The sequence below is a fragment of the Emydura macquarii genome, unplaced genomic scaffold (genome assembly GCF_026122565.2).
Source record: "Emydura macquarii macquarii isolate MOO-44397 ecotype Brisbane River unplaced genomic scaffold, CSIRO-AGI_Emac_v2 contig_1146, whole genome shotgun sequence".
Classification (NCBI taxonomy): domain Eukaryota; kingdom Metazoa; phylum Chordata; order Testudines; family Chelidae; genus Emydura; species Emydura macquarii.
The window spans coordinates 6,668,935-6,908,075 of NW_027131283.1; the positions used below are offsets into that span (position 1 = coordinate 6,668,935).

The following is a 239,141-nucleotide window of genomic DNA, read 5'->3' on the forward strand; positions in this document are numbered from 1 at the left end:
TATGTAACTTTTGGAGTTTGTTCTTTTCACAAGATGCTCTTTTAAATGAAGCACAAGAGCGGGTTTTTTTTGTGTGTGTGGGTTTTTTTTAAATGGTGGGAGATGAAACTCGTCTCCCTTTCTCACAAAAAGGGGAAATCCTTTCTGTACACTCCTGGGGAAGCTCTAGCCTCCTACGCTAAGCAGCTGGGAGACAGTTTCTACCATCCCCATTCTTGACTGGAGATTATTATTCTTGTCTATCTGAGGGAGGGATGATGCACTTTAACCTTATCACAGGGAAGTTGGTGATCAACTATCCTAGCTTGCTCCAGCACTGGTTTGGGCACAAATCTAATGGATCAGGAGCTGCCTTCTTTCTCCCCCTTTCTGTTATGCATGACTAGTCCTGGTTCTATCCTTGAAATAATGAAGGAAGAATTTATCATTATAGCACTAGTCATGCACCACAGAAAGGGAGAGAGAAGGCTGCACCTGATCCATTGGATCAGTGCCCAAACTAGAGCTGAAGATTGCTGGGATAGCTGACTGCGTGTGTCTTTGTGTTCTATATTCCACTGTTGGCACAATGCATCCTGTGAGTTTGTTTGGATACTTTTGGCCAGCAGTGTCCATTGGGAGTTGTGCATCTACATGTATGTCTTAGTGCCTCCAACTGGGAGCATAGTGGGTGGCTCTTGGTTTTTTTCTCATTGCCCTTTATTCATGCATTTTATCCAGTGTTGTGTAAATAGGTGAAGTAAGGTTATTGGTTACAGCAGAAAGGAAATGCTGTTTGTTGTTTTATGAGTAGAATCCCTGTGAGTGCTCCGCTTCAGGTGCTCACATGCCTCTTGAGCGCTCAGAGATTTCTAGTTAGTAGTGTCCATTCAGCCTGCGCACGTGCCTTATACCTCTTTGTGACTTACACTGAGGTTATACAAGGGTGTGCAGACAAACTACCCTCAGTTCCTTCTCTACTGCCTTGGCCCAAGACAGAACACTCACATGTCCAGTTCGAGCAAACTTGGCCTTTTATCTTTCTTCAGAGTTTTTTAGTTTATAGGTGTAGGTTACCGCATAGTGTTTAGTAATAGTTTAGATGAGAGGACTTCTTTCCCCTCGGAGACTTGTCTTTTCCTGGCAGGGTACGCCTGGTTTGCTAGGTTTCAAAAAGTTGCCTCACTTGCCGGAAGGCTATACCAGTAAGTGGCGGGCACTACAAGTGTGTCTGTTGCTGGGGAAGTCCCTCATCTCCCAGAAGTCTTCCTTCCATTTGGCCCTTATGTCATGTTATGTTCTTAAGTAAGAAGAACAGGGAGAGAAAGCTCAGACTGTTGGCCATTGAATGTTCCCTGCAGCTGCCCTCTGAGCCAAGTCAGGAGACCATCCCTGTACATCTGTCCCCAGACAACCCAATCTACCTTGGGGCATGCTTCCTCTAAAACAGGTAAGTCTTTGGAGCATTCTGGCAAGACTTCCAAAAAGAGGAGTGTGGATTATCTGTAAGGAGCCAGCTCCAAAAAAACCCCCAGGTCTTCATCAAGGTCGTTGGTCTCCGAGGGACTCCTCTTCCAGTACCAGTGGGCCCATGAATCCCGGTGCTCCAAGGAAAGGCAGCACGGCTCTGATAGAACGTCTCTATCCTCCACTGATAAGGAGACTAAGGACAGGGTACCATTGAGTTTGGTCCTGCCATCGATGCCAAAGCACTCCACTCAGCCATTGGTGCCATCACGACCTTAACTCAGCCATCACTACCGATGCAGGCAGCTCAGCTGGGGGTGCCTGTACAAGTGGTACCCTTGGTACTGAGGGAGCATCAGTGCCTGACATCTACAACGCCTGCAGTACGCCCATCATCGTTGTTACCATTGCTCCAACTACAGTGACCTCAGCTATGGCATCCTTTTTGGTACCACAGGAGTTCTGATACTCAAAGGACCTTGGTATCAGATGAACAGGAGTCCCTGTTACCAGGTACAGAACTTCTTTCAGCATTGAAACCTCTCCTCACTGATTCTCCTACGGGGCTTGCTAAGGGGAAAAAAGTTCTGGGAACTAGTGCACGGGGCGTGCACTCACCTATATTGGAATGGATATGACAATCACTCGAAGATAGAACAGTTAGTTGAGAGATCTGCAACACAAGCTGCTAGATATTTTGCAGTGGACAACACCTCCAGAGCGGCACTATCTATTAATGAAGCTCTCTTACATCTGGCTAAGGTGGTATGGAAGATGCTATTCCACCAACCTGCAAAAGGGAAGCTAAGAAGCACTACCTCTCCCTTAAGGATTCTGACTCTTTTTTCCTATCCCCCACCTAACTCCCTAGTGGAGGGAAATTCATCAGACTAGAAGGCCAGCATCTGCATCCTAATTCAGGGCTTGTTTCCCTTCCCCAGCACCTCACAAAGTGACAGTATATCTAGCCCAATCTGCCCCACTCTCAACCAAACAGACTGGTCATAGGTGGAGGATGGATATCCCCTCATGAGGCTGTGATGTCCATCTCATCTATTTCAACTTTAAATGACCACAAAGTGTTTCAGGACTTGCTGGGTAGGATCATAGGCGGCGAGTTATATGGGCTTGTGGTGCCCGGGCTCCACTCATATTGAAGTTAGTGGATCCGGCTCCACCAATATTTCTGGACTGCTGGGGGGCCGGCCGTGGAACATCCAGTGGTGCTGGGCCTTGCAGGTGCAGGGCGCAGCAACGCCCAGGGCAGCTCGGCCGTTCTGCCTTCCTCCCCTAGACACACTCATTGGCTGGCCAGGACTCAGAGCTGCTGCTGCTTCAGCGCCGGCTCCACCCCCAGCAGCACAGCACCAACTGCTCTTCCCTCTTGGCCCCGGCCCTTCCCCCACCTCTCTCCCAGCTGGGCCCAATTTTCCTGACCAGGAGCTGTTCCTGGCCCCATACAGCATTGCACAGTGGCCACTTCCCCCTCCCAGCTCCACCCCCTCTCCCTAGTGATGTGGGCCCAGCGCCCTGGCCAGGAGCTGCTGCCAGCTGGCACCACCAAAAATTATACAACCCTGGTGCCCATGGGCAGGATTGCTCATGGAGAGTCCAGTAGACGTGGTTTAGGAAAAATCATACAAGCTCCTGGACATCTTGTGATGCCCACTGATAAGGGGCTTTTAGAGCCAGTTAACTTGCTTTGGCAGACATGTTGGTTGTTTGGCACCAACATCAAAAAGAATGACTGCTACTATCAAATGCTTTCTGAGGGCTTTGAGCAATTTTATACACACCATCCCTGAACCTTTAGTTGTTGGAGCAGCTAATGAAAGGTCTAGCAAGTCAGCAGAAAGCAACATGACGAGACAAGGACCTACAACCAGATGTGTCAAGAAAAATTATTCAACATGAAATCTCCAAATGAGAATTATTGAGTACAATTATTTAAATTGGGATTCCATCTCTCAATTCACAGTAACAGAGAGGCGTTTAAGGCCTTAGTTTTCAAAGGTCTGTTTGTGGCACATACATCCCTCCACGTAGCCCTTGATGCTGCTAACACAGCTTCTTGATCCAGAGATAGTCCTCAGTTGCCATGTGGAGATCTTGGCTGTAGTCACCAGGAATCCCTAAGGAAAGAATCCCAAAAGAAAGACTCCAAGTTTTATCTGTACTTAAACAGCTGTCTTATTCATGGGAAGTCTCAGCAACAAGTAACAGACCCTGCAACTCCATACTTCTCTAGGACTAAAAGTAAACAAAGAAGTCAGTACTAGCTCCTACTCATAAGATGGAGCTTGTAGGGACAGTTTTGGACTCTATAACAGCAATAACTTGTCTCCTCATACAAAAATTCCAAGCCATAGTAGATCTGACCAACTACCTGCAAGTTCATCCCAAAATACCTTTAAGAATTTGTCTCAAACTTCTGGGGCACAGGGCCTCCTGCACATATATAACTCAGCATGCCAGATTTCACCTTTGCTAAATGTAGTGGTGGTTGAAGTCTGTTAGCTAACTAGACATCAACTGTGGATGACATTGAGTATCCCCACCAGAAGTCCTTTCATCATTAAACTAGTGGAAAGACCCTCTGAAACTTTACAAGGGAGTATCCTTCTCTCCATCACTACCATCAAAGACTCTGGTGACAGATACCTACACAATAGGATGGGGAGCCCCCATAGATAATCTTCAAACATATGGGATGTGGACATCTCAAGAAGCCTGCCTTCACATAATTATCTTGGGGCTAAGGGCCATCATTAGGTATGCAGTTTTCCTCCCAGTTCTAAAGGGAATGACCATTCAAATCACAGCCATCTTTTGTACAAAAAACAAGGAGGCGCAAGATCTACCTCTATCAGGAAACTATGAGCCTATCTCTCCATCACAAAATCACTCCAATAGCTATACACTTAACCAGTGTTGTAGAATGTGCTGCCAGATCAGCTCAGGCGAGAGTTTACAAATGACGTGTGTGGTCAGTAAATGTCTTATCCAAGGCATTCATTCATCAGGTGGGGTCATTCAACCATAGAAGTGTTTGCCACCAAAGAAAACAAGTGTCAAAAAGTTTGCTCCAGGGGAGGGCAGAGTCACAGAGCTATGTGATGCATTTTTGATCCCTTAGCTCCAAGCCTCCTCGATGTTCACTCTCCAAGTCCATTGAGTAACCTTAGATCTCATCTGAAGTTCTTACCAAAAGTAGTCTCCATCTTAACCACACACCTGTCTGTTTTTCCTAAAGCCACATTCCAAAAAACTTCACCACCTTGATGTTCTCAGGATGCTTTTTGTACCTAACTCAAACTAAGCCATATATGGTATCTCCCAGATTACTTGTAGTTTACGAGGATAGGGTAAAAGGTCAGGCCATATTAACACTGATTCTCTAACTGGATTTCCACATGTATTAAACTGTGGTAAGTTTAAGTTGGCTATTTCACATCAATGAGAGTTACAGCTCACTCTGAGTTCAGACAACTTCTGTAGCTTCTTAGAGAAGTGATTCAATACTAAAGACGCATAGGGCAGCCACCTGGTGGGGGTGGGGGGGAGGTCAATGCATATGTTTAACCCAGTGTTACTCAGTACCCAAGATCTGATGCTACTTTGGTAGGGTTGCCTCACATTCATTGTTTAGGCAGACTCCTGTCACTCGCCTCATGATCTAGGTCACTGCTTGTGAATCACCAACAGTGGAATATATAGGGACAAGCACTTAAAGAAAGTTACTTACCTTATAGTAACTGCAATTCTTTGTGTTGTCCCCATATATATTTTCCATGACCCACCCTCCTTCCCCACTAGTGTTGAACATATATTGGCAAAGGAACTGAGGAGCAACTGGGGTTGCCCTGTCCTATATGCCCGCAATCACAGGCACAAGGACATTCAGGGCATAGGACTGACTCCCCAACCAACATTGCTAGCCAAAAGAATCCAAACTCAGGTGCATGGGGTCTGCGTGCACCATCCATGGAACACTGATTGACAGCACATCAAAGAACCACGGTTTAAGGTAATTACTTCTTGCATCAGGCTAGAATGAAAAGTTCTTTGTTTTATCTCCCTTTACTGTCTGCTTGAATATTAAGGACAAGAAGCTTGATGGTATCATAACCAGCATATAAAACAATGCAGTGTGGGGTAATGCTTGAAAATGTGTATGAAAGGTTGGGAGAGAGAGAGAGACTGTTTGATCCTTCAATAATATTCCGGAGTGTCTTTGGGCAGTGGGGAACAGTACCTGTTAGATTTATCTGCCTTTGTTTGCAATAGGAAGAGTGCAGCTTTCTGTGCACCACTGTACCTTAATTTTTCAGAGCAGGAGTATCCCCTTTGTCTTTACTGCTGTCTGGAGTTAGACACAGTTAAAGCTGAATTTTAGGAATTGCTCTTTAAAGCCAAGTTCTTATTATATGGGTTTTGGAACATCAAAATCTTGTTGAGAGGAAATAGCAGATGCTTCCTGTTAGTTACAATTTTGTGACAGTTTATTAATCTCTCCCTCACACCATATTTTAGCTTTTTGAGCTGTAGCATCTAAGCTATTTCCAGAATATTCCTACTCCACTAAAATAGGCTTGAGTTTTCAACTGAAATCCAAGTATCATTTAATTAATGGGATAAATCAGAGAATAAAATAAGCATGTGTGTGGAACACGTCTACAGTAATTAATATCAAACCATTTCTTTGGTGAATAGCTGAAATCCATTTTCTGTTAGTGTCTGTCTATCTTTCGATAGGTACACAGCACAGTAATTATATACAGACTCAGAGTCCTAGACTTAGAGGCCAGAAGGGACCATCATGATCATGTAGTCTGACCTCCTGCACATTGCAGGCCACAGAACCTCACCTACCCACTCTTGAAGTAGACACATAACTTATGACTGAGTTACTGAAGTCCTATTAGGTAGGTAATATTTGTAGAACACTACCTATGTGTGGTAAGTACTATTATAAGTTGCAGGAACATGTCCAAGAAGAGTTTGACATTACTGTTTTACATACAGTACTATAGATAGTGGGGACTTTCTAAACCTGACAGCATTTGGTAAATTATGATTTAGTAAACTCTTGACTCACCATGTATGTCTCTGAAGAATAGTTTCTCTACCTGTGGCACGCGTACCCCTGGGGGTATTAGAGACACAGGCAGGGGGTACCTGGGGAAAAAACAGAATGAAGGGGAGGCAGGTGGCAGCTGCTGACTTCTGGGGAAGCCTGGCAGCAGCAGCCTGCTTCCCACCAGGTGGCAGCCCCCAGCTTCTGGAGAAGGTGGGCGGCAGCCCCTGCTTCCTGCCCAGTCACAGCTCCCAGCTGGGACGCGAGCAGCAGCCACCTGCTTCCCGCTGGGACCCAGCTCCCAGGTGGGAGCCCCGTGGCAGCCTCCTGTGTCCAATGAGCTGGGCTCGCAGCTGAGTGGCAGCCACATGTGCCCTGGCTCCAAGCCAAGGGACAGCCTCCAGCGCCCTGGCTTGAAGCCGGGCAGCAGCCGCCTGCCCACATCCCTGGGTCCCAGCTGGCGTGGAAGCCTTCTCTGCCCTAGCTCGGATTGGGTGGCAATCGCCCACCTCCCGGGATGGCAGCCAGGCAGCAGCCATCTGTAACTTACCCAGGTGGCAGCCCCCCTCCCTGGCTCCACCCCCAATACCCAGAAAACTTGTCAATTTTACTGTTCTAGCTGAGCAGTGAAATTGACAACTATGACAGCCCCAGATTTTACCAGTTACCCTCTTTTTCCTCTCTCTCCTGCCCTCCTTCCCTGTCTCTCTCTCACCCCTTCCTCCTCTCAAATCTATGGCAAAAAATTTGGCACGGCGCTTTATGTTCCCCAGCATTGGCATGCCGTTCAAAGCCTCCTAGCTTTGGCCAACATCATCTCTAGCCCAGGTACATATTTGAGTTGTGCATCCTTGGTGTAAAAGTGGCAATCCTACTCACACTAGATCTGACATCTGTCATATCACAGCCTTATATACTCAGCCCTTCTTCCAACATATGGCTCACGTTAGTCTGTAAATATAAAATTCTGTGGAAAAGTGGGTGTTGGGGTACTTGCTACTTAAAAGGTTGAGAAACACTGTACTAAATGAAGAATGGTTTAATTGATTAACAAATGTCTTTTCTATCCTCACCCAAACTAACTCTTGTTTTTAACTTGTTCTAGCCCATGGAAGGTTTCTTTGACTAATTGGTAGTTACAACACAATTTCTGGGACTAGACTCACTGAAGGGCACTAGTATTTTGTACCTTTGGGCTTAATTCTTTTGGAAACACGTAGGGAGCTGGCAGTTTAAGATAGTCAGGTTGGAAAATCTCTTCTCATATGTCAAGAGGGGAGCAGAGTCAAGGAGGGAACGAAGGAATTTGCTGGAATGGGCCTGAGCAAGCAAGCTGACAAAAAAGATAAAATGTTTACTCAAGTGAATCTTGTATTCAGTACTACCGCCACATTTTTTTCTAAAATTAATCATCTCCCTCAATCTTATCAATTATAAATAATTACATAATTAATATAATTATGACTAATTAGTAGGAAAGAGATTCTGTGAGCTTCACAAGTTATATAGTAGATCTGCTCAGCTGTCTCTCAAAGATTTTGATCCTTAAGTGTATTGGATATTGGAGTAGATGGGTAAATAATTTAAAGCAACAAGATAGTGTAAAATGAAGAACAGATAAAAAAAAAGTTGCTATCCTTTATTTAAAAAGACCAGTAATACTGACTGATTTCCAAAGCAATTCACACTCATAAAATGTTTCACGTATTCTCTGAAACCAACTGTATATTGAACATAAGCATTTTCATGTTTTGATTTACTAAAAAATAGTTGTTGTTTAGCTTAGTTATTTAAGCAGCTGCAAAATCATTAAGACCAGCATTGGGCTTGTGTCACTCTAGACTGCCAAACAGTCAGTGTAACATTCCCATATCTTAGCTAGCTCCTAGAAACAAAAAATGCAGGACAACAAAGAAGTGGGCATCAGTGACAGAAAATGGTCATCCTTGGAAACCAGGTTAAGGGGCTATTCAGCATATCATGTAGTTAGACACTCATCAATAACTTTGAGGACTGAATTTCCCTTTCCCTCCCTGCAGGAAGACCATTGCACTTTGGATTCCACTGAAGGATTCTGAACACATTGTCCTACAGCATGTTTTCTTTAAGGCGATACTACAGTAAGAAATCTGTTACTTTCAATATTGTCAGTATGTCCTGAAGAAAATTAGTTCTGATTTTTAAAAAAGATGCTAAACAAGGAGGCATGTTTTTTTTAAAACCACACACAATGTAGGCTCAGATTATCGCAGTGCTCACTTTCATTTATAGCTTAAAAGGAACAGTCAGTCTCAGTTCATTCCACCAGCACCAGGATTTTCTAAAGTTCTATCAAAAGCAGGAGTCAGTCATCAAGTTTTGCAAGTTCTTCTTATGCTCCAGCTCCTGTTGTATTTACTTTAATACAAAACTTACGTATTTATCATCTACTGTATTGCCACAAGTCATCATTTCCTGTGCTGTCTAAAGCCCAATACAGTGAACAGGCAGCACTTTTGCACAACTCCATCCTTTCAACTGCCAAGCAGTCACTGCTCAGGGGCAGCAGTGATAGTCCAACAACGAAATGGCTGAAACTAAAGGAGTTATGGGAGAAGTCTCTTTATTTTAGCTACCATTGGGCCTGGTGCTTAGTCGTTTTCCTCTATAGACTGTATCCGCTGAACATTCCATCATCGTTAGTCAGCCAAAGGTATCAGGTCATATAATGAGTAATAGCTCTCAGAGCATAAAGTAGTTCAGCTTGCATCCGAGCTTCTATAAGAAGCAAATTAACATGAACCTTAAAAAAAACAAAAACGCAAAGTTAAGTCACAGATACAGATAGCTCTCTCCCTGCCAAAGAGCTTGTTGGAGGGAAAGGATGTCCAACAAATGCTGTGGTGCTGTAGGTGCAGGGCAGCTTTTAAACATTTTCAAAGGGTTTTTGGGAAGGAAGCAAGCTAAAAAGCAGGAATGGGGTGGCATGAAAGAAGCAGTATGTGTGGTAGGTCTGATGCTACCATACATTACTCTCTATTTTGGTAAGAGCAGGGCTGAATTAAAGGTATGGCTATACTACAAGTAGTGCAGCAGCACAGCTGCAGCTCTGCAACAATGCCACTGTAGTATAGACATTACAGCACCAAAAGGGGTTTTTCCATCGCTGTAGCAAATCCACCTCTCTGAGAGGTGATAACTAGGTTGACAGAAAAGTTGTTCCATCAATTTAGGTGCATTTACAGTTGGGATTAGGTCGACCTAACTAAGTCACACAAGGCATGAAATTCTTCACAGCCCCGTGTGATGTAGGTAGGTAGACCTAAATGGTAGGTGTAGATCAGGCCTAAGGAACAGGCACTATAGGCCTAGGGCCCCAGATCAGAGTTACATTATAATAACAAAATGTAAGCTTTCAATTTTAAAAAAGGTTTCTTGGCCCCATGGTTGTAAACAAAAGCTTGAAGACAACAACTGTGTATAATTAATATCTGTGTGAACCAGCAGACAGACTCAAATAGTGCTGACAGGTGTAAATGACACCATAAGCGTCAATGGCTGCTAACCTGAAGATCTGCTGCTTAAGGGAAAATACTTCCCAACACCACCATAAGAGAGAACTTTGTGGATGCAGAAGGCCACAGGGAACCTGACTCTCACAGCAGCTGGGATTTATCTGCATAAGGGACATGTACTTTTCTGGTGGGGCGTGAGGGGCTGCTGCTGCTGCTCCTAGGGCAAAAGACGGTCCCATACCACTGCCTTCTGGGGCACGGACCATAATGCTAGGGATAGGCCACAGGTAGTCCCTTGTCATGATGTGCCATGGAATCGATTTCCTCTAGGGCCAATTGAGAAGCGTCATGTTAACTAAATTGTGTGTACTGATAAGTAGTTTAGCAACTTATCTATTTCCCTCTACACAAGTTATGCTTATTGGAAAGCGTATTCAACAAATTCATTATGATATTTATTCAATAGAAGTAAGATCTAAATAATATCACTGAAGCACAACGATTCTCTGATTATCATAGCATTTAACATTATAATTGTAGCACATTGTGGCCACTAGCATGGCTACCAAATCTACTGAGCATAATACATTCAAGACTGTACCTTCTCAGAGTGTTTGAACTGCCTCCAGAAGCTATCATACATTCTTTTTGTGGTTTTTTCAGGCGTGCAAACCACATTTTTGATGTAAACTTTAAAGCTGCGGTCCAACAACTGATTAATTTCACCATAGTCATAATCATCATATCTGTTCAGAAGTGAAAGGAAGATAGTTTCTAAGTGAAATACTAGGATTGTGGGACAGGAAAATGAAAGTATGTTTCAAACTACTGTACAAAATTAGTTACCCCAGCTGTGAACAGAGCCTTACTTTCTAGAAATCTTTATCTCTAACCCACTTAAGTAGAGCCTTGCTCCTGCATTAAATGGCTTTCCTTCCATCAGGAAAAAAAAGTGAGATAGTAGCAAATAAGAAAGATGACATGACCAACCTTATTCCAAACATACAATGGATATAGTTCCAAATTGCACGTCTAAGCATGGAGGTATCCACATCTTTGTGCATGGCCATTGTATTGTAAGTCAGATTGTAAGCAATATGAAACTTCTCATCAATTAGCTGCCCCACATCTGGGTAAAGACGATTAACCAAGGAATAGCCATGGTCCTCCCAGGAATAGTCCTTAAAATAAAGAAAGCAAGACTGACTGACACTACACATTTCACAAAAGCACATTTAAGGTCTAGCACTTCAATTTCTTTTATCAATTATAATCACTATAAATGTATTGCTCTTGAGATGAGAGTGCTTATTTGTAAAATAAAATAAAATTAAAAAAATGCTCTCTTGTTCCCTTGGCAATAGTTTTCACCAAAACCTGTCACTAGTTCTAATTGGTAAAACACTGATTGTACAGTGCATTTTCTGATGCTAGTTACTGATCATTTTTCTGTTACCTGAACACGGAATGTAGGCACATGCATTCCATGTCTGGAGAAGTCTTTATACCCATAGCTCGTATCCTCAAAGTGGCGAGATACATCTCTTGTCAGTGCTGATTCCTCATCCTCTGTTAAAGTAAACCGTAGGAGTTTCACAAGTTAATCTAGGCATATTCCAGCAAGAAAACCAAAACGGAAGAGCATTTATTTGTGAAGCTATTATGGATTTTCTCTCTCCCTCTCAACAGAACAATAAGTCAAAGTAACACCTCCCACTCTACTCTCCCCCTCGCTTCGCTCCCTTCCCCTTAAGAAACAACCCTAATACAGAGAACTCTGGCAAAACTGGGTTAACTAGTAGTAACTGAAAGTTAGTAATTTATGGTAGCACCTGTGACAGCTAAGGCAATTTCCTCCAATATCCTTGGGAAAGCTTACTGAATTAATTTAACGTATCTTTGGGGTCCATTGTATTATTGTGGGCCAGGACTGTTTGTAACCTCTCACGGGGGTGCAATGTGAGATTTAGAAGTTCAAACAATGTGCCAAACAAGAACTGACTTAACAAAAACCATTAAGTGGTTTTCTTGGGGAATATCTAGGGAGAGTTGAATGCAAATTCCCCTATTCCTGTTATGAAAAAACCTAGACTTTTGAAGCAACACCCTGAGGAGAGTGTCTTTGTTTGCTGATTACCTGTTACCACAGGCCCAAGGTGTATAAAGAAACACTTGTTCTGCCCAGCCTGAGTTCTGGTTCTAAATCTGACTCAGTTACAAACTTGTAACCACAGGGAAACCCAGTTATCAGTTTGAAGGACTGACACCTACCACAGCCTGAGGTTGCAGCTGTGGTGATCTCTGGTAAGCTTATAAGATGTGTGTAAGTTCTTTTAACATTTTCTTTGTAATGCTTTCACCTTAAGAATAAATGTGCTTGCTCAGAAAGAATGGTGGGGTAACTTGTAGTACAGCTGTTCATAGCCTTCAGAGAGAAGGCAAAGCACAGACATTGGCCTGTTTAGGCAATCTGGCTTGCTGGGAATATCATGCTGCAGGCAGGGAACGGTGCAACCTGGAAAATCCCTGATTAGGAGGGAGAGAGACATGGGTCTCCGCTCAAGAGAAGTGATGGCTGAGGAGCCAGGTGCCTAAAGTGGGTGTACTCAAGCAACCATGGAGGGAGAACTCTGGTGCAGTTACCTGAATGGTGACAGCACCCGGTGTACCAGTGCTTTACAGACATTCAAACCACTAATCCAAAGATATTGGCTCTACAAATTTATCCTCTGTTTATCAGAATTCTTCTCTGGGTAAGCAACAAAGGCAGCAGTGGGATAAGTCTGGTTTCACTTACAGACAATCTCTGCACTCTTTACAGTACACGCAACCTCTTTAAACTAATTTTAAAGGTTATGGATATGTACAGCCTAGTACAACTGCAGAGTATGGATCTCTAGGTGCAATTCCTTGATGGAAAAATCCAGTTTCTTTCATATATAGAAAAACCACAAGTATCGAACATCTTGCTTCACCTTTTTTGAGAATCTGAAGGGTAGTAAGTGAAATATTTGTGGATCGAAAGCTCAGAGAAACAGAGCTCTAGATCTTACAACCCCCATTTTAATTTGGAGAGAATTTCTATGGAAGAACCCAGAATGACATGAAGCTTGTAGTAGACTGTAAATACAATCTCATATTTCCCTGAAAAACTAATACACCCCACATTCAGTTGTGCATATCAGTGCTAAATATTTGCTACTGTTGCTGAGGTAATTACATTTTATATCACACTGTGTAGGAGAGTAACTGAGTTGCATTTTCTTACCTGTTGGAGGCAAAATTAAGTTCCTTGTGAAGATACGGAGTTTGTTAGTGGACATTATGGGTATGTTTAAGAGATGCCATACAACTTGGCACCTCCTTGCTTTTAAGGATTTTTTTAATCACACTCCTCTAACCTTAATCCTTTTTAAATAATTTTGATTAGTGCGATATAATGTAACAAAAATACTTCAACATCTACTGACTACCAAAAAAAAAAAAAAAAAAAAGTATTTTGATTTCTCCAACACATTTAGTTAAGTCTAAAATAGTCACCACGTATGTATTTTTTACCTGAACAACACACAAACATGCTTTCTCTCTTCTCTCTCTCAAAACGTGTGGCCATCTCCTCTTGGCTGGCTTCCTCTTCATCTCTGCACTCCTGTAGCTGCTTCATTTTCTCCATCAGTGCTTCAACTTCACAGAAAGATTCTGTAGTCTTAAAATTAAAACACATACATGCACACACTTTATTGCTCTAGATTCCAGAATATGACAATTGTGATACAAACTGTCAAGCCAAAAAGTTTAAAGTTAAAGCTAAAGCTCATACTCTGGCCTTGATTTGCATCTTATCTTTTTAATTTTTTTAAAATAAATTATTTTCTAGAAAGACCAGAATTCCTCTTATGTAAAGATATATGGATCTAACAGCTCGGGTGTGATTTTATTAAAGATATAATCCCCCACTTTTTAAATAAAATTATAAGTCAAAATAAATAATTTAATTATGACTCTGGGTACTGTTCAAATAATAAAAACACATTTTATTGGCTCAATATACAGTAAAAAGGAATTCCAAACAAAACTCCCCCAGGCCACAGTAAATAAAATCCTCATCTTCAATTTTCCCACCTTTGCCCTATTAGTCCTCTATTTCCTCTCTACCTCACAGAGTACGCCTGTTCTTTCAGGAAAAGCTTGGATTAACAGGTGTCTTGTATTGTGCCCTTATGGTCCCCAAACCCAGACTCTTATCAAGACAGTGAGAAGGCAGTTCCAGAGTCAGGAACTCACACTGAAAATGCCTGCCACCAGATGTCTTCTGTTGATATCAAGGTCTTCAAGAGTTAACCAGCACCCAAACTTGAGATCATGATCTTTGACTTTTAACTGCAAATGGTAACCAGCTGGAAACCACTGCAGATCATGGAGCACTAGTGGGCAAGACATACCGCCTAACAAAGGTAGTCGGAAGATTCTGAATGGCCTGGGGGTATAGAATTTGGATCTCATATAAAAGGAAGAGGTGTCCATCCTCCAGCAAAGCCCAGATGGAAAAAGAACATTGGCGACTGCTGCTATCTGGACGTTCAGAAGCTACTGAGGGACCAACTGAACCCCCAGTTTGCCAACTGGAATGATAAATGGAAGGCAGATACCCTCAACTGAGGGCACAGAGAGCACTTTTGGTTGTTTCCCCCAGCCTATCTTTTCAGTTTGATCTAAATTTAGCTTTAGCCAGCTAATCCTCATCCAACTTCATCCAGATTCTGGGTAAATCACTCTACCGTGCCACTAACGTTGGATGAAATGGAGTGCAGAACTAGATCTCATCCACCTATTAGATTAATGCAGAAAAACCACAGTATGAACTTGTTAGAACAGGAGATTATTTGCTCAAACTCCTAGATGGTAACAGATCCTTACTGAAATGCTTCCGGCTGGGCTGACATGAGTTTCATCCACTCCATGGTTGCCATTTGTAATATCACAGATGCAATAGTTGCTGACAGAGGGGAGCTTGAAGGTATGGCCACCCTCACAATGAATTTCTGGGCTGATTCCACAGCCAAATGTGAAAGAAGCAAGTGAATGGTAGTGTGTAAGAAGAACAACTGCGTGGATCAGCTCTGCCAGGGACCAGCTATGCTCTTCTGTCTTCAGAAGTTGCTTTAAAAGAAACACCAACACAAGATTTAAAAAAAAAAACTGTACTGGAGGCTCAGAAACTTCATCAACCTAATCAGCCTAGCCCCACACACTTTTTTATGCAATAGTCAATAACCTGTTCTCTAGGAAGAAGCCATTCTTCTAGAATTCAAGCTCTCTTGTTATGTCCTTCCCTCAGTAAGCTAGAAGCTGCACAGACAAATGCAGAGCTTATTCTCAAAAAGGACTAAACAGAGAGTGAGATTAGGGGTCAAATATACAGGTAAACAGGTTAGGCGGCAACTGGCATTATAATATTAATTTCAAGTGACTAACTCCCCTTGCTATCCCATAACATTGCCATAATCAATCCTTGTATTGCTGGTTTTATTACTGATAGGCCATTGACAGAAGAAAGGAGGGAGTTGTGGTAATGGAGTCAAATGAGTAAGCCAACTAGCAGATTACTTTTTTTTGCCAAAAAAATAGCACTTGGATCAGCTGAAGTGTCTTCCTTTTTCTTTCAGGTTTCCATGAAAGTAAGGCTGCTGATTTTCAATTTCACACCATGAGTAAAACAATGCTGCTACTCAAACCTTCAAATTCAGCACACGCATGCAGAAATTGCATAGTTTTAAGCCCATCTCTGCAATCTTGGAAAGCCCCAGGCAGTTCCTGGCAAATAAGTTGCCTAAAGAAAGTCTGGGGGTGAAACGGTTCATGACTCCATCATCCCCAGTGGCTCCATGTGGGTGGACTTCTCTGTGGCTGACAGGATGCTTTAAACTCCAGCTTCCCCTTCAGACAGGAATGAGTGGGAGGTTCTAGGCCTTTGCAAAGAGTATGCTCCTTCCCCTCCCTGCAGTGCCAGTCTCTGCCTTCTCACCTGGCAGATGGTTCTTAGAGAAAGTAGCACACTTTTTTCTCCTTCCTCTGGTTACAGAAAAGCAGCAGCAGCAGCAGGAAGAGCTGCTCTGAACAGCAACTGCCAGGCAGGGAGGCAGAGAATGGCTTTAGAAGGACAGAATTATCCTTCAGGTGCTTCTATTATTTTTATATATAAAATTTGCTTTTAAAAATTGCGTAGGTTTGAGTGTCATGGAATAAGAAGAGGAATGTGTACATTTTAATGCACAGATAAGTAAACAGGAATCTCTAGGTTCAAAATACACAATAGGTTCAATAAGTTCAATAATTCAGTTGAAAATGTGCTGATCTTCTATTCTAATGCCTTAGCACCATCCTGAACATACTCTGTGCATGAGAAATGTATAATAATTTTGTTTTAAGAAGGTACTTATCTGAACATGCACACTCTACTTTTAAGTCTCAAGTGGAATCACTCAGAGCCTCAGACATTTTAAAAGTAGGTTCCACACAGCCCCAAGTAGAAACTGCACAATCACAGGTGCTACGTTCCAGTGACATACCATCACATTTTAAGTAGCACACATCCATCCTAGTGAGGGTTGTATCTCAGGGCTGCCAGAGTCACACTATGATACACTAACATTAAGTTCCTCCAAAGTACCAGTAGAATGGCTTTCCGAAGAAGAACTCTACTTAGTAAGATGAGACCAGTAATTACTTAGAGTTTGTGATACGCCATTTCCATAACGATTACAAGGTTTCAGCTGCGAAGTGTCCTGTAGTATCATAGTTATCTAAATTATAAATAAAACAACTAGAAAAAAAGAAAAGATTCCTCCTCATCCCCAAGAAATGTAGATTGCATTTAGTGTAGTAAGGATGCTTAGGGTGTTGCACAAGCGAACACTAACCTCAATATGGTCTTTGGTGATAAGCCATGGCCGATGAGCCAATACTTTATTCAATTCTCCTAAATTTTGCAGTTTGTGAGGTGCATTCTCTAGGCCATTCAGCCATTTGGGGTCTCCTCCAACATGAAGGAAGTCGTTAACATGGAGGTTAACTAGGTAGGAGCACTGATGTCTTGCTGCAGCCTAGAAGGAAGAAATAAATTATAATGCAGAAGAATCTTTGCAAATTAACTCTTTGCAATGACACAAATCATCATTACAATGTAAAAGTTTGCAACATTTGAAATTAAAACAATGTATGATTAACACAGTAGATGGTTTCAATTATTCCTCTTAAGAATATAAACTGAACACTTTTTCATTCATATTCACCATAATAATGTTTTGATTTTGCATCTTTAAAATCTAATATAAAACTGGCTTGTGGGACACTGATTCTAAAGTTCTGTCTGTACAAGCCAGAAAACCTGGCACTTTTCCAGTAAGGAATGTAATTACACCTGGTTTATTCAAAGAATAACAATTTCCACTGCTCGTTTAGATAAGGCTCAGAGTTTCAAGATAACTTAAATGGACATAGAGTGCTGCATTGGCACAATGGAGACTACAATCGACACCTGTTACAGTTAATTATGGCACAATTCTGGGATTTAGCAGAAAATTTAGTTGGAATCTGAAGATTCAGAAATATTGACTGAATGGTGAAGTTATTTATATTGAAGTGTACTGGGCAAGACACAGACTGTTAAAAACCTGGCTTAAAAAAAACAGGTTTGAGGTACACAGGAATCTGATGGCAAAATAATGTTCCTACTTGTATGACACTAAGATTATCTTTTTCTCCTCCCATTCTTTCTGAAAGCATCAGTATTTAGACCATAAGCACTGATCTCATAAAACTGTATTTGGAAAAGAAAAGAAAGATAGCGTTCTATACGCCATAAAATACTCCAGGTAATTACTCTGGCATTTCCCCTAACATACGTGGAAAGGCCTCCCCTGAGCTGAAACAACAAAATGTAGCCAAGATCTGTTGTAAAAAAGAAAGTTGCCAAAATGGCTATTTTTGATTGCTGCTCTGCACTCCAACATACCATTATCCCTATGTAGTGTCGGTAATGAAGAGGCAATGGACCATCCATCTGCAGTAGATAATGCTGAGTTTTCAGAAAGCTTTCTAGATACTGCGGGTGGAAAACCATCACTAAGGTGATATTGTCCAAACGGCCCAAAACAGCAAAAGAATCTGCAAACAATGTATGCATCTGGGCATCTTCATTTCCCACTTGAAGAATCTGTTTGAATTAAAGAGAGGGCTTTAGGAATGTTTTCCAAAACACAAACAAAATTATCATTAAATATTTATATCACATAGTTCTCAGAGGCCCCAATTAGGTTTTGGAGACCCATTCTACTAAATGAGAATCTAACATTAACTAGGATTTCTAAAGAAACTTAATAAAATATGAGGGGCATGTGACGTTTCAGATGCAGCACTGAAATTCAGATTGCATTTAGGCAATAAGAATACTTGTATCTTCAGCTGGGTCAATCACACTACTCTTAGAGCATAGCCACTGTGGAAGACAGCAGCAAACAAAGCTGAATGTAGTGAGGGGTAATCATAGTATCTATGAAAGGGATAAATGCTAGCTAAGAAAAAAAAAAGTTAAGAGCTACCTGGGTACCTGGCAATGGTGGGAAACCCAGGATTAAGATTTTAAACTTCCCAGAAAATGGACCACAGTCACATCAATAAATTATTTTGTTACACCAGTCTCTCCTGCCAATGGAACAGCACTGAAAGAGGTCAGTCACAGGCTCTTTGAGCTGAAGGAATGCTGAATGTCTGTTCATTTGAAGAACTGGTAAGCGTTCATAAGAAAAAACAACAACAATCACCAGAATTAAGGGATAGAGGCTCCTCTGGACCTTTGTGGACCAGTAAGAGGACCCAGCCCACATTTGAATATTGCAGAAGGGACAGGACAAGCAAGTATCATTACAAAAAACAATTCTGCATTTCTTTTGTAAAATATAGTTGTGTAAAAGAACTATAAAAATTCCAGAATTCCACATGGCTATTACTGCTTTCTAATTTAGCAGAACCATTGCCAGTATCATAATGATTTACTACGATCAACAGAGTGCAAAGTATTTTGCAAAACAACAGCTGTTCTAAAACCATGTGAGTCCTAAATGACTTTTCCTTAAAAGCAATCAATTCACTGTGTATTTGCAAACAACATACCTCCTTCTCTGGGATGAATCTGCTTGGTCCATGTCCCAGTGGTCTAGGAATTCTAATTCCAAGTTCCTAGAAAAGAAAATTACACCATCTCAGGTTTCAGCTATAAACATTTCAGCTGTGGTTTCAGGGAAGGAAAAAAATTCACTATTCAAACAAACAGAGCTGTGCTTGTTTTAGTGGTACACTCTGTACACATGCAGTTATTTTTCTGCACATGCTTCATAACTAACCATACTTGTTTACAGTATATCATAATGCTCTTGGTTAAAAACAATAAAACCTGCTTCACTGAAAACCTTCATTTTGCATAAAGTACTTGGCAGAGTGTCCAGAACAAGGAGTTCAGTACATAGCAGCCAGTCATGTGATTGTGTCACTGATGCAAAATGAGATTGATGCATGTCTGCACATCTGCAGTAAACCAGCATACGAATCTCTGTGCATCTGTCAGGAAATGAAACAGCTGTAACCTTAACCTAATTGTTTTTTTCAACCTTAGAGATATGTGTGAATCGCTAAAGGTATCTGCAAAGAAGTTTTTGTTTGCTTGCTTTTTAAGAGAAGTTAATTAGCTGTTTAAAGTTGACAGAGAGAAAGACAGGTAATTCTGTCCAACCTCAAAAAGAACAGTTTACCACAAGACTACCACCAGACACCTTATCTCAATAACTGAGAGATTAAAGTTATCCATATCACAATCATTGGTTATTTTCATTCTACCTTCTCAACTGAAGGAGGCTTCATATTAAGTCTGTTGCACCTGTGAATCTGGGGCCTAGTTATCCTCTCAGGGTCCAGGTAACAACCACATGCTTCAATAGGAATTACTTGGACCGTCTCAGGGGAGAATGGGGCTCCTAGAAGTCAACTGGTCTTATCTAAAACAGTGATTCTCAACCAGGGGTATACGTACCTCTGGGGGTACGCAGAGGTCTTCCAGGGGGTACATCAACTAATTTAGATATTTGCCTAGTTTTACAACAGGCTACACGAAAAGCTCTAGTGAAGTCAATAAAAACTAAAATTTAACACAGACAATGACTTTGAAATGCAAGTACAATATTTATATTCCAATTAATTTATTTTATAATTATATGGTAAAAATGAGAAATAAAGCAATTCTTCATTAATAGTGTGCTGTGACACTTTTGTATTTTTATGTCTGATTTATGTAAGCAATTAGTTTTTAAGTGAAGTGAAACTTGCACAAGATAAATTAGACTCCTGAAAGGGGTACAGTAGTCTGGAAAGGTTGAGAACCACTGATCTAAAATAAGTTGCTGCCTAAACTTTCTTTTATATGCAGTGAACTTACACAAACAGAAATATCATCCAAATACAAGAAAAAAAGAGCAATAATAAGCAAGGCTGGCATTTGTGGCTTGTTTATAATAGTCCTGATTTGTCTGGGAAAATGAAGTAACTTTATCCACCAATTACAGTTCCCAAACTTCTCCCTAACAGAAAAGAGCTACAAACAATCTTCAGACTGCAGCGTGAATTAATACTGACCCTTGTCCATGGTACCCATTTGTGATCTCAAGATTCTATTTGTCTAATGTGCCTCTTATTTCTTAAATCCGATGCCTTCATTTCTTGAGTTATACTTGGGGAAAGGGTGATCTAAAAGCTGCCCTTACCATTAATATTTTCTAATCTTACATGGAAGGGTAAGGCTTGTGATGGAGCCTTTTCCTATTGCAGGTCACAAGGTTCAAAAACATGTTTCGCTTGTCAACTAAATCTGTAATACAATATGTGTCAGAGTTGGGCTGAATTTATATCCTCAAAAGAATTTTACTCCACAGAGGCCAACTACTTCTTGTCCTGGTCACTATACATTGGTAAATTAAAGAAAGATCTTACATCCGAGTGACAATGGGGGGAGGGTGGGAAGGTCTTTATGTAACATTTAATTTAGCAGATGTCTCCAAACCTAGCTGCCAACTCATACACAGTAGGAGAAAAGTCTTAATTTAATTCTTGGACAACTAAGTTTTAATCTTTTCCCTTCCCAGAACAATTACAGGAAGAAAGCCTCAAAGTTCTATAACCTGAGACTCAGAAACTTACTAATTTATTTTGCTTGATGGAGTCTAAAATATATCAAAAAGTCCTGACCTTCAACTTTCTTGTCCCCTCAGACTTTTTAAATAATGTAATGATTATGCTACAGGAAGAAGGTTAAATTAAAAAACAGCTATGTAAGTAAACACCTTTATGTAATGTACCCCTTTAAAAAGCACTACAAGGGAAAGGAGGAATGTCCCTGTGGTTAAGGAGCCAGCCTAGGACTTGGGAAACCTGGGTTCAAATCTGCTCTGGCACAGACTTTGTATGTGACCATTGAACACTTAGTGTCTCAGTTGCCACGTGTAAAATAAAGATAACAGCACTCCCCCCTCACAGGGGTGTTTTGAGAATATACACACTAGAGATTGTGAGGCTCTCAGATACCACATGGGGCAAAGTGTGTAAGTATCTAACATAGGCAGGTGTTATTTAGACCTTAAATTGTGTACTTAAAATCAGTTTCCACATTAATATTCATCACCACCTGTATTCAATGTTTCAAATATTACACTGACAAGGTAACAATTTCAATCTCTTACTAATTCTTAGAATGCTCCCTTTTTCATAAAGGCCTTTCCTGTAGCTCCATCATGTCACTCCATTCTTAGAAGCTCTTCATCATGTCATCTTTTCCACCACATTCAGTTCAAGCATCCTCTCCTTATTTCCACAGCTGTCTCCCAGCCATATTGTTCTTTCATCCATAGAAACCCCTCCTGATCTAATAGTAAGGTTACTACCTTCTCCTCCTTCAAATCCCTCCTCAAGATGCAAGTCTCCTCTGATGACTTATGATCATGTTGCTCTTTGGGATAAGGACTGTGTTTGTTCAGCACCTAGCATAATATGATAACAACCAAGACTGGGGCCTTTGGGTGCTACTCCAATAAAAATAAGCAATAGTAGCAAATCTCTTCATCTGTCATGTCTATTCCATCTTAAAGGCCATATTAAAATAATGTTAACGTTGCAAAGTTAAGCATTGAAAGTCATAAAATGCCCAACCTTACCTCTACCTACGTGTGCATTGTAATGAACTTTTTAATCATACAATCATACCAGCCTCACGTCACTCTATCTACCTATGGAATTTACATAGCTCCTGTGATGGTTCTTGGGGTACCCTGGACTATGAGCCACCTTGTTACTCTCTGCCTCCAGCGTGAAGGAGTCTTGCTTCTGCTTAACTGGGTGTCAGCTCCCTGACACCACCAGTCCATTAGCCATTCACAATCTCCTTTTGGCTATGCCTGCCCTTACTTTGCTTTGCAGTTTAACAATAAATGACTCCATTGCTAGTGTTCCTTTGAAGCATTCCCCTGTGGTTTCCAGCACCTTATCCCCTGAAACAGAAATACCAGGTCTGCTATACCCAAACAAAGAGTATAAACATCAGCTTGTAGGATTCAACTCAGGATCAGCACCTAGCTTAATATCACAGCATTTAGATATATTTATAGTGAAAACAAGAAGCTTATTATCAAAGATTTAAGACTCAAGTGACAGTAAGAATTCTGGAAACAAATGGTTACATATAAAAATACAACCATAACATGCTTTCTAGAGAATAAACAGGTTAACCTACTATCTAAAGAAGTTTCTCACGCCGGAAGTCCTCTGCAGCTTTTCAGCCAAGGCTGGCTGAGAGCCCATTTCCATGAAGGTAAATGCACTGCCTATTTACTTCCTTGGTACAGGATAAGGGGTTATCTTTGCCTTCTACTTATACCCCCAAAGTTCGCCTTCTACTTATACCCCCAAAGTTCATTGCTTGTACTCAGATTCTATAACCATCCATGGCTTCTCTTGACTTTACATCGCTTTGATAACTTTATATGTAAGTGTGCATCCACTATTTTAATTACAATGCTTAATTTACATCTGACAGAGAAACAGGTGAACAAAACATCTTGTCTGACAGAAACCTGCTTTTCATTTCTGCAGTTGACTCATACCTAGACTATAAAACATATTTTCAGTATATAAACACATACAATTCGCAATATTAATGTGATTAATAACCCTGTCTTTCATTTAACACCTCACACGACTTCTTTGGTGAACCAGAATGTACATACCTGAATCAGGACAATCCTGTAACCCTCTTGACAGTTAGCATTAGAGAGTATTTGAGGCACAGCTCCCAATACTGTAGTATCTGTGTACATCACAGCTAATGAATGTATCTATTACTTCACAGAGGTATTGGGTGAAGTGCTACTCAGTCAGTTTTTCATCTATAAAATTGTTAATGTCTATACTGGTATCCAAGGTATGGTTGCAGCATGGGTAGACATCCCACACTTAATGGCTAAAACTAGCAATATAGACCGGGGGCCTTAGCTTAAGTGCAGGCTAGCAATGTGAGTATGTGCCCAGGGTCCCCAGTGTTTTCATATAGCTCAAACTGAAGTCCGTGCCCCTGCATCTACACTAATATTTGTAGCTGTGCTAGCATGGATAAAGCTAGCATAGGTATGTTTACTCATGCTGCAATCACACCTTGGACTGCAACATAAATGTATCCCAAGTGACTTGCCCAATGTCTCAGAGAAAGTATGGTGGAGCAAGGACTCGAACCTGGATGTCTGAAGTCCTACGCTAGTGCCCTTCCATGGACTATCCTCTATCTCAAGATAAGTTTTTCAGTTGCTGGAAGTTTGTTTATGCAAATGTACATTAGCTGAGCATCTGGCCATCAAAGCACAGGCTGAACGGTGCACAAGTAATGCAGCAGGTGTACAACCTTAATTAGGTTTCCTAATTACCACTCTTCTCTCATTACACCCTGCCTCATACAATACATTTTATTCAGTACATTTATATTAGTCCCATATCAAAATTCTACATCCAGACATGCTTCAGGCAGCTTACTTTCATTTAAAATGCTGGAAGATAATTATTCAAATGTTACGAAACTACCATGCATGTGAAAACTACATATGGCTTTTCAATGCCTCAAAACTCTGCCAAATCAAGCCATTTTTTAAGCTCAGAAATGAAAGGCACCTCTCCTTCCCAAGCGCTATCTTCCTGCCAAGTTTCAGTGTTCTACTCCAAGGTCTTGCTGCTTTATTATTAGAGATGTTAAAAAAAAGTCACAATTGTGTAATACTTAGAAAAGTATGTATTTCTACTCTCCGGGTACTCAAAATTATCTATATTGTTTTCCACTCACATTAAAACAAAACATCTCCTTCTTATACAGACTGAACATGGAAAATTTCATCCCAAAAGGCTGAAGTTATGAGCAATTGAAAAAGGGCCTTTAGAATGGGGATGTCTAGACCAGCGGTTCTCAACTGGTGGTATGCGTACCACCGGTGGTACTTCGAAGAAGGCTGGGTGGTATGCGAGCCGTACTGCACCGCTGAATCCACCGCCGAAAGTCGTTCCTCCCCCACCCCCCCTGCGCGCACGAAACCCTGCCACTGAAAAGGGGCAAATGGCGGCAGGGTTTCGGCGGAGGGCATTGTTCCCCCCATGTAACCCCGCCGCCGCCCAAAGTCCGTCCCCCCCCTCTCTTTTTCCCGAGTGGTACTCGGGTCAGGTACAGTCAGGTCAAGTGGTACTTGACTTGACTGTACCTGACCCAAGTGGTACTTGGGAAAAAAAGGTTGAGAACCGCTGGTCTAGACCACTTTAACTTTAGCTATTGCTACATCACTTGCACACACACACTCTTGTCTCCCTCTCTCTGATATTTTCTCTGACCACTGGTTCTCATCACTGGCTACCAATTATAAAATCTCTCTCAAAACTCAGTTATAGTTCTGTCCCCAGACGATGGTGCACTGTTATTAACTGTTAATTTGCAATAATTAACTTACATTTCATGAGCTGAAAACTGACCACAAACCAGTCTGCAGTTTGTTTCCCTGATGTCATCATGCACTTTGAGTACAGTAACAGTGTTAAATGTTGCAAGTCTGGGAAAGATACATTTGTGTATTTACTTAAATCACTGTAAACAGAAGAACACTTCAACACAGACAAACTGCAGGCAGAGTGGGAATATATTTTACTTCATTCAACCACATTAGTATTAATATCATCTGAATCTGTGTGTCCTCCAGAAGTACCAAATGCCACTGGATTCAGACATAACCACCTCAAAATCATAAGTTCTAAAGAAATAAAGCAGTCTTTAAGAAGAATTAAATACATTATTTGCATAAGGAATGATTTTGACTAGAATTAAGTTTTGTCGGGATTCACTTTTCATGGAGAATCACCTTTAAGTACTGGCATACTTTCATGCTTACATTAAAAATATTCTTTTAGAATTCTTTCTATTCTTTTAGGGTAAATTTTCCAAAAACATTCAAGTGATTTATGCTCCTAAATCCCATTTTCAAGAGAGATTTAGACTTTTACATGTTTTTGGAAACATTACCTCCAGTCTCCTACTTCCCCTTCCAAGATCAGTCCAAAACAAGAACTCACTGGTAATGATGCAAAATGCTATGAATTTGGAACACTTAATTGTTTAGATCTTAACGATAACTACTGCACCAACCGCAGTAGTAATGCACAGATTGGCACTGCAGTAAAGGTTATTTTGATTTCCATGTAACTCCATCAGTGAGATGATACATTCTCCAATTAGAAGTCATGCTTTCAATTCTGCTTATCACTGTAACTGTAGTATCTCCAAGAGTTATCAAGCCACATCAACAGACCTAAGAGCTTTGAATAATTTGGATTAGATAAGGGACAAGTCTACTTCTGTAAACACAAGTGAAAAATAAAATCAAAGCTCTTTCTAGACACAGTGGTTGCAGAGCTGGTGGTCCAGTTTTCTTTAGTTCTAAACCCTCACCACAACCCAAAAGCCTCCAGAGTGTATTGTAGCTTTTCAGACACAAAGTATAATTAGTATTAAGGTAACACTTGCAGGATCTTTATTTCCTTTCCTCTTCCCATTTTAAATTTTGGCACCAGTTCCTTTGTGCAGGAAAAATTATCACCATTACAGAATAAAAGTACTGGGTTTCTTCACACACACAGATTTAAATGATTACAAATTACCTCTCCTACAAACCCTACTAAATTCAATAGGCCTACTACAGAAAGTAAAGTGTTTCAATTGTATTTTAAAAACAGACCTTAAAAAGTTATTCCATCAAAAGATCTCAGAATTCTTTAAAAATATTAAATCTCTCAACACCCACTCAGAATCATTAATGTGATCTGCAGTGAAACTGAGGCACAAGGAGCACAAGTGACCTGCTCAAAGACAGACATCAAGTTCACGATGGAGGCGGAAGTAAAACCCGAGAGTTCTGACTCCCAAATCTCTTTTTCCAACACTGCTGATTCTTAGTTATTAATAATAAAATAATAATAATAATATTTTGGCTCCTCTAAGATTAAATATTAACATATACCTATGGAGATATATCTAAATGAAGTTTTTATCCATGACACTTCAGTTATGCCAGTATAGTCTCCCTTTCTAGCAACAGGCTGGCACAGGTTTATAAGAAGGTGGGTTTGTGATGGAATTATACCAAAACCTGTTTCACTTGGTTTCATATTAACTCAGGTCACAAGTGCCTGGGATTAAAAAGACCAGTGTCTAAACCTTCTGTACCATCTCTGTAATACACATGTTGAAAATATTTTATAAATGTGTATTAAGATCATTGAAGCAGCTCCAAAGGAAAACTTGCAATATCAGTAGCTTTAAAGAAGGAGAAAGGGGGCTGGGAGGAAGGAACACCGTTTTTCAAGGCAATAAACAAAGTTTAAATACTATTGAGATTGCAACACAGAAAATAAACAAGGAAGCTTAATTCTGAATATGAAATACCAAACTTTACCTTCATATTTCCTGGACAGTGCTGCTTTATGTCATGATCTTCAAATTAAGTTCTGTATTTTAACATCTAATACACAAAGCAACACATGCCCCAATTAAATGTTTTCTTCCCAGTTCTCCAGAGCAGGCCAGAACAATATTATTTGCTGTCATTTGCTTAGAATTGCCAAAGTGGTTTTCTCTTTGCAAGCCACAAGACAACACTCACTGCCCCCAAGAGCTAATAATCTGAGACACATCCAGAGATTGACTGGAAAACCCAGAGGAAGGAATTACTTGGTAGTTTTTGTTTGTTTTTAGAGCTCTGAGAAGCATGAATGGACTCTATTCAGTCCACCTGTGTATTAACCCTGAAGACTAATGACAAATGTGCATCAATAGCCAGCCTGCTTGTAGATCACAGAAAAAGGAGGCAGATGAGACCAAACCTATTAGGTAACCTAGTCACCCTCCCAGTCAGTGCAGGCGCGGTGCATTCCCAGGGGTTCGCTGTGGCGATGACCCAAACGCTGGCGTTTCCACTGCTTCCCTTCGGAAGCTACTCCACAGTGTACCGGGACGTTGCTCCTGGTTTTCCGATTCCGAATGTCTTCTTGTCACAGCAGCGATCGCCCCGCAGCAGTAAACAGCCGGCCAGGAGCATGCAACACCCAGCCGGGGGAGGGAAGGGGAATGTAAAGCACGTCCACACCTAGGCTTGGCGGAGGAGGGGCCGAGCCCACAGAAGGCCAAGCTGAGCCCACAGGTGACTCCCACCCCTGAGGGACTTTCCCGGACGCGGGCAGCTCAGCACAAAGCCAACCCGAGAGCCCAGCCCCCCCGCCCCGTCCCGTCCCAGTCCCCGAGCGCGCGCCCCCCTGACCTTGCGACTCCGGCTCGAGCCCTGGTTGCACAGCAGCCCCTGCGCGGCGTACGCCCGGTTGTGGCTGGCCGTGGCCGCCAGCCTCATGCCTGCGGGAGGGACGGCGCGGGTCAGGCGGGGAGCGGGCCCGTCCCTGCAGAGCGCGCAGCCGGCTCCCCTCGGCGGGCCGCGGCCACCCTCCGCCAAAGGCAGCGGCGACGCGAGGCTACGACGAAAGGGAACCGCCGCGGCGGGGAGGACAGGACAAGACGGGACAGGACAGGACAAGACGGGAGAGTCAGGGGAAGCGCAGAGCGGGCACAAACAAGCCCAGCGCAGCCCCGCCCCTCTCCCGCCAGCCACCAATGCGCGGGGCCGGGGCCGGGGCCGGAGCCGCAGCGCCACTGACAGGGAGTTTGTGCGGCTCCCACCTGCCCTCAGCACCGCCTCCTTGGGCGACAGCGAGGGGAGAAGAGCAAAAATGGGGGTGGGGGGGGGCAGCGCGAGGCCCTCCTTGGTCAGACAGTGCGTCCATGGGAGCAGGGCAGCGGACAGGGAGCTGAAGGGGAAAGCAAAATACACGCGGAGCAGAAGTTCCAGCTGGGAGCCAAAGGTGCCAGGCAAACATTTCCTGGCACTACGCCGCACACATCCACTGAGGCACCCTGCCCGTCTGCCCCGTCCGTCCTGGCCCCCCCGAGACACACGTGAGCTCTCCCGCTACCCCCGACTGAGGAAATCAGTGGGGACGTCAACTGAGCCGAGAGAGCGGTTTTTTAATTACGAAGTAACTATTAATAACTTCCTAATGGAAGAGGCAGATCAATTCAGAGCCAGGCTGTAGATGCCATCACAATGACTAGGGGACACAGGCGGTGAGGGAACACGGCTCCCTCTTCAGTTTCTGCATCCTCTGCTCCCCTCCGTGGCAGGGAAAAGAAGCAGTTTTTTTTGTTTGACAAAAATTACTTTTTCTCGGAAGTCCTGTATTCCCTCAACCGTCTATCATCTCCTTCCATCCTCAGGAGCCTCGACCTTTTTAAAATGAAAAAGTAATTAAGCCTTTTTAACAGCTAGATCGTAAGAGCTTAACATTCAACAGACACGTGTGACTTTAAATAAAGTACTCCATCAATCTATTTGGCCTCAGGGCTCCTCCCCAAACACCATAACAGCCCTGTGCAAACATGTTTTGCAATCTCGTGAGCAAAACACACAACCTTTGTTTGCAGCAGTCTGTACTTCCCTCACCACTCTCCAGCGCTGTTAGATCCCCAGCTGTCCCAGTTCTCCCCACCCAATTATAGCTTTCAGTTCTGGTTTGGGGTTTTATGCCATCCATTTTTCCAAAAGTAAATACAGTTGTAAATACACGTTCAAGCTCCTGGGTAAAATTTGGTTGACTCTTCAAATCCATATTAAAAGTGTAAAGCTATGTTCTGTTAATTATTTTATATCTTAAATATTTATTTTAAGTAAACTCCATAAACAAAAAGAGAATGCTTAATTCTTATACTAGCTTTGAGGAGAGGTGGGTAGGTTGCAGCAGCTCAGAACCCCAGAACCTTAATTAACTGGGTGAAAAAAGCTTCCAGTCTGGGATTTAGACTGCTACAAATCAGATTACTGGTCCTAACTAGTTGTCTAATAACTGTAAAGGGAATTACATGATGGTGAACTTTAATTAAATATAAAACTGAATACTGAAAAACTGTTTAAGCTATTTTGGAGTGGGCTTGTGAATCCTGCAGCCAAATGCAGAAATCATTGAGGCCAGTACTGTGTCTGTAGAATATGGAAACATTACTCTGGGCAGTGGCTTTGCACATTTCTAAAGATGAGGTTTCCCTTCTTTCTTTTTCTAATGCCATCACCTCTGTGGAGTGCAATTAACTCTGAGAAGACAAGGGGTTTTTGTACTTCTGAAGATTGAGTAGCAGCATACCATGATATTGACTAGAGATGTGAAGGTGCTTCAGGTCCTTCCCGGTTTCTTTGTACAGAACAGGGATTTAGCTTTCCTTAATGGGTGAGGTCTTTTGAGATCATTAGTGCTCCATACCTACTTGAATATCAGAAAAGGCTTAGATGAGAAATGGAAAAAGGAAGAAAGTAAGGTGGTGAAAGTGGTTACATTTTCAGAGCTAGTTTAAATAAACTATAAAAGATACCCACAACTTCCCGGGGATCCCTCGTCCCTGCTTCTTGGGATGCAGCAGGGGCCCAAGTTAGATTAGATGGTAGTGCCGTATGTAATGGTAGTTCTTTCATGTATTGCAGGAGGTAGGTTTTTTTAAAATATCCTTCCTCTGAAGCATCAGGGATAGCCATTGCTGGAGATGGGACATTGGGCAGGGTAGGCCAGAGCTCGCCAGAGCTCTGAGGTGGCACCAAGCCCTCTCTCTCTTTCTTTCAGGTAAGTGGCTGGTTCTTGCACACATGCTCAGGCTCTAAATGATCACCTTACATGAGGTGGGAAGGAATGTTCCCCAAAGTCAGATTGGTAATGACCACAGGGGTTTTTTTTGCCTCTCTCTTCAGCATGGGAGCATGTGTCACTTATCTCAGCATATCTCACTTTATCATTTTCCTGCCAGGGCAGGGGCCTTGAGCACTAGTGCATCTCAGTCCCTCCTATTCTATCCTTGTGGCACAAAATAGTCTAATAGCCCACTGTGGGCTGTAATACTTTGGTCTCATTTTGGTGGCTGGGTTCACTTGTGCAGGTGCTGGGTAGTGGTGATGGCCTGTGATATACAGATCAGACTAGATGATCTAGTGGTCCCTTCTGGCCTTAGACTCTATGACGCTCTTATTCCAGAATAAAAATATCCACACGGGGAGTTACACAGGGACATACTACCATGATATAATTATGCTGGTAAGTTTTCCTATGTAGACAAACCCTGAGAAACTCATAATCCCATTACTTCAGGAGATGGGGTTTTAGGAAAACCACCAAATAATTGTGAGATTTGTGATAAAATTGTGAGCTGGCAACACTGATCTATATTAATTTAAAGATTTCCTGTAATTTATTTAAAATAATTTTAGCAACACTTATGTCACAGATCCTAATGAGTGGTCCTCCCCCACCCTGGCCTCCCACTAGGACTGCTGTGAGGGAATCCAAGTCTCTGCTACTCAGGATCCACATGGTGTTTCAAGCTCCTGGAGCCTAGATGGAGCCCAGCCATTCCCCAATCCCAGGGTCCCTAGCATACTTTCATGGCACAGACCTTCTATCTCACACCCCCCTCCAAGAGTTGGAACCTGTTGTCCAGCCACTAACCCTTCAGGGCACAGCACTGACCCTGCAGACTCCAAAGTACTTAAACAGGACCCTCTCCACCCAAGAGATTTTACTAGCTAATTTTAAGGTTTAAAAAGGGACTAATAAATGTGCTAACTGCCATATAAATAAACCCAAATATTGCTACTAAGAAACACAAGAATAATACAACAAACTGTGCATACAGAGGAACACAATGAAAAATTAAAAGGAGTACTTTAAAAATCTCAAGTATGCTCTTTGAGCACAATAGATGTTATTGGAGCATGCCATAAAGCTCTACTTTTAGAACACTGATGGCTAAAACAATGGATAAAAAAATCAATTTTGGTTATAAACAAACACTTTCTAGACAGCATCAAGTCACTCTGTTCTACTCAGTGGCAAAACTTTTCACTGTTTCTCATCTACGGAATTGAAACTATACTGTGGTGTATGACTAAGAGCAAAATCTAGCCACATTGCTTTCATACTTGTTTAGAAAAACTGATGTTTTTAATCTCTCCTGTAGGACCAACTGTAAACTGGATCCTTGCTATTTCAGTTTTCCTTGTGGTTTCACAAAGTGCAGAAAAACTTTAGCAAAATATAGGAAGTTTTAGTGGCATGAATATGAAACAGTCATTACAGGAAGGATTTTCAAAAGTGATGGCCTAACTCTGCTCCTGCTGAAATCAATAGACGTTTTTACCAAACATTTATCAAATGTGAACAGAGTAGACCAATGTTGAAGGCTTTTGAAAATTCCACACTACATTCTTACCAGTCTGGCTTTTTTCTTTTATACTTTTTTAGCCAGTAGTTTTTAGTCTATTTTACCCCACTAAAGAGAAAAAAATCATGGTCATAATGACAACTTAGAGGCATGAGTGGTTTAGATTTTAATATCCATATAAGGTAAAATAGCAGAAAATTATAAAGACCTGGGGAAAACAATAAAACAATGCACTGTCAAATAGATATTGAATTAGATCAAATAAAAGCTGTGCATTTTTTAGTTTTAAAGATGGCACAGATGTCAATATCAGGCAACAGATATTGACAGCAACATATGAAAACACACACCATGCTCTTATGATACTAAGAGAAAGGGAAAGAAGATAACACACAAACAAGCAAGTCATAATAAGGGCTTGACCCTGCAAGGCGCTGTGCACTCTGTCACAGATACAGCAACACATGTGAGTAATCCCATTGATTTAGCACATATAATAAATTGCCAGATTAGGGCCAGAACACTCAGCCCATCAGAATCAAGGCTAATGTCACCTATTTTTAAGTTTGTTAAATAGAAAATGGATTGATATGTCACAATTCAGTGCAGTACAAAATATATAATTTATTCCTTAAATTGTCAGGAGTGTGGTTTATTGGTGGATTGCTGGCACATGTACTTTTCACCCTAGCTAACAAGTCTAGTCCAAGGGTAACAGAGGCTGATACATTTTTCAAGCGCCGATTGTAGATTTTATACATTTTATTTTAGTAACAGTTAAACCCACAATATCTTAATTTGGACCCAAGATACCTTAAAGGTATCCTTTTAAGCATATCCAGTTCTCAACTTTGCGTGTCCAAACAGAGTAAACATTTTACTTTGTGTTTATTAAGGCATACAATAATTTTGTTTGGCTTGCAAATGAGATCAATGCTGAATCTAGCTGGTATAGTAATAATTTTTTTTAACAGTATCAGAATATGCTTTCAGGCTTTAACAACAAACCATTAATAAGTAGTAGTGTAGGAAAGTAGAGTTAGAATTTCTTTCTCCTAAGTGGAAGCAATATAAGTATATAGTCAGGCTTATAATGGGTGAATTTTGTTTTAAGTCTGTACAGGAATAAAGAACATTAAACTAAAAATGTATAGCTTGGCTGAAAATTGAGAAACAGACATTGATAATCACACGTGTTTGAAGAGTGCTAACAAGAAAATATAGCAGAGTTATTTATGATGGTCTAAGGGGATGTATTAAGAGTTATATTTATGAAAACAAACAGAGGAAAAGTTAGGATCAACATCAGGGACAATATTCTAATAGTGAAGTGCACAGAACGTGCAGTAAATTTGCAAGGAATAATGGTTAGATTATCATAACACAGCAACATCCAGAGATCAAGTTTAGAGGCATCTCATGCGTAATCTGGCATGAGCAATAACCAATGTGCCTGCGGACATGTGCCCCAGAAGCTGGAGGCAATATCTGGTCAAAATTGTGGGCTGGATTGTACTTTGTCTATCAATGAGGAGAGACTGAGAAATCTGTGATGTGGGGAGGAGTGCCTTTGCCTGAGTAGAGTCGAGGTCAGCTCCTATGAATTCTAGCCTCTGTACTGGTGGTAAGGTTGATTTTTGTTCATTGATCTGTAGACCCAGATTCAGAAACCGGTCCAGTGTGGCTTGAATAACTTGTTGGGTCTCTGTGAAGGACTGTGCCCCAACTAAGGAATCGTCCAGGTAAGGATAAATCATGATGCCTTGAGAGCATAAGTGGGCCACCACTATCAAAAGGGCCTTGGAGAATACCGAGGGGCCGATGAGATGCTGAAAGGGAGTACTTGGTACTGGTAATGGTCCTGGTCCAGCATGAATCTGAGGTAATGCCTGTGACTCGATATGATGGAAATGTGGAACTATGCACCTTGAAGATTGAGGGCCGAGAACCAATCTCTTTCCTCTAATGCTGGAATGATCATTGATAGAATGATCATCTTGAATTTCTGCACTTTGATCTATCTGTTGAGCACTCAGATCCATTATGAGTCTCCAACCTCTCTTTTTCTTTGGTATCAGGATGTAGCGAGAGCAGAAGTCTTTGCCACTGAGATATACAGGCACAGGTTTTATAGCTCCTACCCTGAGGAAATGGTTTACCTGTTGACATAGTATACATCAGGAGAAGGTTCCCTGAACGAGGCCAGTGAAGGGTGTTTGGGAGGGTGAAGGGAGGAAAAATTGATGGCATATCCATTCTGGATAATCTCCAGTGCCCACTTGTCAGGTGTTATCCATTCCCAGGTGCTGCAGAACAGGGTATGGCAGTTTCTGAAAGGACGGGCGAGGTCTTCCAGTGTAAGGTTGCAAGGAGAGAGTGTTCTACGGGCACTTTGAACATCCCATCAAAACTGATGCTTTGAGGTGGAGGGCTGAGATGCAGTGGGTCAGGGTTCTGATTGCTTTCACCTAGGGGAACCTCGGTTTCTTCTTCTGCAGCTCATAAGCTTTTTGTGATGACTACTGAGATGTGTATTGTGATGACTGTGGCTTAAACAATGGCTGAGGGCTGTATTTTCTCTCATAGGCTGGAGTGTATATCCCTAGGGATCAAAGAGTCGCCCGTGAATCCTTCAACCTGGCTGGTTTTCTCGGCAAATAATTTAATTCCCTCAAAAGTAAGGTCCTCCACCATGGTTTGGGCTTCTTTAGGGAAACCAGGTGAGTGCAGCCACAAAGCCCCTCTCATAACAATGGCTGTGGAAATCAAGCGAACCATCATGTTGGCTGCATCTAATGCGGATTGAAGAGACATTTTAGCTGCCAACTGGCCCCTGTTAATTATGGCCTTGAATTGGTCTTTATGGGAGTCCAGAAGCTGTTCAATTAAGGAACAGAGTTTTGTATAATTCTGGTAGTGGTATTTTGCCAGCAAAGCCTGGTAATTTGCTATGCAGAACTGGAGGGTGACTGATGAATATGCCTTTCTGCCAAATAGGTCCAGACGTTTCTCATCTTGGTCACCTGGAGGGCCACTCTGGATGGTAGAGTTGCAAAATGTGCAGAGGTGGTAGAGTACAAAATGTCCACCAATTTGTGGTGAGGCTCAGTCATTTCCTGCAATTGTATTTGCAGGGGGTCTCCCAACCTCTGAGCTAGGTCCTGGAATGATTTTAAAATCATCAACCATGGATGGTAGAGAAGGCATCATTTCCTTGTCTGGTGAAGATGAGGAGAAATGAGCTTCAGGAGTGTCTTCCTCCTCTGCATTCGCCCCAACTTCCTCCCCTGGCTGTTCAGGGGGTTCCAAAGCCTTATTAGCCACAGCTGAAGGAGGATGCCTCCTTGTCCTGTGGGTATGCAGTGCTAGAGGCCTGGGAAGCTTGCTGCCTCTGAGCCTGCCAAGGGTTCCAGTGCAGGCATTGAGGGTGGGGGGCTGGTGGCCAAACCATGCAAGCTGAGGGTTGGGGTGGACAATACATCTGGTGCCCATAATGAAATTGGGTCCCATATGGTGGTTAAGAAGAGTGTAAGTGTGACCCTTCCGTGCCTAGGGCAGCCACCTGAAAATGCCAAGGTCAGGGCAGGCTGCAAAAGGAGAGCAGATTCTCCCAGCACTGATGGGTGACGGTGAAGTCAGACTTCCCAACCAGCCACAAACTGTGCTTCTAATTCCCCACACTGGTTATCAAAAAGCCAGTATACAGATACACACAGCCCCCTTTACTGCATTTCAGTCTCTGGCTTCCAATCAGCCACCAGGTCCAGTAAAGAGACCAGTTATTTAAACTCTATGCTCTTTACTAGAAAGGTTCCTTCTGACCCCAAAGGGTCAGCCACAGTACCAGATCAATATAAGTTTGGATCTTACCCAAAATACCACGCTGCCAGCCAATCCTTTAGTAACTAAAATTAAGGTTTATTATAAAAGAAAGAAAGAAACCATAAGAGAAATGTTAAAGGATGAAAATAATCAGATACATACAAATGATTGGAAAGTCCATGTATATCAGGTTTCTAGAAGAATTGTGGAGTTTGCAGGCTTGTATAGTCCCTCTGGTATACATCCAGTAACCAGATGGACCTCAGTCCTTTGTTTTACAGCTTCAGTTCAGTTCTAGATGAGCTGATCCAGAGGTAGGTTGGTAGCTGAAGCTGAATCCCGACTGAAAGACAAAATGGATTCCCAGGCCTCTGACTTATATGTCCTCGGTCCCCTGCCGTGCTGTTTGTGGAATTTCACAAGAACCAAAATGGAGTCCAGAGTCACATAAGCAAGTCCTGGTGACTCATCAGGTATATCCCTGGCTTCTCCCCCTGATCCCCTTGCACCTGGGAACTTCTCAATGGGCCATTAAGCAGGCTATTGTTCTGCAGCCATCCTGTCGGAGATGCCACTCAGACAGCACAATTTGAAATACTGATATACCAAACATATCTAACTGCCATTACACATAAGTATTGTCATCTTACTTAGCATATTATAGCTCCCCCCCCCCCGAATCCAGCCAGGGTGACACCCCCAACGTGAGACTGGTGTAGAAGGGAGTAACCAGAGCTCCTGAATACACCTCAAGGCCCCCCCGACCCAGCCAGCATGACAGTAAGAACCCAAGCCCTCTCACTGACTCACAACAATGAGAAAGGCGGTGCATGACAGGGAGATGTAAGCGAGTCCAATGATCTAGGAGAACTCAGTGCTGGGGCCCCAGGACTGAGAGTGTCCATCAGTCACTGGGATAGATTCCTTGAAACGGAGGCACTTTGTGAAGCCTGGAGAGCCAGGCATACTCTTGTCCAGTGGGTCCCCCCCACCAGGGTTGGGGGAGGCAAACCTTTTCTTCTTTCCTTTTTCCTTTTTGGCCTGACAAACAAAAAACAAATGAAGTAACAAAGGCAAAGGCTTCAAGGGAAACTAAAATTTATAAAACTAAAGGGAGTTAACGATCCACGAATAGACAGCTTTTAGCTCCATCTCTAGCCAGGGGCAGTTGAGACGGAACTGAGGAGGGAATGCCCAGAAACACTGGCTACCCTCCTTGCAGGCGAGGAGCAGTGGGATGGACTACTACCAACGTTCTCTGATCAGCCGGGCAGGGACGCAGACACACCTACAGTGGAGCACCCATAGAGATACTACTCAAGTTGCAGGTGCCACAACTCAGTTGGATCTGCTGGGTAAGCACTGTTGGTACACAGGGCACTGCAGCCCAAGTTCTGGTCCAAGAGCAGGACAACTGCAGAATTCCACCCAAGGACAAGTAAAGACACAAAGCCTGACACCTGAGGGTGGTGCACTCAGAGACCAGAAAGGAGACAAAGGTGGAGCTGGTATTGTAACCTTGATGACCACCATGGAGATCTTATGTGCATCCATGGCCATGAAATGGTTATCTTTTAGTGCCACTTGAGTTGTGTCCTGATCTGAACCCTGACTGAGAGGAATCCAGGATGTTGGCTGATGTTGCATGTTGGTAGTTACTATTTTCTCAATTATTTTGCCCACAATCATAACAATTAGATATAATTACGCTGATATTGATTAGAACAATTAAATTTAACTGTAAGGAAACAAGAGTCCATTTGAAGACTCTGTTATTCCATTATTAAGATAATTTGGGACAAAACAGACTGATAGATGCTAAACCCTCAAAAAAACCAATTTTAAAATTAATTTTAACCCTAATAGATTTACAATTTTCAGAAAATTCTTTCTGTACTCAAAGAATAATTGCTGTAAGTTTGGGGAGGATACTCTATATTTTTCACACATGACCAAGAGATTGAATTTCTTTTTTAAATACAAAAAGAGACTCAATCTTAACTACAAAGTTGCAACTGGTGCCTCTAGAATAGTTTCTGAGAATGGTTTCCACTTATGTATTTCTTTAGAATCCTCCTAGTCTGAAATAACCCAGGGTGTCAGGGGAAAACATTTACAACACAGCTGTCCCTGAACACTTTTTTAAATGTTTCTATCACATAGGGTAGATATGTTCAAACCATGATGTAACCAGCACTTGGTTTACACGATAGACAGGGCCTTACACCTACTGTCTATTCTCAGAGTCTTATCCACATTTGAGAAGTTAGTTTTATATTTATCGTGAAGCATTATTTTCTTTTTAGCCATATCTTCATCCTTAAAGGGCAAATGAACTACCCACCTTGTCCCGCAACATCCTCTTTCTATTATTCCACCAAAGATAAAATCATTCTTCAGTGATTCCTGCCTTTACTCAAGATTTCACTTTTTCACCAAGCCATCATTTTACTCAGTTTGTCCAAATTTAAAATCCTTCTCCATTACCAAGGCAAAGAATTACTAGACATTAAAATTACTTTGAAGTTTAATTTATATGGAGATAAGGAGTTGAGATCTGGAGATTATTCATGCTTTGGCAAGGACACAAAAAAGAATTTATAGTTTCTAAGTCTACTGTAAGTAGGTGGATTAAAGATGTATTTCTGAGGCTTATTGGAAAGAAAGAACTTGCCACATTTTTTTATTAAGACACATGGCTTCCTCATAGGTTGATGGAGAGAAACAGTGAGTAACATGCCAAAAAGTTTGCTTTTTGGATGGTTGCTGGTGCCTGTTACTAAAAAAAGGAGATTGCAAAACTACAGCTCTAGATTACTTGACTACAGTTACTGAAAGCTACATTTCACAGCTATGTAGTCATGACAACTGCATTTCACTAGAAACGATATTTATTTTTATAGTGCACCCATAGCTATATAAATTGAAAGAACTGTCCTATGAAAAGTTTACAATTAACACTTAGTCACATAAAGCTGGTTTCCAATTTTAAAATAAAAACAAGGCATGACAAATGACAAAATGCAGTCTTCTTAAAATCCAACATCTCATGAGTAGGACACTTAAAGTGGTAGCTGTCTTGGATTCAGAAGGAGAAAGGATGAAATTCAAGTTTGTTCTTGTTTTTTAAGTCTTATAAGCTTTGCATAGATCAGAATGGGCTTTTGTGAACATGAAAAAATTATCTTTCCACACATGAAAGATTAAGACAGACCTGAAATCAAAGAGAGAGAAAAAAAAAAAAAGAAAATTTGGTGGATCCTCCACCCTACATTCTATTTTGTCCTCTGGAGGCTCTTAATCTTAGCTGGGCTATTGAGTTGCCTTGTAACATTTTCTTAACCAGAGTTTGTCCAAAATGGCATCTCATTACAATTCCCAGCAACCTCTGGCACGTCAATAATGTTTAATAAACCAATCATCATATGCAACAAAACAATTTTCTCTGCTAGTGGCCACTGCCAGAGAAAGGGAAAAAATATATGTAGACTTTTTCAGATAACTAAGTAACACTTGCAAAGGGGTTATTTTTACTATTTATACCACAGTAGCACCTAGAGACCTCACTCAGGGATCAGGGCCCATTGTACGAGGCAATGTACACACACACAATAAAAAGGTGGCTTCTGCACCAAAGAGCTTGCAAAATTGTGGCTGTTCACATAAAATACACAGGTATCCAAAATCTCATCTCTCAGTGCCAGGGGTCAACCTTATTTAGTATATTTCTAGCATATCCTTGAAAAATCTCTCTAGTCCCAAAAACTGAAAGGCAGGACAATTTTTGTCATGTTGTAATTTTTATTTGGAGCTCTGCTAGATGTTTTCTTCTCACTCTGATGCTAAGTTTAGAAAGCTTCTCCCATGTGCATCTTGTTTTTATTTAGTCTATTAATAAATTTTCATTCTAAGTTTCATTGCCATTATCTTCTGATTAAAAGTTTTTTTTAACCCTTCTTTGTCTATTCTCTGTACCACTCTAGCTTTCTCTTTCAAATTTGTTCTTTGAATTTTTGAGCCCTTTGCTTACTCCCACCTCACTTTGGAAAGACATAGTCCAGAAGCCCTTCCTTCTGCCAAAAACAATGTCCTCATCTTCAAAGCACTGAATGGTCTGGGCCCAGGATACCTAAAAGATTGTCTGAAGTTCTGAGCTGAGTGTTGGAGGCCCAGTACAATTTGAGTTGCTTGACCACTGTCCTACAGGCCTAGCATAGCTTCAGTTGCTTGTTGGCTATTCTGACCCCTGTAGCATGACATCTTCCAGATGGCAGAGACCGAATAACCTTACAGATGTCTCAGTTTCTGCATAGCACAGCACATAATAAGACAGAATACAGATACTCTATTGCTTGCAGCTGCACATAGATAACAGTGATGGGAACAACAAGTTATCCTTGAACGTCTGGGGGTACACTGTTTTATTGCCAAGGGGCATACTTTTACTCTGCCCTGCCTATCACCAGATGTTGTTTTGACGACCACAATTATCATGGTGTGAATGGAATGTAGTTAAGGGTGGAAACCCAATGTAGGTAATTAGCACATATGATAATGAGAAAGAGATAATTAGGTGAAGGTTGTTTATGGAAGGGTATAAGTAGTCACCATTTAGACAAAGGGGGGCGCTCCATCAACACCTGACTCTGTGAGAGGTGCTGCCGGTTGGACCAGAGGATCCACTGGTGGAGCCCCTGAAGAAAGCTGTTCCTGTATACAGCCTTCTGAGTAACTGCTTAGCTCTCCAGGCTTAGTGAGTATGATATATTGTAGTTAATTTTAGGCTTTGTATCTAACTAGTATATTTATAGAAAACCTTGCACATTAAATCTTATTGATCTGCAAATCGGGAGTACCGTGTCTCACTGGTATCCACACTGATCACAAAGTGTCCAGAATCAACACTGAGGACCATGGTCAGTTACTCTGCTCCTTAAGCACAACGGAGCTACCCACAAGGGAAAAGCTATTTTGTGCAAGAGAACGCATCCTAGACTGTTGAACAAACTCCCAGAGGATTTAAGAACCATATCAAACATCACCACTTCCCATTCCAAGTGCAAGGCTCGTTTCTTTGGCCTTGTCCTCAATAATGCACACCCCCCAGGCCATTAAAAAAAAAAAAAAAAAAAAAACCTTCAAAAATCTCCCTCCCACTGAGGAGAAATGGGAAAAAGAATCACCAGTGACAAAAGCTAGTCTGGAAGGCCCTCATATTAAAGGGCATAAAAATGAACTAAATTAAGTGGAATGGAATCGAACTGAATGTAGACAGTGCCTTTACAGCCTCAGGTGCACTCGTGTCAGCAATTCCAGACTTTGTGAGCTGTTCTGTAGACTTTTTACTCTCTTACTCTTGACACATCCAGGAGTACAGCCTGAGAGCTGTAGAGTGTGAAAACCAAAGATTTTCAGTTCCTTTAAGTTCAGTTTCTATATTTTAACTGTAACTCAAGTTAAATGCCTTCTCCACCCTAACATCACACTAGAGTGGGGGAGGCTGGGAGTGTAGGAAAACGATACAAAAAAATTTAAGAAGTTCCAGTTACCTTCAAACTTGCACTCTTCGCTGGGTCTCCCAGAGTGTCTTAACTGTGTGTGTGTCAGATTGTAAACACCTCAGGGCAGAATATGTCTTCATACATTTCCTGTACAGTGCAAAGCACACTGCCAGGATAGAACTCAAGTAATAAATAAATTACTTTGTAGCCTTGTGATGCAGAGGGTGCAAAACCAAGTTTCATTGTTCTGTAACCTATGACATTAACTTACATTTACTAATCTATTCATTCAGACTATTAAAAGCACTCATCCCATGCTCTGGGTACTGTCCCAAACCTGAACTCAATAGATAAAAGACACCACACCTGACCTCCCCACCTCTTCCCCCCCCCCCCCCCATCACCACAACAAAGCCCTATTTCATTCTCTTTTAAACTCCATGCAGTTCCAGCCCAAAGCCCTTTCCATCAAGAGAAGTCTGGCAGAACAGATACATCTTGCACTATCTACTTAATTTGCTAATTATATTTGGTTTTCTGTTCAACTCAATTTAGTGCTGAATTCATTAGCATTCACCCTTTGAAGGGAGGACCTAATGTTGTTTAGAAGTATTGGCCTTTGGCTGAAATCTGAACTTACTGGTCTCAAAGAGGACTCCTTCAGTTTTCTAGAATTTAAGATTTGATGAAACTGTAACTAACTATACAAGTCTACAGAGAATTGGTCTGTCTCATATCTAAATATAAAAACTAATTCTTTCTGCAAGTTTTAGGGCTTTAATATTTGTATTCATTCCAGTACTCACACTGAGATTACTGTCAATCATCGAGGCTCTGAAAAAATATTTACCAAGGAATATACATTGAAGATCTAATTCTTCCAGATGGCCTACTTGGTACATACTGTACATTATAGGAATACTATATGTCTGATGGTTACTGGGAGCGTTTGAGCAAATGCAGACTTTCTGAATTTTATTTATATTTACTATTCTTTTAGTGCAATATGTTTCAGTCTTTTATCATTCATTTAATAGTTTATTCACTATTTCTCCAATTGTTTTTAAAATAACTTTTCAGATTCCAGATAAAGTATTAAACCAGCGGTAGTCAATTATTTTTTACCAAGACTCAAATTTCTTCGTCAAGGAATAGTCAAGGTCCAGACTCCAGAGAAAATAATTTAAAAAAAAAAAAAACAACCAATAATGATAATACTAAGTCAATAAAAAGATTTTGGGGTCTGTCCAAAAATGTCTGGCAGCTTGGATTTGTCTTGTGGTCCACCTATTGACTGCCCCTGTATTAAACCATTTTAATTCTCTTGATTAACACTGAGCAAGTCAATAAATTTAATTGCTTGCAAAGATAAAAATGTTTTTAAAAACTTTTAAGCAAAAGGCTTACTAGATTATTTTATGTGGTAGAAAAAGCTTGTCAAGTAAAAATATTAAAAGTATAAAGTTACTAATGCTAGTGCAACCAATGAGAATTTTTTTTCAATTGTCATAGTTAAAAATGCATCTGTTAGACCTACTTAGGATACAACAGGAAAGCTCAAAAGAGAAAGTGTAAATCAGGAGACCCAACTGAGAAAAGCAGCAGACAGTGCAGTTCAAACAAGTCACACTCAACTTTCTAACTTTGCCTAAGAACAAAGTAATGAGCCTAGCAACAGTTTCAGCCAATCAGAGATCAGACAAACAAGTAAGACTCAACTTCTCAAAATGTCAGTGAAGTCCAACCTCCTCAAGCATGTTTCCTAATTGTGTGCTGTCAAAACTGAATCTAACGAGTTTTAAAACAGGTCAGGCTTTATTGAAAATAAGTTATAAGGATATAGTAATTTCCTTAGTGTACATAGTTATATTTAACAAAATACATCAGGGTTGACAGATTTATTGAACTGCTTTTAAAAAATAACTTTGAGTGCCTTCATGAAAAAAGTTAACTTTGAAAAACTCCACTTACTGCCTCAAAGTAAGGAAGATTACAGGCAAAATTCTGTAGAGGCACAGCACAGAATTCACAGCCTAGGGTGATGGGGGGCTATGGTGGCTTTAAGTCACTTTTGCAACCTCCCAATTCTGGGCTGCTATAGGGGCTGGAGAGCCCCCATCATAATTTAGGCAGACCAAGGGATCTGTCTAAGTTAAAACAGACTGCCTGGGCTGTAGTGTTGCTAGGACTCTCCAAATGACTGCATCCAGGGGCCCTGCTACTGACACACTCCTCCTTGCATCACCCCTGGCTCCTGTATGTCAGGTCTTGCAAGGTCCTCTTGTCTACCGGAAACAGCCTACAGACAATATTCTACAATGCCTGCACAAAGAGACTCCTCCATAGGTCAGAAATGAGTGCTGCTCTGCCATTTCACTCAGGAGCCAGGTTGGGGGTGGTAAGGATTTCACTCTATGTACCATGTAAAGAAGGATTTGTGTAGTGCTGTAGTTATGGGTCACTTTCTCCTTTTAAATCTTATTTGTCTGTCCCTGCTAACTATATAGCTCCTCTTTTCATCTGACTCTGCTATTACTATTTTTGTTCTCTCTTCATCACTCAATTCTGTCCATCTCAGTATCTTCCTATTCAACTTCAGGAACAGTTGTCTTTCTACATTCCCTTATGCCTACTTTCCAAGATCTTTAGTACTTTACACTTAAAAAATATATTGTTCCAAACTTTGTATTGGGGCAAAATACTAGGTATTCTGCAAAGTTCCTGCGTGTTTTAATTTTTTAATTTCAAGAAAAGTACATACAGTACTGTAAATGAAAAAGAGTTTGGACTCTTGTAATGCAGTTAGTTCGCAGTTAGTAAAATCACATGAGGATTTCTGAGATTTATTTGTTGGAATGTTGGTAGAACTATAGAAACTTGAGGTCTTTGCAGTGCAAGTGTCCACAATTTGGGCACACTTTAACAGTACAGGTAATTATATGCTCACCCACTTAGTTTTTTGAGTACTTGTTTGTTATTGGAACAAAGTCAAAACATGATTAGAACAATCTCTAGCAGTTTCAGTTCAAAACCTTTAAAGTGGCTTCACACTGTTGGTTTTTGGTTGGTTTTTTTAAAGTTAAGCACACTATTGAAAGCTATCCGTAAAGCCACTGTTCCTTAAAGAACATTATTTTAAACAGATCAGCTTGACTTACTGCTATAGAGAGAGGGGACCACTTACTATTTATTGTTAGGTCACCCATGCTATTGCATATTGTACAGCAGCTTAAAAATACATATTGGGAAAGGACAGCATTGCATATATCCATTCAAATTCAAATGCGCTAAAGGCACAGACAAAATACACATGTTGCAGACAAAATGTTCTCCGGTTTCCACAACCCCCCCCCCCCAAAACCACACATTTTCAGTTAAGTTATCCAGTATTATAGGCCGATTCATGGCACTTCTCAAACTGCAGACAGAATAAAAAAAATCAGTGAGAAAACATTTTCACTAAAGATCAGATTTTATTTAAAAAAGGAACCAATACATCCTTTTATAAGAGAAAGGGTCTTTGGTGTTTTGCTTCTTAAATTTTAGTTTGTAACTCTGCCTCTACTAATATAGATGCCAAGTTATCCCATTCTAATTACCTAATTTGTCCAAAACAAATCTAGATACCACCATTGTCTGTCCCCAGCATGTCAACCACCCTCCAACTGCTCAGAAGGGATTCCAAATGGCCAAAGTCATATAGCAGATGAAAATCCTTGCAGAGACAAGCCAAGACTCCACTGTTGATGAAGACAGAAGAAGACAATGACCGCTGAAGTGCCCAGAAGGATGGTCAAAAAGACAGTAGCACAAAATTCTGATATTTTAGTTGGTGGCCTCTGTAGTACTCAAAAGAACAAAGGGGATGATTTCACAGTGTCAGCAAAAAAAAATTATTTAGAATGAGATAGCCATACCAATTTTTCATCCAATTTCTAGAAAAATCTCGTCACAAAATTATTTTGAAAATTTGTAGTGTTTTTCCCACTTCTTCTTTTAAAGATTCATGCTCTGCTCAATAAGTTGAATGTTCGGAGGAAGGTCTACGGAGGACAACAATTCAACACTAAACTTCTCTCTTCAAATTTAACTCCACAGGAGTAATTAATGACTTATGATATAATTTGAAATTTGGCTCAAGATTATATATGGCAATTTCTCTCAGATCATTAGAAAATGGCTGTCTCCTGTTCTCAAACTAACATCACCACAATAGAGAAAAACAGTATCAGAGGACTTGACTACTTGGTTAGAGGACTCATCTCTTTTATTAATTGTTAAATATTGATGATGTTCTGGCAGTGTTCAAACATCTCTCCATCTCTGCAGGTGACCAAGCCTTGGATATTTGACCCTGGTCTGTCCATATCTTTCTCAGACCACCAGAAATTCATTAAGCAGAAGATTTATGCTGATTACCATCCATGTTTCAACAGTGCACAGACCATGGAAGTTGGTGAGACGATAATAGCTGATAGCAGCAGTTCTGAGAAGTAAAACTAAGATGACACAGGGCATGTGGTCACTTTACTGCTGAATGAGAGTGTCCATATAGCGGTTTAATGCACTTTAACTTATGTGCATCAGCTTCACACCATTAGCTGATTCATCTTAACTTCCAAATGTCCCCATGTACACAAGCCCAGAGAGACTAAGGCTATGTCTACATTACTGCTTATGTCACTTAGCGGTGTGAATAAGCCATCCCACAGAGCGACATACATTACACTGACTTAAGCACCAGTGTGGACAGTTCTATGTCTATGGGAGAGCTTCTACATTAGAAGTGCAGAGTTCTTTAGAATGAGATAGCCATGCCTATTTTTCATCCCATTACTAGAAAAATCTGGTCACAAAGTTATTTTGAAAATGTCTAGTGTTTTCCCCACATCTCCTTTTAAAGGTTCATACTCTGCTCAAAAAGTTAGATGTTTTGAGGAAGGTCTACATCTGCACTGCTGGAAGCTCTCTAGTGTAGCCAGAGCCTTAGATGCTTGCCAATGAGATGAATGAAAGTAGTCAACACTTTTCAAGAGCAAATCCTGTCCCTTCATCTGCAGCCATGTACGTCCCTCTGGTAATGCAGCCAATGCAGTTCTACATCTTGGGGGCAGTTTAGTGTATTGCCTATATGTATGACTGAGACAAAGAAATATTACATTCTAATGGCTCCCCTAAAAACATCTGTTCCTACTACTTGCTAGGTGACATCTTTAAGTTATGTGAAAGAGGTTTATGTTTTTTGGAGTTGAAGAGCCTGCCCATGGGCGTGTGATTTATCTAACAATTTGTCTGTTGTCTAATTTGAAGACCTATTGCAGGCCTTGGTGCATGCTGCTGAATACAAAGGACTTGAGGGCAGTGAACCCATCAGTAAGTGCGTTCACTGGTCATTCCTCCCAATGCAGTGTGGGAAACAAGTTTCCCTGATCACTTCAGCAACCCAACTTAATTTTCAATGAGCACAACTAATTTCTGGTATGGCCAAGACAAAGACCACCAGACTTATTTAGGCTGAATCTAAATTTAGGACTAATACTTCAAATAATGTAATACACATAGGAGGTGGCAAACTGACAGCTCTAGAGACTGAAATCCTATCTACAGAACAGGAAGAGCACAGGCAGACGCAGTACATACAAACCCCTGCATACTGCTCTGTCAAAATATCTCAGCCCATTTCTGGAAGGACTACCTCTGTTTGTTCAGTCATTGATCTCTTTGCTTCATCTGCCAAAGTATTTGCCAATTAACACCGTTTTTGTATTAGTCAGTGCCCACAAATACAAAAACTAATGTTACAGTTAACACTAAGAACAGCAGCTCATTTCACATGACACTATATGCACTTAGGGTAAGTCTACACTACAAAATTAAGTCGACCTAAGTTACATCGACCTACAGCCACCACAGTAGTTGAATTGGTTTTATTTGTCCACACTATGCTCCTTGTATGGGTGGTGCACGTCCTCACCAGAAGCACTAGCCAATTTAATTGCCAGTGTGGGGCTTTGTGGGATGGTTTCTGAAAGGCAGCAACAATCAATGTAAGCAACTGACACTGTGTCTACCTAACTACATCGACTTAAGTGCTATATTTCTCATTGAGGTGAAGTTAAGTTGGTATAGTGGGTGAATTACATCAGTGGGAACTACATTTTAAAGTAGATGCTTACAGAGTTAGGTCGACATAAGGAAGCTTCTGTTGATCTAACTCTAATGACCGGCCCTCAAAGAGAGCAGGAAGTGGACTGAGGTACCGCTATCCCTCTATAAGCATGATGTATGGTTGTACCCCCTAGCTTTTTTACATGCATGTCTTTTTAGTAAAAAGAACAACAAAAAAAGCGAATGCAAAGCCTTTACAAAGCTAACAAAATCAGAGGCACTACTGTACCAAGAAGAGTCCTCTAAATGGTTTTAAAATTATGTGGAAAAAAAGCAGAGTGGCAGAGCACCAAATGTGACTTCAATTTGGTGCATAGATTTAATGTGAAAATCGTCACTGTAATAACATCTTTGTCATGCAGCACTTTTTCCTCTTTTAACTTAAACTAGAGCAGCCAGCTTCATGGTAGCTGGTTACTGACAGCAGTTGTGTTTGCCTAGCAACAGCTGAAGACATCCTCAATCACAAGCACCTAAAGCAGGGAAGGGAATGAAGCTTATTTAAGTCTGTTAAGTCAGGGATATCAACTGTCGCAGGAGAAACAGTACTCTGAACCTGGCAGCTAAAAGTCTTTTATATTCTCATTTAAAGCAATCTGTCCTGATGGTAGCTGTCTATTTTAAAGTTACTGGGATTTATTATACAATTCACATGCCTTTAGCGAAACTATTAAATTCTTAAATACACAGTTCTCCACTTTTACATTGTTTAAATGCATTGTTTCATGTAAACAGAGTTTTACCCCAATATAAACATATAAATATTTTTGTTATGAAAGTCTGGTTAAAATGAGAACATGCTCTCATGAACAGCTTGCAACAACATCTGAGCTGGAATGCCATAATAAATACTTAGAATGTATATAGTGTTTTCCAAACATTTAACAGGAGCGGCTACAAAGGCAAATGTTTTATGTTACCTCTGCCAACTATCAAAATATCAGCTAACCCCAATTCGCAACCCAAATGGCCAGTATGGTTATCAAGTGATTTTAAAGGAAAGAGCTGTATCAATCTCCCCCCCTCCCAGGTGATGGTGTATACCTGCTCTGTACTGGACAGGAAGGGGTTAACCCCATACTGTGGGCTGAGGAAGTCACGCCCCTTCACCGTCTTACCCCGGCTGGGCTGGGCATGGTCCGCTGGAACTAAAGTAAATAAGGGAGCAACCCCGCTCAGGCTGGGCTGACTGCTGAGGAGAGAGGATGCATATTGCAGGCTCCTGCCCAGAGGCTGCCAGAGCCCCAGGCAAATACCTGGTTTGCCACAGTAGCCCATCAGGGGAAGGAGTTGTCGGGAGCATCTCTGGCCAAACTACCCCAGAGATCCAAGGGACCTATGGACAACAGCCTAGAAAGACGGGGTAGGAAGTAGCCCAGGAGAACATGACATTGATCTGGTTGTGGAACCGGGGTCAGACTCAGCATGTTTCAGATGGATCCCCGCTGACCTGGTAGAGGATACATTTGCCACTGATAGGGCTCTGGTCCTCCTACCCCAACTGCCAACCCCCCCAGTGGGTGGCAGTCCACCCCCACTCCCTGGCCACTATGCCATACTACCCTACTCAGAAGAGCAGTCCTATTGATTCTGGCCACTAGGCTACATTGCCCTGCATATAAGGACAGCCCTACTGATGCTGGCCGCTGGGCCATACTGCCCTGTCCGAAAGGGTGGGTCTGTGGGCTCTAGCCGGTAGGCAATGCTGCCCTGCCCGGAAGAGCAGCACTATGGGCTCCAGCACTAGGCCACGCTGCCCTGAATACAAGGACCATCCCCCGACATAGTATACCTGCCTTGCAACATCTCCATTTATGGTACAATTCTCCTACCAATCTTGTTACATTTTCCCCTTCTCGCACACAAGTCTTTCTCAAACTGTTGAAGCAGTTATGCTAACGTGTGTGACATCACTGTGAACTTTCTGATAACTGCATCTATATCCTCTATCCCACCTTGTTTTCAATTGTCTCAGGGGGCGAAAGAAATAGGCAGCTGCTTACAAAATTACAATTAAAAGAACAATACAAGAAGGGACTAGTTTAGGGAGTCAGCAAATTCAACTTGAAGATAAATGCAAGTGCACTGCCAGGAAAAACAGAAGATGCATTTTCCACCTGGTAATAACGGAGTATTTTATAATTATACTGTATATTTTACTTTCTATATGATAGAAAGCAGGCTGTTGTACACAAACCGTAAACCTCCAATACTTACTGTTTTTCAGAGGGTGCAGGCCATACCATTTTAGGGATTTACCCTAATTTGAAAGGTTTACCAAAGTACTTTTGCTATTGTGTAGGAAGTGGGTAGGGAAAGAGTTTGAAAACTCCTTGAAGAGTTTGGGAACATTCTAACATTCTTAAGGATTGCAGATTAGTAGACCTAAAGGATTTTTTTCTTCAATCCAATCCTTCTGTTAGTATCTCCATTACTAACACTGACCAACACAACGGGACAAAAATAAAAATGGTGACAAAAAAAGTGAGCTGCACTACGTGTTATTCTGAACTAAATTTATGTAATGGAACCAGTTAGTACTTGCTCTTATCTGGGTCAGATTGACTAAGGGACCTTCATCAACTAAGTACCAAAAAAAAAAAAAAAAAAAAAATTTAAGATCTGTAATATATTTCTCCTTAATTTGCCCATATCCACCTCATAATACATCTGTTCATGAGCTGCTACACCCAGTACCTGACAGGAAGCCCTTTAACTCATGTTGCCACATAATTCAGGACACGAAGGCCATCCAATGAAGTGGACAGCTGAAAACAGGAGCAGGGAGGAGGAGTTTGGGATTTTTTACATCTAGGAATTAATTAATGGGAAAGTGGTAGGATGGGTGTTGTGCAGAGTATGATTTATCCACCAATTATGTACAGCTGACCTCAGCCTCCTCCCAGCTGTCCTCCATAGCCCCCTCCTTCACTGCCCTATTCCCCCTCCATTGTAAAGCCCTTCTCTCTTCCTTTCTTTAGCTAAACCCGTCCTAGCTGAACTTTACTGTGATGTTACCCCCTGCAATCTGAACTGGTGCGTAGCTGTGTCATCCAATCATCCACTGCTGGGCCCCAATTTACTCCATTTTGCTGTGTGAACCACCCACTCCTGGGTTGGCCCACACCCAGCCTCCTGCTAGTAATCAGTCTCTGACCTAATGAAAGAGCGCTTTTGACCAGCCGCTCATGGGACTGACCCCCAGCAAACACCCCCAGTCCCAGATGCAACCCCGGGAACTGCTGTCTTACTGGGTTCAGTGCTATATACGGCACCCTGCAAACTCATTACATTTATCTGTCAATTTATCAAAGAAATTGATATGCACCAGCTCTGTCCCTCTAAGTGAAGTCTCTACGCACACTCAATCCACATGCACTGTTTTAAATGAAACAAATAATTGTATTGATTACAGCAAGATTAAGTGATAAATCAGATTAATATGAATCAAGGATTATTCTTTAATTGTGATCAAATTGAATCCTAAACTAAACTCAACACTTCAGGACTTTTTGTCCTTGATGTTAGTTTACCCGACAGGCTGGCTGAGATGACTCATGCAGCCAGGCCCCACCCCCCACCTCCAAGTGGGCAGTCTGTCAGTGTCCTTGATGGTGCTTAGAAGATGGATGCCAAGGGGGAACTCCTGAGACAAAGCTGCCTCTGCCTTTAAAGAGTTTCCTGGTCATTCCCTGGGGTCAAGTTATTGGCCATGTCTGGCAATGAGTATGGTTTTCTTCACTTGAGTCAAATGAAGTTTGCCTGATCAGGTGCTCAAATCAGTCCATTGTTCCTGTATGCATGCCACTGCAAGGTGTGAACCCTCACTCAGCTTTGTGATTTCTTGGATCTATTCACACCATGTGAGACAGACATTCGGGAGTACTGCATACCAGAGTTTCATATCTATACATATAACATTGCAGGAAACATACTACCAAAACAATAATGTTCAGTATGTCATGAGCATTCCAAAAACACCTTACATGACATACTTTACATTAGACAATACACAATTACACTCTAAGAGTGAACATGAATGATACAGAAATCACACCATAAGGGTGTGCATGGGGTACAATGTGTCACACTCAAAGCTGAAAAATACTGTGACACTAACCTGGCACTTGCAAACCATCAGCATTAACTATACTCATAGGTTATATCCCTTTCCCCTACCATTTGTCTGGCTTGTCTATTTAGAAGTAAACTTTTGGGATAGGGACTAAGTTTGTACAGTGCCTAGCACAATGGGACCCCATTCTCAATTGGAACTAATGTAATATAAATTATGTTAATCGTCAGCAGGTGACCTGTTCATTACAGATGAACCAGAAAAGGCAATAAACCCCTATCTTCAAACAGTTTGAACAGTTTTGTTTAAGAACAGGAATAAAGTACTAAAAATGCTTTATTGTTTTTATTTATTTTGCTTTGGTTAAGTTTTTTAATTGGGGGAGTGCTACCAAGAACAGGCTGAGTTCCTTTTTAGTATGATACTTCAGTGCTTGTGGGAATTAAGTCATGAATATCATCGAGCCCTGTGAGAACACTACTAATGTTATCATTTTTAGTCTCCCATTCCTCTTAAGATCACAAACTCTGCCACCAATAGCCAGCCAATATGTTTTGTTGTGGTAGAATTTAGAGCTCATGAAAGGTGCCAGCCAGGATTTATGGTAATGGAAGCTACAATCGTTTAGTCACAGCAAAGAGATTAACAAGGGAAGCAGCAATCCACCTTCTCCATTCTATGTCACCAATGTGCCCAAACACCAACTTGCAGATACTGTACCTAAGGGTATGATTTCCTTAATGCCGCCAGCGATGCAGAAAGAACTTCTATGACTGCTCCTTCAAATGTGCTCACGCAGGTTAAAATATGAAAGCTGGTAAAATTTGTCTGGGTTTGATTTTTATTATGAACCTGAAACTTGCTACAGTTCACTGAATCTAGAATGAGCGTTGTCAAATTTCATGCCACATCCTTTCTACCTTGAGAAAACCCTCAAATAAAGATCCCCCAAGCTCCTCCTGTACTTTATGAGGATTCAAAAATAGACCAGTAATCTGAAATCCCACATTTCAAAGACATCTTCTGGGGAAAAATCAGACTGTTCCATTGGCCATCAGGTATGTGAAGGAGGTAGAGGAATTACTTTGGCAGTGACTGGAATTGGAGGAAGAGAAAGCAGTGGGGTGAGATGGGATGGAAGAGAGGGCATCTGGTTCAGAGGGCTCTGTCAAGATGCTCTGTCTGCGGGTAGAGGCTTCCCCGTATAAGGACCATATTTAATTGTCACAAGACAGTTGCTTTAGAAACTGCAGTGTATCCGATCAGTAATGAATGGAAGTCATGACAGGTGATGTTTTAACTTGTATGACATCTCCAGTGGAGGTTAGTCTTCAGACACTGACTGTAGACTGCAGCTATGAACAACTTCACAAGCTCCAACTGGTAAAGTATCAGACACTGCAATTCTTATAGAAAATGTGGTTTCCAAGTTTGTAACTGAATTGTAGCAAGTGATTAGAGCTGGGTGAATAATTAATTACTTGGTTCAGTGGTGAAAAAGAAAAAGGAAAAAAAAATCTGGAGTAAACCCAATTTTGTTTCAGCGAGAAACTGAAAAAAACAAACAAACAAACAAAAAAAACTGGAAAAGATTAGTTTTAGGCCAAAAAAATTATCTATTCAACACAAACCAAAACATTGTTTCATTTTCAGAAGGTTTTCAGCCTTTAAACAAAATTAAATAAGCTAAAATTCAAAATAAAAATGTTTTGAAATGAAAAGTCCAAATGTTTCATTTAGAAATGCATTGACTTTTTCAGACCCGCCGCTCCCTTTTTTTTTTTTTTTTTTTTTTTTTTTTTTAAAAGATTAAACTATTTGGGGAATTAACCCAAAATCACAAACTGTTTAACCCAAATCTGCCTTTTTTGGGCAAATAAACTATTCATCCAAAAAAATTAAAAATTGCCCAACTCCACTAGTGATCTCACAGACCAAAAGCTGTGTTGAATGTGTCTGCAGAGTTTATAGATTTCTCAAAATTGAGCTTTTAACTTGCATGTTCCTTGAGACTACTAGCTTTGCTTAATGAAACTTCCACTTCCATACCTACTGGAACTTGTAAGTTCCTTGCACTTTAACTAATGTATCTTATCACTTTTGTTGGGTAAACACTTGCACAAGGTCTCTTGGGTCAATGCTAACTGATTACATCAGGTGTTTTTACTGCACTGATAAGAGTATTCAGTTTCGTTCCATTGACTTTATTATAACCTCCTCTCATAAACTGAATTATTTACAGATAATTTGACAAATCTTCATAAGGTTGGAATTATGTAACATCCTCAAGTTGCATCCTCATCTCAAGTTGCAAGATGTCCATCATTTGACAATGAACTAATGCTAATTATTTGCCTGAATATATCCTGTTGTGTATAAAAGTTATCTCTCTTTTTAAATTTGATGTATTTTAATTCACTGAGCATCCCGTTATCATACTATGGTAAGAGGCAAACAGGTGCACATAACTGGCCTTTTCATTCCATTCCTTATTTTTAAACACCTCTTATGTTCTCTCATTTTCCAAATCAAATAATTCTAGTCTTAATTTTGCCTCATACAAAAACTTCATCTCCAACTCAAACCTATGCTGTTAACTTTTGTTGCCCTTACTTTTGCTATGCCTTTTGGGAGATAACCAAAGCTTAACAGCATTCAAGGCAAAGATCCACTATACTCTCTTGTCATATTTACCATATCCTCTATCACCATCCTAATATAGCCTAACATTTTATTTGCCTCTAAGTTTCTTTCAAGATGACAAGAAGAGCCCTTTACAAATACTTGTAATTGACTTGAGCATAATCTTTTTATTACCTAGAGGATGACAATTTTTGTGTGATCCTTTGGGATAAATAAGAAATTTACAAATTTAAATTGATACACGAATTGTACCAAGGACCATATTGTCTATTGCAGAAATGAAACAAAGGAAGAACACCCACTTCTTAAAGTTCACAGGAGCTAAACACCGATCCCATGACAGGATCTAACCCAATGGATATATTTTTGTGGCTCACATGGAATTACGTGAGATTTTGCAGAATCTAAATTTAATTTTAAAGAAAAATTCCTAGCCGTCACAGTTGCAAAATTAACTTTCTAAATATAAAATAAGTGTAAACCAATGCAATGTTGTTTTCTTGAGGCTTCAAGCAGCCTGAAACAACAGCTCTTGTAGGTGTGAACTCCCCCAACCCCATTAACCTCACTGCAGTGAGAATGCTAAAGTCTAATGATAACAATTTGTGTGTCAAAATAATTAGTAATGAAACAGTTAATCAGACTGGTTTGGATACAAAGTAGGAGTGAATTCCATGTGGACTAGAGGAGAAAAAACTGGGAACTGATGCATGATAGAAAATGAAGAAGTGAAGAGACACAGAAAGAGGAAAGAAACAAAAGGAGAAAGATTAAAGGATATGGAATAGAAACTAGGGCAGAAATTGAAATGATCCATAATTTCAAGATGCTGAATGCAACTTGTTGACTAGATTGTACATAAAAACCATATTCTTCTCTTGATCCTCATGCAGACCTCCCACTGGCATTTGTGGGAGAACTGCTGATTGAGGGCAATATGAAGACCATGGGCCCTAAAGTAAAAATGGAATGTATCTTCTCCACAGTATGAGTTTGACAAAAGAAAATACATACTCCTGATACAAAATCTGTAGCATATTTAACCAAAGCATTGGAATACAAATTGGAGGCCTGTTTTATACAAGGGAATGATTAATAAAGCATGTGTCAGTTATGGTTATTCAGTATGTCAAATTATTCCTGTATTATTGTGTCCAGATTTCTACAGAAGCTTTGTGTTTGTTGTACCCAGTAGTGCTGGAACTAAGATTGCAGGAGGTGCTGCAGCACCCTCTGGCTTGAAGTGCTCTAGTTATAGCAAACACCAAATACATGGTTTCCAGCAGCACTCCCACTATAAATATTGTTCCAGCACCCCTGCTTGTACCTTTCCACCACCTCAGCACCGATTTAAATTTATTACCACACTGTAGTAATTACAAAAAACCCACACTCACCACATGCAGTTTTACCCATAGAAGCTAACAGAATGAAGAAATCAATAGAAAATTCCACTTCCATGCCACCAATAGCTTTGGTGAGGAAACCCAATCTCAGGAGATGTACCTAACATGAAAAACCTCCTACCTTCCTGGTAAGACATCGACATGATCTATCCACTGTCAGTTTGTTATCAATAGATAAATTTAAAAAGGTCTCTTTGAAAACCCATCTGTAGACATTTTTTGATGTATGTCAAATCCAAACAAATTCAGCAAGAAAAAGATTTTCAGTAGATAACCAAACAATTTTATAAGGATAATGGAAAATTGATACTTAACTGAGGAATTAAAGAGTTTAGCTCCTAGTACTTTAAAGTATGGTTCTATTCACCGCATAGGGGCTACAAATGGCAACTTCATTCAAGACATTTTTGTTATTACTCATTATTTATATTGCAGTGTGCGTAAGGGCCACAGCCATTGATCAGGGACCCACTGCACTAGGTGCTATACAAACATTACAAAAAGATGGTTCCTGTCCCAAAGACCTTCACTATGTGTATTGAGTTATATCTATTTATTTTACTGACAAAATGTTATTGCTATTTATTCCTGCTAGGGCTACAGATTCAACATAGGCAAGACAGCTGTGTCTCATTTATTACTACGTCTAAAGTATTTATTTTACAGAACCACCTAGAAACCCCAAATCAGGATTGGGCTGTTATTGTATAAGGACTGTACAGAGAGAGACCGCATCTGCCCTGAAGATCACATTCTGAAACTGACTGTGTGCAGGCAGCCCCTGTTACCCTGCAGAGCTCCAGTGAAGTCAGTAGGTCACTGCATTGATATAGGGATTTGCCTGCATGCATGAAGAACAGGAATGGGGCCTAAGAAGTGAAATTGCTCAATCCCCATTCCTTCACAGTAGCTTTGTAATGTTATTGAGGTGCACATAAGTAATCATATCCCATGCAGGGTAGCTGCTCATAGCATGATATCTACTGACAGCAAAAGAAGTCCCCTCAGATGTACAGATTATGTAAACATGACACACAAACATGGCAAGCTTCAGAGGGAAATGAAATAGCACTTGCTAGTTAATGAGGGTTGCCCGGAAGCACATGAACTATTTGGCAGGGTTTTTTGAATTATGGAAAAGATCTTTGCAGGAAAAAAAAAAAAAAAAAAAAAGATAGGAGGAATGATGACCTTAAAAAAAGAAAATATTCTGCTATTAAATTAGGTTAATATTTTGTACTCTGCAACATCAACAAAGTCTCAAAACAGTCTTTCCTGAAACAGTGACTTTCCTTTTCTATATCCGTTTTCATTAGAGATAAGAACTTTAAACATTAGTAAACAAACAATTTAAACAATGTATGGCAGATTCTCCCTGTGGCCATATTTTGGAGCAGCTCCAGGTAAAACTCACTGGAAATATAACTCAAAATTAATTTAAACTCTGAAAAAAAAATCATTCAAATCCTTAAAGAAAATAATTTGGGAATATAATTTTTCAAATTACCACGTTACCTTCCCAGAATGTCAGAAAATCTTAATCTTTGATAGGTTATTCATTCCATTAATATTCAACTCATTTAGATTCTCAGAAAAAGCAAGTAGGTTAACAATAGAACATATACTAATTTAATGAAGTCTTGACACTAATGTAACTAATATATGGCTAGCACATAGGAAGTTTTACTAAATGTCAATTTTCCTAAACCTGTTAAGTTTTAACTCGTATCTGTCCCACTCCCTATCCCACATGCTTTCTAGTATCAGTTCTCCAATTGCTACTTAAAATGACGGGTGTGGATAGTACTATTTTCTTTAAATTGGTATGCTGCCATCTTCTGAACAGAACTTGTATCTGACACTCTGTAGTGTAAAGGCAGAAGAGTTCAATTTATCCCCAGTGGTGCAGGGAGAGACAAGTTACAAGTGGAGTCACCTAAGAAAGGTTAGATACAGCCACTGGAGAGGGCACATTGTATTTTCTCCCTGGATTATGCCATTGGAAGTCTGTGTAAACCAAGTATGAAGCAAGCCTGGAGCCCATTGTAGGCCCTCTCCTTCCAATGCCCAAAAGCCAAAGTCTTTCTGATACATTCTACAAAGCTTCAGTTTAACCAATTGAAATACAAAACTGTAATATTGCATTTGGCTGAGAGGAGTGGGGGGGTTGGGATATGGAATGTCCTCTGTTTTGCCTCTGAAGAGAAGTATGTTTGCTTGTGTTTTTATTAAGTAAACCATGCAGAATACATGCACGCACAGTGAGTCTCTCTCTCTCAGTCTCTCTGTATGTATGTATGTCAATCAAAAGGGAAAGCCTATATTAAAAAGAAACTTGGTGGTGGAGGAAGTAGTACAAGAAGTGATAAAAGATAAAGGGGAAAGAAGTTTAAATTCTGACAAAGGAGTAGGATCAAACTAGACCTGGAAGAATAAAAGGATGTAAAGAAATTGGCTAGGAACATAGTTGCAAAGGTCTTTGAGGAACTTTACACAAGACTTAGAACAAAGAAAAATGGGAAATGTACAGACTGGTGAATGCACAGGACAGAAGTACCAAAAATATAAAGGAGGTGAGGTTCAAAGATGAAACTCATAGGTGTTGACTGATGATAGTCGCACAAAGGATTGATGGAAAAAAGATGTTTTGAAGAGCTTTTAAATGAAGAAAACCCAAGAGAGCAATGCAATTTTAAAATGATGAACTTTGATCTAGTGGAGCTTAAATCACACCAGATAAAGTGGCAAATGCTGTAAAATCAGTGAAAAATAATAAGGGCATAGGTCAAGACAGAATCCCTACTGAGGCATGGAAAAAGCTTGGAACAGAAAGCATCCATCTGCTGACATCCCCGTTCACTTAATCATGACATGGGGTCAGATACCAAATGAATGGAGGAAAAGTAACTTGGTGTCAATATAGAAAGGAAAAGAAAGCTGTGGGAAAGAGTCTTCAGTAATACGAAGAAATGAAGAAGATTTTAGCGCAACTCAATATGGCTTTTTGCAAGGAAGGTCAACAATAGATGCTGTCTTTGCATTGAGGAAAAATTTAGAAAAAAGGATAAACATTTACATGGTGTTCATTGATCTGGAAAAGGCCTTTGACAAGAGTTTTAGGGGAAATTATCTAGTGGGGTATGAGGGAGAAAATGATACCAGAATATTACATGCAACTTATTTAAGTCACATATGTAGGTGCAATGTCAATACTCAGAACTTCTCGTGGTGAAAGACAAACTATTGGTAAAGGTGGGAGTATGCACCAGGGATCAGCACTGAGCCCTTTCTTGTTTATCATCATCCTGGATACCCTCAAGGAAGATACAGAATTGCTTGCAGATGATATAATTCTATGCAGTGAGGAGAAAGTCGGTCTAGCAGAGGATCTTGATAAATAGAGAGACATGTTAAAGAAGGTTCAAAATAAACAGAAGGAAAAAAACAGTGTAGGATATGTAATTTTAATAAATATGAACATTGAAGAATTATTCTTGAAACTGGATGGGTTGACAATACAAGCCCTGAATACAATACATTTCCCTGGATTCTGGAACCCATATACTTGAAACTATGTATAAAGTTTCAAGTATATGGGTTCCAGAATTCAGGGAAATGGTGGATGAAATCAGAGCTAGGACAACAAATGCCAAGCTCAAATGGAGAGAGGTAAATGGTGTCGTATGTGACAGGAAGATACTAGTAAGATTAAAAGGGAAAATCTATAAAATGGTTATCCATTACATTTTAACATGTGGCACTGAGTGTTGGGCAACAAAGAAACATGAGCAAACAATCTGTTCCACAGAAAGGAAAATGTTGAGATGGATGAGTGGTGTACACACACACACACACACACACACACACACACACACACACACACACACACACACACACACACACACACACACACACACACACACACACACACACACACACACACACACACACACACACACACACACACACACACACACACACACGAGGAATGTGTATGTCAGACATGCTCAAAGTAACATGCATAAGTGAAAAAATGAGGAAGTGTAGACTCAGATAATTTGGTAACATAAGACCAGTCCTGATAACTATATTTAAGAGAGTGCAACAGATCAAAATTGAAGGAAAAAGACAAAGACTGATCCAAGATGTGGTGGGACATCATCAAGGAAAGTAAGTTAGAAAGTTGGCAACCTCATGCTAATTTCTGAAAACTGAACCTCCTCCCTGCCCTGCCCATCTCTCCTCAAGGCCCTGCCCCTACCCCTTCCCTCAAGGCCTAGCCCATGCTTACTCCCTCTCCCCCTTCAACCCCATCACTTGCTGCTCTCCCTCCTTCCCCATCACTCAATCCTCCTCCTCCCCTCCTCTGCAGCTGGGCTCCATCTGCTCTGTGGCTGGGACAGGAGCTGCAGCCTGATGCTGAGCCTGCTGCCTGCCTGCCCAGAAGATGCAGGTAGGAGGCAGCCCCGGCTGAGCAGGGCCTGGTACAGGTTTATGACTCTGCACCTCCCCAACCGGGCCTGCAGTAACTGGACTTTTGATGACAGATTAGTACATCTGACCGGACAATGCCAGGTCCCCTTTTCAACTGGACTCTCCGGTCAAAAACAGTGTCAACTCTAATGTGGAATGACAGCAAACATGGCACTGAAGAGAGCACTTTGGAGGTAGAGGACTGATAAGAGTGAACCCCATTTGATGGGATTAATGCAAGAAAGAAGATATTGGTTCCACTGAAATACAGTTTAAAAATAGTCTTTTTGCAATCATTTTAGAGCAGAAACTGTAATTTGGGTGATGAAAGGGAAGGACTAACCTAAGAATCTGAAAGTCCAAACATGAAGCAATCTGTCAAGAATTGTTTTTAACCCCATCACCCAATTATGTATAGTTATATCAAGAATTCTAAATTCCAACCTTTTAAAATTCCTGACAAACACTTTAATAGGACTAATGATTTAGTATGAGTTCTGCCAGTCCTCCACAGCAATAGTAAACAAAGTGCAAAGCCCTATTTAAAATATATTAGCTAATAACACAGCTGCAGCAAAATGTTCTGCTAAATATAATCCAGAGTCAGGATTCCACATTGGCACTTATTGCTCCATTCCAGCCTGGCGTCAAAGCTGTTTGCCTGATTTCATCAAGACAAAGATTTACAGCCAAAGAAACTGAGAGGCTGGAAGAAGCAATCTGGAACCGTGGCTCACTACTTCAGAAAGAGTTTTAGAAACCCAGATTTAACCTCCCACATCCTTCCTCCATCCTGATTAAATGAAATGCAGTGTACTATATTTTTAATCTGCATCAATAAATATGAAAATGGTCTGTAAAATGTATATTTAAGGAATGTATTAAACCCGTGGCTCTCAACCTTTCCAGACTACTGTACCCCTTTTAGGAGTCTGATTTGTCTTACATACCCCCAAGTTTCACCTCACTTAAAAACTACTTGCTTACAAAATCAGACATAAAAATACAAGTGTCAGAGCACACTATTACTGAAAAATTGTTTACTTTATCATTTTACCATAGAATTATAAAATCAATTGGAATATAAATATTGTACTTACACTTCATGCATAGTATATAGAGCAGTATAAAGTCCTTGTTTGTATGAAATTTTAGTTTGTACTGATTTTGCTAGTGCTTATTATGTAGCCTGTTGTAAAACTAGGCAAATACCTAGATGAGCTGATGTACCCTGGAAGACCTCTGCGTATCCCCAGGGGTATGTGTACCCCTGGTTGAGAACCACTGCAATTTTAATTGGTGAGGGGGGGGCGGCGGCCTAGAACAAACATTCACTTAAAAGATTTTTCCACAGTCTGAACCTACAGGGTCAAAACAATGACCACATTCTTCAAGGAAAGAATTAACTGCTATGCAGATCAGAGTTTTAAAAAGTGTTTATTTAAAAAGAAATATTTTAAAGATGATTTTATGTTGTGGGTGGAAAGTGTATCAGACTAGAACTACAACCTCAATACTCAATTCCAATTAAGATAGAAAAAAGTATATCGAATACAAGTTGAAGCCAACATGGGTAAAGGCATTTATTCAGAGGGTATCAAAAAGCCATTAACAGTAGATTACATTATGTAATTAGTATTTGATACTTTGGTAATGGAAGATATAAGGGCCGATTAAACTCTCAGAAGACTAACACACATCTTGAATGGCCCTAATCACCATAGTCACTGCCACATTACATTACTAAGACAAATTGAACCTCACTTGTTGCGCCTGCCTCAGCTGCTCCTCAGCCTTAACCAACCTCCTCCCTGCACTAAGGAAACCCGGGAGCTGGCTCTGTAGCTCAGGGGTTAGTGTAGTGCTCTTAAAAACCAAGAGCTGCAAGTTCAAATCTGGCTAGAGCATGCATAGCAGTCTCTGCCTCAGATTCTGAACCATGAAGAATGCATCCTATAGGAGCAATAAGTGCAACAGAAATCTTGCAGTATATTTCTGATAAGAATTTTAGTTTCTCATCTTAAATATAATGAAGGACATTAAGAGAACACAAGTTTTTTTTCCACAATTTCCATATGTCATACTAGGAAAGTTTTATTATATTGTTGCTAACCGTGCATGTTCGGTTTTGCTTTACCTCTGGATAAAAACACAACAAATGCCCTAGAGATAACAAATGCAAGCCTAGACAAATAAATAGTGTAAAATATAATTATTCATAGAGAAAGCAAACAGCAGATATTTAAACTCATGTATCTAAAAGCATAGCATGGATGCCACTTGAGCTATAACAGACTTTTTTGGGGGGTGGGGAGGAAGGGCAAGAGATTTAAGGGCTCTCAGGAACCCTGATTCTGCCACAGGGCTTTCAGATACCATAGCCGGGAGCTACCACCAGAAGAGCATCAGCAATCAGCCCAACTGTCCCCACAACAGTGCATCAGCTGTTGCCAAGGATGGGGAGTAGCAAGGGTGAGAGACAAGAGAGAGCTCTTCCTGTTCCCTTTTCTACTGCCACTGGGAACCATCTATCCAGGGTCTGATCTCACTCACTCTTTCCAAAGAAGACCAGGAAGAGGACATTCTCTGGCATTTCTCTTTCCTCCCAGTGCTGTCCATAGAAGCCCCTCCAAGTGCCTGCCCAGATTCTATCCCTCCTTCAGGGGTAAAAAAGAATCCCACTAATCTTATACTCTGAAAGCATTTGCTCAGACCATGTTGTGTTCCCTATTACTTTCTGCAGGAGTTCAAAGAGCTGTCCTGATGAGGTGGCCAGAAGTCAATAGTAGCCATAAAGGAAGCAGGAAAAAGGGTTCAGGCTTCTGTCTCCTGAGGCAGTGGAAATAGCTTGTGCCATGCCTCTTTTCCCCTACCCTCACCTTTAGTTATGCCTCGTCTGAAGTGTTGCTTGTTCCCACCATCCTGCCTTCCATACAGACTGATCTCAGGGGGAGATGCTATGCAACCCATCACTTATCTATCAAGTGTGGGGTGGCTGTATGCACCTGATGCAAGAAAAACACTTGTTCCAGGGTGTCTAGAAGGGCCTTCTGACCCAAGAGATCCTGAAGGTTTTTCGCCTTCCTCTGTAGTATGGGGCATGGGTCACTTGCAGGTTTCAACAAGAGTAAATGGTGGACTTGGGGTAACTAAGTCTTTAAATCATGATTCAGTACTTCAGTAACTCAGCCAAAGGTTATGGGTCTATTACAGGAGTGGGTGGGAGAGGTTCAGTGGCTTGAAATGTGCAGGAGGTCAAACTAGATGATCATAATGGCTCCTTCTGGCCTTAAAGTCTATGAGTTTAACAGATCCAGTGTTCCTTTAGGTCATCTGCCATTATGGGTTAGATCCCAACATTTCATATCTTGTTCACTATAAATGGGCCAGAGACCAGATTCTCTGACAGTCATTGGCCAATCCATCGAAAGGAGTTGCATAATCAGCATTTGACAGCTGGGCCTCCATGCTACTAATATAAACAAAGGACCAGAGTGCTTAGGGAGCATTTAGTCCCTTTGATAACGCAGCTGCTCCACAGCCCTTTTCTGCTCTGGCTTGCAACTTGATCTCTTCCCAACCAAAGTAGCTGTTCCATGGCTGGAGAGCCTAAACAGCTTCTTCTGCCCACAACGACTTTGTTCATGCACTTAGGGAAACATCATAAAAAGAGATGATTCCCCAGCAAGTCTCCCAACAGTGTTAAGTCCCACGCCCTTGATCACAGATCTTCTCAGCAGTATTCACTGTCTCATGGCGCCAAGCCGACTCCTTCAGTTCCCCCTCTACCACAGAGTCCGTCGTTAGAACTCCGAAGTAGAGGGGAGGAGAGAGGATAGTGGAGCACCCACAGGGACACACATCTCGAAGAACACCAGTTACTGCACAAGATGAGTAACCATTTCTTCTTCTTCAAGTGATGTCCCTGTGGGTGCCCCACTTTAGGTGACTATAGAGCAATACCTGTATTGGAAGAGGGACTTCAGTGTTAATTACTTTGCACAACTGACAAGACAGTCAAGCCTAGTGAAGCATCGTTGGCAGATGCCTGGTCGATAGCATAATGTTTTATAAAAGTGTGTGGTGATGCCCATGTTGCAGCTTTGCATGTGTCTGTTACAGGGACATTATTCAGGAATGCTACAGACGTGGCCATTGCTCTAGTAGAATGAGCTCTGGTCCCCTGATGGAATTTGTAAACGCTTTTGTTCATAACAGAATTGAATGCATGTTGAAATCCACTTGGATATCCTTTGACTGGAAATTGCTCTGCCCTTCGATTGCTCCGCTAGCAATATGAAAAGGTTATCTGATTTTCTAAATGTCTTTGTTCTCTCCAGGTAAAAGGCTATGGACTTTCTGATGTCCACAGTATGGAATGCCGCTTCCTGCAGATTATTGTGCGGTTTAGGATAAAAGGTAGGTAGGTGGATAGGTTGGTTGATATGAAAGTCTGACACTATCTTTAGCAAAAATGTTGGGTCTGGGTTAAGTGTGATTTTATCTTTGTGAAAAACTGTGTAGGGAGAGTAAGCAATCAACGCACTAATCTCGCCTATTTATCTGACTGAAGTAACAGTAACTAAAAATGAAACCTTCATAGACATGTGAAGGAATGAACAAGTTGCTAGAGGCTCAAATGGTGCTCTCATAATGGATCTGAGTACTAGGCTTAGATCGCATGATAGTGTGGGGGGTACAAATGACTGGAAATACTCTCTGAAGACCTGCTAAAAATCTTTTCACCATTGGGTGAGAGAATATGGTCATGTCGTTTACTTTGTCATGGAAGACCATGACTGCTGATAGGTCAACTCTTAAGGAACTAATTAATAAACCTGATTTCTTCAGTTATAGTATGTATTTGAGAATTATCGGGAGAGGAAGATGTTGCCTCGATTTGTCTTTCTTCACACCAGGATTGGAATCGTTGCCATTTCTGCAGGTAAGTCCTTCTTGTTGACAGTTTTCTGCTGTTTATTAGTATCTGCCTAACCTGTTACAAGCACTCTAACTCTTCAGGACAGAGCCACTTATTAGCCATGCTGTGAGATGAAGTATTTGTATTTCTGGGTAGAAAATCTGACCCACATCCAGGTAAAGGAGATCGCGTCTCAGGGGAAGCATTATCGGGTTGTGTATTGACATGCTCATGAGATCTGAGAACCATGTTTGTCTCGGGCAAATGGTGTTATCACTATGGCTGTTGCTCTGTCAGTCTTGATTTTGTTTAGGACCTTGTGTATTATTGGTATGGGTGGAAATGCATATAGTAGTCCTTTGTCCCACTTGATTAGGAAGGCATCTTCCATCAATCGTGATCCTATTCCTGCTCTTGAGTAGAAAAGATGACACTTGAGGTTCTGTTTCGTGGCAAACAGATCTATCAATGGATGCCCCCCTAGATGAAAAATGTCTTTGAGGACTTCGTTGTTCAACTGCCATTTGTGGTTGTATGCAAACTGTCTGCATAGATTGTCTGCAGTGGTGTTTTGCTTGCCGGGTAAGTATGCCGCTGATATGTTGATGTTGTGTTTGAAACACCAGTTCCAAAGTTTCATTGAATCACTGCACAGGGAGCAGGATCTGGCTTTCCCAGATGTCAAAAGGTAGATCCTCTATTTTAGTCTGCAGCTCTCTAGGAAGGCCTACGCTACGGAGCCAGGAGGCTCTGCGCATGACAACAGCTGTGGCTGTCATCCTAGCTGCTGTATTGGCCACATCTAGTGCTGCTTGTAGAGTTGTGGGGGCTGCGAGTTGACCTTCATTAATGAGCTTCTTATATTGTTCTCTTTTAGGTTCTGGAATGTCATCTGTGACTTGGGACAATTTGTCTTAGATATTATGATCATAACTGGATAATAACGCCGCGTAATTTGAGACCCTCATTAATAAAGCAGACGACGAGTATACTTTTCTACCCAATAAATCAGTCTTTTAAATAAGTCTTTTCCAATCTTTGTCTTGTGGAGTGGATTTATAGTTCGTTTGCTTCCCTCTTTGACTGGCCGCATCTACAACTAATGAATTTAGGGGTGGATGGGTGAATAGGAATTCCATCCCCTTGGCTGGGATATAGTATTTTCTGTCATTCCTCTTGTTGGTTGGAGGAATGGTTGCTGGTGTCATCCATATTTAATTAGCCAGCTCTATCAAAGCCTCATCCATTGGGGAGGGTGATTTTTGAGAGGGCTGCCATATGTAAGATTTTTAACAGCTTATGTTGTGATTCTGCCACCTCCTCTAGGGGGATCTCTAGATCCTGAGCGACTCTCTTCAAGAGGTCATTGAATTGTTGGGGATCGTCTATAACAGCCTGTGCAGGTGGGATGCCTGCCTCATCAGGTGAAGAGGACAATTCATTCATGGATGGGAAGTCCCTTGATGTGCAAAAGAGATGTCCATTTGAGTTCTGTTCCTGTCCTGAGCCACTGAGGCTGAGGTCGATGGCCTCACAGATTTAGTTGTGCTGACATGGAAGCTGGCAAGTCTTTCATATGGCTTGGAGTAGGAGGAGCAGGTATCCCAGTTGTGCCACTGCATGTAGTATAGCATCGGAGCAAACCATGGTGGACCGTAATAAGGGAGTGGCCTGTGTCCTCTATGCTGGGGATAGTGGCTAGGCTCTACTGAAGGTCTGGTGGGGGAGGAATGCTCAGATGAAAATTGAGCTTTCTTTGCGCTGTCATCAGAGCTGAAGGGATGTACCAGCGAAAAGGCCTCATCATGTGCAAGGTGTATGGGAGAACCATTGGTAGCATCTGATCTTGGGGATGAAGTCTGAACTGGTTCGATACGGTGCAGTTTGCACCTCCTTTTGCCTGAACAGTGACTGAAGGACAATCTATCCAAAATTGGCATTGATCCTGGACTGATGGGCAATGGCATAATGAGAAGCAAAAGTGTGGACTGATGACCAAGTCACTGTTTTGCAATGTCTAAGATCGGCACATGCCAAGGTTGCCTGTGCTCTCATAAAATGTGCCAATACTCTAGCTGGCAGAGTTACCCTGGCTAACCGGTAGCATAAATGAATGAACAATGATATCCAGGATGAGTCTCTCTGAGTGCAGACTGGCTGCCCTTTAACCCTGTCAGCCACTGCAACAAACAACTGTGTGAAGGATCTAAAGGATTTAGTTCAGTCAAAGTAGAAAGCTAAAGCCCTTCTCACATCCAACAAATGTAGCCTCTCCTCATCTCTAAGCACATGGGGTTTCAGGAAGAATGTTGGCAAATGGATTGCCTAGTTAACATGAAAATTAGTGACTACCATGGAGAGAAATTTTGGGTGAAGGCAGAGATAAACTTTGTCTTTGGGGAAAAATGTATAGGGAGACTCTGACACTAGGACTCTCAACTCACCAACCCTTCTTGCTGAGGTAACAGTCACTAAGAACGTTACCTTCATAGAGAGGTGAAGCAAAGAGCAGTGGTGGTCTCATTAACTTTGCTAGGACCAAGGTCAGATCCCAAGGGGGAACAGGATGGGTACAACCTGGTCAAGCCCTTTAGAAACACAGTAACAACTGGGTTCGAGAAAAAGCATCCACTATCCACTGAGATGGTAACCAGGTGTACCCTTAAAGAGCTAAATCACTAAAGTCTGATGTTTTAGGTCAACAAGATAGTGCAGAATGAGGCTCAGGGGAGATGTTCTGGGGCTATGCCTTTCTGCTGGGACCAAATAGAGAAGGTATTTAGCCAGGTAAGTGCCTCTAGTTGAGGGCTTTCTACTATTGAGAAGTACTTCCTGGATGTCCTTAGAAGAAGATCTCTAGTCAGGTATTAACTATGAAGCATCCATGCCATCACGGGAAGGTCTCATAAGTTGGGATGGAGCAGGAGATTGTGGTCCTGAGAAATTATGTCCAAATGCAGCAGGAGAGGCAGCGAAGACTTGATTAACAAGGATAGCAAAGTCAAATACCAGTGATGTTGAGGCCACACTGGTGCTATAAGGATGAGATGAGCATTGTCTTGCTTGACTTTGCATAAGACCCTGGGCAGCAAGGGAATCAGAGGGAAGACATTCAGGAGAGAGTATTTCCAGGGAAACAAATGCATCTGTCAAAAGAACCTGGGCTGAGACTTCCCCAGGAGCAAAACCAATGGCATTTTCCGTTGGTATTTGTTACAAATAGGCCCATTTGGGGAGCTCCCTAGCGCAGGAAGATGGACTTGACGATGTAGAGACCACTTGTGATGATCGAAGAAGGTCCTGCTCAGTCAATCCACCAATGTGTTCTGCTTCCGTGGAAGGTAAGCCTCTTTGAGATTAATTGAATTGGTTATGCAAAAGTTCCAGAGGTAGAGTGCTTCCTGGCATAGCTGCATCAACTGTGCCCCTCCCTGTCTGTTTACGTAAAACATGGTCTCATAGTTGTCTGTTAGAATGAGCAAGCTCTTTCCTGCTGTGAGAGGAAGGCAGAAGAGGCTAGCTACACAGCTCTTAACTCTTTAACCTGTATATGAGTCAATAGATCCAGATATGCCCAGAGACCTTGAGTCTGCAGGGATCCCATATGAGCCCCCTCAACCCAGGTCTAATGCAACTGTGACTAAAGTGATGGCTATTAGTGGGGGAGGTGAGTAAAAGGGACTCCCATGCAGAGATTCAACAGGTCTATTCACCAATCCAGGGACAACAAAACGGACATTGACACCCAAACCAACTTGTCCAGATGATGCAGACTTGGGGTATGAACAGCTGCTAGCCTTGCCTGAAGCCTTCTGAAGTGTAGCCTAGTATATTGAACCATATAGATACATGCTGCCAAATGACCCAGCATGCAGAGGCACCTGCACACTTTGGTAAGAATGTATGCTTTCAGTCGAAGCACCAGGCCCGTAGTGTCTCGAACCTGCATTGCAGTAGCAAGGCCTTGACTTTTGTGTAGTCTAAGACAGCTCCAATAAACTCTATCCTTTATACAGGCTTCGAATTGATTTGTCCCAATTCAGTAGGAGTGCTGGTGGACAAATATGGACAGTGAACACGCTGGATAACACCTGAGCCTCGGACCGACCTTTGATCAACCAAGTCATCCAGGAACGGGAACACGTGGACTCCTGATTTTCATAGAAGTGCTGCCACAGTAGTCATGCATTTTGTGAACACAGAGGAGCTGCTGAGATCCCAAATGGGAGCACAGTGAACTAATGAGACCCATCTGCCACAAATCTGAGAAATTTCCCAGTTTGTGTGTCATATCGTGAAATGGAAGTAAGTGTCCTTTAAGTCAAGGGCAGCATACCCATCCCTGTGTTCAAGAAGGAAAATAATTGAGGCTAGGGTAACCATGCAGAACTTTATTTTCTTCAGAAGTTTGTTTAATGCTCTTAGTTCTAAAATACACTTGAGACTCCCATTTGCTTTGTGGATTAGAAAATACTGGTAACAGAAGCTTTTCCCCCTGAGGCCCAGTAGAACTTCCGCAGTGGCCCCTGCTTGAAGAAGTGACTGGATCTTCTGCTGAAGGATGATCTTGTGCGAGTGGGCCCTAAAAAGGCCCAGTGAAGGAGGGTGAAAAGGAAAGATAGAAATGAACTGGAGGGCATATCCCAGTTCTACCGTGCTCAAGACCCACTGATCAGATGTTATGTGGGCCCAAGCACTTAGGAATTGGGATAAGTGGCTGTTAAAAAAAAAGTGGGACACAGATGGAACTATTAAAACTGTACACTGCCTTCCACCAATGCATCAAAATGTTTATTTGGATGAGGTGGGTGGACAGAATGAACCTGTTTAAGCCAAAGCGGCGGGCAAAGGAGGATGCCTCCTATGATCCCTGTCCTTTCTCCTTGGCAGATCCTGAGACTGGGGGGGAGAGGCGGGGGAAGGAAGGAACTCTGATGTCTGTATGGCTCCTGAGGACAGAACTGTTTCCTCTTTGTGACTAAAGTATAGATTCTGAGAGATTTTAATGTTGCCCTTATATATTAGGCTAGGGCAGAGTTCCTCAACCTTTTAAGTAGCAAGTACCCCCTAACTTCTGAAAATTTTAATAAGTACCCCAACACTCAATTTTCCACGGGATTTTATATTTACAGACTAACATGAGCCATATGTTGGAAGAAGGGCTGAGTATATAAGGCCGTGATATGACAGAAGTCAGATCTAGTGTGAGTAGGGTTGCTACTTTTACACCAACGGTGCACAACTCAAATATGTACCCGGGCTAGAGGCTAAAGCTAGGAGGCTTTGAGCAGCATGCCAATGCTGGGGAAACAAAGTGCCGTGCCAAATTTTTTGCCATAGATTTGAAAGGAGGAATGGGTGAGGGTGAGAGAAAGAGAGAGGAAAAAAAGAGGGTAACTGGTAAAATCTGGGGCTGTAATAGTTGTCAATTTCACTGTTCTAGCTGAGCAGTGAAATTGACAAGTTTTCTGGGTATTGGGCTTTCAGCCAGGTAGAGGGGCTGCCACCTGGGCAAGTTGCAGACGGCTGCTACCTGGCTGCCAGCCCGGGAGGTGGGCGACTTCCACCCAATCCAAGCTGGGGCAGAGGAGGCTTCCACGCCAGCTGGGACCCAGGGATGTGGGCAGGCGGCTTCTGCCCATCTTCAAGCTGGGGCGCTAGAGGCTGTCCCTCGACTCAGAGCCAGGGTGCCTGTGGCTACCACTCAGCTGCGAGCCCAGCTCACGACACAGGAGGCTGCCTTCCCGGTGGGAAGTGGGTGGCTGCCACTTGCCTCCCCCAAGATGAAGAAGAGGAAGCCATAGGATTCTGAGGTGGTAGTTACTCCATGATTTGCAGTTGGGAAGCTGCCTGAGTTGGATCTGGGTCCTCAGTACCAAGGTTGGCACCAGCTAGCAGAGAACGATATTCTCAGTGATGATACCTCCAGAGAGGTTTTAATGACCCAAGTCTCTGATGGAGGGTATGTCCTCTGCCTTGAGTGGGACACAGACAAATTTACCACTGAGTCTGAAAATGCGGAGTGTGAACTGTCCAACACTGGGGGGATTCAGAACCAGTAAGTACTGGGGACTGGTACCCTGAGCCAGGGCAGGAGGAAATGGGGAAATTACTGGAGGCTTGCGCTGAGACTGTACTGGCCTTTACATAGGCTTGGTAGGTAACAGTACCATGAATTCCTGATGTGGTAAGGTAAAAGCTGCAGGCATTAGTACCAACTTTGAACCTTCTTGCACTACGAGGGATACTGATACCAAGAGTTAAGTAGCTCTCTACCAGATACAAGATCTTTTGGTTGCTATATAATTGTCTAGACAACTTGCAGCACCCAGGCAGCAACAAAGATCAGTGAACCTGATTCAACCATAAAGAGTCACTTTCAAAATCTTCACACCAATCTGAATATACTAGGTTAATGTGGGAGTTTGTGGCATATGAGATAATTCAGCTGAAAAACAGCAGACAGGAAGCCTAGCTATTCTAACTATAGGTATTTGAACTTCATATATCTATTAATATTGGATCAACAACAAGCTGAATACAAGTCAGATATAGAACTTGCCCTTTTGTTTCAAACTTTTTAAAAAGTTATGAGCAGTTTAGCAAATTTCATATGCAGAATCCAGACAGCCACATTAAAAAAAAGACAATCCATACTATTCTTGTTCCACATCTCTTTGGTTGTAATTCAAAACTAACATATAGTTGTCTAGATCATTATATAGCAACCAAAAGATCTTAGATTACTATCATTATGCCATTTTACTGTTGAAAATGCTTGTCCACAGAGCTAGTATAGAAAGGAACAGGACAGTAATTAGCCACACAACCATTAAGGCATTAAGAGGGTTGTTTGCTGCAAAAATAAGCTCCCCATATCTCAGATAGGATAATACAGCCACTAAAAACAAAAGTACATTGTCTGAACTGTGATACTGTGGTTTGATAGAGGCACATGCAGTATGAAGGGGAAACAGCCTCCCCCACTCTGTGTGATCTGCCAAACTGAGGAAGTTCTAGAATTTGACAAATTAAAAGTCTCCAAAAGGTTCATCTGCCTTACAGTCTCAGTACTGTTCAATACCAGCTCAAAATAAAGAGCAACTGTTTGTTATATGTGTTTAAAGGAATATTTATGATCAAATATTGCAATAATGTGCATATTTATGCACATAACTAATACAAATTGGCAAAGATTTAATTTTAGAAGTTGACTGTTTTTTAAAGTATCTATATTGTATTATGGGAAGGTGAACTGCAAAGCAGTTAAAAATTGGTTTGTGACTAAGATGACAACAAAATCTTTAAGTGTTCTTATTTCCTTTTCTACTACAAAAAGGAGGAAGAACGTTGTTTCCTTTTTATATTAGAAATTCAGGTCTTCTTTATCTTGAAAGATTATGATCAGTAGAGAACTGGTAATGGAATACTACAGTACTAAGAAAGTAAAATTTCAATTGTGAATCGCTGTATGGATAGTAAAGAACAGTATAACTGATGTCCCTAGCACTCATGACATGATTGTGCTTTAAGCTCTTCAGCACCTGCCCCTCACTGCCAGCAATGGGTTAAGAATGCCCTTGGAAAGGCAGCGAATAGGAAGGAGCTGCATGGCAGCCAATCAGGCCACAGGAGGCCACTATATAAGGAGAGACAGAGCAGTGCAAGGACAGTGCCTCCCAGGAGCTTGAAGGGGGAAAGACTGGCAGTCCCTGGACAGAGCAGTGGCTGGCTGCTGGGAATCAGTAGAGTCAAAGGCCGTGAAGCAAGGGCAGAGAATGTACTGGGGCTGTGGGGAAGCGGCCCAGGGAAAGCTACAGAGGAGTTGGGGGAGATGCAGTGAAAGGCTGCCATACCTAGGGTCCCTGGGCTGGAACCTGGAGTATTGGCTGGGCCCAGGTCCCTGCCCCTGATTGCCACAGCACTGGTGGCAGGACTGCAGTGGCCACTGTGGGAAGTGGTGTAGAATGGACTGCGGAATCCCTCGGCATGGAGGGCTGAGTCACAAGAGCGAGGGTCGAGCAGAGACCAGCACAAGACACTGCGAAAGAGGCGTCTGCCTGGCTGAGGGCTGATTCCCCAAATAACCGCCAGGAGCCACACCGTGCTACAGGTATTTTAAGGGGCAGGTTTTGACTTATAAAGCTCTAAATGGCTTGGGACCTGCCTAACTAAAAAGCCACCTCTCTCCTCAGGTGATGCTGAAATCAGCAGAGGTATTTGAGCTGAAATTCCCTTAGTATAAGAGGCAGAGTTGTTGGCAGGATATTATGAATGATGTCCTTTCAACTGGGATTCACTCCTCTAGTCCTAGCTCAACTCACAGGTGTTGACCTTTAGAACTTCCTAAAAAATCTTGTATTTGGGCAGGAATCTGGGGAAGGCTGAGGGAGGGCATTATGGGAGATGGGAGGGGAAGAAGTCTTAGATTTGAAGATTTTCTCTTTTGTAGAGGAAATGGTTATTGGCTTTCTACTGCTATTTTGTCTTAACTAAATAGTATTTTTATTTATCAAGGATGCCAAGGGTATAGGGTAGGCATTTATATGTTTTAATGAAACTGGTAAACATAAATTTACATTTTTAGCAAGAATTTGACTTAATCTACCACAATCCTTTAGAAAGATACTGCTATGTAAATTGGAGCTAACCAGCTAGTTTTCTCTCTCCTTCTCCTTTTTCAATTTCATTAGTTAGAAAAATCCAAACAATCTGCAGCAATTAGCTTTGAAATAATTTAGCTTTGATTTCCAAAGTTCTGAAACAAGGATTCACTATTTCAAACTTCATCTACACAAAAGAATTTATATTTGAGAATATCGTGTTAAATCAAAAACATTCTTATAATTAGGTGGAAATATAAAACACTAGGACTTAACATTACATTATTTAACAAGCTAGCTTTTAAACTGCCTTAAGGAGATAATTGTAGAACTACTTGCGTAGCTTTTAAGATCCATTAATAAAAAACAGAAACACTTATTTCAAAGGTCTGGTTTAAAAGCAGTTAAATATTCAATCTTCTTATGTCAATCACCTGTGTGTTCAATACATAAAATGTGTGTATTTCTGCCAGGGAAACATGCCCTAGCTACAAGACTAATGCTGAAAATACCCATTTCATACTCTCATTAGATTTAAATAGTAATTCAAGGTATCTAAAAAAATTCCCACATGGATATTTGTTCAGGAAAAGCATTAGTGAAGTTTAGCACAACTCATATTTAGCCAAGTAATTAGGTGTCCAGTCCAAGTTAACCTGTCATTGTTAATCTTGCAGAAGTTCCATAGGATGAGTCTCTTTTGTATGAGACAATTGGCATCATTGTTCCATACACATTTTTGCATATACTGTAACTGGTTGCAGAACTACTCTGTAGTTATCTGATGAAGCTAGTAAACTACCAAGTCTGATATTATTATTCAATAATGGTAAAGCAAGATGATGTGGTGTAAATAAAGACTGTTTTACAGTCTCTCTCTCTCGCACACCCACCCATCCCCAGAGACAGAGCTGAGTGAAATTCAGAATTTCCACTCCACAGTAAAGTCTAATATTTTAACATGTGTTTTCATCCCAAATCAAGGAACGCTAAATTTTCCACAGAGCATTTTTTGGACATTTTTGATTGAAATGAAACATTAACATTCCCAAAATCAATATACTGAACTGATCTGGAATACATCAAGTGAGTTCAATATTAAATTTACTTTTCTCATAGTGGCATTATGGGAATTGTAGTTTGGGCCCCCATTCTCTCCTATAGGCCAACCTCCCTGGAGGACTAAATCTCCCATAATGCAATGTATATTTCCTTGTGACCAAGCTCTGCTGTACATCATAGGAGTCACATGAGTTTGGGTGCACCATGGAAGATGTAGTCCAGCCAGGAAGCTTGACCCATAAGGAAGAACAGGGGCATCAGGCTTCTAAACTACCTCTCCAATGATATACCCCAAGTCACTCGCTTCCCAGGATGCACCACACAGCTTAGTCATAAGGAAATATAGTCCTCCAAGGAATCAACCCACAGGAGAAAATGATAGGAGCTGAAGTTCAGACCCTAAATTTAAGCACTGGAAAATACAATTTAAGATTTTATTGAACGGATTCAAAACCGAATGAAATATTCCAAATCTGATCAAACCAACCCAAAATTATTTCATTCACATTTTCCCCAACAGAATCAAAACTTAAGCAAAATTGAGACTTCCCTTGCACAAAATTAAGGTTATGGAAACTGCATTTTCTGTTGGAAAATCATTCCAATGAAAAAGATGTGAATTGAGAGAGCACTCTGGGTCCTTGCATACAAACACAAGAAGAATCCCAATTTTACCTCAATGTACATCTTTTACTGCCAAAGAAAGTAGCACTATTTTAAACTAGGATTTATCCAGGCCATGAAAACCTGTCACAAGTCTTGCCATTAGAACTGTAGAACCAGCATATGATCACCTTATATGATATTTATATACAATCAATGTAAATTGTCTTGTCTTCATGGTAAACTAACCCATGCCAACAGGACTTGATGGCATGAGTCCTGCCCGACTTCCAGCATTTGACTCAAGCTTCCAACTTTCCACCCAATTCTATGACTCCCTGACTGCCATCCCAATGTCCAACATCTCCTCATACCCAACCTCTCTTTTCTCAGCCAGTCATTCAACACACACTTTTCAGCTCCTCCATCGGCTCTTATTCTGCATGTCACAGCATGGGAGGAGCCAAAGAGACAAAGGCCAACTGGGAAAAGGGGAGGGAGTAGTCTTTCAGAGGGCGCAATAGCACTAATGCAACAGCAGCAAGACCAGCAGTTCTTAAGAGATCCATCCCAATTGTGTGAGGTCAACATCTTGGGGAGGGTGAAAGCTGGAAGGGGGCCAGAGCAGAGGGGGTGAAAATGGAAGGTAGATGAGTGAAGATGCCCAATCCTAGGAGGGGAAGAAATGGTAAGCTGTCTTCTGAAAAGGGGGGGGGGGAGGGAGTAGACACGACAGTGAGAGAGAAAGGGGGAGTTAAGGGAAAAACTCACCTGCCCCTTGAAGATCTGAAATGTAAAAATATACTCCACCACTAGGCTTGTGAGCACACAAGTGTTATGCAAATCATATTCAAGGCTTGCTGATGTCACTGTGTAGCTTTAAGAGGAATATAGCTACATATTGGTTCTCAAGTTTCCTCACTTCCAGGATGATATAGTTAATGAAGAGGTTTATTTCATTGCTAAAGCCCTTAACTCTTGTCTAAAGCCATGTTGCATATTATATATGGACAGTATTTACATTTTTTAATCATTGTGTTGCCTGTTCCACAAAGAGTAATTCTCCCATCATTACTATGAGAACAAGGATTTTTATCAACAGATTAAATTCCAAGTTGTCACAATGACTTAAGCTTCACCCCATCCTGATGACTATTGCTTATCTAAATTCTCCCTCTAGCCAGAAAAAACACCAGATAAAGCTTACTCCAAAATGCTGACAGTGCCACTACTGGATTCTAAGCAGAAGCATTCTGCTGCATAACTAAATGACACGACCTTCCTGGTAAGGAGAATTTGAAAATTACTATTGCTGGGCCTTCTCTACAGCAGCACAATACCACGGCTACGTGCCAGAAGGTGAGCTAGTTTTAGGCATAACCATTTTAAAATACAATTCTACCATAAAAATTCAAATTTTGCTTCTCCCACATAGGTTATAAAAACTGGTTTGGCAAAGAGAACAACTTAAAGTCCTAATATAAATCTAATACTTTTGACAAACATTTTAAAAAGAACCCTGAAAAATATCTTAATGCAATGAGGTTGAGATGTGACCAACACTCCACAAGAGGAATACCAAACACAAATTGTTTACATAACAAAGACCAAGCAATACTTTGAAACTTTTCAGCTGGGTGTTTTAGAAAGCAATTAACAAAACAAGATTCAAAGAGCTACAAATCCAGTCATGTGATCTGGCTTGTGAAATAAACATATTAAAATATACTTGAATAAAGTGTGAAGATAAGCTTTAGCTTAACATTCACACTATCTGCTATCAACAGTTTGAGGAAAAGGTTGGCAATGGGTGTGCTTTTATGAAGTCAAAGGCTTAAATGAATGCTGTTAGTAAACTGGCAGCTGTTCAATTCTGGGCATCATAACCAAATGACACAAAATGAAATTCACAATCTGAGTATTACTATTTTTGGATCTTGTTTATTTGCTTCTCTCAGAAAAGGGACCGCATTTCTTCTTAAAACTGTGTTGCAACTATCTGATAGAAGAATGGAAACCAGTACACAACTAACCGAACTGCAGTAAAAAAAAAATACTGCAAGTATGCACAGATATGCTATAGAGACAGACTTAGGATTCTTAATGCCGAAGACTAAGTAACTTTTGAAAATGGGATTTACTCTAAAGTCTTTGAAAATTTTGCCCTATCTCAAGAGAGGTTTATTTCAAACTTTAGTGATCTGTAACAAACTCCAATTTTGTTTCACCTCTGCTATAGCAACTTTTTTTACATCAAAATACAGTAACATTTTATAGTCATGTTCTGACCAGTTCATTGGGTCTGATTACATTATAGTAGCATATCAACGAACAGCTGTACAAAGCTGAGACCTGCTCACCAAAAAACAAACATAACCCTTTAATCCTTTATATTAAAGGTTCCAAAATTCCAAACCTGCTTGGTCCTATGGCTAACTGTAGTTTCCTTTTTTCCCCTTGTTTTCTTATTCTTCAACTAGGTACTATTTTTCATAGTGGAAAGATACACTTCTTAAGTCTAAAAAACAATTTATCAATTTAATTAAATTTAGATTAAATTTAATAAAAACCTTACCAATTTTGAACAAAATTTATACTAACTAGTAGGCTCCATTCTCGAATTTCAATTAGCCATTCTCAAAGTGTACATTACATGGCTACTGGTCACATTCTGGAGCAGTTAAAGGCATTCAGACAACATACCTAAGATTGTGTACACTAGTAGTCTCAAAGAATACCTCTTTCAGTGGCTAATTATTTAATGTATTTCTGGCAGTGCCCAAAATACGCTGGGTGCTATATGAACAAAGGAAGGCACAGTCCCTGCCCTGAGCTCTTTATAATCTAAACGACAGAGTGAAAAAGGGTAGGAGAAAGGGAGACAAAATGTGGTTATTGGCCACATCTTGCCAATACAACTTTTTTTTTTTTTTAGAAATTCAGAATTATAAAACTATTTCCAGTTGCTCATCTCTCTCCATTATTAGTCAGTTTATTTCTTATAGGTGTCACAGAAGAAATGGGTCTTCAGGAGGTTTTAAATGCCAAGAGGATAGAGGCCTGGCAGACAAGATCTGGAAGAGTGTTCCAGTGTGGCAGGGAAGGAAGTACTGAAGTGGTTGTGAGAAACAGGACAACCTACTGAAGCTGGCATTATTGGTGGAGAAGAGGAGATGGGGAGAGGAGGAAGGAGTCACAGGTGACGAGAGATGAGGCCCAGTAAGCAGCATAAATTAAGAGTTTCGAAGACAACATAAAACTTTGAATTTCATGCAGTGGAGAAGAGAGAGCCAGAAGAGATGCAAAAGCAGAGTGGGGTGACAAGTTAAAAACAAATGGCAAGGAAAACAACCTTAGCGATTCATTTTGTACAGAATGGAGGGGAGCAATTCGAGTGTCAGAAGCTAGTTGGGATAATGTTTACACCTCCAGACAGGAGATGAGGATATCTGAATGAGAATTTTAGCTATGGAGACAGAAAAAATCCTCATATCTTAGAAATGTTGTGGAAGCAGCAGCAACAAGCTTTGGACACAGTCTGGATGTGTGGGACAAAGAGGAAAGAAGATTAAAAAATGGTGTCACGCTGGCTGGATTGGGGGGGAGGGGGGGGAGAGGGCATTGTTTGACATCAGTATGTCAGAATCATAATAATTAATGTGAGATATGCCATGTCAGGTACTGTTAAAGGCTATAATGTGCTAAGTAAGATGAGGACATTTATGTTCATGTGTAATGGCAGTTAGATATGTTTGGTATATCAGTATTTCAAATTGTGCTGTCTGAGTGGCATCTCCAACAGGATGGCTGCAGAATAGCCTGCTTAATGGCCCATTGAGACATTCACAGGTGCAAGGGGCCCAGGGGAGAAGCCAGGGATATACCTGATGAGTTACCAGGACTTGCCCATGTGACTCTGGACTCCATTTTGGTTCCTGTAAAATTCCATAAGCAGCGTGGAAAGGGCCAGAGGATATATAAGGCAGAAGCCTTGGAATCCATCTTGTTGTCAATCCTTTCAGCCACCTATCTACCTCTAGATCAAGTCATCTGCAACTGGAGCTGTGAAACAAAGACAGACCCATCCAGTTATTGGATGTGCACCAGAAGGACTATACAAGCCTGCAAACTCCACAATTCTTCTAGAAACCTGATGTATATGGACTTTCAAATCATTTGTATGTACTTGATTGCTTTAATCCTTTAACATTTCTCTTATTGATTGTTCCTTTCTTTTTATAATAAACCTTTAGTTTTAGTTACTAAAGGATTGGCTGGCAGCGTGGTATTTTGGGTAAGAGCCAAACTCGTATTGATCTGATACTGTGGCTGACCCTTTGGAGTCAGGGGGAACCTTTTTAGTAAAGAGCATAGAATTTAAATAACTGGCCTCTTTACTGGACCTAGTGGATGATTGGGAGCCAGAGACTGAAATGCAGCAAAGGGGGCTGTGTGTATTTTTGTACCGGCTTCTTGATAACCAGTGTGGGGAATCAAAAGCACAGTTTGTGGCTGGTTGGGAAGTCTGGCTTCAATGCCACCCACCAGTGCTGGGAGAATCTGCTCTCCTTTTGCAGCCTGCCCTGACCTTGGCATTTTCAGGTGGCTACCCTGGGCACAGACTGATTACAAATGGCACCCAGATTACAGTCCTGAATAATAGGGAGGATGATGGTGCTGGGGGCTGAATGGAAGTTGTGTAGATTCTAGAAGGAGAGTTATGGAGTTCATTTTGGACCTTGACTGTCTTCATCAGCTTAAATTTAACAGAGGAAAGTTTGGGATACAGGAATAGAAGACTCCACTCACAGCACACAACTAGAACAAAACATTTGTCTAGTCTGTTTTTAATGGCATGTTTTAAGATAAGTTGTTTTTTTAATATTTCATCATTTATAGTTGCTTAAACCAATTGGTAATTTATCTTTTTTTACAGTGTCTTAATATACTTAAGCAATCAGACTTTGATTTTCAATTATTGCTAACAGAACTTAAATGTAACTTATGATTCATGAAACTGTACCTCCTGCTGTGAAGTACAATCCTGTATCATTAAAATGGCAGCCTTACTAAGAATGATCACATTCACTGAATGAGATTCTAAAACAGTGACTAGTATTTCTAAAAATGTGTTCTGAAACTTCATTTTCAATCTAGGAATTCTTATTTAGCTAATTTATTTTGCTCTCATGTAGGATTATAAATTGTTTCATTTTGAACTGTAGAGGAAAACTACAATAAATCACCTGCTAATTTAGTACCCTGAGAATGCTTTGACTGTCTATCCTGTTGTGAACAGCTGTTTATCATCTGATCAGAAGTTGTATGCTAATACCTCCTATAAATATGGAAGTAAAAGACATGTCCAGCCTAGATAGGAAGAATGACTCTAAACCGTCCCCCTTTTTGCAAAGTCTACAAACTGAGATTTTGTTGGGTTTTTTTTTTAAACTATATTCCTGTATCTGAACTAGCAGCACTGATATCATAGCCTTGTTTTCTTTTACTGTCAGGCCACTGCAAAAGTGACAGCGAAGACAAGACTACTGGAAGACATCCGATGCCTAACCCTCTAGAGTTTGTGGTTCTTTGCCAATCTAATGACAGATTTTAAGATACACAGTGAATGGTCATTTTGTGTAATTCTGCAAAGTGAACTCACATATTCTGTGGCTTAGCTAACCTTAAGAAAAAAATACGGACCACAAAGTAGGAGACAGAGGAAGACAAAGGTGCCAGTCCCCTATTTTAGGCTCTGGTTTTAAACTATGCAGCATTTATGACTCTAATGCTCCAATTATGCTACAAAACATTGTTATAATTTTATATTTAGCTGTTTGAATTTATTAACCATATTAAAATTAAAAGTTTAAATACAATTAATATTTTCTCTATCTCCAAGAGCTACAGTATACAACTTATCACTATAGAAATAAAGCTGATAGAAGCAATTACAATAAAACAAGCTATATGTTGCTCATGACCACGCTCCTGTTTCTGCAATATCAGCACTTCCAGAACTCACAGGAAATCAGGAATAGACTACAACAATGCAACTGAGCTCCACCAGAGACATGAGACAATGTGTGAGTGTACAGGGACTTCCCTTTTGCTACTCCAATATTCTCTGACCTATATATATATATATTATACAAACAAATATTACAACCCAAATATGCTTCTAAAGTCAAGCACTTAGTTAGGAAATCCAAGTTTCTCAACTGCCTCCTATGTCCATTCTGTGCATTGAATCAGACAGCGGTTCTGGGGGAAAAAAAAGCATTTTATTGTGTAATTAAAGGCTGTATCATAATACATAAGTACAACAGGACAGAATTAAGGTTGCACAGATAGGAAATGCCAGTCTATAGTTAACTTTTGACTGCTTGACTGTGCAACCTCAACATTCTTCCAGTATAGGTTGAGTGTGCATGTAGATATGCATATATAAAGTTTCCTAGGGTTTTTTGGTTGCTTTTAAAGGAAAAGGTAAAGACAAATTATATTGCGTGCAACAACTCCACTCACCACCCGTGAATCAGTAGGATAAAACCCCTGAACCTTACGCATATCAGAGCAGACTACTACCACCTAGAGCTACAGGACTAACCTTTGTATGCAGCCACTGTTCACTTGCAGGAGGATGGGTTGCTGGGTTCAGAGGAAGCCAGCCAGCATTTCCCTCCCGCCTCATCTCCTAGAGTTATCAGACCTTCTGCCCTGTGTGTTGCCTTTGGAGAAGAATTTAGGCCCCTAATACTAAATTATGGGACAGAGCCCAGCCTGAGTGTTCCACTCCTACACCGTTACAGCTGGTCCAGGAGCAGCCTGGAATAACCAGTGCAGGGCATGGTGGTGATGGTGCTGCTGTGGCAACAGTGTAAACCTGGCCTTGGACTGGCATGTTGCCAAAGTTTTTGTGAAGCTTATAAGTGAAACAACAGCAGTCTTACTTTTAATACTTTATATCTCAACTAATGCCTAAAGATATTTCATGGAACAAGGAAAAAGGCACTTTCTGTAGCTGAACTGGATCCCCACTCAAACATTAAAGGCTTACTGCGGACACTGGAGGTGTAGTGGTAGTGTGTCAAAGGAAAGATCACAAGAATCTTTTAAGGTAAAATATTAGGATTTGACAATTTTTTTGTAGATTTACCACTATATCAAAGTAGACACATACAGTTAAAGCAGTACAAGCCTCTAGTGTGGATGCAGCTATACCAGTATAAGGGTGCTTAATCTATGTATTTAATTCTTTGTACAGACAATGTAGAGGAATTTGTTAGTCTGTATACTGTGGTTAACTTGGAGGAATAGACAATGAAAATTCAGACTAGTAGAACAATCCTCCTGGGAGCTGCAAATCTGTTATGCTGTGGAATAGTCTTCTATGGAATAGCTCAGTGTTTCTCAATTGGTGTTCCGTGGAACCCTGGGGTTCCGCGGGAACACTGTTAGGGTTCCGGGAGCAGCTGTTCTCCACACCGCTGAGAGCAGCTGTTCTCCGCGCCGCCAAAAAAGGGAAGATGTCTCGGATTTTCCGGCGGAGGGTATCCAGTGTAAATGTAATTTAAGTGAGAAATGCTGACCTTTGCTTATTTCAACATTTGAAGACTGCTAAGAGTTTGGGGGGTTCCGCAATAATTTATGGAGTTCAAAAGGGTTCCGTGGCCAAATTTAATTGAGAAACACTGGAATAGCTTATTCCTACCAGTTGCCTGAGGAGACTCTCATAGAATAAGCTGTAGTAACGTAAGTATCTTTATTCCAATTAAACTATGCCCACAATGAGTGTCTACACTACAGTTGGAAGTGTGACAGGGTATGAAAGCACATGCTGTAAACTTACAGCTAAGCTAGCTCAAGTACTAGTAGCAGTCAAGCTGCACCAACAGGGACTTCAATACAGGCTAGCAACCCTAGAAATTACCCAGTGTACTGGGCAGTGTTATACATACAGTCTGCACTGAAGTCTATGCTGCTGCAGCTTGACTGCTATTGCTACCCGAGCTAAGCAGATTAAACCTCATTCAACTATATCTTCACATACTGCCCCCCTCCCAACTGCAGTGTAGACATATCTACTAGAGCAGTGGTTCCCAACTCTTTTGGCTTGAGGGCCACAAATATCGTTTTTATAACCCTGCAGGGCCACCACTCTATCAACTCATAAAAACTGTACTGACGGATACACCATTAGACTACAAACCACTCCATATTTAAAGTAAACATTTTGATGCTACTGTGCTCATTTTTATATTTACTATTTTACACCTACAAATTACTCATGGTATGTCACACACACAGACATAGCACTAGTGTAGATGAGTGACTGTCACTACCCACTGAAGTACATGGCCTGGCAGCTAAGTCACGGTGGGTGACCTGCTAAGTGCAACCTAAACCGGAAGGCACTGATTCTTAGAGTGCTGCCCCTCAAGCACGGTAGGTCCTGGCTGCTCTGCCAGCAGCCCTCCTCCACCCCCCCCACTGCAGCCAGACAGGAGTTCGGCAAGGAGGCTGCCTCCTTGCTGATTTCCGGTCCTCCTGGCTGCAGCAGGTAAATTGCATGTGTCTTGTATCTGTGCACTCCAAATGGGTCCCTAGACATGACTCCCTTCTGCAGCGAGGAGGATGGGAAATCAGTGTTCCCCTTCCTCTGGCTCCAGCTAGTACCACAGCACCTAGGAACCCAGGCAGAGTGCTTTGGTGTGCTCCCTGCAACAGCCAGGGGGAGGGGAGTGCTGATCTCCCAGTCCCTTGGCTTTAGCAAGGAGCCTGCACTGGTCTTGTAGCCCCATGGCAACATGCTCCGCCTAGGTACTTAGGCCAGTAGCCCCCTTCTGCAGCCAGTGTGAGGGGAGCGGCAGGCCACTCTGAAAGACCCCTCCCCTCCCCCGTCACTTTTGGCCTCCGGGCCACAGGTTAGGAACAACTGCACTAGAAGGTTGTACACTTTAATTGTATCTGTTTCTAAACAGATCTAGCTCTAATGGTACAGAATCTGTTTGCAGGGAACCTGCCCTTCGGCAACCTAGATATAGGATTTGCTACCAGCTTCCCCCCCCCCCCCCGTAACATCCCACCTACCCAAGTTCTCACCAGTAGCAACAAAATCAGCACACTTGTTTTCATACTTATGTAACCCTTCTGCTCAGACCCAGTCGGCCGCAGCAAGGGCTGGGTTCTATATATAGGGGTCCCTGTAAACGATGCAACACCAACTGGCTCGAGCCCCCACCCAGTCACCTGGGAAATTACACACTACCCCCCTGGGCGCCCTCCAAAGGGCAATACTTCCCCTCTCGCAAGCACAGAGTCTGAGTGTGGAAAGAAACCTTTTAATAGCAAAACAGAGATAACACCGCACTGGTTTGGGAAACAGTGCGAACAGAGTTCATGAACTCAATGAGCCCAAACCCATCCCAGAGTACAGGGCGTGTCCTTCGCCTCTCCCTTCCTTCTTGCCCCTGTACTGACCGTTGTAGTTGCAATATCCACCTCTCAGGTGTGACTCCGCCCCGTCGGCTGCAACGGTCCAACACAGGCCTGTCCAGGCCCCCACTGCCGCTGTCTCCTATCACCTGTGGGCCTCACTGAGTCCCCCACCGCTGGCACCGACTATGCCCGGCCCCTCCGCCGACCGCCTTGGGCTGGCACCGACTGTGCCCGGCCCCTCCGCCGACCGCCTTGGGCTGGCACCGACTGTGCCCGGCCCCTCCGCCGACCGCCTTGGGCTGGCACCGACTGTGCCCGGCCCCTCCGCCGACCGCCTTGGGCTGGCACCGACTGTGCTAGCCTCCCACCAGAGTTGCCTGTTGCCCACTCAGCTCTGTTAGTGGTCAGGCAAGGTTCAGCTCTTAGTGATTTCAGCTCTTAGTGATTTCAGCTCATAGGTAAACCTTCTACTGTCATACAGGAAATGTCCCTGCTTTCAAGAGACAAAAGACTCCAAGATGAGTCATTAAGTCTACCTTTTAACAATGGGAGGCGAGAGTCACTCCCTGCCTGGGTCAGCCCTCTCGCTTGGCCCCTGCCATCTCAATAGGAGACTCCTCCACCTCCACCTTTTTCAGGCTGAAACATCGGCCTGCCACCCTTGGGGAGCTCTGTTTAGTTTAGGGTGAAGTGTTCTATCATAATAGACTAAACCCAGTTTTGCTGACATCTGTTCATACAATTGCAGGACAACATTTCATTACCCCAGCAGTTAACACAAAGTGGTTTGTAACCCAAACCCAGCCATGCTAACCATTTCCCATTATGCTCCACACCTAGGTAAATTATGCTAAGTACTTAATTGTACTCATGCAGATACCAAGCCCATGCAAATGATGTGCCCCCCTTTATTCAGACACTCAGACCTTGCTTACACTTAGACCTAGAAGTATAGGATACCCATTTATAACAAAATGGGGGGAAGAAGACGACATCACATAAAGTTATTTACTGATGGAATTTGGAAGCAGTCATACATAGGGAAAGATAACCTTAAATTTTAATATACCCATCATGCAGAAATTAGAGAGGGAAAAAACCTAGAAGAACATGCTGATCTCCCTAAAAGTATATTGGTCCAGTATTTTGTCCTGTTCAATTTTAGAAGCAATAAAGGAAATTGGTTGAAGCTTAGGAGATTTCACCTATTGTGAAGTTTTTTCTATTACCTATTTTTTCCCCACTTTCAACTTTTTCCTCCCAATTAAACTTTTTTTCCCCTCCCTCCATCTAGCACCAGGAAGAAGGAAACTCCTTTAACCAGGTAAGTAAAGGAGAATAGTGAGGATCCAAAGTTACTGACTTGAATGTTATAATTTCTTCTTTAAAATTAATCATTATCAAAATAGATTGCGCTATCACTGAATGTATTTAATAAAACTAGAAAAGACAATGTATATACTTAAATACAGAATTCTGGTAGTCAATGCTGATAAAAAGAAAATCTGGAAGATATGCATGACAGCTAACTGCAACATTTACATCATTTAGAGCCCAATCTTCTTGGAACTGAAGTCATTAGGCAAGCCTCCCATCGCCTTAATCATTTAAAAAACTCATCAGTTTAGTAACAGATCTTTTAAAGATTATGTATTCTTAAAAGAAATATGGGAGAAAATATGTAATCTTTCATGTATTGTTGATTTAAACCACAATATCTAGCACTTTCACAGCTGCTGAGCATATGACTTATTCATGTACCTATGCACTTAATTTCCACTTGCAGCAGAATGGAATAACTAATCTGTATCCAGTCCAATACTTCTGTGTGGGAGGCGGTTACTTATCAGCTTCCCCTTAGTAATGATTTTTTTCACTTCTCACTTAAAGCACTGAGGGCATCAAGATGTTTCCTGTCCAGAAATTAATCACAGCCAACATAAGATTCTTTAACAAGAAATATGGGATGGAAAAGATACTACAGAAAGTGAACTGTCCCATAGTGCAGGGAAATGCGATTCCAGAGACAGTTTGCCTTCACAACTGAAGTTATTTTAAATGTCTTTTACAGACATACCCAAAGGATAAATAAAGTCTAGTGCAATAGATATCTGCTTCACACCTTAAAGCCACTGAACTTTAAAATTAACTTTTTTTAAAAAAATTCAAATGGGATGTATGAAGTGGAACCACAAAATTCATAGCAGTTCAACCTTGAGAGCTAACCATTGGCTACTTACATTAGGGTGATGAAGTAAGCATCTTTCAAACTTTTCTTAATATAGACTTTCAGATTCTATATAGGATGTTATACAGTACTGCCCTCATCACCACAATGTCTGAGTTCCTTCAGTGATACCACTGACGTGTCTTGTGGTTCATTTTCTCTCTCTTATCCTTTCCCCATAACGAGTCACTAAGGGCCAGATTTTAAAGGTAATTAGGACTACGGGAGTTGGGCACTGTAGTGCTTTTTAAAATCCCCCAGGCACCTCAATGGATCTTTAGATACCTAAATACCTTTAAAATATTTGGTCCTGCAAGACTAATTTACACAGATCCATTATAATGAATAATACTTCCCACTTCTGTAGATCCTTCCATCCTGAGATCTCAAAACCTCTCAGCATCATAACACCCCTGTGAACTACACCTTTACACCCATTTTATAAATAGGTAAGTGGAGACACAAAGAGGTTACTGACGTGCTGAAGGATGCCTAGGCAACCTGTGTTAGAGCAGGGACTAGAAACCAGATCTTCCAGCTCTTGGTGGATGTATTTCTTAAACTCTGTCCAGCACCAAAAATGTTACCGAAAGCAAATAATGAAATAACTACAAACATGCACTTGCATCTTGAAGAACAATAGTGTTTCTAGCTTAAGTTTTGATCACCCTAATTCTATAGAAAACCAGTGCTTCCTTTTTGATGTTGCATTTAACAGATCTAATTTATGGAAACATTTCACAATCTACTGGAGGTATTATGGTAAACAACTGTTTGTACAGAGATAGAGATGCAAAGTATGGTCTCTTCTCAGATAATGTTGTTTAAACAAGCACTGATTCGGTCTAGTATATACTAATACAGACTAAAGGAAAGTAGTTTCCAAGTGAAGCATGACCTACATTAAGATTTACTTGCCCTGCCTTTCGTATACTAGGTCTCTTGTCAGCACAGCAAGTACAAAAGCACAATATCTAAAACTACTGCACTTTTCTATGAAAACAAGAACCCTACAAGTTACACCACCTAGGTGGAAGAATTTGGACTTAGTAGTTCTGGTTTGAAAAGCATGCAGCATTTCAATGCATTCATTCACGATCGCCTTTTCCTGGGTGCTAAAGCAGCAAGTCAAAGCTATATTACTTCATCTCAGAATATAAAAGATAGCTAGTGTGCTGAGAACTAATGTAGTGTTCCTAAAAAAAGTTGGAGATACTGCTTTGTGTGCAGAAATCAGAATTCTTGCTTGCCAACAATCAACAGTCCCCAAACATAAGTTTTCCAGACTTAAAGGTTAACATTTCTGCTAACCTACAAATAAAATTAGAGAAATAAATATGCACACAATTTAATTTTTTTTATATATGCTAGAAGACATCAACATGGAACACTTTCCAAGATTGTCCTCACATTTTAATGCAAGCTGGACAAGTGCTTTAGCATGGATTATGAAACCTAAGATTTTTTTCAAACTGAAGAAATATGTTGAAATATTGCTTAAGTAGTAAACAATGCCTATAAGCATACATTGCTAGTTTAATATTGTTCCTGGCATCACAGGAGTACTTGGATCCTTTGATACACTGTAAGAGGAAAAACATGTAGTGGTAGGGTATAAATAAAACTGGCTGCCACCATCTCCTTGTTGCAGGGAGTTAATTCTCCTTCAACTCTCTCCTCTCTCAACAGAAGGGAAAGGAGAGGGATGGAAACGAGAGAAGAACCATCCTCATCAACAAGATGGCAGCAATGGCTGTATTCATTCCCATGGCTGGGTTCAGTGCTTTAGGGGCACAGTGCTGACTGCCAATTATCTTTTTAGTGACAATTAAGAAGTGGAACAGTAGCCTTACTAAAGGCCTTCTTGCCCAAGGCCTTTGGCTGGCTCCTCTACATTTCCACAGGCACTGTAGAACCACTGACTAGGGTGAAAGGGGAAGCATGTGTCATCCACACATGATCTCACTGTTCTGGAGTACAGTCAACTGCATTAACACTTGGCAGCTCCTTCACACCTACGCCACAACTTGCAGATATAGGACTAGAGTTATTTTCTTTTCTTTTGGGGCTTCTATGGTAAGCCATTTTGCTGATTAAGGGAACTTTACAGGGCTTGCAAGATCAGAAGTATTAATTTTTTTTTGGCTGGATCATTCCCTTTCACCTTCCTAAAAGAATTACTTCTCGTCACTTCAGTTATAAAGCAAGGAGTCTCAAACTTCTCCTCTGCCCAAAAAAATAAAAAAATGTAATTTTGCTTCCATATTTAAACAGACTTACTACTTCAGTTAATGTAGGAAAAATATGGGTGTTTATCCAAAACACAACTTTTCAAATTCACTAAAGAATAACCATTCACTTCCTAAATTAATTAAGATGTAAATATTCAAGAACAAATTGTAATCCGTTGAAATCCTAATCCAACTAATTTTTACTTTTTTAAGCGAGTCCATTCTGGTATGTAATCAGCCTCCTCTTGGTCTCTGCTCTCCCCTCTGGATCCTGTGCTTCTCTCTCTCTTGCTCGCTCATCCTCCTTTGCCCCTGTTTGTCTTTGCCCCTTCTCCTGCAGATAATCCCTGTGGCTGCTGTTTTTGTGCACAGTGCTTCCCAGTTGCTAGTTGCCAGATTAAAAAAAATGCAAGTTCTTGTTTAAAAAAACCACAACTAGCTAGATTTCATAAGTCTCTTGGCTTTGTGTGTGTCTCATTCGTACTACAAAAGATTTTTTTTCCATATTATTTTCCTCCCTTGGATGAGCAAGGAATTTTTGGAGGGCGAGTGGGTTAATGAGTTCTGATCTGTACAGCTACAACAGATACTCACATAGTTGGAACCGTCACAACAGTCAGTCAAATATCTGCTTCAACAATGTGCATTCTATAAAACTATACAATGCACACGTTTGTTCAGTGAGTTGTATTTTTTAATCCCCAATTTTAAAAGTAAATATCCAATTGTGTATTTAAACAACACAGTCTGTGTTTAAGTAGTGTTATTATAGGAAGTAATGCCTTTGGCTCAGATGTCTTTCCTCACTAGTGCATAATCACAAATAAGCAATCAGTCCTTGACACACAAAAAAAGGCCATATCGCATCTAAACCACCATGTTGATCATTTTTGATAATTTCATAAGAAAAATAGCTTCAAAGATATAGTCTGATACTGAATGTGGGTTATGTCAATACATTATAAAATTTGAAAAATAACTTTTATCTTAAGTAAAAAATTTGAGAAAAAACAAGATTCTCTATCATACCAACCAATAAAAACATATCTAGACAACAACCCACATAGGATTCACTGCACTCAAGAAGGGGGGGGGGACGACGACGACGACGACACGGGACGACACCCACTAAATTAATCTAACCCATTTAACTAAATCACCAAGACAGCTTCCAAAGAGGTTAAGTATCTTTGCTCAGTTTATTAGGATATTAAAAGCACTATAAAATATTTCTAGAGAAAATGCTAAAAAAATCTGTGTCTTATTTTTAGGAAATAAACAGATTCCTGCTCAACCAATCACAAAGCTGTAACACAATGCTGCCATGTCTCCATGTCCCATCACAGCTAAGAGGGGAGGTTTGTTTTTCTGTTTTTGTCTACAATCCCAATGATGAATGGCTGCTTAGGGGAAAGATCAGGCCATGTGTTAAATAGAAAAGCAGATGGAACAAATATGAACAGCAACCGTGATGGAGAAAACATCCTATATTAAGTACATCTGAATTTCACAAAAGAAAAACATGAACAAATATAAATATGGTTTAGATTCAAGTTTGTTTTTCCAATCCTAAACAAAAAACTTTGAAACATCTAAAAGTGGCTGCCGGGGACCTGTTTCCTCACAGAAGTGAATCCAAAATGACAACAATGAGCTGGTGTGGCATGATTTTCCAGGTCCTAGAAGGTGGAACCATTTATGATACTATTTAACATCAATATTTCAAAGTTACAATAATTCATATGAGATATGCCATGTCAGGTACCATTAGAAAGGTTATAGTTTGCTAAGGATGATGATATTGTTTATGTGTATGTGTCATATTTGTATTGAAAGTTATGGATATGTTTGAGGTATCTGTATTTCAGCTTGTGCTGTGTTTCTAGGTGACACCCCAGACAGGATGGCTGCAGCACTAGCCTGTTCAATTGCCCATTAAGGAAATTCACAGGTACAATGGGCCCACGGGGGAAGCCAGGGATACACCTGATGAGTCACCAGGACTTACTCATGTGACCCTGGACGCCATCCTATTTCTGTAAATTTCCATAAGCAGCATGGAAAAGGCCAAGAGATGTCACATAAAAGGCAGCTGCACACATCCATTTTGTCTTCAGTCAGTCATCAGTCTTCACCTACCTCTAGATCAACTCATCTACAAATGAAGCTGTGAATCAAAGGACTGAGACCCATCCAGGTACTGGATGTATACCAGAGGGACTATACAAACCTGCAAACTCCACAATTCTACTGGAAACCTGATATACATGGACTTTCCAATCATTTGTATGTATCTGATTGCTTTAATCATTTAACATTTCTCTTATAATTTGTTTCTTTCCTTTTATAATAAACCTTTAGTTTTAGTTACTAAAGGATTAGCTGGCAGTTTGGTATTTTAGTTAAGTTATATTGATATGGTAATGTGGCTGACTCTTTGGGGTCAGGAGAACCTTTTTGGTAAAGAGTATAGAGTTTTAAATAACTTCTCTCTTTACTGGACCCAGTGGCTTATTGGGAGCCAGATACTGAAATGTAGTAAAGCGGGCTGTATATATTTTGTTTTAGCTTCTTGATAACTAGTGTGGGGAATCAGAAGCATTGTTTGGGGCTGGTTAGGAAGTCTGACTTCAATGTCACCCACCAGTGCTGGGAGAATCTGCTCTCCTTTTGCAGCCTGCCCTGTCCTTGGCATTTTCCAGTGGTCTACCTTAGGCACGGACAGGTCACATGGGGTTCTGCAGGGATCTCTCTCTTTTAAAGAAGTGGCATTACTCTGAAGTCTCATTCACAACACCAAGTCAAAGCTACCTCGACTCTTCCTACTCTCCCCCTCATGATACCATATACAAGACAGCATGGGAAATTGTGTGCAGTTGGAATTTTTTATTGAAATCCTACATTCTTCATACTTACATAGACAAAACACAGGAAGACAGTGATACATGTGTTCACATAAGGCTGTGTTAGCATTATGAGCCATTCTAGTTTGGCTCAGGAAGTTACCATTTCAGAGCAGTGCTCTCTGCATGCAAACAGGCCCGCCGACTGGAACTCCGGGTCCCAAGGCAGAACAGTCCCACTCCAGCCTGCCCCTTCCACCCACAGCCCTGCCCACAGTCTGCTCCAAGCCCATTTGTCCCGCTTGCCGCCTCGTCCTTCCTTCTCCCCCACCCCCCAAAAATCGAGCGATCCCCTCCTTTCTTCCACACTCCCCATTCCCCCAGGCAGCAAGCGACAGCTGGAGGGGCTGAGCAGGGGTGAGTGGGGGAGGCGAGGGGCAAGCAAAGGTGGGGAGGAGGAGGAGACATGGCAAGTAGTGGGTGGGAGAGGAGAGGAGGGACACACAAGGCAAATGACAGTGGGCGGGGCTGAGAGGGGAGGGGGGATGCAGCTGCAGGGAAGCCAAGCAGGAAAAGAGGTATGTGGCAGAGAGGATGGGGCCCAAGCGAGGCGGTAGGCTGGTGGGGAGGTATGCAGCAACGAGCAAGGCAGGGGCCATGAGTGGAAGTGGCAGGACAGGCAGCTAGCCTCCCCAAGGGCAAGTGTCTCCCATTGACATAGCGCTGTCCACACAAGTGCTAATACTGGCAAAACTTATGTCGCTCAGGGGGGTGTTTTTTTCAAACATGTGAGCATCAAAAGTTTTGCTGACATAAGTACTGTAGACAAGGCCCAAGTGTCAGTTACTTTTAAAAACCTCTAAAACTAACTCTTACTGGGAAAGGAGAAGTAAATTAAATATATATTTAAACAATCTTTAAAATCTCATATTAAACAGACTGAACTGAGCAGTTTAAAACCAGGGCTTTAAAAGAAAACTAATTAATACTTTGTAAAAAGAAAAAAGGGAATTTGACGGCAAGAACTCTTGTCTTACATTCACATAGCACCCAGTACAATGGAGCCTTAATTAGGGCTTTTGGGTGCTAACGTAATGTATGAATATTAACAATAAGTAATTAAATGTGTCACTCTAGCAAGACATTAATTTAATTATTAAATACTGGAGTCTGCAGTGATATACTGATGAAGATACTCTTAGGTGTTAAAATGAAACAGTTTTAAGAATCTAGAAGAAAACAAAATTCTATTACCGCATTTGTCTGCCTTTGGCCTTTTCAGCTACATCTTTTATCTAAGCAACTACTACTTAGTCATGAATGTGTTTTCTATTAAGGAACAGTGACACTAAATAGTGACCTCCCACAGACAGATTTTCTACATTTGTAATTTCAGATAGTTAGAAGTGGTTTGTCTCATTTCCTCCCACTGACTCCTGCCCCACTCCTATTTTCCCTTCCTACAATATTGTGCATTAACAGCATATATCAATTACTTCAGAGTTCCTTGATTGACTGTCAAGTGGCAACTCTGCATAACATAAAGCGTGTGCAAGCTAAGTGGTGTATTGCTTATATAGTGCCAATGTGACATGTCCTTTACAGGTGACGTGCCCTTCCTTCACACAGGAAGACAAGATCTGTTTCCAGCATTGCCAACTCTTGCAAACTCATTGAGATCCACAGGACTCTGTTGATTGCAGGAAGAGCCCTCAATGATGCAAGAAGCTCCACCATTCCTGTGATTTTCAGGCTTGGACACATGAGCAGAGATCTGTCTGACAGCCTCAGGGCTAAGCACACAGACCCGACCCTACTGGTGAGCCCTGCCTTCACATACTGACAGGCTTTAAACAGAGAGACTGAGTATTGGTATAGCAGGAGGTAGGGGAGGGAGACAGGCCCCAACCACACCACTAACAATTCTCTTTGCCCCTTCACCCCTCCTCCCACCTCTCCACGCTGCTTCTCTTCTACCTGGGATATGGATAGGGAAGGGGAAAATCAGGGAAGAGATGCTGCTTGTTTCACACAGAGGAAAAACCTCAAAGGACAGTGGAGGGAAAAAAACAAATGCACCGCCCAATGGGCTTAGAGGGGAAGTGAAGTCAGCTGTAAAAAATAATTATATATAACAAATGGAACAAAAGAAGTTGACAGTAATGAACATAAATCAGAAGCTAGAAATTGCAGAAAAATTGATAAGGAAAGCAAAGGAACACAAATCTATTGCCAGCAGAGTAAAGGACAATAAGTAGTATAATAAGAACAAAAAGAATCTTAATAGTAGTATTTGGTCCATTACTAGATAAAAATGGTAGAATTATCAATAATGCAAAAAACACAAATGTTAAATAAATATTTCTATTCTGTATTTGGAGGAAAGTCAGATGATGACCACACTCTTTCCATTCTAACAGTAACTCATAAGGATGTTAAATCAGTAGGCAGGGGATCACCTTGTAGGATAACCTGCATCCAAGATTTTTTATTTTATTTTATTTTTTTTTTTAAAGGTGGCTGAAGAGCTGATTGGACCATTAGTGTTGAATTTCAATAAATCTTGGAACAGTAGGAAAGTTCCAGAAGAATGGGAGAAAGTTAAACAGGATGACCTGGGTAATTATAGGCCTGTCAATCTGATTATCAATCCCAGGCAAGATAATGGAAAGGCAAACACAAAACTCCATTAATAAAGAATTGAAGGAGGGTAATACAATTAATGCCAATAAGCATGATCTATTTTCCATAAACTCATATATAACATGATTTTTTTTTTAAATTACAACTTTGAAAAAGTTAATAGTGTTGATGTAATATACTTAGACTTCCGTAAAGCATTTGATTTTGCATGACATTTTGATTAAAAAACTAGAATACAACAGAATTAACATGGCACACATTAAGTGGATTAAAAGTTGGCTATCTGATAGGTCTCAAAATGTAATTATAAATGGGGAAGCATTAAACAGGTATGTTTCTAGAGAGGTCCTACACAGATCAGTTCTTGGCCCTATACTATTTAACAGTTTTATCAGTGACCTGGAGGAAAGCAAAATCACGAGTGATAAGTTTGCAGATCACCATAAAACTAGAGGAGTGGTAAATAACGAAGAGGTCAGATCACTGACAGAGCAATCTGGATTACCTGTTAAGCTCAACACAAGCAAACAGTGTGTGTTTTAATACAGTCAAATGTAAAATGTGTGTATCTACGAACAAATGAATGTAAGGCCATACTTACAAGATGGGGACTCCAGCCTGGGAAGCAGTGGCTCTGAAAAAGATTTTGGGGTTGTGGTGGTAATCAGTTAAACATGCAACACGGTGTTAAAAGAGCTAATGTGATCCTGGCATGCATAAACGGGGAAATCTCATGTCGGAGCAGAGAGGATTTTACCTCTATATTAGACACTGGTGCGATTGCTGCTGAAATACTGTGTCTAGTTCTGGTGTCCACAATTCAAGAAGGATTCTGATAAACTGGAGAGGTTTCAGAGAACAGCCACGAAAATGCTTACAGGATTAGAAAACATGTCTTATTGTGACTGAGCTCCTTAAGTGTTTAGTGTAACAAAAAGAGAAGATTAAGGGGTGACTTGCCCAGTATATTACCTACATGGGGAACAAATATTCAACAATGGGATCTTCAAATCTAGTGGACAACGGTGTAACATGATCGAATGGCTAGAAGTTGAAACTAGACAAATTCAGATTGAAAACTAGGCGTATATTTTAAACAATGAGGGTAATTAACCATGTGAACAATTTAACAAGGATTGCGCTGGATTCCTCATCATAACAATTTTTAAATCAAGATTGGATTTTTTTTTTTCCCCCCCAAACAGGAATTATTTTGAGGAAGTTCTATGGCTTGTGTTAAATCAGAGACTAGATGATCAGAGTGGTCACTTCCAGACCTGGAATATATGAGGCAGGAGTAGGGGCAGGGCGAAGAGACGGAGAAAACTGTAGCTGGATTTCAGGCAAAGGAGAAAACCCAAGGTAGCAGGAGGGGAGATTAAAATAAATCTTTTTTAGCTATTTAATGTGCGTAATTATGAGATTTAAAAAAAAAAAAAAATTATTGTAGTTAATGGATATGTATGTTATATATAAAATTACAGGAAGAAAGCAGAATCATTTAAAATTTTTGCAGTGATGTGTGAGAGAACTGAGTTACAAAATTTAAGGATTATAAATATAATTACTGCACAAAAATATAGGAAGATCTGCTTGGGTTAGGGTCTTCCAGGAGTTAGCAATGTGGTTGATGTTGTAAAGACATTTTTGCATGTAAAGATGTTTGCAGCTCACAGAAATTTTTACTGAAAAATAACTGAAAAAACATGATCACTCAGGAGAGTGTTTTGGGTTTCTTGGAGCTGGAAAACTGAACAAGAAACGTTCATTTTCCAGCCCTTCTATAGATAATTCTAAAATAATGTCTTAAATCTTTGTTTCAGATTTATAAAAGTGCAGGTGAATGGGCAGGAGAATGCCAGGGGATGGATCAAGGAGGAAGACTGAGGAGGGGAACATGGAGAAGGTGAGAAATTAAGAGGGAAGACTGTCAAGATGGTAATAGGAAATGGATGGCAGCCCCCTTATCTTATGAATGAGAGGGTAGATTAAGTTTCCATCTGATTAGCCAGAGAGAGAGAGAGAGATGCATTAAAGGTTGAATTTTCAACCTGAAACCATCATATACACATTAACAGACACTGAAAAACGTGATTTGATTTTTTAAATCTCATGATTTTGGGGGGTTTAACTCCTGATTTTTGATCTCTTGAAGTTGGCAATACTGTCTCAGTTATAATCTGAGTAGACCGCATGGAAGTTGATAATGTTATGTAACAAAAAACAATGGAATTGAACAGGGAAGTTCAGTAAGCAATGTGCTAATCTTATTTATTTTGTTTGGATTTGTCCCTAAGGGAAGAACCTTTTGTTTTGAGGTAAGCACACCACCATCTTTAATAGATACAGAAACCACATTTGTCTCGGCCAAATAGGGGCTATTAGGATGACTCTGAATTTGTCCCTCCTGAGATTGTATATGACCTGGGCAAGGAGCGAGGTCAGAGGAAATTAATACATTAAAGACGCATCCCGCTTGATGAGGCGAGCATTGCCTAGGGAGCATGGTTCCAGTCCTGCTCTGGAGCAAAATTGTGGGCACTTGGTGTTCTGTGCTATTGCAAAGAGGTGTATGGTTGGGCACCTCCATGGTTTGAATATTGTGTGTAGAACTCCAGACTCGGTTTCTCATATGTGATTCTGTAAGAAGTCTCTGCTTAGTGCATCTGCTGTGGTGTTTTGACACCCCGGAAGGTAGAATGCTGATATGCTGATGAACCAATTCCAGCACCGCACTGCCTCAGTGCATAGGGAATGCAACCATGTCGTCCCCCCCTCCGAAGGTTTCTCCAGATGCATGTCTGTCACTGTCAATATTAAGTTGACAAGCATGGTGAAAAGTTGATAATGTAGGAAGGCTGTAGCTTTTGGATCGCTGAGACAAACCCAAAATGAATCCCAGTTTCTGGACCAGTAGGAGTGTTGACTTGTGTGTTTATTTGTAACCCTAAGTTCGTGAAGAGGGTTATCGTGCTCTGGGTGGCATCCATTGCGTTTTGTTGTGTTGGGGCCTTTATTAGGCAATTGTCCAGATATGGAAACATCATGACTCCATGTCTGTGGAGGTGTGCTGCCAACATTGCTAAAACTTTGGAGAATACCATTAGGGTGGCTGATAGTTTGAAAGGTAGTACTCTGTACTGGAAGTGTTTTCCTAGGGTGAACCTTCTCCTGTGTGATGGATGGAAAGATGCATCCTGGAGGTTGAGGGCTGAGAGCCACTCCCCCCCTTTCTAGTGCTGGAATTATAGTTGCTAATGTCACGTGTGTGTTGTAGTCACTGGTGTTGAGGGTCTTGTGCTATGCACTGTAGGAACCTCCATTGACTGAAGCGATGTTGAGCCACTCAGTGCAGAGTATATCTTCGGCTCTGTGGATACCAAGGCTGAAGGTTTTGCTTCGCACTTTGAACACCTGTCAGACCTTGCCCACTTAGGGTCTTTCACTCTCTGGATACTTGTGATACCAGATGGTCCCAGTGCCTCGGAATCTGACGTTCCCAGTGCCGTCGGTACAGATGAGGTCTCGGCTGTAAGTGAGCACTTTTTCTTAGCTAACTCCCACAGAGGTGAAGTTGGAGCCCATTTTTTTGTAGTTAGTAGAAGTTTTTGCAGTCAGAAGCTTCCGATGGCAACTGTTGGCTGAGGGGGTCCTTTGCCTTTGGGTCTGAGGCTGGTTGCAGAGATTTCTCCATTATAAGTAGCTTGAATTGGAGAGCTCTCGCCTTCCTTTCTCTGGCTTTTAGATTATGGCAGTACAAACACTTTGGGGGGATGTGTCTCACTGAGGCAGCAGACACAATTCATATGTCTGTCAGAGATTGAGATTAACAGCCTGCACAACAGGCAGCATTTGAATCCTGGAGAGCTGGGCATGCCAGAGAGATTTCTGTCCTGAAATGGGGGGAGGAAGGATAGTAAAAACTACACTAAAAGGTAGGTTGAAAACAAACTTATTTTCCTAATAAGAGATAATTTTTTTTTTAAAAAATAAGGTAAGTAGGAAGGCTAAGAATAACTAACTGCTAAATTTAAGTTGTAACTATAAAAGGATCTTATACTAAATTGAGATAATAGGCTCTGCTAAGTGCTCTGACTCAAGCCAAAAGGTGGTAGAGAAGGAACTGAGGGATGGTTGGTCGCACAGCGTTGTGGAACTGCTTGATGTGGCATGAGACGGAGACAGCATATGTGCAACCCAACCAGGTACTACTACCACAAATCTCCGATTATAGGTGCAAGACGCATCGACACCTAAAGTGAAGCACCCACAGGGACACTCTTCAAAGAAGCAGCTAAAACTTTTAATGCCCACGCAATTGCCAGTTGTGTAGTAGAATTCCTTTGTACTCCCACCTTGGAGTTTGCTGTTAGAATGGAAGACCAAAACATATTCCATAAACAGTGATTCACCAAGACCGAGCCAACAAGATGACATCATGGCCTAATTGAGATCTCAAAGCAGAATAGTGTTCTGATCAAACAGCTGCCTCCTCAAGCTTATCCATCAACCAACCAAAGCCGATATTGAAAAATTATGGTGATAGAACACAGCCAAACACCTATGGAGACAGAAAACCATGCCATGTATCTGACATTCCTTGACGTGAATGCAATTTCATGTTCCATTATAGACAAGGGATGTCAAGTCATCTCATCAGATCCCACAAACTTGGTCACTGCACTGAAACAGTGTTTGTAACATTACTCCTGAGTTGCTGAAGACAAGTGAGATTATTGTAATACCATGACTTCATAGGCTTTTCTAGACCATCTGGCGTACGAATATCAACCCCAATGATTGGCAGGAGGAGGTTATTCTCTTTCTTTTTAAAAAAAAGCAATAAGGCCAAGCAAAGCAACTATATTTATGCTGTTGACAGTCCCAGGGAGAAGCAATAATGCACTTTGTGGCAAAGGCCAGGAATACTGTACTCAGACAAACCTCTAAGGGGCACCGCAAAATTAAAAAAAGACAGTACAAAAGCAGACATTTGAGGGGGAAGGAGGGGAATGAAGAAAGCAGAATATCTGCAATGGATTTTTTGAGCAGCTGAGTATTAAATTTCTTGAGTACAGCTCACAAATACTTTATATATATTTTTTTTAAAAGTCTGGCCAGATAGCCTATACTGCAGACTTCGATTGAACTGCCCAAGAAGACCAGAGACTTGGTTTAGTGGTAAAGGCACTCAGTGAGGTTTATTGTTGACGAAACATGGTCCTAGTGTCCTATACATGCCACAGGTACACTGACACATGTATGCCCATTACAATGGACTCTGTTCAGTGAGTGGTGGGATTCTCCGCACCCCCATCTGTCAGACAAAGACACCCCTTCTGTGACCCCCTCTTTTATACAATGATACAAACATGTTATGTATTGCCCCTCTGACATAGTTAGTTACCACCCTTTACATTGTACTTGTTGGTTCATTCAAAATATCTCTGTCCATTACCCTGTCATCCTGACCTTATCTTTAAGAGGGGTCAGTGTGCCCCTGTATTATCTTTGGGGAGTGTGTTTATACCATAATCTTGTATCAGGGTGTTCTGGTACAACCCTTCTGGAATGTGTTTACATGAAAACTTAGTACCTAGGATTGCTTGTGTTTTTGTAACACCAGCCCCATTCTTGCCAAGTTCACGTATCGGCCCGTGAACCTGCAAGCAGGCATCTGCTTTATAATAGGGCCTGACTTCTGCTTATTGCTGATCTCTTGCTAACTTTGCTTTATATCAGCAGGACCTGACTTTAGTTTGGCTCTCTTTTTCTACTACACAAACTAAATTCCACCTCTTGCTCCCCAACCTCCTGCTGCCTAGCTCCATGGAACAGTGCAGGGAGCATGCGCTACAACCTGATTAATTCCTCTATGGGGAAAGCTGCAGAGAAGCAAGAAGCACCTGTTGGCAGGGAGAAAACAGAATGTCAAGCACCCGACTGCAGCAAAATGCCTTTATTCCTGGCTTCTTGGGAAAACACCTACTAATGCAGTCACTGAACTGCAGAGTCCACAAGATCCTGAATGAGATAAGGTTTCACCTCTCAAGCGGAGGTTACTGATTCTAACTGGAGGTTTTTCGAGATTTGTGGCCCCTACCTGCATTCTACACATGGGTACTCGCGCACCAAATACCCAAGTACAGAAATTCTTCAAAAGCAGTGTCCATTGACCTACACATCTGCAGTAGTTTCCCTCGTGATCCCAACTGAGGGCATAAGAGGCCATGCAGGTCGACACCTCTCCAATTCCCTCTTATTGCAATCTAACAGGATCCAAAGCAGAAGGGAAGGAGGGCAGGCAGTGTAACACAGATAGGGACCATACATCTCAAAGAGCCTCCAGTTACAGTAAGTAGCCTTCCCTTCTTCAAATGCTGGTCCCAATGTGTATTCCACATGTGGGTGATTAGCAAGCAGTTCTCAAAGTGGAGGAGGGTGCGAGAAAGCTGGTAGCAGAGATGCTTGCAGTACTGCCTTTCGTATAGCCACATCTGCAGTTGCAGCTTGACTGACAGCATATCATGATGTGAATGTGTTGCCACTTTGCAAGTGTCCTGCAGCAGAATATCCAATAAGGATGTTGTGGAGGCTGCTTGTGTTCGCATGGAGTGAGCTGTAATACCTACTCCTGGGGGAATTCTGCACCACTGCACCACATGCAGAATTAATCTCCCCGCAGATTATTTTTCCTCCTGTCAGCTGTTCCAGCAGCCGCTGCTGCTACAGGGCTGACAGTTGCTCCAGTTCTGCCCCAAAAGTAGTCCTGGAAGTCCTGGAATCCATGACCTCCATGACAGAATCGTATCCTTACTAATGAGCTTGAATCAAATGCTATCCAAAAAACTAAGGGGAAGCACAGTGCCACTTGATTGACATACATTGTAGCCAATAATATATTTGCCTACCAGACAATAGTAATGAGAAAACAAAAAAATGTATTTGCACATTTAGTATACTGTATTAGATCATTTAACTGCCCTTTTGTAAATGCTTACCACATTTGGCCTGAATATACACTTGGAAGCATTTAATATTCCTTTTGATGGTAATGATCTAGTTTCTGTATGGTCCACTTGAATGAAAAAATTTGGAGTTACTTTAGTCTTTCAAAGAATTGTATTAAAAACAAAATTTCCTATTACTATGTGAGGAAAACTTCTGGGTTTCATCCTACGCTTACTCAGAAGGATATGGAGTACTTATTTTAAGCCTTTGGTCTCGGACCTGATCTTTTTGCAATTCTTCCAGTCTCATTTGCTAGTTCTGTACACCTATTTCACCTCAGAGGACAGTTATGAGGATTAGACATTTTCATCTTGTTACACCTTCAATTGAAAACCAAGTTATAATTCTGTCTGAGTCAGACTAAAAACTTCTTTTCAAGATACCAACTTATATCATTTGAATTATAGAACTATTTACACTAGATTTTAAATATATGGTTGGCTTCCTTATTCCATTCATGAGGAATTCTACATACGTCACTAAATCACCATTTCCTCTATAAGTGGGGAGAAGGGAGAAACGGAAAAAAAAAATCTTTAAAATAACCAAATTTAGTTTATATCTCCAGCATTTGAGAAAACACAAACAGTACTCTAATTCCTCAATAATGAATTTATACTGCCCTCAAGTGTGGGGGGATGTGAAGTGAAGCGGAGGAAGTCTGGAGATGGTAAAGAGAAAGATCCCAAGGCTCCAAAAAGAAATGTAAAAAAAACACTATCTGAAGAAAAACATGCTACCTTTTACCAGCAAAATCTGTTTCATACTTATAAATTATAGGCAGAAAATATAGAAACATCATTAAGATTGCACAATTGTAATTTTCAAATGCTTTTGATTACGTTGTGGGCTGAAATTTTGCATATTTGTTCTCAGCCCAGGAACAAATTTTTGGAAAGTTTGAGCAAAAATGTTTCACCTCTTTTATAACTGAATGAGATTTTTCTTTTTAATTGTGATAAAAAAAACATATTTATCACTATAGTAGGAGGTGAAATTTGATGTTTGGGAGGGACAATCCTTAGCTGTAGGCAAATCAGTTTTGATTGACAAAGATATAAAATACATTCCATGTATGCATACTGGTTTCTGTTGTGTTAAGTGATGTGCCAATGTTCTACTGGGTCTGTGCAGATGCATGAGGAGAACTTCATTGTTTAGTGAATAGGCACATAATGCAATCTGTAAGGGTATGCATGGAAAAAGAATAAAATTTTGAATCTATTAAGGTAGGACTCCACCTAAGCCCTTGATTCACTGGGTGTAAACACTATACAATGCAGAACATTCTAATCTTGTCTAATGATGAGTTCCACATGATTGACTTTTGAGGTATCATTTACAAATTGTTGACCAGTGTTAAAAGAACGCTAAGTTTGAATAGGGAAGCATTAAACAAATAAGGGAAAGTCAAAGTTAAGATTGTCCATGGGACCTTTAACTCTTTCCCCTTGTAAGTATACACTATAATAGTCTTTATGTGATCACCTTATTCTTTCCCTAAGATTGCATCTTCATTCAGCGTGCAGGCTGGACAGTGAATGAGGCAAGAATCCCTGCCCCATTTACTTCAGTTCAACTGTATGCTGCAAAGACCATAAAATGAACATCAATGATTAAAAAAACTGAACAGCCAACTCCTTCATAAGCACCATCCAAACAGCATATTGAGTGCAGAAAAAGGAATGTGAAGGATAGTTGAAGACTATCTTAATGCACGCGTGCACACACAGAGTAGCATTAAAGTTGTGTGAGAAAATTTAACACTGGCACTCATGAATTCTTCAATAGAGAATTTTGTTCAGAACAAAATTATATTTTTAATTACACTGTATAGTGAATGACTCAATAGCACAGTGGAGAATTTCAGGTATTTAAGAAACTTCAAGATCAATTTGGTCAAACAAGTAAAAAGACAAGCAAAGTATCTGACATATGTATCAGTAAAAATAATGAATATTTTTGCAAATGAAACTCAGCAACAACAAAAAAAATCTAATTTTATATGAACCAGAAAATAATCAAGTCCATGCTCCCATACCTGTATCTGTGCTGCTGCACAGCCACAGATATCAGCCAATCAGTTGTTGGTATAAATAAAAAAATCTCTTCCATTATTATGAAGACAAATTAAGCTACCTAAAGCAAAATTTAATGTTTTAAACTATCTCTCTAAAATAAAATAAAACTCAGCTTTAGGCAAGGATCAAACATGAAAAGAGTCAGCCAAACGGTGAATGTTTCAGAAAGTTGGGTGACTATTCTAATTCCTAGTTTTTAAACAAATATGCATCTTCAAATATAAGAGTCTCAACCACCAGAGCTATGATCGGAGTTGAAATACCATCACCCCTTCATATCTCTGGCGCATCTGGGATCACAGGCTCCCTCTTCGTTTCTATTGAGTAGACGGAAGTTTCATCCTTTTTTCTCTTACTACACTCCCAAGATTAAAAATACCACCCCTTCTTTTGTTTCAAGTCTCAGACAAAAAAAAAAACCCCAAACCAGATACACTTACATCTTAAGACTTTTAAGAGGAAATGTAATGGGATGGTACCAACAATAAGAGATACTTTTAAAATGATATAAACCATATCACGATGCCATCATAAAAGGGGTATAGCAAAGTCAGTGGAAACACTATTCAAATGTAGCTGTCAATAGCACCAAGAACAGCCTTTTCATTGTGTATGGCTTGAGCTGTATTATAAAGCTAATTAAATCAATCAAATAAAAGGAAAGCAAAACCAACAAGTGATCATATATGAAGCCTCTCTCCAAGTGTACCTTTGTAGTCATTCCATCCTTCTGAAGTATTTTGTTAAAATAAAAAGTTCTCACACATACAATAGAAGTTGGCTACAAATAGTGTTTTAACTTTCCAAAGTCACAAGTGTATATAGGTAATATCTACTGCCCCAATCCTGCAGACGCTTACATGCTTATCTTTAGTACTCTGAGTAGTCCCAAATCAGTGGGACTGCTCAAAGTTAATCACATGTTTAAGTATTTGTAGGATCAGGATGTAACACTTTCTTGGCATGCCCAAAACCACAGGTTACCATGTAACCCCCCTACCTCAGCAAGGAAGATTTGCTGATAAGCTAGATGAGAGCTCCCTGTCACCCTGATCTGTTAGTCCTCCCAGAAAAACTTCTCAGGACTCTGACAGCCCTTACTTTGTCTTGCAAGTAACACTTGGTGAATCCTACTTCCCAGCATTCCTCTGGAGTTTCCAACCCTTGTCACTGGATGCTCTCAGAAAATTACCAAGTTCACTACCTCCAAAGTACTATATACAATGTACACTGTACACATCAGCTTGTTTCAACTGAGAGCTCACACTTGAGCTTAATATTACAGCTCTGCAATCTACTTATTATAAAACAGAAGTTTATTAATAGAGATAGAGATTTAAGTGACACTGAGTAAGGATAATGGAAAAGATATGGTTTAAAAAAAAAAAGTATTCCTCATTTCTAAGAAATTAAACAAAAAACTTTTGCCGGCTAAAATCTGTCTCAGACAAGATTCTCATCTAAAGCAACCTTACAGCGTCATCGATCCCAAAGCCAGGATCTAGTTTTCATGGATACAAAACACTCTGTCCTTTTTGTTGTCTCAGTAATGAATAACAAAGCATCTTTTTGAGTCTCCTTATATTTCCCCAAACTCACAGTTTTGAGCCCAGAAACAAAAGATAACCCCTCCCCACCCCGCCAAAGGTGTCTTCCAATATTGATTTCATATACCCCGTCACTGCGCCTCAGTGGGTCATAACTGAGTATACCAGATTCAGGACAAACTGCAGAGAAATGAGGCTGACCCACCTCAGACTGGTGGTTATCCTTGCATAAGATATAGCAAGCCAACAATAAAATTCTGTCTCACCATGCTGGTTAACAAAGTCAGAAATGCAGTCTCTTTGGTAACCCAGCCCTTATTTCACCACCCAGACACTAGACTTTATGAGGAGTGGTTATTTAAAACCAATCTCATCAATCAAAGGGTTCTTCTGATCCCAAGAGATAAGCCACACAACCAGGGCAATATAGAACTCAGATCTTACCCAATAATCACGCTGCTGCCAATCCTTTAGTATCTAATACCTAAAGATTTATTTACAGGAAAAAAGAAAGAAGAGTTAAAATGGTCAAAGAGTCACATACATAGAATCATTGCAAAGTTCTTGTATCAGGTTTGTAGCAGAGGTGGAATAAATTGCCAATTTGAAAAGTCTCTGGTAATTACCCAAACAGCTTCAGGGGATTCATCATTCCTTGTTCAGAGCTTCTGTTAGAAATCTAATCCAGAGAAACGAAGCAGGAAATGAAGATAAAATGGAGATGGTGCAGCTGCATTATATGCTTTCTCCCATGTGAGTATATGCTTTTAGCCTTAACTTGTGGAAATTTACAAGCACAAGATGAGTCCAGGGTCACATGAGCAAGTCACATGCCTCTGCATGCTTTGATAAGTCAAAGGAGCAGCCATTGTCTATACTCTGGCTAAAACTTTCACAGGAAGGCTCACCCGGTAGAGAAAGGCTTCTTCTATGGTCCATTGTGTGAGCTTTAAGCAGTATCCTTTAATGGGCCATTAATGTGCGTAGTCCATTCACAATGTGCTGCCTGGCTTCAATGTAGATTTTACTTGGTGGTTATTACTCAGGAATGCAGCATATATGCAGGGTGTTAGAACATATACATATTGGCTATCTTCAGATACAAAATGATATATGCATATAAACAAGATATGCACACTCAGCAAAACATAACTTTTCCACTGACACCTTACATGACACACTTTGCATAAGTTTTGTTGTAAATGTATAACAATGGTAGTTATACATGGTTATATTTCAATCATACAACATCACCACTCCTTCCCCCCCAGACTCCAGGCTTTTCCTGTTGACTTACATGCAATTGTAGCTCCCATTGTGTTTTGACATTTACAATGCTTGATTCTACGGAGACCTAAGTGACAGGTAAATTAACATTCCTTTGTGTGGGAGACCCTTGTTTATCAACCCTACCTAATTAAATAATTTAAATATATTTTTAGAACATAAAACTTCTTGACCACCACTAGTACCTACACCTCGTAATGGTTATGACCAGTAGGATATAGGTGTTAATTTGACACCTCACACAACATTCTTTATAAATAAATACTATGACAGCAATGTCTGCAGTATAGTGAATTTGTCAGGCCTGATAGGAATTGCAGATACAGCAGTGAACCATCAATGGCTCTCTGTCACATGGGGGCCTATATTATCTTGTACTTGTTTTTAAATGAACTGTTGGTGTTTTATTTACCATTTATAGTTCTTAGCAGTACTTTGGCCACTATTTATTGACTAATATTTTTGTAACTACAATCTGGTAATTTTTAGAGAAGAAATAAGTTTTAAAAGGCATTACTCTGAACTGCAAAGGTATCATACTAGTTTGGTTTAGTTCAAAGTAACAAACAAGCATAAAAAACTCACTACAGTGTTCTCAGTCTAGAATAAAGAGCTCCTAATTAAAAAAGATGTACACAAACCATATGTGTACGTTATAAAAATTAAAAAAATGAGGGCCACGAACTTCAGATGATGGAGGAAGGAACACAGACAAGAATATCTGCTCTTGCACCACACAAACAGTGCAAAATTTTGTTTGATCATAACTTAAGAGAAGAGTATTTTTAAGAGCACCGATAGCCTGTGTATACTCTAATTTCTATCTAAAAACTATAGTCTGTTCTGGTTTTGTGAAACTTAAAATGAACTAAAAATATGTTTTTAAAATGTGTCAGTTTTTTTTTAGTAAACACTGACTACTAAGGTGATTCTCAAAGACTAACATCTTAAGTGTGTACATCTTAGTAAAATCATTAACTTAAAATATACCAGAAGGGGCAGACCAACTCATTAAAACGTACGCAGCAATCTAGAAACTGTTTTACTACTCAGGCTGGGCAAAATTCATTCCAATCCAGCGGGCCTACTGATGGACTTCTGAACCACTTAAACCCTTAAATATAGATCCTGCACTGAAATGAATTTTACCCTGTGACACTGACAGGTCAGCTCAGTCAGAACAATAGGCCAATTAACATTCCTTTGATATTCACACACAAGTGTACTACATTAACACTTGAATGAATTAGATAAAAGGATATTTGGATGGTATTGTCTTCACTTATCCATAACCTGTTGATTGCTGTCAATTTACAATATGTATATCTCTGTATTTAATTAACCCTAGATCAAAAGTGTTAGTATAAAGGTGAGAATTTACTTGATGTGTGAACTGCATGAAAACTAATGAAGGATTGTTGTATGCTGTTACATTACAATTTATGTAGCCTACATCCTGGTAATTACATTTCCCCATCAAATGTGATTGAAACCTAGGAAATGTAAATGAAGAAGGTTGCTAACTTCAAGGCAAGGGCCATTGAGTTCACTATAGAAATTCACAAACTCAATTTGTATTCCTCACACACAGCCAACAAAGAAAAATCCACATCGGTGAGGAAACTGTTCACATTATCTTCTGTAAACAGCATCTATAAACACTGGTTTAAGGGAATGATCCTGCATCTCTAAACTATTTTGGATTCTAATAGGGTGGAATACTGACCAAGTCAACAGAGATCTCCAGAATTACTCTGGATAACTCTGAGGAACTTTTGCCATATTAACATTTTTGACTTAAACTTTGACTCACCTGTTAATGTATTTTACCTGCTTTAACTTCTCAATAACTAATTTCTTTTCTTAGCTAATCAACCTTTACTTAGTTTATTAGAGCAGGGTTTCTCAACCTTTTAAGTAGCAAGTACCCCTTAACTTCTGAACATTTTAGTAAGTACCCCAACACTCAATTTTCCACTCTGAGAAATACAATCTTTTTCCCCTTTACCGCTGGACAACTGTATTTCTCATAAAGCAGGAGAGTTCTGAGTTCTGCAATGCTGTGTGGCAGTAGCAGATCACAAAACCCCCTGCTGTTCCTCCCCTCCTTCCCCCTCCCTTTCCTCTATATAGGAGCAAAGGTCAACACCAGCCAATCACTATGGCCTGACAGCAGGGTCAGGTGGTGTTCGCCTCACACAGGTGGGAACTTGTGAGGCATGAGCAGGCACAAGTGGCCCACCAGAGTGGATAGCAGCGCTCCCCGTGGCCGTCCCTAGGGGGGTGTGGGCCTGGGGCAAATCACACTGTGTGGCCCCTCAAGATTTTTATACTGGTAAAATCAGGGGCTCAGCTACAGCAGTGAAATTGACAAGTAAAACCTGTGGGTAGAGCCCAGCTCCAGGACTGGACAAGCTGCTGGGCTCTCTGCCTGGCTTTCTGGGCACTGGGCTTAGAGCCAGGGAGGAGAGCTGCCACCTGGGCAAGTTGCAGGCAGCTGCCGCCTGGCTGTCAGCCCAGGAGGTGGGCAACTGCCACCCAATCCGAGCTGGGGCAGAGGAGGCTTCTGTGCAGGCTGGGACCCGGGGATGTGGGCAGGCGGCAGGCAACTGTGCTGCCCATCTTCAAGCCAGGGTATGGAAGGCTGTATCTCAGCTCAGAGCTGGAGCATGGGTGGCAGCACCCAGCTGCGAGCCCAGCTCACAAGACGCAGGAGGCTGCTGCCGGGCTCCCACCTGGGAGCTGGGACCGGGTGGGATGTGGGAGGCTGCTGCCTGGCGGCCACCCAGCTCCCTTCACTGGCTTTTTCACCACGTACCCCCTGCCTGTGTCTCACGTATCTTCAGGGGTATGCATACCACAGGTTAAGAAACTATGTACTAGAGAAATTGACTGCCTGCATCGTTTTTGGTGTGAGATTGAGAATATCCATTGACCTGAGGTAACTGACTGACCCTTCAGAGTTGGGAGTAACCTAGTGTAATGGAATATTTGGATAAGGGACCGTTATCACAAAGTCCAGTTTGTCTGGGTGGCAAATGGGCTGGAGAACCTAAAGGGACTGCCTGTGACTCCATGTTAAGGCTGATATAGTGATTGAGGAGTTCACATTTGTTACTGTCTTAGTAAAATCTAATTATAGAATATACTACCAGTTTGAAGTGTCTGCCCTGTTTTCTGTCTGTCTAACCTGAGATTGACACTCACACTTGTGAGCTACTCCAGACAGTGTGACCCCCCCACTTTTGCGGTATATACAAGAATCAGACAAATTCAGGATATTCTGTCCCTCACTCAAACTGTCATGCACAAGTTTCTTTGCAGCAGAAGTGAGTTAATTTTCCTAAAGAGCTAAGAGGTCTATTGAAGCAGTTTCCTGGAGCTCAGTCATTGCTTGAACACTGACTGTTCACTTGTAGGACAGAACTCTCAGATTGGCTTTTCCAATCAGAGAGCGTGCTCTGAAAATACTATCTTCCTAATGACGTGGTCTCCAATCAGATGCTATAACTCTGCTTCCTCTCCCTCCCAGTTTTAATTATATCACCACATCAACATGAACAGAATTTAGCAGCATCTTCACTAGTTCAAGCCTCCAGAACCTTAACACTCATACTTCCAACAAGTTCAAATACAGCCTTCTCTCTATCATCTCAAACAATGGGTTGTAGCACATGCCAGTAAGCACAGAATTCAGAAGTCTGATCTAAGAGACCAGGTATATTCTAACAGCCATTCACTCCCATTTTAAGAAGGGATCAGTGAATTACTAATTTTAAATTCAAATTAATACTTTGATCTCTATGAGATGTGAGGTTTGGTTTCAATTTTCATCAGGAACTACTGTTGGGTCAAGTGATGGAAACATTCTTCATGTGGTGCTAACTTCATTAATAAAATAAGCTCAGAAGCTGTCCCGAAGTATTATAAACTACATGTCTGAGGAAGCAGAAAAAATACTTCTTTCCCTATGACCTTGCTCCTGATACGAAAGCTCTCTGCTACTACTTTAAATTAAGCCAATGGGAGAAACTGAATGTTTGGATCAATGATTTACAGTTTGTATTTCATTAAATTACTTGCCTTTATATAACATTGCATCATAAGCAACAGTGCACTGTTGTGAAAGGAATTTTTTAATGTATATTTCTCCTGGCATTATTTTCATTTTCTTTAATATACTAGAAAATAAAGGAATTCAATACATTTCTAGGTCTACTATCTACATAGATCTGAATTCTTTCTTCCTTGTGTTATTTGTAAATGCCACCAGTTTAGGGGATCCCTAGAGTGGTACCTAAAGGTTGGTAGTAGTATTAACATTAAGTAATTATGGGGAAAAAAAACTGGTGACACTAGAAGTTAGTCTGTTGTGCTCTCCTCTATTACATCTGTACAACAGGGTAGTATCTAGATTCTGTAAAGACCTCCATCTTTTAAGGAAAAGGTTAAAATATTTTACACATTTCAGATAATAAATGAAAAAGCCTCTAATTTTCCTCAAAAAAGGTTAACTAAACACCCCTCTAGAATCAGCACCAGATTACTGACCTTCTTAAATGTGAATGACAAAGACAAAATGTCTCAGGTTCTTAATGAGGGTCAAATAGATTATTCTAGTAGAAGAAAAAAATAAATAAATAAAAAGTTTGTGTCCTTTCAAAGTGACAGGCAGCACTTCCTAAAATTCTAAATCCTTGAAAAAACAAAATCTACCTAGGAAAGACTTTTCAGAGGGCAGAGTTGACAATTACAAGAACTTTCTGAAAATATGAATAAAGGCTGGGTTACCTCCAAATATAAGTGAAAAGCCTTCTAATTTTAGAAGAGAATACTTTGTCCAAACAGGCTAGAAAAGAACATTTGTGGCTAAACACTAACAGCCTCCCTAGACCAGAAAGATAGGGTAAATTTTATATTTAGAGATGAACTTCAAAACTTTTGCAAACAGAAAAATACATTTTGCCTGAGTTTATCCTTATTTTTACTGTATGTATACATTTCTTTAATGCCACTCAATTTTAAAAAAATTATGATTTCATTATTGGACTCAATGGGTGGGTATAAATCTGTTTAAAGTTTAAACTTAGTAACAATCCAATACTGTAAAAGTGAAACCTTTTGGGTCCTTACTTTCATTCTTAACCCAAATTCCTAAAACAGACTGACAACCTACAATTTAATTTTTTTTTTTAAATCACAATCACTTTATATGCACAACTAATACTATTGAACTAAGAAGCAATTTCCTCACTTAGTCTGTTCTTCATCTTGTCTGCACAAAATTTGGGATTTTGTTTCGTGGATTACCCACATCTTTCATGAGGCCATTTTTTCACCTAGATATGCAAACGATCCAAACACCTATTGGTGTTAAGTAAGGCTCTCAAGGACTTTGAGAGAGTTTTGGAGACAAAGCTGAGGTACAAGGTAGAGGAAGATACAGGAGAGGAGCAACAGTTTTAGGAATGGAAGGAATACTATAGATACAATACTTGCAGTGAGACAGAAATTTTGAAAGAATGATAAATGGAGAGCGTAACTGCTATGTAGCATTTATTGATCCTGAAAAAGCATATGACTTGGTTTTGTGGGAGCTGGTGTTTGGAGTACTGAGATGGCTGGGAGAGGGACTTCAAGAAGTGGAGATGATAAAGGAGCTGAATTGAGGTTCAACAGCTAAGGTGCAACAATACATGGAATTTAGGAGAGTTTTGAGGTGATTGTGGGATTGAGACAAGGCAGTGTATCGAGCCCATTTCTCATCCTAGTTATGGAGTTAATTATTAGGAGAATCAAGCCTATGGAAACAGAGAAAACTAATATATGCAGCCAGTCTGGCCCTTATTACCGACAGCAAAAAGCAACAGGTAAATACGGTATCCGAGTAGACATCTGTGTTTGAAGGCCATGGTTTTAAGGTAAACATAAGAAAACTGAAGTTATGCAAACAGGAAAGGTAGAAATAGAGCTATTTATTGAAGTTTTAGGAGAGCAGCTGAATCAGAAGAAAGAATCTGTGTACTTGTGAAGTACACTTTTTGCCACTGGAGAAAGATTTGGAGAACTGAAAAGAAGAACCCAACGTAAGTGAGCAGCAATGAAAAAGGTGGCAGTAGTAGTATTGGACCAGCAATTCAGAAAGAAATAAAAAGGAAAAGTGTATGCTGGCTTCCTGCCTGCTCTATGGTTTGGAAATGGTGGGTCTTTTGGAGATGGATGAAAAGATACAGGCAGTAGAAAATAATATACTGAGGATGATAGCAGGCAAGAAGAGGTTGGACCAAGCACACATGGAAGAAATTGGGTGGGAATTAACTTGGGACTCTCAGTGATAGATAGGCTGGAGAGTATATGTTTGAGGTGGACAGAACATGTAATAAGAATGGAAGACCAGCCACCAGCAAAGAAAGCACAGGAGGAAGATGACAGCAAAAAAGAATATGGAAGACCAAAGATGGAAAAAGTCTGTCAAGACTTGACAGAACTTTGAAGAGAAGAAGGACTGGAACTTTAAAACCTACACACCCATGCCATGGACTGGAAGGAGTGACAAGTAATTGTGGGCACTTCCAACCCCATGTAAACAGGAAATGTACTTGAGAAGTGAAGCAAGGAAGCATTTGCATGCAAATATCCTATTTTTTTATTAAAACATTTTCAAAGTAGGTTTAATGTACTGTAAAGAACTTAAATGCAAAGTATCTCTCGTACAAAGAGCATGATATTAAAAAAATGTGCATATATTGTGTGTAAGTGTCCAGTTGTGTGTATAGATAAGTTATTTGAGTGTGAAAGTAACCAGTCATGTATCTGATGAGACATCGGTGTCTGCAAAATACCATGACTGCACAATAATAGGGTAACTGAACGGACAAATTAGGCATATAATTGCACATTTTAAATGCGCAATTTTGAAATCTGTCCCTGTAACTTACTCAGGCTTCATCTACATTTAAACCGCTACAGTGTAGACACTCACTACAGTGACGGGAGGGGTTATCTCATCACTGTAGTTAATCCACTTTCCCGTCAACGTATCCTCAGTTTCACATCAAACAGAGGATGAACATATTGCAAGTTCATCTTCAGATGGTTAGCCAGCAATTTAGAGGAACACTACAGTGCACAAGTGTGACACATGCATTTGGCCCATGTCAAGAGTTAAGAAAACTACAGTCTCAGATAAATTTTGGTTGAGCCACTCCATCTAAAAACTAAGATGTTAAAGGTTAACACAGAAGAAGTTACTCATCCTGTGTAGTAACTATGTTTCTGAGATGTGTCCCCCTCTCGGCGCTCCATTTTAGGTGTGTCTGTCTCCCTGCACTGCTTATTGCAGAACTTTGGTAGCAGTGTCCGTTGTGCCCAAAGATACGTTATCCCTCCTCATGCTGGGCCAAAAGGCTGATCAGCACACACAGATTAACCATCCTCAGTTCCTTCTCTACCTGTAGAGTCATAACAAGAACTCCAAAGAAGAGGGGAGGAGGACAGGTGGTGGAGCACCCATAGGGACACATCTTGAAGAAACATCATTACTGCACAAAGTGAATAACTTCTTTGAGTAGTGTACCTATGGATACGCCACTTTAGGTGACTACCGGGCAGTACTCTCTAAGAAAGCTGAGATTTTGGAGTCGGATTAATCACCGTTGATAGTACCGTGGAGCAGAAGATGGCATGAGAGGTTGAATCCATAGTAATCATGTAGTGTTTTGCGAAGGTATGGACTGATACTCATGTTGCCATTCTACAGATCTCTGACAGGGATGTTTTTAAGGCAGGTGACAGATTAGGAGGAGATCTATCTCATAGAATGTATACGGATCAAGTTTGGAGGGGTCATATTACAGATCTGAAAGCACTCTCTGATGCTGTTCACGACCCACTTGGAAAGCCTTTGGGCTGATAGGGCCGATCCCTTTGCTCTTTCTGCAATAGAAAGGAATAGCATAGGGGACATCAAAGTAGAATGCCAGGGCTCTCCTGACATCTCACTTATGCAGAACTGCCTCCATATTGTCTCGGTGAGGCTCAGGGTAAAAGGTTGGAAGATAATGAACTGATTCATGTGGAATGATGAGGCAACTTTAGGAATAAAGTTTAGGGGAGGTCTAAGTGTGATCTTATCTGGGAAGAATAGCATATACGGGGGTTGTACTATCAGGGCTGCTATTTTCCCAATCCTTCCAGATGAGGTAATTGCAGTTAGGAGGATTGTTTTCATCGGTAGATGTGACAGCGAACAAGTGGCCATAGGTTTGAAAGGGGGTCTTGTAAGCCCTTTCAGCACCAGGTTTAAGTCCCACGAAGAGTGGGAAGATGAGGTTGCAGGAAGAGGTTTGTTATTCCCTTTAGAAACTTTTTAGTGGTTGTGTGCGATAGAATTGAGTGCCCTTCTACAGGTTGGTGAAATGCTATGATGGCTGCTAAATGGACTTTGAGGGAGTTTAAGTCCTTAAGCATTAGGGCGTACTTGAGAACATGAGGGAGAGATGCTGTGATTGGAGAGATTTGCCTGAATGAGCACCAAGCCTGAAACCTAGTCCATTTCTGCAGGTAAGTGCAGCGTATGGAGAACTTTCTGCTATGTAGCAGGACCTCCTGTACCTCTTTGGAGCATACTAATTAAAGCTGTTGGAACCACATAGGAGGTGGAGGGTCTCCAGATTAGAATGTACGGCGCATCCCTTGCCCTGGGAGAGGAGACACAACACAACCAGAAAGGAGATCAGTGGGCACATCGCCAGCTGCATCAGTTAAGGATACCAGGTATGTCTCAGCCACATGGGGGCAATCAGAATCACGTGAGCTCTGTCTCTCTATCTTTAACAGGACCTTTAGTAAGAGAGGAAATGGGGGAAAGGCATAAAGAAGGTCCTTGTCCCAGGGGAGGAGAAGAGCATCACCCAGAGAGTACTGGCCAATCCCTGCTCTGGAGCAGTATCATTCACATTTCCTGTTCTGGTGAGTGACAAACAGGTCTATGAATGGTGTTCCCCAACATGTGAACACTTCTTGGAGTACTGACGGGAGCATCTCTCATTTGTGGTTGTGTGGCAACTTGCAGCTTAGACTGTCCACTAGTGAATTCTGAGCTCCCAGGAGATAAGCTGCAGATAGGGTAACATTGTGAGCAAAGCACCAGTTCCACAGCTTCTTCACTTCTGAGCACAGGGAGGGTGATCTGGCTCCTCCTTGTCGATTGATATAATACATTCAGGCTAAGAGTCCTCGAGGACAACATATGTGAGACCCTGCTATGTATAGTAGGAAATACACATAGGCATCCCTGATCACCTGCAACTCGAGGAGATTGATATGTAGGTACGTCTCTGAAAGTGACCATTTTCCTTGTAATTTCAGGTCATTTAGATGCGTTCCCCCCATCCCATGAGAGATGCATCAGTTGTGAGGACTGCTCCTGGTGGCATCTGGAGGAAGGTAATCCCTTTGCCAATGTTGGCTGGGTTCCTCGACCAATTCAGGGAATCTATGACCCTGGAGGGCAGTGGCTTTGTAGGGAGTCTCTGTTTGACTTGTATACAGAGCTGAACCATATCTGGAGGCATTGCATGTGAAGCCTGGCATGAATTCTGGCATGCAGAATTACTGCGGTGCTGGCTGCCATGTGCCCCAATATTTGGAGGCAAACTCTGGCCAACATTTGCGGGCTGCATTGAGCTGTGTCTATGAACGATATCAAGAATAGGAACCTGTCTTAAGGAAAAAAGACTTTGACCTGGAGAGCATCCAGGTTGGCGCCAATGAATTCTAGACATTGGACCAGTGTAAGGGTTGACTTCTGGGAACTGATCTGAAGGCCTACCTCTGTGAACAAACGTATTGTGCGCTCGGTGGTTCAACGAGCCTCCTGTAGAGACCAGGCCCTGATGAGGCAGTCGTCCAAGGTAAGGGTAAATCATAATCCCTGGAGAACATAGATGAGTGGCTACTACCAAGAGAACTTTTGGGGCTGAAGACAGACCAAAGGGTCTGACTCTGTACTGGCAATGATTGTTTCCTAGGGTGAACCTTAGGAAGCGCTTGTGAGCTGGTAACATCGCAATGTGGAAATAGGCATCCTGTAGGTTGAGGGCTGAAAACCAGACTCCCTGTTCCAGTGAGAGAACCATCAAGGTGACCATCTTGAATTTCTGAGCTCTGAGGTCTAAAATGGGTCTCCAACCTCTCTTTCTTTTCAATATTAGGAATTATTGATAGTAGAATCCTTTGCCTTGTAGGTGTTGAGGTACTGGTTCTATGGCTCTTAGATGTAGAAGGCGGTGTGATGGGGCACGTGTCCCTCATTACCAGCAAAGGGTTAAGAAGGCCCTTTGAAAAGCAGCAAATAGGAAGGAGCTGCGTGGTGGCCAGTAGCGACAGAGCAGAGCAAGAACAGTACCTCCCAGGAGCTCAAAGGGAAAAGACTGGCAGTACCCTGGACAGACCAGTGGCCGGTTGCTGGGAATCAGTAGAGACAAAGGCCCTGAAGCAAGGGTGGAAAAGGTACTGGGGCTGCAGGGAAGTGGCCCAGGGAAAGCTATAGAGGAGTTGAGGGAGACACAGTGGAAGACTGCTGTACCTAGGGTCCTTGGGCCGGGATCTGGAGTAGTGGGCAGGCCCGGGTCCCTCCCAGACCCCCTGAATGCCACAGCACTGCTGGCAGGACTGCAGTGGCCACCATGGGAAGTGGTCTAGAATGGACTGCAGAATCCCTTGGAAGGGGGGGAGAGGGTGTGAGGAGCGCAGAGGGCTTAATCATGAGAGTGAGGATTGAGCGGAGACCAACACAAGACACCACAGAAAGAGGCATCTGCCTGGCTGAGGACTGAGTCCCCAGATAACCAGCAGGAAGCACCAAGACGGGAAGTCGCATCATGCTACAGGCGGTCTATATCCTGCCAACGCAGACTTTAATGAGAGGGGCCCCTGAAAAGGGATGGGAAAGGGTGATGTGATGGGGTAGGCAGGTGAAGTGGATGAAGTAACCAAAATTGATGATTTCCAGAACCTGTTTGTCTGTGGTTATGTGTTCCCAGGTACTGCGGAATGCTACCAGTCGATGGCCAAACAGGGTAGATGATAGTTGGGAGTGATCTTACGGTGCCTTGAACTGCCCATCCAAAGTGTTTTTGAGTAGGTGGTTGGGTAGAGGGATGGGCCCTCGAGGGCTTGCACCTAAAGAATTTATTTCTCTTTCTTTGTGGCTCAGTTGTGTTGAAGCATAATTTGGAATGAGTATGGTCTTGGTCTCTGATGGTATTAGCCACTAAACCATCTCTTTTGTCCTGGAGTGTAGATACCCAAGGACCTGAGAGTAGCCCTTGAATCCTTTAGGGAATGGAGCGAAGCGTCGGTTTTCTCTGCAAAGAGATTTACACCTTCGAAGGGAAGGTCCTTGACTGTTGTCTGAACCTCCTTTGGGAGCCCCGAAAGACAGATCCATGATGCTTGCCTCATCACCACTATTGTGGAGATGGTCCTGGTCACCATATCAGCTGTGTCAAGGACCAATTGTAGGGCTGTCTTTGCCACCAAAGGACTTGGTCCCAAGAGGCTTCTGGCAATTTCTCAATGAAATCACTGAGTCTATTAGAGTTGGTGTAGTTGTACTTGGCCAGTAATGCTTGGTAATTGGCAATTCTGAAATGCAGAGAGGCTGATGAGCGTGCCTTCCTCCCAAAAAGGTCTAGGTACTTCTAGTCCCTGTCATATGGCGTGTCTCTGGAATGGTGCTGCCGACCTCAGGAGTTAACTGCATCCACCATGATAGAACTGGGTGGCAGGGGGTCAAGAGGAACTCTGAGTTCCTGGCGGGGACATAGTATTTCTTTTGTCTACCCACTTGCAGGTCAAGGCTACTGAAGTCGGGGGTTGCCATATGATCTTGGTTGGGTCCAAGATGGCCTGATTGATGGGCAGTGCAATTTTTGAGGTAGCTGAGGCATGAAAGAATGTCTATTAGCTCGTGCTGTGTGTCTTGTACATCGTCCAGGGGTATACGGAAAGTGTCCGCTACCCTTTTTATCAGCTCCTGAAACTGCCTGAAGTCATCTGCTAAAGATGGTGGTGACAGCACCACTGCGTCGTCAGGGGATGAGGAAGATAGGGTCTTGGACACAGCCTCTTTCTCCATCTCACCTTCCTGCTCTTGGATGTTCTCGTCAGAAACTTGTGATGCAACAGCCAAGGGAGCACGTCCTGTGTCATGCTTGCTGCTCCTGAGGTTGTTACCAGTGCAGTGCCCAGGGATCCCAATAAGGTCATTGTGGCATAGGGCCTGGCAAAGGTGCCCATAGGTGCTGACGGTGCCATCTGGTGGTACATTCCCAGATCATGTTGGAAGAAGTACATAGAGCCCTCATCTGACTCTCTCAAATCCCTCACTTGAGAATGGCGGTGCGGGATGTGGCCAAGGGGAACTGTCCCTTGATCAGCTTCGGCACGGTTCGAGAACTCCAGTACCAGGGTGCAGAGAGTCATGGCGCTCTAGCAGCATCTAGTCTTCAGACTGAAGGTCGTGTGTCAATACCAACTGCCCCAGCATTGTCATTAGTGCTGGTAAGGATCTTGCCTGTGCCAAACCTCTCCAGAGTCAAATGAGCTGGTGTCATTTGTGATACCAAAACAGAGTTGTATACCAGGAATGTCTTAGGGCATTCGCCCTTGTCCTTTTGTACCATGACTTCAGTGCCCATGCCCAAATGGTCTGTGGGCTCATTAGTGGTACCTGATGGTCTATTGGAAGCCTGGGCACCGGACTGTCTCACTGTTGGTGGTGCCAAGGATACTGAGCAAGATGGAGATCACTTTTGGTTATCCCTGGATCACTAGTAGGGCTCCCGGCTCTGTTCCTCAACTTGTGAGAGAAGTCTTCTGAGAGTCTTTTTGACCCACTACCCTTCAATGTAGAGGGTTGCAGGGAAGACTCACACCCACCCAAGGGCTGTGGTCAGAGAGCCACCTCCATAAAGATGATCTTCTGGGAAAAAAATTTCTGTCTTTGCGGGATCTTGGTCTAGAGCTGTTGGCAGAGGGAGCACTTGCTTCAACTGTGAACCTTGCCTAGGCAACGAATGCACTGAGATTGCTTGTCTGTGATCGGGACCGCCTTGCTGCAAGTGTGACACTTCTTGAAGACCACAGAGCTGGGCATGTCCCCGGCAGGGGGGGAGCCCCCCTGGACAAGGGTAATGTAAAAAGTCTTTTCTTTCATTTTCTTTTTTTTTTTTTTTTTTAATTTGTGCACATCCAAAATAAAAAGGTAAAAAGACACAAACCAAATATCCTTATCCTGCTAGTTCAAGTATTGTGTGTCAACCTCTTGAAACAAAATTATAGAAGCTTATTGTTGGTATCATGGACACATTTTTTACTCTTAGCTTTATGTTTACTATGAAAGTATCAGGAAAGTTTTACTTCAAATAAGGCCTGTAAACCTGAAGAAAACACTGCTAAGGTACCAAAAGTGTAGAGAGATGTATTCAACACTGAGAGACAGGAGCTGGTTTTGGATGACGGCCTTTCCAGCCCTAACTTTTAAGATTATGTAGTTATCCATTTTAGCCCTGAAAATTTCCATAGTCAAGACCAACTTCCTGAAATAAGATTTAATATAAGGGTGGCTCAGAGACAGATTTCTGAACTTCCCTGGCACGGATATAATTTTGAGCACATGTGGAAGAGTGAGGGGTTGGAAAGCAGGCAGGCTTGGAAAGGATCCTATGTCATATCTGCACTTGATGGTGGCACCCATTGGTCACCCAGAAATATTTAAATAAAGTGTCCATTTGATATAGGACTTAATACTTACTCACAGAGCTGTGCTCCTGGGGACTATCACGAGGTGGAGATCTGCCCTGTGGTGATGACATGATCCTCTGGGTCTGCCTCAGGTTCCTGTGTGGGAGAAGAGATCCTGGCTTTCAGGGGAGATCTCCTCTTCAAAGTTGCGGACAATCTTAGGGTTCACGGCCTCACTACTGTTGCAACGCAGTACCTGATATGTCCACCTCTCGCCCCCACCTACCCACCTGGTGCATCAGTAAAACCTCGACCTGACCTTATTAGGCCATTAGCTCACTCCTGCTGAAACTGACCTTATTAGGCAATTTCCTTGCTCCTCCTGAAACTGACCAGGTGACTGGGAGCAGCTGGCTACATGACCAGTAGCACAGCCTCCCTAACGGTCGGCTCACCTCTCAGCCAAAGGTTTGCCCTGATTCAAATGTCTCCCCTCCAATCAGGAGTAACCTTGGCCACCTGAAGTGATTAGTTTAAAGCCAGGGCACGCCCCAGGCTCCAGAGAGAACTCACCATCTGCTAGACACACCAGCTGCCCTGTTTTTTTCCCTCTCCGGACTCCGAGCCTGAACGTGTAAGCCTGCTCTGTGTTGTTACTTAGCTTCAGGGGTGATGTTGCAACTTTCCCTCCTGGGACTGGTAAGATCCTAACCTTCTTTCTCTTTCAGTTTCTGTTTTAAATCTGCTCTGAAAGCAGAAGCTGCCCCCCCCCCCCCCCCATTGCTAACCTTCTCCCTCTTTCAGTTTCTGTTTTAAATCTGCTCTGAAAGCAGAAGCCGCCCCTCCCCCCATTGCTAACCCTCTCTCTCATTTAGTTTCTGTTTTAACTGCCCGTGTGACCCCCCCTTCTGTGCAGTTTGTTTTAAACCCCGTTTGCCCCTTTGCAGTTGACTGCCCGTTTGCCCCTTTGCAGTTGACTGCCCATGTTACCCCCCCCTTCTGTGCAGTTTCTGTTTTAACTGCCCGTTTGCCCCTTTGCAGTTGACTGCCCGTGTGACCCCCCCTTCTGTGCAGTTTCTGTTTTAAACCCCGTTTGCCCCCTTTGCAGTTGACTGCCCGTTTGCCCCCTTTGCAGTTGACTGCCCGTGTGACTCCCTCCATCCCTTCTGTGCCTTGTAATTAACTCATTGTCTGTGAAATCTCTGTGTGGGAGCATTCCCTCCTGTAGTTAATTGCTTCTGCCTCTGTGCTTTTCAGTTAAGTCTGTGTAACCCCTTTCTGTTTCCTACAAGCAACTAGTCCTGTAGTTAATTGCTTCTGCCTCTCTGTTTCCTACAAGCAACTAGTTGTCTGTGTAGCATAGTGGTAAGTGTCCCTGTCTACCATGTGGAAGACCAGGGTTTGTTTCCTGGTCAAGGAACCACTGTCTGGTTAATGTTAGTTTAGGTCTTTGTAGTTAGTTGCCTGTTTAATACTTTCTTATATCAGTTTATGTTTTGTGCTTTATTGTTTTTATGTCCTTTTATAACTAGTTAAGCCTATATTACTCCTGTGTTTATAATTAAACTCATTTATTTCCAATTGATTAATTATTGACTCTGGGGGATCTTTTACCTGTCGGAACAACTACCTCTGGTGCTATCCACAAGGAACTGAGCTTCAGTGGTGGCCTCTCAGGAAATATGCTCTCCAACTCCTTAAAGTAGGGAGGGGCAGTTGAAGTGCTGCCAGAGGTCCTGTTATGTCTCTTACTTTTGTAAGCCTGACAGAGCTCCTAGAGCCCAGAACAGTAGAAAGCATACGAGGAAACAGACAGGTCAGTCCTGGCATGAAAATGCTTGGTGGGATAGCAGTTCAAATATCAAGTCACTGTGAAATAAAAATGCACCATACAAACTTTACAGTGGACTAACTCATTCCATAATTAACGTAATCCACTTAATTCACAGGAAAGGATGGCATTGTGTGTACAATAGCTTTTTCTTTTTTAATAAAAAATAAGACCGTTCACAAAAACCTCCCTGTGCAGACAAGCCCTTAACGAAACTTTTCAAAGTAAGCCACATGCCTGACGTACTTCTCTTACGCAAGCAAACAGATCATTCACAAGCATAATGCAAGCGGCCTTTATAACCTCCGTGATGCCAATTAATTTGCTTTGTAAAACTTAATCTCTCTCACTAAGCAGGCTGTCTGATGTTGGTAAAGAGGTTTGGAAGCTTCTCTCCACCAGGAAGATTAAGATCAATATCTATACAATACTTATCTCTACCTGCCTAAAAAACAGGAGCTCTCATTTAGGCCAGTCATGTCTTGTCTTCAGTACTTCTTCCAGTACTGATAGTACCAAGAGCACCTAACAAATCAAAATATTGCTGCAAGTATGTTCAGCATTTGTATATGGATAGAATTACAACAGGACTTTTTAGGAGAGGCCCTAATAGCAGATCACAAATTCCCTTCCCTGCACCACTCAAGTGATTGGGAAGACACAGAAAAGACATTCAGAGCGGACTGGCAGAAAAGATTGCAGAAAAAAATCAAAATACATATGTTCATTTCATAGTGGAGTACTAAGTGAACAGAAGTTGTGCTGGATTTTTATATGTTTGATCTATAAAGAGATCAGCATTTACCAGTTGGATTTGTTTTTTAACCTAGAAAAAGAGGACATGTAAACAAATCCTTCCTGAACAGATTATGAATTTCATCTGAGGGAAGCTTCTGCTATTATTGAATGACTGCAAGCATCATATAGAAACATGAAAATATTTGACAGTATCATCAGTGCTTAATTTGTGCCAGGACTTGCCAACGCTGAGCCCTGGCACCTCCAGGCTTGTCATGACAGTTATGAAAGTAAAAAAAATTGCTTGAGCCCTGGCACTTCTTTCATTACAAATTACGCACTGAGTACCATGCAGTAGTAGGGTCAATTAAACTATCCACATAATATACTAAATACCCTGAAGGAAAACCCGGTTGTCCAACAATACTTAGCTATTAGCTATCACTTTTCATTAAAGTTCAGTGTTTAACAATGGAAAGCATATTTACCCTCATCTTGCATAAGGGAAATTGAGGCAGAGTGGTTTGCCTAAGGTTACATATTGAAAGTAGGACATTGAAAGAGCTGGGAATAGGATTCAAAAGACCTGGGTTCTATTCTGGCACCACATTCACTGGACCAAACTGCCTTGACAACCAAAGATTCAGTCCAGAAATCTTATTTACTCTCCATGAGCCAAGCTTAATCATGGTGCAATGACTGACCAGCACAGCTGAACTACTCAAAGTGAATGAGAATAACAACTATTTACGTTGGCACTGCAAGAGAAATCTAGCACTGGGTAAAATGAGCACATTTTTTCCTGATATTCTGAGAGACAACATCCTTCCTGGCCAAGCACCTAATGTGTGTCTACACAGCCCATGGAAGCAAGGCTCCCAGCCCAGGTCAACAAACTCTGGGCTAGCACTCTTTTTTTTTTTTTTTTTTTTTTTTTAAAATAAAAAATCCATGTGAAAACAGTGCTTTGAAGTTATGGCTAAGGCTGGAACTTGAGCTCTGAAGCCTAGTGAAGGTTCAGAGCCCAAGCTTCAACTTCAAAACACACCTATTTTTAGAGCGTTAGCACGAGCCCCACAAAGCCAAGTCTGCTAAGCCACACTGGGAGGCTTGCTGCTGTGAGCTATGTAGACACACCCCTATTCCATCTATCCCATTAGCGTGGAGGAGCAAGAGGGCTGGGCATCTACTCCACTTGCAGCCAGATGCTCCCAGACCTATGCATGGGTCTGAATTAAGGGAGCTTCCTGGCTTCCCATGTAGGGGTTTGGAGAACAAAGGGACTATATTAAACAAACTCCACCCCATTCCTGGCTCAATGCAGGGGTCTAGGGAAGTCATGAGGAATTTCTTCAGACACCACCCACTCCCATTACCAGTTTCCTGTTATCATGAACCATACAGCAGTCTGGGTCAGTAACAGGATCTCCCTCATCTTCCCACTCCACTTCCCCACTCATCAATGGGCTGAGAAGTAGAAACAAGAGCTCACCTAGACTGCCCTATGCAGGGATCTCAGAAAGAGAAGATATCCTCGTGGCCCCAAACTCAGAAAAAGCATCTGGTCTACTACTAAGTTATTTGTAAATACCCTCTTTCAGAGCCTAGGGAAAACCATGCATGTGAGCTTCCTCCAAAAGAGTTCACAGAGCAATTCAAATAATCACAAGCAATATAGTGCAACTGACTATATGCAAAGAACTACAAATGAACAAAGCAACACTAAAAAAAAACAATTTCTTTCAAATATATTAATGTTGGGTGTTTCTTGTAATGATAGTATGTAAAACATTCAGATGCTAACATGATTCAAGGCCATGTTGTCCCTTTATTTTATATTTAAACAGCAATATTTTAACAGAAGTATTCCAGTTGGATTGAAATTATTTCCTATCTGTTCCTTTATCATATTTGGCTTCTGACTAGTCAGTGTCAAAGCAGAAAGTAGTTCAGTTTGATGGTATTTTCCAGGTGACGTCAATTCTCAGCAAGAACAAGCACTCAAATTAAGTTTGTTTGCAATGAAAGTTTACACATTGGAAAAGGGCTTCTGAGTTTTCAGATTGCTGCACTACGCAAGATAGGTGGATCTGTCTTAGTGTCATGAGAAGTTCCAACATGCCTTCTCCAACCATACAAGATAAAAATTAAGATGTTGCAAATGAATAATTAAAACTAATTAGTAGGAATTTAAATTAAACATGGAAACTTCTTTAACAGACTGTCACAGACGAGAACATTAATGAAGCAAAAGAAAAACATTTTAAATAGCTTGGAGTTCATTAGTATTTGAAAGCGGTTCTTTATAAAGAATGGACTTCCATATCGTGTAGTACTATATCACTGGAGGTTATTAGGGAAAGAAAGAATAGAGGTTATTTCATGCCCTAAAATATGACTAATAGACCTTTTAGTTCTATTCTAGCTAAACTGCAGATGCTATTCCTATAAAATGTCAAACCATTTTTAATAAAGGGGTAAATAGCTCAGTGAAATTAATCTAAAAGCAGTAAGTTCCACAGGTAAACCGAATGTTTCATGAAGTATTTCCTTTTATCTTCATTGCCGAATGTAGCTGATGAAGGATTGGAGCCAAAACGCTGCTTGCTGATGGATATATAATGTTTTCCTTTAGTTTCACAGCCAACAAACCACAGTTTACAAAATGGAAGGAATAATCCAGTCCTAATCTCCCAGAAATCCTGTTCCAAAAAGCCATAAAGGCAACTTTTTCCTATGAGAATTATACATCTTTGTTGCAAAACTCATTACGGTTCATTGGGGAAGGGTGTCATGGCCTCCCACACATACCTATTATCCACAAAAGCCATTTAGTGGAATTTGCTCTGGAAGTTTATTAAAACCTACAGGCACTGCCACCAAATTCGCTTTTATTTTCATCTAAAACTAAAGGTTATTTCTCCAAGTTTTCCCTCTAAAATACTTACTGGCTTCTTTCAGGGACTGATAAGCTACTTATATTTTCCACCTCACTTCCCCAAATTACCGTTTCAAAGTAATTATTAAATAGAAAAAGAACAAAGTCACACGTTTGTTGAAATCTAACATTATGGGTTGATTTATAAGCATAAAAAATTAATCAGACCACCAAGCTTCAAAGGTAATTACCAAAATATTTTAAGAGAAAACACTTGTAGAATAAGTGAGAACAAACAAGTGGGCATTAGGAGAAAGTGAAATCACCCATAAACTAACTAAAATTTGCTGAGACCTTTATTGCACCTTCTTTCTTTAGGAGCTAGCAGTCTGCTACCCTGGTAGCCCTTTCATCTATCACCTAGTTTTAATCACACTAGTTTATTTATGGTCATGTGACTTCTGAATTTGGCTCTATTACATCCAAACACTTAGTGAACTGTTAACATTCTACCAAATAGTTTCTTGGCTTTTTAAAGGCCCATAGCAAAATCACCAAACAAGGTTTCAATTTTCAAACACTTCAGAAACTTTCACAGATTCATAAATTTTAAGGCCAGATAGGACTGTTGGATCATCTAGTCTAACCTCCTGTATATCACAAGCCAAAGAACTTCACTCAGTCATTCCTGTATTGTGCTCAATAACTTGTGTTTCAATAAAATATCATCCAGAAAGGTATCCCATCCTGATTTGAAGACTTCAAGAGACATCGAATCCACCACTTCCTTTGGTAGTTTGTTCCAATGGTTAATTATCCTCAGTGTTAAAATGCTGGGCCTTATTCCTAATCTGAATTTCTTTATTGAGGAAAATGAAAGCTAACTATTTCAATCTTACATATTTGGATCAGATTTTATTTATCTTATCATTAAAGACTGAAACAGATAAGTGTTAATATGATATCTGAAAATGATTCCTCATGCACCATCTTGGATTTATTATTTTGATTGCCAAAATGTTTTTTTGATAAGTGTATCAGCATGAGTTAGTCTATATGTAAAAGAGGTCACCTTGTCATATAATTACACACCACTGAAAACTTTTCAAGGGTAAGAGAAAACTTTCCTCTTCCCTCAATCTGTAAACCAAGATTCACTTTTACTTAGTTCAAACTGTAACAAAAAACTAGAACCAACTGAAGATAACCTAGGAAAATGTTTTTGAAATTGTATTTTATTTTGCAACTAAATAAATAAAATCTATGAATTCAAGAGAGAAGGGAGAAAAGCACAAACACTGAGAACTCGGAGATCTATGCTTTAGGCCCAGCTCTGCCACAGATTTCCTATCTGGCCTAGTTCATGCCACCTCAACATCTGTGCCACAATTTCTTCATCTGTAAAAAGTGGATAACTATTGCATAGGGTAGTGTTTCTAAAGTACTGTGAGATCCTTTGATGGGAGGATAACATCAATATTTACATGCCATTTGTGAAGGTTTCAGAAGAGTAAAAACAAACATGTTACTATGAAATTGACATGTTAAGAATAAAATCTTTCAGAGCCTGACCCCTGAGGTACTGCGTGACCTTAATTTTCATTGACAAAGGTTTACTTCAGTTTAGTTCTTAAGATCAGAAATTTGAGTCTTTGTGAAGTTTATTTATCATTATTTCAATTTTATTTCAGACTTATATTTTCAGTTCTAATACACTGACCTTATTAATCAAGATTTCAGTTGCTGAATAAGCTTCAGAGCAGAAAGCACACTTTTACAAATCTGGATTAATATTTTCTAACCATCTTAAATCTCAGATTCAGGAATAAACATGTTTGCCAACTAAAATTAAACAAGATTAGTATGGGAAAACCTATCTTGACTTTGTATTAAAAAGACAGGCATAACCACAGCTCTAATAACATCGACAAATATATGCCCAAACTGTTATTTTAATATTTCCTCCTGCATGTTCTTATGTTCCAACAATAAACCCACTTTCCACTGTTCACACGGGAATTCACTTGCAAATATTGTATTTCCTTCTTTTTTATTTAAGTTTAAAAAGGAGCTGATTATGTCCAAGAGACATTGCTTCTTCCCATATAAAAAGGTGACGTTCTTAGCAGATAACTTCCTTATCAGTGTCATATACTTGTTTGATACAACTAAATTTTGTCACCATTTTGGTTACTTATGTGACTGTCTCAAGTTACATAAAGTTCTTCAGAAATTAACACTACTGTACAGTTAATAATCTTAAGAACTTAATGTAGTCATTCTATTAAGCAACTGAACACCACACTAATTTATAGCTCAAAAAGGAAAGCCTTCCTGTGTTTACACGTGAAAATGCACTACATCTTTATATTATTTTCTGCATCATGATAAGGGCAATGACAAATGTGAGGAACTCTGAGCTGCTTGAGAGGTAAGCAATTGGAGGTGTGTTTGCAGAAGGGGGCAATGACTCTTCTTACCTGAACACTGCTTAGGATAGACTCACTTTTCTCTCTCACGTCTCTAAAGGGACATCTCTTGGAAAGCATGAGCAGGCGAGCCAGCATCTCATTCAATTTGTCCCGAGCTGTAGCAGAAGCCAAGCGTCCTTCCGATGACTCAGGAGAAGGATCCTCCTTCGCAGGAGGATTTTTTGCTGTTCTCCTCAAAACAGCTTGCCGGATGTTTTCCAAGGCAGCGTCCCTGGTGCTGGCATCCCTGCTGCACAGCCCATCCCACCTCACCTCTCCTTCGTCCATCGTCCCTTGCTCTCTGATCGGCTCCAGGCCGCCCAAACCTTTAGCGGTTTAGCCTGGTGGAGGAGTTACGCCACCACTTCGCGATGACAAATAAAGCGCGGGCCCAGCCCATGGATGTCAGCTGGCCAGCCTGTCAGCCACCTACTTCTCCGTCTCGCTGTTAAAGCCACCACGCGTCTCGCCTCTCCGGGCAGAAGCAGCTCTCGGCACAGGGGGCCCGGCCTCCCCTCACCATGGCAGCGCAGGGGCGAGCGGGGCGGGAGCCGGCTGGCGAGGGCTGCGGAGCTTTACTCTCGCTGGAACCTGGGCAGCCCCCGGCGCCCACCGCAGCGCGGGTCCCTCTCCCCGCGGGCCCGGCGGCCCGTAGCCAGGCAGGGAGGTTTGCAATCACCGCGTAGGGCTCGGCCCCCGCTGCTGCAGAGCCGGGGAGCTTCCCATAGGGAGAGGCAGAGGCGGGCGCCGCTGCCACCGCCCCGGGCGGGCCCGAGCTGGGTCAGGCTGCTCAGCCCCAGCGAGGGGGCGGCTCCCGCCGCCTGGCCTCAAGGCAGCGCCACAGCTTCGTCCCGGGAACGGTGAGGCGCTCGGGCCGGGGCCCCCGTGGCAGCAGGCGGGGAGACGCAGCGCCGGACACCCAGCACGGCGGTTGCAGCAGCCGGAGCGAGCTACGCGGACCCCGCCCCCCCCTTGTGCCCGGAGCTTGGGTAGCAGAGCCTCGAACCCCCGCCCCTCCTCGCCGCCACGGCTCCTCCCCCGCCCCATCCCGCAAGGACAGCGGCCACGCCCGCCGTCGCCTCACTGTAAAAGCCAGCCCGTCCCATGCCCGCTTGGTGACAGACAAGCCTTTTCAGCCAATGGCGTCTCAGAGGCCTAACTCGGAGCCAATCACGATGACGAAGAGACGGCGAATCGGGGACGGGGAGCCGCTCCCTGTTGGGCGGGCTCCAGAGGGCGGTGCCTGCCGAACAAAAGTACAGCTCCCGGCCCACCAGGGGACAGCGCGGTATAGAATGGGCCGCGCCTGCTAGAGGCGGAGGAGTGGGATGCACTGCAGGGGTAATAGTTGTCTGAACTGGGGCTAGGCTAGAGGTTCTCAAGGGTCAAACGCAATTTTCCCACCTCCTTTATACCCATCGGGTGTCAAGTAAGGGTCTGATACCAGCTGAGTCAGGAGCTTTATTCCTGGCTCAGCCATTGATCTGCTTTGTGATTTTTGGGCAAGTCTGTTTACAGCTCCATGCCTATGTCCCTCCCATTCCCAACCTCTTGTGTGGCTGATTCCTTCCTAAACAATTCAGAGTAGAGGCTACTACTTACTATGTATTTATACAACAGCGTTGTCAACTGCAGTTGTTGTTTTTCTTGAAGCCCCAGCTCCTGGGATCCTGTGGTTATGTAAGACTCAGCTTTCATTTAAAAAATTGCCTCCTAACCACATGGGTTAGAAACTAGCTTGGAAACATGAATTTTAAAGACTTAAAAACTAGAAGATAAATAACCTAATTTTTATTTTTATATATATAAAAAAATCATGATTTATAAACCAATTTCATTATTTTGGGGTATTGGCAATACTAGTACAGTTATAAAATGGGTCAAACCTTGCTGTGGGTTAAGTTAAAACCTTGCTGAAATCAATAGATGACTGTGCCCTTCATTTAAGATTGCTGTAAGGGATAGCTAAAGGGGCCACACACAAAAAGTATAATGGAGTCTGCCTAGAAACTAGCACCATGTGGGCAGAGGGTTCTACTGCGTATTGTTCTGACCAACTAAAGATGTGTGTGGAAAAAAGCATAGCAGGGAGGCAGACAAGGAACTGGCAGAGACTCAGAGCTTGTGTACACTAGCACTTATGCTGGCAAATTTTTGTCACTCGGATGTGAAAAAACCACCCCTGATGCCAGTATAAGTGCTTGTATGGACAGCACTATGTCGGTGGGAGGTGCTGGCTGAAAAGATGCTTGAGATGTACGCTGGCTTGCATGTTTGTTTCTTATTTTTCTTCTCAAACGTCCAGTGTACAAAAGGAGAATGTGGTTCCTGTTCTCCAAAGGCTGCTGCATCTTCAATGGCAGAGGAATCATGGGAGAAAGTTGGGGTGGAGACTATTTAAAATTACCTTTTTTATTTTTGTGTTTCTATACTATTCCATTTCATAGTCTAAGTTACATGATGTAAAATCTACCCCATCTACTAGATAGCTTAAGGGATGTCCAGGGGAGCACGTTCCATGAGAAAACTTTGTGGGGGAAATAGTGTGTTTTGGAAACAAATGCTAAAGGAATTGTGAGGCCATCAGAAAGCACAATCAAACTGTTTCACCTGCGTGTGGGGGCAAATTACAACATCTAGACTCATCTTTCAATAGTCTCATTAAGTATTTGAGACTTAAAAAGGTGACAACTGTCCTGCTCTAAAAGTGCTTATTGTGAATCATAGACATGTAGGGCTGGAACGGACCTGCATTGAAACAGGAGCAAATATACCTAAACCATCCCTGACAGGTGTTTTTCCAGACTGTTCTTAAAAACCCTTAATGATGGGGATTCTACAACCTTCCTTAGAAATCTATTCCAGAGCTTAACTATATTTATAGTTAGAAACATTTTCCTAATATCTAACCTAAATTTCCCTTGCTGAGCATTGAGCCTGTTATTTCGTGTTCTACCTTCAGTGGACATAGAGATCAATTGATCTCTGTCTGCTTTATAGGAGTCCTTAATATAATTGAAGACTGTTATCAGGTCCCCTCCTTAGTAATCTTTTTTTCGGGACTAAATGTGACCAGTTTCTTAAATCTCTCCTAATAGGTCAGGTCTTCTAAATCTTTTATCATTTTATGTTGCTCTTTTCTAGATTCTCTCCAACTTACCCACATCTTTCCTAAAGTGTGGCACCCAGAATCAGAAACAGTTCTCCATGTGAGTACTCTACATCAGTTCCAAGAAGAGGGGGACAGTTACTTCCTGTGTCTTACATATGATGCTCCTATTAACATACCTCTGAATGAGTCAGTGCTAGGAATAACTATTCCCTCACTCATTAGTTCTTCATTATAATTGTCTTTACAAACCACTCAGTCTTAGAATTCCCCACCCTAGACCAAATATGTCTTTCCTTCTTCTACTGCATTTGCCCTTTTGATCAATATTATTGTTATTGCCACAGCCCTCCCACCTGAAAATGGTTTCCTTTCTATTTTGAATGAGCATTGACTCCCCTCCCCCATAACATCTTCATTTTCTTAGGCTCAGGAGTTTCTGAGCCTAATTATTTCCTCCTGCCTACCTATCTGCCAGGTCAGGTATACTCATACCTTCCTCACACTCCAGAGGGCTTCTAGTATTGCTTCTGCTCTAATTGGCAAATGCAAATTGTTGTGGGGTGAAACAGAAGAGGGCCAGGTGAGTAAATAGCAAATGGAGGATAGCATGGTAACATCAGTAGCTCAGAGCAGCAGAAAACAAACAGGGTAGGAAAGAAGATATTTATACTTTCTGCTGATGGGGGGGAATGTGTGCTCTCAAATCCTAAATTAGCTTTAAGAGTATACAGTACTTCTCAGGAGTGTGCCCTAAGTATTACAAGAAGAAATTAAATAGAGCTTTTTATGAGTGAGAAGAAACTGCTCCTTTATTTTATTGCAAATTGATAGTGAATACAGAGCAGGGAATGAGAGAGAGAACAAAATGAAAGAGGGATGCTAAAAATTAATTAAAAGAGAGAGGATAAAGGAGGAACCATGGGGGAAATGGATGAGTGATTGGAGGGAGGAGTTATGAAAAGGATTTATTAAGAAGGAATATGGTGTTCTATTTGTAGACAACTCTTTTATTTCTTTATTGCAGAGGGGGTTATATTTAATTATTGACTGATTGAAGGAAAGGAAATTTAACTATGGATAATGTATCCTAGGTCTATCTAGTTGCATGCTAATATAGCAATTGTTAATAAATCTAAGCTTATTACCTAGTCCCTCTCACTGCTAAATTCAGTTCTTACCTGTGTAGAAGAGTGGAGTTTAGTTTACTTGAATGCTATTTTCTTACAGTACCTAGGACCTTATTTTATGAAGTACTTATGACTGAAAAACCCTACTAGATATGGAATTGGGCCAATTGATTTATATTAAAGAGCAAAACTCTAAATTAAATGGGTGGAGAATTAGGCTCAGTGGGTTTTGAGGTTACTGGATACCTCACAGGATTGGAACCACATTGCTAAAAAGATTGCTTTACAAAATATTTGGTTTCCCCCAGCATTGGTTATTTCCTAGCCTTATTTCAATATACCCATGTAAGTAATTCCACTCCTTTCCCCTCTACCCCCATTTAAATTCGTCTCTACTAAGAGAAGATTGTAAATCTAATTTTTTTCTCCCCAAGAGATGTTTTGCATGAGTATTTTGGCTTAAGAATGGAGGGGTTTTAGTACAACTTCCACAATGGCTTGGTCAAAGGAGTGGGGTCTTGAAGCTTTCTGTTTTATCCTGTCTATTGTCAGGCATGTAACTTGCAGACAAATAAGATGACTACTCCCATAGGTACTCTGTGTGGTGGTGTTTTTATTTTTTAATTTTATTTTTTAATTCTTGCTGTCACTGAGGCAGTGATTTAGTAAACCATTTAATTAGCTGCATATGACCCATTAGAGGGGGACTTTGTTAGAATTTAAGCACATGGTTAAAGTTAAACATGTGCTTAAGTGTTGTGCCAACTCAGAGCCTAGCACTGATGTAGCTTTATGACTGTTAGCAACAGTGCCCCTCAATAGTCCTGGGTTTTGTGGGAATGTTCCTCTTTGACCCACAGCATGCCCTGTCCTGGTTGAAGTAGAACACTTCCTGCATATAGTGGTACCTGCCACTGTATGCATATTATGCAGTGTGTACTATTGGCAAGGATAGGGAGGGCAACAGCTTCATCTGCTTCTGAGTATTCTCAGCCCCCTCAGGTATGCTCCCTGGTTGCAAGGGAGAGCAGGGATGGGGAGAGATGCTGCTCCTGAGCATGCTGAGCTAGATGATGGGAACTGAGCATGGCACAGTTGTGTGAGGTGCTGGGGCCAGCAGCTGCAATGGGGATGGCTCCATAGGGATTGGCTGTGACTAGTTATGTCCCAATTTAGCCACTTGAAATGTTGAGAGGTGTGACAGTGGGTGCCCTACCATGTTCTAGCTTGTCTAGATTAGGGAAAATTGCACTGAATCAAGACCCCTTTTATCCTGGTGTTAAATTACACTGGTGTAAAATCCTTAGATTTGCTCTGAGCAGGGTTATAGAACGTGCTAGTTTAAAATGGTGGTGCAGGGTTTAGTGCAGGGGTGGGCAAACTTTTTGGCTTGAGGGCCACATCTGGGTATAGAAATTGTATTGCGGGCCATTAATGCCCCCGGAATGGCTCCAGTCAGGACACTTGTGCCCATGTAGTGCGAGAAGGGCGGGGCTGTGCAGGGGGAGCAGCTGCTGGGCCCATGTAGTGGTGAGGGGAAGTGGTGGGGCTGCTTGGGGGGAGCAGCTACTGCTTGGTACTGGGAGCAGCTCCAGTCAGGGCACCGTTGGGCCCACCTGGTGGGAGAGGGGCAGGGAGAAGGGGCGTGGCTGGAACTCTGGGAGGAGGGAGTAGCTGCCATGCTCTGACCAGGGTGCTGCTGGGCCCGTGTGATGGGAGAGGAGCCCGGGGAAGGTGCGGGGCTGGGAGGGGGAGCAGCCACTGCTGTGTGCTGCACAGCTTGTTCTGCGACCTTTCTGCAGACCACCTGAATGGAGCTCACAGACCACTTGTTGAGCTAGAGGGCCTGATGGAAAAACTCAGATGGGCCGTAGTTTGCCCACCCCTGGTTTAGTGACGGGGCATTCCCATGAGTTTAGACCTCAGCTTTCAATACATAAGTGGTGAGGTTTGCCTATGATACATGTTTTCCAAGTGGGAGAGAGCAGTTCTGTGCTCTTACATATCAGCACAATATTTAATTTATCAGGATATACTATGCAGCTGTTTAACCTTTCTCTTAGTTCCTGGTGGAAAACAAGGGATGAGGTCGGGGAGAGAAACAATTGAGACCAATTTGGATTGTGTCAAGAAACAGACATCTAAGCAGTCGCTTGCCAGACACAGTTGGCTCAAGGGGATAAAGCAGCAGCCAACATACTGGGAGTTTCTTGGTACTGCCTATGTTGTTGCAATTAAACTGAATTTCTGTTTTAATGTATCAGATAAACAGTGAGTCATTCCTCAGCACATTTGAGGTTTAGTGTGTTCAAATGTGAACAAAACTATGAAGTGTGCATACCCAACAGGACAGTTTTGAAGACGGATAGCTTTGTTTTCCCAAAAACAAATCGGTATCTTTTGATTTCACTCTCATTGTTCTTTCTTAAAAATAGAAACGCCTTACATTTTTAAAAGTTTGCATTACAGAAGTTACCACAGTTTACACAAATTGGTATCTTTGAAAAGCAGATCTGGTATGAAGCAGTTACAAAACTGGGTAGAAGATGTCTATGTTGCCAAGGGTGTGGACTCAGTGTTAGGCCTGCGCTGTTCCCCATAAGTATTAATGTTCACACAAAGAAAACCCTTAGAATGTGTTGTTTTGCAATACATGTTGTCCAATGTGGCCAAATATTTTCAGGCTCCCATTCTTACAACATTTTTGTGAAAGTTATAATTACTTGGCAATGACTGAAATCATAACTGGACTTTGTCTTTCTGTAGTTTTGAGCATACTTTTGGTGTCTAATAATTCAGGTATCATTGACATGGTAATTTGTGCTAAAGGTCTATAACCATGTTCTGTATTTGACAATACAGCTATTCTGTATTCTCCAAATGTTTTCTTTAAAATAAGGTAGTATTATTGATCTCCTCCATCTTACAGAGCACCATCCGTATGTCCCAAACAGGATACGTGATAGGGGCCATGCTCTAATCAGAGATGGACAATACAGTTTTGGATCCATGTGACCCAAAAGCTAGACTAGGTTTTTATAAGAAGTCATAAATTGTTCCACTAGCACTGCTGAAACTCCCCCAGTGCTAGTGCTATGAGGTGCTAGTGTTCTTGCCATCCAGTTCTCTAATCCCTACTCAATGCAGGGCAAGAGGAGTTGGTGGTGATAAAAATCGCCATTGGCCTCTGGACTCCTGAAGAGAAGCAATGGTAGCAAACTCTCCAACGAGGGAAGTGCACACAAGGCTGGAGGTTGAAGCTGCAGATGTTGTCTGAGATGGGGTTGAAAACAGTTTAGTTCTGTCTACACAAGCAGATTAGCCGCATGTAGAAGAGCATGAGGTGCCAGCAAAGGGTAAGTTAGCTAGTACAGTCAGGTAGGGGCCGGCACCTCTCTACACGAGGGAAATGCTGAAGAGCCTGGGGAATCCGTGCACCGCAGGCGAGTGGGAGCGTCCGAGGGCCTGATCGCTCCCGGGAGCTAGCAGCCAGTGGGGCAGGCTCAGCGACGACTCCAGCGAGCCCGGCTTTCCGCCCCGCCGACGCTACTCCACGCTAGTCACTGAGGGAGCAGAGGGGAGGGCCCGGGCAGCGTCTCTGGGCGCGGCTCGGAGAGCGGGAGGGAAGGCGGCATATTTAAAGCTGGGCCGGGCAGCCCTGCCCCCTGCCTGCAGCAGCAGCAGCGAGCCTAGCGCGGGGCAGGAGGCGGCAGCAGGAGCAGATAGCGCGGCGCGGCAGGAGGGAGGGTTGGTTCCTGTCACCCCCTTCGTCTCCTCCCTCCCCCCTGCTCAGGCCGGTGCCCCCGTATCCTTTCCCCGCAGCCCGCCGGCGGGAGCTGCAGCCCCCTCTCTGGAGCCGGCTGCCCCAGGCTCGCTCTCACACCCTCCCGGGGGGAGCTTGGGCAGGTGGATCCGTAGGGAGTCGTAGCGGCGGAGCCAAGCGCCGGCGCAGCTCTCCCTGCTCCGGCGTCAGCTCGGCCAGGAAACACCGTGGCTGGCCGGCCAACCCTCCCCTACTTCTCGGCGGGGCGCCCCGAGCAGCGCCTCGCGTCCCCGCCGCGGTTCGAGTTAGTGACAGACGGAAACCAGCCTCTCAAAGGCCAGCGGATCTGGTGGAAGACATGGACTCGGGGGGGAGAACGGCCTGCTGCTGGTGACATCCCTCGCCTACAGCGGCGGGAGCCTGGCCTGGTGGTGGCTTTTGTACTGCACGGGAGGTGAATGAAGGTAAATGGACGCCTCCCTCTCTTGTGGCCTCATGAGCCAACAGCTCAAACAAGAAGTTGGTTAAAGAGTGACCTGCAAACGGGGGAAACGGGTTTTGCGCCCTTCATGTGATCTGTTCAGATGGCCTGAAATGTTGCTTCAGAATAGCCCCCTCCCTTTGCCTTTTATTTTATATAAATATTAGGCATGTCAAGTGCGTGGGAGGAGGCGGGGGTGGGGGACTTGTTCCTGTTGGGAATTTTTCAGGCCTTATTGGAAGGGGTGGGGGATATTTGCATCTTTAAAAACAAAAAAAAAACCCTCTCCTATTTCAGCTGAATAGTTGTAAACAGCCCAGACTTTTATAGTCTTGGTCAAAAATCACTTCCTCCAGTAATTAACCAGATTTCAGTTGCTTGATATCTGTGATGTCTCAATTAATCCCCTGGATATACAAGACTTGTGCTTTTAGTATAAAACAGTATTTTAGAGGGAAACCTTTTCAGGTCTTCCTTATATACATAATGAAATTAAAATGCATAAACTAATTTTCCTCCGTTTGTTTGTATTACAAAGGCATCCTATGATGACTGGGGCCTCATTATGGTAGGCCCTGTAAAACTTATAAGAGAGCGTTTGGTGCCTAAATAGCAAGACTGGCCAAGGGGGAGAGAAAGGAAGTTTGGCAACATTAAGTATCACTGACTAGAGGGTTGCATGCTTTTTAACTTCAGTAAGACAAGTGTATGGGACATATTAGGGCAGGGCTCCTTGCGTCTCTCCACAAGTTCCGTTTTTACCACTCCCATCTGCCTCTTACAAGGACTTCCTGCAACCACCCACACTACCCATGTTGGAGGCTGTGTGCCCCCTGTCGCTCCTTCCCCCATCCCATTGTTTTTGTGCCCTTCCATTCCCCCTTCCCATATGCCAAGGTCCCGTTCTCCCCCCTCATGCACAGAGTCTGACTATGAGCTAGGATGTTTTTGCCACTTTAACTATACTGGAAAACCTCCCTTGTGTGCGTGCAGTTATAACAGTACAAAAGTTCCAGCTGGGAAGCAAAATTAGCCATAACAATAAAAGGAACTTTTTAGAATGTCCATGCTACAGAATAACTGTATTGCTAAAAATTACACCCCTAACCAACAGTCATACGTCATGACCAACAGTCATGAAGGATGTCTTCAGGACCATCAACCCAGGTCCGTAGGTTACTTTACAAATCTAGCAAAGCAGACAAACACTGCTTGCTATAGCAGACAAAACCACTGCTGACTCCAGAATTCAGATCCAAGGAACAGATTTATTTCAGCAGAGGTACAAAGTACCACTCCCTGCGATCAGTTGAGCATGGCCTGCCAATGATTTGACTGAGTACATACAGACAAGGCTGTACACAGACAAAGGCAAAGGCTTAAGTTTCAGTATGCTTTTATACCCAAAATAACACCATACTTTTATCAATACCCCTCTCTGATTTGTTACATAATAACAAGTAATAATGTTAAATATAAGATGTATAAATATGATTCTGAATTACACCCTAAATGATATAACTTGATTACCTACTTACTAACATTAACAAAACTATCAATCTTAATATTTGACAGGGTCTTTGGGGACTCTTTCTTTAACCTGATGATATTGGGGTCATCATAACCCCTCATAGTTACTTCATTCTTGTTCTGTACCCAAATATCATGGACGTTTCAAGAAGTGAAATAACACAATACTTGGTAAGCCAAAAAGTTGTCTTGCACTCCTTTCCAAAAATGGGTTATTCAGAGGTCTGATGAACCAAACTAACCTAGGCCTACATTTAACTGATTATGCACTTGCTTATCTATATATTACTAGCTAATATGTGATGTATATGATCCATTAAATTATGCCCTTACCCTTTTACATGAAGTAAGTTCACTTAATTATTGTCTCAACCTCCTTACATGGTCCCCTCCATTCTGGCAAGTTGCTCCAGTATCACCCAGTGCGAGGAAGAGTCCCATAAAGTCTCAATCTCCTGTGATTCAGGAGGAGTGCATACAATACTGCATGAACAAAGCATGAGGTTTTGGAATTGTAAAAACACTTGGCATTTTTAAAGCACTTTCAATCTGATGACCTGGAAGCACCTAACCAAAAACAATGAATTAATCTACACAATAGTCGTCTAAGGCAGGCATGTATTATTATCCCTATTTTTTGGATGGAGAAACAGAGGCACAGGCTCATTAAGTTCCCTATCTTCTGCCTTTTTAAATCAATGCAAAGATTCCCCTTGAGATCAAGTCTTAAATGACAGGTCTAATGTCACACTGGAAGGCTGTGATGGGGGGGCCATTAATAAAATCTTCACATTCCTAGTGCTTCTTTCAACACCAAGCCATGCTTCTTCCCTTAAATTTTACTATTCATTTCCCTTACCTGGAAAACAAATGAGTTTCTTTGAAGGGACTTTTAATTGATTACTGAACAGGCTGTGCATGTAGAGTAGTTAATTCAATTGTATTTGCAGTACAGTACAGTTCATAGATGAATACAACAGCTATTATTTCAATGGTTCCTTGTTTCACACAGGTATGATGTATGATATGACTTGTGTCCTTTTAGAGAGACACAGTGGTCCTCCTGAACTATTATACTCGCCGCCCATGAAGGTGGGTGAGGTAATAAATGTATTGGACCACCTTCTGTTGGTGAGAGATGCAAGTTTTCCAAAAGCCCTCCCTCTTTTAAAAGTGATCTTCCCCCCCTACTCCCCCGCTCCCCTGTTTCTGGCACCCTTTAGCTGAGTTGCTTCAGCATCTGCATAGCAGGAGGAGGAGTCCCACAGCTGGGCCAGCCAGTGAAAAACAGAACCACTTTTAAAACTGATGGGACCCTGGCCTCCCACCTCTGATCTGGTGTCCCTTAGCTCAGTTGCTCCAGTATCAGCACAGCACAGCAGGAGGAGTCCCACAGCTGGGGCAGGGATAGGGAGCTAGACATCAACCAAAAGAGCAGGGGCATGCAAATGTCATAGTCAGGCAGAGGTGGGACTTGGTTTTCCACATCCTGGGTGAGTACCCTTATCACTGGGCTAAAAGTTATGAGGGGGTTCCTCCTCCTTCTCCTCCTCCTCGCCTCCAGCTTCTTGTAGGAAACACTTTAGGCACCTAATTCTAGTAAGCGGCTCACAGGTGAGAATCACAAGCAGAGATATGCATCTCCTTGCAGCCAGGACTTAGGCATTTATGACTGTGAGAGGGATGGAGCTTAGCGCACATCCCTGCCATCAACATCTCCCATTGACTAAGTTAGGCAGCTCAACAACTATCATGCTCTGTTGTGGATCATATTCTAATGTCTCTCTATCCAATCATTGTACTGAGAATCTAGGTACCTAACTACAGCTTTGAGGATTGCATTGTTGTTCCTGTGAATTTTCCTAGGTGCCTGAAAGTTAGGTGGTGTGATGCTGAGCGTCACAATGCCTAAGTCCCTTTGTGAATCTAGCCCCAGGTAAATTTTTCAATTATTGAATTAAATCCATCGGGTATTAAAATCCTGTAAACTGGAAAGAAAGGATCATCAGATAATGTAATGGAAGCTTACCAATGTGTTCCTGTGCTTTCTGTCCCATGCAAGTAGAATTGTTGACTGTATTTTAGCCTCTGTTGCTTAGTAATCAAAATTGCATAGGGTTTCCTGTCCTGGAGAAGAAGATTTTCTTATCAGTAACACCTCCTGTGGCTGGTTTCAATTTAGATAATGTGGCTTGTAATCTATAGTAGGTGTGATGTAGCAGTGTTCTGTATGACAGCCTGGAATACGGTGGTTGTCAGTAGCAATAAAACTGTATTGGAATGTTATGGGTTGAAGTACTCTCCCGGAAAGGACAGTGATTTGTACACAATTCTAAACAAATTATTTGTACTCTAAAACAAGCTAATGAAAATTGTTAGGGTGGACTGTGATTGTTTGGCTCTCATATTTTAGGGAAACCCCTATGAGCTCTATTTCATTCAAAGGGTTAGCTGAGAGTGTCTTGAAATCATATATACTGTCCCGAAGATTTCTGAGCTTGATAACATCTGTTTAATAGCAATTCAAAACAAGAGGAAGGTATCCGAGAGAGAATCTCCAATTTCATGAGTAGCTTGAAGATGCTGCACACCAGGATGCTGGCTCTTTTTCTATTTTAAATGCCCTCTGAAACACCAACACTATGAATACTTTTTCTAGAAATTTGTTTCTGTTCTGAATATTTTTTCAAATTATTGATTCTCTTCTGGTATTTAACTTTATACTGTAAATGCTGCAATTTTGTTCTTCTTGTGGGTTGCTGCTGCTTCCTTTTAGATGATTCCTTTTGTGACTCCAGCAAATGAATGGTGTAAATTACTTTGTCTAAACAGAAACTACATTGCTGCTGTGCTGAGTAGAACTGGGGTTTATGCTGGAAGTGGTACAGCAAATAGACTTCTCTGGCAGAAAATACTCTTTCTGCTACACTGGGAAGAAGAGGTGGGTCTGCTGCTCCATTTTAATCTGTTGTATGATACCAAAGTTTTATTGCATTACTGGGCCTGCAAGTAAGTGTCTTTTCTGTAATCAGAACTGTCTTCCACTGAGCTGGGATGATAAAATTAAGACTTACCTAATTCCTTATTGTATTCACTCTTTTTTAAATTTAATTGTTTGGGTTTTGCTAAAGGAATCATATACTTGTTTGTGTTGTGATGAAAGCTGTCATCTTCTGTGGCTATTATAACTTTTGAAGTGCAGCACAGAACCAAGTTGCTAGGACCCTCAAGTTAAAACTGAAGAGGTTGAATTTGAAATAAATTCTGTATAATGCCTTGGAAATTCACATTAATTTGTGAATAATAATAAATAATAAACAGAGTGAGTAAAAATGGGACTTATGTATTTGAACTGACGAGATAGCATAGAGTAAAAAATTGGTGGCTAGTAACAGTTGTTACAAGGATTTTCTACAAACTCCAAACAACCCATAGTTACAGTAGCAGCACAATTTTATGAATTCATCATTAAAACGCTATTGTAATAAGACTGAATAGAGGTGAATTTGAGCTGCAAAGTTCTGCCCGAGAGTTTTGATGTTAGGCCTCTCTCTATTCAACACATGTATTTAAATAAAGCACCATAAGAAATGGTAAGGTTAAGAAAGCATGAAACAGTTGACAAATATTGTCTTAAAACTTGTTTCTAATTTGCCTTGAACAGCATTAACATCGTTAAATCAGAAGTAGGGTTAATACAGTACAAAATATTGTTTATACACGATCAATAATCCATCACTTCTGAAAAGCATTTATGAAATGCATTTCTATTATATTCTTACTGTCACTTTTTTTCTCCATTTGGGTGAAATAAATAACTCATTCAATGCTTGATTGACATTACATTTCTAATTTAAATATCAGAATGGAATTTGAGTTAATTATCCTGGAATAAATATTTTTTGGCTGAGCTCTGAGGGTCTACTTTCTTAGGAAGTTTGTATCAGACTAAATCACCTTGTCGGTCGAGATACAATATCTCAAATACAGTTAAACGATCTTATTTTATGCGATGTAAACATGCCCTTGAAAATCTGCTTCTGATAAAATATGGAAGGGGGGACTCTTTACTGGGTTGTACTAATGGGATTATAGCATATTTAAAAAGAATGCAAATCAATTTTTTTTGTTTGGCCATTATTAGGTTTCAGCTGTATTCAATTTTGGACACCACATTTCCTTTTGTTTTTTAAAAGGACACCTATATTGGTGCATTCAGAAGTTTGAGGTTGAGTGGGGGAAAGTATATGTAGGAAAAAGGCATGCGCATTAAAGATAAGATAGAACTATACTGTAAATGTATAAGGATGTTAAGAAAGGAGTCCATTATTCTTTGGTCAAAAATTTAAAAAAAAAAAAAAAATGTGTTTTGAATGCAACAAGGAACACTTTAAGAATGTTTAGGTAATAAAATAAGATGCCATGGAAATCTGTAGAATTTCTCTCACTGGTGATGATAAAAAAGGAATTTGTTGGGAGCTGTTTACGTTACAGTGCACAGGGAAGGAATAGGTGACTTGCTCAATGTTCTTTCCAACCCAAATGATTTCATCTGATACAAACTTAGGCTTGTCTAATGCCCTGTTTTGAGCTAGTTGTCAGTGCTATAATAGTCCATTTAGGAAATAATGGCAATATGTATATCCTCTCTTTCTACAGACCATGGGTTCTGAATCAAAACAAAGCTTCATTGGAAGCTTTCTTCAGCCTCCAGATAGAATGTTTGCTCCTACCTTTGGTCAGAACAAATCCAAGAAGTTAACAGCTACCACTGATGATGTGCTTCCTGCCCCAAACAACCAAGGTAAAGCCAAAAAAAAAAAAAGTGTTCTTTTAACTATTGAGCAAATTATCTTGTCTATTCTACTTGAGAAAATAAGTCATTTAGATCATTGAAGTGGATGCTTGTGTGGAGAGGGAGTAGTATCCCCCCGAGTTAGGGCTGTGTCATAGAAGTTGGTCTCCTAACTTTGGCTGTGAAATTTGTTTGGCTCAAAAATTGGAGCTGTGCTCTGAAGGCAAAGGAGAATGAAGTTAATCACTTTCTTACTAACATTATTTTGATTTGAAACTTTGATTTTGATTTTTTGTGTGTGTGTATGTGGCATTGTTTGCGTCTCTCTAGCTCAAAAACCAGTTTAAGCTTTCTGTATAGTAAGATCCCCTGGAAAACTTGACAAGATAGTACATTGTACAGAAGAAGCAAAGTTATAAACTACTTTGGTTGTGGATAGTTTTGGGCCCAGTCTTGTTCCCATTTATGTTAATGTGAATTATTTGGTATTAACTTTCGTGGGAGCAACAATAGGTACTGCATATGTATGGGAACATGGTTCTTTCTAGTGTGGCTTAACCATAAGAGGAACCTAAGGCTCCCTGTGTAGCTGACTCCTAATAGAGTTCTTACACTCTCAAGTGGTGGAAGCTTGTGTATGTGCGATGTTAGTTTAAAAAAAGGTATCAGACTACAGTGCCTGGTACACCTAGGGGAAGATCTAAGGTGGCTTTCTTCCACGTTTCTGCGCTCCCTCCTCCTCTCCCCCCCCCCCCCGTTTTTTTCCCCGAGTGGTACTTGACCTGACTGTACCTGACCCGAGTGGTACTCGGGGGGAAAAAAAGGTTGAGAACCGCTGCTCTAAAGGAAAGAGGAAGCTGGGGAGTGGGGTGAGGTGGGGACATTATTCCCTCCATCCCGTCCCGTCCATCAAGAGACTCCTCTGTTGTCTGTGTAGGGGAAACCTTAAGGCTTGTGTGTGCTGCTGGAATGTCACAAAGAGTGCTTAGTTTGTGTCAGACTCTGGCCCTCTGTGTGTAGGGGTGTGTGACTATCCAGAGGCTATTTTCTATGCCTCTGCATAGAAAAAGCTGCAGCTATGGTGATACTTCATCATAAGCATTTGAAAGCACATTTTTTTAACCACACATTACATTAGGGAACAGATACTTTTTTGAGATGTAAAAATGACTCCTCCTTGACATTTTTCCAGAGTCTAACTGTCCTTTTGATCGGTCCAAAACAATCACATGGTGCCGCAATAAGTGAATCCTAAATAGATTTTGAGGTTGACTCTCACCCAAGTGGCTTTTTTTTCAAGAGCAAGAATAGCTTAACATTCAAGAAATTGCCATTATTTGACAGTAGAAGCAGTTCTCTGTCGAATGAAGTAGACACGAGGAGAAAAAAGGGCAACAGAGAATATCTGTTAACATTCAAAGTAGCCCAAACTGCTTTTCAAAAGTGAGTGAAAAATCTAGGATCTGTTAAAATGTACTCCTCCTCTTTCCTGTCATCCATATAAAAATGCCTCTTCGACCTAGAAGGAATGTGCACATTTTGAGAGGGGGTAGCTGAAGAGCAGAGCATAAATCAAGTGCAGGAGTTGCACAGAAAAATAGTGTCACCAAGCTAGGATTAACACTTAATAACACTCATCTCAGTAGTAAAACCATGTTGTAATCGGTAGAGCACTGTGCCTCTGATGCAAATTGCTTCAAATCTCTGTATTTAGGCTAGTTGTAAAACTGGGCAAACAAGGCTTTACCCATCTTTGCAAAGTTCTCTGAAATCTAGAAATGAAAAAGTAACAACTATTACTCACACTCTTCTGGGAGGCATTGCTAGTTTAGGCATTGGCTGTTTAACTTGGAGACCTGGGTTCCAGTCTTGGGTCTGAGGTTTAATTTGCTGGCACTCCTTACTAGCATTTAGAGCGAAGGTGGCTGTGCGTGCATACACAGCAAACTCTAACTTAACTACGTACACAACATATTTGTTTTATCAGGTATGCATTGAATGTGTTGGAGCGCTATAGGACCCATTGTTAACTTTTCCAGTGGGTGCTGTGTCTCTTCCAATAATATGGTGACTTATTTATCCCATGTACTATCTTTTTTTTTTTTTTTTAATGGTCTTATCTACACCATTTAAAAAGCAAAAGAAGTATATGGCTTTAAAAACACATACACCATTTGGGGAATCAAACCAATTGTTTCAAATATCAGTTTGGGTTGCTATGTAAAAAGTACACTGTCATTTGATAACCCTAATTGGTTTTCTGAACATTTGTTTTTTGGGAATCAATACAGTTTTTTTAATGGCTAAAACTATATTGCAGTGTAGTAAAACATTTTATTTTAAAATCCACCATAAAGGCTTAACTTGTAATAATTCAACTGTTTAGTAGCTTTGATGTCAGCTCTAAAAACTCTTCAAGAAAAGATCCGTCGTCTAGAGTTGGAGAGGTCGCAGGCGGAAGATAACTTGAGCTGCCTTTCCGTAGAGGCTGCCCAGTATAAAAAGACCTTGCAGCATGAAACAAATGAGAAAGCTGTAGCACATGAGGAACTGATACAACAGAAAAAAGGTATCTCTGCAATGGTGATAATTAGGGTTGCAGACTTGTCACACTTTTTTTAATCAAAAATCCTGGAGCAGTCACAATAAATGTAGTAAAAGTCATGGGTTTAGGGGGAAATGGTGTATAAAGACACAGGTATGTCATTTAAAGAGTAGGGGAAGTATTTACATGGGGAAGGTGTTTGGGTCCTGCAAGCCCACCCTGCACTCCCCTTGCAGCGACGGCTCCTGTCTCACAGGGCTTGCCCATCTCCCTGCTACAGAGAGCAGGCAGGGCCTACCCCCCTGTGACGCCCCCCTGTCCCTTTCATGGGCCCTGTGCCCCTGGATTACCTGTCCCAAATTGGGCTGTGGCAGCAAAAGTGGTCTGGCCATGGTGCAGGTGGCATCTCCAGCTCCATGGCCTGTGAAACCCTGGACACAAAGAAAAGTCATGTTGTTAATGACCTCTTCACTGCCAGGACAAACCTGTAGCCATAGGGATAATAGAAATAGTCATACAGATATTAGTTCTCTCAGCTGAAGGAGTGCTCATGTTTGTTTTGATGAGCTGCTATCGAATGCAGGTTCTAGTTTCAACTTTGGACAGGACTATACTCCTCAATCATCATAATTCCTCTGTATTTTTTTTAAAAAAATTAACCAGTTATTGCCTTACCAATGGAGTTACTTAGAGGTTGGTGCTAAATAGGCTTTAGGTACTGGATGTAATAAAACCTATCAAGTAGCTCTTTCTATGAGAAGTATATTTACTTCACATGAGACCATAAGGGCTTCAGGCCCTCAAGAAAGGGAGCAACCCCTCAATCAGCCTCTGTTTGCTGAGGTTGGCTGGATGAGATGTTGTTTGGAGTCCGTTGGTGGCACTCCTAAAAGAATCAGGAATCATTACAGGTCCATACTCTGTGCTACCTATGTTGCACTCCCAATCTGATGAAAGATACTGAGGGAGCAGGAGGGAGCCAGATTCTGGTTAGATTTTTGCTGGTGTAAATTGGGAGTAACTCCAGTGAAGTCTGTAGTGACACAGATCAGAGTCTGAGCCTAGAAACACATCCTGAATCTTGCACATGTTAAAATACTCCCTGTTAACCTCTTCACTGGCCTAGCCCAAGAAACTTTTTATATCTTAAAAAAAAAAATCAAACCCAAAATAAACCAACCAACCTCTATATCTCCAAGACCATAGGGTGCTGGACAGGCTAAATGTGACTCAAACTACTGTTCTATACTGTCTGTTTCCCTCCACAGATGTTAGTGTGCAGTTAAGTACAGCACAATCCCGCTGCTCCCTACTAGAGAAACAGCTGGATTACATGAGGAAAATGGTTTTCAATGCAGAGCTAGAAAAGAAGATGGTTCTAGAGCAACAGGTGAAGTATTTAGCATAATAAATTAAACAATAATAGAACACAAAATTGTAGAAATGTTAAGATTGTACTTCCTGCATATCTCATCCTCCCCAGTTCTGTTCAAATTGGTAATGGCCAAAAGTGATTATCATCTGACAGCTATTCAGAGAATTACACAAAATGGGTTGCTGGTGTTGGTGAGTTTCTAATCAATAAACTGTTGTGTTCCTGTATCAGGTATGGCTTGGCTACAGTGTTTGCTTCTGAGCCAGATATACACCAGATGTGTTCATTATAAGATCCTTTAATGCTCTGACAGATATGGCTGAGGTTTGCTTAAATAAGGTATTTTATACACAGTGCCACTTAGTGGCTGAACATTATAATACAGTTTAGCATTCCATTACATCTCCCCCTGTAAGTTCTATTCCTACCATATACGCTATCACACTGTCTTTGAAGTTCAGTATGTATCCATCTGTTGTGTCTCTGAATCATACTGGTTTTCTAATTATACAACCCAAACTTGTAGCAACTTAGTCATCTGGCTTTCTATTAGTTGCAACGACTGGCTGTGGTTGATGCAGAAGCCAATGATGATAAGGATTCTACATCTGTTATCTGTTCTTTCTGAGGAACAAACTGTAGATGTTGTTTTTTGTTGAATTCTCCACTGTCAGTCTTGATCGCATATGATCTTGATGCTAAACTCCTTTTCTTTGACAGCTGGAGTTGTCCATCCTTTTTCTCCATCCTAAACCTGGCAGCTCTCTGAGGGATGTCTGTTGTAAAAGTGTTCATAGGCTCTTTTTGCCATTGTATCCAATTCGGCTACTGTTTCCATGTCTGGCCACTTTGGAGATAGATTCTTTTCCATAGCTGGAACAGTAGCTTTTGTCTTCCCATCAGGAATTGTGCTGGACTATATCCAGTAGCTGCTATTGGTGTTGAGCTGTAACTCAGAAGAGCAAGAAATGGATCTTCCTAGTGTAAGATTTTCCTGGCTGTCTGTACAGCTGTTTCAGCTTCTCCATTCATTTGTGGGTAATGTGGGCTTTTAATAATATGCTCAAAATCATATTTGTTCAGGATGACAAATTCTGTTGCAGTGAATTGTAGTCCATTGTCCGTCACTAGTTGTTCTGGAATACTGAAGTGAGCAACAGTGCACTTCAGTTTCTCGATAACACTTTGACATGTCTTGTCTTTCAAATACATTATTTCTATATACCTGGAAAAATAGTCCATAATGACCAGGTGTCCTCTGAATTTACATAAATCAGCTGCTAGTCTCTTCCAAGGCTTCTCTGACAGGTGTGATGTTATAAAGGTTCTTTGTATTGTGTTGATCTGTTGTTTCATGTGAACATCGCAGAGCTAACTTTATTTTTTTTGTCTTTGCTGATGCCCAGCTACCAAGCTGACTGGCATTTAGTTAATTGTTAATGCCCTTCATGGGTGAGGTTTAGGATTTCTCTTCTCATTTAATTTGGAATTAAGATGCAGTGGCCTTTAGTCATGAGTCCATTTGACTTGCTTAATTGTCCATGCACCACAAAGTAGTCTCTTGTCACTTCCTTAGTGTTCTTTAGATACTAGGGACAGCTGACTCTAAAGTAACTTAGAACTTGATGAAGTTCCATGTCTATCGAGGTTGCTTGTTATAACTGGTGTAGTCTCTTTTCTGATACTGGTCTGTATGCATCCACAGCACCCACGTATGCTTTTACATCATCTTAGAGCTCGTATATAGTTGAGTGTGATGCTGGGCTCCATGACAGAGTGTCTGCTACTGCCAGATTTTTTTCCCAGGCACATATTTAGCATTAGCAAATCTCAAATTAGCAAATCTTATTAATTTATCAGTAGACACTGGCATCTCAGCAGTTCTTGATCCAGGTCCCTTCTATTGATGAGTGTTACAAGCTGTTTATGGTCTGTTATTAGCATAAGCAAATCCAATCCATACAGATATCTGTTTAATAAAATGCATGCCCATACGTTTGCCAGGCACTCCTTTTCAATCGGTTCATATCTTTTTTTCTGTTTCAGTCAGAGTGCAAGAGCAAAATACAACTGGCTTCAACTCATCATGTTGCAACAATACCCCCAAGGCCATAGCTTCTTGCATCTTCACTGACCATTGTGGGTTTGTTCACATTGTAGTACTTGAGAACTGGAGCTGTTGAGATTATTTCTTTTACCTTTTTGAAGGCAATGTCTTGATTTGACCCCAATAGCCAAGAAGTGTTGGATTTTAATAATTCATTCAGTGGTTTGGTCACTGTAGGAAGATCTTATAGGTATCAATCAAGGTAGTTTACCATCCCCAGTATACATCTCCGTTCTGGTACGTTAGTTGGTGCATTCAGTTCTCAAATTGCTTTTACTTTCTCAGGACTAGGACTGATTCCATCTTTGTCTGTCCCAAAAGCTTGATTTTTGGGTAGGCAGTAAACATATTTTTCCCTTGTTTAGCATCAGTCCAGACTCACTGACTAAGTTTAGGACTCGTTGAGGGTTTTGTTGTGTTCTTCCATTGAAGATCCATAAATCAGAATATTTTACATGAAAACGAACACAAATGGTGGTAGTTCTTCTATTTTCTTTGGAAAATTTCAGATGCACTGGTAATCCCAAAGGTAATCTTCATAACCAAAATCTCCCAAAGGTTGTGATAAATGTTGTCAGATGAGTACTTTCTCTGGCTAATGGAATTTGTCAGTGTCTGCTCAAGGCATCCATCTTAGAGGTTACTGTAGCTTCTTTCACTTTGGGGAGGAAGTCCTCCAGTGTTGGGAACATATATTTTTCTCTTACAGCTGCTTCATATAAGATGCACACAGATTGATATTTTCCCATTTTTTTAAATAACTGGTACTATTAGGGCACATCATGCTGCTGGCTCAGAGATTTCCCGATTGTGCCAATCTCTTCCATTCTCTTTAGCTCAGTTTCCACTTTATGAAATAATGGGATAGGAATCCTATAAGGTGCAAGTACACTATATGGGTCAGCATTGTCTCTGAAGGTTATTTGTACTGAATCTCCTTGCAAAAGTCCAACATCACCAAATATTACATTGTGTTCTTCGACCTTTCTCTATAGGCCCATGCTGGCTGCCACGCTGCAGCTGAGAAGGTTGTTGTTCTGTAATTCTTTAATCACATACACTCTGAATGCATAGCTTTTGTCTCAGTAAGTTGTTTCTATGGTGAACAAGCCCAAACAGTTCAGAGTACCTTCAGGGCTGTGTGTCAGGTGACTTCAATTCTATGAGAGATTGAAGATGATTGCAAGTACCTTCTGAGATTATTGTGACCTCTGCTCCTGAGTCCATTTTAAACACAAAAGTCTCACCACAAATATTCAGTTTTGCTCTCCAGGCAGGTTCTGTGTCGTCACAAGTGTTTAGATCCCAGAAACAATGGCTCTTGATTGTCTGTAATATCAGCCAACTCCCTGACTGCTTTTGCTGCGGCAAACAGCTGCAAAATACTCATATTTCATGCATTTATTACACTGTGTGCCTCTGACTGGACATGCGTCATCTCTTGGGATATGACTTTTTTTCCATGCCTTGTGCATGTAGGTTGGAATTTGTCTCTCTTAGCCTGGGAATTCTCTCCCCTTGCCCCAGGGATTTTATGATGATGACTTTTAACATTCAAGAGTCTGTTTTTAGAGTTCTTAAGCTAGTTTCATGGTTTTCAAGTTGCTCTTGTGTTGTGTTCTGTTTGACTAGTTCGCATTGCTTTGCTCTATATAGCTATGACTAGGGTTGAGTCTGTCATCAGAGTAGCTGCTGTGAAAGATTTTCATCTGTTAACTTAACCCAATAACCAGCCTCTGTCTGATTATTTTCATGTTTTGCATTCCCAAAATCACAATTTTCAGCCAATGCATGCAGAGTTCTTATAAAACGTTCAGCATTTTTCCCTGGTTCTTGAATTCGCTGGTGAAAACATGCTCTTTCATAAACCACATTTCTCTGAGTCATAAAGTGTGCATCAAACATAGCCAGAACTCTTTCATAGTCATCTTTATGACTGTCTTCTGTAAAGAGGATTTAAAAAGTTACTCTGTCTGCTTCCCCATAAATTAAAGGAGATAGCTGTATATTTTCAGTTTTCTAGTGGAGCGTTTTTTGTAATTCAGAATCTTGCAAAATACTGCCTCTTGACTGTCCGTAGTGCAGGTTTGTCAAAGCTGAAGTTCTCTGGGGCACTGAAGAGTGGCATGTTGATGATATCCTGCAACCTTTCTTGCTTTGTTCCTTCTGTTCTTCTCTGGCTCTAGTTTACTTCTGACACCATGGCGTGTTCCTATATGAGATATTGACTGGCTACAGAGCTTGCATCTGTGCAAGATACATACCATGTGTTCATTATAAGATCCTTTAATGCTCTGCCAGATATGGCTGAAGTTAGCTTAAATAAGGAATTTTACACACACTGCCATGTAATGGCTGAACTGTGTAACAGAATTTATCATTCCTTTACATAAGCCCATGATATCTGGGGGGAGGGAGGCAGGAGGGAACATGCAAACTGAGACTTTTGTTGACAAACACTTTGTAAAGTGGCCAGAGAATGCGTGAGCAAAGTGGCAGCCTGGACCTGGAGGAATAGGAAAATAGCTGACCCTAATAGTCCTGACCTAAGTTATTCATAGTTTATGGACCTACACAGATATCGAATACTTGGTGCCTCTAATATTCCAGTGCCCTAGACAATTGCCTCTTCAGCCTGTATGGTAGAGTAGGTGGATCTGGTTGAGATTCAGCCACAGCTCAGCCCTAGGGAATCTAGGCCTGTTGCTACTTGTACTCCGCACATTCTGTGGGCAAACTGACATAACAGCCATACTGGGTCAGACCAATGGTCCATCTAGCCCAGTATCTTGTGTTCAGACAGTGGCAGATGCCAGATGCTTTAGAGAACAGAACAGGGCAGTTACTGAGTGATCCATCCCCTGTCGTCCACTTCTGGCAGTTAGAGGCTTAGGACACCCAGAGCATGGATTTGCATCCCTGGCCATCATGGCTAATAGCCATTGATGACTCTAGCCTCCATGAATTGAGCTAATTATTTTTTGAACCCACTTATAGTTTTGGCCTTCACCACATCCCTTAGCAACAAGTTCCACAAGTTGACTGTGCATTGTGTGAAGAAATACTTCCTTTTGTTTGCTTCAAACCTGCTGCCTATTAATTTCATTGGGTTACCCCTGGTTCATGTGTTATGTGGAGCAGCAAGTAACACTTCCTAATTTACTTTCTCCACACTATTCATGATTTTATAGGCCTCTGTCATATTCCCCCTTAGTCATGTCTCTTCCAGTTTGAAAAGTTCTTTTTAATCTCTCCTCATCTGGAACTTGTTCCATACTCCTAATAATTTTTGTTGCCCTTTTCTGTGCCTTTTCCAATTCTAATATATATATATTTTCAGATGCAGTGGCCAGAACTGCATGCAGTATTTAAGGTGTGGATGTACCATGTATTTATATAGCAGCATTATGATATTTTTCTCTTATCTGTCCCTTTTCTAATGGGTCCTAATATTGTTAGCATTTTTGACTGCCATCTGTACACTGTGCGGATATTTTCAGAGAACTATCTACATTGACTCCAAGATCTTTCTTGAGTGGTAACAGCTAATTTAGACCTCATCATTTTGTGTGCATAGTTGGGATTATGTTTTCCAGTGTGCATTACTTTGCATTTATCAACATTGAATTTCATCTGCCATTTTGTTGCCCAGTCACCCAGTTTAATGAGATGCCTTTGTAACTCTAAGTTTAGCCCAAAGCAGACTGCAATCTTGAGTAATTTTGTATCATCTGCAACTTTTGCTACCTCACTGTTTACCCCCCTTTCCAGAACATTTATGGATATGTTGAACAGCACTAGGCCCTGTACAGATCCCTGGTTGTGACACCTCTATTTACCTTTCTCCATTCTGAAAGCTGACGGTTTATTCCTACCCTTTGTTTCCTGTCTTTTTAAACCAGTTACTAATCCAGGAGAGGACCTTCCCTCTTATCCCATGACTTCTTACTTTGTTTCAGAGCCTTTGGTGAGGGACCTTGTCAAAGGTTTTCTGAAAGTTCACGAATACTGTATCCCCTGGATCACCCTTTCCCACATTTGTTGACCCCCCTCAAAGAATACGAATAGGTTGAGGTATGATTTCCCATTACAAAAGCCGTATTGACTCTTCCCCCAACAAATCGTATTCATCTCTGTGTTTGATAATTCTGTTCTTTACTATAGTTTCAACCAATTTGTCTGGTACTGATTTGGTATTATTTTGCTGTTAGTTTTTTTTAATCTCTTGCAACTTGCTCTTTAGATTCTTTTTTGGCCTGCCTAATTATACTTTTACATTTGACTTCCCAGAGTTTATGCTCCTTTCTATTTTCCTCAGTAGGATTTGACTTTCAATTTTTAAAGGGTTGCTTATTGCCTCAAACAGCTTCTTTTACTCTGTCTAACACAGGGGCATTTTTTAGTCCTCTTACTTTGTTCTTTAATTTGGAGTATACATTTAATTTGAGCTTCTATTATGATAGCTTTTAACAAGTTTCTGTGCAGCTTGCAGGCATTTCACTCTTGTGTGGCTGTACCTTTTAATTTCTGTTTAACTAGTTTCTTTATTTTTGTGTGGTTCTCCTTTCAGAAGTTAAATTCTACTGTGGTAGGCTTCTCTAGTATTTTTCCTTCCACAAAGATGTTAAATTTAATTATATTATGGTCACTATTACTGAGCAGGTTAGCTATATTCACCTCTTGGACCAGATCCTGTACTCCACTTAGGACTAAATCAAGAATTTCCTCAACCCTGGTGGGTTCCTGGACTAGCGGCTCCAAGAAGTGGTCATTAATGGTATCTAGAATTTTTATCTCTGCATCCTGTCCTGAGATGACACGTTCCCCATTCAGTATGGGGATAGTTGTAAACTCCCATTATTATTATAGCCTCTCTCATCTCCCTGAGCACAGGGCCCAAGCATAATTTTTTCAGGCCCAATACAAACTTGTAACACAGGCTGCCTCCCACACATACACCACAATCCCTCATCCCATACATACAATCTTCATGAGCCATGAAAAAAGTTTGAATTCTGAAATTACTGTTACATATTCTACATTTCTGAAAAATGTCCCCCCCCCCCTTTTGCTATTTTTGTTTAACATAACACCCAGCCTGAGAGTCCTACAAGTTTGCTGACTATTTTGTAACTTTTTGATCATTATAAAGGTATTATATCCTGTCAATGTCTTGATTTTGTTCATCTGCTTCCCTGGTTAGTTAGTATATTGCCTGACTGCAGAAAGGCCTTGTCTGATTTGAAAAACTGGAGGATAGATTGGTGTCCTTTAGCTTATTTTAGTTCCCTTTCTTTTACCTCCTTACATTTCTGGCTGCTTGATTTGTATTTATAGCCACCACCAGACATGGCAGTGTGGGGTGTGTATGTGACTGGTGAGTGAATTAGACACTTACTCACATAGGATTTGGAGGCCCATAATATACCAGAAGAAGCAGCAGCAGCACTGGCTCCCACTATCTTATGGTGCTTTGCATTGCCCCTCCCACCAGCTGTCCCTCCCTTCTGCCTATGCACAAAGAACTCTGGGGCGGGTAGTTCTTGATCTTGATATGATAGATCATGTCACAGAGAGGAGCACAAATCTCTCTATCTCTGAAACTAGGACTTGTAGTTTAAGACTAACTGCACACGCACACACTCTATTCTAGAGAAGGGCCTGGGCTGGGCTAGCAGGCCCAGCAAGTTCTGTTCAGAATGTTGCTTAAGACTTCTCTAACACTGCTTCTGAGTGGCTCCAGCAAATCTCACAAGATCTGGACAATAGATATATAGTTACAGGGAAATAAGTTTCTATAAATATCCTCAGGCATGATCTACAATTTAGCTTCAATTTTCTCCCCGTGGTAATGGGGGTTGCAGCCTGGGCCGGGCCCCCCAGAGTCTCTAGGCCCTGGCAAAGTGTACCCTTTTCACCCCCTTGTGGGGGCCCTGCCTGAGCATTTCACAATCACCATCCTAGTCAGGTTATCAGCAGTGTATTCCTATTGATATACTCTTATTATTCAAGCATGGTATTTCTCTCCATAGAGAAGCTATGGTACAGTTTGATACATTTAAGATTTTTACTATATTTACTATATTCTTTCACATATAGTGCCTCACCTCCACCAGCATGACCTTCTCTGTCATTCCTATATATTTTGTACCCTGGTATTACCATGTCCTATTGATTATCAGTGTTCCACCAAGTTTCTCTGATGCCTATTATATCGATATCCTCATTTAATACCAGGCACTCAAGTTCCCCATCTTAGTATTGAGACTTCTAGCATTTGTATACAACACTTATAAAATGGGTCACTTTTTAGTTGTCTACAATTATGTGCTGTAATTGAATTGGAACCCTTTTTCATTTGACTGTTTCTCTACAGTTCCTACCTGTACTTTATGAACTTCTGACAGTTCGGGAAACTAAAGATTGCTTTGTCTGTTTGGCATTTTTCCTGGCACTGAATTTAATACTTAAAATTGTAAACCATTTAAACAAAGTTCACTGTGGTGAGAGATTTCTTGGTGTGTCAAACTATTTCAATCAGCTGCCAAACTCAAGTTTTGCTTACTCTTTCCAGACCCAGCTTCAAAAGGAAAAAGATCAGAATCAGATGGAGCTCCATGCAAAACTTGAAAAGCTTGAAGTCCTAGAAAAAGAGTGTTTCAGACTTAGCACTACACAGAGAACTGCAGAAGTAAGCAAGCCTGACATGATAATATGCATTTACGGTTCACTTCAAATTTCTTTGTGCCAAGATTGCCAGTTTTGCTAAAACATACAGACAATTTATCAGCTGTACACTCCTCTGCAGGAGCTAACATCTCAACATTCTCTTTGCCTTCTACCTCAGACTTCATTTCCTATAAACCTGAGAAATTTAAGCCTGCCTTTCAAGATTTCTTCAATCTTGTTTTAATCAAAATGACTAAATTGCAAGATACTTGGCAATTTTGAGACTGGGCCAGTCTTAAATATGACTAACCATTCTTGTGTTCTATTTCAGGACAAGATCAAACAGTTGGAGGAAAAACTTCATGAAGAAGAGCATCAGCGTAAGCTAATACAAGACAAAGCTGCTCAGGTAGGATAGCTAAATTACTTGATTTATCACTGAGGAAATAGATTCTCTGTTCAAGACTTTTTTTTTTAACCTGTTTTATTAGCTGGGAAGAATTCTATAACACTAACTTGACAACTCAAAATGATAAGTTTTTTGCATAGTGAGGTTTATATTTTTATGTATATTTGGCTTTTAGAAGCATCTGTTCTATAGGTAAGGCTGAGTTGTGTTTTGCACTTAAAGCAGGGATTCAATCTTTTTTTCTTTCATGCATGAAGAATACAGCACATTCTTCTCAAAATTGGAGTACATGCTCATTGAATAAACAATGAATTTCTTGAGAATTAATAATAAATTAGTTTAAGATAAAATTAATTATAAAATGGGTCCTTTAAGCAATTCAGCACCGTAAGTTGGATCACTCAATAGTTGCCCTATTCTGTTCATTCATTCTGAAGCGTCTGGGTCCAGTCACTGTCAGAAGACAGTATAGTGGGCTAGATGGACCATTGATGACCCAATATGTCCATTTTTACATTGTCCAAACCTCTTCCCACTTTAAATGATCATATCCCTAGCTCACTGCAGCATTAGTTATAGTGGTCAAGAGATACAGTTGCTATACTTAAGTATGGAAATAGTGATCTCCAAGGTAGTGCTGCAAGGTATATTTGATCCCATGACATCCTGTATCATATTCAGTCTCCATATCCCCTGTTACAAAGCTCATGCCTCCCAGGGAGTTCAATTAGTAATGCACCTAATTAATTCTCTCTTTCATGTGTGGCTGAAGAGTCAGTCTGTTTAAAAACTTGATATTAAATACTTTTTTCTCATTACTATAGCTTCAAACTGGATTAGAGATAAATAGAATTTTAATGTCTTCAGTGTCACCTCAAAGTGAACCAAAAAAGAAAAATAGGAAAAAGAAAACTGCAAAGGTAACATACAAGTTTGTCATTTGCACAGTGTTAATGTGTCTAACATGTCTCTCATTTTTGTAGCATCTCATTCACATAGTGATAGGGATAATGCTATTGGAAAAGTAGTGGTGGGTGGGGTTCTTTTGGCTCTCTGTACTCTGTCATTTACTCTGGAAATATAACATGCAGTTTTTCCCTCTCTTTAGATAACTAAAATATGTTTATTTTAAAACTAGGCATTACCACACTAGACAACTTGCCCACTGCAACAGAACCTTAAACTATGCATGGCAATTTCACTGGCATGTTTATGATCACTTAGCTGATTTTCAATTTACTTTCAAAGATCACTTGAACTAGGATTATTTATTTATTTATTTATTTGAGACACTAGTAAGTGTCGTACTGAAGTCATGCTGAACTTTACCCACTGCGTTCTTTTCATCCACAGGCATTGCAGGTCTGTAAAGTGACGATTTGTAAAACTCAGTCTGTTAAATGCCACAGAGGCAGTGCTAAATTTCTTTAATCCTAATCTACTACTGAATTGTCAGATTAACTGTGTATTAGATCTCAGTCTTATTGGGAATTCTTCTGTGTTTGTTTGAGAGAAGTAGGAAAGCTTTGATACCCATTAAAGGAGATGACTTGAGACTGCCTATTACACTGACTGTTATGGAACACTGATTTTGTATGGGATGATTTGTTGCTGAAGTGCAGCTCAGACTTGTTCTCATGGGGAAGGGGGGAGACTTGTTGAGCGTGACCCTAGTATTTTCTTTATTTGTATTGTGGTCACACCAAGGAGCCTCAGTCATGGAGCAGGATCCTGTTGTATTAGGCATTGCACAAACAGAACAAAAACAGCCTCTGCTTCAAAGAGTTTACAGTCTAATTTGTAAGAATAATTTTAAGGTTGCACTGTTAGGCAAACATGTCTTCTCTTCCCCTGTCTACTGTCTGTCAGAAAAAATCTATTCTGAAGAAAGTACATCCTCCACAATTTTACCTAAAGGCTGGGATGCTGCCTTTTGTGGCAGGGAAGGTGAGCCTGATTAGATTCTCATTTAAACTTGTGTCCACATTCATTTTAAATGAACATTTTCCATTAATTAACTTCTGTAAGCAGTTATAACTAAGGTTCCTTTTCTCCTCTCTCAAGTCTGCCAGCTCCAGCCATTCTGTTAGTGCGAATGTACAAAGTGTCTTGCATATGATGAAACACCGTAATCCATGTGTCTTGTCACGGTGTCCAGAAGCAACTGAACACAGGATTTCTAGACGAACTATTGCTTGCAAATCTGTATCCTCTTGTTCCACATCTTCTGTCACTGAAAATCTATCTGACCTCTTGCTGGCGATTCAGGATGAGCTGGGCCAAATGAGCTTGTAAGTATATATCTGTGTATTATCTTCCAAAGGATAAAAAGACTGTAATGCTCTGAGCAAAAATGGCTGCAAGCTGCAGCCCTGTGAGGGCTATGTGGATGTTGTACTAGAGCATGTTAAGGTTAAAAATATTTGAGGGTGGGGTTTGGGTGGATCTTGTAGATAGAATTTTCTCTCATTGGGAAGTTTTTGTAGCCCTGCATTTAAACAGCCTCATGAACAGATAGTGTAGGTTCTTTTGGGGCTTTTTTTTTTTTTTTTTTTTAAAAGCCCTTCACTTTTATTACTGCAGCAGACTATCTAAAAAATCAGGATAGAATCTCTCTATCCTCAAACCTACAAATGGTAAATTTCCTTTTGGAGAAGCCTTTTATCTGATACCTAGACGGGTAGGCCATATTTCTCTAAGGGTGTTGCCAGCTCTGACCTTATTGTGACTGACAAGAGGCCTGAGATGAAAGGGCCATCATTCGTCCAGAAATGACAACTGCCTGAGTTGGAGACTAGCTGTCTTGCTGGTGCTCATCTAGTCCTTGTAAATAGTGTATGTATTTTTAATCCACACATGCATTTTTAAATTTCTATCTTACATGTCCTACTGAAATAGAGTTGTTGGTCCTCATTTTAGGACATGTGGCATTGACTTAATCTAAAATGTTTGCTGAATCTCTTCTTCACAAAGCTCTAGCTATAACTCCCTTTATAATTTTGTGCCAATCAGACAAAATATTTATTTTAGAATAGTAATTTAAGATGGAAGAATTCATGAAGAGGAGAAATAGTTTATTCATTTTCAGTTGTGCTCACTTTGTGCAAGGCATTATATTGTGTAAAAGAAGGCATGGCCCTTTGCCACAATGAGATTGTTGATCTATGACTTCTAACTGGGAAATGTTTTTATCCTTTTGTAACTAGTGCATAGTTTTACTTCATGCATTAGGTAGTTCTAAACTACATTTTCACTCATTAGTTTGTAGAGTAAAATGTTTGGAACAGTGATTGCCAGTAGCAACAAACCATTCAGTTAATTTTGCCCAGTAGACTTCTTAATTTTACTTGATCAATTTGCTAAAAGAACTATAACTTTCATTAGTGGTTGTAAAACAAGTTTGTCTGATTTGCGTTATGCTTTCTTACTCTGAGGCAACTTAGATAGGACTTGGAATTGGCTAGGATACATTTTTAATGTATATTGCCTGCTATTTAATAAGATCTTTAATTTTTCACATTTCAAATTCCCATTGTGCATCATTCTGCAGTACCAGCACACTCTGGTGCTTATTTCTTCAGTCTTACTAGGGAAATGGTTGTGATGTAACAAAATGAGTATATTAGCTGCAGAGTGTGAGGAAAATAAAAAATGGGACTTATTTTTCTCCCCAGTGTGAAAGCTTGAGTAGTAGTAGTATTTATTTATTTAGTAAAAAAGTGTTGTTTGTGTGTCATGAGGATTAACTTGCTTTCTTTCTCTAGTGAGGGGAGATCTCCTGGAGTTGAAACTTGTGCAATGTAACAAAAGTGTATGTAAGAAGAATGTTATGGGAATATACCACCAATACTATTACCTGATATCTTTGTTTCTAACAGTGAGCATCAAGAACTCTTGAAGCAGATACAAGAAACTCAAAACTGTGACGTTCGTGAAGACCTAGAACGTGAATTGGATTGTCTTGTAAAGCAAATGGAAATTAAAGGAGAACAGATATCTAAGTTGAAAAAACACCAAGCCAGTGTAAGGAAATAATTTTTAAACAGTTTAATTAGGAGCAAACTATTGGAATAGGATGAAAATAATTTTTCATCCTGTTGCTAGAGAAGAGACCGTGCTTATATTTTTAGAATGTCCAGTCCTGTTGGGATTCCAAGACAAATAGGTTCAAACAAGAAACTTATTAGAAGCATGTCTTAGATTCAAACACTCATCCTTGTCCCTATTTAGCAAGCAGTGGTGGCTTGAATGCATTTTAGAGTTCTTTATCTTTAGAAATAGAGTTCAAACCTAAATCCAAATAATGAACACTTCAAATGTCCATTATTTTTGCTTATAATACCCTATCTTTGCGTACTGGAGTGTCCTTCAGTGCAGGTTACATGGTATGTGCAAGTCAAGACACACATTGGTTGACGTTCAAAAGAATTTATAGTAATATCAACCTTAGAATTTATATTTATTTTTACAAAGAGCTTAGTGAGGTGCTGAGGCCTTAAGTAAATATTTAGATACTATGGCTGTTACTAAACATCTGGAAAGAAGCTAAAGTGGAAAACATTGCCATAAGTAGGATACTATGACTGAGGAGGGCTGGTCTACACTGAAAAGTTACATCTACATAGGTACATCTCTCAGGTGTGTGAAAAATCCACACCACTGAGGCTATGTCTTCACTGACGGTGGCAAATTCACCGCCATCAGATCGACTTCTCTGGATCAACTGAGCGGTCAGTGAAGACCCGCTCAGTCGATCCAGAAATCGACATATTAAGACCACCTCCTCAAGTAGCGTAGTGCAGTGAAGACGGTGCGCAGAAGAGAAGCAGAGAAGTCAACGGGAGTTATGCAAGTTTTTTGCGTAGCTTGTGTAACTCCAGTCAGCTGCCACCAAATCTTGGAGGTAAGTGAAGACAAGCCCTGAGAGATCTAGTTAAGTCAACTTAAGCCCCAGTGTAAACAGCACTAGGACAATGAAAGAATTCTTCTGCCTCTCAGGGAGGTGGATTACCTACAGCAACTGGAGAACCCCTCCTATCACATTAGTAAGTCTCTCTACACTGAAGCACTACAACCGTGCCTTTGCAGCTGTGCCTGTGTAGCATTTTAAGAGTCAACATAGCCTTAGATGACAGAGGTTCTGTCTCTTTCATGTAAACATTTACATTTCAAATTTTACAAAAAGCCTTGATCTTTTTATATAATCTTATGCACATTTTCAAAGTAAAGTTTGTTTGCTACTTCTGTAGAAATAAACCTGGTAAGCTAAACTGTTTGTTTATAGTTGGTGTTTGTGAATATGTCTCTTAAGTGGTGCCTGGGTCTCTAGCCAATATCCTTTCTGAGCATTAAAACTTTTATGCATAATCTTCCTTTTTTAGGTCCACAAATTAAAGCAAAAAGCTCAGAAATTGAAGAGGAGACAGTCAGCTCATGTCCTACCAAAATCTGATGATCTAAAAGGAACAAGAGAGATTCCAGTTGCTCCAAGCGGAAGTGCATCAAAAACCTGTCCTGTGCAGAAAAGCAAAAGCTCTCTTCAGCTGTTAAAAAATGTGCAGAAACTTCAATCAACACTGAAAAAAGATGATATCATGTGGGAACAATAGTTTTAAATTTTATCATATAGGTAGTGCCACTTACTGACATGCCAAAAAAATTTGTCTGACACTGCATGGGTTTGGATTTAACAAATATTAGATTTTAATTCAATGTTTTAACATTTTATTAAAGCAATGTCTAAATATTTGCTAACCTAATAGTAAATTTCAGTTGAAACTTAGGTTGGGGTTGAATAAACTCACTTTCCCTGTAGTTATCCAGATTTTTAATAAAATGTATTTTAACTGTTTCATGGAACGTCCCAGTTTCTTTAAACTTACAATATGAAATATATAAGAAATGCAATCTGTTTCTTTTACCCACTTTTTTGAGGACTGAAGATTTGGGTCCTTACAACTACTGCTCACAAGTACGTACATGTCTCTTGTGGGCATGCATTTGCTAATTTTTTAATATAAAATTATCTAGGACTTACACCCCGTCACAAGGCACTACAGTTTACCTGCCCCTCCCACCAGAGTGGGAGCCCTCAGTTTCTTCAGGGGCCAGAAAGATACACGCCCTCCCACCCCTGTCATGCACACTGCACACTCCTTGGCAGGAAGCTGGAGTTTAAAAGCCCAGCAAGCAGAGGCCTCAGAATGGGGTGGGACAATAGAGGAGAGAGACTCACTCCCAGAGCCTGCAAGAAGGGCCGCAGCCCCTGCCATGCCCAGAGGGGCCTCAGGACTGCTGACTACTCTGCACTGCTGTTTTACTATGCCCTGCCACGCCCAGAGGGGCCTTAGGACTGTTGTATTGCTCTGTTGTATAGACTGTTGAGCCCTGCCACACCTGGAGAGGCTTCAGGACCGTCTTACTGCCCAGCGCTACTGTTTTGGAGCCCTGCCACATTCAGAGAGGCTTCAGGACTGCCTCCCACTAAGCCCACGTGGGTTGCTGGGCCCCACTGCACCATAGGAGCTCTCAAACGGTGGCGTGGGACTCAGCCAGAGGCAATGCATGACACTGCGGGGCCTGCACGGGACAGGAGTTGCACCAAGGCCCTTCCCTCCCTTTCGGGGGAGTCCTAGGCACTGTCTGTGGCGCATGGTGGAGAATGCAGGCATAAGCTCAATCCAGCCTGATAGATAGCCTAAGAGGAAAATGGAGACGGAGAAGCTGCTGAAGTGGCTGGCCAAAAACCAGCAACAACAGGCAAAACACCAGGAATGGCAACAACTGTTCCAGCAGATGGTAGCCCAGCAGCAGCAGCAAAACACCCAACAAGAATTGCTGATCTGGGAGTTGGCATCCCAGAAGAATGAACAGCAACGGCTTGCCCAGCAGATGGCAGTAGCATTCCATCCCCTGGGAATCCATGGGAGGGTAAAGCTGATGAAGATGGGGCCTGAGGATAACCTCAAGGCATTCCTAGAAGTAGTTGAAAGGGTCACCACGGCCGCCCAGTGGGCTGCTGGGCATTGGGCTGTGATCTTGGCCCCTTACCTTATGGGCATAGCCTAAACAGCCTACCGGGGAATGGACCCAGCGGAGGCTCAAGACTATAGCAAGGTGAAGGGTGCCATCCTCAACATGGTCACCATCACCCCAGAGACACATTGCCAGAGGCTGTGCCAGGAGAGGTTTGTGGCTGGCGATTGCCCCTGGGCCATAGCACAGCAAATGAAGGAGCATTGCTGGTGCTGGCTGGCCACAGAGGGGTGGACAGGGAACAGGTCACTGAACAGATCACCCTACAGCAATAAACTCAGGTCCTCCCTGCACAAGCCCAACAATGGGTGTTGAGGCACCACCCCCAGACCTTGGCAGGAGCCGTACACCTCATGGAGAATGCTCTGGTTGCCAAAGGGGTGATGGGTGCGGCCAACCACCCAGAGGGTGCCGCCAGTTCCTAGGCCCCAAGGATGCCACTCAGCCATGGAGAGGGGCCCAAGACCCGGCCCACAACTCGACTAGCCCTCCAAGGACCACCAGGGCTATGGTATCCCAGCTTGAGGGGGTTAGGAAGGACCCCAGTGAACTCGTTCACTGCTAGCCAAGGAGCGGCAAACCTGACGGGGGCAGAATGCTTCTCGTGCGAGCTGCCAGGGCACTTCTGGCAGGACTGCCCACAGATGGACTGTTTCTACGGACAGGCGCGGGTGGCTGCCACCCACGCCCAGGGGAAGGGACTCCCTAAACCTGACAGTAGAAGTCTGGGTGAACGGGGTGATGACGATGTCCCTGTTCGACACAGGGTGTAGCCAGTCGATGGTGCGCCACCAACTGGTCCCAGAGGGTGAGGTCGTGGATACCATGTATTTGTATGCATTTATATGTATGTATTTATTATGTATTTCTATGTATGACTTTTGTAAAGTCAGTGCAGTGTCTAAGTTTGACGCGTACCCTCTGCCCTGAGTCGATGAACTATTATAGAGGCTAGGAGCCGCCTAGTATATCTCCACCTTGGACTTGACAAAAGGCTATTGGCAAATCCCTTTAACGTCAGAGTCCCGAGAGAAGACTACCTTTGCCACTCCCTGGGGCTTATACCAGTTTAAAACCTTGTCCTTTGGACTTCACGGGGCTGCAGCTACATTTCAGCGACTCGTGACTTGGGTACTGCGCCCCCAACCAGGAGTACATGGCAGCATATAGAGACGATGTTGTGATACACAGCCGGAGGTGGGAAGACCATCTGAGGCACCTCGCGAAGGTACTCCAGGTGCTCCGGAAGGAAGGATTAATGGTAAATGTAATTATGGTCTTTCTTTGTCTCTGTGTCCCTGTCTGGACAATGGGACAAGTGCCAGTGGAGTCTGTGACCGAGCAATGTCGCTACTGTGAGGAATGACCCATAAAATGCACATGTTCAGTCCAGGCATTGCAGTGTACTCTTGTATCTTTCTTAATGCTCCTACTATTTACAGTGTGATTGGCAAAGCATCCACCTGCTGTCCAACTCCCCTATGCCCATCAAGCCCAGGGTTGTTAGGATGATCCCTCCCAAACTGAGATGTTCTGGGAGCTCAGCCACACACACTTCCCTCCTGTATCCCCTGCAAGCCTGCCTTCGCCTGCACTCTCAGAAGTCTCCAGTTCTTTTTAAGGTCCTTGACTTCCCACCCGTGCCCTCCCAGGGCATTGACCTGGTCCCCAAACTCCTCCCATAGCCTGTCCCTAGCAGCCAAGTTCATCTTGCAGCTCGGGCACCCATTAGGCCATCTGCATGAGTGCACGTGGATCTATTTATGGCCTGATTTTCTGCAGTGGTCCAATTGGCCCTGTGCCACCAAGGTGCTCCCTGCCTCCAGATGCTCTCCTACTCCTCCCTCACTCTCTGTGCCAGTTCTTGCCATCATGCTGGGGTGCTGGCTGATTGAACTTGAGCTGCATATTTTATCAGCTGTTCAAAGGGAGCATTTTTCTGTGACCTCATGGACACATGCTTCTGTCCTCGGCTCCTGACCAATCCCAGTTCGTGGCCTGGCTACCAGGTAGGCATCTGAGTCCAGCCCCCTCGGATACAAGCAGCCACGTCTTTCCAGTGCTGCCTGGACTTTGTTGCCTGTCTCTGATGTCAGGGGTTTGACTGCAAGCCTTCCTCAGCTTGGGCCTATTAAATGGTTGCTTACTGGCTACTGACTACATGGCTACTGACAAGGTTCCTAGATTTCTGCTAGGTAGCCGCCAAGGTGGAGAGGGGGATGAGAAAGCTGGGAGTTTTGAAACAATGGAAAGGCACCCAGACACCACACATGGACACAGATCTATGTCTCCCCACTTCTACTTATTCCTCTTCTGTGTGCCCTTGTGGAGGTAATGGTCCAGTCCCAGAGAGGTCCTCAACCTATCCCGTGGCACAGGATTTTTTCCCAGGGTGCTGCTGCTTCCTGCAGGTTGGCTCCTCTGCCTCCTGTCCTGTGTCTGTGATAGTGATGAGTGGTCCATGCAGAGCCTGAACTCTTTGTTGATCACAGGGAGCTCTGTGTTGCGAAGGGACAGCAGTCCGGGATCATGGGGTGCTGGCTGGGGTGCTGTGTGAGTGACTGTGTTGGGAGGAACCTGATGAGTACCATATGTTCCTGGAGCTGTATGTATCAGCAGAGAAGTGTGATTATGGTGGATTTGATTTTTTTTCCAGTTGGCTGCTGGCACCCTTGCATGCTTCTGGAGGATGAGATCTTTTAGGGATAATCTATCCCCTGGACCTGTTTTGGCTCCAATGGTATGATACTGCTCCCCTCTACGTGTGGATGAGATCAGGTGACACCAGCCATTTGGGCAGCTCTAAGGCATAAACCCATGGTGCCTCTGAAGCCATGAGATGCACGACATCTCTGATATTCTCTGGAATATGATTGAAGGATACACATCATAGGATTTCCGTTGGGTTGGGTGTGGTAGGTCGCTGAGCCTATGATGGAGGGATAAGACATTTGTATGTGACAACGCATCTTGGCTTCTCCTCTCCCCATCCCCTTGTCTACTCTGCCCATCTCCGTGAGTGTGAGAGATCTCGTGTCCCTCCACTGTTATTGAAGGGGGATGTTTAAACTCACCATACAAAGTACTTGCATCCTGTGTGCAGAACCCTGGGTGGCAGCTGAGCTTTGTGCATGCTGTGATGGGCAAGTGAAGTGGTAGGTTTTGAGAGGTCCAGGGGTGTCTCATGAGTATATCCTTGCAACACATTTCTTAAGATACCCAGATGTGTAGAATGCACAGGGATTTTTTTTCCCCGGGGAATTACTGTCTACACTCAACCTGCTGGCCATGAGCATTGTTACTAGTGGGAGTGTAGCAAGGGGAAGAGTCTGTCCAATTATAGCTCAAAATCCTAGTGGGGTTTGGCAATTCATGTTAATTAAGGGTATTTTTAAAAGTCTACATACACCAGAAAGAAAATGTTGTTGTGGTGGTTCAGTGAAGTTCTGTTTCTGATCTCCAGTGTCAAGAGAACTGGGTGGTCCCTGCAAATCTTTTTGTAGATAGGGCCTTGCAAAAAATAGAGCCAAGCTCTGTTTCCAGGGATTAACATTTGCTGTTGTCAGAAGTGGGTCTTTAATCAGAAGGTAACAGCACTGCACTATTGTGGAATAAAGTTGATAAGCACTTTTGAACTAATGGGTTAGGCTCAGTCACTTGTCAGTGATGAAAGACTGCATATGGTTTGTGGTGTATATGCTGTATTATCTATCTATAGATGTACTACAATTTATTTTTAAAAAAAATTGTTTGTGGGAGTCTTATAAAATTAGTGAATTGTTTTAAAGCTTTGGTGACCCAATTGGTGGGAGACCAGCATATATAATTAACATTGATTTCAGGTCTGTTTCCCTCGAAATTATGCCAAAGACTGGGTCTAGGATTTCTCTTATGGAGTATATCTGAACTAGAAAAATAAGTTGTGTTCTAAAACGTGTTTCCTTCCCCAACACAATTTTAAACACTGGCATACATACCTTTTAAAAAACATGTTTACTGATAAGGGTAGCCTCAAATTGACACACACCCCTCGCCCCCCTCGATTGATCATGATCAGCTAACATGATTTTATTTTTAAAGGTAACAAATCCTGTCCACATTTTAATTATTTTCCTAGTATAGATGGGACTTGAATGAAGAAAGGAAACCTAGTTCTACTTTGATATCAGCACTGCTAGAGGTAGCAGCGGTATTCTGCAGTTGCAAAGAGCCCGCTCTGATTTTAGGTTCGTTTTTCGATTTTTCACCTTAGGAGCCCCTCTTACCTTGTGATCTCAAACCATCCGATTCTCCACTATCCCTGTGAAGTAGACAAATATCTCTGGAGATGGGGAAACTAAGGTACAAGGAGTCTGAGGTCACCACACAGTGAATCAGTAGCAGAGTCAGCATTGCTACCCTGGGACCCCTGCTACCTAGTCCAGACCCTACAGCCTATTTTCAAAAAGTTCTTAATACTTAAGAGTCATATCATGTCCCAGGAAGCCCAAAGCGTTGCAGTCACCTCTCGCAAGGGGGCAGAGGATCCTACACCTAAGCAATAAACCATAGACCCACTGCCATTAAATCTAGACAAGAAACAACCAAAGTTTTGCCCAGAGCGTAAATATCAGACGAGCATATTTGCATAACGACAGCTCCGGAAGGGAGGGAGCAGGGCTGTATTATCCATTAGGCACAATAGGCACAGTGCCTAGGGCCTACGAAACTTTCAGGGCCTACGAAAAAAATTTTATATATAATTTTTTATTTGTATTTAAAAAACTATTTATTAATAGCTTAAAATCAAATTAGTTATTTCAGTCGGGGGACCTACGAAGGCAAGTGTGCCTAGGGCCTTAAAACTTAAAACTGCCCTGGGAGGGAGTCCCTGCTGTACCTGCAGCGCCAGAGACGATCAAAGGCAATGGCAGCTTCTGCCTAGAAGCCCAGGAAGAGCCTTTCTCTTCCCCTCCCTGCTTAGACGTTCAGTGTACTGAGGTTGCTATGGTTACAGCTGGGCCTGTCCACCGACTGGGAAGGTGGCAAGTGCTTCAGCTGCTTCCTCTGTGCACCGATTTGATTCTGTTAAGTGTGGAAACCTTGGGGACAGACTGTTCGGTGCTACAGCTGCCGTAATAGGATTGGAGTTTTTCCCTTCGCTGTACAGGTTGACAGACAACCACCTCGGGGCAGTTAGACAGGTATTGTATGGCTCTGAGGTTAGCAATGGAGATTTTGCTGCTGTGGTTCTGTTTACAGAATTTAAGAAGGGACAACATTGCCATAGCAAATGTGCACTGCATAAAATATACAATCTACATAAATAGGTGGCTACTAAGTTTACCCCTCAGATTGTCTGTTTCTGTGGCTTGGGAGGAGTTTAGGATCTGGAATAGGAAACCAGATACAAAGTGTTCATGACTGATAAGTACTTAATTGAGATCTTTACTTAATTTTATGTCAAAAGTGTTCTCAGTCCAGAGTCCAAAAGAGATTTGTGGAAAAAAGATGAGTTGATCCCAAAGCAGTTTTAAAATTTATATAATAAAAAAACTTATGTTTTGTATTTCAACACCAAACAGTTCAACCCAATTTTTAACACCAGTGTCTTACTACTATTTGTTCTCAAGAACTGCTTACATTTTTCAATGTTTCCTTTCTCAAAGTAAAACAGTGATGTACTGTAATGCTCATTAAAAAAGAGGTAAAGTATAGATCAAATTATTTCTATAGATAATAAAATGTAAACTTCAAAGTTTCCTTAGCTGGAGGAAAAATTATAGAAATGAAGAATACGTTCTGAAATAGAGGCAAGATTTTGTTTTTGGAATTGTATCTTAGCGTTGCCTAGAGTGAGGCGGTTAGCCAAATTATTTATGTATTTATTTATTTAGAGAATTTACAATTAAAAACAGTTGTTAACTACTTGGGATGGGATTTTTCAAAAGAGCCCAAGGCCCTGATCCTGCAAACATTTAGGCATGTGCTTAAATTTACTAGCATGAGTAGTTCCATTTGAAATCAATAGAACTACTCACAGTAGTAAAGTTAACCATATGTTGAAGTGTTTTCAGGATAAGGGCCTATTATGAGAGTTTGGCATTCAGTTTCTATCGGATGTGGGTGCCTAACTCCCTAGGCTCCTTTGAAAATCCCAGCCTTGAATTCTGTAAATGAAAAATAGGTAGGAGAGCTTTCAAACAGATTGTTTTACTCAAGCAGTAAATTTGGCTTAGTGAGTGCTTGATCTGGAATCTTTTACAAGTATTTTGAATCATACATAGAAGAAAGAAAACATTCAACTTCCTTTGCATTTGAAACTATTTTGACTTTTTATGTTCATTTGCATTTTGAATATCATTATAGAAGGCAGCAGACAAGTGATACAGTGACCCATCTAAAGGAAAGTAATTAGTTAATTCAGCCTGGCTTCCTTACACTGGGTTATATAAATTAGTCTTGCACAGAATTATCAACGACAAGAGGGTTGGTTAGTGCTCTAATCTAAGCTTATAGTTTACAATCGGGCATACCACAAAGTAGGAAAGGATACAGGTCAAACCATATAACTGGTTACCTAGAAAAGTAAATTGTATCCAACAACTGTCCCCATTCCTGGTGTTAATCAAATATTGCTAGCACATGCTAAACATTAATACTCTGTTACTTAAACCTGCTGGAAAGATTTTGTCAGAGTACAAAAAGAGTTCAGTTTGAAAACATATATGTTACAGTCTTCTTCCCAGCAAAACTAGTGGTTGGACATTAGACACATCAATAAATTCACTGTGTTCTGGGAATAGGAACTGGCAAAAACACTTTTAGAAAAATATCAGGGCAGGATCTCATCCAGGCTTGGATACTGACTAATATAACTAACTGCAGATGTTTATGTGGACTGAAAGATTTACTGAAAGACATTTTTTTCCCAAAATAAAATACCATACAGAATGTGATAACTTTATGGCAACAAAAGAAGAAACTAGAGATATTGGAGCATATGTTCTTATTTCTGATTAAAAGTTCTATTATTCTCAGTTCACCCACATGTGGGAAATCCACAAGGGCACTATGTTATCCTCTTGTAGGGCCTGACCCAAAACCCAGTGAAATCCATGGGAATCTTTCCACTGACTTCATGGACTTTGGATCTGTCCCTTAAAACTCCCCTGTGGTGTGATGCATACAAAACACTTGATTGTTATAAACAGTGCCTAACCACTGTCTCACTTGTTCCCTAGTACTCCTTGTCACATGAGCCTGTGGTATCTTGTCTTAAATTTGGGCCTTAGTCCCGAAAACACTTGTGCATGTGCTTAACTTTACTCCAATAAATTGTATGTTTGATTTCATGTGAGTAAATGTTTGCAGGATTGGGGCTTTAGATTGTTAGCTCTTTCGGCAGGGACCTTCTTTTTGTTATATATATTTAACAAATTGGGCCTAACAGGCCCTGGCCTGTAAGTGTTATCACAGTACAAATAATACTTAGAAGTCCAGGTTGTTGTTATTTAATTCCACATTCTATATCCCGTTACAGAAGGTGAATTTTTGGTTGCTCTTTTTTGTTGTTACTGTTTGGTAACAATGTAACAATATATGATCTGTTTTGGGGAAATTAAAATTGGTTCCCTAAAAACCTTATACAGTGTGAATAAGATGCTGGTTATTGTTACGGATTGCTAATTTGTGTGTCTGTTAACAGAGCTGAAGAGTTTTTGACTGAATCTTTATAGTACTGCTGGAGAGCAGAAATTGAGATTTTTGGGGAAAGGCGGGGAGGGTCACACCGAGTGACACCAATCAAAATTGACAATGCAAAAACCCTAAATCTCACCTTCAGCCCTCAAAGATGATGAGAATTATAATAATACCTAACTCTTGTAAAGAGCTTTTAATTTCAAAGTGTTTTACAAAAAAGGCCAGTATCAGTATCCCTCCATTTTACAGATGGGGAAACTGAGGCCCAGAGAGGGGAAGTCACTTGCTCAAGATTACCCAGCAGTCATGTGCTTAAACTCCATGAGATTTACTCAATAAATCTCAAAATGCAAGAATGCAACAGAGTTTAATTCCAGAGTTAGGAATAGAAATTAGATTATGGAATTTCTTTAGAAATTCTAGTGGGGACCTGGTGTTTCCCACACCAGAAGAAAATTCCCAGTGTTCGTTAAAATAAATGCCCTGATGGTCCTCTCATATGCAGCACATGCCACCTCTGATCTCTGTGGTTTTATTTTGTTTTTTTCCTCTCTTTCTTTGGAAATGTAAGAAAATCTCTGTGCATGTAGCTAATGTGCTGTGCTCTTGAGGGGAAAAACTACTGTAACTAGACTTGTACTATACTATACTTTGGTTGTAGTCTTAAAAAAGGTGTACAATATGGATGAATTTTACAAGATATCTTCTACTGAGAGAGTCCAGCAGTTGGAAAAAGAGCTAGCCATTCAACTGGCAGAGCTGAAGACAGAAATAGAAGACAACGGGGTACTGCAGGGAACACCAAATAGAGCTTACAGGTAAAGAAAAACTCTTGGTGAATGAGGAAAAGAGGACTGATCATGTCAATTGTGTATTTTATAAATATCTGTTTCATGCACTTTTGTTTCCTCGTGATAAAAATCATACATGCCTAATGATCTAGAGACTTGGATGCAGATCTGGGAACCTTACTTTGACTCTTTCTTTTAATCCTGACTCACTGTGTAGTATGGGAAAGCTAATATAAAATTCTTTTTCGAAATTCAGTGCAGTGCTGTTTTTAATCCCAAACAAAATTTAAAATCTCTCTGCAGCCTTAATTATCTCTCCATCACTTCTTACATTGAAGAGGAGTGTCTTTAAATGGGCACTTGGCTGGTATTTAAAACATACACATTCATTTTTATTTAGTAGTATAAATATATAATATTTACAATAGTTTGTTAATGTGTAAGAATTTTAAATATATATACAGAGAGAGATTTGGCTCTTATCCCTTCTACATCTTTGATCTTCAGTGTTAATAAATATTGGGTCCTGTCTTGGAGGCCTCACTCAGGCAAAGCCTCTATTTATTTCAGTGAAGATTTTAATTGTGTAGGGCTGGCAAACCCTGCCCAAGTGACCACACTCTCTCTATCTGTATTTCTATAATTTTTTAAAAACTTTTCTGCCTTTAAAAAAGGGATACTCTCCTGTGGATAATAGTTACCATTGACTTATACCACTTGAATTGTACTGGGCCTTTCATGTTATGACAAAGGAGTATATTAATTAACAGACACTGCATTGTTTTTAGCTGTCTGTGATATTCTTTTGGATAATTTTTCTATAGCTCTGTACAGATACCAAAGGACGCTTCTTATTTCAGAAAAGAGAGGGAGGTGATACTGAAGAAAAGTTTACAGGTAACTGAAGAATATACTGGCATGAAAAAAGTCACCTCTAAATATATTCTAATAGTAATTGAGAACTAACTTTAGATTTTTATTTTTTTTAATGAACAAGGGCTGTAACTGTTGTCTCCATTTTTGACAATAAGACACAAGGGGACAGAGGCGGGAAGCGTACTGATATAATTGTTTGTATATTAGTGAAACAACAAAACCCTTTATTTTTTCTGAAACAGCTGTTCTTATGATACTGATAATTTTGAGCCCAATCCTGCAGCCGTTGCTCATGTGATTATTTTCCATTGGCTTCAAAGGCTATACGATCAAGCCCATAACAATCTTTTTAAAATCAATCATTTGATATCCCAGATTGTGGAAAAATTAATCTTCCGATGAGACTTGTGTGTGTGTGTGGGGGGGGGGGGGGGAGGGTTTCACATTACAAAACATGAATGCTGCATAGCATTTTACCTGAGTATCTGTATTTGGCCACAAAGTTTGTTAGATATCTAACTATTCTTTGCTTGCAGGTAGCAGAGGCAAAACCTCTTGTTGTTCAGGCTGATGTCATGCAGAGGGAGCTAGAGAGCTGTCTGAAAAGAGAGTATACTGCAGAAAGCTTACCTCTGTTAATGCACCAGGTAATTTTTCTATTTTCTACTCAAAGAATCGGACAGTGTTTCAGTGTGTATGTCCTAGTATGATGGTGACTGGATTATGACTTAAAGCAAGGATTGGAGGGAGGTCTCAAGTGGGGTTCCACAGGGATCTGTTCAGGGTCTGGTGTTGTTTAACATCTTTATTAACAATCTGGATGTAGGAATAGAGAGCGTACTGATCAAATTTGCAGATGAGACAAAGCTGGGAGGTGGGGATGTTTGCCAACACTTTGGAGGATAGTGCTATAATTCAGAGGGATCTTGATAAATTGGAGAACTGGGCTATACACAACAAAATGAAATTCAAAGAAGACAAATATAAGGTGCTACGCTTAGGGAAGAAAAACCAAGTGCACAAATACAGAATGGGGGATAACTGGCTTGGCAGCAGCACTGCTGAGAAGGATCTGGGAATTGATATCACAACCTCAACATGAGTCAGCAATGTGATGCTGTTGCAAAGAAAGCAAATGCAATTTTAGGTTGCATTAACAGAGACATAGCATGCAAGTCACAAGAGGTAATAGTACCGCTCTACTCAGTGCTGGTTAGGCCTCAGCTGGAGTAGTGTGTCCAGTTTCAGTCACCAACGTTTAGAAAGGATGTAGAGAAACTGGAAAGGATCCAGAGGCGAGTGACAAAGATGATCGAAGAGATGGAATGCAAGAAGGAACTGAGTATGTTTAATTTGGAGAAGAGGAGATTAAAGGGGGACATGATAGTGGTCTTCAAATACTTGAAAGGCTGCCATAAAAAAGATGGAGAAAAGTTGCCCTCACTTGCCACAGAGGGCAGGACAAGAGTCAGTGGGTTCAAACTACAGCATAGCAGGTTTAGATTAAATCTCCGGAAAAACTCCTTAACTGTAAGAACAGTAGGACAATGGAATAGACTGCTAGGGTGGTTGTGGAAACTTCTTCACTGGAAGTTTTCAAAAGGAGGCTGAATAGCCATCTGTCTTGGATGGTTTAGTCAACAAATCCTGCATCTTGGCAGAGGGTTAGATGACCTTTGTGGTCCCTTCTAGCTCTATGATTCTATGATTAAACAGTTCCAGAAGGGTAGCCATGTTAGTCTGTATACAGCAAAAATGATGAGAGTTCTGTAGCACTTTAAAGACTAACATATTTAATTTCAGCAGGCATAAGCTTTCGTGGGCTCCAACCCACTTCCTCAGATGCAAGTCATCTTGCATCTGAGAAATTGGGCTGGCGCCCACAAAAGCTTATGCCTGCTATGATTAAACAAACTCTGTTCTGAGGGCTGTCTTGAAAATGGATGTGCTTAAAGCATTTCCTTCAGGGATAGGGAACCTCTTGTGCTATGTGTTTTGGTATCTAACCAGGGATTAAAGTCAGCTGAGATGGGCTGAAAGAACATCCCTATGCTACTTTGTGCTCCCATTTGATCCTGTAGCCTTATGTTCTTTTTTTAAAAAAAAAGTTTGTTTCTTGTCCTAGTGGGGTGGATTCTGCTGCCTTCCTCACTTTGATTAATACCTTACTCCCTGAGTAGCACCATTTTCTTCACTAGGACTACATTTGGAGAAAGTTACATCTCGACGGGTGGCTGAACAGGAAACCCATGGGACTGACCAATTTATTTATTTAACTTTTCCCCTCCTCTGTGCTTACGTTGTTCTCAGTACTACTTTAGTTCCCCATAATGTTAAACTGTTACCATTTGCTCATGTGTGACACTTTATTTTTGGTTTCATTGAAGTTTTTTACAGATAGAATTACGCAGCTGGTCCAGAATAAATACTTACACATGCTTAGATGGAAGAGATTTTGTAGGCACAGCAGTGTTATTGAGCAGCTTTACCCCCTCTACCAGGTAGGAAATCTGAGTCACAAAAAAAGAGAAATGTTGCACGGATGCATAGTATGTACATGGTGGTAAGGTATAGGGTTTGAGATGGGCTGTCTTACACTCAAGTGACACAGCCATACAGGTTAAGGATCATCTGTAAATCACTGAGATCCTCACATTAAAGGTGTTGGTGGTGGTCATACTGGGTAGCAACTAAAATGTGCTCTGCAGTTTCCAGCAGCAGAGGAGAACACAGTCCCTGCCCTAAGGCCATAGTGGAGGGAAAGGAATACTGAATACAAGTGATCAGGGACATAATAGGCATGTGATCTTTTAGTTACACATTTGTGATTTATTTTCAAAGGTAACCACTAGATGCCAAGTATTATTGTTATTAATTATGTAGGTCATCTCAAGTGAGCACTGAAAGACCTTTTATATCACCACCTCCAAGTATTCTTCATATGCCATATGTTAGCAGAATATAGTTTAGAAAACTTTTTAAAAAATTTGCTGATATTACTTTTGTTTTCTTCCCTCTAATTCCGACTCCTTTAGTGCAACAAATCCAGCTATACATTCTCCTAAAGAGCCCCTGTCACTATAATGCTGAAAAATACCAGAGCTTTGAAATGAATATGGGAATGATCTTAACACAGTAATTGCACATTTAGCCCAGCAAGCTAGTAAGTCATTAAAACCACATCGCTTGGCAGCTGTGGAATTATTTTGGATTATTCAATAAAATCTGTTTTTGTGACTGAAAACCACAGGCTTTAGAATATAGGCCCTTTTTGAATCCCCCTGCCAGACTATCATTTTAAAATGAAGCAAAAGCAGTTGAAGAAAAGTCCAGTTCAGGAAAGTGTAAGACTATTGCCCATTCCAGCTGTCCGTATCCCCATTTATTGTGTTTTAAGGAACATAGCATTTGTTTTGTTCAGCGCAGGGTCCAGGAAAAATACTTTTCACTGAAAATAAATGGAGAGTTGTATTAGAGGTGAAAGCTGAAATGTGACATTAGGAAATGTCCGTATACAATAGTTTAGTTTAAATGCTCCTCTTGCCAACCTGTAAGCATGGTTCTTATTGACCAAATATAAAAAATTTAGTGATTCTGATCATAGTAAATTTATTGATGGAATTTTCTTGTGTGTTATGCAGCTGTATTGTAAATGTCTGTATTGTCTACCAAATCTATCTTTGCTGATATTTTCATTAAATATTTTGATTTTAAAGTGGGCATTTCGAGTGCCCTGTTTGGTTATAGATAGTTTATGCTTATTTTCCAGCATTTTGTTATGCCAGCAGTGTGGGAAGCTCAGTGTCAGAGAAGGTAAAGCAGTTTCTACCTTCCATCAGGGCAGGTTTATCAATAAGAAAAAGAACTGGTACTTAATATTTGAGCAACCTTTTTAAGACTGGAAACTCAGAGAAGAGGTAATAGGCTATGGAGCCAGTCACAAGCACTCAAGCTACTTGGTAATCTCTGTGCCATAAGTTGATGGTTTCAGTGCATTTTTTTTAGTGGACAGTTGTCCAGATCATATGACATTGCCACAACTGGCACTAATTAGCAACATTGTTGGCAGCCTCCTAAAAGGAGCCAAGGACTGAATGGACATGGGAACTGAATTACCTTCCATTTCTACTAGTAAGCAGAGGCACACTGGCAGAGCACGCGAAGAAACTTGCACTGCTCTGACTTGTACTAAACTTCTGGTGTGGCAAAGGGCCCAACTATAGCACAAGGAGAACTGTGTGCTAGTATGATTCTGTGCAACAATTGGGGGATTGGTATTGTAACAGTCTTGGAGGGCTCTTTAGGCTAGTGTGGATCAGGAAACATTAATAGGGAACACTGTTTAACTTAGTTTTTAATTAGCGCTTGTTCAAAAATTGTGATGTTGTTGCTTAATGAAAAATGAGGAAAAAATGTCTTTCCACTTTCTGTTGAGCTCTACCGTCCATAGATATCATCAGCAACTAGAGCTGTCAATCTAGAACATTTCACTAGCATTAAATTCCCTAAAACATATATAAGAAAAATGTTTTTTTTAAAAGCTTTTGAGTTGCGTTTTGTTGTTAATTTTAGAAGCATGATGTAAACTGGTATGTGATCTGATGTCAGAAATGTCACTCACTTTTCATCCAAGTAATCATTGCCATCTGGAGAATGAGGCTTATTTAATTGGAAAAAAAGATTGTTGATGATTCTGAGTTTTTATACATCCAACATTCAAATTTTAGACAGCTGAGTATATTCATTGCAGATTCCTTTACTGTCAGTGCTGACTGCTAAGAAATACTCTGAGACTGGAGATGACCTTTCCTCTTGGACTGTAAATATAATTTTTGCTCTATTCCCAGCAAATCAGTCTGGGAAGCAAGAGCCTCAAAATTACTCCCAAAGTAGGATTTCCCACATAGTGGGAGTGCAGAGTTTTCTTGTTAATTAATAGTTTGCTAAAGAAACAAACTCAGACAGGAAAATGATGTCTTTTCTCTCTCTACATAGAAACAAATTGGTCACATTATGCAGGAGTACAATGATGCTATTCAGAGGGCTGCGAGATTGTCGGCTGCACGACAGAACTTCCTGACAGGAAAGAAAAATCCTGTAAATATAGTGACCCAGGAAGACCTGGTTATTTACATGCAGTGGTTAGTGTGTCACCTACATTCTCTAAAGGCTATCCACAGCTACCTTAAGGTAAGAGGGCATCGTGCACACTGCAACATAATTATGCCACCTTTGAGTGCACTTCAAAATGTTAGCATTTTTTACATGTAATAATACTTCCCATGGAAAAAGTGTATGGGATTTTTGTTTTAGGGGAAAAATCCTTGCAAGAATGCTGTAGCTAGTGTAAAAATCTCTGATGAAAAAAGAGAAACCCAGGAAACTCAGAGTTGAGGTTAAACTTGAAAGAAATTCAGAGATTTGAAAGTATTGAATTGCACAAGCAAGATGTCCTGTAACAGGTTAGCAAACCATCCACTGTATTATCAGGCCTTTAATGTAGGTTTGCCACCCATCTGGGCTTTACCCGGACAGTCCAATTTTTGGCTTCTGTGTCCAGGTGCCATTAGGGTTGCTAGGTGCCCAGTTTTTTACCGGATATTCTGGTCGAAAAGGAGATGTGGCAGTATCTGTTCAGGTGTACTGGCTGGACACCAAAAGTGCAGTTACTGGGAGGTGGAGGGAGGCACCAAATCATTAACTTGCACCAGCACTGGCTCAGCTGGGCCACCTACTACCTGCAGACAGGCTCCTTGTCAGCATCTCCCATCTCAACCCTGGAGCAGAGGGAGCCCATCTGGGGGAGGGAGGTGGAGATGATCCACCGAGTGATGGGGGGAAAGGATTATGTGATGGGGGTGGGGTCTTGGGAGGAGGACGAGGAGAAGGGGTGGAGCATTGTGAGGAAGAGGAGGAGAAGGGGCGGGACTTTGGGGAAGAGGCATAGAAGGGGATGGAGCCTCAGGGGTCTGGTTACCAGCAATTAGAAATGTGGTAATCCTATAATCTGCTAGGAAAGGGATAAATACATTCTTCAGGCTCATTGAGTTAAGTAGGGTATTGTGTCTCCTGGATATAAAGTAGATGTAATTGGCTATTTGGGTTGAAGAATCTCTAGGCTATGTGCAGAGCAGTCTAGAAGGAGAACACTTGGAAAGAAGATTTCAGATGTTCCTTGTTATTAGAGGCCTGGTCTTCACTAGGATTTTACATTGATATAGCTACATGTCTCAGGGTTGTGAAAAATCCACACCCCTGAGAGACAGATATGTCAACCTAACCCCTGGTGCAGACAGCGCTAGGTTGGCAGAAGAATTCTTCCATTGACCTAGCTACTGACTCTCAGGGAGGTTTATTAACTACTCCGGAGAATCTCTCCTGTCGGAGTTGGTAGAGTCTGCACTGAAGTGCTACAGCAGCACAGCTGCATTGGTCCAGAGGCTCCCCTGTAGCATTTTAAGTGTAGATATACCCTTATTACGCTGGTGGTTTGTTAATAAAGCCAAGCTGCAAGGAGAGAAGAGTTTGGACTTCATCTCTTTGTACACTAGCTTCGGAATGGCATTTGTTCACACACCCATACGATCTTAACACTGCCTCTGCAGCAATGCCAGTATGCATAAGGACTCACCTAAGAACACAGAAAATTTCAAAGGCAAATCTGAGTTATTGCTCTGTATTGCACTTAGTTTATCTAGTGATTTTATTGTGAAAGCACTGTAAGTAGTTTTTAGTTGTTTAATTCTATCTTTCATAGTACAAATGGCAGACAATCATTTGTTCTCTTGAATTGTCTTTTCCACCTTAAATCACATACTGGGTGATTTTAGTGCTTTTTAAGTGAATTGAAATAATGACACATGCATTTATATTTTCAGGTACTCCAGTATTTGCCTCTCTCTCACAGAACGGAGGTGGTTATTGAGAAACACCATGAGCTGGCCCAGGATAATGGGGACAAATTCAGACATAGTGGCACTTCTGCATCCTCATCTTCTGATATTCACTTCTCTCTCTGCTCTACTATTTCAGGAAGAGAGGGTGAGAAATTATCCTATTTCCTTTAAACCACAGTGAAAGGACCTCTAGTCTAGAGTGTCTGTTGATGTGTACTCTTGACAAGTCAGCAGTTTTGATCTGGAAAATATTAAATGTTCTTGTTTGCACATTTGAGGAATCTGGAGCTCAGCTTGTGAAGCCAGCCAGCCTCTTGTATAATTGAGAAGGCTTCAGAGATCCAGAGCACAGAATTCAAAGTCTGCTAGAGTGGTTCCCTTCATTTTACAACCCTTTGGGTGACAGTGGTGGTGGGGTGTTGTATGTTACAAGACCTTCAGATAGTCAGGATATGCAGTATGTGCATTGTGTTATAACAATCAAACTAGAAAAAACACTAGAGGACTAAACTTAATAGGGAGTCTGGGTCATAGTTCTGATTATACCAAGCATTGAAATGTTACTCCTGTCTTTTGCATAAACATTGGATTAAAATATGTTTCAATAAGTGGCCTATTTAAGGAGAGATTTATCGCTTAAAACATGTACAAGCATTTCTATAGGAAAATCTCTTCCTGGTGATTCTCTGTTTCTGTTGAATTAGGGGAACAGTGTTTTTGTTTACAGAGTGCCATATGTCCATGGTGCTTAATAGGCAAATAAGACGACGCAACCCTGCCTCAGAGTTTAAATACAGTAGTTCAGCTATTCCTTTACAGGCATAATCCTGAACTGAGGACAGCATGGAGCTATATCAGCCAAAGGGGGAAGAGGTCCTCTGGGAGCTCCTAATGTCAGGGACTGTGGTTCTTGAACCGTGGTCAACAGGGCACTTAAGCACTGTAAGTTCCAACCTGCCACCCAGTGACCTGCTAGCAATTGCCAGAATAGAAGCTGAACCCCAGCAGAGGACTCCTGTCCTGAAATCCGATTGGCAGAACATTGGGGGTCCTGATTGGTTCACAGCTTCTATATAAACCCAGCACAGGAACAGGAAGTTGTCCATGCAACTGGGATCTCCCTATTTAGGACTGCTTGTCTTGCAATATTGCCTCCTGCTGTTTGCTTCTGATCTCCTGGTAACTTGACCTGCTTTCTGACATCTAACTCTTGGTTTGCCATCTGGTCTGTTTCGAACACTGATCCCCTGGTATCTGATGCAGCCTGACTCCTGCTCCTGCTCTGACCACCAGGTCAGACTGCATATGCCTGTCATAACACCGATGTGTTCAGGGGGAGTACATCTCATGCTATGTTTTGGGGGGTTTTGGGGTGGGAAAGAGTGCAGCATGTGCCCCCATCTGCATCTAGGAAGCTAGGCTGGCCAGTGTGAAGGGGCGGAGTGAGACCATGGCCTTGCCCCACTTTTCCCCAACTCCATTTGGAGGGGCTAGCCCAAATGAGCACATGGACTGCAAATGTAGGTTATCACCTGCCGGGGGAGCACCTGCGCAGTGGCAGGGCACATTCTGACCTTGCATTGGTGTTATTTCATGAGTGATTGATTAAAAATGCTCTGGTGGTGAGAGGAGAAGAGGGATAAGAAGAGTGGTAAATCATGCATCAGTGGACTCTAACATGGAGAAGAGTATGTGACTTGGAGCAGAGGTGAAATGCAGTTGCATGAAATTACATCTGCTGCCCTTGCCTCTATATAATGAATGTGGCAGAGCCCGGACCTAAAAGAGGCTCGTGGCTTGATAGAAGGGGCAAGAAGTTAGAGGACCAGCCACTGCATGCCTTATGTTTCCATGTACATGTAGATCATAAGTGCCTCATAACTTACTGTGGCTCTCAACACTTGTTTTGTGACTACAGTGAGAGTGGGGTCACAAACGTGTTACTGATTTTGGAAAGTCCTTTAGCAGCACAGTAACTCTTCCAGCTATGATGCCAACAGAGTGACTGGAAATGCATTGAAATCTGCTGCGATATTGATGCTACTATGATTCTTTTGGCTCTATTTCCTGCAAATTCTGGTGACTCTGGCACAACAATAGCATGTCCACTACTGTGACTTTCTACAGATAAGACCTCATTTCTGCAAGAAGGGCAAGAACATATTGTTTGAGTTCATAATAGAGAAGGAGCTGGCAGAGGATCACCCAGTGGTTTGATAATATTTTTAGAGTATTGTTAGTTTGATCACTGTGGGCTGTCCTGGGAAATATCCCTGCTTGCCTTCCTCCTCTAAAAGGCCATCATTTATACTATGCAGCATATTTTAGATGCATTTGGTAATTCACTTTGCAGGGGCATAAGCCCTTACGGTAACAAAAAAGCTGCTCAAAAGTGACATAGCTTATTTTGGTGTTTACTTCAATAACTCTATCTGATGTTTGTTTGTATAGTATTATATTAACATTGCAGACTTCAGTCATCTATTGTCTAGATCTGAGCTGCATAGATTAAACAACAAATGATTAAACAAAACATTAAAAGTGAAGTGTAGAATGGGAACACAGATGGCCCATTACTGCTAAACCAATGAGATAATGTATTAGATTATATATAGTTCCACTGAAACCCCGTGAGTCTGATTGAACTTCAGCAAATGGTAACATATCAATTAGAATTCAATGAGTGTGTCGGCAAAATACTGGAAAAAAGAGTTGACATTTATTTGCTTCTCATCAACAACTATTTAGTTTCTTTAACAGCAGAAAGTCCAAAGAATTGTCAAGGGTTAGAAACTAGCTTTAAGATAGAAAACAAAGTAAAAATTAATGAATTAATTTTTTCAGCATAGCAAAGGTTTTTGCAGAGGTTCCCTGTTAGGACCAATGTTAAATATATTTATCAAAGATCTGAAAAATGGGGTGAAAAGTAAGGTGGCAAAATTTGCAGGTAGCACAGTTAATTAGGTTGGCTGAAAAGACGAATTTCAGAGACTTTGGTAAGTCTGATTCCAGCCACAGCTGGAAAAAGGCATAAGAGGGAAAAACAATTAAACATTTCAGTACTTCCCCAAAAATATTCTAAAAATGGGTGATTTTATTTGGGAGGAAGGGAGGTTATTTCATAATTGCTGGTTCACCCATCCTTAATACAAACACAAAGCGAGGGAGTCTTGTTTCCAGAAGCATGTTATTGAAGAAAATCTCATCATAGCACTATCACAATAGTATTATTCATAGTGAGAATGATGACTCTATCATGGTAACGTACTTCAGTTGCTTGTAGACTGTGAAGATTTGATTTGGCGGGTTGCTGGCACTGTGGCTTTCAAGGAGGCAAGGATGTCATCACAGTTCAGCTAGTAAGGTTTGTGCTGGCAGATGGCTATTCTTGCAGCAGCAACAAAAGCATATCAGCTCGCAGGTCTATGCATTGAGAATAGCTATTAATATCATCTTTGGTGGTGGAGGTTTTAAAAAAAAAATCTATTTAGAATCCAGTGGACATTCCATATCAGACTAAATTAATTAAGACCTGATGTTTAACCTGCACATATAAAAGAAGGGGGAAAGCAATAGTACTGTATTGATACATAATACATATTAATATTAAATATTAATAAAAGTATATTAATATTAAACATTAAAGGCCACATGCAGCTTGTTCTAGAATCCACTGCTCCTCAGCTATTGCTAATAACTGTTACAAGCTGCTATAAGTTTGATTCTGGCCTTTTATAGGACCAAACAGCAAGGATGCTGTATTCATGCTGCCCCAACACACGACAGAAACTGAAGAACTGAAACCTCAGCTCCGACTTCTGCTTTCTCACTTTGCTATCTGCTATGATATGGAGAATCTCAAGAACTCTGCTAATGAGCTGGAGCTTTTTTCCTTGGTAACTGAAGAATTAAAAAATGTTAATGAGCTCATGAGGGTTGGCGGGGGAACACAACTATTCCTGTAAAGCAATACAAACTACAATAGTGTTGTAAACTCTGTGTTCTTGGTAGGAAGTACATCTATATAGATAACAGTAAAAGGTCTGTATAGCTTCTCATAAACTTATATTACAGTAATTGCCAAAAACACTCTAGTATTGCTGTTCTTAGCATTACTGTTTTTCTTGGTAAAATGAAGGATTCCACAGGTTTACTCTACTCAGTCACCCTCCTGCCCTTTCACACAAGCTTATTTCTCAATTTTTCCCCTTTCTTTTAGCATCTATTATAGGCATTAGTTACCACCACTACAGGTCTGGCTTTTACATGTCGTTAATAGTTCCTTTACCAAATCCATGCAAGTTTAAAAATTACCGGTTTGAGAACAATTTTCTCTATTAAACTACTTTAAAAGTACCACATTACATGTCCAGGATGTAGAACAGGTGCATCATAATAATTTTTTTGTAAGGTGTATATTGCCCCTAACAAAATATCCAAAAGAAACAGAATACCAAAAATGTTAAATACAGGCTTAAAATTTAGTGTGTGAGTAGTCCCATTGAACCACATTGGGACTAAGTGTGTGCAGAAGTGATTGCAGGAATGGGTTATAATGTAGATTATCTGTACTATGTATCAATAGGCAGGTACCTGTTCCTTTTGGATAGGACTCGGCACTGGGCTAATTCCTCTCTTATTGAAGCAAATAGTAAAACTCCTATTGACTTCAATAGGAGCTGAATTAGGCCAATGGGGAGTGCTTTTGAAAATACCACTCTTCCCCTTTGATGTGTGAAGGAAACATGGGACATCTTGATCCTATCTGTGAATTTATATGACCAACTGGAATAGATTAGGACATATTATAGTTGATTGTTCAGTGGTTAATATTGGAAACCCGTCCTGTTTTGTGAAACCTGTTGAGAATCTTCTCCATATGTCTTCAGGTCGTCCGGAAATTTCGAAGTGTCTTCAGCAAACAGCAGACAATGAGAACATTTCCAGTTTATGATGCAGGGGTGCCTGGGTCAGAAAACTGGGGTATGTTAGGACCTAGCAGGGCTTTGAAAAAGAGAGCCAACTGGATTCCTTTTATAAAGGTACAAATAAGTGATTTGATTTCCCCCTTTTTGCTCTGTTGATAAACTATTGTAACTGCAATTCAGAATGTAGCAAGATGCTTTCCAGCCATTTACTTTTAAAATGACCCACTCATGACTCATTTTTGAAAAGTCCAAACCATATCTGTCTACCATCATATACTTTGGATCTATTTCTTATTTTCATTTTTACAACTTTTAAGTCCCATTTATAAATTTTGCCCTTGCTTTCTTGTCAACCAGATTAAGCCTAAGCAAGATCCCTGGCAGCAAAAACTTTTGACAAAACTGAAACAGTGGAAAAAAGTGGATGTACTGATGCATCTTCAATCAAAGTTTTTAGAGGTAAGTAAACAGGATATTTTAAATATATTCTATTTATTTATTGAGTACTCTCAGGGAACTTGAAATGTGCAGAGAAAAAGCTTCCCTGTGCAAGAAACTTGTCTCAGGTTTACATTACAGATTATAGAGTTCAGACATATGGTACATAAACTGAAGACCCAGTACTGAATTGATGCAGATGTTTTTTTCTTCTGTTTTCAGTGAATATTAAGAATAGGAAAATTTCAAAAGATTCAGAATGCAGGTTGATTACTTGACTAAGCAGTCAAAATTTCCCAGGCATAGTTCAGGTTAAACTCCAGGTATTTACACCTCTTGGGCCTGATTCTGATCTTGCATACAGCAGTTTTACAGTTGATTTCAATGGCGTTACTCCTATCACTATTGTAAACTAGATCCAAATTGAGTCCATTGAGCCTGCAGAATTTATCTAAAAATCTCACAAGAACATGGCTCTTTAGTGAAATTCCTGGCACTTACTATCCTGCTAGGGCCTGAAATACCACGAGAATAGCATCTCTCACAGCATTTAGCAGTTCAGCTTCTAGTTTAATCTAGGAACTGGAAAAGAAATATCTGAACCTGTAACTCATAGAGTACAGTACATTTATCTTTTGTGACTCTTATTTCAGAAGTCTCTTGAGAAACTTTACAGTAGTATCACCATATCATTAAGACACTGTTGTAGAGCTGTAATCTAACATCCTGTAATGTCGTGTAGTTGCTTATAGATTTGAGGAGACTTGATATGGATATTCTGCAGCCATACTAGTTTCTAATGAGTTTATAGAGTAACACTTTACTATTTGTCGCAGTGAGCCTTGAACGCTATGGAAATCTGGCATGTCGTTGATAGTTTTGGAGAGGTAAAGGGGAGACTTGCCAGCTTGAGGTGATGATTATTCTCTCTTCTATGGAGTTGAGTAAGGGAATGAGTGATTCTAGTCCACTAAAAATGAAATTCAGTAAAGACAAGTGTAAAGCCTGCACTTAGGAAGAAAAAATAAAATATAAAACTACAAAATTGGGAATAACTGGGTAGGCAGCCGTACTGTAGAAAAGGATCTGGGGATTACAGTGGATCACAAATTGAATGAGAGCCAACAATGTGATGCTGGAAATAAAAAAGCAAATGTCTTTTTGGGGCGTATCAACAAGAGTCTTGTATGTAAGACCCAGGAGGTAATTGCCCTGCTCTACTTAACACTGGTGAGGCCTCAGCTGGAATACTGTGTCCCATTTTTGGCACCATACTTTAAGAAGGATGTGAACAAACTGGAGAGAGTCCAGAGGAGAGCAAGAAAAATAAGAGATTTAGAAAACCTGACCTATGAGGGAAGGTGAAAAGAAATGGGCATGTTCAGTCTAGAGAAGATGATGCTGAGGGGAGACATAAGTTTTCAAATATGTAAAAAGTTGTTATAAAGAGGCCGGTGATCAGTTACCCTCTATGCCCACCGAGGATAGGACAAGATGTAATTGGCTTACTTTGCAGCAAGGGAGATTAGATTGGATATTAGGGAAATCATTCTAAGTGTAAGGATAGTTAGGCACTGGAACAGGTTACCTAGGGAGGCTGTGGAATTCCCATCACTGGAGGTTTTTAAGAACAGGCAGTGGTTCTCACCGTATTTACCATTGTGGGCCGCATATGCAGCTCTCTGTGTTATGTGGGCCGTGTCCACTCAGTGTATATATACTACCTGTATGGCCCTGAGGATGTCACGTGAGCCGATGCTGTGTGCTGACTGGGCCGTGGGTTGAGAACCACTGGGTTAGACATTCCTCTTTCAGGGTGTACTTAACCCTGCCTCATCATGGGAGGGATGGATTAGATGACATCGTGAGGTCTCTTATAGCCCTACCATTCATGGAATCATAGAAGACTGCAGTTGGTAAGCAGGTTTTGATGACTACCAAAATGGGTGAGGTTTTGGTTTTTTTGGTCACATTCTCTAACAGTGTTCAAAATAAAATAAATCTAGGGGGAAATATAGGAATACAAAAGGTACTTGATAGTAAAGGTAAAAACTTTCAAATAACAAACAAGTATTTTACTATATTTCAGAGTAGTATGAACAAGAAGGGACCAGCAAAGGGTAGAACTCATTGATAATGCTCAATAAATAATGTGCATGACAATAAATAGTGGTTTACCTGGGAAATGAATGGGGAAATAGTGTTTCTGTGTGGAGCTTGATTTTGAATTTCTCTGTTAAAGCTTCCTTTTGATTCAGTCCCCATGTCTATATTTAGTTCATTTATTTTTAACAAGCAGGTTTGATTTAATGATCAGTATGCCTTAATTTCCAAGGCATGACCTCCAGCACCTTCATTCAAAAGAGATTATGCAGAATATTATTGTAAAAATCCTAGACCCCATAGCCATATGTTTGCACCTAAAAGTGTCGCATTATATTACCAGTAACCCTACCCATGACAGCTGCAGCAGTCTTAACAGTGATTATTATAGACACGATGAACTTGAAAATAGTACTTATTTCTCATTTTTATGTATTTAGCTTTACGAGTAACACATAAAATGACCGACAAGAATAGAGAAATTATTTTCCTCTTTTTTTTTTAGTTTCTTTTAATCTATGCTTTTTGACAGCACATTGTGTACATTCAGTTTCACTGCCTCTCAGCAGAGTTGGTCAGCTTCCTATTTTGTGTGAGTCTTTCTACACAGCCACAGGGGAGAAACTTAAAAAAATAAATATATAGGAAGATAGAGAGGCAGTGTTGCCTAGTGGATCGAGCACTGGACTGGGGGTTCTGTTTCTGGATTTGCTACTAGATTGCTGGGTAACCTTGGGCAAGTAACTTAGTTACTCTGGGCCTCAGTTTCCCCATCTGTAAAATGGGGATAATGATACCCACCTCCTTTGTAAAGCATTTTAAGATGTACTGATGAACCTCACTCTAGAATAGCTAGGTAAGTGGTAGGAGTATTATTATTATTATTATTATCATTATTTTATTATTAAATGACTATAACGCCACAAAAATGGACGGAGAGAGTTGGTAGCAAGTATTGTTTCTAAAACTATTTAAAAACTTCTTTTTAAAAAGACTAGATTTTACAGTGATGGATCCCTTTAAGGAATGGAAAGATGTGATATAAAAGATGTATATGATGCACTGACTGTAGGTGCTCAATAGTTAGGATTGAAACTGGCTTCTCATAATAGGCCCAATTTTCTAACATCTCTCCTCACACCAGACATTTTCAAAATAAACAAATCCACCTGACATTACACATTCCAAATCTTGTGTCTGAGTAGAAATTTTCTAGCAAGTTTGGGCAAAGAAGAAAAAAAAAATCCAAAAAGGAGTTTTCATGTGATGATTAAAAACTGTTCCTGTCATTGACATTGTGAAAAATCTCCTAATCCTTGGTAATCCTCCTAATGGCTTGGTCTGGAAACTCCAGAAAAAAATTTCCTGTTGGCCTTGCTGAGGAGAAATGGCATTACTGTTTTTTTGGTGGGTAGCAGAGAAGTTACAAAACTAATATATTGTTAGAGTTTGTGATAGCGTGTGTATACCCCTCACTAAGGTAGGCAGGGCATTAATCACGTGTGTGTGGGGGAGGGGGGAGGTCAATAAAGGGTTTAAAGAGGTGGCATAGGAATTTGGGGGAGATGGCCCTGAGGGGAAGAGGTGATGTTCTTTTCCCTCTACCAATCCACCTAAGTGAGGAAAGGGGGGCATGTGTCTCTCCCAAATCAGGTGGCTTTCTTGTAGTCTTCTGTTATGGGGAGGTCTCATCCAACATCTTCAGCCTTGGGGAAAATAGACAATTTACTTGTGCAGAGGAGAAACAGTCATTTGCAGGTGTATAATGGATTGGAGGTGCTATGCTCCCTTGCTAAATTCCCTAGAATGCATCCCAACTCCTCAGAAAAAGATGGCCTTGCTTCAGGTTTGCCTTGTGAATCTTACCTTACCTCTTGGATATTTGATGTGATTGAAATAAGGTTTCCAACATGGAGCAAGTGATGGACGTTCTCCAGGAGCATGCGACAGAAGTGCTAGAGCCAAGTCCAGTGCGGCCAAGTTTTGTGACTTCTCGCAACTCAGGACAGCATAACTATGATCGAATCTGGGAGAGAATTTATAGCAATTCAGAGCTCCATCAGGTATTTTGAAGGGGAAGATTAGCTGAAACTTACGTAACTAAGTATGAAATAACTAACTCTTTTAGCAAGTCTTCTAAGTCTTTTAATCAGTAATGATGAAGAGCCTCTGCATTGCAGACTTCTATAGGTAGACCATGAAGTTCCTTATTTTCCAAAACTCAGTCTCCTTCCTCAGTGGTGGCTTCTCAGAGGGTTGTGGGGTGGGTTTAACAGCAGGGAAAAGGGCCAGGCCATGGTGGTTACAGGAGTGTACAGCAGCAGGGAATAAGGAGGAGGGATTAAACAGGTTGATTCTTGGTGTCTGGAGGCTTGATGAAAGTTCAGCACCTGAATCTGACGTTAGATTGGCTTGCTTTTTAATTGGATGAGTATGAAGGGCAGAGTTGGTAACTGAGAGGGGAAGTTGAATTTGTGGGCTTGGATTTAACAAGCAACAAACAAGGTTCAGTAGTTGAACAGCTCAAAAGGGGATGACATGAGACATCTTCAAAGTTTTTTAGAGGTAAAGAAATGAACCAATTATCTTAGAATAAGTAATGGGGCCCAGTTGTTTTACTGGAAATTCTCTCTAAGCAACTGCAATATCTGGGATTTTTTTGCTTCCTCTCCACCCCCAGTTCCTGTGACTAATCCCTGAATTTTTAAGTATTCAGCTAGCTAAGATTTATTGTCCATTCCTTCTCAGTCCTTTTGTGTCAGAAGACAGCTTTTACAATAAAAACTCTTGGTATATGATGTGGTTTTATATTTTAATCTCAGAACTGCCTCTGTCTGCAATCAGATGCTCCATTTGACTTAATATTAAGTATAGAACTGTTTCCTTTTCTGTTGGAGGTGATTCATACAACATTGAATGATTCTGGAAAATGATTGCCCTAAATGGGAATGGCTTTACTCAAACTGCCCAGTACTTATAAGGTAAAACCACATTACTAACAAAATCCCTGTGCCAAAAAGAGGAACAGCACCAAAACAGTATGAACTCTTTAAAGTGACAAGCTAAATGCTCACTTTTATTTTTCTGGTGGGATTGTTTGAACCCCATCTTGGAAGTGAGGGGGTCTTCTCAATATATGTTTTTATACACTTCCCATCTCATGTGACTGGCCTTCTGATTGAAGAGGACTGGTTGGTGCTGCCTGTCCATTGTACCATTCATTGTCAAGCCTATTCAGTGTTGTCAGATGTTGAATGGCAATGAATGATTTGGAAAGATTGTAAACACACAACTGGAATACAGTCCTGAGAGACTGTGGGAACAGTGAGTGTCAAGTGCTTTCATCAGTAAGTGCCTAAATAGCCACCTCAGTCCAAGACAACACACACCTTCTGTAGTTACATCCTCTAACAGTGGCTTCCTGAAACTTCTCCAGCCAGGTCACCAAGCCATTTGTCAGGCTGCCTTGGAAGAAAAATTACTCCTGCGGGAATTCTGCACCACTGCACAATGCAGAATTTGTGCAGAAATTTCCTTTCCCCCACACAGAAATGGGATGCAGAGCTGCTGGCTGCCACTAGGGGCCGCTGGACCCAGCAGAGCCCAGCTCCAGGATAGAAGACACTGCTGGGGAGAGGGAAGGAGCTGGAGGGTTCCCACTACCAGCTTCTGCAGTTGCCATGAAGGAAGGAGGTGGGGTGAAGGAAACTCCATACAAACCTTGGACCCAGAATCAGGCTCTTTCTCCCTCTGGATCCCTGGGCTCTGGGAGGAGGTAGGGGAGTAAGTGTCTGGGTTGGGGGGTGCCTCCCGGCTGGGTTCTGGGAGAGAGGAGGCAGAGAAACAGGAACGGGGTTGTCTTTCACTCTACTCCTGCTGACAACTATTTTGAAATAAATTACAAAAATAATTGAAACTAGTGTGGTTATATTATGGTGGTTTGACCAAAAGAGAGAATTTTGCAGAATTTTAAAATATCGTGTGCAGAATTTTTTTATTTTTTTTTGGTGCAGAATCCCCCAGGAGTAAAAAATTAAAACAGTGACAGTTCTCTTGTCTGCATACCAACTCTGCAAGGGCTGAGTTCAACAGTCTGCTTTGACATTGATCTATGCTTTGCTTGAAAAATCAGAGAAGGCCAATAAGAACTTTCATCACACATTTACTTTTTAATGCAATGTTGAAGGCAGAGAATGTGCTGTAATTGAAGCTCAAGGTCCAACCTGCGTACAAGACTCCCATTGACTTCAGTGAGTGCAATGGAGCAGCCAGATGGACTGCAAAACTGGATCCTGATAGCAAGAAAAGAACAGACTCATAATCTCTTCACTGTCCTGTTGCCTCATAAAGAATATAGATTTCTGATGCCAACTAACACTGTGTGTAGTTTAAGAAATAAATACACTAGTGTTAAAACTGGTGACTTCATTGAGTTCAAGGGAGTAACTCCTGATTTACACTACTGGAAGTGAGATTAGAATCCGGCCTTAATGGAGGTGGTGATGGGTGGGCAGTACCAGCTACTTTCCTGACAAAGCTTTACATTCTTCTTTTTTTTTTTTTTTTTTTTTTTTACTTTACTGTGGTGGAAGGGGCTTAGAAAAATAGACATCACTGCAAAGTATTTCAGAGATATTATCTACCATCCTAAATTAGGGGTGGAGGCCTATACAGTTCAAATTACTATTATGATAGTCTCTTTAGGAGTCTGGGTTTGAACATTTATATGTCTGCATGTAGGCTCAGAGAGGGTCCAGATGATGAGGAACATCTAGTAATTCTCTTTCAAGTGTAAATTAAGGCTTATTCTAATGTTGGCTACTTTCTTGATTTGAATGGGAAATCTATGATTTAGGGTTTTTGAAATTCAGATACAAATAACTGAAATCTACTAAAAATCAGTTAAAAAGATTTCCAGTCATCTTTTCAATTGATTCAAGTGATGATATTTTGTAGTAGATTTTTGAATGGAAGGTTTTATAGAAAGACAACTATTAATGAATTCAGCCTGACACAGGGCCCTGACATGGGGGAGAAGGGTGAGAAAGGGTACACTTTACCAAGTCCTGGGGGGGCTGGTCCAGGCTGCAATCCCCATTACCATGAGGAAAAAATTGAGGCTAAATTGTAGATCATGCCTGAGGATATTTAGAGAAACTTATTTCCTTGTATCTATGTACCTATTATCCAGATCTCGTGAGATTTGCTGGAGCCAATCAGAAGCAGCGTTAGAGCAGTCTCAAGCAACATTCTGAACAGTGAGTTGCTGGGCCTGCTGGCCCAGCCCAGGCCCTTCTCTAGAATAGAGTGTGTGTGCTTGTGCAGTTAAACTAGGACTTGTAGTTTGAGACTGAGAGACAGAGAGATTTACTCACCAGATGTGCCTTCCCCGGAGTCATTATTGCTGTCCTGTGTGTTGCTGGACTGCTCTGGGGTCAGGAATGGGTCCTGACTGTCTGGGAGAATGGACACCCCGCTCTCCTGCACCCTGCTCTCCTCCTCAACCATGGAGTTCTCATCATTCTCCCTGGACTGGGATACAGCAGAGGTATCAATGCTGTGTGGCAGCACCATGGTGGGGTCACCGCCGAGAATTGCATGCAGCTCCTCATAGAAGTGGCATGTTTTGGGCAAGGAGCCAGAATGGCTGTTAGCTTCCCTGGCTTTTAGATATGACTGCTGCAGCTTCTTGATTTTCACGCAGCACTGCTGTGCATCCCTGTTGTGCCCCTTCTCCAACATGCCCTGGGATATCTTCCCGTAAATGTCTAAATTTCTTTTGCTGGCTCAGAGCTGAACCATAACAGACTCCTTGCCCCACAGACCGTTGAGATCTAAGACTTCTGGTCAACTCCATGCTGGAGAGTGTTTGTGCCTTACAGTAGCCATGATGAGTTCAGCTACAAAGCTCTCTCCACGCTGGCTGCACAGGAAACAAAATTTTAAATTTTCCTGGGGGATGAGGAGGAGGGACAATTTCCGGTTTGCATGGCCACGTAACAGCAGAGTGTGAATGTCCAGAGCGGTCAGAACAGGGCATTATGGGCCATTAACATCAAATTACGTTATGCTCTGTCTACACTGATGCAAAATCGACCCATGAAATTTGATTTACGTGCTACGCCACTTACAGAGGTGGTTTTATTACGTCGAGTTTTGCTGCACTTTAAGTCAACGGAACTACTGTGCCAGTGTAGACACAGGCTTTAGGAGATCGATGTAAGTGATGTTACGTCGACCTCTGTTGCCATTGTAGACCAGAACTAAGCGTCTAATTCACTCACAGTCACAACCTCCCCCACCCCACGTGGCCATGTCTGGTGGTGGCTATAAATACAAATCAGGCAGCCAGAAATGTAGAGAGGTAAAAGAAAAGGAACTAAAAAAAGCTAAAGGACACTGATCTATCCTCCATTTTTTCAAATCAGACAAGGCCTTTCTGCAGTCAGGCAGTATACTAACTAGGGAAGCAGATGAATAAAATCAAGATGAAAATTATTTCAATATAGAGATTGTGTCTCTGGCACTGGCAATTGATGACAAAGAAAAGCTGCCAGAACATGCATCATGCGACTCCAATCTAATGCTTGAAGATAGTCAAGTAGTATCACCATTAGCACCATCACATTCAGAAGGTTTACAAGAAGCAGGAGAGAGTAGTGCTACACTATCTGATTCTTTTCTTTTCAAAGATCCAGGCTTGTGGTCTGAAAACATAACAGATTCTATCCATCAAAAAATTGTTCTGTCTGGTATCCTGACTTTTGAAGAAATGCGGAAGCTAGCAAAGTCAATGCCAAAAGATGTTGATGGGCATAATTTTCCTGAATGTCTTCTTGAATGTAAGACTTCCAACAAGAGAGAAAAGATAAGAGACTGGCTTGTTTGGAGTGCTACCAACCAAGCATGAGGGATTGTGGTATGTGAGTGGGAGGGGACCCGTGTTACAAGTTTGTACTGGGGCTGAAAAAATTATGCTTGGGCTCTGGCCTGACAATATCCAGATGTGAAAACTGAGGTTCAGAGAGGCTAAATGGTTATATGATTTGTGTCTTCCTGACACAGCTGAGAATAGAATACAGACCATCTAGTCCTGTCTTAATCAAAAAACCATCATTCCTTTCAGAAGCAAAAACAAGTTAACCTTTGTGTAATTTACATACATGTGTACATACCCCTGCATATCTGGTGCTAGCCCAGGAAAGTTGCATAAGCTAAATACCTAATTTTCTGTTGGTTATCTCATGGGAGAAGTTCAGGGTCAGAGACTTAGAAAGCTTAATCAGGACCTAAGTCCATGGAAGTTTTACTCCTGTAAGGGTTGCGAGATAGGGGGTATTAAATGAAATTGAAATGTGTATCGGTTTTAAATTTACCAAACAAATGACTTTTCTACACAATGCATAATTTTGCTATGGAGCTCATTGCCACAGCATGTCATTGAAACCAAAAATTTAGCAAGATTCATTGAGAAACCATATACTGACAATGAAAATTCTAGGGTTGTTATAGTCGAAGCCAAAAGAAAAAGTTACGCTTTAGGGGCTTAAATCAATCTCTTAACAATTGGAGGGGTTAGGATGCTTTTTCTGCAGGTAGCTTATCCTATAACTGTCTACTGCATAGTTTTTTTTGCACCTGCCTCTGAATCATCTGGTTACTGTCAGATATAGGCTACATCTACACTACGAGATGGGGTATGATTCTCAACTTATGTACACCAGCTCATGCATGACTATAAATAGTAGTGTTCAAATGTGACTGAAAGCACTCCTGTATTCACACCCTACACACTATTGTAATAATTTTTGTATGAAATATGCCTTGTGAGGTATCGTTTGAAAACTAATAACTCGCTGGTCAATAATATGGTGAAATTTATGTAGCAATATTATATGTAAAGATATGAATTTCCCTTTATGGTGGTGGTAGCACACGTTCAAAACCAGACAACCCTGCCCAAGCAAAAGTTCTTAAACAGGCCTATCCTAAACAAAGGAATATGTGTTTACCTCAATTTACATATTAGTAGTAAACAGGATCCTCAAGAGAGCAGGAGGAGGAGATGGAAGGAAATGGAACAATTTGCATTTCAGCAAACACACGTGGGGGAAGAAAGAACATAGAGCTTCCTTCACCACCAAACTCCATGTTGCCTGCTTCGCAGTTTGAATGAGCTTTACTTAGGGGGATATCCTTCAGAAGAATCCATTTTAAAGATTCATCTGGATATGTAAACTTGGGGTTCTCTGCCCCTTCCTTTATCTCTTTCACCTAAGAAGTCTCAGACACCAGCACCTTTTGGGCCTATGGGAGAGCGATCCTGACTAAGGAGAGGGTCAGTCACCATCTTGCTGGAAGATGGTGGTTGAGAAAAGCCATCTTCAACAAAGCCTTGAACCAAAACTTACTAGATTGTTTTAGACTTTTAGATGTCTGTTTTCACTTTCATTTGCTGGTAACCATTTCTAACTTTATCTCTTATACCTGAACTCACTCAAAATCCTATCTTTTGTTTTGTTTTTAATCTAAACGAATGCAGTGCTATGTTTAAATTGAATTCTTCAGTAACCAGTTAAAGTGACAAACTGTTGAATATTGACTCCTTAAAGGGTCAACAAACCTTAATATATCTCTAATTGTTCCAAGATAGGGCTGGACATTTCAGAACTCACATTTTGGGGAAAATTCAGTGTTGTGGGGAGTGTGGAGTCACCATATCAGTTGTTAACGAAGGGTGGTGGAAGCCAGGGAAAATCTGTGATATTGCAAGTAGGCTTCAGGAGCCAAAATATTGGACCAAGGCTGTCCAATACATAGACAGAGTGGATACTTGTTGCTAACTGTGGCTGTCCCAGGCAGAAAGCCACAGTGGCAAGGCATTGTGAAGCAGTTGGGGTTACAGGATAAGAGGCGACACAATTCTTCACTGGTCTAGATTGCACTCCAGAATGGGACAACCATAATAGCATGGACAGCAGTGGCATGGCTTAACTGTGATTATTAAATACCCAGGGGATTCAGACAGGTTTGTACATGGTACGGCTAAGCCATGCCTCTACTGACATTGCCTTATGCTACTGAGGCTATCCTGCTATATATACCCTGCTTGTTGAGGTAGTGTGAGTATGTGTTCACAATCTGGGAATCACACCTGCAGCTCATAGTGTAGACATAGCCACAGAGGGAGAAGAATGGATCAGTCGCTAGAGCACTGGACTCAAGAGCTGGGTTTAATTTCTGTCTGAGCTCCAGACTTCTTCTTGTGTGACTTTAATCCATCCTGTGCCTTTGGAAAATGGGGATAGAACTTCACTTTAGCCTTTGTGAGGCTAAAATCTGTTAAATGATTGTGAAATATTCATGGTGGTGTGGGATGTATAAGTAACTAGATACCCAAGTAGATGAATCATGGCTCTCATCTAGTATGGCAATTCCCATGTTTTTATGATAAGGCCTTTGTATAATGCTGACAAACAAGAACTGTCTGCATCTTCACAATATTCATTTTTAAACATTAATTTTTTAATTTTTGGAACAGGATCAAAACACAGAGGATAATAATCTTGCTGTGGATATGAATGAGAAGGGTATGGAAACTATCAATCTCCACAAGAATCCAGGCTCTTCCAGGAAGAAGAAAGAAAGAAGGTAAAACTATATATTCTTCTTGGTAAAGAACAATAAATGCATACACTTGTCCCTTCTTCACAAGTGTGACTCTGACAGAAGTTTTAGTCCCTCTTCTGTATCTTATTCTATGCTGCAGGTTTCCATGGCAGTTAATTCAATAGGCAGTGGTTCTCTTCTAGACGGAACATGAAAGGGCTCTTTAATTTAGATGGGTTTTAGAAATCTCTTTGAGAAACAATGACTTAATTAAGTTTCTCCTGTCTGGAAAAAGGTTTAGTTATGTAACCGCCTTGCAGCTGCTGGGATTAGATGAGGGCACAGAGGCCCACAATAAGGACCTTATCATGAGGAAAGGAGCCTACTTGTCCATCCTTTACTTACGTCACCTGAGAATCAGAGAGCTCCAGGTAAAAACAAAAACCTGTGTCAAAGTTAATTTTTCAAGGGCACAATGTCCATGTAATCCTAACTTAGCTACAGTAATGTATGGTTATGTATCTGATTTGTTTCAGCGGGTTTGCCTGGGAATCCTGAACTACTTCAGATCTGTTGAGCGAACCTTAACAATCAGCATCTCAGGCCTCACCCTCCATGCTGGTAATTTAATCTCTAGTGCTGAGGATACCTGTTGGGTAAATGCTGTCAAAGGAGGCATTGGTGTTTCTGGCGGTCTTGGCTCTCACCCTTATGTCCATTATACACCAGCTGACTTCAAGGTGATCCATTCAATAACTCTATAAAAATGTCTTCCAAAACATAGATTGAATTAGGAATATGTAATATGTTCCTTTTTGGTTTTTAGTCTTTTTATGTCTCCATTGCAAACTTCGTTGTGATAGGATAAATTGCTGAGCTATCTGAATTGCATTTATTCTCCTCCTTTGATTCTTTACCTTCTTTATCTTATGACCTATCATGGCTTAAAACTGGGAGGTATATGCAGTTGGTAAGTTTGTCCTATGGGGGATGCAGCATTTGCTTCTAGCCTGGGGAGAATCCAGACCTTAACATAATGTATGGAAAAGCGGTTTTTAAGTAACTTGTAGAGGTTTCTAACATGTATTAGTTACTGGGTGTTTTTTTTTAATCTTCCTCTGAGGTCTGTGTAGTTGGAATGTTGTAACTGTGGCACTTACCTTTACAGATGAAGATATATATATATTTAAAAAAAAAAAGTTCCAGTAAGATATTTAAGCATTTTGACATACTTGTAACATTTTTCCCATCTGTAAAATATGTGGAATTACATAATAATAATAATATAAATTATTTATCTGTAACAATGTGTTTGGTGTGCTGTGAAACCTCTTCAGGGTGAGCTTCAAAACTTGCTTCTGGCTTTACAACCTGTAATGCAGCCAATACCAAACTCATCCTGATAAAACCCCTGTGCAGTACCATAGCATGCCATCCTGTATTCCCTGGACATACTAGGTATATATTGCATTCTCTCTATCTTTCTGAAATGTTGGCTCCTTTTTTGCTGCAGAACACCTCATAGTACTAGTTGGATGAGCTACTTCACAGCAGGGTTATGATGAGTTCACTTGCATAAGGTTTCTTTATTTCCCTCTCCTTCTCCCCCCAAAATGTGGAAGATGGTGTCAGGAACAGCCCTGACCACATTTTTCCCAGCACTCTATGATCTGGAATGTGATTGCTAAATTCATGGTGGGAGTGGGGGGAAGCAGGGAGGAGGATGAGGTGGTGGGAGAGAAGATGTAATTATGAGTGATAGTAAAATAATTTGTGTGTTCTCCCAGGATAATTCAAAGGTACTGATGTATGAGTTTGAACTTCAAGTAAAGCCAAGATAAATATTATTTACTAAACCAACAACAGTTCAACTGGCAATGCAATTGGTAGCACATCCTCCAGTGTTTCCATAACAACAGTTTCTAATGTGATTTGTTAATACACTGCAAAGGCTGTCTCTTAGGAAGTTATAACAATAATATAACTGCTTTCCTGGCAAACTAATCTACAGAACCTCAAGCCTACTCTGCCTTATTAACTGATTATTTTGTAACTTGCAAGCTGGTGGAGCCAAGTTTTATACTTCTAGATCCTTATGTGTCTAGTTGGATAAGTTTATATTTATTATGACTATATCATTTTGATGTTAAGATTGTAAGCTATGAGCTGGTCATCAGTGTACAGTTAATACACCACATTGCTCTGCAGGAAACCAGATTCAAGGCCACCCTTACACATTCTAACCTCAGGCTGGTTGGGACTGGAGGCATCAGAGGTATGACACTCAGTTTCAGAATGTAAGGGCATGTGAGAATATACTGAGTGAAACTGAAAATCCCTCTTGGCTGTATCCCTCCTCCTTCAGCCCTAGGAGTTGGCTCAGAACAGCATTTATTCATCGGAGGCTGCTGTCAAGAAGGTAGACCGAGTCAAGTGTAGTGATACACTGAGGAGGGAAGTATGAGAAGGTTGTTAACATTTACTTCGTAATTCTATGTAGGTTTTGTGGTCTCAGTGCCTCTGAGCAGCTACAGGAGAAAATTACAGGCACAAATAAGGGTGGGCACAAATAACGTCACTTAGACACGCAGCTACCAGATCTGGAGGCACAAATGTACAGCGGATTTCTAAAAGCCTTATTTGCTCACACAAACAATCATGGGCATCAAACTGAAGGCCTCCTTGAGACTTCTTTAAAATGTGGCCCAAAACCATAAACATTGCAGAGATGCCCCCTGAGTTATTGGGGGCAGGGGAATGGGATTTCCCTCCAGTTTTGTGGGTTTCCCCTCATATTTTGCAGCATGTTGAGGTGACCACTTCCAGACTGAGGTCCAATGGAGAAGCAAATAGCAAAGACCAATTGAAAATTGAAGGGGTAATAAAAAAGCAAAGTTTCAGGGACTTCCCTCATCTGATGTAAGAATTTACTTAAAACTTCTGCCTTTTATTGTGCTTCTCACTGTGATATTTACTCAGTAAGGCCTGCTCTACACTGGTGGCTTACTGCTAATTAAAGTCCCTTAATTTGCATTAATTACTCCCACGTCTACACTAGCACGTTGTTAATGCAAATTAAGGAGCCTTTAAATTCGCAGCAATAAGACCACCTCTGCAAGTGGAGTAGTGCTTGAAGCGCATCAGTTAATTCGCAGTAGTGTGAGTGTGGATGCAATGGGACTTAATTCGAATTAATTGGCCTCCGGACTGTATCCCATGATGCCCCATTTCAGTACCCTCCCCCAAATCCAAGCCTTGCTTCCCCCCACCCGGCACAGCGCAAGTCACGAGTGCCTGGTTATAGAATCATAGAATATTAGAGTTGGAAGGGACCTCAGGAGGTCATCTAGTCCAACCCCCTGCTCAAAGCAGGACTAACCTCAGCTATATCATCCCAACCAGGGCTTTGTCATGCCTCAGCTTAAAAACCTCTAAAGATGGAGATTTCACCACCTCCCCAGGTAACCCATTCCAGTGCTTCACCACCCTCCTAGTGAAAAAGTTTTTCCTAACATCCAACCTAGTCCTCCCCCCCTGCAACTTGAGACCGTTGCTCCTTGTTCTGTCATCTGCCACCACCGAGAACAGCCTAGTCCCATCCTCCCTGGATTCCCCTTTCAGGTAGTTAAAGGCTGCTATCAAATCCCCCCTCATTCTTCTCTTTTGAAGACTAAACAAGCCCAGTTCCCTTAGCCTCTCCTCATAAGTCCTGTGCTCCAGCCCCCTAATCATTTTTGTTACCTTCCGCTGTACTCTCTCCAACTTGTCCACATCCTTTTTGTAGTGGGGGGCCCAAAACTGGACACAATATTCTAAATGCGGCCTCATCAATGCCGAATAGCGGGGAATAATCACTTCCCGCTTCCTGCTGGCAATGCCCCTCCTAATGCAGCCCAATATGCTATTAGCCTTCTTGACAACTAAGGCACACTGCTGACTCATATCCAGCTGGTCAAAGTTGTTTAAATCCAAGCCTTGCTTTCCACCCCATTCACCCACTCACCCACAGCAAGCTGCGAGTGCCTGCTCAAACTTTTGTAAATCCAAGCCTTGCTTTCCCCCCCTCCCCTGCGCACAGCGCAAGCCACGGGTGCCTGATCAAACTTTTTAAAATCCAGGTCTTGCTTTCCCAAAAGCCCACATCAAACACCCGCAGATGATCTCTATAGGGGCTTGTAATACAGGCAGAGAGGACGTCATCTCCTAGATACATTGTTTCATGGACCACTTTATTTCATTGGCTACATATTTAAATTGTAACTAGCAAATGATTTAATGTAACATTGGGAGCACTTTATTCTGAATGCTACTTGTTGCAACACTGTTTCATTGAGTTCTTCTTCCTACATTTCTAAAGTAATCCAGGATAAGCTGTGTTGTATTTGTCACGATCAGAATCACAGTACATAGTTCAGCTGTCTCCATGTCTCTGCAGCAATGGTGATTGTGGGGGACTGAAAAAACAGTGCGAAAATCCTTTTCCTATTTGTTTGGGGTGGGGGTGAGGCGGAAGGGCAGGGGAAGAAGCGTTGCATCCTGGGACGAAGACAGTATTCCAAACAGCCACCGTGTCTAGTTGCACTGTGGGATAGCTACCCACATTGCACTGCTTTCTAATTCGAATTAAGGCTGGCCAGTGTGGACGCAAGAAACCAGCACAAACACTGTAGTGTGGACGCAAGAAACCAGCACAAACACTGTAGTGTGGACAGTCTGCCGCGATTTCTATAAATTGCTTTCTGTAATTCGAATTAAGCTAATTCGAATTAGTGCTGCAGTGTAGACATAGCCTTACTTATCTAAATCAAGCTTAACTTGATTCTGCTATAAAGGGGTTTTATTTAAACTTCAGCACATTCCCTACCCTATTACTTCTGAGAGCACAGAAGCGTAATACTCACTTCAGAAATGTAAGTAAAGAACAAAGGGCATAGACTTTTATCAGAAAGAAGAGAAGAATGTTAACAATCTGATCTAATACTACATTCATATTAAACATAGGTTTTTGTAGGCATTTACTGGCTGGTAAAGGATGAAAGCTCTTCTGGTCCAGCACAGATCTCTGCAGTTAACTTTCTGTCACTACTAAGACCACTAAAAAGCATTGGAAAATGTATTGATTTATTTGGCATGGTGCGGTTTCCATAATTAAAATTAATGTCTTACCCAGAGCTATTATTCTGCTTTGCCGATCTCTCTTTCTAATGGAGTTTTGGAAGGCATCCAATTGTGAGAGGTAAACTTGGTTGACGTCATTGATTTCCTGGGTCAAGAGGGGGATCTTAGTAAAACCAAAGAGAGCAGGAGGACTGGCAGTGCAAATTAGGATGGTGTATTAGACACAGAAAAGTAAAGGCAGATTTTGCATATCAATGAAGAATAAGGATCTTGTAAAAAGATATTAAGTAAATACAGTAACTTCTTATAAGAGGTTGCCCTTACTGCTGTTGCACACTTTGTGTCAAGGCATAGCATTGCAGGCGCCCCCTACCTCAGTTTACAAAGTGTGACAGTATGTAAACAGCTAAATAGTAACCAGTTCAGAAGGTGGTGGTCTGTGCCTTTAAACAAACAAATGTAAAGGCAGATGCTTGGTTGTAGCACTTTAAGACCAGGACCCAACCAGGCCCTGGGATTCTGGGTTTACCCTGGGAAGCTCCTGCTGTCTCCCAGGGTCAACCAGCACTACAAGAAGCAGACAAGCTTTCTTAACTGGCTTGCTGGCTCCCTCTTGGTTCATGTCACCTTGTGACCTGAGCAGGTTTTTTTTAAGCAGAGGTGTCAGGGCACCAACACTTCCAGCAGGGGCTAAAACAGCCTGACAGACCCTGTTTCTGCTGGATTTAAAAAATAAATTAAAATAAAGCACAGCTGTATGGTAAGGGTTTGTCTACACTGGGAAATTAACTGTCATACCATGCTCCTCTGGTGGACACACTTATTCTAGAAGAAGAATGCTCTTTTTTTCTGGCTTAGCTTCTACTGCTTTGAAAGCCAACACCACTCCTATTAATTGCAATGTGAAGCTCGTGCCAGAGATGTTACTGAACAGTATTGAATAGTGACACAGCGCCAGAGTAGATAATCTGGACCAACTCTTTTAAAGATGCTGCTGATTTTAAAGGAAAAGAGCTTTAGATGAATGTTAAACTATCCCATTTGTATAGTACCTGCAAATAAATGTTGTGGAAGCCAGCACACATGCGTTAGTCAATATGCCACTTCACAACACCAATAGCAATTTGCTAAGTCTTTTGGATATATGGGGGTTCTACCCAAATCTTAACTGTTATAGAACAAAGAAATGCATTACAAGCAGTATTACGGAATTGGAAAAGATAAGGAAAAGTTGAAAAGGAGTCTGACAAACTAACTTTTCTTTTTCTTTTCTTTTTTCTTTTTTCTTAAAAATGGCAGAAAAGTCAGACTATTTTAAAAAAATATTGTGAACACCTACTTGAGTGTCATAATTAAGGAATCCCTTGTCAATCTTGGTAGAAAAAAATCCTACCACAAGAGAGAACTTCCCAATTTTGAGGCCTATATGACTCTTTTTGTGTGTGTGGGGACTGGAGGGGGGTTTGGGACGTTAGGGCAAAATCAGGCTAACAATGGAAACTCATTTACAGCCCACATCATTTCATAACAAAATAGCTGTAATAAGGTAGAAACACAGAAGTGTGTGATAGCCTTTATTGTATAATTTTTATTTCTTGCTGTACTTTATTGCTGCATAGTGACCTTGCAGACTGTCTTCTTCAGGCTCAGGCCTGCTCTTCGGTATATAGGTGTGCAATATTGCATGTCTTGTAAAATTGAGTGCTTGTATCACAATGTCTCTTGGGATTTGCCATTACACAGGTCCACAGTGCACAGTTCATGGAGTTTTCAGAGGTGGAAAACCATGATGACTTTTACACCACTGAAGATGGATACATTCACACACAGGACCAGCGAGGGGCTTACATCATATATGATGCAGCTTTAAAGGACCTGAAGGACCTTGAAAATCAATTGCTGCTTGTGGCAAGCCAGTACATTGAAAAAGATAAAAGTAAGATTAAAGTAGGGAGTTAAACTGGATTTGAGATATGACTTTCTGTAGTGTGGCTATGGACACTGTGCAGAGCCATTTTCTGATGGACTATCTGGAACCTTTCCTACTCATTCTCTGCAGGCTGATATCACGGTGATATCTGAGCACTGGGAATGATTGTTACTTATTGCTGATGCCACTCCAATGCTCTGTCTCCCCGGAAGGTACACCTGGGACCTCATTATATTAAATAGAGGTTAATGAGGGAAGAAAGATTATTGAAGAGGCTTGGGAGTGGGGTGAAAATATGCAACTGCAGGGGACAGGGATGAACTAGAAGAGGAAAAAGTTCATTATTTTAAAATTACTGCTGATTCTACAAGTGCTGCTCAAAAGGCAGCTCAGGACTTTATGCATCTCCAGCCACTTTTAACCTACTCTCTGTTGTTGTAAAAACTAAACTGCCAACTATTTCACATTGCAGATTTAGTTTTTATAGTAGGAAATGAGTTGAAATTGATTGGGTTACAAACTGCTGCTGAAAGAACAACTGGATCTCTGTTGAAATGAAAGGGGGGAGAAGAAGATGAAGCACTCAAGGAAACCGAGAAGGAGGAAACCTTAGAAAACCATGAATAAACAGCCACACATGTATTCAAAATAGTAGAGGAAAATGTTTCTAATGGTACAGGGGAATTACTTTTAATTGTGGAGGGATATGTGTTATGACCTTCCAACAAATTTTTTTAAAGCTTTAACTCTCTCCCACACACATACACCTCTACCTTTTTTAAAATCAATTACCCATATTTGGATAGCAATAAGGCTGGTGTACCTACATCTTGCTTCAGAGCATAAGACAAGCATTAATGTGAAGGAAGGAGGGGACAGGAAAAATCTTTCCCTGTGTGCAGGTTATTTCATAACTGCCTACTTCAGGATTTTTTTAACTTTCCTCTGAAGCATCTGGTACTGGCCACTGTGGGAGACAGGAGGCTGAAAGAGATGGATGACTGTCCTAATCTGGTATGGCAGTTTCTGTGTTCATAAATCACTTAATCTTCAGTCTTTCCTTTCACTCAAGGTCCATTAATGCACGGCCTGTTGTGGATTATTTTTGTCCTAGTTCTTTACACTCCCATGCCGAAGATTCTGGTTGCCATCTCTATGACTAGATCAACAGGGACTGAGTGTGATGAGGAGTCAGAGTGCTTTGCTATCACAGGCAATAAATGCTTTAATGGCAACTCCTTCAGCCAGGTCAGGAACAGCAGTGATGGCTCAAAATCCTTTTGTCCTGTCCAGTTATCAAGATAAAAGATGGTAGTTGCAATTTGGAGCTAGAGGGCAGTCAGTAGAGTGTCACCCACTTGCACTAGGACTGAATTTGGCCTGAGGAAGTTGAATATTTCAGACCATTTTATTTGATTTATCTTCTGTCGACAAAGCAAACTACATTTTTAATATAATAGCATCAGTTCCAAATGGGAAGAATAAATAAAACGATCTAGACAGCAATTATGAGCTATGCAGACACTTTTAATTTGCTTATCCATATATTTATTAAGAAATATAACTGGAATCATTGCTTGTTGGAGAAGTCTCATTGGTTGTCAGTGCAGGAATTAGCTGATGAGTGATTTGTCCCCAACTTCACACCCAGCGCTAAAGTAACCACAATTGACTTCATCTAAGAACAAGCCCTCTGACAGTAAGACACTGGTTTCGGCGCTGTGAAGAGCTCTCTGCACTGCTGTGACTTCTTGTAACACAGTGAGCTGTGAATGCAGGTTTCTTTTGTGAGCTCTGAGGTCTTGGGGTGAGGAGGTGACAATAACTTCAACCACTTTTAAATCCTCTGAGAAATTAACAAGTGTACTTTTCAGCCTCTTTGGGCTTCTCCTGACTCATGCCTCTTTACCTGGAGTTTCCCAGACATTGGCCAGCCCTCTTTTCCCTTTACATCTGTTATGTTTGGATACTTGGAAGTTACTTGCACTCAGAGAGAAACGAGCAGACAGGAACACAGAGAGATATAAACACACACAGACTCTTTATTCTTCTAGTCTAAGACCACGCAGAACTGGCTGAGCTATCCCATAATATTCTAGATCTGTTAGCTACAGCAAGCTAGGCAGGACACAAACTACGGCAAGATAGGCAGGACACAAAATACACAACATATTCCTCCCCCTTAATGAAAATGTCCATTTAACAAAACAATAACAAAACTAAGGAGTTGAGGGTAGACCGCCTCATTTCCCGGCTAAACCCCGGGGATTATTCTGCCCCATAAAAGTGGGTTCGCCCTAGCTAAAGATTCTACCGTTGAGGAGCCCTTCTCTCTCTAGGTGGATTACAGTGAACTTCTGGTGTTCTTGCACCAGAAGCTGTTATTGGTGCAAGACTAACGATGGGCTCAGGACTCGTAGCTCGAACAGGTGAGGGAGCTGTATCTGCTGGAGGGGTGGATGGAGGAGGCGAATCCAGAACGGGCAACTCTTGGCTCGAGGATATCTCTCCTGCAATGGTGAGGTCAGGCCATTCAACTGAAGATGTGTCCTTGGGACTTGTGTGACCTGGCAACAACTGATCTACATGTCGCTGCCAGGTGAAATAATTTACCGTCTGGACAGTGTAGGAAACAGGTCCTGTATGGGCGATGACTGTAGCAGGGGGACTCATTTAGCTCCAGAATTATAGTTTCAAACTAGAACAGGCTGTCCAGGACTAAAGGTTTGGTCTTTTGCTCTGTGTGCACATCTGATGACTTGGTTGTGCTGCTGACATTGCACAACTTGTCGTGCTTTGGAGGGTTTTAGGAGATCAAAGCAAGTGTGCAGCTCTCATTCCATCCTTAGAAAGGCCAGAGATGCTTTGATCGTAGTCTTTAAAGTACTATAGGACTTTTGTTGTTTTTGCTGTATACAGACTAACACAGCTATCCCTCTGGAACTTTTCAGCATGAGGTGTGTTTCTTTAGGATAGTAAGAAGGTGTCCAGACACTTTTGAATGGATGAATGTCCCCATGCAGATTTTAAAGCTTGTTTCTTTGTCTGCACAAACCTTTCTGCTAATCCATTGGTGGATGGATGATATGGTGCTGAAGTGATGTGATGTATTCCATTTGCTTTCATAAAATTTTCAAACTTCTGAGAGACAAACTGCAGTTGGTTGTTGCTCAGAAGTTGTTTTGGCAGACCAAAACAAATAAAGATTTCATGCAGTTTCTGGATAGTGTTTTCAGCAGTAGTGGATGGCATTACAGAGATTTCTGGCTATTTGGAGTGGGCGTCGACAACAACCAGGAACATGCTTCCTTTGAATGGGCTGGCAAAATCAATGTGAATATGCTGCCACGGATTTTCAGGCCAGTCCCATGGTGTAGGGGTGCCAACTGAGGTGTGTTCCTCACACTCTGACATGAAGTACAAGCTCTTGCCTTCTCTTCAACGGCAATGTCCAGGCCAGGCCACCAAAAGTAGCTTTGTGCAATTTTTTTCATGAGCACTATTCCACAGTGACCTGAATGTAGCTGTTCTAACATCTGTGATCTCAGCAGAGGTGAAATAATGATGCGCATCCCCCACAACAAGCAACCAGAATGGATTGATAACTCCATCCTTCTGGACATGTAGGGACAAAGGTCGGGTGAGACCTGAGAGTCCTGTAGAGATGGTCCATGCATCACTAGGTCCATAACTTGGGACAATACTTGGTCAATGCGAGTTGCATTCTTTACTTGAGTAGCAGTGATGGGTGTGTTCTCTACCTGTTTAAAGTAGAAGATTTTTTTCTGGCCAATATGTTTAACTGATGTTTAACTGGTAAAGGCAGTCTTGAGAGACCATTTGCGTTGCAGTGCAGAATGGATCTCCGATATTTGATATCATGTATGTGTGCAGAAAGCAACAATGCCCATCATTGCATATGACTAGCAGTCAATTGTGGAATGCCTGTGCATGGGCCAAAAATTGATGTCAGAGGTCGATGATCGGTAAGAAGTGTGAACTTCCATCCAAACAGGTACTGGTGAAATTTCCAGAAATGATTCCCAGTGCTTCACGTTCAATTTGGGCATAGTTTCTGCCTTGCTTAAGGTGTGTGATGCAAAAACAATGGGTCTCTCCTCTCCAGAAGGCATAATGTGTGACACGACCACTCACACCATAAGGAGAGGCATCACAGGCCAACTGTAGAGGTAAGGATGGGTCAAAACCTCCTGAATTTAGCAATGCACGTTAAGTCTTGTTAAATGCAATATCACAGGCTTCAGTCCACTTAGACCTTCTGTTGGCAGAGGAGTTCATGTAGTGGTTTTAGTAATGTTGCTAACTGTGGAATAAATTTTCCATAATAGTTCAATAGCCCTAAAAAGAGTGAAGTTGGCTCATGTTTTGAGGCGATGGAGCTTCCACAATAGCCTTGACTTTTGCAGGAGCTTTATGAAGGCCAGTAGCATCAATGACATGTCCCAGATATTTAACAGAGGGCTGGAAGAATTCACATTTGTCTTTGCGGACTTGTAGGCCGTACTCTTCCAGTCTTTGCAGGGCAGCATGCAAGTTCTTAAGGTGATCCTCCTCATTCTTGCCAGTGACCAGGATGTCATCAAGAAACTGGACTCCTGGCAAATCACTCAAGATCTGGTCCATAGCCCTCTGGAACAAAGCTGGAGCAGACATTATCCAAAGAGCAAGCAACAGCATTGGTACAGCCCTTTATGCATCACGATTGTCAACAGCTCTTGGGACTGCTCATTGACGTGCATCTATAAATGCGCCTGACTCAGATCAATCTTGCTGAACTTTTGTCCACCGGCCAAGCCAGCAAAGAGGTCATCAATGCGGAGAAGAGGATATTGCTCTGCACATAACACCGGGTTAACAGTAACCTTAACATTTCCACAAATCTGAATGGAGCCATCTTTCTTCAATACTGGAACAATTGGTGTTGCCCATTGACTGTGGGTAACTGGTAGTAGGACTCCATTCTTGACCAGGTGCTCTGGGTCCGCTTCAACATTTGGCCTGATGGCATATGGCACAGTTCTGGCTTTCAGACAGCCAGATTGGCTGTCAGGCTTAATGTTCAATTTCACAGTGATTCCTTTCATATTTCCCAGGTCCTCTTCAAAAACAGCAGCATGTTTCTTTAATACAGCTGCCAGACATGTTTCTCCCTTAGTCATCATGTGCACTTCTGCCCAATTAAGTCACATCTTCTTAAGCCATGACCTTCCAGTTAAGGCAGAGTAATTCCTTCCACCACAGACAGTGGCAATTGAGCATTCTGTCCATTGAGCTCCACTTTAACATCAGTAGTACCCAACATAGGTACAGCTTCTCCAGCGTATGTCTTCAGAACAATTTTTGTGGGCTTAAGCGGAAGATGTTTTAGCTTCTCCTTATACACAGTGTCTGAGACCAGTGAAATTGCTGTTTCTGTGTCTAGTTCCATGTGTACAAGTTTATCTTCCAACAGCAGGGTTACCCAGTATTCATGTGAGCCAACTGCCATGGACAAAATGTGGAGTGACATTTCTTTTTCTGACTGGGTGTCACTTTGATTATCCTGAGCTCTACCACATGCAGACTTTCCTTTTTGTTCTGCCAGACAACAGGCTTCCTTTTCTTCTGCTTGACTGTTCTGTTTGACTCTTCTTTCTTCTGTTTGCAAGCACGCTCACTGTGTCCCTTTTTGCCACATTGTCGACACACTTTACACCAGCATTCTGATGCATGGTGACCAGGCTTTCCACAGTGGTAATGTTCCTGGTGCCCCACTGTCTTGTTGGTAGGTTCTTGTGACATCTTACGCACTCTGATTGATGCACTTTGTTGTTGTGCTTCCTTTGCTGCCAGTTCCATGGAAACTACAATTTCAATGGCCTTCTTCAAGGTGAGCTTGGCCTCTGTCAATAGGCGCTTCTGTATTGTTTCACTGCACAGACCACACACTAACCTATCATGCAAGGTGTCATTTAACACATCATTAAATTCACAGTGCTCGGCAAGCTTCTTAAGAGCTGCTACATATTGGGCAATTGTTTCACCTTCTTCTTGATTCCCTTTGTGGAACCTAAATCTCTCTGCAGTTCCCAGTGGTTTTGGAGAAAAATGTGCCTCCAGGATTTTCACAGTGTCACTAAGATTTTGTGCCTGGCTTATCAGGTAGCATTAAGCTGCGCGGCAGACTAAAGGTTTTAGCTCCCATAACACTTATGAAAGTTGCCACCTTCTTATCATCTGTAATTCCATTTGCAACAACAGAAAACTCAAAACGCTTAGTATATGAGCTCCAGTGCTCATCAGTTTCTTCAAAATGTCCCCGGGACCCAGTAAGTGTAGCCATTGCTGCCTTTTTTTGTTTTTCTTTTCTTTTTTAGTGTCTTTTATTCACGTGTGTTGGGAGTTGTTCACACACAATTACTAGTAATTTCCTTTCACTAGCACTACTTCACTCCCCCTTCCCAATCTGTCTGCTTCACTTTCAGTTTTCACCATCAGCACAAACAGCACAGCCACCCAGAACAGCAAAAGGTTCTCCTTACATTTTACTTTTGCTTCTCGCCGGTGGCAGTACCAGCACAGGTCCATCGTCCCCATCGCCACTTTATGTTGAATCCTTGAAAGTTACTTGCACTCGGAGACAGGAACACAGAGATGTAAACACACAGAGACTCTTTATTCTTCTACTCTAAAGCCAGACAGAACTGGCTGAGCTATCCCATAATATTCTAGCTCTGTTAGCTACAGCAAGCTAGGCAGGACACAAAATACACACCACCAAACAACATTTAAATGTGTGTGTTTGATGGATTACACATGGTTTTTACATTCTAAACTGTATCAAGTCCTCCAGAACCTGTGGAATTTTAAATCTGCTGTCTGGGCCTTCTATTCCCTGGTAAAGGTAAAACAAAGTAATCCTTTTTGTAAATAAATAGGGTGACTACAAGTTCCAGAAACCTGAGTATGTGTAAATTGCTCTACAATCTGTCTGGGCCTGCTTCTGTGTTCTGTCACTTTTACAGAAAACAATGTAATGCCATCTCTTGTGTAAGCCCTAAAAGACTAGTCACCTGTAAGAGGTGCTGACCAGTTGGAGATGCTGAAATTGACAGCAGACTAAAAAAGCCCTAAAGTCAACAGTTGAAAAATTTTCTAGTTGACACTAATCTTCAAAAGTATCTGTAAATAATTCTTTTCTTACATGGTTTCAATTATCTCATTCTATAACATGGTGATGTACATCAGAAGATGAAGTACTACCCATGGACTTCCCAGAGATGTTGTCATAAATCCCAAACATTAGGGACAGTTTTTGTTGTTTGTTTTTTTTTTTAGCAGAAACCAAGTAGAATAGTAGCCTTGTCTCAGGAAGAGGGGTGTGTGCATGTGTGTTTAAATAGAGACCTTAAAACAGCAGTTCCCAAACATTTCCCCTGCATGACCCCATTTTCAGATGTGTTGTTTCCCACTACCCCAGACAACATGGAAGTTTCCATTTAAAAATGGTGTCCTCCATGCAGTGTGACCTCACACACAGGATACATGCAAGGTCATGACACAAGGAGGATGCCATTTTGCTTTACAAAATGGCGTCCTCTGGATTGCATAACCTCACATACGTACGGTGCATGCAAGATCATGCTGCATGGAGAGCGCTGGTTTGTAGAGCAATATAGCTTCGCCCATGCGATGTGACTTTGTGCATATGGTGCATGTGAGGTTCACCCTGTGTGGTGGAGGCCCTTTTGTAAAAGGCATCCTCTGCATGCTTGGGATTGTTGTGACCCCATCTGCTAATGAATCAACCCCACTTGGGGTCACAACCCACAATTTGAGAACTGCTGCCTTAAAACAAAGGTGTTGGGGGTTTTTAATGGGAGATGCACTGTTCACTTTCTTTCCTAGGCCATGTAACGAACAGTCAATCCAGTAATGACAACTTCTTAGCATGGGCGCACGCATCTGTGGATCGATTTGCAGTGCTGCTCGACCTTTGGACTTGTGAAGCTGCTCTCTTGCAGAATAAATGTCAGGTACATCTTCACTCAAGGATGAAACTCTGAAAACTATTACTACAGCTCAGTTAATCTTCAATTCGTTATTTAATTTGTTATTAATCTTCCAATATGGAAGATTCATACAGGTGATATAATCAGCAGTAGCAGGTTGTAGATATGGTTTTCTGTGTTGCTAAACAAATGTTCATATGTTGTATCACATAGGTTGTTTCTAAATATTAATTCTTTTGTAAGTTACATTATCAGTGAATGAAATGCCATGCATTAGTATAAAAGTCTCCATCACATTCTCAGCAAGCATACCTTCTGGATTGTACATAGAGTTGAACCTTGCTCATTTGAATTTTGGTATATTGCAAACTCAAAAATCCACATTAAATGTGGATTTGTAGGTTTGCTGTTCACTAGAACAGATGGAAAAACAGAATTTAGGGAAGAATCAACAGTTTGCAAGGGATTGTACAGAACACAAATGAATATACATGGTCGTTCCTGCCCAAAGTGTTTACAATCTGAAAGACAAAGATTAGACAAGAATGGAATAAGAGACCTTAAAGGAGGAAGATTTAAAACAATTTTGTACGGTGCTTAGCACAGTGGAGTCTTGGTCCATGTTTAGAGCTCATAGGCCCTGCAGTAATACAAATAATAGATAACAGTAATAAGTTTATATACCTGGGAGTTGTATAGCACTATAGTGCGAGTGCATGAAGTCCAGTTCAAGAAAGCATAGATGGATGCTTCTGAAGAGCAGTGTAAAGGCCTTTCTCACACACTTGAATTGCCCATTTCTACTTAATTCTTGTTCCCAGCACAGCCCCTCTGCCACATCACAACAGCAGAGAGAGCTTAGGGGAGTTTCTGTATGCCAAGCAAGGATAGTTTAGTAAATAGAAGAACTCCTTAGCTAAAAATGGATTCATATTAATATATAATATACTCGCGTGTGTGCAAACATGCACCACAGAAATCTCAGAAATTCCCACTGCATTTGCTATTGATAGAAGAGGTATGTATATCCATATACAATTGTTCCTCTCAGCAAGGCTCTATTAATCATATTATCTCTTTGTTGTCTTTGCACTTCTTAAATTGGTTGACTGTATTTTTTTGAAAATGTCTTGTATATGTGACACCCATTGCCACATGGGAATATATGGTGTCTCAAGGTGAAGCTGGAATTTTCAGGATGGCAGGGGCATGAAACTAGTCTACCCTGTTGAGGAACTAGGTTGGTCTAGTGGTTAGGGCCCTAACCTAGGACTTGGGAAACCTGGGATCAGAGATGACTTGTATCTGTTGATACTGGGGGGGCACGTGACTGCCCCATGTGTCACCTCTAGGAGGAACCTTGTAGCCCTGCCTCCCTGGATCAGGGCAGCCATGCCACTGGCTCCTGGGAGGCTGGGGCCATAGGAGTGGGGAGCACGTGCTTTTGGGCCAGGGAGGCCAGGGCATGGGTGGCCCCAGCCAGGGAGACTCACAGTGTCTCACCAGAGCTCCCATGCTCTCATCAACAGGGGAAGGGGCGCAGATAATGCCCCTAACTCAGGCTGAACAGAGGCTAGAGAACCTGTTCCTGACTCCTTCCCCAGTGATCCCCCCCACCTTGTGCCCATCCAAGGGCCACCGCACTCTTCCCACCAGAGTTACCTGCAAGGGGGGCTCAGTCTGAGCGAGCTGGAGCCCTGGCCCCAGAGATAGAAATCAAGCGAGCCGGAAACATGATGAGAGAGAGTTGCAGCAGTGTTAGCAGAACAAGCCCAGCAAGGTTGGTGCTCACAGAAATATGGGGAGGAGGGCACATGACACCCTCCACCCCCACACATCACCTCTGCCTGGTTTCAATTCCTGGTCTCCCACAGATTTCTTGTGTGTCCTTGAGCAAGTTGCATAACCTCTCTATGCCTGAGTTCCCCCTTGATACTTCCTTACCTCACAGCGGTGTTGAGAAGAGAAATACATGAAAGATTGTGAAGCTCTTAAAAGGTGTTTATTTTTATATAGATGAAACCTTTATGCTTCAGGACATAAATCAGCTGCTAATTGCCTGGGGCTTGGAAAAAACTTTTTATGTGGGCAGCTTATTGTAGAAATGTCTTGAACTGAAGCTTTTGGTACTGGCTTTTGTCAGAAACAGGACACCAAACTAGATGGACTACTGGTCTGGTCTAGCTTGCCCCTCTGTAGTACCTTAAACCTCTCTATTTACCAGCAAAGAATGAGTATTTGGCTAGTAAAAAGGAAAATAATTTCATATTGTGTTTACTCACTTTTGAATCTCCCTTCAGCTTCTAGATGGTTATTTTGAGGCTTACCAGCATGCTCTGGATGCAGAGGAAAGATTTGCTTTGGCCCAAGCAATAACTGACATCATGCACAAACGCCCACGATTTGATCTCAGCCTCAGGTATTTTGTGAACACCTACAATGATGAATACATCTGCCTAAGGCTTCAGCTACAGCTGGTGAGAGAGATAGTCAACCAACATGTAAGTAGGGTTTGTTTACAATATATTCTGTGGGAAAACAGAAGGGTGGAACTGATCCTTGAACTGATAATTTTGATTCACTAAGAAGCTTGAATGCACTGTGTAAAGGTTTGCAGTGCTTCTGTTTAAGATAGACTGATATTGAAGTTACAGCCTAACAATGAAATCGGTTGGGTGTTCCATAAATTAAATACTTATAAGTCAACAGCAGGAAGCTGAGACTTGCACTTGAATTGCAAAGTGAATCTGGAAAGATTGCAGAGCTCTATCTAACTTACATGCTTTACAAGACTACTCCCTGGAAACTGGAGACAAAAAGAAGAAAAGCCAAGCACTTTGTGGAAATTTTAAAAATAAACAAAATTAGATTCTGTGGTCACCCTCTAGTTCACAATGTAATGGGAGACTGAGAGCTCATGTTTGAATGCCTGACATTTGCCCGTCTCCACCACTGAGGAAAATGTAAACAAAAACCTTTAATACTTTGAAATGCATTTTAAAATCAGCGTTTGGCAGATAGTCGTGAAGAGAGTGGATGTCCTTGCTAAGTGATTAAAGTACAAAATGAAGTAATGAGTTTTGGTCTCTATTCTAAGCTCTGCCCCATACTTTCTGCATAGCTTTTCACGTCACGTTTTTTCTCAGTGCCTCAGTTTCCCGGTCTGCAAAGTGGAAGTTTGTAGGCTTAATTAACAAATGTTTGTAAAGTACTTTGTGGTCCTCAGACAAGTACTTATTGTAGTTAGTAGCACCGTTAATAAAGAATTGTGATCATCCACTTTTAGGGCCCAAACTCAGCCCTAAAACAACTCACTTGACTTCAGTGGAATTATATAAGTGTTTAATTTGGCCTAGATTGTTTATATATATATAATTGGCTTGAATGATTTACAACTTGTATTAAGCTAAATAGTATATTTAAATAAAGAGAATTTATGTTTTGCCTTGAACATTGATAGATATATTTTGAGTTTTACTTTCTAATGTCACTTACATCATGTTTTGATTACTGATTTCCAGATAGATGCCCAGCGGGAATATGTCCAAAAGATTTGGCAAAAAGGTCAGGAAGGTGATATCAGTGAATTTGGACTTCCCCATAATATAATTGTTAAGCAACTTATCTCTCTTAATAACAGTTGGTAAGTAATTTAATATAGCCAGTCTTGTTGGAAGTAACTTTTGTGTTCTAGGGGTTGTAACTGATTTCTATTGTCAAATAATGAATCTTGCTGTCTAAGGTATTGGATCCCAAATTGTAATTGTCTTAAGAAGGGCCATTTAATGATTAACTTCTTAAGACTTTTACTATTTAATACACCCTATGGTTTGCCAGAGAGACATTTGAGCAAGAAAAGTGATTTTTTTTCCTGATAGTGGATTTAATTCATTCATTTTTCATTGCACTGGGAAATTAATATTCCCAGTTATAAGGGGTATGTAATACTAATGCCAAATATCCACTTTCAGGATCACTGTTCGTTGTTGTAGCTGTGTTGGTCCCAGGATATTACCTTTCGCTAGGTGGTGGTGGCGGCAGCAACAAGAGCTGGGTTCAATATCCAGGGGTTCCTTTTAACATTACAAAACAGAACTGGTTCGAGCCCTCACCCAGAAATCTGGGAAAACTAAACAACTGACTGCCTCTAATAGGCAATACCCCCTCACTTGCAAGCACTATGTCTGTGTATAACAAAAGAAAAATTTTATTACGGGGAGAGGGAACACTGCATTAATTTGGGAAAACACAACAAAGATTTGAAAGAATGCAAACAATGAGTAAATACCTTCCCCACAGTATTTTGGGAAGGAGTCTTTTGCTTCAGTTTCTCACCTTGTATTGTGAAAGTCCAGTGGACGAATGTCCCTTTCCTTCCACTGCTCTGCATTCACAGTTTGTTGTCCAACTCCCAGAGTCCAGCTGCGTGTTTGGGTGCACGAGTGATGCCTCTGCTCTCAGTGGCTGCCTCTAGCCGTGAGGCTGAGGTTCCACCACCAAGCTCAATCTTTAGGGACTTCACCTATTAGCAGCAGTGAGACTCTCCATCACTGCCTCCTCTGTGTGGTCTTTTCAGCACTGCCCTGTCCCCGCACCAGATCTAAGCTCTTAGATCAGTTCTAGTGATCACTGAGCAGTAACAAGGACTCTCAACTGAGTCAAATAAGCTCTGTCTTTAAACACTGGTGGGTGAGGGTCAAATGTATGTAATTTATTTTTTTATTAACTCTTCTACTTTTTCAGCTGAGATGCTTGATTTCTGCCCATGGAAATCTTAGTTTCCAGCTGGTGGCTAAAGTCGTAGTTTTGTTTTTGTCTACTAATTACTTGCAATATATACCTTCTCCTGCCACTGTCAAAAGGATTCAGTTCAGAGCTTTTTTTGTTTTGTTTTGTTTTTTGTTTTTGAGTGCTACATGAGTGGCATGCCAAATATGTGTACAGCAGATTCTGCTTATTAGCAGCTGCCTTATTTACCAGGAAAATGTTGCTATTATCCAGCAGTGGCCAATAAGCGGATGGCAGGTTGGTGGGGCTGCAGCCAGGGAAGGAAGCACTGGGATATCTTTCCGGATTGCAGCCCTGCTAAACTGCCTGTGGGCAGGGCAGGGCAGCAGCAGGGAGAGGTACCGTACAGCTCTGTGAGCCCCCAGCACTGCTGACCTGCTCCCTGTGGAAAGCACTGATATCTGGGCTGCAGCCTCCCTCCTGGCTGCTGCCCTACCCACAGCCTCCCCTCCCAGCCTACAGTACCAGGACTCCAGCAGAGGCTCCCCCACTGGGCAGGATGCAGGCACTCCAACCCTTTAGCTCCTGTGCAGTCCCCAGGCACAGGCAGGTTTGTGAGGCTGCAACCAGGGAAGGCACATCCCAACATTTCCTTCCCTGGCTGAAGCCCCACAAACCTGTCTGCAGGCAGTGTCTTTCTTCCAAAAATATTTCTCAATAAGTGGCATGCTGTTGCTGATATTCAAATCCTATTATCATTGAAGTCATTGGGATGGAATGGGTATCCAGCAAAACGCTGCTATTAACTGGAAGTTTTTAATATAAGGGTTACTATTAAGTGGCATCCACTGTATCAGTATGAAAGTTTGTCCTGCCAATTACTTATAAAACAGGAGCCTTTTTCCTCTGGGAGTGATCGTGTTCTCCAATAAATTCACCAATTTAATGAATGTCACTTTTTTTAAAGCCCTACTTTGAAGAAAATTTACTTGCTGGAGTTTCACCCTTCCCTTGGCCTGGCATCTGTAATCCCGAAAGCTCTTGAGTACGTCTTCCAGGAGTTCTATAACATCTGTAAACCAAAAACACCCAGGGAGGCAACTAGTCTAGAAAAACAAGTACTTCAGCTAGCAGTGGATGAATGGCTGACCATGGAAAAGCCTGAATCTTCATACAGCTCACAAATTCAGAAAGATGTAGGTTCTATTTGTACTTTTTATGTAAGAGAGAACTGTTGTAATTTGTCAATCCAGTGGAGTAAGTGTTGTAAGTCACTTAAGGATGGTTGCTTGTTGGTGCTATGATACTGGTTCTAAATTTAGTGGTTAATGTTTTAGTTTTACAATCCTTTGGTATTAGTTTAGTTATTTGACAGTAATTTAGCCAAAGTCCTTTTTGTCTTTCCATATGTAAAAGATCCCAACTTAAAGGTACAGTTGTAAAATTTAAAAAACCCATCTTATTCTGATCTCACACCAGCATAATACAATAAATCAAGGATAGTCAGTTGAAGTGAAAAAAGTTACACAAACATAAAACTGGCCTGAGATCAGAATTGGGCCTTATATTTACTCTCTCTCTCTCTCTCTCTCTGTGTGTGTGTGTGTGTGTGTGTGTGTGTGTGTGTGTGTAGTTTAATAGTTTTAATAAAGGTTAGATGTATGCACAAATATTATTATAGATGGGGCTGATAGCACTGCCTATTTTTCAGATTGCCCAGAACTTCCGATTTATAGGGCCTTATTTTCAGTTGCTTATATAACTTTAATCATTTGTGATGAAATTTCCCATGCTGGGTGCCAACCGCAGGTTGAATTTTTGGGAAAATTTTTGGCTTAATTTCCAAAAATGAGGCTTGGGGAAAATATTTTATTTTTTAAAAAAAGAAATCCTTTTCTTTTAAGAGCTCCGATGCCACCAAGCTTTGGAGCAGGGATTTGAAATTTGGCAGAAGAGTGGCCTTTGTGTCAGGGAAGTGCCTATTGGTCATTGCTGTGAAATATTACAGTTCACACATGCTCAGTAAAGGCATCTTAAATTTTAGCAGTTTCTGAAGTTTCTGTCTGCACTGGGTATGTACCACAGTAGGGCTGTGCAAGACTTTCTTTGCAATTGAAGCTCTGGGCTGTGAGAGGTTGCCAGATCTGGGTCCAGATACATGACCCAAGAGTAAGGAGACAGTCTCTCCTGTGCTCTCAGTGATCCTGTCTTGCTTGGCCCAGGCAGCATGGAAGAGGAAGCTGAGTGATTTGAATGCAGGTGGAGGGGGACAAGAGTCACACCTGTGGTGGGGTTGGGGAAGTAGACTGGGAGATTGGGACGGAGATGGTTGGGTGAGAGGGAACTGAGAATGACGGAACAAGGAGATTGGAACAGTGTGTCAGGGGAGTGAAACTAAGGCTATATCTGCATTTACAGTGGCTTGTAGAATACATGCATGGCACACACCCCTAGCACGGGTATAAATACCAGTGTAGATGGTAAGGCACTGCTTAGGTGAGTAAAGACGCACCAGAACCTTAGGATCTATACCCTACACTGCTTTCTACACACACAAGCAATGTCTCCAATGTCTACATTGCCACTTTCAGCAGTACAGTGTCGTCTTGCCTCCCCAACCTCTGAGCCTTTCCCTGCCAGGGAAAAGCTCCAGCACTTCCCACTGCCAGAGGCTTTCACTTCTATGTGTAACTACACATATCCTACATGCGGTTGCCAGTGTAGCCAAAGCCTAAGACTTACTAGGCAGGTAGATTGGGGCTGGAATGAGAAGCCTGAGGAGTGGAGACTGGATTGGATTAGTGAGGTGAATTGGACTGGGTAGAGACAGGACTGTCTGTCAGGTTAAAAGGGATGGGGCACAAGTCTGTGCCCATTAGAGAATGCTCCTCTCCAGAGCTTGGAATGGAATCCAGGATTCCTGAATCTCTCCATTCTTCTGCTGTCAGCAAATATCTGTGAAACTCACTGGCAAAAGTCCTAGCCTCACTCAAGTGCTGGTGTGCATGCAGGATGAAAAGTTACCATTGCTATCAGTTACTCCATTAGCACAAATGGCAGAGCTTTGTGTGGTGGATCTAAAGTCCTGCTGATGAATGATGTGGGTGTCAATATCATGTCCCATGATGGAATTTGTTTTTTAGTTTCTTAAAATATACAGGAAATTACACACAACCTACATTAAAAGAATATTGTTCAAGTCGCAAAGTCAAGTGCTCAAAAGTTAGGAAATTCCAGAATGAAGGTAGCCTGTACAATCTTCATTTGGCCTCCTTGTGAATGTTTTGACACAATCTTTAATTACATGATCACATACTATTTTTTGCAGAGAACCCCTTCCTCATTCAGTTCCCAGAATGGATATGCTGTAAGGATGAATGAGGGTTGAGTGGTAAAGGAAGCTGTTGTCTGCAGGACTCCTTCTTTTGTTGCAGAAGTTGAGATGTGTGGTGAATGCAACGGGGGATTGCAGGAAGAGAAAGGAGGGTCTCGTGTTTAAGGCAGTTTAATGCTGACCTGAAGAATTGGATTCTAATACTGCCTGTACCAAAGAGTTCCTATGTGATGCTTGGCAAATCACTTAAACCACACTTTTCACACCTGGTCACTAATTGTGTGTTCCTCAGTTTCTAGATGCCTGACTTGAGATCCTGTGCACTGATTGCAGAAACGTTGAGCACTCTCAGTTGCAACTGAAGTCAATGGGAGCTGTACTTTGAAGATATAAAGTGCTGCATAATGTTACCTACTCAGACAAATCAGGTCCTAGATATCTCAAATTGGGCACCCACAATCGGTGGATACTTTTGATCTTAATCTTTCTGTATATTGGTTCCCCATCTGTAAAACAGGGCTAACATATTAGTTCACAGGGGTGTTATGAAAGAAATTCATTTCATATTTGTGAATCAATCAGATACTATAGTGATGAGCTCCACAGAAAGCCTGTGAGGAAATCAATAATTTATTTCTTCAGTGCAAGGTTTGAATAGTGTGCTGTAAATAAGTTATGGGGCCACACATTGAACAATGAGGATAAAACAAAACACTGAATAGCTGTTTGTTCAGTGTGCATGATCCATCCTGTGCATTGAATGAGTCAGGGATCCTGTGGAGGGAAAAATAGTATGCGATCATATAATTAAAGAATGTATCATAATTCATGTGCTCAAGGGGATCGAATTAAGATTTCATGGGCAACTGAGATTGTGGCATTTCCTAACTTAAGTGTTTGATTTTGCAACTGTAATGTTCTTTTAATATCGGTGTCTTCTGTGTGTTTGAGAGAGGTGTGTGTGTGTGTCTAACCTTTATTAACTATTACACATTTTTTAAAATCTAGTTTACTTTTCTTCATTTATGCTCTTTGGTTACATTTTACATTACATTCTTCTTGGACAATGAAGTGAAATTGCCCAATTTAAATTTTGCTTATAGTCACTCTTGTATCAGCACAGTAGTATGTATCCTCATGTATCAGCACAGTAGTCTTTTTGAGTTTCTAACTCTGTAAGAAGATGTTTACATCCAAAAATACTATTTTATGTTCACATTTTAATAATGACAGACATTTCTATTCATGGGGCCAGGTTTTGTATGATCTTGTGAATAAAGCCTGTATTTTGGATCTAAACTACTTAAGGGCCTAGTCTTGCTACCTTTAAAGTAAATGGCAAAACTCCCAATTGATTTCAGTGGGAACAGGATTAGATCCAGCTGGCCTGGTTCTGATTTCACACAGGTGATAAAAGAGAAATAACTCTTCTTAGGTTACTATAGTTACCCCAGAGTAAGGCCTGGTCTACACTAGAGAGTTTTGTCCACAAAAATCAGCTTTTGTTGACAAATCAGTGCTAGGGTATACACTACAGTCACCTCCTTGCTGACAAAACTGCCCCGTTCTTCCGACAAAATAAAACCACCTCTACAAGAGGCGTAGGGCTTTTTTCGGCAGAGCTAGGGCAACACAGTGTCAGTGTAGACACTGTGTCCCCTTAGAGCAGTGGAGGGGCTGTCATACAAGTAAGGAGGGGGAGGGGCTGGAGCCCGGCTCTACAAGCCACTGGGCTCCTAGCTGTGGTGGGAGGCTGCCGTCTGCCTTGCGAGGGGAGCCTGGGGTGTGGGGGCTCCAAGCAGGGTGCAGGAGGCTGCTCCCCAGCTATCAGCTGCAAGCTGGGGCCAGAGCCCAGGATTCGGACAAGTCATGGGCAGCTGCTGCCTGGCTGCGAGCCTGGGGAATGGGCAGCTGCCACCTGACTCACAGCTCAGAGCTGGGGTGCTGGCGGCTGCCGCCTGGTTTGCAGGGTGCAGCAGGCTGCCGCTGGCTTTGAGCCTGGGATGCGTGGGGCTCCCAGCTGGGGCACGTGAGGCTGAGAGCCAGGGCGCGGGCGGCTGCTGCTGCTGCTCGCCTCCCAACTGGGACCAGGTAGGACCCGGGCGGCTGCCCCATGGCTTCCCAGAGTGCATGAGGCTGCCACCTGGCTCGCAGCCAGGGTGCAGGAGGCTGCAGCCCCGCTGCGACCCCAGACACTGGCAAACCACTGGCAGCTGCTGCCCAGCTGCAAACCAGGGTACAGCAGGCTCCAGCCCTAACCCAAAAGTGGGCTGCTGCAGCCCACTCTGGGCTCAGAGCCAGACTGGACAGGACATGGGGAGAAGTCTCCGTGGGGCTGCCCTGACTCCCAGTTGGGACCAGGAGTAGGGGGTAGAGGAAGGCAGCCCACAGGGTACCTGGGAGCCTCTGGGCTGTCGGCAGGGAGCTGAGAGATGGTCTCTCAGCTCCCCACACACTGCCCCTGAGGTTGGTGGACGCGCTCCTGGTGAGGACCCACTCCACTGACCCAAGGAGAGCAGTGTGGATATGAGCCACTGACGACTGAAAATTGACATAAATATGTCGACTTATTTTTTTAATGTAGACAAGGCCTAAGTGAAAGGAGACTTGGGTCCTGGAATATAGATAATCCATTTTTATCATACATATATACAAGGTATACCATAGACTACAGTCAGCAGGGGCAAGAGCAGACAAAACAGAGGCAGAAGGACCCCAAGCAGCAACTGCTGTACTGTCAGCAAAGGGGTCAGTTGGGGCCCAGCTGGGGCTACCCGTTTCCCTCCTCCCCTCCCAGCACTTCCTGAACCTGGAACAGTGTAGGGGAGACCACCCACCCTGTGGGCACTAGGCTCTATTACTACTTTGGAAGCAACTGCAGAAAAAAGTCAGTCAGAGATGAGACTCTAGCCTGTAGGGACAGAAGCAGCCAAAGCAGGGACCTTAGGTCCTTTGGACATTCAGAGAACTTTCTACAGTTTTGACTGGACTTTCTCTGCTCTAGGCTAACTGGCTGTTTTTACTCCACCCCTCCTGTTCCTCCTCCCCTTCCTTCTCCCCCATAGTCTCTTTTACCTCAACTTCACTCCACATTGTCCCTCTTCACCCTTCCCTGTCTCCCTTTCCCTTTCCTTCTCTTTCCATTTAGCTTATCCCCTCCTATGTAAACCCACTCCCCCCCCAAACAACAACAAAAAAGCCATAACACTAACATTCTTTTTGCTGCCATCCATTACTCACTCTGCATGTGCATTATATCCCCTCTCCTACCCTGTGTCTGTCCTGTCTGTTTAGATTGTAAGTTCTTCAGGGCAGGGACCGTTTACTGCTCTGTGTTTATGTAGTGCCTAGTGCAATGGGCCTAGTGCCATTCTTGGTGTTGGCTCTTAGGCACTCCCGTAACAAATGTGATTAATAATATCTCCCTTCCCTTCTTTTCCTTGCAGTTGTTTGCAGATACGCTGATGGAAGACCCACGCCTTGTGTTGGATATTGTTATATTAGCACTAGAGTCAGGAGCAGATGAAGAAAAGAAACAAGGCAGAGAAAAACAAGCCTTTATTCTGGACACCTTCTCCAGGCTCCTGGAACTCATCACACTCCGCCATCGGTTGATAGAGACAGCCATTGAGAGTGCACTTTTGGCTAGGTTAGCATAGACCACATGTGATAGGGCCTGTTCTCCTGATACATGGAAGAATTGCATACATAGCATTTACCACTGTTCATGTTTTTAATAAGCTGAGGTACAACTTAAGGTTGATAAGACACATGAAATATTTGCACTTAGATCTTGCTGTCTTTGGGTATGTCTACACTGCCGAGGCTGAATAGATTGATGCAGCAGGATCGATTGAGCGGGATGTGGAGACCTGCTCAATTGATCCTGGAAGTGCTTTCTGGCCGACACAATAAATCCTCCCTTCCAAAAAGAGTAAGGCTGTGTCAACCGGAAGGCGTCTTCTGTCAGTGCAGAGCAGTGGAGGCACCATGGTAAGGGAACATAAGTAAGTCAATGGGAAATGCACAAGCTAAAATATGTAGCTTGCATATCTCCAGTTGACAGCCACCAGCAATGTAGACCAAGCCTTTGACTTCAGTGGCCGAACTCCCACTTAAAAGGTAGCAGGACTAGGCCCTTCATATAGTGAAAGTGCGGGTCTTTCTACCCTACTGGAGTAGGGTAACAAGAGGGAAGTACACTGATCATTAACCAAGTGGAGATAGATGTGGCCTATCTAGATAGATTGGTCAAAATACCAAAAATGTTTGTTGTCAGTGGCTAAAAATAAAATAAAATAAAAAATTGTCTAAAGTAGATGCTTTGCACAAAATATTTTGGTTTGTGGAAAACACAATTTTCTTTCAAAAAAGTTTTTTTGACAAAATTTTCCAAACAACTCTAATCTGAAATCTGGAATTTTCTCAGTTAGAAAACAAAACAACAAAATCAAAAACCCAAACAGTCTGAGAGATGGCAAGTGCATAAATCCCTAAAAAACCAATAGGGAATTATCTTTACTGTAGAACTAGAGGGAGGTTTTGTAAAAAGCTCTGAAGGGAAAATAGGGGTTTAAGATGCATATGTAAATCAATTTAAACATATTATTTGTTTCAGATAAGTGATGCTGTCTGGTAAATTGAACATCAATATAAACAGAAGTAGTTTATTCAACATGATATTTTAAGGGGCTAATTATGTATCTTTCTTTGATGCGATGAAGCTCACAGTTCATTAAGCTATCTGCTGTGAAAGACTCTGGCATTTAGATTGAAAATTCAAAAAGGCTAATAATCTGCTTTTCAGTTTTTCAGAGTAAAATGAAGTGACTGGAACTAAATTTGTTGATTCTCTAGTGTGTGCCAAGGCTTTAATGAAAATTTTGGGGACTTGCCAGAACTATCACCCTTTACTCATCTGCCTGTCCTATTGTGAAAACTTATTTATATCTAAAAATACATATGCTGTCTACCCTGTGCCACATAGCTTATTGTTTTGTCTTTTTTTTTTTTTTTGCTTTGTTCCTTAATAATGTCCATGTATAGTACATGTGTCAAGACAATCTGCTTACAAGACATGCAATTTTGTGAAAGCAGGGAATGTGGAAGCAGGGTGGATTCAGTCTCAGTTTTGTTTCTCTTCTGTTTCCTTTATTGCCATATTAACCTTTGCCTCCTCCATTTCTGTCTCCCTCCCCCTTTTTGTTTTCTTGGTGCATCTTTTCTCCCTTGCCACTGTTTCCCCCTGTAATGCCCTCACACACAAACCCATGTGTCACTGCATGGATTGTTCATTTGACTATATGGTGAGCTAAGGAGCAACTCATTCCACAAGCTGAGTCTGTAACTCAAACATACTGAGTCCTTTGGGTTTTGGAGCTGAGAGTTCCTTTTTCCTACACTTCCTACATAGTGTTAGAAAAGAACCATACACATCAATTATGTTCCCAAATATGACTGTTCTTTTGTATGTAACATCTTCTTTTCTGCCTCCCCTTTTCTTCCTTCCTTTATTTCACTTTTCTTATATTCCCACAGAGGCAGGGAGTGTTAGCTAGAGTTTAGAGAACTGGAAGTTAGGACTTCTGGATCCTATTTGTGACTTGGCCATTTACTCACTAGATAGCTTCTCTGTGACTTGGCTTACCTATTTATAAAATAGGCATAATACTTGTCTTCCTTAGAGACCTATTGTTTTGACAAAAGGAACCTTATTATTGTCTTATCTTATTATGTTATGACAAAAGGAACCTTATTGTTATCTTATTACTCTGCCACAGTCTATCCACACATCCAACCTCTTGATGGTCCTATGGGGTCACCCTCCTTTTTTCCCCTATTACTTTGTTATAATGTTTCTGACTATGCTGAACTAAGGATTTCTACAGCACAATTTCCAGTTTTTCTGTTCTATTGGTAAAAATGCTTGTTCTTCTGATCATCTCCTCTTTTAACTACTGTAATTTCCTCTCTGTCCCCCACACCTCTTTCTAGCTACTACCTCCAGTTCATCCAAAACATGGTTGAAAACATTCTCTTCTTCATGTGTCAGACTGCCTTTGTCACACTCCTCTTTGAATCTATTCACAGGCTGTCCCACAAACACTGCATGAAGCGCTAAACTTCTTGTCCTTACTTTATTTTTGTGTACTGTAATATGCCAATCATATGGTCAGTGCTAAATAAATAATGAATATCAGCAGCATAATGAGCAGTATTTGTTCTGGTGTCAATGACACCATGCCAGCTGGTAAGGAGCATTGCACAGTTTTAAGGGAAGTATCATACTCTGGCAGGTCAGTTCGATAGCCACTGGCCTAATAGTCAGGCAGTGGTTTCACAATTCTTTGCAGTCTGTCTGTCCTAGAGGGAGCCCTGCTGGGTTGAATTCAGTGGCACTCAATCTCTCCTGTGTCACATCTGCCCCCCTTAAGGTTCTGCCATGATAGAGGAAGGTAAGCAGGGAAAGGAGTCCTGATGACCCAGGTATATGTTTTTTATAGCAGTATAAAACATTTTTTTAAATGAAGTCATTATATCAAATGCTTCTGTTTTTGTTTCAGGATGTACAAGGTATTTGCAAGAGACATGGGTTTTGATGAGTTCCATTTATACTTGAGGCCAGTGCACTTTGAATTTGCATCTCACAAGGAGAAAGCAGACCAGCCCCCACCAATATTCATTACAGCTCTTCTAGAAGATGACTGTAGTGTGGACAGGTAAATCAGAACTTTGCTGTATTTCACAGGATATGGTGTGAGAGATGATGACCAAGCATATTCCTCAGCCTGGTAAGGCCCAAATGTAGGCCATAATCTGTGACAAGGACCCTAAGTAAAGGGTGCACACACATTATTCAGGCAGGAAATTTGAAATGTTGTGATTTGATTCCTTAGCCATAAGTAACTTTTTCTGCATTTTTAATGTAAAGATGTGCAATAATAAAAGTGTGTGGGGGGGAGCACCAAATTTGTGTGGAATATAGGTAATTTTGGAACTAAAATGAGTGATCTCTCTCAATACGAGGGACATATGGAGAGGGTTTGGACAAAGGGAGAAAGACAGTGGTTTCCTAGACTCCTAGAAATAGTGAAACAGGACCCTAAAAAGCAATTACTGATTAGTCCATAATTGTGAATGTAAAGTTTGTGGATTACAGAAATCACCCTTCAACGTTTATCCCACTATACGCTGAATGACAACTTAAATTCTTAGCCTAAAACTGCAACTGTACCCAACCTGTGCATAGAGGAGAGACTACTTGTGCCTTTCTCTTTCTCCCCTTATGCAACCATGCAAGTGTCAGGCCCTGAAAATTTTACAATTGCTTTGACTTCACCTTTACAAAGCCGGTAAATAAAATAAATATTTTTTTAAAATTGAGGGGTTTTTTTTTAATAGGATGGAAATAAAGTAGGAAATTCCATTTTTCTTACCAGATTCAGCAAAGATAATTCCTATCAGTGGTTCTCAATCATTAGCATGTGTGTGCAGGCTTTTCCTCCCCATCTGAATGATAAACCACGTCTCGCCTCCCAATCAGTTGTATACACTCTAACTAACATTGGAGATTGGGCTGCTCCAAACATGTCTTACAATTGCAAGCAACTGAATCTTCATTCCAGGATAGATTGTGCATTATTGAATTGTGGGCAGTAGCAGGCACGGTCTGACATCATAGTCTGGTAGACAGCACAGTATCCCAAAAGATTAGGAACCAATATTTTAAATGATTTTTGATTAAACTGGACAAGTAGATTTGTCAGTTGGTAACCCAACTCCTAGAGCCAAATGGGGAAGAATTCATGATTCTCTGTGAGTTCAGCCACAAACTTCACGGAACACTATTTCACTTTCAGATACTTCTGGAATCCTTAGTAACACCCTAAACTTCCTTTTTGTTCAAAGAAGGAATTCTTCATTCCTTCATCTGATACAAATTATAAAGGGGAAGGAAGTAGAAAATACAGAGTTCTTCAGCATTACCTTTCTTTCCTTCAGTTTGGCTTCTTTGATGCATTCTCTGTGTTTTATGTATGATTGTTATGATATTTGTTTTTTGCAGATATATTCCATCTAATTTATTGTTAAGCATTGAAGAAATTGACAGTAATCAAATTGGAAAATTTAGCTTTCATACAAGAGATGGTGTTATTCAGGTGAATAGTTTCTTTTATTTCCAAAGGAAACCAAAATCATACACACACTTATTATTTAGCAGGTATATAGGAGTAGCACCTACAGGCCTTAACTAGCTGGGCTTCATTGTGGTGTTGTACATTTCTCTTACCAGCTTTTTTTATTGTTTTGTTTTTTCTCTGCATGTAACAGTGTAACTTTGTTCACTTTTCAGAACTATCACTTGATAATATCAGTCAAATCTTTTGTATAATAACTGCAGGCCAAATCTTAATGTCTTTACTGAGACACAATTCTCATTGAAGTCAATGGAAGTTTTGCCAAAGTATCAGGTCTGATGAGTTTAAAAACAACAACAACAACAAAACAAAAACAAATCAGGATTTGGTTCTATTTTATTTTATTTTAAATTTTTTTAAGAATGCAGAAAAGGGATTTTTTTCAGGGTGAAAGAAAATGAATATCTCACTTCCTATACTATTTCAAAGTAAAAGATTCTGCACTATTAATCTTTCACTTTTTGCACCATTGTATTAAAACAATGGGTACTGTTAAAAAAGTAGAAACAAAATTGTATGGTGCAGTGTGTCATGTCACAGAACTTTACCTGTCCTTCAAAACTTACTTCTTTCCCCAATTTCCCCAGCTATGACCCACACTTTAATTAGATGACATATAATTAAAAACCTACTACAAAAACAAAAAAGAAAATAATCAATGTCCTAGCCTTACTTTATATAGCTCCTCTCCCCTTCTGTAGTCTGATAGCATCCCTTTGTATCATACCCCATTGTATAGTACCTCAACTGTAAGTTCCTTGGGGAATAAAAATTTGTGAATGCAGCTGAGTAAAGTGACTTCAGCATTTAGACTTATTTAAATTAATATGTACCAATAGCAGAATGATTAATGCCACTTCTGGAGATTAGTTAAGGCAAGGAAAAATTAGCGTGATCTCTATAACCTGCCTTTACATTATGGGGGATATTGCAATACTTTTGTGTTTTTACCCTTTAGCTCTTGTCCCCATCTGGAGTGGAGAACATGCAGATCATCCTTGCCTGTCAAGTTACTCAAAAAAATTCTCTTATTGCTGCTGTTCAGCAAGCCTCATTTTGTCACATGATCCAGCCTTCAAGTACAATGGACATGAAGGTCAGCAACATTTCATTTCCCTAACCCCATAGGGTCAGTTTTGAGAGCAAACATTACATGCAAGCGCTGATGATGCTCAGTTAGTTATTAATTTTGTTTTACTTTAACAGTTAAAACACAAAATGACTCTAGGAATTCTTTGCAAATGTATTACCTGAAAAAAAGATGGTTTCACATCCATGATTAATTTAATGCATATTAGTTAATCCAGATGGTCAAGTATAGCTGAAAAATATGATCGAAAAGAGCCTGCAGAGTCTGGAGGTAAATTAGATGCAGGAATCACCGGATGAAATCCTATAGCCTGTGTTATGCAGCAAGTCAGACTAGATGATCTTAGCGATTTCTTCAGGCCTTGACATCTATGATCTTCTAGGAAGGGGATATTTTCATCATGTAACAGCACTAGCAACTTATGTCACCTCTCTGTTATTTTGCCTTCTGCAAATGGCAGCACAGTTATGACGCCATCTTGAATGGGAAGATAAATCATTAACAAACATAGGTTCGTAAGCCTTCCCAAAATTACACAGTCATCATTGTTCCACATTTGTTGTTTGACAGTGTTTTTCATCCTGCATTTAAAGTACAGTATTCAGTAGCTGTCTTCCCATCATGTCCCAAACTGTTGCATGCTATTACAGCAAGCTGTTACACAGCTTATTGTGTTTCACTCAAAGATGGTTGCATTTCAGTCATGGGTTAAGTGATCCCTGTATATAATTTTAAAACTTATAAAGTACATAGAGATGCTTCAGGATGAAAGATACTTGGTGAATGTTCTTTCATAATTTGTTTTCCTCCCTCTGTATAGTTCGTGAGCTGTAGTTCATCCTTTTATTCTGGGGCTGATGATCTCCCCCCAATGCACCCTCTTTTAGCAACTCCCACTTCTGTCTCAGTCTTTTGCATCCAGTAGGCTGAGCAGAGCTCATGTTATATACTTTTACTGTATACTATCTGTGGAAAAAATGGTGCAGCAGTTTTTCCAATCTGCCTCCTGATATCTTCCCATTAGAAGGCACATAATGCTCACCCTTTATCCCATGAGATTCTCATCACTCATTTTCTTTCTCTATTAAAAAGAAAAAAAAATGTACTTCGTTGTCAACACTTTCAGCCCTAGCACTTTGACTGCTGTTGGGGCACTATGGGCAAAGGGGTTGCCTTGTGCTTCTGCAGTTTTCCTGCCCCTATGGCTGGTACATGTCAGTGCTTCTGAGTGTCAGCCTGCAGTGTATTTCAGAAGCAGGTTTTCCCATGGACTCATCTTTCCTCTCCCCCACATCAGAGGTGAATGTAAGGGCATCTTTGTTGATGTAAACTTATATTTCCTAGCCCCTGAAGCCTGCAAGTTACATAATGGTAAGCAAGCCTACTCCGGTGTAACTTACACCCCTTTGCACACCTGATTTAGACCCATTATTCTCCATCATATACCAGAGCACTATTAGCCCGAGGGAATTGGTATCCTGAACAGAGCTGGTTGGAAGAATTCTGATAAAACATTTGTTTTGTCAGAATTAGCTGATTCTGCAAAATCTGAACCTTTTGCAGAGATGCCATAGTTCTAATGGAACCCCGGCAGGTTTCTGTAAGAGCGGGGGTTCCGGGACCTGCAGCTACATGGCAGCCCACCTGGTGGACTGCCCTGAAATGGGGGCTTCACTGCTTTCACAGAGAATTTCAAAATTTTGGGGTTTCATTCCTAGTTAGAATGAAACCATATTTTAAAAAATCAAAATCCTTTGAGAAAGAGAATAAGCTTTCTCTGCACAGCTCTAATCCTGAAGTCATTCCCAAACCATTCTGCTGCAATGCAACACTTGGTTACTTGCTGGTGGATTCTCTGTACCTTGAAGTCTTAAAACCATGATTTGAGGACTTCAGTAGAATCATAGAAAATTAGGGTTGGAAGGGACTTCAGGAAGTCATCTAGTCCAACCCCCTGCTCAAAGCAGGACTAACCCCAACTCAGTCATAGGTCAGGGGTTCATTATAGGAGTGGGTGGGTGAGGTTCTGGGACCTGCGTTGTGCAGGAGGTCAGACTAGATGATCATAATGGTCCATTCTGACCTTAAAATCCATGAGTCTAACACAAGTTGCTGCGGCCATGATCCTCAGCCAGCTATTGGGAATATTCTTTACTTTGGAAAGAGCTTTCTTTCCCCTACTAGTATGGATAAGTCTTCCAAACACTTGGAACTGTTTTACTGTTTAAAATTGTTATGACTTTTTTCTTTAGAATGGCAGTGACTATACATTGAGTTTATGGATGTCTCCTCTCAGTAATAAATCCTTCAATTACTACGGCATCTGTTTCTGGACTAGGTTTTATTCATTTACAGTCAGTAAATATTATCTGACTAAATATAAACCTGAACAATTAATTGAATCAGCAGAGCAGCAGCAACAGCAGGAGGCTTGGGCGGGTCATGCATTATTTATTCAAGACTAAGAAATAAAGAAAAAACATGTCTGTATTACACATGTACTGTATCAGCCCAAAGATAAACAGGATAGACTGGAAACCCTAGCAGGTTGTCAAAGTCTCAGAAGCAGTATGACCCTTCCGGTGGGTTTGGCTGTATGGTTGTTTAAGATCGTGCTTTTGTAATCTATGTCTGCAATATTCAAACAGAGTCAATCACTCTGGTGAATTTCCATATACCTTTCCTCAGTTCATGTGACCGTAGGTCTGTGAACTCTTTATACTGTCACCATTCATACACTAATGATTTTTATCCTTATCACAGTGGTGACTGAGGTTGATGTGCCCCCAGCCTCTCTCAGTTTGCACACACACTGATTTCTGGCCACTATTATTCTTACAATAAATATTTGCATCCTCTTATGATCCTTGCTTATTTTAAGAGTCCCTAAGTGCTGCGGACTGTAGTTTTCTTAAAGTGTCCCAAATGCTTCAGTGTTACCCCACTGGTATCATCTTGGGCTTACATCAGAGGTTCTAGTTATGTTCTGTTGCCACATTTTTTCAGCATGTTTGTAGTGTTCTGTAAAATGCCTCTACTGATCCTCACTGATGGGGGCATCTTTTCTCTCCTCCCAGACCAGGGCAGCTCAAGCTCTTCTAAAGAAACGTTGTGGTGTGTGTGTCTGTCAACCCACAATAAGTTCTGCCTGCAGCAGTCAGAATGATCATGTTGGTACTAGTGCTCCCATTTTCCTTGTTTTTAAACATGTTTTCCATGCCAGTAGCAAACAACTTAACTTTTCCTTTCACTGTTCCTCCTCTGGTATGAGTTTCTGGGCTAGTTCTTTAATTCCTGCTCCCAAAACAGGAAGGAAAGGTACCTGATCCTGTTCCAACCTCAGAAAGATTTTAATCTAATGTCCAGTTTCTAGGATTCCTGTAAAACAACATTTGATTCTTCAAGAGAGATGCCACCTCTTCAATTTATGCACTCTGTTCCACATCCAGAGCAATTCTTGTGGCTAGTCTCCACTTTCTTCATTATAAACAAAGAGCAAACCTATCTTCCATGAACACTGCATTTTTTCCAGGAGATTTCATGGCCTTCAGAGACCACTGATTGCCAAATTGGTATGGTGCATGCCAATGTCATAATTTCCTCAGGGTCACAATTGGCCATGCTCACTACCAGTCCAAGAACCTCTTCGGTCATATTCTCCCAGGATTCTTACAAATGTTCTGATTAATCAGTGTCCAGGGCACACATTTTACCCTTTCCTGTATGACGTGTCAATCTGGGCTTTGTCATTCAAGGAAGCAGCATCCCGTATTATCAAGGCACCGATAGTTCTACAGGATCCTGATTTCATACAGATCTTAAAAGAAATCATTTCTATACCTAATTCTTTCACCTTTGAGTCAAGACAGAGATGCAGTAAGTGCAAGCATTGCATTCCTGTCAGAGGAAGATTTGCCAAGATTTCTTCCTCCGACAAAATACAGAAAGCAAGGAAACCATCTATCAGGCACCATCTGCAACTACTCTGTCTTACAGTGTCTTGTATTGACTCAGAAATCTGAAACACAAGCAGTACATCTGAATTTCCAGATTTAAGTTAAGGTATAACCAAGAAAGTGCATATCCTATAAATTGTCTCTTCCCTTTGGTAATGATTCCAGTGGTCTGGTCTTGATGGATGACTGTCTTCTGTGTCCGCTGCAGAGAATAAGGTAGATAGAACAAGAGTGAGACTTCTCACTTTGAAAGCGCACAGTTAACTCATGTTGGTGCAAAGCACTTGGGGTGAAATTCTGTGCCATGCCTTAGTACAGAACTCATAGCTCGGGGATGGTAGGGCAAAGGTGGCATTAAGCCACATGTGTATCCTCCTGATTGTGGGTTGTTCTAGGGCTGGAGAATCACCCAAGTTGAAACAAGGCATAAATATCCTAGAATTTGAAAGCAATACAATTAGCTCTTCTGGGCTTCCAGATCTTGAGATACTCAAGCAACATGACAATTGTGTCCTAACATCAATCACCAAAGAGGCATCAGAAGTTCTGATGAACTTGTGCCATACAAAATCTCATTTAGTCTTTGTTTTAGTCTCTCAAACACTTAAGCAACATCAAAGCAGGTTGGCCCAAATGACAGTAAAACAGGCAGAATTGGTTCTCCACTCAGCTAGTCTATCTTTTAATAGCAACACAGGTAGGTTGTTCCTGAGTAGACACATTTGCAAGCTGACAATATTCCAAGGCAGATCAGTGTTTATGGAGGGAGAGCAACCTAATATAGCAACCCTGTCAAACTGTGGCCAGTCTCTTCTGTATGCATTCTCTCCTTCTATTTCTCTATTACACAAAACAATACTAAAAGGGATAAGCAACAGCAATTCTAATAACACCGTGTTAGCAAAGATGACTCTGGGTTTTGGACTGAATGTGTGTGTCTGTAATTCCTCCCTTTCTTATGCAGGAAGTAGTGTCCTATAGTACATCACTAACTCCCTGCAACTAATTGCTTGGAAGCTGGTCTTACACAATTTTTGGATTTTCTAAGGAGATTATCTTGACATTGCTCCTCATCTAAAAAGGAATTCACAACTCAGTTTGATCTCAGGTACTAGATGAGATATTTCTAAGGATATTGATTAAAAAAAATCCAGAGGTCCCATATATCCTTTGATTCTGCTTTAACTCCTGAAGGGCAAGTTTCCAACTTAGAAAGTGTTCTAAACCTAAAATTTGGAACATCCTTGGCCTATCAGCCTCATGTCTTCAGATTTCAAAGAGCAGATAAAATGGTTAGACCTTTTTAACTGTTCTTTCTTCCTCAGCTGGAATATGAACCTTGCTCTCAGCACTCTTATCTCTGCACCATTCAGGCCCTTTCCAGTAGCACTTCCTTACTGTTTCTCAAAACATGCTTCCTACTTGCCATTACTTCAGCTAGGAGAATCTTAGACTGCAACTCTTTCCATTGAGGAACTGAGTATCATCCTTCACAAACAAGGTGCTTCTTAGGATGTCTCCCAGCTCTAGTCCACAAGTAAATACTCTTTTTCACTCCCATCAAGAATTTACATTTTCCTTTTGTCCTGGTCCAAAGCAGCCCCACAAGCAAATGTCTGGCACATCTCAGATGTCCCCAGGGCTTCTAAATTTTATCTAAATCCAGTTATATTAAATTAAATTGTAGGATTCAACTTCAGCACTGGAAGTTTCTTGTCACCTAAAATACAAAGGTTAAAAGTCCTCTAAAGTTTTGGTCTCTAGATGGTTTTGCTCTTGCACAGTAGTATAAAAGTACTTGGGAAAATCAATACCAATAGGTATCAAACATATCTATACAGGGCATGGCAATTTTTTGGCAGAGCGAGCTTCCTTCTCTTTACCGGACCTCATTATGGTGCATGATCTCTTTTCAGGCACTATAAGCTCAGTCTTCAAGCATCCAGATGCCTCCTTTGGAAAAGGGTGCTCTTTATGGGTGGCTCTTAACTTTGTAAGTAAATTCTTATGGTGGTCCTTAAGATAAAAACCACTAAGAAAAGATCTTTATCTCCACTTCCTGCTACTCTCATGCTGCTCACTGTTTTCTGTAGATGAGAATTAGTGGAGACTTTATACAGAAGATGGAGGGACAGGGAAATTACCTGCTAATTCTTTCTTCCAATAGTATCTCCACTGGCGTGTCCCATGTTCTTCTGCTTACCTACCATAATACAGACTTCCTTTTAATGCCATTTCTTTTTCTCTTGCTGTTGTATGTAGTCAGTGTTAATCAAGATTCCCTTTTTTTGGTTTTGTTTTTGTTAAGACTTCTATTGCATGAGTAGACTGAACTTTCACCTTTTGGGGTTTTTTTCAGTATTTTTTAAATACAGTTTTTGGGATCACTCTTCTGGGGAAGCCAACAACCCCAGCACCTCCATTTTCCTCATTGTTGATGAAATGTGGAGAATGTTGTCTGGTTATAAATTGTTATCTAACTTTCCTTGTCTCCATAGTTTCATTATTTTTATGCTCCCTGAGAACTTTTTTATTCTGTTTTCAGTGTGCCTCGTGAATTATTATGCCATAAGGCTAGAGTACAGCAGCCATGTGGAACTGCAAACCTGTGTTGATTTAATGGGCAGAATTGCCTTTAGAATAAGTTCAGATTGGTATTCTTAATATTTTAGGAAGAAAGTTTAAGTTTGAAGAGTCAAAGCAGCTCAGCAAGTGAAAGAAATTCAAGGTCTGGAAATGAAATAGAAAAACAATCCCTGGAGGCAGCAACAGCAACTTCGTATTCTACAGGATACCGTGTAGATGGACACTGGACCATTAAAAGGTATTGTTACAACCTGGCCCAGTCCCCTCTTTCAATAGATATTAATCCACTTAAATACACCGAAATCCTGGTGCCCACATGCTTCGAAGCCCCCCTGGGTCAGAGTCACTGTTCCTAGCTCTGGGTCTCTCAGGCATACTCCTAAGTGCAGACCTCATCCGACATGCCAACTCTCGTGAAGTGTTTGTGAGAGTCGTGATTTGTGAGTAAAATTAAGCCTTACTCATGATCTTGTGATAGAACTCTCAGATGTCTGGGTTTTTTTTGTTTGTTTGTTTTTCAGCTGTGGCACATTCTTAAAATGTGTTTCCAATCAAACACCACCCTAAACAAGAAATGCGATTTCTCCCTAGGCAGTTACTTCCAAAGTACTTTGAAAGACAATGAGAATTCATTTACATATCAGATAAACAACACTACGGCAGGGAAGAGAAACTTCATTTGAGATCTAAAGAAACAGAGGAGGGCCTGGCAAACCTCAAATAAGCAACTGAATCAACTGAAAAAAAAAATCCGGACATTTGAAAGCTCTAAAATTGAGGCTCACTTTTACTTCAAAATCCTGTCAGTTGCGGGTGGCTGCTCCCCTGCCAGGCTGGGAAGTGGGATGGGAGAGGGAACCCCACTGCAGCCTCCCCAGGAATGGGGAGGGTGAAGAACCCTAAGGAGCAGGGGTGCGGCTGGGGGCTGAAGTGAGGGGACTGAGGGCTGATTGGGAGCGGGCTGTATTAATGGTGGGTTCTGAGCAGATAGGGTGAGTACTGGGAGGGTGAACTGAGGGCAGTAGGGGTTGGGGGCCTGAACTGATGGGGTGGTAATGATGGGGGCTGAAGGACTGAACTGAGGGGGGCTGAATTGAGGAGGGTTGGGCAGGAAGAGAAAATGATGGGGGACAGGGAGACAGATTTAATTGCTGGGCAGGAGATGTGGCAGGGCTGATGTGGAGGTGAGAACTCCTGCAGCAGGGCCAAAATCACCTTATCCAATACATGTGGGAGAATGGGCAACACTAATTGTCACATGCACACTCCCTGGGAATGGGCAGGAGAAGTTCAAATATCAAGACTGACCTAAAAAACCCCAATATAATCTTTTTAAAAAAATGTCATGATCTCTTGAAGTTGCCAATACTGTCTCATGTCTGACATCCTTCTGAGGCAGTGGGATCCTGCAGGTCAGCTGTCTTAAATCCCAGAACCAGTGGCATGGCCCTCCTGAGCCCCCAGTTAGACCCATTCTGTCCCTCCAAGGTCACCGGGCTGTGGGAGCTATGGTTTCAAGTTAAACCCTTCAAAGACAATGTGGAATTGAAGCAAGGAACGCAAGCATAGTAAAGGAATGTCTTGACCACAAACACTGTTACTTTTAAGCAGCACTAGAGAGTTACAGATCTTTGGAAGATAACACCGTCCTGAATGCAGTCCCCTGCCGAGTCTGATTGCACTATGGGTCTGAGGTTGGTCAGCGTCCTTAGGCCCGGCATCCATCCTGCCTTTTTGGCCTGATCTTCTTACCTGTGCTGGTGGTCTGGGTCTCCAGCTCAAAAAAGCAGCCTCTTTTTAAAATAATCTCTCTCCCCTCCTTCCCAGTGTGCTCTGAGTTGAAGAGTGCAGAGAGACCCTCTCCGCAGGCATCCTTCTGTGCAAAGCAGTGTTTCTCAATTGGTGTTCTGTGGAACCCCAGGGTTCCGCGGAAACACTGTTAGGGTTCCGCGAGCAGCTGTTCTCCATACCACCGAGAGCAGCTGTTCTCCGCGCCGCCGAGAGCAGCTGTTCTCTGCGCCGCTGAAAAAGGGACGATGTCCCGGATTTTTCGGTGGAAGGTATTGAGTGTAAGTGTAATTTAATTTATATTTAATTGAGAAATGCTGAGCTAGTTGTTTGTATATAATATGCTTATTTCGACATTTTTTTTTGGCCCCATATGTAAAAATACTGTTAAGAGTTTGGGGGGTTCCGCAATTATTTATCGAGTTCAAAAGGGTTCTGTGGCCAAATTTAATTGAAAAACACTGGTGTAGCGTGTTCATTATTCTTGTGGATGGACTGGTTGTTGAGATCATCAGAGTTGGTGATGGCTCTTGGTGTTGATGGCTCTTGGTGACTGTCGCAGTGTTAGACCTTGGAGATGAAGATTACAATGCAAAATGAAGGTTATAAACAAAATGGAGTTCACAAAACAACATGGAATTCCCAGTTCACCCAAACATACCCCTAGTTTATCACAGGTATCCTGTCGGTGTGGGGAAATGTTTTAAATGTTTCTATTTCCATATATTTTACTTAAAATGAAAACCAAAGGTATGTGTTTTGTAAGTCTGTACTTGGGTTTTGTTTCTTTCAGCTTCTCCATATACTGTGTTATCTATGTGCAAAAAATTGATTATTAAGTTAAATATTTTGGGGCATTGTGTTTTATCCTCAACCAATAACTGAGTAGCTCAGTTTGGCTCTATTTGCTTTGCTTCTGATAGCTTAATTTTCCTATTTCCAGTTGCAGAGCTCAGATGCAATGTTTTCATTTTCTACTCAGGCCTCCGGAAGCTTTTGTGTCAATTCAGCTGGAGAAACTGGGGCCACGAGACATGATGCTGAACACGTTCATTCATAAGAAAGAAATCATGGGCAGCAGGATGCAAAACCCTGTAAGTGCGCCAAAGAATTATTATTTGAGGGAGAAATTTTGGTGACTTCAGCACTATACATTAAGATTTTTGATAGCATTGTTTTTTAAACAGCTTTCAACATAACGCTCAACCTGCTGTTAATTTTAAGGAGAGGAAGGAATGGCCCAGTGGGAGAGGAGGAATGGACCAGGGGTTAGTGTCCAATACCCTGGACAAACATTGTAGAATTAAGATAAACTTTGAGTTAGGTTTAATATCTTGTAGGGTCCACTGCCTATGTTGTTGTTGTGGAATTGAATGCATCTACTCTAAGAGGAGAGCAGCGCTAATGTAACTCTTCCAGTTATCAGTCCCTTGAATCCACCCCTTCTAGAGGCTGGCATACACCAGTTCAAACTGGATTCTCCAGGGACCAACAGACAAAGAAAGGATATTTAGATGATAAAAAACTGGTTTTAAAGAAGCTCTGGGCCTTCATCCCTGATCCAGCAAATGGACAGGACACCCTGGTCCACAGATAGCCCTGATCCTCAGGAAAGGGTTGGAAGGAGTAGACCTGCTGAGACCCCATAATGTTGTGTGCTTGTTCTGAGTTGAAGCTGTGAAGAACCTGAAATTACAAGGAAACCCCTTGAATGGGATGTTGAAAGACTGCTCCTGTTAGAGCCCATATTTGGCGTGGGTGACCTTTGGTGATCTTATTAACGTGTGCATATGTTCTTTTGTTGTTTTCAATATTTTCTTTGTAGTGCTTTTACTATAAGAATAAAATAGACTTGCATAGGAAGTGCGGTGTGTAACTTGTAACTATTGGCAATCACTGTGTTACCCTCTGAAAAGAAAGTAAACAGGCCTGCTTAGGCAG

The 239,141-nt window shown here is 41.4% G+C and overlaps 2 protein-coding genes across 11 annotated transcripts; one reads left to right on the forward strand and one right to left on the reverse strand.

The window, feature by feature from the left end:
* Positions 1-7,862: 7,862 nt before the first annotated feature.
* Positions 7,863-128,797, reverse strand: SESN1 (sestrin 1). 5 transcript variants are annotated; one of them, XM_067546570.1, is made up of 10 exons: positions 128,198-128,796; positions 19,189-19,254; positions 18,032-18,232; positions 16,938-17,120; positions 14,935-15,177; positions 13,576-13,723; positions 11,474-11,586; positions 11,008-11,198; positions 10,619-10,763; positions 7,863-9,305 (listed from the first exon to the last, which is right to left on the reverse strand). In XM_067546570.1, exons 1-10 carry the CDS (start codon positions 128,474-128,476, stop codon positions 9,219-9,221), a joined length of 1,656 nt encoding a protein of 551 aa, XP_067402671.1. In that variant the 5' UTR covers positions 128,477-128,796; the 3' UTR covers positions 7,863-9,218. The 5 variants fall into 5 exon arrangements, with proteins under 5 accessions (XP_067402671.1, XP_067402674.1, XP_067402672.1 ...); XM_067546571.1 differs by lacking the exon at positions 128,198-128,796 and adding an exon at positions 27,948-28,229 and having other exon boundaries at positions 8,149-9,305; XM_067546574.1 differs by lacking the exon at positions 128,198-128,796 and adding an exon at positions 27,087-27,699 and having other exon boundaries at positions 8,149-9,305.
* A 2,582-nt stretch (positions 128,798-131,379) lies between these two features.
* On the forward strand, positions 131,380-161,952 carry CEP57L1 (centrosomal protein 57 like 1). 6 transcript variants are annotated; one of them, XM_067546768.1, is made up of 11 exons: positions 131,380-131,397; positions 142,861-143,005; positions 145,383-145,565; positions 146,810-146,931; positions 155,598-155,714; positions 156,024-156,101; positions 156,926-157,021; positions 157,971-158,048; positions 158,166-158,392; positions 159,980-160,124; positions 161,483-161,952. In XM_067546768.1, exons 2-11 carry the CDS (start codon positions 142,864-142,866, stop codon positions 161,708-161,710), a joined length of 1,416 nt encoding a protein of 471 aa, XP_067402869.1. In that variant the 5' UTR covers positions 131,380-131,397; positions 142,861-142,863; the 3' UTR covers positions 161,711-161,952. The 6 variants fall into 6 exon arrangements, with proteins under 6 accessions (XP_067402869.1, XP_067402868.1, XP_067402865.1 ...); XM_067546767.1 differs by lacking the exon at positions 131,380-131,397 and adding an exon at positions 131,765-131,880; XM_067546764.1 differs by lacking the exon at positions 131,380-131,397 and adding an exon at positions 136,231-136,654.
* Positions 161,953-239,141: the final 77,189 nt, after the last annotated feature.

What these genes read in the sequence shown, in the direction of transcription:
- CEP57L1 (XM_067546764.1), top strand. An exon ending in TCCTGCCCCAAACAACCAAG is followed by an intron (nt 143,006 to 145,382) that starts GTAAAGCCAAAA and finishes TCAACTGTTTAG; the next exon opens with TAGCTTTGATGTCAGCTCTA. An exon ending in CTACACAGAGAACTGCAGAA is followed by an intron (nt 155,715 to 156,023) that starts GTAAGCAAGCCT and finishes GTTCTATTTCAG; the next exon opens with GACAAGATCAAACAGTTGGA.
- SESN1 (XM_067546570.1), bottom strand. Translation starts at nt 128,476, where the DNA reads ATGGACGAAGGAGAGGTGAGGTGGGATGGGCTGTGCAGCAGGGATGCC. An exon ending in CATGTTTGTGTGTTGTTCAG is followed by an intron (nt 11,587 to 13,575) that starts GTAAAAAATACA and finishes TTACTTTAACAG; the next exon opens with AGGATGAGGAATCAGCACTG. An exon ending in TGCCTACATTCCGTGTTCAG is followed by an intron (nt 11,199 to 11,473) that starts GTAACAGAAAAA and finishes CTTTATTTTAAG; the next exon opens with GACTATTCCTGGGAGGACCA.